Source organism: Barbus barbus (genome assembly GCF_936440315.1).
Source record: "Barbus barbus genome assembly, chromosome: 29".
NCBI classification, from domain to species: domain Eukaryota; kingdom Metazoa; phylum Chordata; class Actinopteri; order Cypriniformes; family Cyprinidae; genus Barbus; species Barbus barbus.
Genome location: NC_136757.1, coordinates 18,071,166 through 18,309,325, shown reverse-complemented (window position 1 = coordinate 18,309,325; position 238,160 = coordinate 18,071,166). Strand labels below are relative to the sequence as shown.

At 37.8% G+C, this 238,160-nt stretch overlaps 14 protein-coding genes and 1 pseudogene across 29 annotated transcripts; 12 read left to right on the top strand and 3 right to left on the bottom strand.

Moving 5' to 3' along the window:
• The first annotated feature begins 6,625 nt into the window (after positions 1 to 6,625).
• Positions 6,626 to 9,061, top strand: LOC306849101 (sodium/potassium-transporting ATPase subunit beta-1-interacting protein 3-like; annotated as a pseudogene). Its single transcript has 6 exons — positions 6,626 to 6,739; positions 7,067 to 7,204; positions 8,036 to 8,116; positions 8,335 to 8,527; positions 8,840 to 8,900; positions 9,048 to 9,061. The product of its transcript is annotated as a sodium/potassium-transporting ATPase subunit beta-1-interacting protein 3-like (transcript).
• A 1,951-nt stretch (positions 9,062 to 11,012) lies between these two features.
• LOC306849641 (YTH domain-containing family protein 1-like) lies at positions 11,013 to 19,092 on the top strand. Its single transcript, XM_079384818.1, has 6 exons — positions 11,013 to 11,408; positions 12,012 to 12,036; positions 12,694 to 12,773; positions 13,833 to 15,467; positions 16,085 to 16,129; positions 17,267 to 19,092. Exons 1-6 carry the CDS (start codon positions 11,382 to 11,384, stop codon positions 17,291 to 17,293), a joined length of 1,839 nt encoding a protein of 612 aa, XP_079240944.1. The 5' UTR covers positions 11,013 to 11,381; the 3' UTR covers positions 17,294 to 19,092.
• Positions 19,093 to 28,644: 9,552 nt separating this feature from the next.
• On the top strand, positions 28,645 to 31,937 carry LOC306849645 (glucose-induced degradation protein 8-A homolog). The gene is made up of 5 exons (XM_079384823.1): positions 28,645 to 28,668; positions 29,286 to 29,413; positions 29,526 to 29,722; positions 30,671 to 30,868; positions 31,039 to 31,937. The coding sequence occupies exons 2-5, from the start codon at positions 29,293 to 29,295 to the stop codon at positions 31,210 to 31,212; spliced, it is 690 nt and encodes a 229-aa protein (XP_079240949.1). The 5' UTR covers positions 28,645 to 28,668; positions 29,286 to 29,292; the 3' UTR covers positions 31,213 to 31,937.
• A 183-nt stretch (positions 31,938 to 32,120) lies between these two features.
• LOC306849644 (voltage-gated purine nucleotide uniporter SLC17A9-like) lies at positions 32,121 to 42,631 on the top strand. Its single transcript, XM_079384822.1, has 13 exons — positions 32,121 to 32,331; positions 34,668 to 34,865; positions 34,948 to 35,087; positions 35,999 to 36,098; positions 39,307 to 39,431; positions 39,793 to 39,892; positions 40,117 to 40,213; positions 40,488 to 40,575; positions 40,891 to 40,925; positions 41,055 to 41,170; positions 41,348 to 41,403; positions 41,506 to 41,535; positions 42,199 to 42,631. Exons 1-13 carry the CDS (start codon positions 32,201 to 32,203, stop codon positions 42,363 to 42,365), a joined length of 1,383 nt encoding a protein of 460 aa, XP_079240948.1. The 5' UTR covers positions 32,121 to 32,200; the 3' UTR covers positions 42,366 to 42,631.
• A 244-nt stretch (positions 42,632 to 42,875) lies between these two features.
• LOC306849647 (dnaJ homolog subfamily C member 5-like) lies at positions 42,876 to 52,641 on the top strand. Its single transcript, XM_079384830.1, has 5 exons — positions 42,876 to 43,053; positions 48,022 to 48,153; positions 48,934 to 49,147; positions 49,376 to 49,547; positions 49,663 to 52,641. Exons 2-5 carry the CDS (start codon positions 48,044 to 48,046, stop codon positions 49,773 to 49,775), a joined length of 609 nt encoding a protein of 202 aa, XP_079240956.1. The 5' UTR covers positions 42,876 to 43,053; positions 48,022 to 48,043; the 3' UTR covers positions 49,776 to 52,641.
• Positions 52,642 to 52,802: 161 nt separating this feature from the next.
• On the top strand, positions 52,803 to 62,307 carry LOC306849646 (tumor protein D54-like). 7 transcript variants are annotated; one of them, XR_013782361.1, is made up of 10 exons: positions 52,809 to 52,974; positions 53,467 to 53,564; positions 54,742 to 54,890; positions 55,226 to 55,285; positions 56,148 to 56,195; positions 58,364 to 58,465; positions 59,876 to 59,987; positions 60,252 to 60,296; positions 60,857 to 60,905; positions 61,030 to 62,286. XR_013782361.1 is itself a non-coding variant. In XM_079384824.1 (10 exons), the coding sequence occupies exons 1-10, from the start codon at positions 52,956 to 52,958 to the stop codon at positions 61,096 to 61,098; spliced, it is 663 nt and encodes a 220-aa protein (XP_079240950.1). In that variant the 5' UTR covers positions 52,809 to 52,955; the 3' UTR covers positions 61,099 to 62,306. The 7 variants fall into 7 exon arrangements, 6 of the variants coding, with proteins under 6 accessions (XP_079240954.1, XP_079240953.1, XP_079240950.1 ...); XM_079384824.1 differs by having other exon boundaries at positions 59,876 to 59,899; positions 61,030 to 62,306; XM_079384826.1 differs by lacking the exon at positions 55,226 to 55,285 and having other exon boundaries at positions 59,876 to 59,899; positions 61,030 to 62,307.
• A 545-nt stretch (positions 62,308 to 62,852) lies between these two features.
• LOC306849648 (pancreatic progenitor cell differentiation and proliferation factor A-like) lies at positions 62,853 to 65,075 on the top strand. Its single transcript, XM_079384831.1, has 5 exons — positions 62,853 to 63,038; positions 64,160 to 64,257; positions 64,380 to 64,457; positions 64,577 to 64,673; positions 64,761 to 65,075. Exons 1-5 carry the CDS (start codon positions 62,890 to 62,892, stop codon positions 64,882 to 64,884), a joined length of 546 nt encoding a protein of 181 aa, XP_079240957.1. The 5' UTR covers positions 62,853 to 62,889; the 3' UTR covers positions 64,885 to 65,075.
• Positions 65,076 to 69,032: 3,957 nt separating this feature from the next.
• On the bottom strand, positions 69,033 to 77,349 carry LOC306848953 (protein-tyrosine kinase 6-like). The gene is made up of 8 exons (XM_079383747.1): positions 76,899 to 77,349; positions 76,474 to 76,595; positions 75,793 to 75,959; positions 72,862 to 73,030; positions 72,276 to 72,434; positions 70,820 to 71,001; positions 70,583 to 70,736; positions 69,033 to 70,499 (listed from the first exon to the last, which is right to left on the bottom strand). Exons 1-8 carry the CDS (start codon positions 77,249 to 77,251, stop codon positions 70,264 to 70,266), a joined length of 1,542 nt encoding a protein of 513 aa, XP_079239873.1. The 5' UTR covers positions 77,252 to 77,349; the 3' UTR covers positions 69,033 to 70,263.
• Positions 77,350 to 83,774: 6,425 nt separating this feature from the next.
• Positions 83,775 to 131,657, bottom strand: LOC306849639 (nucleolar protein 4-like; the record flags this gene model as incomplete). The annotated part of the gene is made up of 11 exons (XM_079384816.1): positions 131,080 to 131,657; positions 105,733 to 105,885; positions 102,018 to 102,129; positions 99,011 to 99,120; positions 92,307 to 92,460; positions 87,146 to 87,435; positions 86,852 to 87,037; positions 85,485 to 85,673; positions 84,431 to 84,550; positions 84,092 to 84,281; positions 83,775 to 83,995 (listed from the first exon to the last, which is right to left on the bottom strand). The coding sequence occupies exons 1-11, from the start codon at positions 131,419 to 131,421 to the stop codon at positions 83,775 to 83,777; spliced, it is 2,067 nt and encodes a 688-aa protein (XP_079240942.1). The 5' UTR covers positions 131,422 to 131,657.
• An 18,620-nt stretch (positions 131,658 to 150,277) lies between these two features.
• On the top strand, positions 150,278 to 169,989 carry LOC306849100 (uncharacterized protein; the record flags this gene model as incomplete). Its single annotated transcript, XM_079383951.1, has 25 exons — positions 150,278 to 150,401; positions 150,513 to 150,658; positions 150,908 to 151,109; positions 151,327 to 153,056; positions 153,240 to 153,408; positions 154,815 to 154,883; positions 155,190 to 155,251; positions 161,482 to 161,613; positions 162,276 to 162,353; positions 162,511 to 162,660; positions 162,777 to 162,884; positions 162,999 to 163,128; positions 163,351 to 163,461; positions 163,593 to 163,637; positions 164,042 to 164,121; positions 164,268 to 164,380; positions 164,474 to 164,657; positions 165,068 to 165,152; positions 165,514 to 165,659; positions 166,007 to 166,097; positions 166,242 to 166,390; positions 166,751 to 166,836; positions 166,960 to 167,029; positions 167,237 to 167,355; positions 167,517 to 169,989. The coding sequence occupies 25 exons, from the start codon at positions 150,278 to 150,280 to the stop codon at positions 167,656 to 167,658; spliced, it is 4,521 nt and encodes a 1,506-aa protein (XP_079240077.1). The 3' UTR covers positions 167,659 to 169,989.
• Positions 169,990 to 170,632: 643 nt separating this feature from the next.
• LOC306849151 (microtubule-associated protein RP/EB family member 1-like) lies at positions 170,633 to 175,709 on the top strand. 9 transcript variants are annotated; one of them, XM_079383996.1, is made up of 8 exons: positions 170,674 to 170,774; positions 171,253 to 171,428; positions 171,732 to 171,877; positions 171,995 to 172,190; positions 172,943 to 173,055; positions 174,315 to 174,467; positions 174,555 to 174,616; positions 175,112 to 175,709. In XM_079383996.1, exons 2-7 carry the CDS (start codon positions 171,308 to 171,310, stop codon positions 174,603 to 174,605), a joined length of 780 nt encoding a protein of 259 aa, XP_079240122.1. In that variant the 5' UTR covers positions 170,674 to 170,774; positions 171,253 to 171,307; the 3' UTR covers positions 174,606 to 174,616; positions 175,112 to 175,709. The 9 variants fall into 9 exon arrangements, with proteins under 9 accessions (XP_079240120.1, XP_079240122.1, XP_079240127.1 ...); XM_079384001.1 differs by having other exon boundaries at positions 170,677 to 170,774; positions 172,988 to 173,055; XM_079383995.1 differs by having other exon boundaries at positions 170,690 to 170,774; positions 171,250 to 171,428.
• An 8,273-nt stretch (positions 175,710 to 183,982) lies between these two features.
• Positions 183,983 to 187,521, top strand: LOC306849150 (organic solute transporter subunit alpha). Its single transcript, XM_079383992.1, has 7 exons — positions 183,983 to 184,238; positions 184,881 to 185,032; positions 185,112 to 185,185; positions 185,282 to 185,437; positions 185,537 to 185,648; positions 186,175 to 186,427; positions 186,541 to 187,521. The coding sequence occupies exons 1-7, from the start codon at positions 184,172 to 184,174 to the stop codon at positions 186,969 to 186,971; spliced, it is 1,245 nt and encodes a 414-aa protein (XP_079240118.1). The 5' UTR covers positions 183,983 to 184,171; the 3' UTR covers positions 186,972 to 187,521.
• A 224-nt stretch (positions 187,522 to 187,745) lies between these two features.
• suv39h1a (SUV39H1 histone lysine methyltransferase a) lies at positions 187,746 to 192,252 on the top strand (the record flags this gene model as incomplete). The annotated part of the gene is made up of 6 exons (XM_079383949.1): positions 187,746 to 187,764; positions 187,954 to 188,099; positions 188,232 to 188,891; positions 189,277 to 189,423; positions 191,589 to 191,718; positions 191,851 to 192,252. 6 exons carry the CDS (start codon positions 187,746 to 187,748, stop codon positions 191,982 to 191,984), a joined length of 1,236 nt encoding a protein of 411 aa, XP_079240075.1. The 3' UTR covers positions 191,985 to 192,252.
• A 5,253-nt stretch (positions 192,253 to 197,505) lies between these two features.
• On the bottom strand, positions 197,506 to 198,669 carry LOC306849374 (putative G-protein coupled receptor 173; the record flags this gene model as incomplete). Its single annotated transcript, XM_079384337.1, has 1 exon — positions 197,506 to 198,669. One exon carries the CDS (start codon positions 198,667 to 198,669, stop codon positions 197,506 to 197,508), a length of 1,164 nt encoding a protein of 387 aa, XP_079240463.1.
• A 13,249-nt stretch (positions 198,670 to 211,918) lies between these two features.
• Positions 211,919 to 221,571, top strand: LOC306848955 (forkhead box protein P3-like). The gene is made up of 12 exons (XM_079383749.1): positions 211,919 to 212,187; positions 216,278 to 216,435; positions 216,769 to 216,877; positions 218,471 to 218,597; positions 218,676 to 218,780; positions 218,882 to 218,969; positions 219,175 to 219,249; positions 219,464 to 219,602; positions 220,215 to 220,291; positions 220,546 to 220,647; positions 220,939 to 221,060; positions 221,201 to 221,571. The coding sequence occupies exons 2-12, from the start codon at positions 216,280 to 216,282 to the stop codon at positions 221,289 to 221,291; spliced, it is 1,191 nt and encodes a 396-aa protein (XP_079239875.1). The 5' UTR covers positions 211,919 to 212,187; positions 216,278 to 216,279; the 3' UTR covers positions 221,292 to 221,571.
• The last annotated feature ends 16,589 nt before the right edge of the window (positions 221,572 to 238,160 follow it).

The following is a 238,160-nucleotide window of genomic DNA, read 5'->3' as shown; positions in this document are numbered from 1 at the left end:
AATTAAAACAAAAAAACTTTTGAAATGTTTTACTTTACATGTAATGAATCTAAAATATATGAAAGTTTCACTTACAAGAAAAAATTAACTTTTTCACGACATTCTATTTTATTGAGATGCACCTGTACATCCTACTTTGATTGTATATATGCCATGGCGGCCAAAAGTTTGGAATTATTAAGATTTTTATTTATTTATTTATTTAACCTTTGTTTAACCAGATAAAATCAGTTGAGAACAAGTTCTCATTTACAACTATTTTTAATTTTTAATGTTTTTGAAAGTCTCACCAAATCTCAATTAAATGAAGTCTCTCTTGTTCAGCAAGGCATTTATCTAATAAAAAATACTGTTAAAACAGTAATATTCATATAACAGCTTCCACAAAAAAAGCACAGCTGTTTTCAGAACTGATAATAAAAAGAAATGTTTTTGAGCACCAAATTCATGCTTATTAATGATTTTGAAGGATCATGTGACACTGAAGACCGGTGATGGCTGAATTTCCAGCTTTGCCATCACAGGAATACATTACATAATGTCAAATAGAAAACAGTTTTTTTATTTGTAATAATATTTTAAAGACTGAATTATTCCAACATTTTTGCCATCATTGTATAATGATATCTCATGATTACCATACTACTACCATTTAAAAGTACTTCATATGAGCTGTTTGTTTTGTTAATGGATATAAAATTAATTATAAAACAAATAAAAATAGTTTCTAGACAACATTTATATTAAAATATAAAAAGGTATATAGGCATTTATAAACATGTTTCATTGATGATAGATTTTTTTATGTTCTTATAGTAATGGTTGAATGATCTTGAACAATATTTGACCAATATAATCAACATTAATATTAAAGGTTCCAAAAGGGGGTTTTCACAGCAGGAAGACATTTTTGTATTCACCAAAGAACCTTTCAGTGAACAGTTCTTAAAAGAACCATTTTGTCTAAGTGTAAAAGACATTTGAATAACCCTTCTCCATTATGAAAAAAATCATTTATACAATCCAAAAATGTACAGGCGTGTTAAAGACTCTTAATGGAACCATCAATATAAAGAATATCTATTGTTAAGTAGTTTGTGTCTTCCCAACATGCTGTATAAATGGTTAATTTAATGTTATATAGTTTAATTTGCACAACAGGAACAGTTCATTTCATGCCATATAGTATGTTTTGCATTATTTTGTACATTTAATCAACCTACAAACCTTGCTACAAGATAACAAGAATCTATATAGGTTATACAAACACACAGAGACATATGGGCTCAAAAGAAAAGCAAAGATTCACAAACATGTTCTAGATGCCAACCCACCAATCAAACCTACAGCTCTCTCTAAAGATAGAAAATTTGTTTATCAGCACATACTGAGACTCACAGACCTAAACCCCTGCACCCTGCTGTTAATCACCCATCTGTGGGACTACGGACCGTGCCAGCAAGCGTATACTCACTGCAGCAGGCAGCTGTGTTCAGGTGGGTGATAAGTGCTGAACATGGCTGGGCACTGCAGGGGCTAGTCAAGTAGGGGGCCATCCAAATTATGAAAAATGCAACCTCAAGGCTGACATGTAATTACTCAAAAAAAAAAAAAAAGGTTCACACACATAAACATATACACACAAATCCTAAGGAAACCCAGTGTGTAGATAACTGCTTATGGTGCAGTTTTGCATAGGCCTATAAGATGTTTGTGTTGAGTTTTCAATGTTTGCTCAGGTAAGTAAATGGAGTAGGCTACAAAGAAATTATTTCATCAGTGTTGCTCCAAACCCATGTGACTTTATTATTTTGTTCTGTGGAATACCGAAGAAGACGTCGTCTACAGAAGCAGAATCTCCAAGCTACTCTCTTTCATACAATCAAAGTGGATGTGGACTAGTGTTGGGAAACAATAAAAAGTCACCTAGAATGAGACTTGTTCATTTTAAGTCTTTTGAACTTAGGCTACATAACGATTAGGCCTAGCCTAGCCTATGTATGAAACAGGTTTAAATTTAAGGCATTGCAAAGAGAAAAATCTTACTTTCCTTGACAGCGTACGTTTTCCTACTGCTTGTCAAGCCAGCCGTCCTTTTTTGGCTCGCGCGTCTAATCAAGCACTTATGACAAGTGCTGAGCGCGGTCTAAATAGATGTAAAGAGGCTGTTATAGAAGTCATTTTACTGTATAGTTTTGGAAAAAACTGAAAGCAAAATCACCCAAAACAACAAAATACGTCATTGCACTTGCACTGTGTCCCATTTTCCAACACTAATAAAAAGTGTCCCTTTATACGTTAGCTCATTCGTTCAATTGATATGTATTCAGAGTGACCCTGACTATCACTCCATTCATTTTCAAGGGATTTTACTGTATAGTTTTGGAGAAAACTAAAAGCAAATTCACCCCAAACAACAAAATGCATCCTAGCACTTGGATTATTTCCGTATATTCAAAATGTAATAAAAAGTGTCCCTTTATAGGTTAGCTCATTCTTTCAATGGATATCTATTCGGAGTGAGCCTGACTATCACTGTATTCATTGTCAAGTCATTTAACTCTATAGTTTTGGAGAAAATTAAAAGCAAAATCTCCCCAAACAACAAAATGCTTCCTAGCACTTGAATTATATTCAAACACTCAAGAAAAGTGTTCCTTTATAGGTTAGCTCATTCTTTCAATTGATATATATTCAGAGTGACCCTGACTATCACTGTATTAATATTTAATATTGCTTGTCTTTGCTCTGCCTCTGTGAAACGCGTCAATTTTTACAAACGCCCATCGTTCTGAGAAGCCAGGTGTGCTCTCATTAGTCAGCTATCTGGTGCGTTGTGATTTGCCGAATACCTCAAGCATGTGACGTAAATGAAAAAACACCGACTTTCTTGATGGAGGTCAGAGCAATCAGGAGCGCTCTCTTAATATACAGATATTTAAGGTCAACCGATTCCAACGGCTCAAAGGGATCACTCTGAAGTCCAGCCAGGACAACAGAGAGATCCCAGGAAGGCACAAGGGGTGATTTAACCTTCTGGCACCCCTCAGGAACCAATCAACCAGGTCATACTTCCCCAGGGACCAGTGGTCCACTGCATCGTAGCGCCCCAGCCCATACTGGAGGCATTCGTCGTGACAATGACATGCCATTTGTTCTAAGGGCCAGGGGCGTGTCTAGAGCATTTTAAATGGGGGGGCAGTCTGGGGCACTGCCTTAAAAGAGGGTTGCCGGGGGGAGGGGTTGGATACACGATGTTAATATTATATAGGCTATTAATGAGATTCATTGGCCCTCACAGAACTTTGTGAGATCGCGATGAACAAAGAGTGAAAGCTTTATTGATTATGAGCACTCTTTGCGAGCTTTCTAAGCAATCCATTTAAGATGTAGAACTTTGTTTTTTGCCCACACACACGTTGCAAAGTTTTGGGAATGACATCTGCATATTTATGCGGGATTCGCTCTCGAAGTAGCAGCATATTGATAGCAATAGAAGGGACAAAATATGTGAAAATGTGCATTAAGAGAGCACCCCCACTTATTTCAGAAGCAGCCTTAGTGATTATTTCTGGAACCTGGTTGATATGCTTCTATAACTATATACAAAAACAACAAAATACAAATGTACTACATAAAATAATTTAATAAATGCATATTTACAATTTAAGCACTTAACTAAAATAAGTATTAATAAAATTAATAACTAGAGAAGGCTAACTATATTCAGCTTGCTTCCATTTAGTGAGAAAAGCCTACTCTTCATTTGAATTAGAAAAAAAAGCTTTTCTGGTCTTCAGTGATGCGAGGATAACGTTTGAGCATACACACAATATCTGAGTGAGACTCGAGCCAATTCATAAAAGAACAATGTAGATTTAAAAGCACACGTCCAGTTTTGTACGAGTGAAGGAAATCCGCTTGCGAGTGGAGAGATTCGTGCTCGCGCATTACATGATCGCGTAACATTATGCGCTCTCGACATTTAGATCACGCTAAAATGCCTAAAATTAATAAAGAAGAGAAGAAAGCGGCCCTAGGCAGCTGCCTACACATGCCAAGATACGCCAGATGCAGTTAGAAATTAACTAAAAACAAGCCTATCGCAAGACATCTGGTAGGGGGGGCACATGGAGTGGCCAGCCAAATTTCAGGGGGGGCCGGTGCCACCCCTGGCCACCACGTAGACACGCCCCTGCTAAGGGCACCCCAGCAGAATGAAAAAAAAAATTCATTGAAAGAATGAGCTAACCTATAAAGGAACATGTTTTATGAGTGTTTGAATATACAGAAATAATTCAAGTGCTAGGACACATTTTGTTGTTTGGGGTGATTTTGCTTTTAATTTGATCCAAAACTATAAAATGCCTTGGAAATGAAGACAGTGATAGTCAAGCTCACTCTGAATACACTGTTATAAATTTATTGTAATTTTACAGGAAATTCCTGGCAACTAATTGCCGTGAATTTACAGCAAGTAATATACAGGTAATGTACTGTTATTGTAATACAATAAAGTATTGTATTTTTACAGCAGTGCTACTGTGATTATAGTAGCATTATTACAGTAAAATGCTGTAATTTAGTATAATTTACTGTATATTTACTGCAACTCAGTTGCCAGGAATTTCCTGTAATTTTACAGGAGAGAATTACAATATTGTAATTCAATATACTGTGTATCCTGTTATTTGTAAATGTTACAATAAAATACTGAAATTTTCCACAATTAAAACCAAAACAATGGCAACTTTTCTTTTTTTTATTATCACAATGTGCACCACATCTTACAAACTTATTTTATCTTTATTTTCCAAACAAAAGTATCCATATTTCTTTTTCATCCAAACAAAATTAGTTGCACTGAAGAATCTAGCTCAAGTCCAGACAGCCTATTAGGGGGAACATGGTGATATGCAACTCCTAAGCGGGGGGGGGGGGGGGGGGGGGGGGCATCAATACTAGCCCATCTACTCAAAGTCCAGCAGTTTTCTTAAGAGGGTGCAGACAGGTGCACTGATCCCTTTTCTCTTCTCTGCTTTGCTGCCCATCTGGGAGTTGATTCCACAAAAAGCTCTGAAAACAGAGAGAGTGAAAAAAAAGTTTTCACATGTTGATATGGAATACTTTGTAAAAAACATAAAAAGTAACTTATTCCTACTTGCTCGTAGAAATAAATGACCTTGATGTATTTATTTAACATTAACAATATTTAGAATTGCATTGGCTCTTACATTGTTTTCTTAAATATATAATATTATTGTATGTATGTACTATATTGTATGTCGCTTTGGACCAAAGCGTCTGCAAAATACCTTAACCACACTTAAAAAAAACTTGACTTCATTAATTAATTAATGAAAGTCGTAATGTTAAACTGCTGTCTGTCAGACTCATCTGTGTTTACATAAATGTCCTGCAGGGGAATACCAACTCTAGGTAGAACAGACACTTAACAGCTTTTTAATGCACATATTAACCATTTGAAAGAAAAAAAAAATCCTGGCTGGAAATGGTTAAAATTCACATAAAATATTCTAATGTGTTTTTATATTCTATATTTACTGTAATGTGTTTCTCTGTCATAAATATCAGTTCTGACCTGTTTTGCTGCTATGCTACATGATTTCTCTCAAAGGTTTTTTTTTTTTAAATATCCATCATCCATCCACCCATCCATTTATTCAGCAAAGAATATAATCTATTTATTTAAATTGCAGATTTCCTAAGAGATGTCAACTGTGCATTGTAATACCGAGAAATGTTTATGTATGTGCATTTTAATGTGTGTTTAATGCATATTTAGCTCTTTGATTGCACATGGTATTTGGTGCAAGATCCTTTTCTCCTCTCACAAAGTGATATATTGGATTCATCTGGTCATCTCAGTGATATGACATCACATTTGGACTATAATCTCAGTGGATTAATTCATCCTTGACCATTTTTATAAATACTGTCACCTACTAAATAAATGATGAAGATTAAGAAAGACAGTGCAGAACAGAAGCATGCAGTTATTAGTCTTTACAGTTGTGTACATTTGATCTCAGGATGGCTCAAAAAGAAAATAAAGCTGTATGGTTTAACTGGTTTAACAAATCAATTTACCATTTCACACCTTTTACTGCCAGTGAATAGAAAAAGAGAGGTCTGCTGCATGTCTGCCATACCATGTCCTAGTTTGTGTAACATTTGGCATCTATAAATCTTGGCTGAACATTCATCCGTCATGTCAGCTATATCAACAGGTTCAGCCACTGTTCCTCTGTGTAATGGTGCTTTCATATTTCCATTAAATATTTCAAATGAGTTGGAGACCATCCACATTTATGAATTAGATTTACCAGGATGGATATATATTGTATAATCTGAGTTTGTAATGCAGATGTCTGTTACCAAAAGCGGATAGCTCATCTGTGTCTGAAAAATCTCACTGTTTTATGTTTGGCTGCATGGTTAAAGTCAATGCACCTCATGCTGGAACACAGCGGATGGGGACTGTGGTGAAGACATGCTACGAATGGTTGATTTGAGGTGGAACCTCTGGGAACAGCTGGTAGCATTATGGCATACAGAGAGAGATTGTATGGGGGAAGGGTGTTTAGTGACAGAGAGAGGGTTTATGACTGCTGCAGTGAAGCCTTATGAGAGGAGCAGCATCCCCACACCCAGCACCTCCCCTCTGAATCATACATCTCCTCTCACTGAGCCTCTGACCTCCAAGGAGGGCCCTCATGTCCTCTCGCTCTCGATCTCATTTCTCTCTCCCGTCCTCCTTTTCTCTCTCTCCACCTCTCACTCTCTGTTTCTCCGTCACACGCTTTGCACCCCATTGGCTCTGTTACCCTGGCAACCCTGAGTAAAAAGCCAGCATGTAGAAAAACAGAGGTGGGGGTTTTGATTGTGTGTCTCTGGGAAAGAGAGATGGGGTCTCCATCATTATTGTGTTTGGGGCAGCATGAGGCTGTTTTTTGGTTGTGTAGATGCAAAGTAGCTGGTGGTTTTACTGTTTTCAACAATGTGTAGAGATCTTGATCATACTCTGTCTTTTTTTTCTTTCTAGATCACTGCTGTGGAGAGACAGGTGTTCGACTTTCTAGGTTACCAGTGGGCACCCATCCTTGTCAACTTCCTGCATGTCATTGTGGTGATATTGGGCTTGTTTGGGACAGTCCAGTATAAGCCCCACTATGTCGTTTTGGTGTGTACGGTATTTACCTCATGACATTTTTTGTAACTTTTTAAATTTCATAGGTATGTTATTATTCATAAAAAAAACATTTATACTTATTATTTATAAAATACTGGTACTAAATATAAAAAGATTACAAAAATACTTAAATGAACAAACTTATTTTAAAAATTCATTAAAATAAAAGTATTAAATTCAATAATACATTTTAATTGAATGATATTATATGTTTTAATTTCTTTATCAAAAACTAATAAATAAATACCATTCAAAAGTTTGGGTTTAATAAGGTTTTTTTTTTGTTTTCGTTTTTTAATGCTTTTATTTAGCAAGAATGCATTCAACTGATCAAATGTGACAGTAAATATGTTTATAATGTTACAACAGATTGTTACAAATGCTGTTCTTTGGAACTTTCTGTTCATCAAAAAATATATCACAGTTTCCAGAAAAAATATAAATCAGCACAACTATTTAAAAAAATGATAATAATAAATGTTTCCTGAGTATAAAATCAGCATGATTTCTGAAGGATCATGTGACACTGAAGAAAATTCAGCTTTGCCATCACAGAAATAAATTACATTTTAAAATATATAGAAAGCAAAATTCTGATATTTTGAATTGTAATAAAATTTCACAATATTACTGGTTATTGTATTTTAAATCAAATAAATGCAGCGCTGGTGAGCATAGGAGATTTCAAAATACATCACCCACCCCAAACTATAGCTTATAGTCTAATACAGTAATTTGGTTGTTTAATGAAGTTAACTAGATGTGGTTACGATTTAATTTTTAAAAACTCTGATGTCCATATGTTCTTTCCTTTTCTTTTAGTATATTGTATGGACCGTGTTTTGGGTGACTTGGAATGTCTTTATCTGTTGCCTTTATCTAGACCTTGGAGGACTTTCAAAGGTAAAGAGCCCCATTACTCATATGGGTCAGTCTAGTGCTAGACTAAGTTCACATACATTCATGCCATTGGTATGAAATTATATCATCACTGTGGTATAAGCTTGCAAACCACAGATGAACAGGATAAAACCTGCACTACATGTTTCCTTAGTACTACAGCATTAAAATCAATAGTGTTTACAAAGCCATGAAACTGAAATTCAGAATGCTGCTTGCAGGACAGCAATTACCTGTCATTGGGACTCTCATCTTACCGTTCGGAAGGACAATGGTCCAGGCTGTGAGAACAGAAACCTCCCAACCACTAGATGGCATCATCTGGAAAGTACTGCTCTGGTCTCTGAGCTGGGCTGTGTGTTGGAGTATCAGTACATCGAAGTTATGCACAGCGCCCTGCAAATGTTCATTTCTGTAAGACCCTAAAACTGAAGAAGTCATTATCTGTTAAAGCTGAAGTGTGCAGAAAAAATGACTGTTTTTCAAACAGGTTTCCTGAACATTTCTCACAACAATGCTGCTGTGTCAGGCATACCAGCTTTGCTACCTACAATTGAATATTATGTTGGAAAATTACTTCAGTTTTAATATGAACTCTTCTGCTTAAAATGTTCTGTGATTCATCCATTTACACCAATATTGAAATATATATAGGCCTATATATATGTATATTTATAAAAGTGACTTGTATGTGACTTTACTGATGCTTTGTTTGTTTACATGTAGGCCCTGGGATTTGTATTTGCCTGCTATGTTGTCAACATCTTCAATGAAGAGGAAGACACATGTTTGTAAAATAATTTTCATCTTATACCTTTTAAAAGTGGCTTTAGTCATTTTTGTGTATGTTTTACTGGTTCTTATTCATCTTCCTAAACAACTGATATTACTTAATGTGAATCTAATTGTGTATCTGCATTGTGTTACTTTTCAGATTTGTATAAGTGACCGTGTCCAGATCTCATCAACATCTCAAGAGAGAGAAGGAACATTGAGAAGGGAAAGAGATGGAAGAAAAGGACATTAACCATTCTCAGAATGGACGAGATTGGATGAATTCCAAATTATGTAGCCTATACATGTATAAACATAACAATACACACAAATTAAGAAAATAAGAGTGATGTGAATATGAACATGACAATTAAAAGGTATGTGTGTTTTATTAGTAGTATTTTGCCTAATGACACATTGAACTCAACAAGTGAACAAGACGCGAGTCACAAGGCATCTGTGTAACTGTTCATCCAAAACCAAAGGATACAGCAATGGACCTCACTTTTATGTTCTTTTGTGAATACTTGTTTATTTTCCTATCAGGATATGATTTTTCTGTGAAACAGTTTTGCACCATTTAAGTAGGCTATGTGGCTTCTAATTTTACAGTTAAAATGGTAGACTAGCCTATATTTTGTACATTTTAAACATATTGTTAAGATCTCTTTCAGTTTAATAGTGGAGATTAAATGAAGAAGAATGAATTGCTTTACATGCACTTGTGTCATTACACGGCAAAATGCTGTTAAATGTTTAATGATCAACATCTGTCTCTTTTACTATCGGTAACACAAGCCATATTTGTGAGAGCAAGTATAGGAGAGTGCAATTACAATACCTGTATGTGCTGGTCAAGCAAAACAGAAACATTGTAAATTAGCACATGCGGAACATCAAACCTCCTTTTGTAAATGTAAATAATACAGCATTTACTGACAGAGTATTTTGAATGCTGACTGTAGTGAGTAATATAATCTTTTATTTTGTTACATTAGTGAATATCTTAATATTTGTTTGGAAAACACCACAGTTTATAGGGAAAAGGCACTTTATTTCGTTAGGGTTTCTCTGTCAACGAGTTGTTTGTATGTCGAGGAAGTTCCCCTATTGACTCGCATTACACTGACACCTAGTGGATAAAATGAGAAAACCGCAAGTTGAATAAATAAGTATTGGGGGCAACGGTTTGTAGCCTACATACTACATATTAACCATAAAAGCATTAGGATATTCAATAGTAGTCAATAAGTAATGGAAGTCGTGGCCTAATGCTTAGAGAGTCGGACTTGTAATCCAAAGGTTGTGGGTTCGAGTCTCGGGCCGGCAGGGATTGTAGGTGGGGGGAGTGAATGTCCAGCGCTCTCTCCACCCTCAATACCATGACTGAGGTGCCCTTGAGCAAGGCACCGAACCCCCAACTGCTCCCTGGGTGACGCATCATTGGCTGCCCACTGCTCCGGGGGGGTGTTCACTGCTGTGTGTGTGCACTTTGGATGGGTTAAATGCAGAGCACAAATTCTGAGTATGGGTCACCATACTTGGCTGTATGTCACTTCACTTTCACTTCAATAAAAAAATATAATGTTTTTAATATTTTATTATCTATAGCCATACAGGATGGTTTGTGATAGTCAATTATTTTTGTCTGAATTAAGCACAAACCCATTCAACATAATAAACTAATGTGATGTCCTCTGACAAACATGTTATAGCCTACTAGGAGGCTGGAGCTGAGGTGAATGATGAATGAATGAGTGTGATGTAGACCTAATATTTCTAAGATCAAGTGGAGGAATCAGCTAGTTTTCATTTCTACATAAAAGCATAATCTATATATTTTTATTGTAAATAATTTATTATAGACATTTATACTATTAACATAAATATGTAATTATAGGTAAAATAACAATGCCAAAATGTAGCCCACAGCACTTCTCATTTAGTAACTTATTATACTGCGCTTTAAATGTCTTTAGGCAATTATTAGAAGGTAGAACAAATGTGAAAGTTTATTTACTAAGAGAAAGAAGACCTTTATTGAGTAAGAACTTTTTTCCAATTTTCTCAGGTTGATCACCTCCGCATGGCCACCCGGTCCATGTGGCGTCAGTCCCTCCGCGCAGATCCCGGATGGAGCGGCCATTGGGCGGAAGTGAACAGAGGTGCACAATAACTGCGGGCTGGGAGGAGGAAAAAATATATATACTCTTTGAAATAAATTTACACTCGGAGTGTGACAGCATTGGATTAAACCCCAAAACCGCGGAGCCTCTGATACTCTCGGAAACATCCTCAGGCTGGACTTTTAGTGCGCTCGCGAGGACCGGATCGCCGGAATCAAGTCGTGGAAGTTGCTGAAAAAAAGCGCAGTTCAGCCTGCACGGAGCCGAGAGGAACTCACGGGCTTCGGGTTACGCTGAGCACCCTCGCTGCTGCTTCTTTTTTCTTTGCAAGACTCTTGCTGAATCTAAAGAGGCCCTCTTGATGAATTATGTCTGCCACCAGTATTGACCCACAGGTAGGTTGGAGTGGCACGGCGTCGCTAAGGCCTTTAGGAGGAGCAGGGAATGCGCGTGTAGCCTCCGCCGCTTCTGCGGAGACATTACGGGCTTCTGCCTCTGCTTGCTTCACACAAGCGCGATGGCTAACGAGCTAGCATTTTTCCCACTCGTTTTATTGAATACTACATCGCGTTTCTTCGGTCCAAACAGACATTTCCGTTCGACACCTCACACAACGCGTTTTGCTCCAGTGTAGCATCAGGATAAAACTTAATTTAGTACACAATTCTCTCTCATCGGCTTCCGAGAGTTGTAACTAGTTTTCTCTGGACTTGGGCTGATCTGCATGGTCGACGAAATCTTTAGCTATACGGGTGGATGTGTAATTCCTTGATTGACTAAATAAATATCAACATAAGCACGCGTTTCTCTTTAATAACGAATGGCGAGCGACTCTTGATAGTGCATTGATTTATTGCTGATGCTCTGATGGAGCATGAAACGTTGTGTAGTATTTACATGTTAAACACGAAGACTAAGTGTTTAAAACTCCAATTCAAAGGTGTTAATGTTTTATCTTGTTGTTTTTATCCATCTCTAATCACCTACTGAATGGGAAGACATCCAAAGGGCAAGACGCTAAAGGTGAGTTTGCTGGATAATATATATGTCTATACAGATTTATTAATGAAACGTCCAGGATAGGCTCATTCCTTCGCGTTAAGTCCAGGTTTACCATTATTAATGCTCTCAGCTGCGGCTAAGTCAACTCAAATTCGGGCATTCATTCTCTGTCAATGCCTGGTTGCTGTGTTGCTCACATATCATTCAAATAATGTTGTTTGAGAGCTTAATCAATCACCTGATGGAGCCATATACCTCCTTGGAGGCCAGAACTGCTCCTGCTGGATTAACACCACTCTGACACATCAATTGGCAATGGGAGCTTGGCATTTGAGCGCATTAAATAGATTATGCTTCATAATTCTGTAGCGTTAACTACTGTAGTTTGAATTTTTTGCTTGGGTAATTTTAGATGGTCCTCTTCATCTATGACTCTGTCTGTAGTATTGTGGTAGTCAGACAGAACGTGGTGAATGACTCACTGAGATCAGTGTGATGAAGTTCACACTACTGTAGTAGTTTATCATTTGTTGAAGATCTAAAATGTGAATGGCGTACCAAGTGATGTCTTGCAAGGGACAGAGAAGACTGTTGGATTTAGCATGTGCTTTGAGTTTGTTATCAGATGTAGTGATTTGAGAAGTAACCCTGCGTGTTTAACATCGTCCTTTATTTCAGTGCAAAATGGCTCTCTTCATCAGAAGGAAACGGTCCACGACAATGACTTTGAACCATACCTCACTGGCCAGTCTAATCCGGTGAGAAATGGAGAAAAACTTTTAAATCAACATGTATTCTCGAAAAACATATCTAATGTTTTTACAGTTTTGCTTCTCAGCATAAGCATGTTTTTGATATTTTTAAGAAAAATAAATAATGAATATGATTTTAAGTGCATTATCCTTGTAGGCTTGTGCATGTAAAAAAAAAAAACTGTATTATTACTTTATCTGGCTCTGAAAGAACTATTCTGCTGTTTTTACTGAGGAAGAGAAGTATAGTAATAACTAACTAGGTCTACAGTGGGAAATTTGTCTGTACAGTTTAAAAAATCTGAAATAACTTTTCTGCTGTTGCAATGGTGGCAGAGGGAAAAACTATTAACCAGCTAGGTTTTACTCTGGGAAATTTGACTGTAGTTTTTTATTTATTTATTTTTTATTACCAGTACATTACCACAACCACAGTACATTACTAAAATGAACTGGTTGTACAATACATCATTTTCTAAAAATTGTTCTGGAGTTTAAAATAATTTCCCTTTTAATATGGAGTGTCTGCTAAGATTCTGGTCTGATCTGTTTTATGCTGTTTGAAATAAGCATATGTGACCCTGGACCACAAAACCAGTCATAAGGGTAAATTTTCTGAAACTGAGATTTATACTTAATCCGAAAGATGGATAATTAAGCTTTCCAATAATGTATGGTCTGTTAGGATAGGACCATGTTTGACCAAGATACGACTATTTGAAAATCTGCAATCTCAGGGTGCAAACAAATCAAAATATTGAGAAAATCGCCTTTACATTTGTCCAAATTAAGTTCTTAGAAATACATATTATTAATCAAATGTTAAGTTTTGATTTATTTACGGTAGGAAATGTACAAAATATCTTCATGGAACATTATCTTTACTTAATATCCTAATGAGTTTTGGCATAAAAGAAAAATCGATAATTTTGACCCATACAATGTTTTGTTGGCTATTGCTACAAATATACCTGTGCTACTTAAGACTGGTTTTGTGGTCCAGGATCATATTTGGTTTGCATTTTGCCATTAATTCTAACAACTCTATTTCTGATTATCCCTCAGAATAACAGTTACCAATCAATGACCGACCCATACCTGTCTAGCTACTATGCCCCCTCGATTGGGTTCCCGTACCCCCTCAGCGAGGCCCCCTGGTCCACCGGTGGAGACCCGCCAATCCCGTACCTCACTCCGTACGCCCCCCTCAGCAATGGAGACCATCACTTCATGCATGACACTGTGTTCGGACAGCCAGGGGGTCTGGGTAGTAGCATCTATCCACATCGCTTCAACTTTTTCCCTGAAAACCCAGCGTTTTCCGCCTGGGGTACGAGCGGCTCTCAGGGCCAGCAGACTCAGAGTTCTGCGTACGGGGGCAGTTACAGTTACCCGCCCAGTTCTTTAGGTGGCACCCTGTTACCCGACGGCCAAACGGGCTTCCCAAGTGACACCCTGAATAAGGCGCCAGGTATGAACAGCTTAGAGCAGGGCATGGTGGGGTTGAAGATCGGCGGCGATGTAACTGGAGGTGGTTCCGGAGTGAAGACGGTGGGCTCGGTGATTGGTGGAGGGCCGGTGGCGGCAGCTGTGGCCACGGGTAACGGCGGGACTCCTCTAGGGCTACCGCCTCCCAAACCCACATCCTGGGCAGCCATCGCCAGCAAACCGGCCAAGCCTCAGCTGCTGAAAGTGAAGAGCAAGCCGGGGATGCCCATGGCTGGAGGCACCCTGCCCCCACCGCCCATCAAACACAACATGGACATTGGCACCTGGGATAATAAGGGGCCTGTGACTAAAGTGGCCTCGCCACTGCCGCCCCACCACCAGCAGCAGCCTCCGCTCCACTCCCAGGGTCACCTACCGCCTCACCCTCATGGACTTCCGCCCCCGCCTCAGCCCCCTATCCCGTCTGCCCAATCACTTGCCCAGCAGATGGCGATGCATGGTCCACCCCCTCCGCAGCCTTACCAGAACCACACCCCTGCTCCTCCCCCTCAAACCCGGTGGGTTGCCCCGCGTAACCGCAACCCTGGTTACGGTGGGGGTGGCAGTGTGGACAGTAGCGGCTCGTCGAGCGGCGGAGGGGTCGGCAACGGTGGTGGCGGTGGACCTCCGGGGTCCGGTGCTGTGGAATCCCACCCGGTCCTTGAAAAGCTGCGTGCGGCGCACAGCTACAATCCCAAGGACTTTGATTGGAACCTGAAAAATGGCCGGGTTTTCATCATTAAGAGCTACTCGGAGGACGACATCCACCGCTCCATCAAGTACTCCATCTGGTGCAGCACGGAACACGGTAACAAGCGGCTGGATTCGGCCTTTCGCACCATCAACGGCAAGGGTCCTGTCTATCTGCTGTTCAGCGTCAACGGCAGCGGACACTTCTGCGGCGTGGCAGAAATGCGCTCACCCGTAGACTACGGCACCAGCGCCGGCGTTTGGGCGCAGGACAAGTGGAAGGGCAAATTCGACGTTGACTGGCTGTTTGTTAAAGACGTGCCCAATAGCCAGCTCAGGCACATCCGCCTGGAGAACAATGACAACAAGCCCGTGACCAACTCCCGTGACACGCAGGAGGTGCCTCTGGAGAAGGCCAAGCAGGTGCTGAAGATCATCGCCACCTACAAACACACCACCTCCATCTTCGATGATTTCTCACACTACGAGAAACGGCAGGAGGAGGAAGAGGTGGTAAGAAAGGTAATGTGCTTTTTCTAATCTTTTTTTGCTTAACAATAGCTGCATTGTTTAACTAATGATTAGAACATTTTTTTTTTATATGCGATTTATTAAGAGATGCATATACTGAAGGAAAATATTTCTGTTTAGAGGTGAATGACCATAAGCAGCGATTTACCAAAGAACTTTGAACGGCATGTGAACGGTTCAGGCTACTGTTCATGTCACTGAAACTGCCTATGTCAAGTTTACAGCTGTTTTTAAGTGCCATAGATCAGTGCACGTCTACCTGGTTCTTTTGGAATGGTTGATGCTCTTTGCTTTTGCTGTGGATGCTTCAGTTATTTCATTATTCTGTCTTTTAATATTTCATCCATTGGTGGTTTTTAGTACTGTGATGCTTCAAGTATAAAGCTGCTAATAAAATTGTATTGTATCAGATTTCTGCTGACAAAAATACATGTGTTAAACTGGCTCTACGTTGCTCATTTTAAATGTGGTTTATGGTTATGGATAAATTTGGCAGTTTTATGTGGAATTTTGTTATTAAAAATGCAACAAATTTAAGACCGTGCTGACGTTTTTGATTTGAGTCCAAGGATTATTGATTTTAATCTTTCTTTTATCTCCACTGACAGAACCTAGAACCTGCTCCTCTCCAGAACCGATCCCGACTGGATCAAGTAAGCTTTTCTTTTTTTTTTATTGTTTTTCAGGTCTAACATGGTTATAGAAGATTTGGATATGTCAGAGAATTTTGAATTTTTTTTATTTCCAGATTAAGTTTGTAATGTTTTGTATTCATGTTCAAATCTAAAATATTGAATTGTTTATGAATTACGCTTTTTATTGAAGATAGCTGTTATCTTGCTGCTCGTGTAACACTGATTTGACTTTAAAACATATTCTGTTAAACTGTACTGTTTAATCACATATAACAGTTTTAAGGTCATTGCACACGGTGTTAGAAATTTTTGCACTTTAAAAAATAAATATAACCTCACGTTGTGTCAATCACGTTTACACACTGCCTCCGAAACTTTCGTCTGTCATAAAAAAGTTCGGATCAGGTTCGATTTTCTGCGTTTTCGCATCGGTAGCATGCATTTTGATAGGAAAGGATGAAGAATACGAAAAAATTGAAAAACGCACGCAAAAATTTCAGACTCCATGTGCAATGACCTTTACTTAGAAAACTCCCTGAGGACTGTTTAGTAAAATGTCTAGAGGAAATCTTTTAGAATCTTGTTTGACAGTGCACCTGAAATTTTCTCTTTCTGTATGTAAATTATCAATATGTTTATTAATGGATTTACACTTTTTTTTTTTTATGAGATACTGAAAAAAATTATAGTGAAACAGTTTTCACTCAGAAATTGCTATTAAATTTAACAAATAATTACAAAAAGTAACTTGTTGAATTAAACATGAAATTTTGAAGTAGATAGAATGAAATTTATATTTTCTTGTTAAACACTCCACTTTAATCTTTGAAATATCATGTACTACCCTGTTCTTGGCATGGAAATTGCTTTAGAAGCTGACGTGACATGAAACAAGTGACTAAATAATCACTTGTGAAATCAGTCACTCCTTATGTAAATGTTTTTAAAGATCCAAATGATGAATAACTGCTTAAGTCAAGGAAATTCAGGGGTGAAAAGTTGCCGTAACCCCGGCTTGCGTGCGAGAATGTAATTGTTGGAATGCAGTGGGGTTTTATTTTTTTTTTTTTTTTATTTTAAATGAAATGTATTTTTGATTTTTCTGTACATCAAAGTAAACTTCCCTCCATTTCTCTCTCTCTTTCTCTCTTGCAGGAACGCCAGAACCGAAATAAACAATAGAAGGCTGCCCCCTACATAATATGAGCAGTTGTTTTAGGACTGACCATTTGAAAATAAAATTTAAAGAGGACACAAGATGAAATTTAAAAAAAATAAACAATCATTATGTTTTTCTATTTAATTCTGGTGACTTCAGCCAGCGTCAGACTCGAGCCTCTGCGCCCTCCGGCTTCACCTGTGGGGCTGAAGTCGATTAGCACCTCCCAACATCGCATCATCATTTTGATTTTGATTTTTTTTTTCTATCGCTGCTTTTCTATCATTTGGTATTGTTTTCCTCCCCCCTTTGACCAACCGATATCTGCACAAGTCTTTTATTTCATCCTATATTTTTGTTTCTTCAGCTCCACTGCTCCTCATCATGCCCTTCAGAGTTGGTTAAATGAGTGGGTAGTGACTTCTGTGATGTATGTATGTGTGTGTGTATCAGGGAAAGTGGTGGGGAGTGTATGTCAGTCATGTGATATGGCAGAGGTGAGGGAGGGGGGTGTGTTCAGACTCCGCTCTGGTTGGGTGGGGGGCATCTCCAGCATCAGTAACTGTAACAGGCCAGTTTTACGTTCTGTAGATCCAGATTTGTGAAGAATCGTACAACTGCGTAGAAGGGACAATGACATGTGTCTTGACATGAGATGATGTTATAAAAACTATATTTTTGAATTATGTAACACTTGACTTTTTTTTGTTCAGTGACGAGCCACTTATGTCACAGGTTTTGTTTTTTCTTTTCTGTTTTTCCTGCTTGGAGCCTTAACATTTTAAAGCTACGGAAACCGTTTAATAATGGCTGTTCTATACCTCAAATGAAACAGCGTTATCAGGGAGACGACATCCCATGCATCCTTAACCAAGGGAAGTCAACATTGTCACTGGCTGGACTAAAAAAAAAAAAAAAAAAAAACTAATGTTTTTGTTGCGGTTCAGAGCCCAGTGCTCAGACTTTGTTCCCATACACGCTTAATGTTTAAAGAGCAGAAATGTAACTACTTACTGTTCCAACCCCGCCCAGCAGAGGTCGCTGTTTCTTTAAGCCAATCTGAGAGATGTAGCAATTCACTGCTTTTAATTTGAAATCACTTTAGATGCATCACCTCTTTTTTTTTTGTTCTTTGTCCTTTCTTAACAGATTTCATTTTATCGCTTTTTTCCCTCCCCATGTCCTCAGTATATTGCTAAGCTTTAACGTAGGATCATATAATGATAACAATAACGAAGAACGCCTCAAATGTTTAACCTGAAAATTAATGTTACTGATTTACTGTTAAAAGTAAGAAAAACAAACAAACAAACAAAAAAAAGAGTATATGGTTTCTGTGCGTGATTTTTTAGGACCTGCTTGCTGTTTTGTGTGTTTGTGTGTGGGAGAGCGGAATTGAACCGTGTGAGGGTTTCAGATTTCTATAGTCATATAACAAAAGATTCATGAAAATATATGAAATACTAAAAATATTAAAAAAAGAGTTACAATAGAAACATTTAAGTCACCCCTGAAATGAATATGCATTGTATTGGAAGGTCACTATCTATCACGTTCTTAGATTTGATCATGCTCATTATTAAAATAATACTATATGGTGTAATTGGTGTTTGAAGGTGTTCTTTTTACTGCCTTGCTTTGTTGGGAAAGCTGTCTGTGTTGTTACTATACTAATTGCTTTTGCACCAAGATGCCCAAAACGCAGAGTCCTGTATCACTTTTTAACCTACTCGCATGCACTCACCTAACGGTTTCAATTTTAAGAAATCTCCCTTGATGAACACAGGATAAACATGCTGAATTTTAAGTCATGGTGGACGTTTATTTGTTATTTGTATATTTATTGTTTGTGGGGGTGGGGGGATTGAGTCTCAAAAAAACCCACAGGATACATATTTATGTAACTGTCACTTCTGAAATCTGTAAAATAAGCTTAGAAATACAAATGTGGAAATACTGTAATTTCAGTATACTCCCCAATGCTTCATATATGTTGCTTTTGGCTAAGTTTTGAAAGGGTTAAATAGTTCATCTTTAAGCAAATTTCTAAAGTTGTGTTATTGGTCATTTTTAGATATGCAGATACTAGTGCAAAGAATATTTTATGCACTCTACCTTAACCATTCATTGTTGAGTTGAAGAGAACGAGCAGTGTTTATCTACAAGCATTGTGCGATAGGCCTTATACAGTAAAGGTTGAATAGTGTAAAGTTGGTAGCCCGCTTTATTATGTGCACACCTGCCACTTGCTCAGACTGCTGAGATGGAATATCATTAATTAAAATAAACAGCCAATGAGATCTACATCAGCACACTCGCAGAGGTCATGTGTGGCACATATAAATAGCAATATGATTTCCTAAAGGTCATATAAAAATAATAAAATAGCTGTTGAATTTATTACTGAAACGGCTCAAAATATAATGCTATCGTTCTTGTATGAGAGTTAAATATCTAGATAACTGAGTACAGGGCCATCTGTATTGATTGGCTGCCATCTTGTTCTACTCCTCTAGATAACAGGAAGTAGAGTTTTGGCCAGAAATGAAAACTTGAAGCAAGATTTCTAGACAGGCAACAGATTTGCAAGAAGTAAGGGTTTATTAACAGGTAAACAAAGAAAGTGTGGAAGGTCTTGGCAGAGGATGCTCTATGCAGATTAAAAGATTGAACAGTTTTGATATTTTAAAACAGTAAGTCCTTTTCTATGTTATGCAATAATTTGCCATTTTTTGGCAGTATTTTTTTTCTAAACATATTCATATATTTCAGTTGAATGCCGTATTTATACAATATATGCTCAATACACATTAGAAATAAAAGACAATTACCAATACAAGACCAAACAGTGATCACAGAACATGATAATGCAGGTAACGTTTGATTAGCCATTCTTTTCATGATATAATACTGACCTTCTGTCTTTGGTTTTTCTGCATTTTCAGTTTTGCAATGGAAAGCAGATTTCTTTTTTACGCAAAAACCATTCATATATATCTGACATTTCAAATATTTGCTCAAGATTCCTTCAAGCAGTGCAGTGTCTATATTAGCAAATACCTTACACTGCATGGCATGATTAAATCCTGGGATATAAGAATCTATTAAATAGTCTTAAGTCTATTTTATTATTATTACTATGCTGTATGAAAATTACCTCATATACTAGTAGAAATAGACTTGGTGATATTCAAAATAAATTAATAATATATTTTGAATTAGAAGAGGAATTTCACATTCCTGTCAGCTCCCGAAATTAATATTCCTATCATGCGCCTGCAAACCAAGCGGCCTCAGTTCCTGTTCAGCTCTTTGGCTTTACTAGCCTTCACTTCTGATCTGCGCATTTCTGCTGCTCATTTTCTTTAACGATACAGGTTCGCCGTTTTAAGGCCCCTCTCTTGGCATTCACCGCGTGCCTTAATTGTATGGATATTAAATCAAGGTCCGCCGTGAACACGCAGAGTGGCGGGCCCGTGTCACCACCCTCCAGGACGCGCGCGCCAGAGCAGGCTGGTCTTCAAAGAGTACCGCAAAGAGGGATGTCGTAATGCGTTTTGACAACACGCCGACGACAAAACGTCAAAATTACAATCACAATAGTGTTTCTACATTGTTTTCTATTTCAATTTCGCGTGAAACAGTCAAATACCAACGCATATACTGCGCAGAGCAGGCCAACCAGTGGCCTATATTCACTCCCTTTAAGAGCAAGTGCTCTGCAGCCTCAATTCAAGCAGCCATGGCTATTGTCCTCCTCCTTTTGGGTCTCTGGGATTTGTGTGCCTCAGTTGCAGTACGGTTAGGAATTCAAAAAGAATGTCACTGCCCAAATATAGCATATCACGAATTAATCGCTGGATTATAGACCAAGGAATTGCATTGCAGGCGACAGAATAAAAGCGATGAAGAAGGTAGCATCCGTCCGAAGGGCGCGCATTGTTATGATTCTCACTCATTTTGCTGACCTCTGCAGTAGTGGATCCCTTAAACTACATCAAGTGTAAACAAAACATTTTTAAAATCTCAAAATACACAATCAACTATTTTACAAAAAGCTGTCGACCAACCTTATTCAAAATAATATCATCGCCAAAACAAGCAAAATGACTGAAACACCACTTAAGTCCCCCGTAAACACGATGCTCTATTTTCTCCGTCGAGCATCTTTTGAGGTGCCGCCGTATCCCTCCTGCATCCCGCAACGAGGTCACGCCTGTCGTTTACCGCCGAAACACACCGACTGTATCCCGTTTTTAATCGTAATCGTCTTCTGCTGCAGTGTTAAATGGCCTCATTTGCGTCTTGGTTGCGCTGATCCCTTCTGGAGAGATTAGTGCTTCCTCGCGTCCCCGCGCGCTCGCCCTCCACTGCTGATAGGACTCAAGCGCGAGAGAATTACATCGGGACACGCTGACGTCATGAGCCGCACCGAAGGCCCCCTCCCCTCCCGTTAACCAAATCCCCATCAGTATACGGTGCCCTTGAAAACCAGTGAGGCTGACATTCGGAGGACTGAGAGCCATTAGCGCCCTTTACGTTCAGTCGAGTTGCTGTAGTAGCTACCCAAAATTGTTCATAACCACAGCTGCTGTTAGTAATGTCCCCGAGCACTCTAAACAATGTCTGCCACGGTCAGTTCATGGTTTATCACTTGCTTCTCATACTTTTGGCCAATTTAGTTCCAGACTTTAGAGAGAAATCGACAATTCTATTCAATCCCGACCGTCTCAAACCTGCACTGCATGCAGAGTCTGAGCTTTTATGGAAGGATAGGCTAGTAGGCTACATTTAGATACTCTACATTTTGGCCTTATAGCTAAAAATAACTCTGAAATACGTCAGCTAAATATTAAAATCAAATTTCAAAGAAATGCTAAATAAGTAGTTAGAGTCAGTGCAGTTGTTTTCATTCAGTGACACTAATTTTCGGGGAAGATCTCTGGCAGCAGTTTTGTTAATCTATAAAATAGCGTTAAGAAATTAAAATAGGCCGCTTTTATGGATTTTATGTTCGATACCTTTTGTACCAAAATAGCCTACGCTAGTGTCGCTGTTGCTGAAAGAGATTTGTGAGAATTTTGCGACTTTGCACCTTTCGTAGCTACTTTCGTTAAACGTTTAAAATAGCTTTTTAAAAGTTGGCTATACATAGGCTACCCTGCATATTCATTGAGGGTTCAAACCTTAATTCGAAAATTTACAATAGGCATTTATACATTTCATGAGCACTACCCCAGATTCTTTGGTTGCACGAGTTTCCATGAATTAGGCCTCTCCTAAACATTTGTGAATCGTAAACAAATAGGTCCATCTAATTTCTACAAATGAGAGTCAGTGGGAGGATAGGAAGTGAAGGGATTTGAATATTTAGGAAGCCAGAAGCCCATAACCCACGTGCGATTTCATGGACCTGACAGTTTGCTACAGTAGCCTAGTCTATAATCCATCTATCCACCATCTTGAATTCACCTCATTTCCATTCCCCCTCAGTTCGACTATAAATGTGTAAAATCCCAGAATGGATGCTCAACCGGGAAAACGGTTATTTATTCTTCCCCTGAAGCGATATTTTGGGCCTACTTCCTTCTCCATTGCGCAAGGGAGGAGTTTTGTCTTTGCATTACAATACCGGCCGGACCATTCATCCCGTGCGTCCCTGCTCTTCAGCGGCCCGTCCACCCCACAGCGTGACAGGGGCCTCTCCATCACAAGACGACACCACTAATGCGAGTCAGTGCAGGAGGGAGTCTTTGGTGATGCAGGGGCGTGATTTAGCTGCTTTGTCATTGACGGGGAGTCAAGATAATGTAGATGAATAAGAGCTGAGGAAGCCCTTTGAGTTTAAGTAACTGCCTGCACCTGCTTCTACTGTCATGTATAGGCTATCTAACCCTGCTGTCGAGGTCAAAGAAGCCCCGTATTCTCTAAGGGATTATTAAAAGACGTTTAAACTTGCTCGTTTAGCAATTATGAAAAAAAAAACTATTTACAAACAGAAAAAAGTAAGCTAAAAGGTAACATACAAAAATATCAAACAACTGTTTTGGTCGCATATCATAATTAATAAATTGCATAAATGTGTAACAAATAGTTGTTGTGAGAACAGAGCAAACACAATATATTTTAATAACATCATATAGCCTATGTTAAATGAAAGTGTATAAAATACATTTAGTACATAAAATATTCTGGACTATATTTTTTTTCCCAGCTCCCCCCCCCCCCCCTCACTATTTATATGTTATTGCTTGAAATATTCCTTATTTTCCCTTCCTTTTCCTCTCTTACAGTCTTCCTTTTCTGCACCCTCTTTTACTTCCACTCTCCTTCTTTCTTTCTCCCACCCTCCTCTCTTCCTCTCTTCCTCCCACGTGTTTCTACATCACTCTCTTCAGTATGAGATCCACTCTGCCCTACATGTCTCAGCTGATTGGACCAGCTGCTCAACTCAAGTTCACCATAGCAACTATGATTCAGTCGCCCAGCAACGGGTTTTACTTTCACCCCACTTCCTACTCAGGGACCCCCATCTCCCCACAGCCAACCATCCAGTGGGTGAATCTGCTGATAAGTGATAAAGTGTGACTGTCTTACCTGGCATCTGCAGTTTCACAGAGTAGTTCACAGCAGTGGGTAACTGAGATCCAGGAGAGGAAAGATGTGTTCCAAATCTGACAGAAACTAAAAATATATTTTCTTTTTTTTTCTTTTTGGGATTCTGATATTGCACTATTGTGGTTACATTTTTGTATAAGTTTATATAAACTTATATATAAAGTATCAATAGCACGAGTTTATGGTTCGATTTGGCGTACTATTTATACGCAGAAATTGACGGCGTGCATATGATACACAATAGGTAGGATTGGGGTGTGGGGTAGATGCTTATCATATTTATGTGAAAACAGCGTATATGCACGCCTACAAATTGTGTATCATTTGCACATCAAACACGTGCATATGCACACAAAAGTCAGTTTCGGATTTTCTGTTTGTATTTGGCGTATACTATTTATACGCATTTTCATGAGACTGGGCTCATCCAGCACTGCAAATAGCCTAATCAAAAATGTTTTTTTTTTTTCATATAATTTCTCTGAGTCTGTCATTATTTTACATGTTTATGGCTAATCATGTTTGCATCTGAATGATTATAATAAACAAATTAGGCCATCAGCTCTCACTTATTGAACAGATGTGTTTCTCCTTATCACAAAATACTGGATTGCCTTCCATCAACCCCCTCCAGGATTTCTCCACTGCTGCAAGTCTAATTTTAATCATGCTCATTTGCATTAGTAAATGATGACTAATGAATCAGACTTGTTTGGGGCATTTCTCGGGTGTGGGATGAATATTGTCATGTATTATATCATTTTTGACTGACATAAAATCTGTTTATATAATGGGGGCCAACTCTTTTCCAAAAATAAATCATGTTACATTATTTTTTTAGCATTTACTATTACCATCCTTTTGTCATTCAAAAACAGTGTTTGTGTGCAGCCCAGTTTCCTTATGACTTTTTGAGGGAGATTTTTGAAAATGTCTCCACTCTCTTGCATGCATTAACACCCAGTAGTAATTTGGCGTGATGACCCAGTTCCCAAAAGCAAAGCATTTTCCATTCCTCACAAGTCAGTTTATAGTCTATGACAGAATATCAACAAGAGCCTATCAAATTCTCTGGAGCAGTTATTTGACCAGTTGGCATACAAATGATATAAATGACAATACAAATATTTAATAATTGCTTAAAATAATTAAATAGCATCTATATAATAGCTTTAATTATTTGCTTTCATTTAGGCTACAATTCTTTTCTGACATTTGACATTTATCCAAATATTCAGTTTGACAATTATGAACAATTTTGGATGTCACTAAATGTTTATAAAAGCAAAATGCCATCTTAACATCAAGTTAACATGTTTTTAATATCACTGTTATTATGACTGTAAAACAATACGTTTCCTAATACAAAAACAGCACCTGTTTGTTGTTTGTGTGACGGGACGGGACGCAGATTTGATTGGACAGACTGTAAATCCTTCAAAAGTTTCGACAGGTCAAATAGGCGTTTACTGCAGCAAACTCTAACGACAAGGGACGTGGACAAATAATTCAATCATATTTGCAGACAGAATGAACATCAGGAGAATGAATCCAATGCCGGTTGGTAACCAAGACTGTGAACTGCGCTTCCACATCTCCATGAGCAGCTCGCCCTACGGCCAGAGCCTCGGTGAAGGAGTTCCCACGCACCACTCCGATGAATTAACCACGGGCCATCGCATAATCGAAGAGACAGCATCGGAGATGGACAGAAAAAGATTTCAGTGTCTGGAAAATGGATTTCACGGAGACTCGGTGCCGAGCAGCGGAACGGTCAAGAAGCCCAGAGCGCCGCGGCTACTTATCAATGCGCGTGAACGGAGACGCATGCACGATCTTAACAACGCGTTGGATGACCTGCGAGCGGTCATACCGTACACACCGAATCAAAACGTGAAAAAACTCTCCAAGATAGCGACGCTGCTCCTGGCCAAAAACCACATCCTGATGCAAGCTCGGGCCTTGAGGGAGATGCGGAGGATAGTTGAGCAGAACCTGACACGGAATATTATTATGACATCATTGTCAGATTGAGTCTTTAACGTGTTATTTATTTTTTTAATATGCAATTATGAACAATGTGACCTATAATTACACACTAAAATGTATTCCAATTGCCCCCCCCCCCACACCACCACCACCACACAAGTTCTTTATGTAGGCTAAATAGTAATGGGATCTCTAATCCTATAGCCTATATGAACACTGTAAATAAACTGAAAAGGGATTCGTTTTAATGAAGAATGTGAAATCTGAAGCCTATGGTCACATTTTCTGTCACTTACTGTATATTATAGCTGTTGTGGAATTGTAATCAAAATAAAAAATAGACATTGCTGTCAAGACAAGTTTGTCTTGAGTTTTCAAAAGAAAGGAAAAGTAAAGAGTTTTGTTTTTGGAAAGTAGTTCAAGTTTATTTGTATAGCGCTTTTTACGATACAAATCGTTGCAAAGCAGGTCTACAGGAAATTAAGTTTCCACAATATATTTATATATTGCAGAACCTTTATATATTTAACTTATGGCAAAATTTGGTAATTCTGTATGTTGTCTGAGCTTTGGCATCCTCTGATGGGTTGGCGTCATCTCAGATCATTTAAGGGTTGGATCCAGACTGAAGCTTCTGTAATTCCTAGTTACCATGGGATGTTAATCCTGTGGCAGAAACAGAGAAACAAATAGAGACATAATCAGCGTAGCTGCTGTTCCATCTAAGCAAAAATGATTTGTTCAACCCAAGCTAAAGAATAATTATGTACATTTGATCAGATATAACTGCAGTACAAGATTATAACATGCATTATGTGAATGCTTGGCTAAAGAGATGTGTCTTTAATCTAGATTTAAACAGAGAGAGTGTGTCTGAACCCCAAACGTTATCAGGAAGGCTATTCCAGAGTTTGGGAGCCAAATGAGAAAAAAGCTCTACCTCCTTTAGGGGACTTTGCTATCCTAGGTACTACCAAAAGTCCAGAGTTTTGCGACCTTAGGGAGCGGGTTGGATTGTAGCGTGGTAGAAGACGAGTTAGGTACGCAGGAGCTAAACCATTTAGTGCCTTATAGGCAAGTAATAATATTTTGTAAATGATACGGAACTTAATAGGTAGCCAGTGCAGAGACTGTAAAATTGGGGTAATATGATCATATTTTCTTGACCTGGTAAGAAAGTAGGCCTGTTTATTCATTTTATGTATTTTGAAACATGGCAAATGGAGTTGGGCTACTAACATGCAAAAACATGGTCAGAATGTATAAAGTCTATACAAGATTTAGCTTAAGCAGCTCATCATTAAAAACAGGATGTATTTTGAAAAATTAAAAAAATAGAGTATAGTTTTTAAAGCATCACAAAACCATATTCTACAAAAGACTTTTCTATAGTTCTTTGAAAGCATGTTTTTTAAAAAAACAGAAACCATACACAAAAAAGAACCAAGGAAACTTGTACACTTATATGAAGATAATGAGTCCAGTTGCATAAACTTAGCCACTATGGTAAGACTGTTTTAGTCTGAGGGGGTAAGACTAAACCCGTTAAACTAACATTACCCGTTAGTCAAGGGGTAATGAGTCTTTTCATTTTTCAGATCCAAATTACATACATTTTTCATATTTATTTTTCATTTTTCAATATTCATACCCTCAAAATCACAGTTAGCCTGTTAGTTTACAGAATGTCAATCTTTGATACAACTGATTTTATTAAGAAAATAATATACAAAATAAAAATCACAAACAATACAAATGTGTCACAGACGAAAGTTTTATTGCATCACCTGTTTTGTCTGAGAAATAACATATGGTGTGGTTCAACCTCAAAGCACAAACACACACAAAAAAACACACATTTTCATTGGCTCCTCTGGTCATCATCAGCACAACATACCGGCTGTTATTTTATTGTACTGTATTATGTAGACATGTTGCAACAAAAACCTCCCCCTCCACCAGGGGGATTTCTCATCTGGTCCACATAATAAAGGTGATAGTCTCATCTAATCTCTGAGACATAATCAATTATCTTTCTGTCCCATATTATGATGCCCGTTTTGCAATAACAACAATGTGTTAGATAAGAGGATTAGGCAAATTCGAGCTTGTTTTGTGAAGGTCTTAGAATAACAAGGTGAACCATCAAAGGTTATTGTTATTGTATCTCTTTATGAACAAAACACTGAAATTGCTGGAGACGTTAAAGTCAATACTAAAAACATATTAGGTCATTATTGCTAATGTCCAGTTATGAAATTTTGATTAGTCATTAGGTCAATTTAAAGCAACAAAAGAAATTAAAGAAAGATGCACTGGTTAATTAGTCATAATAAGAACTATAATAGCTTACATAAAAAAAATAGGGTAAATTTTCATTTCATGCCGACTGTAAGAAAAACACTTTTAATAGTAAAAAAAAAAGAAAAAACAGTTTTCGATTTATAGGTAGGCTATAAACACAATCTGCAATTTATATTATTTCAAACAATTATGCTATTTTTTTTAAATAGTTTCCAAGCAAATCAAATCGAATAAAAAAAGATATATTTGTTCCAGATATTAATGTACCGTAAATAAAATAAATCTGAATGATCGGTCCATGTTCACTGTGCACCTAATCTGGCAACCTTTTTTTTCCCCTGATCTGGCAACTGTAGCAGCTTTCCCACAGCAACTGTGACGTCATTATTCTGACCAATCCCTTACTACCGCTCAAGTCTCGTTAAGAGCTCTCCTCTGTTATCGCGTGATCTTCGCTGAGGCCCACCGCTATTTATAACCATAAACAGTAAGTATTTTATCATCATTCTTCAGATTTTGCGAAAAAAAATCAAACAAACAACATGAATAAACAACAGTTAAATTTAATATAACTGGCTATTATTTTGTTTTCATGCGTGGTCATTTGCAAATGTTATTGTTAGAAAATAGCTGAACAAGCCCGTCTGCAAGTCTCATGCGCTGCTGTGGTTCATGCACTAGGAGCTTGTTTATTTTCATGCCTCGATAAACTATTTAATGCGAAATTTTATACCTTAATAGCGAGGGTTTAATATGTTTAAACCTGTCACGTGCATCAGTGTCACCATTCCAAATTCGTTCGTCGCGTAAGTTACTCTGTTGACTGGCCAGTGAGCCGGTGTCTGTCTAACAGAAACACCGCGAAAATATGAACGTGCACAGAGCAGTTCATTCATTTCCCTTCAAACACCTACATCACAACCTTAGACTACTTAAAAGCGAAAATAGGCTTCTTTTTTGATAACACGGACATCCAGAAACATTGTTCACTAAAAGTGAATCCACTTCTCTGATAATAGCATTTAAAAGTGCGTGCACATGCATTTTTATATTGGATGTGTGCAAAATGTTTTTTGTTGTTTTTACATGTCGTGTTTACCACAGTACATCCATGATGAGTTATTCAGAAAAGCCTGAGGATATTACAAAGGAGGAATGGATGGATAAACTGAATAATGTGCACATTCAGAGAGCAGATATGAACAGGCTCATCATGAACTATCTAGTAACAGGTATGTCAGTATTATTTTATAGTACAGTGTAGTGCTTGGTTCAAGTCAAATGCACATACGTGTAAATTCAAATGAATAAAACTTCCCCTCTGATCATGATTGTAATCCACAGAGGGATTTAAAGAGGCTGCAGAGAAGTTTCGTATGGAATCTGGGATTGAGCCGAATGTGGATCTAGACTCTCTGGATGAGAGGATAAAGATCAGGGAAATGGTTTTAAAAGGACAGATCCAGGAAGCCATTGCTCTCATTAACAGACTCCACCCGGAGCTCCTTGACACCAATCGATACCTCTACTTTCACCTTCAGGTAAACATCTGACCTTATATGAACAAGCTGGGAGGGAGCGAGATGTCTAAAGTTAAGATCACACCTGGTATTAGGATGTTTTAAATGTGTTTCCTGCTTGGATTTAGTCTAGATCAGGGGTAGGGAACGTTGATCCTGGACGGCCACTCTCCAGCAGAGTTTAACTCCAACCCTGAGAAAACAAAAGAAACCTAATTGCATCTTGAAGACCTTGATTAACTGGTTCAGGTGTGTTTGATTAGGGTTGGAGCTAAACTCTGCAGGATCAACGTTCCCCACCCCTGGTCTAGATGGTCCCTTCTTGTTTTGTCACGTTACATCACTTTTGTAAGAGGCCTGAATGCGGCACACAAATATGAATACAAAGCCATAAATGGTAACATAGGGTTATCATTTGTCTTCTTTTTAGATTTCCTGGCCTGGATTTCTAAATTGCCTAAAATATCTGGCTTTTGGCTTTGTTTTCATACTTGCTGAAGGGTATTACTGAAAAGTAGTTTGACCAATAGCGTTTAGACTTTGTACAAATAACTGATCAATTGTGGCATGCAAGAAGGTGGGATCTAGAGAGAACAGTCAAAACAATGCAAATATATATACAAATGTATGAAAAATGTAGAGAGAATGTAAATAGGAAAACCTCTAGGCAATTTAGAACATGTCTGGGACATACCTTAAAGCAGGGATAGGCAACCTGCAGGGCCGGTGTCCTGCAGAGTTTACCTCCCAAACTAAACCAAGCCTTACAGAGCATTTTAGAGAGCCATTGTAAACCATAACAGAATCCATTGGAATGTTGTGTTCTACAATGCACATGCAAATGTAGTAATGAAGGCCTCTTGTTCCACCCCAAATGACAAAAATTGAAAAGTACTGAAAAGAAAACCATCCTAATAGTAAAACTTGACCTGACCCTTACTGTGAAACTGTTGTTAACTTGTCTTGTAGCAGCAGCATCTGATTGAGCTCATCCGTCTGCGAGAGACTGAGGCAGCGCTGGAGTTTGCGCAGTCACAGCTGGCCGAACAGGGAGAGGAGAGCAGAGAATGCCTTACTGAGATGGAGCGAACCCTGGCACTGCTCGCCTTCGACAACCCTGAAGAATCGCCGTTTGGAGACCTGCTCAACATGATGCAGAGGCAGAAGGTATTTGTGTTTGTGTAGGACATAACCATCATAACGGGTTAGTAAGCTTTATTTCCATGACAGTTTATTCTCCTATTAATATACAGTATAGTAGGGGGCATTACTGTACCAGGTGTGAATTCTGGACTTGTTCCTCCCTCCTTAATGCTGGGTTCTGTCTCCCTATATAGGTGTGGAGTGAGGTGAACCAGGCTGTTCTAGACTATGAGAACAGGGAATCTACTCCAAAATTAGCAAAGCTGCTGAAGCTTTTACTGTGGGCTCAGAACGAACTGGACCAGAAAAAAGTGAAATACTCCAGAATGACAGACCTCAGCAAGGGCACCATTGAGGACCCCAAGTAGAGACTGTAATCCACATGGACACATTTGAATTTTTTTTTTGTCTTATTTATGAACAGTCAGTGACTGGATAGCAAATATAAATCTATATAATGTTTTTTTTTTTTTCTTGATGCCTCTATAAAAAGTAACTTAAGCAACAGTATATGATTTTGTTTCAAACAAAATTATACTGATTGAAAACTGTAAACCAAAATTTTTATTGTAATCTACCATTTACTATGCTGGTAGCCTATTTTCTGAAGAACATGGAATATTCTCTTATGGTACTGTTTTTGCTCATTTTCAGTCTGTCATATCATATGGGTTTAGTTATTTTATTTTTATTATTATTTTTTTTTCAACTGCTTCACTGGTTTCACATATACATACAGTAATATGACCTCATGCTTATATTAGGCTGTTTTTGAGGGAAATATTAGCTCCTGGATGGAAAGAGAAAGACTGATATAATATATGTTGATCATGGATACAACTTCATTTTTTATTTATGAGACGTTACAGATGTTGATAATGTCGAGTAAACAGTGTTGAGTTTTAGACCTTCATTACATAAGCCATTATAATTACAAAATAACATTGTCATTACAGACTTAAAGCCTTATGTTTGTGATTTTTGTCTTTCATCTTTGTTCACATTTTGTACTACTTGTTTGGGATAAAGTTGATTTCACAGTGAATTCCAGTAAATTTTTGTTTACTGGAGTTTTTCTGAATCAGATTTATTTTAAGGCAGATTCTCCAGATTCCTTAGAGATGACAGAGATTTACTACAGAATGATGTTGTATGATTACACGTACAGATAATAATCACCTTTAGTACTTAAAAATGAATGCAAATCAGAATGAGTTGCTCTTCAAGCATTTAATGTAGGTGTGGCAGCGGTCGTTTCCGCCTCCTTTTTGTTCCTGCGAGCTCTATAAATGCAGTAGCAGACTTTCCTGTTCGGCGCAGAACCGGCTCTCGTCCGGTTTTTACTCCGTAGACTCAATGGCTGCTGAGCAAGAATCGGACCGCTTCCAAACACCTGTGGACTCCGTGAAAACACCTTTCAGAAATGTGTGTGACACGTCCGGGCTAAAGATAACGCAAGTTAACGACAAGACAACAGTCTGGCCAAGGTATGATAGAAACAGTTTATTAAAGGAGATTCGAAACAATGCTTAATTTCATAGTGTATTTGTGGTCCGTTGCATCAACAATAGTTTCTGTTGTGAACGACACACTGGAGCGCGTTAATCATCCTCATATAGTCAGTGGACAGTGAAATTCACATCGCTTTCCTCCATCCACCTTTCTTTAGTTTCGCTTCCTGGCAATTGTTCCATGGAAATCGTATTTGTCTATTCGGTCCACTTTTTTTGGTGGATGAGTCCTAACCGTATGTGTGTGTGTGTGTGTGTAGTAAGAGAGGGAGGACCATCAAGGACTGAACAGACTTAAGCAGACGATTTGCACATTACACACTATACTTTACTTACTTTACTTTACTTTTGTCATTTAGCAGACGCTTTTGTCCAAAGCGACTTACAAATAAGAAAAAGTAACTAAAACTAAAAAGTTACAACTCTATAAATACTATCTACCCACATATTTAAGAAAATAAAGAAATTAAATAAAATTAACACATGCATATAACGACAACATTTCAATAATAAACATATCAATGAAAAAATTAAATAAAAAGCTAATACTATCCCTTGCCGGTGTCCCTGCCCGGTGGAGTCGCACGGTAGAGTCGATGGTCTTTACACTCTTTACTTTTTTACTTTTGTCATTTAGCAGACGCTTTTGTCCAAAGCGACTTACAAATAAGAAAAAGTAACTAAAACTAAAAAGTTACAACTCTATAAATACTATCTACCCACATATTTAAGAAAATAAAGAAATTAAATAAAATTAACACATGCATATAACAACAACATTTCAATAATAAACATATCAATGAAAAAATTAAATAAAAAGCTACTACTATCCCTTGCCGGTGTCCCTGCCCGGTGGAGTCACTATGTATTATGTATGTATTGTATGTGTATGTATACACACACTTTGCACTGGTAATATGTTACTGTTTCCTCTGTTACTGACAGTGTTTTCACTGTTTGCTGACTGTAATCAAATTCTGAGGTTATAGGATGGCTGTTTGAAAACACTTTGCTTAGATACCACGATCCATGATGAATGTGGCATTCAACAAACAGTTTCACTTCCTGGCAAACCTTGCAATAAAATGTCTACTTTGTCCAATCAATCAATCAATCAATCGGCCTGTACCATGGTACAGTAATACCAGTGCAATAAGATAATTAAATTTTGAGGTTACAGAATGGTTGTTTGAAAACACTGTTGAGATGCTATGATACATACATACAGGCTTTCAATGGACATTAAAAGCATAAAAAAACGAACTAAAAAAAAACTTTATTATTGCTAAGAGGAGGCTCTGAATGATCATTATGAAGACAAAGTTTACAAAAATTCAGAAGTAAGAATCAGTGTTCATTTTTGTTTATTAGGCTGGATGTTTTACAGTACAGTGGTGGCCAAGTCATTAGAACACTAATATTTTCACCATCTTAAAAATGGGTATAATGTAGTTATTTCTATCCTTTGCTGTAGTGTGTCAGGAGGAAATATTAGTTTACTATTTTGCCATCAGCTGTAATAATCCAGTGAGATTTTTGTTTGCACAAGGATTCTGAGACCGACACAAACTGAGAGACTAAATCCAGAAGAACTGTGGCAACGTCTCCAAGATGCTTCAAGAGACCTACCTGCAAAGCTACAGTACTGTTAAAAGTTTTAGGTAAAAATGCCGTAAAATCAGGATGCTGTCAAAAATAATGTCATCAACAGATTTTCTTTATCAATAAACTTCTATTAACTAAATTAAATCAACATTTGGTGTAACCATACTTTGCATTTAAAGCAGCTTTTGCCCTGGGTGCACTTGCGTGTAGTTTTTCAGGTAGCTTTGTAGGTAGGTTTCTTGAAGCATCTCGGAGATGTTGCCACAGTTCTTCTGGATTTAGTCTGTCTCAGTTTGTTTTGTTTCTTCATGTCATTCCAGACAGACTGGATGATGATGAGATCAGATCTCTGTGTGGAGCACTGGCTGTTTTCAGACAAAAAATCTCACTGGATTATTACAGCTAATGGCAAAATGGTAAACTGATATTTGCTACTGACACACTTCAGCAAAATATAGAAATAACTGACTTAAAACCATTTTTTAGCTGGTGAAAATATTAGTGTTCTAATCATTTTGGCCACCTATAGGTCTTTTGAAAGCTTACTGAAAAATTTGTATAAGTATCCTATGCCATCAGTTGTATATCTGCCTAATTTATTGAACATTTGTAACTTATTGATTGCAGAGTGAGGCACCTAAAATGTGCTGTGCTCTGGGTCACCACATTGATACACTGTTGTAATTATAATGTCCCACCTGCTGTAGGCCACTGGCCCGGACCTGGACCCTGATGCTTCTGTTAGTCACATGTCTTCTCTACTGGTCACGGATGGCCATGCCAATCTGTGCCGTCACCATGGCAAAAGAATTTGGATGGAGCAAGACCGAGACCGGCATTGTGCTGGGTGCTTTTTTCTGGGGTTACTGTTTTACTCAGGTACTTGGTGGCCATGCCAGTGATAGGTGAGTGTTTTGGTGAAGGGTACAGGTTGTAGATCAGTTATGGAAAGTAGAAGTTGATGATGATGATGATGAGTTTTTACAGGATAGGAGGAGAGAGAGTACTGCTGCTGTCCACCTCCTCCTGGGCTGTGATGACGGCTATCACTCCGCTTCTGGCCAACATTGGACTCCGACCTCTTATTACCATGACCGTGGCCAGGTTTCTATTGGGTGTAATGCAAGGTGAGAGCATTGTGAGAGACAGCTGGGGAGGAAATTGTAAGAAGAATGAGGGTAATTTACTGGGGGCATTGGCTGTAATTACTAGGGTGGGTCTAAGTTAGTTTAATGAGAATCAGCTCACCCTGACTAATTTCAGATCTTCATTTTGCACAACACACATTTTTTACATTTACTTGCCTCTTAAGCGCATTTTCACCACATGAGAACATTTCCACCTTTGGTGCATGATAATTATGACATAATAAATTGAGATTATGAAATACAGTATATGACAAAAGTATAAATTATAAATCAAAATGATGACAGAAATTCATAATTATGAGATTAAATAGTCAAAATATATATATATATATATATATATATATGTATAATATAATAATTTTGACTTTATATGTCATGAATACAAATTTTATATAAAAACATCAACATTGTATCTCAATAATGACTTGGTATGTATTAGAATTTTTGGTCAAAAGTATCACTTTATCATAATTTTGACTGGCATAATTTTGATTTCTGTGTCACCCATAAAAAATATAATTTATACTTCTCATCACATAATTATGACTTGGTATGTCACTATTTAGACTATCTCTTTATGTTTCATAATTATGACATTAATCTGATAATTTAGAATTTTGTCTCATAATTCTGAATTAGAATGTCATAAAATCAACTTTTTTTATCTCATATTTATGGCTTTAGTGTGTCATAATTTAGACTTTATCTCTTAATTATAGTATCTTATCATTGTGACTTAGTATTTTAGTACTTTGTCATACTGATAACTTTTTTGTTACCATTTTTTTTTCTTATGTGGCAGAAATGGGCTTCCATAGCCCCTTAAAGGTAAAAAGTAATTCTCAGTAGGACATGATTGTGAGTTTGTGTTATGCTCTCTTTGTTTTTAGGGGTTCACTACCCTTCTCTTGTCAGTATCTGTGCTCAGCGTGTGACGGAGGGAGAGAGAGGTTTATTGATGAGCACTCTGGCCTGTGGGTGCTACCTAGGGTAAGATATAATAATAGTTTTCCCAATCATTCTATTTGAATTCATATTTTTATTTATTTATTTGAAGTGTAAAATAAAACTGATTCACTCTTATATGTAAGCACCTCTTGAATTGTGTACCGTAATTTAGTGTTCCAAACTATGAATCTTCACTGGTTTCACGATTCAATTACGATTATCATGTCAACGATTCGATTAATTTAATATCATGATTCGTTGCATCCTCAGCTTTCAATATTACTGCACATGGCTACATTTTCATATCAATTTTAGATCAGATTTATTTTTTTTATTTATATTAGCAGGCTACTTTTTTAAATAATTACAAATCAATAATAAATCAAAAACAATTGTTAATAGGCTACATTCATACTACTGCACAGATTTCGACATATCAGATGTTTTGTCCTGTTCTGAAAACATAACTGACTGTTTTTTTTTTTTTAACAATGTGTTTATTGTTTTTGATTATGCAAGACAGGTAACAGAGAAACACATTTCCATTCCGTCGCAGTTGTTTCCCACCCCAACAATAGAACATCACTCTCTTCTCCCCTATAGAAATACACAAAATTCTCATACAAGAGACAATTTAAATGCAAAACAAATATTGCAAGGTACCCAAAAACCAAATATACATTACTGTACTTTACACATACATTTTCCAACAAAAAAACAAACAAAAAAAAACAAAAACAAACAGACACTATACATAGTTACACCTCCTGTAGTAAATGACCAATATTATTGTTGTTAATGTAGTAATTAAACGGCTTCCAAATTTCTTCATATACATCCATTTTGTTTTTAATAAAATATGTTATTTTTTCCATGGCCATACACTGTGCCATGGCATTAATCCAAGTTCCAATAAATGGTGGATCAGGCCTTTTCCAGCTAAGAGCTATCATTCTTTTAGCTTGTAATATAGCATAATCTATGAATTTGCGCTGCTGAAGATTTAGTTTAAGGTTCTTTGGATATAAATGTAGCAAAATCATTTTTGCATCTAGGGGAATATTCAAGGGTACAATTATCTTTGTAATATTAATCACTTCCACCCAAAAGTCTCTAATAATGTTGCATTCCCATACACAATGCACAAATGAACCTTGAGCCTCTCTGCATTTAAAGCATGTATCAGGAATATTTTTATTAAACCTATTTAGTTTGACAGGAGTTATGTAAGTCTGCATCAACCAGTTATATTGAAGTAGTTTTAAGCTAACGCTACCTAACTGTTTCTGAGAGTTTTTACAGACTTGTCTCCATTCATCCTCAGATATATCCTCATTCAATCCCATCTTCCATAATTCAAGTTTCGAGGTTGTTGATTCAGTAGACCCTGATACAAGCCAGTTGTAAAAAACTGATATTAAACCTTTATTATTGCATTTCTTAGTAATGAATTCCTCCAAAGAAGAAAGTACTGGCAAGTTTAATGATTGGTTCTGCATAGAAAGAACAAAACTCCTTATCTGTAAGTATTTAAAGAAATGTTTTCTTGGAATATTATACTTAGTAGATATCTGCTCAAATGACATCAACGTTCCCTCCTCAAAAAGATCACTAATTTTGCTTAATCCCTTTTCAACCCACAACCGGAATCCTGAGTCCTTCGTGCCTGGTTTGAATAATGTGTTGCCCCAAATGGGACTATACTGGGATAAAGAGTCAGCTATTTTCATGTACTCTCTAACTTCATACCATACTCCAATCATATTACAAACTATGGGGTGCGTGGTGACTGTTTTCAGTTGTTTAAACTTATCTGAATATATATACAAGTTTAAAGGCAACGCAAAACCACATGACTCCATATCCACCCAGGATGGTTTATTTCCAGAGGAAAAATAAAACATTATTGTTCTTAATTGTGCAGCTAAATAGTACCAGTACAGGTTGGGACATTTTAACCCTCCAGTGTCAAATGGAAGATAAAGAAGAGAGAGACGAACTCGAGGGCATTTCTTGTTCCAAATAAATTTCCTGAATAATGAGTTAATCTTTGAGAACACTCCAGATCTTTAGATGTTGATTCCATTATAGCATTATAATTTGTAGAAATTATATTTTCTAATTGGGGAACAATTTTGATACCCAAATATGTAAAGCTGGGTGATAATTTCAAGGTAAATAAATGTGATGTATTTGGACAGCTATCTTTATTAAGCAGCAATAACGATGACTTTGATGTGTTCACTTTATATCCCGATATATTTCCGAATTGATTGATCAGATCTAAAAGTGCTGGTATAGAGGCATTTAATTGTTTTAGGAATAACACTACATCATCAGCGAATAAAGCTATTTTATGTACCTTGCCACCCATTTTAATCCCTTGTATGTGGTTGTTAGCTCTTACGGCTATTGCTAGCGGTTCTATAGCCAAAATGAATAAAAGTGGGGACAATGGTGAGCCTTGAGGGCAACCTCTTGTAATATTAAATGGCTCAGAAATCATCTCATTGGTTAAAACTTCAGCCACAGGGTTGGAATGTAATAATTTGATCCAATGTAAAAAGGAGTTTCCAAATCCGAATTTTATGAGAACGTCAAAGAGATAAGCCCATTCGATCCTATCGAAAGCCTTCTCCGCATCAAGTGAGAGAAGAGCAGTATCCTTTTCCTCTTTTTGGCTATGCAAAATATTTAAAACACGTCTTACGTTATGAAATCCCTGTCTGTTCTTAATGAACCCGTTCTGATCATCACCCACAACGCCCGGGAGAACAGTCTCTAGCCTTTTTGCCAAGATTTTACATAATATTTTGGTATCTGTGTTTATCAGACTAATAGGTCACATATTTCCACACTTTGTATTCGGTTTTCCTGGTTTTGGTAAAAGAATGATCAAAGCCTCTCTCATAGAATTAGGAAGACAGACACTATTATAACATTCTATATACATATCATGGAGTGGCTTAACCATTTTATCACTGAAATATTTAAATAGGTCGATGGGCAGGCCATCAGGTCCTGCTGTTTTACCACCTTTTAATGTCTTTATAGCCTCCATAATTTCATCTGCTGTAATCTCACCATCTAATTCAATTTTAAGTTCCTCAGATATTTTAGGAATGTTGAGATTATCAAAAAAATAACTGACTGTTTACATCAGTTTCGTCTCAAAAAAGTTTTCTATAAGAATCGATATTTCATTCCACACTATTCATGATTTTGTCATTGAGATGTCTGTCTCTCTTAGGATGCTGCTGGTTGGAGGTGTAGGTTCTCTGATGCTGGACTGGTTTGGATGGAGGAGTGTGTTTTATGGAGCTGGTCTCCTTGCTATTTGCTGGACCTGTTGTGTATGGAAATGTCTTCTGCAAGGTACTTATATTGTGGTCCTTTACATGTTTAATTTAAATAGCATTGCTCTTCATATTTTGCACTCATTCTTGATTGAGTGCTATTTTATTCCTCTGAAGGTCAGAATTTGTATAATGAAGTCACAGTGAATCAGACACAATCAGTGTTAGCTTCAGTATTTGTGTTTGCCATAGCAACTGTGTGAAAAATCTTTTTTGCCAGTGATATTTTACAACACCTTGTTTTTAAAAATCTGACTCACCACCTTGCCAGCACTATTGAATAAGAGATTTCTGTACTGAGGTCCCTGCTATATCTTAATAATCTCACGTAGGTATTCAGAAATGTGTCAGTACAGAGTTTGTTTGGTTGTTTGTTACAGGTCCAGGTTTCTCGCTCAACTCACTGTGGATCAGCAGTAGTTCTGCGTCTGAATCCTCTAAAATCAATTGGCTGAATCTCCTTAGAGAACCTAGTGTCTGGTGAGGTTCAAAACATCAACATATCCCTCATTTCACTCTCTACTTTCACTCATTGTTTTATTGTTATGCTTTTTTCATTCCATAGTTTTGTGTCATTATCCCTTACTATGACTCATTTTTAGGACACTCATTCTCATTTAAAATGTTAATTAAAACGTCAGTCTTTTAAAAGATGTGAGAGTATTAATGCAGAAGGTTGCTCACTGCATGTCTATGTGTTTTAGGGCTATGATCATTGCTCATCTCTGCTTTAGTAGCACACATTACACACTCATGTCATGGCTACCAACATTCTTCAAAGACATGTTTCCTTATGCCAAGGTATGCCAGCTATTGCACATTAGTTGATTTCAATGGATGTTTCTCTTTTTATTAGTGTTTACACTCCCAGTGTACTTACCAAAAATGCTAATATGTAGTAGTGATAATATCTAACTATATTACTAAATGAAATGTTTAATCATAAGATGGTGTTTCAGTTTTTGTGCACTCAGGCTAGAGGAAGCACATGAGGATTTGATGTTTTTTTTTCCCCTACGACTGGTCGTTTGATGTTGTCATTTGTTAAAGCATTCTCTATTTTGTTTGATGACAGGATTGGGTGTTTAATGTGATCCCTTGGTTTGTGGCACTACCCACTTCACTGTTTGGAGGCTCTATCTCTGATCATCTCATTAGGCAAGGTGAACAAAACCAACACAATGTCATGGCAATTCAAAACTAAAGTGAATTGGTGGCTAATTTGTATGAATTTCTGCATCTCATTTGTATATGTTCATGCAATCTGCTTATTCCACACTGGCAATTAGGTTTAGGTGTGGACCTTCTTGCTTCCTTTTTAATTTTTCTAAAATAAATAAGTTTTCGTACAAATCAAATTGCGTACAAAATCGCCACATTGTAAAATATTAAAATTTTCTTTATTTCTTAACCTGGCAGTTACCCTGTAACCCTAATGTTTCTTTCAGTAATTAGTCACATTTATGTCTTTATATCAGGCTGTGGGACTGCGACTGTAAGGAAACTGATGCAGGTAACACAACATCAGCTAAATTACAGTAATTTCAGTACAGTAACGGTAAAATTACATTAACAATTCATAAATTGTATTATGTAATCTGTATTGTATTTTTGTGTGTCTGTTTGAAACATGCTTGTGTAGTTCCTTGCAATGGGAGTAGCCAGCGTGTTCATCTTCCTTCTCTGTAAGACAGACAGCTTTATCCATGCTGTGACGTGTGTGTCTCTGGCTGTTGGACTGTCCACATTTAATAACAGGTTAGAATGAACTGCCATATCCAAAACATGATCGTACAGCATTGATTAGCCTATTTACAGTCTATTAGATCTTTCATTCCCAAATATAAATAAGCCAATATTTAGCCAATCAACAGCTGATTGTATAGTGAAGAGGTAGTAAAACAGAGTAACCTGTGAGTGTATTTTCATGTGCAGTGGGGTGTCTGTGAATGTGCATGACCAGGCACCATCATGTGCAGGAGCCCTGTTTGGTGAGTCCACCTCTGCTTGTAAAAACAAAAAATCCAGGAATATTTTATTTTATCCAATATGTTTTAAGCATTGTTCTAAATATGCTGCAATCTTTCTCACAGGGATTATGAACACATGTTCAGCTTTTACTGGTGGGTTATAATTATTTTTCTGTAATGTAACCAATTACATGCATACAATGTAATGCCCTCATATACTTGTGGAAGGAGTATTGAAATATTTTATTTATTTAAAGTACCTTTTGATAGGTCAGTGTACACAATCTAAATTCTGTTTGACAATTAGAAAAATGTAAATGGTACAATTAATGTAATATTGAAGTCATATTTAATCTGAAAATGTTGACATAATGTTGTAATTACATAAGTTAAAACTATGCCAAACATAATTATATAAATTGACAAAAGAAGTATATGACACTAATTGGCTTTTTATTTCATAATTTTCTGTTATAATTTCAAATTGTGTCATAATTGTCAAAGTGGACTTTATATGACAATAATTATTGATCATAATTTAGATTTTGTATCTCATAATTATGACTTTGTATGCCATAATTTCAAAGTTTTGTCTCAATTATAAATTGTATCATAATTTTGACTGATTTAGTGTCATAATTTTAATTTTTACGCATAATTTAAACTAATCTGCAAAATATTTTGTTCACATTCAAGTCCTGTGCAGTTACATACATCTAATACCCTACCTCATTTCTACTGTTAATTGTAATACCTATTTTATTGCTCTTCTTCTTCTTTCCCCATATCTTATTGTCTTTGTACTATACTTCACAGGTTTGTTGTTGGTGTACATGTCTGGTTACATGATTGAGGTCACAGGCTCCTGGGTGAATGTGTTCTCAGTCCTGGCTGTGGTGAACATCATTGGTGTCACCGTATTCATAGCGCTGGGTGAAGCAAAACGAGTTGATCAGTCTCAGATTATCTCAACATCATGCTGAAAACAAATTATTCCTCTCAGAGATATTGGTGTTTCCTTATTTGTCATTTGTAACAAATGGATTGAAACTCCTCAACACTTGTGTTTTATATAATGTTTTAGAGAGTATATATTTAAATGTGTATTAAAATATTTAGCAGGGGTGGTTGAAAATGATACAATGAAACACATTTTATATTTTGTATAACAAATATTTATCTAAAATAAAACAGTAGGACAATTGTCATTCCACTAATATGATTATAATAATTAAACTGTCTCAGTCTTAAGTGTTTCTTGTCCTTTCACTCACCAGAAGGCGGAGACAGAACAAATCAGAGCCGCATATGATTCCATGAAAAATCACAAATCAATGAAACATTACGGGTCATTACATACACTACCAAAATTGGTTGTTTAGCGCTCTTTGAAAACACATGGCATTAGGTAAAATAAGGGTTACTGTTTTGTTTTCTGAGCCATATCCTCTCGATGACAGTGTAAGACCCCCTTCATCCAGTGAAACGGGCCTAGTTCTACAGGGGGTGCTGCGCACGTCGTGGTGATGTCAGGGGTGGGCGGAGCCGAGCGAGATCTGCTGCATCTAGTACACTTACGTGATCGCGCGGTTCCCGGGGATGCAACCACAAATTTAACATCGTTTTCTTTTACGCACAGAAATTAATCACGACGCCGGGGCCGACGAAACGGTAAGCGGTGCATGCGTTGAAACCACGTTACACCTAAAGAAAAAAAACACATTTTGCCTGCTCTCTTGATTTATAAGTGGGCTTGTGTGAATTGGTTTTATGTGGTGTAACGTTAAAGGGAGCGCGAGCTAACAGGCCAGAGAATATGGATGCTGGAGAGCAAAGCACCGGGGCCCTTTCTGGTGATGCAGAAGCGAAGCGTGTCAAAGATTAACCGTAAATCCGTTCCGTTTGGTGAAGTAATCTATCAACACCGATAGATCGCAATCAGCATTTTGTTGAACAGAAAAAAACGATCTGCCGTTTGTTGCGCAGATTCACATCAGCAAATCGAGTGAATGAATCATATGTGTATTTTTTCTTGTTAACAATAACTCTTGTTGAATAGAGATGCTTTGATGCGGACACATATAACTTAGTGCGACATTTATAAAAACGAGCGCTCTTTCATGCGCAGTTGCGTGTCGATCTGTATCGTTAACGGTGGGGATGGGAATCGTGCGGAATTGGAATCCGATTCCGGTTCTGTTGCCAAGTTATAAAACAATTTAAGATTTCTATACAACAGATAGGCTTATAATTAAATGAGGCGCGTTTACACATTTTCAATTACATTTAACTACACATACTTTTAGAGGCAGAATGCAGTGGAATGATTTATCCTAATATTTTTTTTTTTATTGGTAACATATACAATTTATTTATTTATATTACTTAACTAAACGTTTCCATTTGAACAGCCAGTTATTCAGATGTAAGTTTCAGTCTTTCGTTTGGGGATCACACTATACTGGTCTCGCTATAAAAAAATAATAAAAGAACCGACTCGTCATTCGTCCAGGTTGAGTCAGTATATCGGTTCTTTTAAAGAATCCCTAACAATGCGCGTTAAATAACCGCTAATGAAACTCTACCTATAATTCCTACTTTGTTTATTGGCTTAGTCACTAAATCTTGTGAGCTGTCAACCCATACATCATGTTGGGGATCATGGGTGGGTCTGTTTGAAAGTTTCATGTGAGGCTGAATGCAGCCAGGCCATTTCTGCAGCTCCTGAATCCTCATGATGCTTCTGGAAAATGTACTACCATAACACATAACATTTGTAATACTAAGGATTTTAATCATCATTTTATTCTATGGATGGATGATTATCATTTACATCTACATTAAACACTACTTACAGTGAACAGCTTATGAATTTTAAGACGCATTAGCTATAGAACACATCAAAGTTCACAACAGAATTTGGTGTTTAGGGGTCTATTATCAACGATGCACCAAAGCTATTAGATTTTTTCTAACTAATCTGACACACACATACAAGTGCCCAAATATCTTCTTTTAAGGAGTCTCACACTCTTCCTCTGGAGCCCTGAATGCTTGCCTGAATTATTAGTGTCTGGCAGTGCTGAGTAAACGTCTCCGGTTACTATCGTAACCTCTGTTCCCTGAGAGACGGGAACGAGACATGGCGTAAACGCCTTGGGGACTCCCTTCCTTCCTAACCTACCTGAAATCTTATTGCACAACGCCAGTGAAGTTGCAACTCTCACTGGCCAATGCCAGCCAAGACGGCTAATAGGGGCGGGGCGAGGATACTGATTGTAGCCGCTATTGCTGGAGGAGGAGAAAAAGAGACTCGTGTCACAGACTTTATTGCATTCTGAACATACACAACACAAACATTCTCGTAGTCGACTGTAACCGCCAAGGGGACTTCGTGAGAAAATGTTGGGCGCTCCGCGGCGGGCCCGCCGCTCGGTGCTCTCCTCCTCTGTATCTCCCCGTCAGGAACGAGGGTTCTACTCCGAAGGAGCATTTCCCCTGTCGGGACGGCCGCCCTTCTTGAAGCCATAATGGCCCTTTTCTCTTGGCGCCCTCTGCCATGGAGTTTTAGCGCGAACAGCAAGCTCTGGGTTTGGCGCCGATGAAACGGAAGCAGAGGGGGGCTGCTTCGACGGCCGGTTGGAAGCAAATGAGGATCTACTCCGTGCTGGAGGCTGGCCCGGCGCGGTAGGAAGTGACTCACCCTCAAGCGTTTCTGTGCCTCTGAGTAGCGCTCCGCGATAGCCTCCACCGAGAGAGGCAAGGTGAGATACAGGAGCAAGGTGAGATACAGGAGCGTTGACAGTGCCCTCCTGTCCGCGTCCTTAAGCTCAGTGAGTGTCAGGCACAGATGTTGGTGGAGCACCACCATGTAGCCCATGCTCCGGCCGATCGCCTGGGCCGTCTTCTTTGTAGCTTTAAGTGCAAAATCCGTTGCCGCGCAAAGATCTTTAAATGCCTCGGGATCCGCCCCACCCTCGTCCAGGGATTTCAGGAGCTGTGCCTGAAAAACTTGGAGTACTGCCATTGTGTGGAGCGCCGAGACCGCTTCCCCCGAGGCGGCATACGCTTTGTCCGCGACATGTGCGGTCAAACGGCAGGGTCTTGATGGCAGCGTAGCACCCGCCTTCAGGGAGGCAGAGGAGGGGCAGATGTGCGCGGCAATGGATTCCTCGACGGGCGGAATGCGCGTATATCCTCGGCCTTCCGCTCCGTCGACTTGGGTGAAAATCTCCGACCCGCCAGCGTGGGTGCGAGCCGATTGGGGCGTAGGCCACGCCTTGGCGACCTCGTCGTGCAGGTCGGGGAGGAAAGGGGCTCACTTCCTCGGCGTGGCAACTCGGCGGCCCGAGTGAAGGAACCACGAATCCAGCTTGCTCTTAGTCGGTTCGTCAGTGGACTCCCACTCTAGGCCGAGATCGTTCATGGCCTTGGTGAGAATCCTAACAAGCTCATCCTGGAACGCGGTGTATCCCTCCACTTCAGAGCGCTCCTCTGGAGTGTGGGCCCAGTCCTTCTCGGATGTCGTTAGGGACAGCGCCTCGTCAAGATCGTCGTCGTCCCCCTCCGGAGGAGCGTCTCGCTGCAGCCCACAAGATCCAGTGGGCGCGGTTGGATCCAGATCCAACTCCTCCCACCTTACATTTACCTAAACCTACCCATCTCCACCCCTTGATCCCTAAACCCACCCCATCTCCACCCCCTAGATGTGGATCCAACCACGCCCCCTGGATCTTGTGGACTGCAGCGAGCCCTACTTGCCACTCCGCACAGAATGAGATAATCTCCGAAGCACAGCGGGGGGGGGTCAGTGAATCGCACCTTTCTGCACGGTCGCCCCACCAGCGGCTCATTGGCAGTGGTGGGACATTGCGATGCTTCTCCAGGCCCTAAGCACCCGCACTGAGAACTCGCAGTGCGGGCAGCCCGACCCGTTGAGTGCTGCCTCCGCATGGGCGAGACCCAGGCACAGGATACAGAACTCGTGAGTGTCTGGGGCCTCGATGGGTCCCGAACACAGCGTGCAAACGTTGAACATGCTGGAACGCCGAGAGGGAAATCCATCTTCTTGCGTCTTCTCCACAACTGTCTTCAGCAGGATGTGTGAAAGAGGAAGATTCTGAATTTATGCTGCCAAAACAGCGCATTATATAGCGGCCGTCTTGGCTGGCATTGGCCAGTGAGAGTTGCAACTTCACTGGCATTGTGAAATAAGATTTCAGGTAGGTTAGGAAGGAAGGGAGTCCCCAAGGCATTTATGCTATGTCGAGAGACCGCTCTCGAGAGGGAACTATTGGAGGTACTACAGTCAGCTGAGTAAAGCTTACTGTGGTGTACAAGATTGATTTGACATAAACCCAGGCCTCTCCAGACATGATTAGACAAGCAAGCACATGGAGGGACAGATTAACACTTTTCTTTATTGTTCTACTGATATGAAACTGTGTCAGTCTTTGTGTTTCATGTCCTTCGGTAGCCTACACCATAATAAGGCTCAGATCTAGATGCTACACCTGACCATATGGATTTGATTGATTCACAAGGCGACACTTGTAATAATCCGTCTTCACCCTGCTAGGTTCTGAATATAACATTTGCTGGAAACTGAACCCCGTGGTATCGATTTCTCTTTCTGTTGATCAACACGAAAGAATTAGCTGACCGAATTAGCTGAAAATGTGAGTCAGCTGATGAATCATCAGTAATGCTTATGATCACTAGGGAGTGCTAGTTATGTCATCACTACATTAGTAAAGGATTTGTTCAGCGTCACTCTATTAGTGTACAGTTAGGCAGGTTGTCATTAGAAACATCTTTTTGATACTGTACTTGTCAATAGCCTGAACATTATGCTATGACATGAAGCAGCATGATATTTATTGTTGTTTGGGCCCTTTATGCTGTCTTTAAAAGATCCAGCTGATCTGTTTAGTCTCTAAGTTGATGTATTGATCTGAAATCCATTTAAACTACTAATTATCTTGAGTGGTTTTAGTGTTTAAACCCCAAACTATGATCAGGAGAATATCAGACATGTTCTCTCTGCATGTCTGCTGTTCATCTGATAATGCGTTTTCTCTGTCCTCTTGGGTTTAGAGGCAAATTTATAATCAGGACATATTTAGCAACTCCAAGGGTTCATAAACAGTTGATGATGAGAGCAGACATCTGAATGAGATTTTGTTGGTTAGATTTAATCAGAACAGCAAAGTACTTGGGGTTTGGAAAAGATGTCTGCTCAAATCTGTGAAATTTAGTTCTGTGTTATGTTTACTTAAATGTTTTATGAAATAAAGCCTCACATCAGTTTGAGAATATTCCAACTTTATACAAAATGGTAAATAAAATTAATTAAAAAGAACTTAAGTAAATTTATTGTGACTAAAAATGAAAGCCTGATGAAACGAGAAAGTGCAAGAATAGATCAATAGATGACCTATGAATAATGAGGATTCATGATTATTTTGGATTTATAGTGATGATGGTAAGGTCATTTGTCATTAGGCCTCATATGGAAATATTGCATTATGATGTTCCCAGATGTTCAAATTAAATGCTTCAATATTCATGCTTTGTAATTTTATAAGAGATTTGTAATATTAGCATCATGCAGCATATTGTGTGTTTGTGTGTTTTCAGATTGTTGACGACCTGATTTGCCATGGCTGAGCAGCAGAGGCAGCGCAGTCTCTCCACCTCTGGAGAATCACTCTATCATGTGCTGGGTGTCGACAAACTGGCCACTGTCGATGACATCAAGAAGTCATACCGGTGAGTCTGAGAAGCTCAGTCGTTTCTTCAGCGTCCCTGTACAGCGTTCTGCTCTGCTTCATTTACTGGCTGGAGTTTTCATCAGATGTTTATAGGCTAAATGCAGCACACAGCAATGTGGAAGCCTGCAGCTCAATAAAACTAAGTGCATTCGGGGACCGTTTGCCATGCACAGTTTTAACCACACAAAAGTAATAGATCTCATTATGAAGTGTTTTTTAAAGAGATATCACAGTGTGAAATTTTCATGGTACAATAGCCTAGAAATATCACAGCATTATTATAATTGTATTATGCATTAATGATATTTCATGATTCTCAATACCATTTTTCATACCAAAAAAAGATGCTAAACACATTTTACTGTATAATATAAATGTGATATTAATGAAAATACTGACTAATTAATCGAATGTAATTATATTATTTTTTTTTAAGTCAGTTTATATTTAAACATTTTATTTGTCTAATTTATTATAAAAACAAAATAATTATTTTTGGCTGTGCCCTTATCAGATATATTGATACAAATAAAAAAACAATTGAATATTTTTGTTTCAGTGTTACACCAACTTAATAATTTGTTTCCGGTTAGTTTAGAATTGATATTAAAATTAACCAATACAATACAATCTGTTCCCCTTTATTTTATTTTTTTATTAATTATTATTTATTTTGCAACAGTCTATCAGACAACAGTTTTTTGCATTATGTCCAAATGCCTAAGTCTGAATGCATTTAATGTAGTTTATGTGCCCTTTTTTAAATGATCTTTTAAAGGAAATTGGCATTGAAATTTCATCCTGACAAGAATCCTGACAACCCTGAGGCAGCTGATAAGTTTAAAGAGATAAACAATGCCCATGCCATCCTTAACGACCCGACAAAGAGAAACATCTATGATAAGTATGGCTCTCTGGGACTTTATGTGGCTGAACAGTTTGGAGAAGAGAACGTCAACACTTACTTTGTCCTATCCAGCTGGTGGGCCAAGGTAAGACTCTTGAGTTTTTCTTGCTGTATTTTATGTAAGGTTTAAAATAATTTGGTCCTGTATTGGCAAAGCTGAATTTTCAGCAGTCATTTCTCCAGTCTTCAGTGTCACACAGTACTTGAGAAATCATTCTAATATACTGATTTGATGCTCAGGAAACATTTGACAGTAATTTCAAATGTTTTTTTCACTCTAATTTGTTGTGTTGCTCTCTGTCTCCCCCTACAGGCTCTGTTTATTTTCTGTGGCCTGGCGACAGGCTGCTACTTCTGCTGTTGCCTGTGCTGTTGTTGTAACTGCTGCTGTGGGAAGTGTAAACCACGGCCACCCGAGGGACAGGAACAGGAATTCTATGTTTCACCTGAAGACTTAGAGGCCCAACTGCAGTCCGATGAGAGAGGTTAGATGTGTGCTATATCATATGCCCATAACATGCCACCTTCAAACAGCTACTCTTACTATCCCCCAGATTCTTTATGTTTAAAACATTATGTCCTGTTGAAATCTTTCTGCAGAGGCAGGTGGAGGTGAGCCCATCGTGATGCAGCCCTCGTCTGCCACAGAAACCACCCAGCTAACGTCTGACGGTTACCATACTACTTACCACACTGACACCGGCTTCAATTAAATGCCCCACTCTCTTCACCCTCACCCCGTGGATTGTCTCTCACCACTCTGCGCCATCTCTCCGAGAGAAAAAAAATTAATGGAAAGAATCCTTCAACTACAACTAAAAAAAGCCTGTTTTTGAGAGGAGGAAATCCAGCGATGGAGCTGAATTCTTTAGCGTATCCTGTCCCTGAATCACACACCACTTCCATCACCCACACAAGAGTGGCTCACATCCGCCTCACCGTACCGTAGCTTAAAAAACGAGCTTAAGAAAAAAGATAAAAAAAGATCCTGTCGTTTACCCTGATCTCTTTGTTGCCTTTGACCTCCGATCTTGCCTTCCACTCGTTCCCTCACTCCTCCAGCCAGATTTGCTCGTCGTCCCGTGGCATGCACTGTTCCTTGACTACGTTTAATGAATTTTTCGCAGTTTTTGCTATATTTATTGACATGAAATGTTTGTTCCCATTTATAAGTACTTGAGTGTGGTTTAAAGTTGACTCCGTGAACTTGCCATAGGTGTTCGAAGACTAGTGCGACTGCGCTGAGAAACAGCAGGAATATATTTCATTTTTAAAATCTTAAATATTCAGTTTGCATACCTTGCCAATCTTCCTGGTTTACCGTAATTTGAATCTTACGTGTCCCTGTAGGCAATTTTATCTGCTTTGTGTCACTTAATTGAGTTTCAGTTTTAAAAAATTCACAGCAGGATTCAACATTAATTTGATTCTTTGGATTGCTTCGCTTTGTTTATTCATACATATTATTTTTTTTGTTTCAATACAGCTTTTTTTTCTGAGAGAGAGATACAAATGATGCAATTGATAATATGCCATTTCTTTTTAGTATTTTGCTCATTTACATCTGGGTGTTGGTGTTTCTGTCTTATTCTGAGAACTATTTGCAACAAGCTGAGCCAAACTTAGGACTCTTCTCTATATATGGAATGGATTTAACGGTCAACTCTGTGTAGTGTGTAGGTTGTTCGTTGATGTGCGATAACATGTTTGGGCTCTCAGCTTTGGTCTTAGTGCTATTCTCAGTTTGGCCCACTTGTGTCTCTTTTCTCTCGTCAAAAGGGAATCGTGAACACAATCTGACATAAACTCCTATAGTGTCATATCACAGTGAGTGTGTACGTAAGGTGGAAACTATAACAGATGAGACATTTTTTATATAGATATACAATCTACACACATCACGTGTATGTACAGTATATGTATATTTTGGTCATTTTTATATTTTAGTTGTTGCCGCATATAGTTAAGATATAACTCTTCTTTGTGTCTGTGGTTATGGCCGCCTTGTGGTCACTTGAGACTCCCTATGCCAAGATATATTGTCTATTGTGAGATATGCTTGTATTTTGAATACATTAATTCCTGAGTGGTAGGCATTTATGATGTTTGTTTATGAGATTTATTTATTGGAGTGGCAAATTTATTTTAACACTACAAGCATCTGGATACATGTTCAAAGTCTAATCTCTCAAAACCTGAAAGGACAATAATGTAAATTTATTTTGTCTGGATTAAAAAATAAATAAATTAACATTTAATTTGCTCATTTAATTGATCAGCATTTAAGTAACATAACTTTTTAATTACATTAGTGGTCATGGGTTTGTTCTCTGTAATAATAGTACTTCTTAATAGTAATGAAAATAATGCATACAATCTTAATTGTCCTAAAAACTGGCTTTTTCACAGTGCGAGACTGTGTGAGATTTTTTTTTTTGAGCAGCTATGGTTTAATGCTGCAACACTAGCATTTATTTGAAAGATTCTCCTCTGAGCTGCGGCATTATCCCTGAAAAGATTCAACTAAACCATTAAACTATTTTTGTTTCATATAGCCTAGTTAAGTGATATGATCCTTAAACTTCATTGTGTTGCTCTTGATTATGTTTACACGTTTTTTTCAGTGACATTGTGAAAAAGACGGTGTGTGTGGTGATTTCACCAACAGCTAAAAGGGTCTGAGTCACCTCACATAAGGTCAGTTCCCTCTTTAAGTATAAATGAAAGTGCTTTAATAACCTTCCTATACCAAACCTGATTTTCTGAATCTGCAATTACAAACACTAAAATGACCATCAATGCCATATTAACTCTTTTGCTTTTTACTCACTGTCTGTTTACGTGGGCAGGTCTGAATTTTGTTTGTCATGTGTCTGTTCTTATTTTCCATGTCAGCTCTAACTGGAGCTGAATACAAATGTCACCAGCCATTCACTTTTCTAGTTACCCTTCAAAGGCCAATGATTTTTCATTGAATTGTTTACATTTCATTATGGAGTACAATGGTATCTTCAGTCACTATCTGCTCTCTTTCTCCTCTCTCTCTCTTACTCTCTTTCTCATTTCCTTGTTCCAATGCTCTAGATGGTTTTTAATGGTTGTTAGCCTCTGTGGTCTTTTTTCTGTGCATTATCTGTATCAGAACTACACTCGTATAAAGAGTATGGCTTAGTCATTAAAATGTTGGATTTTACGTTGAATGAACCTTGCTTAATGGAGAATAAATAAAATATACTGGAGAAAAATGGTCAGGAAATTGTTGCATATTATGTCTTCAGAAAGAAGAGAAATTGTTTAGAGTAACTATAGTGAAATGGTAATTTTATGATTTTTAAATTTTATTTATGGTCTTATTTGGTCATGTTTAAAATGAACTGTCCTTGTTTCAAATGGTATGTTACATGAATTTGACTCTGAAACTATGCTACTCATAGTTCTATAGTGAAGGTCTCTTGTAAATACACTGAATTATTAAAAAGAATAATACTAGACCTTTATGTTGTAGCATGGTTATTGTATGACTAAAATAAAAATAAAAAACATTTATTTGCTGGTGTAAAATAAATGTTTATGAACATGGTTGAGTGTAGTCTTCTTAAAATAAAAAGATAACCCCATCCGAGATATATATTTGTATATAAAAGGTTTTGGTTAGTGGTACTTCTAAATAAATATATGGTACATGCTGCTTTAAACAATGAATATTAACCATAATAACGAGCGTAGGGCGTGGTGACGTCATATCCGCGCTCCGGAAGCTCGAGCTCGTCGCTGGATAAACCTTGGAGCCTGGTCGAGGAGGGTGAACTTTCTTTTCCATCCATCCCAAAATATACGCAGAGACATTTGTTTACACGTAGGTAAATCTAATCGAAGATCGTAGTTTATCCGAAATGGAGTCCTCTGAGCCCGGTAAGTTGAGTTTTCTGTGCTTTGAGCAGGTGCAGTCTAGTGGGTGGCGCTAATAAAAAGTGCAAAACAACTCCTATTTAAAGGAGTTAAGAGAGTTCCCTATATGAAAACCGTGAATAATATTGAGAAACTCATTTTAATAATGTGTTTTGGGTGTAATTTAAGTGGCTTTAATTCGGTGTGCTAAAACTGTCGTCACATTACATACCAGGTGTAACGTTATAATAGTTCAGTGCTGGTCGGCTTGACAGCTGAGCATGTACATTAGTGTTGACCTAGCTGTTGACCTAGCTGGAGAGACTTACAACTAGAATTAGAGTAACTACTCTATTTTTAAACAAAAGAAATACAGCTGTAGTTCTTCTTGGCATCACTGTCTGAATAATGCCCCTCATGTACACCCTTACTCCTGTGGCGCTGATGAGAAGACCCCCACAGTATCAGTATATCAACGCTTCTGCCCTGAATCCTTCATTTTTTATTTGTCTATAGGCTCTTCAATGATATACACAGGTGTAGCCAGTGGAGGGATGCTACCGCCAGGCCTGACAGAGGAGGAGGCAGAAGAGATACAGGTGGAGCTCACCAAGGTACCGCAGGCTTTTTCTTCCTCCCTGAACCCCAGAGAAAATGGTTTCATTCCCCTGATCTACATAGTGAAGATTCATTTGTGGGCATCTGAAAGGCAACAATTAAATAACGATAGCTTTAAAACATTGTCTTCTACTTTTTGTCTGTCAATGAAAAAAAAAGTGAACACTTGGTAATGAAATATGATAACAATGATAATAGACTTTTCATTTTTAGGAGAACTATACATTTACATTTTCAGCACAGACAAGCCATGAACATTACAATGTACAAAGGTTGCAGATGCTTAGTTGTTTCTAATCAACAAGAGAAATTTAATGAAATGGAGGAGACATATAAGGATATTTAGTTGTTATTGTAAAGTAATGCATTTAAACATTTTCAGGTATTTTTATTTTGATAGTCTGTGTGACTGTCCTAACCACAACCTAAAACACACTTGTCAAAGCCACAAGTTTTAACTTGTTCAAGCGCAAGTTAACATGTTGAACTGGTTGATTTGTTTGTTAACAATTTTGATCATAATGCTGTGGTAAGCTGCTTACTTTAATCTCACCTTCTAACCATTTTAACGGAATTGTTTTGCTAGAATTCAGCTCAGATGTAAAAGTTGGTTTTCTTTGTGTTGTATAATATACTGTATTTGCAGCACCAAAGTACAGTTTTTATTAGGCAGTTGTTTCACAAATATTTTTATTATAAAAAATGCATTATTCATTCACTGCTTGTGTGAATAGAAAAGAACAGCTTTGAATATTCTGTAAAAGATGAAAGATTTGTATTTATATGAAATATATTCATGTTTTGGATCTCAAAAAATTTTTCCTATTTCATTCTGACATCTAAAAAATATGATTAAAACTAAAATGTATTGATGCAGATTTCTCTCTCTCTCTCTCTCTATACATATATATATCTCCCTCTCTCGCTCGCGCGCTCTCTCTCTCTCTCTCTCTCTCTCTATATATATATATATATATATATATATATATATATATATATATATGATATACACACTGAACAAAATTATAAACGCAACACTTTTGTCATTGCCCCCATTTTTATATATATATAAATGCATTTTGGTGCATCACTGATAAAATGTTTTTATTTTATGGTAAGGCCAGTTGTTGAGCCCTGCTTGGAAGATGTAATTAACAATTATTTGTAAATTAGGTGGAGGATGAGATTCAGACACTGAAACAGGTTCTCATGGCGAAGGAGAGACACGCCACTGAGCTCAAGCGCAGACTTGGCATCGGTCCCCTCTCTGAAATCAAACAGAACTTCACCAAAGGCTGGCATGAAGTTCAGTGCTCCAATGCGTGAGTACTTCCTGTCTGTTAAACCTGTAAACCTGAACATCACCTTAACCTTCATCTGTCTTTTCTAATCTCATGCTGTGTTTTTATACATGTGCTGTTTGAATCTCTTAACAGTGCCTGATGATGGGGCATAATTTTTTATTTCAATATGTAATGTATATGCTTAAAAGTATAGCCTACATTGTGTATATATAAGGTATTTATATATACCAAATTAATATCTCTATATTCTTATTTTCTTGAAGCTAATCTTTGGTGGTCTTTCACTAACGTCTGAGCTAAAAACTCTTTTAAAAAATGTCTTTTTCTTTTAATATATCTATTTCTGCTTCTAGTTATATGAGAACCTCACAAACTCTTGGAGACTTGAATCATAGAGTTACCTCATCTAATTTGTGAGTTTTCTATCTTTTGCCTGTTGTTGCTTGGTCTTGTCATTCTGTTTGCTTGGTGTGGATCTGCTGCCTTGTTTCTTTTTCCTTTGTATGCTTTGTGGCCCTTCCCATGATCCCTGTCCTGACTCTGAGTTTCTATGTTCCCTTTCTACAAATGGGATATACCAATATATTATAACCGCATATATCGCATTCTTTAATAATGAAGAGAGAGAATAAACAGTTCACGTATCAAGCTGTATATTTTTTATTAGTGTTGATTATATCACTTGAACAATGAAGTTGGCTAGCTTCTGATGCCCTGTGAAGTTTAAGAAAAATAGAACAAACTAAGAACAAAAATCTGAGGCAATAAAAGAGGAAAAAATAACAAATAAACTTGAAGGTTATTTTGTCATCTTTGCTTGCAACATGAGGAAGGTTTTTGGATCGCTTTACCAGAATATTTTGAGATAGTGCTCAGTAATGTGCAGTTGATGCATATACAAAAATAGCTGAAATAAAGTGTTAGGCAGGGTTTTATACAGCTAAGCCATAGTACTTAAAAGAGAAGTCAAACCTGTTTTAGGAGTTTTTCAACATCCCTGGGTGGTTGTGTTTGAAGTGATTTGCATTCAGATCAATATGTTTAAGCTGTAGTATTGTCACCTTTAATGTTTAGGCTTATGCTGTGGTCCAGCACCATTCCTTTCTTAGCCCTTCAAATTATTATTATTACTATATTTTATTTTTATCAATTTAAGGTCTGATGTCAAAATGTTTTGACATCCATACGTATGTTGCAGCTTGCACAGTTCACAGAATTTAAACAGAACTTTTGTACATTATTATATGTTAATAATGTGGAAATTTGTGTTTGTAGATACCTTACAGCTTCGGCCACATTTGAGGAAATCGGACGTTCTGATGCGTGAGTTTGATTTCATTAATATTTGATTTTATATATAATAAATTTTATTTTTAAATGTTCAAAATGTGCCTGCATTGGGTGACTGCAATGTGGATTTTATTTTTATGTGGGTTTTATGTTTCAAACTGCCATATAAATATATATGTTTCGCTTTATTTTAAGGTGTCCTTAGCTGTGTAATTATGCAATTACATACCAAGTAATATTAATTAACAACGTACTTACTTTAGGATTAGTATTAAGCTTTGTTTGAGCATTACTTGCTTGTAATTATGCATAATTTACTGGTATTACTATACTAAAGGCATGCAACATGTAACAAAGGACACTGTAAAATAAAATGTTACCCAACATATTAAGTAAAATGTAAAATAAATAAACACATGATAAATTAATATGATACTTAATGCATTGTTATAATAGGCCAGGCCTATAAAGCAGAACTCAGCACTTCAACCCTGAAATAGGTTGAAAAACTTTCTCCTCAGATTGAGAGACTTTAATCTCATAAGAGCACTGATGTCACTATGCTTGTTAACCAAACAACAAGCTTCTCAGTGACACTAGCACAAACTTTCCTAAGCGTCATGGTGTGACCCATTACACCCCTCTGATGTCGAACAGATCAGATCATAAATCAGAAGACTGTAAGGACACAAAGTCTTTACTCTGATACAGAGCTTCTGGGTGATTGTCTATAAATTTAATAAAGAATCATTTTAATGAGGATTATTTTAGGGGCATCATCTTTATTGGCACAGTGATCTAAATAAATGATGTCAAACCTGTGTTTTTTGTGTGTGTGTGTTAACAACCCAGATCCATAGCTGCTACACTTTCCTTGACCTTGTCAGACATTTTTTATTAGTTATCAGTGCCCTGCGATATCATCTGATCTCAGACCTTGAGACAAAGGGGAGGTTGTGCAGTTTGGGAAGGGTGTAGTGTTTGTGCTTGGGCATGTGCTGAGAAAGCTGACTTGGAGAACTCATGATGGGATTTTCCCAAAGCAAAGTGGCTTAGCCTTACCTAAGGTCATTAGAGGACTGTGTGAGGGATTGTCTGCGGCTGTGTACTTGTTTGCTTCAGAGATTACATTACATCTGAGAGACTGAAAGAAAAAGGGTGTATATTTTTTGAAAAAGGACAGGTGCTTATCTACATGCTTTTGTGCATCTGTGTGTTTGTGAATAATGTCTGTATATGGGTCTGCACAATTGTGTTTGAGGTGTGTGTGTGTGTGTAATCAGGATGAAAATGTGTGTTCAATCCAGGTGCAGATTTTGTACAATAAGATTCAGACAGCAGCATCTGGTGTAAAAAGATGGACACACAGGTGTCTAGATAGTTAGTCCGGATAGCTTTTACTTATTTTATATGAATAATTCACCTAAAAATCCAGATTCTTTCATTCATTCAGCCTTATGTCATCTCAAAACAAATTAATCTTTTTTTTTTTTATTCACCAAGGATGCAATAAAATTGAACAAAAGTGGCAGTAAAGACATTTCTAATGTTACAAAAGGTTTATCATTTTAATAAATGTAGTTCTTCTGAATTTTCTATTCATCAAAGTATCTTGAAAAGCTGCTGTATTGCTGTTTCCACAGAAATATTAAGCAGAGTAACGATAATAAGGATTAAAAACATTTCTTCAGCACCAAATCAACGTATTAGAATGATTTGTGAAGGATCATGAAAATTCAGCTTTGCCATCACAGGAATAAATTACATTTTAAAATGTTTTCAAAACAATTTGAATGACTGTTTTTACTCTTTGATCAAATAAATGCATCCCTGGTGAGCATAGGAGACTTCTTTCAAAAACATTAAAGTTTTTCAGACCCCAGACTTTTGAATGGTAGTTTATATAGTGAACAAATTGTACAGACTACTTGCATTTTGCTTTTACATTGTGTTTTTTTCCCCATAACATTTAGTGGTTAGCAGGCAATTTCAAATGTGAAGTTTAGTTTAAACCTTTAGCTGCATGGCCATTTTATTTATCTTTAAATGTTGACAAGTTCTTGATGCTTTCACCTCTAGAATGAATTTTCTGTTGCTGTCTTGGTTCTTAGTTGCTTCTCTATCTGAGCTGTCAGCTACAGTAGTTCAATATAACTGACAACTGCTAAAAGGAGAAATTGTTCTGTCTCTCTACTCTTTAGCTATAAGAGGACTCAGGAGACTCTGTCTCAGGCAGGTCACGTGACGTCAGCTGCGTTCAACTCAATGGGCTCTGCCATCAGAAACCGATTTGGAGAGATGAGGTGAACTATATATTCCTCCTCTGCATACCTTTTCTCACTCTTTTTTTTTCTTCGACTACTAGTAATCTCAATCTCCCATATTATTCTTCTTCTTCCGTCTCAAACTTTTCATTCTCCTTTTTTATTAGTTACTCTGTGAATCCTCTGATTCCTTGTATGATGGTTGTTTTCGTATGTACTGATTGTTTGATGCTCTTGTGACTTCATGTTTCAAAGTTGTGTTCTAAAGAAAACGGAGTCCAGATCCTCTTTTCAGTCTGGTCCTGTTAGGATAAAATGGCCCCTTATGATAAAACATCAAGAATGCATGCATAAAAGCTTTAAAAGTATATCTCCTCTCAGTTTTTGAATACTGTTCTGCCGTAACATAACATTTAAGTGAAAAGGATAGTCAGCAGGATATTCAGGAAAAATGTTAAGATGAGACTTGATTTAGTTGAAAAATAATTTCTTTGAAATAATGTGCACTGATGAATCATGCTCAATAAGACCATTAAAAAAGAAAATGTGGTCAGATTTGATTCAATATCCAATTGAAATAGACCAGTGGTACTACGGTAAATCAAACATGAAAAAGACATTCATATTAAACACATTTTAGCCAGACAACTGTCTTCAGACTTGGACTAATAGCCAACAGCTACTGACTGTCAGTATCTGTAATGAGGTATTTGTATGGTGGGAAATCTCCAGATGGCTGCAGTAGCATGAGTTCTGTGGTGTTTAGCAGTGAAACAGCTTGTTTTGAACACTATGTCAAGGAACAGAGCTTATCAAAATGAGACATTCTGCTCTGATTTGACACCAAACAAACAGGTTGCAAATTTGCATAGCTTTTCAAATTGTGTGATTTATGCTTGCTGTGCATACACTTGTTTTTGCTTCTCTAGCTATCTAACCTGATACGTACACTACTATTAAAAACAATTGGGGTCGGTAAGAATTTTACACTCTCTTATGCTCACCAAGGCTGCATTCATTGGATTAAAAATACTGTATAAACTGTAAAATAGTGAAATATTTATTTTAATGTTTTATAATGGAGTGGGAAAGCTGAATTTTCAGCAGCCATTACTCGTCTTCAGTGTCACACGATCCTTCAGAAATCATTATAACATGCTGATTTGCTCAGGAAACATTTTTATTATCAGTGTTGAAAACTGTTGTGCAACATGCATCCTTGCTGAATAAGTGTTAAATTTCTTTTAAATTAATAGAACTATTTTACTGACCCCAAACTTTTAAAGAGTAGTGTAGCACCAACTAACATCCTGTTTTACAACCTGTATTTGCACAGCTTGTTTCTACTTTTTACTCTCTCCTGTCCTGTATATATCATCAATGCTATGTTCTGATAGATTTTGTTTATTGTTGTGTTTTTCTCCACACTGCTGCGTTCGTGCTGCTCAGGGCTCTGCCGTACTCTAACTCTGGGTAAGAGCTATACGAGAGCTTGCACTGATGGCAGCTATCATCTTTTTGAGGTCTCCTGTACCTATGAAGAGTTCTAGAGCATTCAATGGTACCTGTGAAGCGACAGATGTATCTGAATCTACCTTTAATGCTGTCATTGATATCAGAGTTTTGCATATGAACTTAAATTACTAGAGCTGTGGTAGAGACGTTATCCTGTCTAAAGTTTGTTCTGATGCTTTAATGAGTTTTTCATTGTGCTCTGCAATTTCTCTCTCTCTCTCTCTCTCTCTCTCTCTGCTCTGTGCTCGGCTAACGCTGTCTGCTCGGCTAACTCTCCCTGCTCGCTCTGTCTCCAACCTGCTCTCTACAGTAGCAACTTTTCCATGCGTCACTCTTTAAGTATGCCAGCTATGAGGTAAAGTACCAGCCCTTCCCCTCTGCATATTAATATCTGAACACTCCGTCTTTGCCTGATGTACAAATCTCTTTTAGACAACTTCCATGCTGAGGAAAATTCTAATGCTTGTTAATAGTTACATGTAATGTTACTATAATTTTAGTGGAATGGTAGACCATTTACAACAAGTCTTTATACACTTTTCAAAGAAAATAGTTCATAGCTTCATATTTGCGCAAGAAGCAATAGAGAAGTACAACAGGTATAAAAAGACAGATAGTATCAGGTAGAACCGAAGGGATGGTCAGCGTTGTGATGAGTTGATAGTAGATAGACATATTTAAGAGGCAGCTCTATTTTTCTGCAAATGCTTTTTCACTTTGTGTGGCTGGTTAAGCCCTGTCAGTACTGCTTCACCTAAATGGGTAGAAAAGCCTTTCTTTTTTCTTTTTTAAGAGTTAAAGGTGTCGTTTGGCAACTTTTTCTTTTGCATCTTAGGTTGCATGTAAAACTCAAGCTATTTGAAACCTAGTTTTTTTTTTTTTTTGTTATTAATTTTTTCTTAAATATCTCCTCAGGAACTCGCCTAGCTTTAAATCCTTTGAGGACAAGGTGGAGAATATGAAGGTTAGAGCTTTTCTTTTTTTTTCTCCATTGATTAGTTTCTATTTTAGTTCTTGCTAGTTTTTTTTCTTGCGCAATTGTTCATTTCTGTTGCTGATAATGAAAATAGTGTATGTTCCTCCCAAAGTACAAAGTAATGGGGCAATCAAATGGAGAGAGCGACCATTCACCAACCAGCAACAACGCACCTTTCTGAGCAGGAAGCACAACCTCATGACCAAGAACTGACCGCTGTGATCCTTCTATATCCTTCTATACACTCCAGTCTCTCCACTGCTAAGTTACCTTCAAGTGAATGTATAGATTGAAAACGATGCTTTAAGAAATTAAGATGCCAACATCCAAAGAGATGATGATTACTTTAACAACTGTCACCCTTGCATTATGCATCGTAGCCAAACAAATCCTCTTAAATTATAATGTTAAAAACTGGATAACTCTTTTTGGGAGTGTTAGGTTTTCTTCTGTGCATCGAATTACCTTTAAATGTATTGTAATATTTTATTTTGTCAAACAACAGGGCTTTTTTGACACTTCAGTAGTAAATGGTCTGTTACGATCAGCATGAAGGGGTGAAATGTTTGCACAGCTCACACTTAGAATGTCCTAACACACATCAGGCTTCTTCAGCCTGCTTCTTTGCCACTGTTTATTATTGTTACATGCATCCTACAATGAATATTGCACTGGTTATTACCCTGCTTGTTACTCAGGGCAAAAGGTGCTAAAGCTTTCCTTGTGACGAGACTCGAGCACCAGATGTGTATCATCTCTGAAGGGGCGTTTTAAATTTCACATTTAATTTATTTTCTTGTCTGTTTTGAGTTTTCCCCCCAATTTTCCAAGTCATAATAAAAAATATACTACAATATGTTCTAGCAGAGATGTTTTGAGATTCGTGCTATTCATGCCTCCTGTTTCTTATTACCTTTAAAAAGTTTAGCGCGAGTTAATTTATTCTTGTTCTTTTGGCGCATGAGGAATACCTTTTGTAGTTTTTCTCTTTTGTCTGGGTATATTCCCTTTGGTTGTCTATAGTACAGTACTGTAACAATGACCATAAAGGCATTTGGTGAAAAGATGGGGTTTATAAATTATTTAATTACTACTCAGATGCAAAACTAATATTTCTAAGTAAGATGATTGAATTAAATGATTGTACTATTTAATCAAATATTGTGGTGGGCAAAGATCAATTTCACTGTGAGGTGGAAAAGCCATTTTTAATAAATGTTTTGGTTAGTTTCATAACTTTTCTTTTGATTCTTTATGCTGATGGGAGTCCATGCAATGATCTGTTACAGAATGTTACATACTGACCTTACTACTGTATACATGTTCGATGCTTTGTGGCTGTAACATACTACACCGTTCAGGGTTTATTAAAGACAAAGAAATAACGAGAATATTGTGGTTTGATCTGTCCATGCACACACTTACATTTAGAATAAACCTTACATTTCATGCAGCTTACTTCATAGTTGTGATTTACAATTAATGGCCAATAATTATAACAGACAGCAGGTGGCGACAAACATCCGTTCATTTGAGCTGTCTGTATAAAAATTTTATTAATAGAGCTGAGACAAATTAAAAGATTGGGACGATACTATTGTTATTGTTTTTTTATATTACTTTTTTCCCAGTATTGGAGATTTCCTGTTACGTTCTTTAGAAAACAAACTTCCAAGGCACGTGACTTTGTTGGATTGATGCAATGGTTAACACATCGATTTAAGTTGTTTAGCAGCGCTTATCTGCTCTTTTTGACAGCTGGGGACACCCCATCCTAATTCACTGTTTGTCCTGTCAATCCCGTGCTGGTGACCAAGCCACGCCTACAATATCATGCCAGGGAACAAACCACGCCCTCATTGTGTGCCACAGACAAGAAACGCCCCTAACTTTGAGTCGGCTGCCAAGCCACGCCCTCAGGGAGGGACAGGCTTTATCGTCACTCAGGTTATAAATAGTCCATGCTCCCTACATGCAGGAGAATTTGGAGCGGAGGAGCAAAAGACCTTGGAGGGTCTCACCCAAGAACCAAACTACAAATGGGCCCCGTCGCCTAGCGTTTACCCAACCAAGCTTTGCTTTTGGTGCACTACCAACATCAGCGCTCACCAAAAATAAAAGGTAAGGAAACTAAGAAATAGTTCTTTATCATTAGTTTTTTGTTTGTTTGTTTGGACAGGCAGTTTAGAAAGGAAAACCATTGTTTACTTTTTATTTACAGCTAAACAATTAATATCTGTAATTCTGAAGTGATGCAAATGGATAAACTGTTAAAAAAAATAATAATTTGAAGTCACCTAGTTGCAACTGATAAAGCATAAATCTTGACATGGTCTTCTTTAAGGCAGTGATCTTAGTATTTTTGCACTTACACTTCTATAACAGATTTTTTTTCTTTCGGTGCATGTCAGCTTTTGAAAGCACTAGTGTGACTTAAATGTCTCGTCTGCTATATGTAGCACAGAAGGGTATTATCCAGGTCACGTGGTAAATCCCTCTTCCCATCTGGAACCTGACGTCTGCAGGTCCTTGATGTGAAACTAAAGCTACTCTAACACACTAAATTACTGTGCTATCACTTAATCACTGTGTAATTATTATTTATTATTGCTGCATTTTTTGTAGCTTACCAGTAAATGAGTTTTTCATGTGCAGATAAAATGAGATGCACTTATTTTGAGTGCATTCATTTTTTAGTATAATCTATAAAGGTCATGAAGTCCATATATTTGAGTTTTTCTTTATTTTAAATTCTCAAAGCAACTGCAAGCAGACAACCTTGGATAGCCATGTGTCATGAAATATGAGCTATTCTGCATGCTTGTTGCAATCGGGTCATGGCTGTTCTAAGCAAGTGGATCACTGAATATGGAAATATAATTCTTGAAGAAACAGCTGTTGAGTATCATCACATCACACTCTACAGGATGAGGTTAATAGGAAGGGATGGATGTGCAGTTTCAGTGGAAGATTCTCATCTCAAATGTCAAAAGGGTTCAGTTCATCTCTGAATGCACTGATTAATATATTCACATCTTACCAACACCGTTAACCTATTGGGAAAAAGATGGATGTGGTCCAGACATGGTTAAAACTTCACAGCACAGACTGTTTGTGCATCAGCCTACCTGAGATGTTTTCCAGGCTGCCCTAGTATTTCAAAGGCCATGTTGTTGTGAAGTCATGCAGCTGTCGTCCTCAGACAGATTAGTCCTTATTATTGCTAAATCTTTTTTTAACAGGTCTACCATCTTTCATACGGTTGACATTTTGAGGACGGGGAAAATGGCATCAATTCCATCCAGTGGTTCCCTTGTTGCCACCCATGATTACTACCGAAGTGAGTAAATGTTTTTCTTTCACATTTATAATTAGCACGTGAATTAAATAGTCTTTTTGGATTTAGGATCCATAAAATGCATTGATCTATTAAAATGCAATGATCATTTTAATATGTTGCAGGGCGCATAGGATCTACATCCAGCAACAGTTCCTGTGGCAGTTCGGAGTACACTGGGGAGGTCATTCCACACCCACCAGGTATATCAATTGACGATATTTAACATCTTAGTACCCTAAAATCTACGCAAAATGTGAAAAGATATAGTCTGCTTTCATTGTAAAGGAATAGAAAAGTTCATTGTCCAATTCCATGGCAGGTCTGGCACGACAGGACTCTGGCCACTGGTGGTCCAGTTTCTTCTTTGGGAAGCAGAATCAGATGGGGACACTCAATGGATCTGAACCCCAGCAGAAGTGAGTTTAAGAGCCGTTTTGTGTTTGGTTTGACTCAGCTCTTGAGTTCTGGTTTTCATGCAAGGTGTTCTTGATATTGATTGGCAGGGTTGGCACCTACACAGTGACAAACGGTCAGGTGACCTGCGTTGCCCGAGAGATTGTGATGAAGAGAAAAATGAGTGAGAGCAGTGACTCCGGGAAGGAGCCTGGATCCCCTATCCCTTCATAACCACCCTGACCCAATTCCACACCCTTCACCCCTCATCCAGGAGTCACCGTGGGCAGAAGCAGGCGACGGAGGCTCCATTTTTATTTTTAGTAAAAGCCGGCTGCTTTTTATGTCATACTATATAATGCTGGGGGTTTTTTTAAATCTGTGACCAAATAAACAAATAAAATGGCAAAAATATGCTTTCCTTATGACTTGAGTATTTTACTGTGTCACTGTATCACTGGGTGCACTTTGCAATAATGTTATATTTGCTACTAATAAATGACTAACTGCAGCCTTAAAGTATGGTGTGATCGTTTCTATTCCTCCCGCACACTATCTTATCACAGTATGTTCTTTGAAATGGTCATATTCAGTTCCATTAGTATGGATTATTATGGCAAATCACTATTAGGCTATCAATGTACTATCATAGAGGGATTAGCACTAAACAGTCTCTGTTCAGTGACTCTGCTGTTTTACAGAGAATAAGCTGCTAAACAACAGGCTGTGTGCAAGACGATTGGAATTAAGCAGGCTTTGGTGCGATTAAAATGTGCTAAGACAGGACACGCTAATATGGTTTATATAACACTACACCTGCTGTCATTGGACACATCTATTCAACATGTGGCAGCAAGAAACTGAAGCTGTTGTTTTTTCATGTCAGAATTAATTTGTAGAAACCAACTAACTGCAACTTGTTCATGCAGAACTTGAAGGTGTTAGTGGCAAATAAAAGAAGGTAAAAGGTATTTTTGCACACGTATAATGCTAACCCTATTGGCTGGAAGCAATAGTTTATCATTAAAATTACATATTAAAAATATATTTTTCATATATATAATTCTACTTAGGCCTACATATAATTTCACTTCAGAAGACATTGATTTATCCACTGGGGTTATGGGTTATACTTGCATTATGGACTAGGAGAGGCTGATTATTTTCCTAAACGTTTTATCTAAACAAAGAAATGTACATACCTGGTAGAACATGAGGGTGTGTAAACAAGGGAATTATTATTTTTTTGACTCTGAACAACTTTTAACTTTAACGTTTTAGGCTATTCAGAAATGCAAGCCTAATTGGGAATAGATATAGGGTGCATAGGTATATTAAGGTTAATTTCCAAAAGCACAGACATAAATCAACATTTGAAAAGTTAAAATGGAGTATTTAAAAATAAAAAGCATACAAAAAGTGTCCCCAGTTTTTGCAACTGAGATTTCAATGATATTCTGAACACTAAACTAGGAAATTTCCCTGTTTCCATTTTAGAAATCTGGTCACCAGTATTTTTTGGTAAATGGCTTTATTAAACTTTACACAATGCGTCGTGATGTGATGCAGAAGCACAAATGTTTTAAAACTACATTAAAAGGTATGATTTTCAAGTGAGAAGATATCCTTAAGGTATCGTGTGCGTGCATTCTGACTACCACCCGAGGGGTGAGAACTTGGGCGTAAGTGACATTTTTAGTGAAATGGAGAAATATACACTCACTGGCCACTTTATTAGGTACACCTTGCTACTACCGTGTTGGACCCCCTTATGCCTTCAGAACTGCCTTAATTCTTCGTGGCATAGATTCAACAAGGCGTAAGAAACATTCCTCAGAGATTTTGGTCCATATTGACATGATAGCATCACGCAGTTGCTGCAGATTTGTCGGCTGCACATCCATGATGCGAATCTCCCGTTCCACCACATCCCAAAGGTGCTCTATTGGATTGAGATCTGGTGACTGTAGAGGCCATTTGAGTAAAGTGAAGTCATTGTCATGTTTTCAAGAAATCAGTCTGAGATGATTTGAGCTTTGTGACATGGTGCATTATCCTGCTGGAAGCAGCCATCAGAGTACACTGTAGTCATAAAGGGATGGACATGGTCAGCAACAATACTCAGGTAGGCTGTGGCGTTTAAACGATGCTCAATTGGTACTAAGGGACCCAAAGTGTGCCAAGAAAATATCTCCCACACCATTACACCACCAGCCTGAACCGTTGAGACAAGGCAGGATGGATCCATGCTTTCATGTTTTTTACGCCAAATTCTGACCCTACCATCTGAATGTCGCAGTAGAAATCGAGACTCATCAGACCAGGCAACGTTTTTCCAATCTTCTATTGTCCAATTTTGGTGAGCCTGTGCGAATTATAGCCTCCATTTCCTGTTCTTAGCTGACAGGAGCGGCACCCGTTGTGGTCTTCTGCTGCTATAGCCCATCTGCTTCAGGGTTCGACGTGTTGTGCGTTCATAGATGGTATTCTGCATACCTTGGTTGTAACGAGTGGTTATTTGAGTTACTGTTGCCTCTCTATCATCACTAACCAGTCTGCCCATTTTCCTCTGACATCAACAAGGCATTTTCGTCCACACAACTGCTTCTCACTGGATATTTTCTCTTTTTCGGACCATTCTCTGTAATAGACATGGTTGTGCGTGGAAATGACAGTAGATCAGCAGTTTTTGAAATACTCAGACCAGCCCGTCTGGCACCAACAACCATTCCACGTTCAAAGTCACTTAAATCCCCTTTCTTCCCCATTCTGATGCTCGGTTTGAACTTCAGGAAGTCGTCTTCACCACATCTAGATGCCTAAATGCATTGAGTTGCTGCCATGTGATTGGCTGATTACCAATTTGTGTTACCAAGCAATTGAACAGGTGTACCTAATAAAGTGGCCGGTGAGTGTATATCGTGGCCTAATGGTTAGAGAGTCGGACTCGTAATCGAAAGGTTGCGGGTTCGAGTCCCCGGCCGGCAGGGATTGTAGGTGGGGGGAGTGAATGTCCAGCGCTCTCTCCACCCTCAATACCACGACTGAGGTGCCCTTGAGCAAGGCACCGAACCCCCAACTGCTCCCCGGGCGCTGCAGCATGGCTGCCCACTGCTCCGGGTGTGTGTGTGTGTGTGTGTGTGTGTGTGTGTGTGTGTGCGCGCATTTGTTCACTACTCACTGCTGTGTGTGTGCACTTGGATGGGTTAAACGCAGAGCACCAATTTCGAGTATGGGTCACCATACTTGACAATACGTCACGGCTGACTTATATCAAATGAAAGCTCTTAAGTTAATGAGCTCTTTCTACTGGCAAAAGTTCTGTCATCCATGAGTGTACAATTTTTTTATTATAAACAATTGAAATCAGTACACGAAGTCAGATCAAACTATGGAAATTTTTTATTTTTGGCTCTCCTGTAAAGTTGGTGAAATGTCACTTACGCCTTTCTGGTTCTCACCCCTCGATATGGTGATGCCTTTTGCTTAATGTTATTTATTTGGGTGAATGTTTTACAGTCTATGCCATAGACTTTGATCACTGACCCCACATTTGTTTCTAAACAGACACGAGCTAAAAACAGCAAATAGTCTCAGTCTGCAGTTAGCGAGCATCACGAGTGCTGCTCCAGTCTCACCCGTGTGTCAAGGTTACTCTGCACAAAGGTGAACGCATGCACACACTGACAAGTTTGTGTACAGAATAGACTCGTTCTTGGAAGCGGTTCAAGCTGTTCAGTACGGTGGCCTAGAGACCTCAACGTGCTGCAAATAGAAAAAACACCTGCAAATTAAGAAAACAACTTTGTCAATTTGCTCACAACACAACCAAATAAAGAAACACGCTGCAAATGCAATTCTTTTTTTTTTGTTATGTTGTGAGCATTTGTAGCATCTGCTGTCAAATTGATGAAGCTGTTTTCTTGATTTGCTGGTGCTTTTTCTATTTGCATGTTTTCTGAAGTTGCAGCGCTTTGAGCTCTCTCGGCCACCGTAGGTGTTCTATTTGTTTCGGTATTCCAAGAATGTTTGGAAACAGTAAAACAGGAAGAGATTCCAGTTAGCATGATTAACATTCCCATACGTCATCCTTTTTATTATTTCAAAATTTTTCTTTCTTTCTTTTTATAGTTATGTTTATTTGTAATATATATATTTATACTGATAACATGCTATGACTTTTGTCCTTTCTATTATTTTATCTGCTGACATGCTTACTGCCCTTGTTGTTACCTTCATGAATGAACACATCTCATATGTGGATGAATATCACCATGCAAATATTTCGAGAGGCTGTACTTTGAATAGCCTCTGAATGATTAGGCTTACTAGTACTAGCAAGACTGACCCAGTCCCAAGAACCTCTAAACATAGAACCATATGGCTACATTGTAAATCTTTATTTTCTATTTGCTATATGTGATTAAAATCTAGTGACATGTCATCTCGCTCAAGATAATAAAACACAATACAAGTTGAATTTCAGTTCACTTAGCTAATAATTTAAATCAACTGGTAATTGTGTATGAGCATGTTTTTTTTTTCCTATTTTGTATCCAGAAACATGGTAAAATGTACTACAAGCCTACTTAAAGCAGTATTTTATATTACAGATTTATGAAGCAAAGTAAAATAAATAGCACAATACATGCCAGTTGTTTGAAGTTAATGTAAGTTCTACAGGCAGTGACAAGCAACCAAACAACCCTTGTGATACTGCTTTGTAAAACAAGACTGTAATGGTATTTCAACACATTCAAAGCTAAGATGAAAACTGAAAAGCAGATGAATTATTTAAAAGAAAACAGACAGCATGAAAGTATGCAAGGCCTATGTTATAGGCCTATGTCTTTAACTCCTCCTTTCTGATTTGTAGCCCCGTTGCTGAAGTCTGAATGATTGGGTGTCTGATTGCAGACCACGCTCCAGAGATGTCCATCATCATGCAGATGTCACCTTCCTGAACACTGGGAGTCCAGAGTGTTCTCAATTCTATTTCTGCTCACCACGCACGTAGTCACAACATGAACACGTTGTGGCAACACTCATGCTGCAGAGTTTGAATGTTTCAGCAGTAGCAACAATTAGCAGGGTGTGTTGCATCTGTAGTACGTGTGTGTTTCTGTTTGTACATACAGTATAAATAGTCCATAGTCATCTAATTCATGAATGTAATTTTTTTTTTGGTCATGAAATGCACATTCTCTCTGGTGTTATGACTACTATATTTCTGTGGTTTTAAAGCATGTGGAGGATCAGATAGCTTCTACTTATGAACTGACTGCATTGTGCCAACTGAAAACAGCAGTGGAAAGATTTTAGCGATTGTGATATGGCCTGCGTCCACAGGAACTGGCCAAACTCGTTCTGTTCCGGATGTTGTGTACTCTCTCACACATTCAAGAACTTGTTTGCAGTAGAGAGATTTACATTTATGGGTCATATCATGAAACTATAAAAAAAACTATTATCCAAGTAGATTTGAGGAATGCTTGATTACATTAAATGTGAATAATTCACACTGTAAAATACTGTAAAAAGAGGTGAAAATGAGTGGAAAGGTGTTTAGATACATGAACAATTATCCCATTCATATGTCTTTGCATGGCACTGTTAACTGATGCCTTCTGCTGGATCTGATGTGCTATTGCAGCTTTCAGAGGTCCAATCCATGTATCCAGTACTGAAGTTCTCCAGGAGCCTTTTCAGTTCATTGAAATCTGGTCTTTCGTGAGCTGAGTCTTTCCAACACATCAGCATTATGTCATAGATGTACGACGGGCACTTAGGGGGCGAAGGCATTCTGTACCCCGAGGTGATTATATTGTACACCTCTTGATTTGAGAAAGCTGTAAGAATATACACAAAAAAGATGTACTTTAACCTTTCTCAGATCTGCATGAAAAAGAAGATACATAAGTGGTGTACATACCTGGATACGGGACTCCGCCATAAGTGAACATTTCATATAGGAGGACCCCAAATGACCAAACATCAGATTTGTTGGAGAACCTTCCATGGCTGATGGCTTCAGGAGCACACCACTTATATGGAATTGTTTTATCTTCGGATGAATAAAATGGGTCCTGTGAAACATTGTATCTTAAGCCAATTTTAATTTAGTGAATATTTAACCCACTTCTTTGATTAACTTGAAGGTAATCCTCACCTTGACGAAGCGAGCTAGACCAAAGTCGGCCACTTTACAGATGTAGTTGGGTCCCACTAGAACATTCCGGGCTGCCAGGTCTCTGTGAATGCTGTTCTGGTCCTCAAGGTACGCCATCCCATCAGCCACCTGACTCGCCATTTCCATCAGTTCCTGCAGTTCCAGGTTCTGCCCCTCCTTACCTGTGAAGGGAAAACTGAAGGAATCATGTATGTCTGCTCTAAGACTTTGGTTTTTGTACAAAAAAAAGGAGATTCATGTTAAGGAGAGGTATTATTGAATATGTGAGTTACAGTCATTTACGAAAAAAGCGATTCTAAGCAAAAAAACCCCCTAAAAACTAAAAAACTTGAATTTGGACTGTTTAGTCTTGTATGTTATTTTATTAAGGATATCATTATTAACGATCATTAAATTCCAATAATAAATCTTGAGTGACATTATATGCGGAGCGCAAGTAACCGATCATCTTTTCCTCTGTACAAAAAAGAAAAACATGAACGAACATCAGAGAGGAAATGTTGAAATATACAGTAAAACGTACAAAAAATCTGTCATGCAGTCGCTCAATTAATTTGTTTTTTAATTACTGAAATATATCTTTAAAACAGCTTGTAAAAGATGTCACATAAAGCTACATTGACCACAGGAAAGTCATTCATATCCTTCGCTCATTATGATACATAGCTAGAAAAAATAACTTTGTAGAAGAGCATATCGCTAACATTTTAAATATCTTCTGTTAAATATGCGCACTAATATATTTTAAAAGCATTAATTTTTTTACCTAACATTGATTTCTCAATAAGATTTTTTTTAAATGTATGTTTGAATAAATCTCATAATTCTGAAAATTGTTTGGCATCTTTAGAGGCCCTTATCTCGAAAACAAGTTTTTGTGATGTATGATATTTAAATGATTATATATCAACAACTGTTTGGTGTAGAAACAATGAGATCATTAGAAAACAAAGACTTACGGGCTGTTCACACCAAGGATGATTTTAATTATATGCGAATAGGGAAGTCCACCTAACAGCTATAACAATAACAACTATAAAACTATATATTTGGAAGCACTTCCAAAATGTTTTTTTTTTTCAGCTAATGAATATGAAAAAAAAAAAAAAAACATTAAGAGTCAATCAGAATCAATAAACTTTACAGAGCAGGTCACAGAACTGCAGTGCGCCCTTACAATAAACAGAGCATTATCATGCGTTGGTGTGGACAATAATATAGTTATAATTATGGTTATGGTTATTGTTTTTCGTGTGACCAGATCATTAGATTTTATGTTCTCATTCAGTGCATACAACTGTTTGTGGTCAAAACAGCTCAAAATGATGCACTAGGTCACATAATTACCCTTAATGTCAGATTACAGTAAACATGCTGATGTCGAAAAAACATTTATATTTACTGTGTTGATGTCAGATAATAAAGAGGTTGTAACCTCGGAGGAAATTGAGCAGGTTGCCTTTTTCCATAAGCTCAGTGATGATGTAGAAGGGGGTGGAGCTTGTGCAGACAGCAAAGAGTGTGATAAGATTTCTGTGTCTCAGCTTTTTCAGTATTTGAGTCTCCATCAGGAACTCCCTGTGATTGAGAGACTCTAGAGGAAGAGTAGGAAACAGTAGAGCACTTATCATATAAGCATCAGTACAACAATGTGCTGGAGCAATAGAGTATGTATTAATACATCTGTCAAAATACAAAAATGTACTCGTTCAGGGGAATTTTTCACTAATAGGCTGACAGACGAAGCCTTAACAGGGGGTTAGATATATTCTTCAAGAGTTGTCAGTGTGCTTCGTGCTCTATTGGATTTGGGTTATGAGGGCAGTAGACTGCGTTTTCATTCTTCCAGCTCTCACAGTCACAGAACAAGAAACACAACATTTCTAACATTCACACAGTATCAGGAACAGAAAACAAGGAGGCAAAGAGGAAGTAGCCCATTCTATTTAAAATATCCATCAGACTCATTCCTTCAGTTAGCCTTCAGATGTTTCTTTCCTATTTACATGCACCAACCGTACCGTTGTTTTTGAGGATCTTGATGGCCACATTGACCATGCCTTTCCATTTTCCATGGTAAACATCAGCAAAGTATCCTTTACCGAGCTCCTCTTCCAGAGTGAATTCCTCCTTAGGTAACTCCCAGTCATCTACTGTTTGATGCGAAAGATCCTGTGGTTTTGGTTCTGGCTGTTAGTATAAGAAGAAACAGAGAGAAAATCTGTAGGGGAAGTATGCAGTAATACAGATATATGCATTTTGTTACATATACATATTGTACATTCAGTTGTGGTATTAATTCAGTTTGCTGATATACGGGAATCTCTCTCTCTCTATACAGTGCCCTCCAAAAATATTGGAACAGTAAAGACAAAATTGCTCTGTTGGCTGTGGAGTCAAGACATTTACAAATATGATTAAAAGATGAATATGAGACAAAACTACAGAATGTCACATTTTATTATTAGCCGTTTCAACACATATATGTTTTACCAAATAAAAAGAACAGCACCTTTAGAGTTCATCCCACTCATTGATGTGAGCATAAGTATTGGGACAGTTGAACATAAGGCAGATATAAAAGATTAAAACCTATTATTTAGTTGCAGATCCCTTGCGCACAATCACAGCAGTGAGTCTGTGACCCATAGACATCACCAGACTCTTGGTCTCATCCTTTGAAATGCTTTTCCCAGCCTTTAATGCAGCCAATTCCAATTGTTGCTTGTTTTGGGGAGTTTCTGCCTGTACTCTCCTCTCCAGCTGGTCAAATTCATGTTCAATTGGATTTAAATCTGGAGATTGACTTGGGCAATCTAAGACTTTCCATTTCTTTGCCCTTATAAATTCCTTGACTGATCTGGCAGGGTGTTTTGGGTCATTGTCCTGATGCAATATGAAGCACTTCCCAATGAATCTGGTGGCATTTTCTTGAATATTGGTAGGCAAGATGGTTTTGTACCCTTCCAAATTCATTCTGCTACTGTCATCATACATTAAGTCATCAGTAAAGTTGAGAGGGCCGGTTCCAGAGACAGCCATGCATGCCCATGCCATGACACCACCTTCACCATGCTTTACAGATGAGGCTGTATGCTTGGGATCATTGCAGTTCCCTTTTTTTCTCCACATTTTTGCTTTCCCATCACTTAGATAAAGGTTCATCTTTGTCTCATCGGTCCATAAACACAGTTCCAAAACTCTTCTGGCTCACCTTTGCTGGTGATTTTACAGACATGTCTTTTAGGGTTCATTTTCATAGCTTTTATCATTGTTTTCTCAGCTGATCAGGTTGTTGTTAGTTGCCGGTGTCGCTGGTGGTGTCCAAACTCTTGATTTCTCCATGCCCTTTGTTTTTGCTAGAGCTCTAACTGACTTCCTCTTTTCTTTTAGCATCCAAATTGCTTGATTTTCTCTCAAAGTCAGCTCACTCGTCTTCATCCTGGTTTGTGTGTGTCATCATCGAATGCAAGATTCAGAATACAGAAGTAATGGATATAACTGATACGACACATTCCCTGCTTTTAATATCTGAAGAATTAATGCAACAGGACACAGCTGATCACTTAAAAAGACCTGTGAGGCAACTGTTCCAATACTTATGCTCACATCAGATAGAGGGATGAAACTCTAAAAGTGCTGAACTTCTTAGCTGGTAAAACATCTATGTGTTCAATCACCCAATAATAAAATGTGACATTCTATAGTTTTGTCTCATATTCATCTTTTAATCATATTTGTAAATGTCTTGACTCCACAGCCAACAGAGAATTTTGTCTTTACTGTTCCAATACTTTTGGAGGGCACTGTATATAATATATAGGCAGAATATGTAGGGGTTGGACAAAATAATTTGACCATGTAGGCCTTAAAACAGCCTCTAACCTTCTTAGAATAGATTCATACAACATTTGAATAGTCTTCAGTTGTGTGAATCTATAAAAACATCTGCCAGTTGATAAGACAATCTCAGTTTTTTTTCCACTGTAGTCTACACAAATTAGATTAACCCCCATAATAATAGGTGTTCACATTACTCTGTCCAACCGCTGTATGTGTGAAATATCAGACCTGCGAGGAAATTCAACATTACTAGTTATTTCATCTTAAATTAACTGACAAAAGCTCTTCTATGTCAAAAGACAATTTGCATCAGATTAGATGCCGTCTTTCTTCTGACTGTCTTTTTATAGTTCACCCAAAACCGATTTTACACACCCTCATGTCAAATCAAATCTGGAAACAAAAGCTTTTAAGCTTCAAAATGGATGCAAAGGCATCATAGTGTGAAAGAATCATTCAAACTTGTTTTGTGAATCAGATGATTCATTGATTAGCAACCTTTAAGTACAGATCAGTGTTCTCTGCGTATGCGTGTGAGTGTCTGTCATTGCAGCTAGATGCAGAGACTGGCCCAGGAGGAAACCATCATTTGCCGTCACCCTGATGTCCAGGCTACCAGATATACGTCTCTGGATAGACCTATTGTGTCTGACTTCTGATCACTTGCCACCAAAATAATCACTAGAAGATATGATTTGAGTTAAGTCCATGTGTGGAGATTTTCTAAGTTTATCTATGTTTCAACCAATCAGAATCCTCCGGACCTATGCCTTGACGTAATTAGTAATCTCTGTTAGAGTATAATTGCTGGTGTTTTGAGCATATAGGCAGAGCGGCCTACGAACTCCATCGAGAGTGTTGACCTGACTTCTGCTGATGAAACTGCAAACTATTTTCTTCAGTAAACTTTTCTTCAATTGATTGCATCTCTGACTCTGACTCCCCCTACAACAGCATCAATCCTACTATTACTTTCGTTCAAGAGTGGCCAGTATTTTCTTCAAAAACTCATCTTTTGTATTTCACAGAAGAAAGAAAATGATGTTTGAAAAGACATGATGTATGTAAACAATGTCAAATTTTACTTTAATGATTTTTCTTTCACTCACCCGTGCACATGGCTGTGTGAGACAGATACCACAGGCCATGAAGTTCCTCTTGTAGTGTTCCACCAGATTCTCCAGGCTCTGAAACATCTGACTCTGATCCAAATAGAAACTTGCATTCTGATTCTGATGGACCTTAATGTGTTTCACTTCCCTGTCACTGATTAACACTGACGGAATGACACACAAAGAGAAAGGTTACAGATAGTAGAGGCGCACTGTTAACAGATTATCTGATTAACTACATGTAGCATGAATTAACCCAGTGTTTCCCAACCCTATTCCTCGAGGCACATAAACACTAAAAATGTTTGAACTTTTCCCAATGAAACACACTTTAATCATCTCATCACGTGAAACTCCAAAACCTGAAATAGACAGGTCAGATAAGGGAAACATTCAAAATATGTACTGTTGGTGTGCCTACAGGAACAGGGTTGGAAAACAGTGAATTAACCGAACAGGAGAGAAGAACACCTTTAGACTATATAAGCAAGTCTAATTATGACCTGATTGACTACATTTCCAGTGTAACTAAACGCAAATGCCTCAGAGATCTACTACATTATAACAATGATGTTGGGTATGTCGTGTTACTTGTATAGACTAATAGTATAGGCGGAACTGGATGTAAAATGCAGTTTGAGTTTAAAACCAAGTTCAATAGACACAATAATTACATACCTGATAATACACACCCTATGTGATCTCTTTCACTGTGTCGCAACAAGAAAGCACCAACTCCATTCCCTGGAGCCAAGAGCAAATTCTGGGTCTCAAAGCGGCTCAGCGTCCCAAAATACCAGCTAAAGAAGAGCACTGTTGTTCAGATGTTGCACACACGTCTCAAACCACATTCATGTGCAGCAGAGTTAGGGCAGGAATTAATTTGTCTATTTGCACTCCGTAGGTAGCCTACTCAGAACTGACATTGTTTTTAGTCATAAAGGTGTTCATAATTTGGTTATTAGGTAAGTACAGAGAAAAAAAAATATATTTTTACATTTAATTATATCAGATGTTATTTTTAAAGCCAACCCAGAGTGTCTGTGGATTGTTTTTGCTGACAGAGCAAGTGGATTATTAAAAAAAAAAGGTAGCCTACTTACGGTTGCTCTTTCACCGTCTTCCTTCTCGCTAGGTAGTTTTGAGGAACGACACCCTTGGCTGTCACCCCACCGTTTGCGTCCAGTTTAACGGCGATCCACCAGTCACCCTGACGCTCGCAGATTCGGAACTGCTCTCCCTCCTGGAAGGACAGTTCCTCGTCCGCGCGAGCCTGGAAGGGCCACAATGCCGAGTAGATTTCACCGGCGGGCTCAGAAGAGGGCGGATTCGGGGCATTTTGTGTCTTAAGTTGGCTGGTATTCGCTGGTTTTTCAACTTCGGTCTTAGACGGCCTGAACAGTCTCTCACAAAACGCTCCCAAACTGGGGCACGAACGGCGCCCGTCCTTGGACATTTAATTTGAATGTGAATCGATGACTATAACAGGTTCCGGACTGATGGGATGTGGAAGCTGAGTCCTCCACCGGCAAATGACTAAACTCAAGTGAAAGAGCTGGGAGGAGCACACACAAAGGTTGTGCCTCAACCGCCGTCAACCTGGACAGCATTTCTGACAGCGCCTGTACAAGAATGCTGTTCAGGTATGTTAATCAGATTTGAGACACGACCACAGTTTAAACAGGTACGATACTCTTCAGATCCAGAGCAGTATGTACTATGCATTCCTGGGATTCGGTAATATTTCAGACCCCCCAGAGTTTCTAAAGTGGTGGTTTAACAAAATTAATTGTTAGAAGCTTTTCACAAAACTTTGGGATGGCCATTATAATGAATAAAAATAATTATGCATTTTAATATTTTTTAGCATAAAATGGCTTATATTTATCTTAAACCAAGCATTTTGTCATGTCCCTGAGGCGCATCTCTGAGTTTGTACTTAGAAAATTATTACCAAAATGTGCATAGTGTCTGTGATTTTTTTTGGCAACAATGTAAGCACTTATTTGTGTTCCTTTCTTGTAAAAAATATTTTTCTAAAAAAAATGCAAAAATATTTGATAAAAAACAGACTTTAAAATTATGTCCCTCAATCTGAACTCAACCCTGTCACATTAACAATTCTACACCCATAATAATTTAGTCTCCACTCACATGTGACATCATTTACCAGAAATGACATCATCCAGGTCTCTTTAATAGTGGTGCAGAAAATGGTTAGCAGTACCATCATTTTTAGAAGTTGAATCACATGTAGTTGAAAAACATGCATGTTCCAAGTTGAAATGTTACCGAATCCCAGGAATGACCCATATATGACAGAAACAAATCATTTTCTACATTAATCAAAAAGTGAGCGAGATTAGACAGATATTTGTAGATTTTACTTTATATAATATGTAGAATGAGTTTAGGTAAATTGGGATATTGTTCTAGTTTGCCTTTGAGATGACATTATCTTTGCCATAATGGAATGCATTTTGTACACTTGCACGCAGTATAGTATGAGGCCTCTTTTCATTGCATAATAATAAAGGCTGCAGTTTTTAACACTTTGTGGGAAGAAAAAGATACGCGAGCCACCATGTGGGGTTTCACAGATTTGAGACGCTGCCAGAACCCTCTGGAGAATTTCTAGGCTCTTTTCAAAACCGCGAAAGTTCCTGCAAAGAACTCTAAAGACTGTCCACAGTTCTTCCAGTAATGCCATCATAAGGAAAAACTAAACAGTCTAGAGTTTCTCCAATGGTAACACCACTGTGGTGATGAGCTGAGGAACTCCAAATAGTGCTTCAATTTTTACATTACATACTGCTCAGGGAAAAAAAACAGACTAAGCCACAAAAACACCTGCTCTTCAAGCTGCTGACATAGGACAAGAAATTAGTGATCATGGCCACTGAAAGAAAGGCAGACTGCAATGTGACTTCAGTTCACAGATTTTATTCAGACAGCTCTGGAGGAAAGAGCAACTCGGGTTGCAGGTGCTTTCTCTGACCACAGCGATGACACCACACCGAAAACTTTAAAATGTCTTAGAATGAGTCTCTCGACAAAGTGATATGTAAAAGGCAGGAAATTCACCCACCTGTGCTTTTTCATTTTTTTTCTTCTTTTCTTTGTTTTTACATTAAACAAACAGAAATTAATTTCACCTGCCATATTCTCCATCTTTTAGGCGCTTCACATATATTTATATATATATTTATGTTTATCAACACTTTTCTAAAGAATTCAAATATTCAGCCACATGTACTGGATTCACTTTAAAATCACAATAAATATATATATATAAAAAAACAAAAACAAAACACATACATAGCAAATCCAATATAATTGGGTTGATATTGGAGAGAGGGAGGACTCGTCAGCACAGACGTACAGACCTGGTTAAAAAAAAGTAACACAGATCCAAAGGGTTCCTGAGGTTTGAGTGTGTCCCGTACATAAGAACAGTGTAAGGGGAATGGCTTTCTGACTCACTGAGAGGCTTCTGACTGAGGTCAAAGAGCACAGGTCAGTTGGTTTATGAGTTGGGTGGATCCCAAACACGATGCCCCTATCTATATTCCCAATAATATAAAAAAATGACATGACATCAAGAGTTTTGTCCGTTGCTTTTTCTCTAGAACAAGCATACATAACTAAGGGACTACTGTAAGGGGGCAATTTACTCCCACATTTGTGGAGAAGAAAATTAGTGGTGCCCTTTGAGCTGATGATAAGTCCCTCCTCTCTCTTGTCCTCCTCGGCATCTACCATCAGTAGTGTCAACCACGTCTAAAGGCCCTTACACAGACAACGTTTTGCACTGGATGTGAAACTGAAGTTTGACAAAGGAAAAAACAAAAGCATAGCTAATAACTCACAATTCACACAATGTTCTTAATTGTCTTAAAAAAACATTTGCATGGATTCAAGCAACAACTTGAGAAAATAAATATACAGAGATTGATGCACAAAAGTGTGCAAAGGCCTTTACTGTGGTTTAAGTTCAGCATGTCCATGTTCTCCTCCATTCAGATTTGATTTAAAGTAAAAAGCACATTGTGGGGTCACGACAGGACAATAGGTGGGGCTTTACTAGGACAAACAAAACCAACAACAAGAGAAATTAAAGCAACAACAAAAAAGTTTTAAAATTCTGTACATGTAAACATCACACACTTCCACTGAGTCAAAAAACCAGAAAGAAATCATACAAAGCTTCACATTGGTATATAAAGAGAAACTGAGCTTTAGCCTACAGTTTCTAGTAAGTACAGGAGTAAAAACAAATAAAATACCATAATCATAATCATATTACAAAGCACCACAAAATTAAAATATATCACAGGCAATGGTTGGTAACACATTTGATTGCAGAGTTTAGCTGCTCGGTTTAAAAAAATAAAAAGTTGAAAGAATTTCTTGCCTTTTCCTTTTTCTTTTCATGTGTCGTGTGTTCACCAACCTCAGATGTCCAGACAGCTTCCTAAAAATCGTACACTTCCAATGTCATTTAGAAACAAAAAGATACAAAACAAGGAAGAAAATAGTCAGAGCAAACAAAGATCAATGGCCTGGTACAACTTTTCAACTCTCAATACATCAACATAGTTATGGTGTAGGTAAATTCAAATGCTTGCTTTCTTGCAATCACCATAAAATTAGAATAAGCCCAGATACATTTTTCTTTTCTCAACTTAAAGCCCAAAGCTTGACGGATTCACATTCTCCTGCATGGTGTAAGGGAACAAATAATTACAATGCAGAGCAAATAAAGACAGAACATTATGGCTTGAGAATGATCAGCTGCATTTCATAATTTAGGATCATTTAGGTGGTTTTAAGGCTCCATTCCATAAACATTTTTCCTTTGCGGATTGTAAAGTGCTACTATGTTAACCAATTTAATCATTTATAAAGTGTGACATCTGAATATAAATTAACTAATGATCCTGCACATATCATTTCATCTGTTCATCAATGAATCTATGTCTGAGTAACAAGTAAGAGGTAATAAGCAGGCTTTGAGCCATGTATCAAAACTAAGCTGTCAAAGACAAGTTTTTTCTCTTTAGAAGTTGCGTCATTTGGATGTCGTATTCAGTCATTTGGAGACCAATCTGAGATGCATGTTTTACATTTGGAATGTTGAGACTCGCAACATTGATTCCCTTCAGACTGTCAGTGTCCTACAACCGGAGTTTTAAAAAAAAGTAAACAAAAAATATAATTTACTACATAAAGTAAAACAAAACAACAAATAAAGCACAACTGGAATGGCAAGACAGAAATAAATATATTCAGATAATAAAAAAAGAATGTTTGCAGCTAAACAGAGGAAAATGCTCTGTTCCACATAATCATGTTGCAGAGTGAGGACACGGTTCAAGCTATGGCTACAAGACTTGAAGGCCCTGTATTGTCACCACTCCACTAAAGGCTAGAGAGTCAGAGTGAGATCTTACACAACGCTATGCCGTTTTCCGAGGGATCAAGTCACAATTGTTCAGGATTGTCTTTTGCTTTTTTTTTAAATACAGTTTTTTTTAACAATGGCATTTGTGAACATGAGAAAATGCAGGCAGGAGGAAGAGCGAGGCTGGTGTTTGAGGGGCAATGCATCGTCAATGTTCTACACTCAGTTCCTGTGGATGATGCTACCTTAGTCCACCAATCAATGCCTCTCAAGCTCTTGGGTGTTGCTGACTGAAAGGAAAGGATGTCACCGTTGTTTCTCTTCTGCTAAACTCAGTATGCATATACAGTATGCGTGCCAATAGGATGTTAAGTCCCTCTTTTTTGATTGGTCCCCGTGAAGATGAAAGTGTCTCAGTCATGAGGTTAGAAAAAAAGAGCAGCATTCACAACTTAACAGAATGTGTTTGCGATGCAATGCAGCATGGGAAATTCTTTTTTTTTTTTTTTTTTTAACAAGTCCATCTATGGCCAACCTGTCTTGGAGGTCGATGTCGCTCGTGTTTCTGTGAGACATTTTCCTACAGGGCATGGATGTGCTGAGGATGGAGGTTTGCCAAGGCAATTGAGCATGTAGGAAAGGGTTCAAAGCGTTCCGCTCAGCACAGCTTCATTTGCATAATGTCCAACATTCCCAGCTAATAGGATTTCAGCATCTTCTTTTTTGCACTCACTAATCACGGTTTCTTTTCATAGACTTTTAAGTGTGCATGTGTAAGCTAGGATGAAATTTCTTATATTTGAATGAGGAATATATATATATATATATATATATATACATACACAATATATATATATATATATATATACATACAGTATATATATATATATATATATATATATATATATATATATATATATATGTACAAAAGACATCTGGTAATGTGTTTATGATTGAAAATGATAGATTTTCAGACACTGACACACTATAATGATTATCATCTACATTGCACCTTCTCCCCAAACCTCATTAGCATTGAACAGAAGAAGAGAGGTCTTACAAAAGCATTTATCTCTTAGATCTGTTCTATATCTAAAATGGCTAAATCAGGCGCAAAGCTGCTGCATGGATATGTCTATGGTAAGAGAACAAGTTAAACATCTGAGGAACTTTTCAAATTCTATAAAACAAGATGCCGTTGACATATAGGAATCTAATCTGACAGTAATATTTTGTGCCATAGCGTAAACATTAGGCAGGAGAGGACATCATTTTGTGTATGTTTTGGGCATCACTCCTAAATTTACAGCTTTTTTTTGTGTGTGTCTCAAAAGTCTGGACTCTCTGTGGTGGACTGATAGCTCTCACTGTGTGATTGTGCTCTGTGCAAGACACTTGCAATGCTGCTGTGAGTACAGACACCTTTTGCTTTGTGTTCTGATCATCTCATCGTAAAACAATGTTTAAGTCATCTCAGCCCTCCGAGAAGGATTAAGCCTCGCTGGACTCTAACGTAAGGAAATTTAATAAAGACACTATCATGGACATAAAGCTGTCATGAGCAATGTGTGATAGGTAGGTTTATAGAAAGAGCATAGGCAGAGTTTGGGGGGTGTCAGGGGGCTTTTGTAAAGCTTTGAAATAGTTGTCTTCATAAATACATTAATAAATTATATTAAAATGTATAAAAATTATATTAATATATATATGATCTTTTTTATTAATTACATTGTTGTGGGCAAACTGAGCTTTTTTTTGTTCTGTGTCAATAACCTTTGTTTGCTTTGTGCACAAGAATCAACAAGATACTTCAAGTGCCTTAAACACTGATTCTAGTGACTGCAATTTCTGTTTGAGTACATTTATTCTTTCTATGTGCATTAACAAGTCTGTGTAAAGCACCTTATATATTATCAGCCCAAAAATAATACTTGCCAAGTGCCAAATGCAAGTTAAATTTGGCTGGTAATTTTATTTAGAATGGTAATATAATACATGGTTTTTATTTGAACATTTTACTACAGTGCAATAAAATATTAAAATAAAATGAATGTATTATGTTGCCGTTCCAAATAAAGTTACCAGTTATTCATGGTTACACTGCAAGAAAGACCTCAAGGTTTTTATCTAAGAACCCCATAATTACTTTAAAGTTTTTATGAGAGGTAGCGTTTCATATAAAAATGGACTAATATATGGTGCAGCAAGTGAAACAATGACCTGTGCTTTGGTTTTTACTGAAAATAGGCGATAATAATAATAATATTAAATAATTTACATTTAAAAAAAAAATTGTTAAAAAAATTATGCAAAATGCAGGTTCATGGCTGGTGAACCTGAGATTATTATGACTGGTAAATGTTCTTAATTTTGTACCCTGTATGTATGTGGCTTCAGATCCAGCTTCTTCTTATCCCCCCATTTTACGCCCCCCTAAGTGGTGTCAAACTCTGCCTATGGGCTTTAGGTGTATATGTTTGTAAGTGCACATAGCTACATGTATCTTTCCTGTCATAGTGTGCATTTAGGTGTGTGTTAATGAGAGAGACGGGCAGCACCAGCCTGTGTGCAGTTCTCAGTTCTGCTGCAGTATGAGGTTCTCAAGCTCATCAGCAGAGCGGAGCAGGAAGGCCGCAGACTCACGGTAACCCGCAATCAGTTGCCGAACAGCCGTGACCTCGGGCGGGCTGAGCTGGGCAGATGCCCCTCCGCCCCCTCCACCCTGACCATGACTGTTTGAACTAGAGGAGGAAGTGCTGTTGGATGCCAAAGATTTCATACTGAGATCAGTGGGACCTAAAAAAAAAGAAAAAGACATTTATGTAAAATAATTATCTAGTAGATCTATAGAAAAGACTAGAATAGGGTTACTACAATATGCATTTCACCCACCATTGGTTTGTGATGTGCCATTGTTTTGGAGGCTGTTTCCAATGGTCCCGTATCCACGGAAACTGGAATTAAGTCCACCATTGGTGTAGAGTTGGTCCTGGGAGTAGGCCGAGGCGGCCAGTGTGAAGCCTGAGTGCGCCAGAGCAGCCGGATCTCTGGAGTTAGGCTTGTCTGCTGCAACTGACTCATCCTGTATGGACAAAATGGAAGGATAAAGGGATGCGATAAGGCAAAGAAAGACACGGATATCTCACTAAGTTATCTAAAAACCAATCAACTTTTTCTGGAATGGATTCAGTTTGATTAAAGATCTAGAGATCAATGCACACATGCACTCACATGGGCCTGATAGATGTCAAGGCGCATCCTCTTAGCAGCATTCCGTGTTTCGCTCTCACATGCTGCTGCAAGAATGTTCTCAGCCATGGCGGAGGTGAGGTGAGGGGGTGTGGGCCGTGTCTGACACCATCGAAGAGGGCAGAAAAAAGGCAAATGTCATCACCTTATGAATTTCTTACAATGTTCTAATCTTGTAGGATGGTGTTTTTAAGTCATATTATTATTTAAACTACCAATTACTGTAGTAAAAATCTAGCCTTTTTCTGGAACTGAACTCATTTAAATGGATATTCTATTAAAGAGTTAACAAAAGATCCGTTAAAAGGGGAAAATAACAGTATAGATATACACCCTTCTGGTTGCAAATGCTCATATACATTCAAGTTTGATTTCTGTAGTTTCTAGAAATGCCTGTCTGACTACATTTAATTCCACTGAGATGCAGAAAATAAAATATGGATTGGCTTAACATTGAACTCCTTCTTTAAGAACAGTGATTCTCAATCATGGTTTTCAATCATGACAGTACTACACACTCTCAGAAAAAAGATACAAAACTGTTACTGGGGCAGTACCCTAAGGTACAAAGGCTAATAGGTACATTTTGGACCTTATTTACCCCTAGATCGTAAAAATTTGTAACATAAAGGTGCATGTTAATACTTAAAGCGTACATATTAGTACCTAAAGTGTATGTATTAGTAACTTATGTAAGGGTACTACCTAACTGACATTTTTGTGTCTTTTTTTCTGAGAGTTCACATTTTGGATGTTTCTCCCATCTTGCACACTTAGTTGAGGTTATGGAGCTAATAAGTTGAATTAGGCTTGGTAAATAATAATGTTCAGTGCTGTGGTCCTCAAGTACCAGGGTTAAAAATTGTATCAGCCATTAGAGGGCAGTAGTTTGCCTTTGAATATGTGTAGCACAAAAATGTTTAAGCTTGAATTTCAAGTTAAACGTTTTAGATGTGGTATTGTCATAGCACAGAGAATTATGGCAGATCTGCATGTTTGTTTGTCAGTACATGTGCAAATTCCCATGTTTCCCTACCTCAAAGCCACCCTTCTTCATGCGGCGACAAGATTTGAGGTAGGTTCGGATACGTTTGCGAGCACGTTCTTGGAACTCTGGGAACTGACGGCTGCAGGACTCGATGATGGCCTGGATTTTCTCTTTGGGCTGCTTTGAGATTGGAACCATCCGGTCTAAGTTCTCATCCACAAACAACCGCACAAACATCTGAAAACATAAAGAAATATTAGAGCAGTCCAACAAAGGAAATAGAAAAGTATAGAGCATATAACAAAAAAGGAAAACTGTATATAATTGAATCTGATGTTGTCATTAAGATGTAAGCATGAAGGTGGAAGAGAAATGTAACTGGATAAACTTCTGCTTTAGCATTGAGAGGAAAATAATGATTAGGGTTCAGCAGGTCACTGAAATGCTTCTATTTTTATTAAAACGAGTTTTTTCCTCAGTGTCATTTATATTACTAGCATAACAATTTAAGAGAAAAGTGGAAATTTAAAAGTCAATTTGAATTTCCATATGTGATCATACTTGCTTTCTCAAGCTTCATGAACTACACCAGTCTGTGTAAAACCTGACAATCATATTAATTAGACGAGCATAATTGTATTGCTTTAAATATATATATGTGTGTGTGTGTGTATGATGTATGGTTTGTTAGGATAGGACAATATTTGGCTGAGATGCAACTATTTAAAAATCTGGAATCTGAGGGTGCAAAACAAATCAAAATACTGAGAAAATTGCCTTAATAGTTGTCCAAATGAAGTTCTTAGCAATGCATATTACTAACCAAAAATTACGTTTTGATATATTTACGGTAGGAAATTTGCAAAATATCTTCATGGAACATGAGCTTTACTTAATATCCTAATGATTTTTGGCATAAAAGAAAAATCAATAATTTTTTACCCATACAATGTATTTTTGGCTATTGCTACAAATATACCCCAGCGACTTAAGACTGGTTTTGTTTTCTCTCTCTCTCTCTCTCTCTCTCTCTCTCTCACACACACACACACACACACAATTTTAGTACTTCAACCCAAACATATTTTGGTTAGTTGCCAAGGCAACATTTAAAACTTTTGTTTAGTTTGAGTTATTTTATTTTATTTCTGATTTATTTCAATTAATAAAAATGTTTTAAATAGTTTTAGCTTTAGTCCCAGTCCAGACCACCATGATTTTATAATAGCGCGAAATAAATGAATAATTCTTATTCATTTTAAGTAAATTACATTTCTTTGATTTATATTTTGAAAAAGATTACTCTACTCCACTGTACCTCCAAACATAAGCAAAGTAGGTAACTGAAGCTTAAAAAATCTAATGTCCACCATATGAAATATGAGCAATAAAGTAGTTAAGGGAATCAGTCTCACATTAAAAGCTTTAAGTCGTTCAGGGTCCAGACCCTCAGCGTCATTTATCTTGTCGCTGTCGTCATGGTCATCGTGATCGTCGTCATCATCGTCTATGACCTGTGAGCGGCCCGGGGTCATGTCCTCCCCGCACGTGCTCAGCTCCGTCTTCACAGAGTCATAGCTTCCTGAGCTGTACTGAGGGGACTGTACAACAAACAGTATGTCAAAATCTGAACACCATTTTGCATACTATTACTTTACATTTTAACATATACAAATTCTTAGAATTATTAGGAAAATTTAGTCTCATACCTTGTTACCGTACTCAGTTTTGACAGGGAATTTTCTGTTGGGGTCAGATGCGTAGGATCCGAGCACGAGTCTGTCGCTCAGGTTGACAGGCTGCTGTCCCTCCTGTGAGGAAGAGGACGATGAAGTGGTGCTGAAGTCCAGTGGCGCTGCAGCACCATTACCGTTCACCTCTCCGTATGGAACCACCCCCTCAGATGCAGGAACGCCTCCTGTCGCCATGGAAGCACCACCAGGCGGAGTCAGTGCAGGCAGACCGTTAGCTGTGCTGCCATTCTCTGAAGAGGAGTCATCTGAGAGACAGACACAGAAAGAAATGTTGAACGCGTGTTCATAAAGTCAGACACGTGCGGATGTGGGGTCTAGCTGCATATGTGTCAGTGTGTGTCTAACGGAGAAAGGAGAGTGTGCTGTGTGAAGGTGTTTGTGTGAACATTGGAGTTAACTGTCAAAGCAGTGGAAGGAGGCAGAGGTGAAGAGAGAGATGGCTTGGATGAGGGGGATTAGATGGGTATGGGGTTCTGCTAGGGTGTCTAACTGGACAGGAGGAAGTATTTGGAAAAACAGAGCTTACGGGGGAGAGGCGAGATGAAAAAGAAAGAACCCTTTTTGTCCACTCCTTTAGAGAACAGGTATGACATGCTAAACTCCTGTAGAGTATCTAATGTATATAAAAAAATCTGAGATGTAATGCAATTTTATAGTTGTCACGATTCACACAAGAAGCAAGGGAACGAGGAGACAAGTAGTAGTGCAGAGTAAACAGTCTTTTAATGATACTTTCAACAAGAAATCCAACACAGGAAGACAGATAGACATATAACAGCGGATACTAAACACAGGAAAACACAGGGCTTAAGTAGTGAGGACCAAAAGAGGATAATTACTAAAACAGGTGCAAGGAATCATAATCAAACTAAACAAGGACAGGAAAATTACCAAAATTGGAAAACCAAGAAGAACAACAGGGCAAAACAGGACCAAAATTCTGATAATATCTTGATTCCAGTAAAAACATGTACACTACTGTTCAGTGGTTTGGGGTTGGTAAGATTTTTAATGTTTATGAAACAAGTCATTTATGCTCACCAAGGCTGCATTTATTTATTAAAATAAAAGTAAAACAGAAATACTAATACAATTTAAAATAACTCTTGTTTGCATATCTTTGTGGAAACTGGTACTTTTTTTGTCAGGATTCTTTTGATGAACAGAAGAAAAAATCTTTTGTAACATTATAAAGTCTTTACTGTCACTTTGCATTCTGAATAGAAGTATTCATTTATTAAAAATCTTACTCACCCCAAACTTTTGAACAGTAGAATAAACATTCCTAAACAAGGTTAATTTACTTTAGAAACAATATATATCAAATGATAAGGTTTTAATAAGTTCAGTTTTCTTACACACTGGAAAATTTCAATCATATATGTGATGCTGGACCACAAAATCAGTCAGAAGGGTCAATTCATCTGAAAGCTGAATAAATAAGCCTTCCATTGATGTATGGTTTGTTAGGATAGGACAACATTTGGCCGAGATATAACTATTTGAAAATTTGGAATCTGAGGGTGCAAAAAAAATCAAAATATTGAGAAAATCGTCTTAATAGTTGTCCAAATGAAGTTCTTAGCAATGCATATTACTAATCAAACTTAAGTTTTGATATATTTACAGTAGGAGATATACTAACTATATTCATGGAACATGATCTTTACTTAAAATCCTAATGATTTTTGGCATAAAAGAAAATTCAATAATTCTGACCCATGCAATGTATTGTTGGCAATTGCTACAAATACACCTGTGCGACTTAAGACTGGTTTTGTGCTCCAGGGTCACATATATATATTTTGAAGATACTTGAAGCAAGAAATTAGTTATAATTCAAATTTTAATTAATAAATATACATTTAATTCAACATATATTCTCTAAAAAACATTTTCTGCAATAGTAACATTGTAAGAAGTAGAAACATTCACTTACTTAAAGTAACTATTTCTATGTCCTTTAAAAAATTACTTTCAATAATGTACTCGTTTTAATTTAGTCATATTTTATGCTATTTATTAGCTATCCAATGAGACATGGAGGCCCACTATGTTGACAAAGAGATTGGTCTAAATCAGGGGTGCCGAGCCCTGTTCCTGGCGATCGACTGTCTGGCAAAGTTCAGCTCCAACTCTAATCAAACACATTAGAGTTGGAGCTAAACTTTGCAGGACAGTCGATCGCCAGGAACAGGGTTGGGAACCCCTGGTCTAAATGAACAATACAGTATGTCAGGAACTAATGACATAAACAATGAAAAGGACGAGATGGTCCTGCAGAACACAAGATCCAGGGAACGAGGTTGGATCCAGAGCCAACTCCTCCCACCTTACATATACCTAAACCTACCCGTCTCTAGACCCTGATCCCTAAACCCACCCATCTCCACCCCTAAACCTACCAATCTCCACTCCCTAGACGTGGATCCAGCCCCGCCCCCTGGATCTTTGTTCTGCAGTGTGGGGCTACTGAAAAGGACAGCTCCTCTCTGATGATGGGAGTGTGGATTAAATCATCATCTTCTTGCCCTCTAAACAGCACACTAGTCTGCCGTGAGTCAAGGGAGGGATCCATTAGCGCATGGTTACATTTATATAAAGTACAGGATGGGGGAAAAGCCTCATTATTTTGCAAAACACAGGCAGTGGATCATAAACACATCCCATAACAACCACACCAGGCACTGCAGACATTGAAATTACAAAGCAGATTTGAGTAATCAAGGGCAGTACCGGTAGCCTACAAAAATGTGTCTGTGGGAAAACACGCATGATAACAACAAGAATAAAAGCTATATCTAAACCAGTCTGGATGTGTTTGCTCCACCTAAACAGTATTGTCAAGGGTCAAATACTCTGTTTTTTTTTTTTTTTTCACCTGTTGATATTTCCTATTGAAACAATGATTTTGGAAGGGACATATCACTGGCCCTCATTATAGGCTGCATTTAAGTAGGCGAAGAACAGTATGTGTGGATTCACAGTATGAACTAAGTATCTGATTGGACAACACTCTGTGTAGTAAAGGATAAATTGCCAGTACTTTTAGTCCCTATGTCAAGAAGAGAAACCTACAGATATTAAATGTGTATACCTGTTAAAAGCTTGATTTATTAATATTTATAAATACACTTAAAAAAAAAAAACAAAAAAAAACTTGCTCACCAAGACTACAATTATTATTACAATACAGTAAAACCAGTTGTAAAATATTACTTAAAAAAATACTACTAAAAAATCAGTTTTATGTTTAAATATATTTTAGGAATTTAGTGATAGCAAAGCTGATTTTTCAGCAACCATTACTCCAGTCTTCGGTGTCACATGGTCCTTCAGAAAGCATTCTAATATTCAGATTTGGTACTTAAAAAAAACAATTAACACAATTAAAATGCTTGTTCTACTTAATATTTTTGTGGAAACCATGATATATTTTTTCAGGATAATTTGATGCATAGAAATCAAAACAATGTTTCTACTGTATATTTTAATCAATTTCATTTCTTTCGAAAAAAATAAATAAAAAAATAAATTAATGACCCCAACTACTAACAGATTCAACCTTAAAAAGACTTTGATTGCTGTAACCTAATGTTGATGTAACCTAATGTCAGGTTGACTCAGTCATTTTACATCATATTATAATTTAAATTAAATTATATAATATATATATATATGTCTTAATTTTTAAGGATATTCATTTTTTTTTTTTTAAACATTTTTATAAATGCAATTATTTATAAAGTATTTCTACTTTGATTTTGAGACCACGACAAGGCAAACATGATAAAACCAGACAAGCTTACAATGTCAAGAGGGGTAACCTTTATGATCACAGCTCTGACCGCCATTCCTAAAATACTATCATCCCTCTTTAGGATAATTCCCAGAGGGGCCTCTAAAGCTGTCCGTCAAGGGTAAGGTGCACTGAGCATGTGCACCGCCCTTTAGTCACTTTCTCTCTCCTTATGATGGAGTAAGCGGACACGCATCAGTGTGTGTGGCCGAGCCGTTCCCTGTAGCCCCCTCAGAGCAAGATTACACAGGATTAGCCCACAAAGAAGCAACCCAGGCTGCTTCCTTCCTCTCTACCACCCAATAAGACCCTTGACTGTCCCAGCAGCCATTTTAAAAAACAATTCCACGTCCCCCTCCCCCTGCCCTCATATTCTTATCTCCTGCCCCATTCATACACCACCCCAGACCTCCTGCACTCAGCTGAATTAGAGACAAGACAGAGGGAGCGAGAGCTGGTGAAAAGAAGGAAGTGTGTTCAATTCAAAATAGGGGGCAGGGTCAACAACCCTGAAGCTTTGCAGTTGTTTACCCTCCTCTGCAAATATGGGAGCCTTGGCCAAAGATTACACCAAAAATTCTGCTTTAGAGATTATTATATTATCTATAGATATAGATTAGAATTTGTAGAATTTTGGTTACATAAACAACAACACGGATGATAGAGAAGATATATAGATATTATTCAGATTAAGAATAGAATAGGTTCTTAAATTTGTCATTTAATTTGTACTTTTGTCTATAATGTTTATGCTTTCTAATTTTTTGTATTGATTGTAATATATATTGTGTATAATGTGTTGTCTGTCTGTCTATCTATCTATCTATCTATCTATCTATCTATCTATCTATCTATCTATCTATCTATCTATCTATCTATCTATCTATCTATCTATCTATCTATCTATCTATCCATCTATCCATCCATCTATCCATCTAGCCATCTATCACAGAAGCCCAGACAATTGAGAATGGCATACATTATAGAACTCCACACTGAAGATTTTCACATACAGACCAAAATGAAAAAATAAGGCTGTGTCGGCATGGCTCCGCATACCCCAGACATCCATTTAACCGGCATCTGTCCAGAGCGTAATGGAAGAGAGCGAGAGAGGCTGGAGTGCTGGGAAAAGGGCTATAATGGGCCTGCAGGCACCTCTTGAACATCAGCTTTACAAGACACTTATCAGACTCTCACCAGCACAAAGTCTTCACTGATAAATGCTGACAAACATCCATAAAAGGTGGCTGTTATTTCAATGAAATGTACAGCGATGTAAACACAGTGTGAGTGAGAGAGAGAGAGACATCATACCTTCTTCCTCTTTAATGCTGGGCTGTGGGGGTGTAGGCATCCTCTCTGTGTATGGGGCGGTGGGGCTGGTGGGCTCTGCGGCTGGAGCACGCTCAGTAGAGACCCACGCGGGCTCAGCCATGTCCAAATCCTCACTGCTTACCGAACTCTCATCCTGTATATGTGTGAGAGAGAAAGGGGGGGGGGGGGGGGGGGGGGGGGGTGTGTCAGAGAGCTCAGGATATTCCGTGCACAAAATGAAGCTCACCCACCCCACTATCGCCTAGACATCACTGGAATCTCCCATATCTCCTCCACAGCACCTCAACAAACCCAGAGTCCTCAAAATAACATTCTCTTTCCTGCACTTCCTGTTTGGTTCAACCATGCTGCTATACGTAAGATGCAAATTAAGCAACACCTCACTTTACAAACTGTTTTCTTTTTTACATCAGTCTATTATCATCCTTTCTTGAGGAAACTCCACATTCTGGGATGGGGTAGAAAGTGACAGAAGGCGGAGACTCTTAAATAATGAGTAAATATGAGGGGAGCTATTTTTAACCCTGTTGGAACCAAAACCCAAAAGATGCACACACAGCATGAGAAAAGCAAAAGAGATGTATTGTTTTCTTCAGGAATCACACAATGGTTGGGAATTGCAGAGCAACTTGTAGTACAAACAGTTCACTGCATGCACATTTTTGTCTTTAGAGTTTGGAACTGTGTGAAAATCCACATAATATATGTACAGAGGGGAAAAAAATTATTTGATCCCCTGCTGATTTTGTACGTTTGCCCACTGACAAAGAAATGATCAGTCTATAATTTTATAGGCTTATTTGAACAGTGAGAGACAAAATAACAACAAAAAAATCCAGAAAAACTGTTATAAATTGATTTGCATTTTAATGAGTCAAATAAGTATTTGACCCCTTCGCAAAACATGACTAAGTACTTGGTGGCAAAACCCTTGTTGGCAATCACAGAGGTCAGACGTTTCTTGTAGTTGGCCACCAGGTTTGCACACATCTCAGGAGGGATTTTGTCCCATTCCTCTTTGCAGATCCTCTCCAAGTCATTAAGGTTTCAAGGCTGACGTTTGGGAACTAGAACCTTCAGCTCCCTCCACAGATTCAATGGCTTCAATGCCCTGGCACTGACGGTACATGGCCCCATCCCTTTGATGCAGTGCAGTTGTCCTGTCCCCTTAGCATAAAAACACCCCCAAAGCATAATGTTTCCACCTCCATTTTTGACGGTATGGATGGTGTTCTTGGAGTCATCGGCAGCATTCCTCCTCCTCCAAACACGGCGAGTTGAGTTGATGCCAAAGAGCTCGAATTTGGTCTCATCTGACCACAACACTTTCACCCAGTTCTCCGCTGAATCATTCAGATGTTCATAGGCAAACTTCAGACGGGCCTGTACGTGTGCTTTCTTGAGCAGGGGGACCTTGCAGGCACTGCAGGACTTCAGTCCTTCAGGGCGTAGTGTGTTACCAATTGTTTTCTTGGTGACTATGGTCCCAGCTGCCTTGAGATCATTGACAAGATCCCCCTGTGTAGTTCTGGGCTGATTCCTCACCGTTCTCATGATCATTGAAACTCCACAAGGTGAGATCTTGCATGGAGCCCCAGAAAGAAGGAGATTGACAGTTATTTTGTGTTTCTTCCATTTGCGAATAATCGCACCAACTGTTGTCACCTTCTCAACAAGCTGTTTGGTGATGGTCTTGTAGCCCATTCCAGCCTTGTGTAGGTCTACAATCTTGTCACTGACATCCTTGGACAGCTCTTTGGTCTTGGCCATGGTGTAGAGTTTGGAATCTGATTGATTGATTGATTGCTTCTGTGGACAGGTGTCTTTTATACAGGTAACAAACTGAGATTAGGAGCACTCCCTTTAAGAGAGTGCTCCTAATCTCAGCTCCTTACCTGTATAAAAGACACCTGGGAGCCAGAAATCTTGCTGATTGATAGGGGGTTCAAATACTTATTTCACTCATTAAAATGCAAATTAATTTATAACTTTTTTGAAACGCGTTTTTCTGGATTATTTTGTTGTTATTCTGTCTCTCACTGTTCAAATAAACCTACCATTAAAATGATAGATTGATAATTTCTTGGTCAGTGGGCAAACGTACAAAATCAGCAGGGGATCAAATATTTTTTTTCCCCACTGTATGCTTTCACAGCAGTGTTCATTTTCCGGTGTTAACTAAAACTAAAAACTATTAAAACAATTTTTGTAATTCAAATAAAGCTTAAAAATAAAATTTAAATATTACAGGAAAAACTTAGAATGAAAAGGAACTGAACAGAAATTTGTAGTTCAAGTTGTAGAACTAAAATGACTAAAACTAAAATATTTAAAGCAATATATATATATAACTAAAAAGCAAATAAAATCCTAAAACGTAAAAATACATTTTTTTAACAATACTATACAGAAAGCACAAAATACGTCAAACCATAATAGGCTGTAGTATTTATTAATATAAAATAGCATGTGAAAACTGGATATATGCATAGAAAGAGTATACTGAATTACTGGCTGTTTTTAGAAACTAATTTCATTATAAAGCTGTTACAGCACACCATATTCTGACTATCAAGCTACTTACTTTAAGTTCAAATTGTGAAAGCTAAGGAAAAACAGTCAGTTTTACCAGTATTCAGCTCTTACAGCTTAAGTCCTTACTGGATGTTTTTTTTCTTCTAATAATATTGTTAATGCACTGCTGATATCTTTTTCCAGCATTATTTCTCATCAGTGCGTTCTAATCAAAACTAATTATCATCTAAGACCAAATATTTTTTCAGCATAATTATTATTTTTTTTAAATACGATCTCCATCATCCATACATGCTGACACAGTGTGTATGTCAGAATAAGCGCTGGTCCACGTACGTTTAGCAGGCTGAAGGCATAGCAAATCCCGTCATGACCCTTGCCTTCACCTACGCTATAGGCGTGAACACACCTCTCTACCTCCGCTGTTGTCATGACAATGAAGCTGTGAGACAGTTCACCATGATTTACAGCAGGTTCTAGTGTTTCTGGTAAAGTTAGCACCAACGCTTTCTTCATTGCCTCCCTTCCCCAACTGGTCCAGAAAAACCCATAATACACCCTGTGCCACCCATCTGCTCAGATCAAACCCTCCCAATACCAACGCTAATCTTGTAGCCGCTGCGTTAAAGACTAGCATCCACCCCCACCCGTGTGTGCCACTTCCTCATTTTTTGCACAAACAAAACCCTAATTTCACTATCCAACCATCCCCCTCCGCACTAATACACCCTGAACATGGAATTTAATTCATCTCCTTGTTTCTCTGAAAGACCCTCAAGCACCTGGGCATTAAACTACTCCTTTCTCAGCTTTATTTATTAAAATACTTGAACTTGCCCTTACAATTAAAAGTACATTCCTATTAAGCTCAATTTATTTAACATCACATTAACAAGAATCTTTCTCGCCCCGCACACACATGCAAACAAACAAATCCGGACTCCACACTACAGGATGTGTCCCTGATCCGTGTTTATTGTTTCCATGGCAGCCTGAAGAGTAGAGCAGGCTGGAAGAATGTAATCATCAGTGAGGCTCAAGAGAAGGTGAGAAATGCAGGTGTGTAGATGGAGATGTGTGTGAGAGAGAAGAACAGTCGCGATGATTTCACCTCCAAACTGTCACTGAATTGTTTCTCCATGTAAAACACTCACTGGATCACTTCCCTTTTTCAGGACTGCACTGCTAACAGGAAAGAGGTAAGTCACAAAACATCCTGGAAACTCACAGAGGAGCTAATGGTCACGAATGAACTGATTTAACACAACAGGTTCATCAAGCATGACAGGTGTTCATCCGTAAATGTGATTTGATGCTGTCCTGTACAGCTGTGAACCAAAACGCTAGCATATGCAAACATACACACATGCGCATACTGTAAACATGGATACATGTGATTCATAGATTAGTCTTGTGAGAAATTTGGTTCCTCTGAGATTTGTTTAGAGGGCTGATGTGTGCAGTGCTGACTCCATTAGGTACCAAGTGGAGCATCAGTAACACGAGCAATGAGAAAGAGAGGGAAAAAAGACAGGGATAAGAAAAGATCAATGCAGACACAGGTATAAAGATACAAAAGAGAAAGACATAAACTACCATTCAATCATTTGGGATCAGTAAGTTTTTTTAAATGAGAAATTAATACTTTTATTTAGCAAGAACGCATTAAATTGATCAAAAGTAAAAGAAAGACTTTTGCATTGTTACAAAAATTATATTTCAATAAATGCTGTTCTTTTGAAAATCGTATTCATCAAAAACTCCTGAAGAAAAATTATCATGACAGCAAAACTGTTTTCAATAAAAGAAGAAGAAATGTTTCTTGAGCAGCAAATCAGCATATTAGAATGATTTCTGAAGGATCATGTGATAGTAAAGACTGGAGTTATGGCTGGTGAAAATTCAGCTTTGCATCACAGGAATAAAATATATCAAATTAGAAATCTGTTATTTTAAATTGTAATAATATTTTTCACAATATTACAATTTTTACTGTATTTTTGATCAAATAAAGGCCTTGGTGAGCATAAGAGACTTCTTTCAAAAACATAAAAGAAATCTTACCAAGCACAAACGTTTGAACGGTAGTGTAGCTCTGAAAACAAATAATACAATAACATACAATTGTGCTATGGGAATAGAGCACATATATATAGTGCAAGCTCCTCTTGCACTATATATATACACTCTATACATATACACATATATCTGCACAGTTTTGTTTTATTTAACTGGTTTGCACTCTATCTGCCATGTGCCTTATGCCACTTTATCTATCTCTGTTTTTATTTTTCTACAATGTCCTCATTGTATATCTGTATAGTTGTATGTACATATGTTTAAACTGTATTTATCTGTATTTGAACGTCTACTGTCAGTGTCTTAAATGTTAACTGTATGCACCAAGGGTCTGAGAGTAACGCAATTTCAATTCTCTGTTATGTATGTGCCGTACATGTGGAAGAATTGACAATAAAGCAGACTTGACTTGACTTGATCTAGTTTACTTGTTACAAAGTGCCTCAAAAAACGTCAGAGTATCTTTTACAAATTTTATGTCACTAACATTGTAAACCAATGATTATTTTATCCTCAACAGCATTCATTGTATCAGCACGGCACCTTTGTTTCCTGAAGGACTAAAAAAAAAAATCCTGTGTGCCCCCACTCCAGAAGTTGCATAAATCCAGCCAATTAAAACTGAGCATGCCAGATGGAGAAAGTGCAATATGCATCAGCCAGTCACTGAACAACAGACGTTGGTGTGCTGTCAGAAGGTAAGACTTCTCTAACCATAACCATGCCTTATAATGTGAGAGAAATGATTTGTTCATGAGAATGTTGTTTGAGCCCATACTGCAGCCCTAATCCTAACTTTAGCCCTGAAATCTGATTGGTTGATAGGAATGTTGATCCCAGAACACATCCTATAGTTTTGCGAATTACATAAAAAAAAAGAAGCAATAAAATAGAATAACACTCACTAAACTATCTTAAATCTGATTGGTTGCCATGAGACATGAAGAGAAATAATAGTGCTGTCAGTTTTTTACATCTCATTTTTACATATACTTATTTTACTAATTTACATATTGTACATCAAATTGTGTCTTATTTTGAACATGGAGGACAGATAGCTTTCAACAAATATAACGATCCAAGATAAAGTCACATGTTATTCAGCTAACCTCCCAAAAATGTATTGTCTTTTCCTGCTCTGGAAAATCATCCATCTCCATGCACCAAATTGTACAGAAAAGATTTTTTTTCATAGAGAGTGGAACAAGAGCCTGTTATGAAGGTTTTCCTGTTTCTCCAGCTCGGTTGATGTCTCTAACCTAAGGTCAGATTCAGTGAAGCTGGACAAGGGTAATGTAAGAGGTAAGTCTAAAGGGCATTTTATAAGCATGTACCTGTGACATGCTTATAAAATGCCCTTTAGACTTACCTCTGTAGGTTTCACGCTTTGCATGCAATCTTAGCAATCTTTCTTAACTGCACTGTCATTTATTCTGTTGTGTCATGAGATGCAGACATTAGTTACAGTGATCCTGGAAAAGAAAAATCTTGACAGCTTTTCAGCTGTAAATGCATTTGACCCAGTGATGTGCCTGTGTATCTTTAGCTATTCTAAATATATTCTACATACATGCTCTTTACTTTCAGCCATACAATTACATCCATGTACTTCATTGTTTTTCAGTGCTATAAGGAACTGTCTTTCACAAGGATGGGAGTTGTGTATTTACCATCACCCCATTTATATAGCACAGTGACCCACAGACACATCCAGCTCTTGCTATTCCAGGCATCACATATACTGTTGCTGAGGCAACCATGTCTATAAGAGTTTACCTTGACAACCACACATTGCACCATAAGGCCTTGTCGCAGATCCTTTGAGCTGGGTGACTTTTACATTAAATTCTTTGCCCAGATACTGAGGCATATGTAGCATCATATATTGTCTCTAAAAGTCAGGTTTAGGAGCTGTCAGCAAACTCACAGACTGGAAGCAACACTTCAACACAAAACTATTTTAACTTCAAAGTATATGATTACAAAACCAAACTGACATTTTTAAGGATTATAAAACAAAGCAGCTATTGCTCTTTTACCTCTCACTCTCTTGCTTGGCTTCTACCTACCTGCTCATTGGTGTTCATGCACTGTAGTTTCATCTGTTTTAGATAGGTGGCAGTGAGAGGCATGTTGTAATCGATGAGGTCTGGGACCAGAGAGGTGGGCCGGTCGTTCTCTGTGGGTGAAAAACAACAAAAGAAAGTTCACATTGATTGATTTATTACACTGTTCAAAAGTATGAGGACTGTGATATTTCTTATGCTTTTGAAAACCATCTCTTATGCTCACCAAGGCTTCATTTATTTGATGAAAAATGCATGTTAAAACAGAAATATTATAAAATAGTATTACAATTTATAATACCTGTTATTAAAATGTAATGTAATGTAAACGTAAAATGTAATTTATTCCAGTGATACATTTACAGCAGCCATTTCTCAAGCCTTTATTGTCACATGATCCTACAGAAATATTCTAACATGCTGATTTATTGCTAAAGAAACATTTACATTTAGTCATTTAGCAGACACTTTTATCCAAAAGTGAAAAAGAAGCAATAGAAGCAATCAAAACCAACAAAACAGCAACAACATGCAAGTGTTATGACAAGTCTCGGTTAGCCAAACGCAGTACACGCAGCAAGGTTTTTTTTTTTTTTTTTAAAGAAAATGAGTAGATAGAATATAGAAAAAAGAAACCTAGTGTTAGTTTTTCAAGAAAAGCTAGCAGTTAGAGAATAAATATGCAACTGATAGAGGGTCAAGTGTGTGTGTTAAAAAACAAAAAACAAACAAAACAAAAAACAGATAGATTTAATTAAAATAGATTTAGAATAGAGTGCTAGAGTTAGAGGGTCAAATAAAAATGAAAGAGATGTGTTTTTAGCCGTTTCTTGAAGATGGCTAAGGATTCAGCTGCTCAGATTGAGTTGGGCAGGTCATTCCATCGGGTGGGAACAGTTAATGAAAAAGTCTGTGAAAGTGATTTTGTGCCTCTTTGGAATGGCACAATAATGCGTCGTTCACTTGCAGAACGCAAGCTTCTAGAGGGCACATAGGTCTGAAGAACTGAATTTAGGATTAATTGTAGAGGTTTGATGGAACTGGCTGAAAGACCTGCCAAGAGAGCATTGCAATAGCCAAGTCTGGACACAACAAGAGCTTGAACAAGTGTTGCATGTTCCGAAAGAAAGGGCCTGATCTTCCTAATATTCTATAAAGCAAATCTGCAGGACCGGGCAGTTTTAGCAATGTAGTCTGAGAAATTATGCTTATCATCAATCACAACTCCAAGGTTTCTGGCTGTTTTTGAAGGAGTTATGGTTGACGAGCCTAACTGGAAGGTGAAATTGTGATGAAGTGATGGGTTTGCTGAAACTACAAGCAGTTCTGTCTTAGCTAGGTTGAGCTGAAGGTGATGGTCCTTCATTCAGCAAGAAATGGCTGTTAGACATGCTGAGGTTAAACATTTATTCATATTTCTTCTTATTCATGATTCTTCATATTTTTGTGGAAACCAAGATACATTTTGTTCAAAAGAATAGTATTTATTTTAAATAGAAATCTTTTAAAACATTCTACCTGTATTTACTGTAACTTCTGATCAATTTTATGCATTCTAGCTGGATATACGTAAGTATTAATTAATAAAAAATTTACAGAAAACAAGAAAAACAAAACCTTGCTAACCCCAAAATTGATCAGTAAAAAAAGCTTATTACTTATGAAGATTTGTGCCTAATTCATAAGTCTCCTTTTATACATGACTACAAGTAATTGTTTAATTTGAATTATTATTCTCAGTAGTGTGCATGACTCAGTTTGGTCCTCTAGAAGGCGCTCTTGAGATAAAGTTCCAAAAGGCCCTGCTGAAACCCCCTCGGGTCTTTGTTAAAATCAAACACAATAAACACAGAAAGGCTTTTGTTTGGACACAGATCCTCTGACTCTGCAGGGTTCCCAGCCGCTATATAGCATGAACAGTTCAATAGCAAATTTTTATTCTATAAACTGCTTTGGAAAGCAGGGATGACGCAACCCTTCAAAACCCCTGCAGGCAGGAGATGATCAGCTAATTCACTATTCAAAGTTTGTTTAACATTCATTCTCTCCAAATGCACAGTTTTGCATTTGCAAATCGTATTTTGTAAACATGAATTACGTTATGAGTTTGTGAATTGCTGTTTGCAAATACATTAACTTTTTAGTGAATGTGAATTAGCTTACACACTTACATTTACATTTATGCATTTAGCAGACGCTTTTATCCAAAGCGACTTACATAGCATTCAAGTTACAGTTTTTACATTTTATCAGCTATCAGAAAAGTATAATTCATTTGTGAATGATACTTTTTCCAGCTCATTTCAGTTATATTTGTTCATAGAAATCAAGCTCATCTGTGGCAGTGTGAATTAGTCATATCTGTCAGTGACTAATGGCAGACCGACGTCACGTCTGCGCAGATAGCTGACTTACAGCATATATCTCAGCTGTAGGAAAATGACCAGATCTCTACAAATCCCTTCTGATTCATGTTCAAGTAAAGGTGCTTATTGTTGTGCTGCTTATTTAATAAATCATAAAACACTATGATAATAATAAGGCAGTTTCACTTGTAACAGCACTACTGTCTCTGAATTCAACAATGATGCAAATATCCAGACAGAAGGCATATTTGAAGGTCATCACATGAGCGTCTGCTATGTCATGTCTTGAAGGATTGCTTGTGTTTTTCCTTTAGCATTATTTTTCATTCTCTTTTTGTTAATCTGATGTTTACTGTAGGAAGCGCGTGGGTCGGATTATCCATGCATTAATTACGAGGGGCCCGTAGAAGTGCAGAATTTTAGTCTTGCCTCTGTGGCTCATCAAAAAGAGTCTGACTTTAATGAAGATTTTGGAAATCTTGTCTTCCTAATTACCGCTTAAGGGTAATGCACTCCCAAAACTTTAATTAATGATAAAATGAACAAAAACAAGCAATTTACTAAGCAGTACATATTCGTGTGCACAGTTCAAAACCATTAAAAATGGCAAATTTAGACATGAAATTGCAAGGATGGCGTCTGACCTTTGAACTCTGCTGTGCTGGGGTTGATGTGCATCCTTTTCTGGCATTCTCCGCAACTCATCAAGAAACGGGTCACCGCCTCACGTGGAAGAAATGCGTAGGTCTCTGCAATCTGACAACCAAAAGAGAGAGTGGAAAGGAGTCGGCAAACATTTTGGGGGAGATTAAACAAACTGAGAAGCTGAAACGAGGGAGCATAATGACTCAAATAGTTTATTGTGTTCTGAGCTGCCTAATGAGGATACATTTAAATACATAAGTGTGCCTGCAACATGAAGGCTGTTCACTTTTAAGGCAGCTGCTTTTGCAGGGTATAGAGAGTAAGGCAGCATACTAGATTTCAGGAACATTCATTTTCCTACTAGAGACAACATAAATGCTACACAAAAATATACAAACTCATGTCTCTTTTGCAACGCCTCCCTTTTCTTTTCCTTTCCCTCTCTTTTCTGGTCTCTTTCTGTCACCATTTCATCTTTCCTTTGCTCTTGCTTTCTTCTCCTGCAGGCTTCCTGTGTGCGACCTTCACACAGAGAGGGTGATGGAGCAGTAGGAATGGCAGGCCCACCACCCTCCCCCTCTTAGGCGGCACAGAGGGAAAAGGCCACACAGGGAAAACCGCACCTCCCAGAATGCCATGCTCCCAGTCTGCCCCCTCCTCCCAGGCTGGCAGGGCTGGTCTCTGTGGGCTGCTCGTGCTATGAGACCTGACAGCAGGACTCTCCAGGGCACTGGCTGAGGAGAGGAGGTGAACGTTGCCCCAAGGACATTGTGCAGCCCCTGCCACCCCCGCACACACCCAAAACACACATACACAAACATATTTTGCATCTTTAGTAATGGGGGTGCTCCTTTTTTGTGCGTGTGTCCAAACCAATGAATGCCCCTCCATCTCTCCTTCGAGAGAACAAGCTGAGGTCCAGTATGACAACACTGTTTATACGCAAAAAGTAACATTTCAAAGCCACAGAAATTTATTTAATTTTATAATAAAAAGACAAAAAAGCAATACAAACTATTTCAGGTCATGGTGTGATAGGTGCCCCTTCAGTGGTCTCAATCTCAATACAACATCGTTGCAGTCCTGTCATGCCACCACTAGAGGACAGCATGCAGACAGCAGCATTATGAAAGGGTAGTGGGTCAGAACAGGAAGGGTGATCTTGATTTGTATTTATTTATTTTTTGTCTTTTCTGTAGTCACAGTAATTATCTAGAGCTAATTTATATTCATATCTGAAAGTGCATAAGGGGTTAACTACATCACATAAAATATTATTATTAACATTGTTGTTGTTAATACTACTACTACTACTACTACTACTACTGACTGGTATTGTGGTTTTAGATTGTATTACAATATAGAATCAAACTAATTAATTTTTCAGTAATTAATCATGCGATTATATTATTATTATTATCAGTCCCCTCTTAAAATATTACAATACATTTAATAAATATTATTAATTAATAATTAATACCATTTATTATTAATTTAGATTATATGGTAATATATAATCAAAATAATATAAATTAATTAATATTTCATTTAAATAATTGCTCATTATTATTATCAATAGTAGTAGTAGTAGTAGAATCCCCCTAAAAATAAATATTACAATAAATATAATAAATAATTTGTATAATTATTTTAGGTTGTATAATAATTGATTTAATCAAAATAATTAATCTGTAATAACTTTGGACAATCTTGAGTCAAAGGCATTTGGGACAGGACCATGGATGTAAAACTGTAGAATGATTCTGGACACCACCAATCAGAGTCAGTCGCAGCTGGATAGAGCCAATGAAAATCAGTTCAACCAGAGCAAATCAAGCCAATCACAGCTGATTTCTGAAGGTCATAGCCAATCGTGTGAGAATTTAGAGTGCACTGATCTGTACTTGTCTGACAGTCCAGCAGTTTTGGAGAGGATCAATGTGTGCCAAATGTCAACAACATGGCTATCAGACAGTTAATTGCTTTAATTAGGTGATTAGCACAGAGCTTAGTGGGGGCTGGAACCCGACACCTGCTTTCACACACCAAGGAATCACAGCACAGGGGAGCATACTCAAGCATACTCGGTACAACCTTACACCCCTAGCTACTTTTGAAGAATATTTGTTAAGTCTAGTCTGTGTGTTCTGATTTCAATGGATCAGATTCTAAATTCTGCATTAGGTTGTACTTCATATCGACTTTCTCACTCCCTCATAATCAAATAATAAGCAACACAATAACTCAATAACACCTATGCTGAATGTATGTATTAAGAAACATAATAGCCTGTTTTTAATTACACACTACACAAAACACTCCAGTGAGGCCTCATAGAGAAATTACACTGCACAAGAATAAAGGCATGTGATATGAAATCCCTCTCACAGCGTTGCATGACAGTTCAGTGTGAGTGTATTTGGCCCCTCAGATTCAGTCACTAACTCATTTATGTTTGAGTTACCTACTTCATTCACCAGTGGCTCAGATAAATGAGAGGTGAGTCACACACACAGACACAACTCTCTTTACACCTAAGAATAGTGGTTGAGAAGCACTCGTTATTATGGGTACCAGTAGAAAAGAAATTGAACAGAGTTGTTTTGAAGTGAACCAAAAATGGTCAGTGTTTGTTCTCCACTAAATATCATACAAAAACTCTGTCTGACACTTAAGTATTCCAGACCTCTCAGACTTCTTAGACAGTCAGAGAAAGAAAAAATATGATGGAAAATAGAGAGATACACTGTAGACAAAAGGTTTGCCAAGGTGATGCACAGGTTGACTCATACCTGCAGTTTGGGCAACTTAAAACGCAGCTGGATATCAGTCCAAAATTAAATCCATTCTGTGGCTATATCATTTTTTAGTCCTAACATAGTGACGAAAATTCACAAACGAGATCTCTGCAATATTAACTAAATTGCTTTTCCTATACAGTAAATTAAGGATCTTCTGCTTCTCCTGAAAATAAAAATAAAAATCCAGTAATATCACATGAATCAGGAAAGGAAAGATCTCTGCAAAGTCAGAAACTGTGCACAGATTTCCTAAGTCTGCTATCAAAGTCAGTATGAAGAGGATTCAATATCTCAATATTGATTTTTCCTAATAAAAAGTAATTTTGGTTAAAAAAAAACGAAAAAAGACCTGATTCACGAAAGGGCAAACTCTGAGCAATACAATTTTCCTCTGGGCTTGGCGAGCCAGGCAGCTTTATATAAGTCCCATGATGCAATACTTGTCACTTGGGTCTTGTCATATTTGACAGTTTGAGAGGTAGTGAAGTTGACTTACATCGGTGGGTCAGACAAGTTCAGGTTTAAAAAGATTTTAGATTGTATTGGTTTGTTTTTCACATACGTGGGTGGGTGCGAGCCGGAAAAAGCTGGCCAGCATTGCTAGCATGCATAAGTGCATTACTGCATAAAAAACCCCAGTTATTTTATCTAAAGTTTAGACGTTGCTGTATAGTCTATAATGGCTCAACAGGTGTTTCAAAATGGCTGCTGTTTCCCCAGCAACAGCCTCCACTCATTATAATTATTCAGATGTTCTATTTTAGAGTTGCTTGTGTGGTCGTAAGAATAAATAGCGGGGAGTTTTGCACATTGATGCACACGAAGCCTATGCTGCATGTTCTTTTATAGCAAGAGTAATGCGTTTCGCTTAAGTGTGTCTTGACTATTTTTTATGCACTGAATGATTGCTCACCGCCTTATAGGTCTTTTTCTGGCCGGCGTGTTTGGGTGCTCGTCCGGGATCTGCCCCCATTTCGACGTGCATGGCATAGATGATATCAAAAAAATCCTCCACCACAGCAACCCGCTTCAAAGAGCTGTCCTGGGTCGCCCCTCCATCTGAACACTGCAGAGAGACAGAGAGAAAATGTGATTATGAAAAAGAGAAGAAAGGTCAACATTTAAAAAAGTATTGCTACGTTTAGACTGCAGGCAAAAGTGAAGAGTGAACAGCACAAACCACATGGAATCATATCTTTCCGATTCTGATTTGGGCCAGCTTTCTGAGTGCCATCTTTGTTATTGTTCTTTTGCACATGCGGGTTATTTCAGTTCACCAGTTGACACTCAAATGTGATATTGGCCATATTTGTTTTTGAAAATGCTAAAAGCCAAACAAAAAAACCTGACCTGAGCTATAAATCAGAATTGAGCACCAAGGGGCCTTTCACAAAGAACATGTTTTTGCTTTGAAAAACTCGAGATGCAGGCAGTGGAATGGGGAAATATATTCAAGATGCGTTTTTTTAAAAGCTGAACTTACTTTAACTTGAGCACCACAACGTGAGTGCAATGGTGAAACACATCTGTCGTAGAGGAATGGAAAAACGCATTCTGTGTGAACGGCCCCTAAGGCTTGCAGTGTGAACATGGCCTATCACTCATACTTTATTAGGCTTTTCACAACCACCGCAAATGGGTATTACTGGGTTTCAATTCAGGTTTCCAGATTTCCCACTGTACATTTGCAGACCCTGGGTTAATGTTCCTATTTGCATATTCATGAGGTCAGTAACACTGATTGTTCAACTAACAGCTCTGTACAAAAACAAATAACATATTCTCATCTTCACTCCCGTTGCATTTGTTCGACATTTTCATTTTTCTCTCAAACAACGCCACTAAACAGCATGTGAAGTTTCTGCAACTGTACAAAGCTCATGAATATTTAATGAGGTAAGAGCTGTTTATTTTATGATTGTTTGTCTCTTGTGAAGCAGCTCGCTATATTAGCCCTGATGTAAAATGACAATAAGTGTAAAAACCTACAATCCGTGAAAGTCCTAAACCATAAATTTGCTCCAAAAAAATCCCCATTACACCATTCCAGCAGCAAAGCAATTCTGTCTGTGTTTTAGACCAGTAAACTGTAGTCTGCTTTGGCAGAATGAGACTTCAGGAGTAAGAATGACTCTGACAGGCTCAAAGGCCTCTGAGAGCAATAATGACACAGCAACCAGCTGAACTCAGCCTGCACCAGTCCACAGACTGGCATCTTTATGGGCACAAATCTTTTCAGCTCATACATTATTTGGATTTCTGAGTTGCATTCTCCACATTTATGCTGATCTCAGTCACTTAAACAGCGCCTGTGCTACAGGACTTTATGAGTACCGGCCTGAGGTTATGGTGGCTATGTATAAGGCTAAGAGAGTCTCTTTGTGCAGTGTATTATTCAGACGTTCATTGATCTGAATCTAATATTAAGTCCTTCACAGCTCAAGGGGTTTCTCACAGAATATTTCCACTGTTTAGATTTGTGTGTGAGAGAAATACGGTGTGGTTTTTGAACACTTTCTTGCAGCATTTTAAAAATAACTGTTTTCTTCACCACAGACACACACACAACCAGCCCCACCTCCCACCATCGCCACATTCAACCCTGCTTTCCATAAAGCTGACCCTGTCGCTATGGCAACTGGCAGCGCACTTGGGCAGGTGTGCAGGGCAGCGGGTCATGTGACACCTGCCGGAACTCTGCTCGCCGAGACAACCTTCTTATTACCCCAGTCCCACACAGGCCCGATGTCCCCTGTTCCTTGTTGCTTTCACACCTTTTTCTCTTATTATTTCTTTCTCGGCTTTACTTCAGAATGGCACATCGTTTTCCATAGTAACTGTAACTTATTTAGCTTCTTTTAAATGTGAAATGTGCAATTGTTGTGCCACTAGCATCAACAAAATGGAACGGCAACAGTACTGTTTTCAAACAGGTTTCTGGAACACTCCTCTTCTCTTTCATTGGTCAAACAAGCAGGTAGCCCCGCCCCAAAATCACCCCATCGGTTCAGCTGCTCTTGCTTTGCAAGGATATTCTTGATGAAGTCCCACAGAGCTTTTTGGGGGGATTTGTTTTACTAATAGCTCACCTCTGAATAATAAACTTGATTATTTTAATATTAAATTGTATTTTATTTTGGTTATTTATTTTAACATTTAAAAATTACACTCTCACAAACATCTTTTCTATACTTCAGTATTGCTTTCTTTCGTTTTGTTACTAGATTCTATACCTGGCACAAATTAAGTGTGCTTGTATTGCCTGTTTTAATTTTTAACACACACAACAGCAGGTGTGGTGTAAAAGAAGGAAGTAGCAGTCACTCTCCTTCCTCTTCACTTAATTTCTTTCCCTCGTTCTTTAAATACACATTTCTACTTTGATTCCCAGAGGGCCTAACGTTTTCTTTCCCTCTTTTCTCCACTTGTTTTGCTTTCTCTGTCACCTTTCCCAAGACATCTTCCTTTTTTCTCTTTCTGCTGCTCTCCTTTCCTTTTTTCTCCTGTCCCGCTCCATCTTCCCTCTCTCCCTCTTTCTCTCGCTCCCCCTTTCCCAAGTGCCAGGTAATGAAAGTTGCCATGGCAACTAAAACCAGCGCATAGAGCGGGCTCGCTTTAATCCGGCCCTCTCCAGCCATCCGGCTCATGCATGCGTTCCCTCCTCTCGTCATAATTATCACTCTTATTATGCCACGATCAGTCAAACATGCACCAACCTGGTTTTCATGATCTCGGTCACGAGGTGACCACGCCACACCTACGCAGAAATCCTCCTGCTCTGTGTCTACCAGAGAAAATTCTAGAAATGGTCCCTCTATGACACCAGACACAGGCTCCTGCAATACCTTTGAGAAGAAAGCCTCGTCTATAGCCGTGGGGGGAGGACTGTGTGTGTTTGACTCTCTCTGTCCTACAAACATCTCCATCTCAGCTCGATTGCTCCATTCCGGTTGCCTTCACACATGCGCTCACAGACACAAACATTTCCTCTATCCCCCGCCCCCTTCCCCAATCTGAGGGCACATCACAGTCTGGGACACAAGTGTGTGGGTGACTGAAGTAGGCCAGCAGGATCAGATTCAGGGTGATCTGTTCAGCTCTACCCAAGACCTAGCTTGGGCCAAACCCGACACACAGTGACACCATACTGCACCCACATACATCCAAATATGGGCCAGTTCAGTGTAAAGTACACTGAATTGCAGTGTGTGCAATAGAAACAACAAATCACATTTAAATCGGATCGCAAAATAAATCCCAATAGGATCTGATATTACCCTAAAGTGGTTTATTTTGCAGTAATGACTGATTAACTGTACATCATTATTACATTTATTACAAGGCTACTTTGCAAAGAAATGAATAAATGGATATGAAATATTGTATTTCATTGACTTGTACTCAGCATAATAACAATGATTTTTTTAGAATGAGAAAAGAGCCTGCAGAGTGAATGGCTGACTATTTATTTACTGTGATCAGAAACAGTTCCTCCCCAAAAAGTTTATTTACTCATAGTGATGTTACGTTCGTGAACGAATCGTTCTTTTTGAACGAATCTTTTAGGTGAACGAATCATTCTCGTTCACGTAATCCATTGACTCATATTTCTCGTTCACTGAAATTCCTCCCTCCACCGCAGCGCGCCGCTATTGCGCGCATGCGTAGCTCTGGACCGTTTCATCTGTCAAAGAATGACTAAACCTCGAGCCAATAGCCTTCGAGTATGATACGAGGACGGAGCATGTGATTTGTTGAATCTAGTGAACGAATACGCCCTTCATTGAGTTGCTTTGAGTTTGAAAGAGTCAAATGAACTGTTACATACATACATCTCGTCTCATTATTACGTTCGTCGTTCGAACAACTGGTTCTTTGTTTTATTTTTTTATATTATTGTTTTATTTATCATTTTGTTTTATTTATTTATATTATTGTTGTTTTATGTTTGAACAGTTACATACTTTTAAATAAAAAAATATTTCATTATGTTAGTCATGTCATGCACTTTTGTTTGTTTAAAAACTGTGAAACAAAAAAATATGGCAGTATTGATTATTTGCGTCACGTCATCCCATCTCATTTGCGTCACGTGACTCACGTCAGCAAATAGCATTTCAGCTCGGGTTTAGAAGGGGCATGTAATTGGTTGGATCGAACGAACGAATATAATAGCATCATTGACCGAGATGGCTCTGTTTAGAGTCTGAACGAGAGAGAGATCTCCCGTTCGTGAACGAATTGAACGAACTGGTAGCTATACCCAGTTCGTTGACCGGGTAGGTCGGCCATTCTGTCAATCTAGTTCATCAATCAGCAGAAAGCGGATGCAAAGCACAGGTATCCGTACTGTGCACGCTTGTTTATATTCATATTTTACATACAGAATAACTCCTCGTTTAACATAATCTCAGATTTGAACGTGTAAATCTCTGCCTAAACAATTAAATGTTAACTAGCCTAGTATGCAAACAAATAAAAAAACACTTGTGCTTTGGTCATCCGAAAAGAGTGTAATTTAAAAGATAAAAAGAGTAATGACTTTGATCACTTATTTAGACTTATTTGATTCATTTAATGAGAAGGGCACACTTTTTAATGAAGCCAAATCGGTTTTTATTTTGTTACAAGTAAATACGTTAGTTGAACAACACATTTTGCCGCACATGCTGACGTATTTGTGTAATATGGAAAAATGGTCACTGAACGAATTAGTGAACGAATCTGAACGAATCATTTTGGTGAACGAACGAAAAATGAACGAGTCTCTGGAAAGAATCAAAATTTCCACCACTATTTACTCACCCTTTCCCATTTACTCATCCCAAATAACTCCAACCCACTACTAGATGATAGAAATGGTCACCTGCTTTGTCTACTGTTTTAATGCACAAGCGTAAAAAGGTGGATTTCTACAACCTAGTGGCCTGGAGTATGAAGTGCAGAAGAGCAGTGTATCCGCCACGGTTTTACTGTAAAACTATTGCAATATCTGGATATTTTGCATTAAAATGGTTCCTCTGAGGAAACAAAGTCATATGGAACAATGTGAGCATGAGTAAATGATGACACAATTTTCATTTTTCACCTAATTAGGAAATCAATTGACTCTGACGATGGTGAATAACACAGTTTAGTGTTCAAAAACCAGTCAGATCTAAGTATTAAAAAGCCTAAATTGGCCTAACTTAACACAATTAATTGACTGTGACAACAGTGAATAATACAATTTAGAGTTAAAATATATTGACAGAATGCAACGATCAACCAATCAGAATCAAGTATTAAAAATATTAAAGAAATAAATTTTTAGATTTGAAAGTGGAAGAAGATTACTAATACAATAAACAGTAAGCAATTGTGACAGCAGAAAGTATGACTCACACAGTGAGTGTTTTAGCTTCAGTTATAAACCCTGATCAGGTGAACGCACTTTTTCTCACTCTTCCTCAAAGCACAAAAGCGCAGTGTTTAGATTCACAGGTAGAGCTGACTGTTTGTTCCCGACGTGGAGCAACAGCGTGTGTGTTTAATCATTAAACCGCCGTAGAGCTGAACTGGCGTGTGTGAGATGCTGCTTTCTGGGCCTGAAAGTGCACGGTTTCATCATCCTCTCATCATTTTAAAGAAGCGCTGTGAATTGTCAGCAGCAGCAATCAGCATTTCCCCTTCTAAAACTCTATCTTTCTCGAGACCCCGCAAGCCTTGGCTTTTTCCAGATGTGGCATATTTTTCTACCCCCCTCTCCTCTTCTCTATCCCTCCTGTTCTCTTTCTCTCTGCTTTTCTCTCTCTTTCTTTTCCTCTCTCACCCGTCCCGCTCCAAACAGCTCTGTTGCTAGGAGACTGGAGGGGCTGATTCGGCAAGCGGCCACCCCGACCCCCCACCCCCTCTGGCAGTCACACACACACACACACACACACACACACACACAGACAGAGAGTCTCTGAACAGTCGTACACACACAGGGGCAGTGAAGGGAGGGGGCAAGAGAAAGGCAGCTGGGTCACACATACACACACACACACACACACACACACACACAATAGCTTAAAACACTCAATAGCTTGAACCTTATAGCTTGAGTGGTCAGTGGAATATTACTGTGATCATGTCACCACATTGATCTAGACTATTCCTCACTGCTGCCCCACACATAAGTTGAAGTTCAAGTTTATTTGTATAGCGCTTTTTACGATACAAATCGTTGCAAAGCAGCTCTACAGGAAATTAAGTTTCTACAATATATTTATATATTGCAGAACCTTAATATATTTAACTTATGGCAAAATTTGGTAATTCTTTATGTTGTCTGAGCTTTGGCATCCTCTGAGGGGTTGGCATCATCTTTTCTCAGGTGTTCGGTCATCTCAGATCATTTAAGGGTTGGATCCAGACTGAAGCTTCTGTAATTCCTAGTTACCATGGGATGTTAATTCCGTGGCAGAAACAGAGAAACAAATAGAGACATAATTAGCGTAGCTGCTGTTCCATCTAAGCAAAAATGATTTGTTCAACCCAAGCTAAAGAATAATAATAATGTACATTTGATCAGATATAACTGCAGTACAAGATTGTAAGATGCATTATGTGAATGCTTGGCTAAAGAGATGTGTCTTTAATCTAGATTTAAACAGAGAGAGTGTGTCTGAACCCCAAACGTTATCAGGAAGGCTATTCCAGAGTTTGGGAGCCAAATGTGAAAAAAGCTCTACCTCCTTTAGTGGACTTTGCCATCCTAGGTACTACCAAAAGTCCAGAGTTTTGCGACCTTAGGGAGCGGGTTGGATTGTAGCGTGGTAGAAGACGAGTTAGGTACGCAGGAGCTAAACCATTTAGGGCCTTATAGGCAAGTAATAATATTTTGTAAATGATACGGAACTTAATAGGTAGCCAGTGCAGAGACTGTAAAATTGGGGTAATATGATCATATTTTCTTGACCTGGTAAGAACTCTAGCCGCTGGACTATCTGTAGCTTGTTTATTGAAGATGCAGGACAAGCAGCTAGCAGTGCATTACAATAGTCCAGTCTAGAGGTCATGAATGCATGAACTAGCTTTTCTGCATCAGAAACAGGTAGCATGTTTCGAAGCTTGGCAATGTTTCTAAGATGGAAGAATTCTGTTTTTGTAACATGGGAAATATGATTTTCAAAGGACAAGTTGCTGTCTAATATAACACCCAGATTTTTTACTTTAGAGGACGTAACAGTACATCCGTCTAGTTGCAAATTGTAATCCAAGAGATTTTGTGTACTGTTTTTTGGTCCAATAAGTAATATCTCTGTCTTATCTGAATTTCATAGGAGGAAATTATTGGTCATCCAATCTTTTATATTTTTTACACAATCTATTAGCTTAGATAGTTTAGAAGTTTCATCTGTTCTTGTTGAGATATATAGTTGAGTATCATCAGCATAACAATGAAAACTAATCCTGTATTTTCTAATAATATTACCAAGAGGCAACATGCATATTGAAAATAGCAGAGGACCTAGGACAGATCCTTGTGGTACTCCATACTTTACTGGTGATAATTGAGATGACTCCCCATTTAAATGAACAAAGTGGTAGCGATCGGACAGGTAGGATCTAAACCATCTTAAAGCCTGCCCTTGAATACCAGTATAGTTCTGTAATCGATCTACGAGTATGTCATGGTCTATAGTGTCGAACACAGCACTAAGATCAAGTAATACTAGCAATGAGATGCAGCCTTAGTCTGAAGCAAGAAGCAAGTCATTTGTAATTTTAACAAGTGCAGTTTCTGTACTATGGTGAGGCCTGAAACTTGACTGAAATTCTTCATAGAGATTATTGTTTTGCAAGAAGGAGCACAATTGAGCAGACACAACTTTTTCTAAAATTTTAGTCATAAACGGAAGATTTGAAATGGCTCTGTAATTTGCCAGTTCATTAGAATCTAGTTGTGGTTTCTTAATAAGAGGCTTAATAACCGCCAGCTTGAATGGTTTTGGGATGTGACCTAAAGATAACAATGAGTTAATAATATTGAGAAGCGGTTCTTCTGTTACAGGTAACAACTCTTTCAGTAGTTTAGTGGGTACAGGATCTAATAAACATAAACTTTATAAGTATTTATATAAACTAAAGAAATGCGAATGAACATCTATCAAGGGTATATTCATCATTCCAAAGGAGAAACCAGAACAAGTACGGGATATACGCAGATATACGCAATATAAAGCAGCGCTTACTTGCCACTTTGAATATCAGTGTAAGATATCAGAGACTGAATAAGAAAAATTTAAGATGCATCAGAACATTGAAACCTGAGAAGCTGAGATTCCAGAAAGGGGGGGGGGCCTCAAAGCTGTAACCGGACAACGTCATAAATCGGATTCCTGGCTCCAACTAGCTGAAGTAAGCCTATCCAGCAAGCCTCTTTCACAAAACAGCTTTCAACATTGAGACAAAAGAACACTTATTGATAATTCCAATTCAGGAAAGAGACCGTCAAATTTGTTGCAAATAATCAAGACTAATTGTCAAAGAGATGGCATCACGTGTTCCACGATTGAATTCATGAGCTTCCTTAGACTGACTTCTCCCCCACATAGAAGACAGTCCAAACCAAAATTCCATTGTCTAAAGAACATGCTTTCGTTCTCCATAGAACTATACAAAGACTTTCTTTTTCATATGCACATAAAATCATCCTAAAAGGACATTTCTATGCAGAACCCTATATTATGTTGGTAACCCACACATTTTACTATCCATTGTTTTAATCAAATATTATGTATGTCTTTTTAATCATTATTGAATAGCTGAAGGATTCAGATGCATGCGTGGTATGTATGAGTTTGAAAATTCATGCTTTAAATGTTTCTTCCAATCAATTCTTTGTCAAAGGCATCATAGTCTTGTTATCGAAATCATGCTCAAAAGTATACTGTGCAAGAGCCTGTATAGCTCGGACCTCTGACTGAACAGATAACAACGATTTATTAGTGGGGTGGAGAAACAAAGCAATACCCCGAGCAAGGACAGCATCTAATTGGTCAAGACGTCCAGATGGGACGGTCTGAAAGTTTAAAAACTCAGGACACCATCAAACTTCCTCTTACTCTTCTTCGTAAAAATGCTCTCTTAGTCACTCTCTCTCCTCTTCTTCTCTTTTGCCACCGCGTTTTGATGCTGCTCTTTGAGCGTGCTCTGGCCCACGTGCCAGCTGCTACCATAATGAGAAGAAAGCCACCTAGTCTCGTTACATCCTTTTATTTTTATTCTTTTACTTTAGTTTCTTTTCTTTCCGTGTAGTTTCGTGTTCTAATGTAAGTTTGCTACAAAGTCCAGTTCTGACTGCATTCGCTTCAAACTTCGACCAGACCAACTCCGCATCCTCAGCCAACGCCCAAGACCTCACTTTAAAGACTACTGAACTCTCAACCAATCAGACCCTTCTGCAACGACGACACAAAGGAAACCCCTTAACACAGGCAATGCAAGCAAGTAACGCCTCCAAGTTCTAACTGAATCAGGTGCATTTAATATAAATTTTAGCCTCATTGAGAAACTCAAAGCGAGGGTTAATCCTTTCCTCACTTTCTCTCTTTCTGCAACGTGTGAATGTGTGAATGATTGTGTTCATGTGTTAGATTAGTTTATGTCTTAGTTATGGTTATGGTTAGTTATGGTTTATATAAATAAAATCTGATTTATATTGAAAAGAGAAGTATCTTGTGTTTTGTGTTCACAAGTTAATGTCTTAATCTGCCGATTTTGTTACTGTGCTATTTAATAGTGTTTTCGCACTCACAACGAAGGCCCCGATGTTGAATAGGGCAAACTGCCGTCGACCTGTGGAACACACCAAACAAACTAGCCCGACAGATGCTTGCCGACGGCCCAACAGCCGACTGTCTGCATGGTGCGTCCTGGCCTTTAGTGTTTTTAGTGTGTTGATAGGGCTTTCAAAGTGGCTTTTAGTGCTATTGCTAGGAGATTGCCTTCAGTGTAAGCTTACTGGATTTGTTTCTCACACTTCTTTATCCTCCGCAATGGAAAAACTGTAAGATTCCTTTAAAAAGTAATATTGCACCCCTTCTGCAAAAACCACACATTTTGAGATATCATTCATGTCCACAGCACAAACAGTGCAGGATGACTTATGCACCGAATTTTTATTCTAAACCGATACAGTGCTTCTAGCCTTAGCCAACATCGCTAATTTTGTTACATTGAGAGCGAACTGAGTGTTGTCTGCTATCAGACACCTAGACACTTAATATCCAGCAGTATATTTATGAATTGCTTTGTTAGTTAAAGCTGCCATAACACATTACAGTGATATAGTGCTTGAGGGAAAATATTTGTATTACAGTGGAAGAGCCAGAAATGTGTGTGTGTGTGTGTGTGTGTGTGTGAGGAACTGTTTCAACAATGCAGCCGATTCAGATCAGCCTGCTGCAAATCTGATAACACGTCACCTCTTAAAGTCCAATCCCCACCCTGTGAGGTCAGCAGAAGGTACAAACATACAAATCGTTGAGTCCCGTTCTCTCAGCGGGAGGTGAAGGATTTAGAAGAGAGTTAGGGGCAGGGGAGCTGCATGTGAATCTTTGTGCATGAAGGTCAAGGATAGATGAAGTGAAATCCCTCCGTTCCTTTCCTCTCCTCTTTTCAATCCTTCGACCCACTCTCTCCACCTTCCTGCCACTGTAAGTTCACGATGCTCTTCCATTAAATCCATATTACGCTGTTCTCTCTCTCCCTTCACTCTTTCCTCATTCCTAACCCTCCCTCTCATTCAGCCACTCGTTTTTTTCTCCCCTCCTCTCTCTCTCTCTCTGACAGGGTGTGACGGATGCTTTCAGCTCCTCGTACGGGCGCAGCTTCCCTGAGCTCCATCTGACTCCCTGCACCCACATTACCCAGACACAACTGATCATTAACTGTCATCTGCATTAGTCTGTCACTATAAAGCTCTGGCCTCGATCGTGCTCATCTAAACATATTTTTGTATGTCTGATATGCAGTTTTTTATGTTTGGTAGTCAAGCAGAACATCGCTTTGTAACTGCTAGAGTCAACATTAAATGAAAATTGACCCAATTTAGTATCCTAATACACATTCCCAGTGCTCATCATTCCAAAAATGCCTTCTTAATCTTTACAACTTTGTCTGAAAAGAGTTTCTGCTGACATCACTTGCAAGCAGGCCATGCAAGCTACTGGATAATGTTAAGCTACAGTATGTATGCACTATTTTAGCACTTGCATTGATTCTTGCTCTTCACAATCGAATCGTTTCCCATCCCTTTTTCTCATTTAAAGGGTTAGTTCACCTAAAAATGAAAATTAGCCCATGTTTTAGTCACGCTAGGTGGCATCCTAGGTGCATATGACTTTCTTCTTTCAGAGGAATACAATCGGAGTTATATTAAAAATTGTCCTGGCTCTTCCAAGCATTATAATGGCAGTGGGCGGGTCCAAAAGTCCAAAAGTCAAATAAAGAGCATCCATCCATAACAAAACATGCCTCACATGGTTCCGGGGGTGTATAAAGGCCTCCTGTATTGAATCGGTGTGTTTTATAAGAAAAATATCAATATTTACAACGTTATAAACACTTTCCTCTCACTTCCGCTAACTGTCATACATACAAGCCGAAACACCCGCTCACTGCCATTATAAAGCTTGGCGGAGGAAGGACCATTTTTAATATAACTTTGATTGGCTTCGTCTGAAAGAAGAAATTCATATACACCTAGAATGGCTTGAGGGTGAGTAAAACATGGGCTAATTTTCATTTTTGGCTTAACTAACCCTTTAACATCAAATTTAACTCCAAAATAAGTCACATTACAAAGTAAAATGAGTTTACGAGCTATAATTCAAGTTGACTAAAGATTTAACTGCTGTATTAAACTAGAAAATCTAAAAAAAGTTATCCTATATATTTATTTTAAATATCAAGCATATTAAAAAAATAATAACTCATTATTTTCAGTATCGTTTTTTTGGCCCATTGTATCCTGTTCGGCATCAGCCAAGATTTTTCATCTTGATGCATCACTAAATCTAAAGATCTAAACAATAATTCATAACTGGTGGGCACATCATATCTGATAGCCTGTGGGCAGCACTGTGACACATACCATGGTTGCGTTTCTGGCGAGTTCGAGTCCTGGCTCGTGGTCCCGTCCCCCCTCTCTCCCCCACTTTCCTGCTCTCTGTACTAAAGCCACAAATGCCAAAGTAAATCTTAAAAATAAAGAAAAGATAAATAATCAGTCAAACCCACATTGATCGACTGCTAATCTGAAGACCTCAAGCACTACGGTGGTTACGGCCCTGCATAAGCTCAAACCACAAGCAATAAAACACTTGTTTGCATGTGGGTATAAACGTGCTTTGTTCATGCTCTGAGGTGTCTGCTGGGTCACATGACCCTGGTGTCATGGTGTAATTGCGTGGTAGGGAGGGGGGGTGCAGACAGTGAGACAACCGGACAGGATCCCAACGCTAATGAGAGACTGCAGCAGTTAATTACAAAGCAGCGAGAGAGTGAGCGAGAGAGAGAGTGGCATAGAGGGTAGGGAGGGTGAATATGAGGAGGGGGAGATGGAGTGAGACACTCTTTTGTCCCAAAGCTGCATCCTCCCAGAATAGAGATGGAGAAAGCTTTTATTCGCAAGCACACACATGCACACATCCTCCCTGATCCGCTCAGGGAGGCAGCGTGTACCAGGACCGTGTCTGTGTGTGGTTATCTGTGTAGGTGTGCTTGTAGGAGCTCTCTCTCTCTTTCTCTCTCTGGTAGGGGGGAGGCCCTGGAGCCAGTTAAAAATGGTGTTAATTTCTTCTCCTATGGGAGAGGAGAACGGTCTCTCCATGGCAACAGAGAGAAGGAGCCGAGGGGAGGAACACCAGAGCAGCACCATCCGCGACCCTCTCTCATCACACACACACACACACACACACACACACACAAGCACATGCGGTACACACAAAAACAAGCACACACACACACACACACTGACAATGTATACATACACATAGATGTACATAACTTTGCATACTGCATGTATACATTCCTCCTACATTCCTATAGATTCAGATGCAAGGGTTCACGCACATGGACCGATTTTACTTTTGTGAATCCCAAAAAGCTCAAAAAGACAATAGTGTAAAAGATGGTAAAAAGGATACTGGATCAGATCACCTACTTCTGAATCAAACATCCATTTCAAGTAGGAGGCTTCTCACTTCTAAGAGACAGACTGAAGTGGGTCAATCAAGCGGTGTGTGTGTGTGTGTGTGTGTGTGGTAGCACTATCAGAACAGTTCTTAGTAAATGTAGACAGTAACATTTTTGTCCTCTGATATGATAGCTTGCAGCTAACAATGCAAACTTTTAGTCAAATAAAATAAAAAAGTGACACTGGTTTATTTAAATGCAGAAGATGGACTTCATTTAGCAACTTTTAACTTAATACCACTTGAACTTTTGGGGTCAGTAAGTTTGTTTTATTATTAATAATTTTATTCAGCAAGTATGCATCAGATTGTTCAAAATTAACAGGAAATAAATTTATGTTACAAAAGATTTCTGTTTCAAATAAATACTGTTCTTTGGAGTTTTAATAAATACTTTTATCTTCAAATAATCCTGAAAAGCCATGTTTCCCACAAAAATATTAAGCAGCACGACATTGTTTTCGACATTGATAATAATAATAAATTTTTCTTAAACACAGAATCAGCAAATAATTTTAAACTAGATTAAAAATAGAAAACAGTTATTTTAAATCATAATAATATTTTACAATATTACAGTTTTTATTTCTGTATTTTTGATCTAATAAATGCAGCCTTAGTTAGACTTTTAAGTTTAATAATAGTCTCCTTATTTGAGTTATTCAGTTTTGCAAGATAAGCTTAAAGGAAAAGAACTGATTTAAGGACTTTGGGTCAGTGCTAATGAAGTATATGCAATAAAGAGTCTTTGTGTCAGCGGACATTGTGGCTGTCTTGTATGTTGCATGTGGACAGCACAGCGCGCTCTGTGTGCTTTTAAAATGCCTGCTATTGCAAATGCATCATGCAAAACTGTTAGCGTTCATGCAAATGACTGGTAGATAAAAGGCCACTGTTGAGGCAGAGAGTGTCTTTGGGTTTGAAGGGGTGGGGAGGGGATCTGAGGGAAGGTCTGTTTAGATCCCTCTTTCTCCAAGGCTCTAAGCAGATATGCTCGCTAATTAATCACTTATCATAATGAGATTTTTGCCTGATTTTTTTCCTCACTGATATGCTAATAATGGAATCGAAAAGCGGTTTGCTACAGTTTAAGTCAGTCTCTTCTTCACGCATTTTAGTGTGGATACGTGTCAACAGCAATTTGGGTGGATGTGTGTGTATTTTTGAGATCAGTCGCCAGGAGAAGCAACTCCTTTAGGACAGAGGACAGTGTCTCCTGATCCCTGCAGGCCGGAAAACAGCGTCTCTTGAGTGTTTCGCAGCACAGATCAGCCTTCTGCTGACCTGGAGTTCTGAACAAGGGAGGGTAGACACTAAAAACACACACAAACATGCACACACTATGATGAAAATAGCTGACCGCAATGTTACATTGAACAAGGTGTCAGTTCTTAAGCTTTTTTCCCCCTCACTGTCTCTGATGCAAAGAATTATTAGAGAAAAGCGCATATATAGATAGTGACAGCTTATTTTTACAACAAATCTGTAATGTAGCTACCATCTTGCTTTTCTTAAAACACATATTTTGCATAAATTATTACCTAGTTATCGTATTACCATGGGTGCAAGATCATTAACTTCAAACATTTCATCTTGGCAGAGCTAAATGTATAATTTTCTTTTTTCTTTCCATTTCTACTTGTCCTAAAATTCACTCTTCTTCTCGACAAACAAGTCACAATAGGTTACAGATATGATGTAAGACACCAGAGGTTTTCTGAAAGACCTGCATTTAAAGAACGTCTATCATCCCTCAGTAGATATGATGGAATGAGCGAGTCTCAAACGCTTGACCAGAAGATTTCCCCCAGCTCAGAGTCAGAATATGCTCACGGTTGTCTTGCCATAGGCCCATACTGCAGAACACTGACTAAACCTTCCCTCTGCCACACACACACACATACACGCCAATGAGGATATTTCTGTTTCCGTTGGCATAGCAACAGAAAGCAATCATTTTCCTCACTTAAAATCTTGCAGCATCCTTTTTTCTCCTTTGCCCCCTTAATAAGAAAAATCTTTAAAAAGTCTCCCTCTCGCTGGACTCTTCATCAGTTTTTGAAAATCAGCAGAGACATAGATGAAGGGAAAACACGAGTGTGTGAGTGTTAGGAGAGCAGTGTGAAGTCTTACAGTGACCTGTAGTATATATGTTATTGTCAGCATTTGGTGCAAATGCAGTAGACTGTGGGATGTGTTTTAAAGAATGTTTCAATAAATGCTTAATAATAAACCATGGCTAGTAGGGGTGGAATGATACATGTATTCGTACTGAACCGTCACGGTACGAACTTCTCGGTTTGGTGCATGAGGCCTTACAACGAATACAGGCAATTCACCCCCCAATCCAGAAGGGGGCGTCTCAAGTAATGCAACACTGTTTGATAACCGCCAGCAGAAGAACAGCAAATGCCTCGAGTTGCGCACTTGAAAACAAAACCCCCAGACAGTGACCATGTGCTGATTCTGAATGTGTCTCTCACTTAGACTGACAAAGTATACTTTAAAGGCTTGCGCACTCAACTGTTTGCGAAATGGAGATTTGTGCTCGTGTATCCTTCCTCTCTCATTCGGCACAAATCCAAATATTCCATAATATTTCCATATTTGCGATGTAAAGTGTCTGAATGCTGAACTATTATTTATTATGTAAATTATAGGCTTTACTTCAGTCGCGTTCCAACGGTGACACAGAGGCGGGCGCGCTGATGTTTGGTTCACTGTATTTTATTTTGATAAAGTACCAACTGTGCTGTCAAGTTAGCAATGCTGGAACTGATGTGTTTTTGTGTGTGCGCTCCGGTGCGATCACTTCAACTGTTTCCTTATATCAGCAGAATCAACTTTAAACACTTGGCCCCGATCACACCGAACGCGTTTTTTAGTTCTGAAAATGCGAGGCGCACTGTACTGCCTTTTTTGGTGACTGTTAGACTGCGTGTCCATCAAAGCGTTTTTTCCCGAGGCTGGCGTATTTTTTCATTTGTTCTAAATGGGAGCACCACGTTTTTTTTTAAAACGCCGAGCGCTGAGCGTCTTTTTCGCGCAGAGCGTTCAGGGTTTTTTTTTCTCGGCGCCGAGAGTTGAAGAATGTTCAACTTTGGATAAAACGCTGCACTCATCACAGTCACTTTTCAGTCAGCTAACCAATCAGAGTGGAGGCGGGGCGGGACTACCGACTGTACTATGACTGAACAACAATGGAGAAGTTAATATTGCTTGTCTCCGAGTATTTATTTCTTTACTAGATCGAATTACCGGACTATCATAATATTGTTATGAAATATAATGTTTGGAGAAACATTTAATTCGCAGTGCGTCTGCCATTACTTCAGCGGATATTCCGTATCATAGCAACCACAGCGTCTCAACAGAAAAAAACACTGCGCTTTAGTTTCAAGCACTCACAGCCGAGCATTTTCAGCAGAGCGCCTGGAGTTTTCTGCTGGCAAAAAACGCTTTGGTGGACACGCGGCCTTAAAAAAGAGCAGTGCGCTGCGGTTTGCTAGGCAACCACCAAATCAACTGTCCTGTCAGTCTAATCAAAGCATTATAGCAAGTTTCTCATCCATTATTGCAGACTCCGGACTTTCTAAGCAGAGGTAAACTTTCGTCACCACAACGGAAGGCCCGTCTCTCTATTCATTCGATTGGACAATGGAAAAAACGCGAGGTGCCCGGGGCGCATAAACAGCGAGCAGAACGCTCACTGCCAACAGAAAACAATTAAAAAAAGGCGCCTCTCACTGCAAAAAACGCGTTCGGTGTGATCGGGGCATTAAAAAATAAAAGTTAATGCTTTCACACCAGCATGTTTGGTGTGCACCTGGGTTTGATTGACGTCAGAGTTCGGTTCATTTGGATGATGTGAACGCTGTCATCTGACCTCGGGTGCGCACCCACGAACCGTACCCGAGTCCGCTTAAAAAGGGTGGTCTGGGGTACGGTTCAAGTGAACTCCGGTACGGTTCACTGCGGATGTGAACGCAATCGCACCAAATTGCGGAAGTGAACCGCTATTAATGACTTATTATTTGATAAAAATGTGTGTTTGTGTGTGTTTCACTCACTTTCCTGGCGAGTGTGACTGACGCGCTGCAAACAGAAAGCTGTGTGTCTCATTTCTGTTCGCTTTCAGCATTCTTTAGAGAGCATTTGCAGTATATTCGTAAGACAGACGTAAGGTCGTTATTAGGGCTGTATACCTTGGAGAACCTGGCGATACGATACATACCTCGATACACAGGTCACGATTCGATACGTACCTCGATACAGAGCTGTCTCGATACGATTTGATACAATGTGACACGATTCGATACGATTCAATAAAAATACATGGGCCAGAGCCAATTAGTTAATGCTGAACACATTTACTCAACAAACAGAACTCTGCATTTTTCTTCAATTTATTGAAGACAAAAGTGCATTATAACAAAGTGCATTTTGCTTAAATATTTGCAACTTTAAGTGCTCTGATTAATTGTACACAAATTGTATTAATCTGGAAATTACCACAAGTCAACATTTAACTTTCCAAGGGTACAGTCTGAGCTCACACAAGCACAAAATCTTCTTCTTATTATTCTTAACTTCTTATTAAATCTTCTTATAATTCTTTTTTGTGACACCATAACATATTTCACTATGAAATCACTTAAATGCTACATCTTGCTTTAACATTTTCCATGAGTTTTTTGAAACTCGCGGGCGCCGCTGCCCCCTAATGGCTGGGCGGAGTATCGATACTAAGGGCTAGAACAGTGCTTCTCAAAGTCCGGACTCCGGTCCGGATCCGGAGGGAATTCAATCCGGACCCGCTTCTATTTCATATTTCAAGAACACTAATTATATTTCCTACTTTGATAAACGCCCGTTAAACTTGTAAATCATTTGTTTATTTATTCTTATTTTTTTATGTCTTTTGGAGAAGGTCCGAAATTGCAGGTGAGATATTGAAACTTTTCCTTCATGACATTTGTTGTCATCATGACATCCAGTGAGCGTATGACGTTTGACGTAATCGGGCGACATTTCACCTCTAATATTTGAATTTTTTTGTTTTGTTTTGCTATCACTTATATTATGGCAATTTGTCTTATAGCAGTGCCCAGTGTATACATTTATTTGTGGCGGCTTGTCACAATATCAAAACTGACCGCTACAAATAGATTTTCCAAAAGGCTTATACTTCGTTGAATAAACTGAGCACTGCGCGTTTCAAAAATAAAATGCTGCGCGGGTGTTTTTATATGACTGTATCTTTTAAAAGAACCGTCCGTTTTCTTCAGAAAAGCTTTGATGTCAATTTTCATTTGGTCTTTCCTGTAATGGCTGATAAAGTAGCGCTTATTTGATTACAGTCGTTACCGGGGAAACAGCTATATATCACGCTCCAGCAGCGCCTCCTGCTGGCAGAGAATCAACTTCCATTTGCTAGTCTGCGGGAAACACTGGTGTCTGTCAGCAAACATAAACAAAAAAGCATTCTTCAGAACTGTTTTGAGAAGGTGCTTAAGTTTTGAGCCATGTATTATTACTATGAATTAGGCTACTAATACTATTACTATCTTGTGCCCTGCAATAACCATTTACGCAAACTCTCTTTTGATATAAAGGGAAAAAAAGAGAAAATCGGCCCAAAAAATCAGCATCATATATCGGCCATAGGCTGCCCTGATTTCTAAATATCGGCATTGGCCAGAGAAAAAACATTATAGGTCGACTTCTACTGCTGACACTTAAATTAATTGTTTTGCCACTTTTGCACTTGTTATTAAAGTATTTTGAATGCAAAGGGAACCTTTTTTTTAAATGAGTGTTTATTTGTTATATGTTATGTATGTTTATTAAAAACACATTTTGTAGTAACCAATTGTTCCGGACCTTTGACACTGATGAGAATTCAGATTTGGACCTTTGAATGTAGATTTTGAGAACCCCTGGGCTAGAATGTCGATACTGTATGTTTTTTTATTATATCGGTATGTATCTAAGAATCGATATTTTGAGCACACCCCTAGTCGTTATGCACTAAGCTTTGTAAATAAAATGAACGGTTCAAAAACGTAAATATATAAAAGTGCAGAGAATGAATGAATGATGCATTTATATAGTGCTTTATTGTGTATAGCTGTACACCCAAAGCGCTTTACAATCATGGGGGGGGGGGGGGGGGGGCAATGTTATGCATTTTGCCGTCTTCTCCTGCGCCGTCGTTACTAAGCAACGGGGTAAACAGCTGCTGGCTTGATGATGCAAGCGAACCGCAGTTCGGACCAAATAAAATAATAGGAACGCAGTCCAGTGGGGCCAGGGGGAGCAAACAAACTCGGGTTCGAACCAAGCGAGCGCACCAAGTGTGAAAGCATCCTTATTGTCTTATTAATCACTGTACACTCACAATGGAAACAAAACATTGTGCTTTTTGTAAATTGTAATTTGTACTACTGTCTGTTCAAAATAAATGAAAAGAAAGATAGTTTTTCACAGTAGATTTTTTTTTTTTCTGTTGTACGTACCGAACCGTGACATCTGTGTACCGTTCCACCCCTATTGGCTAGAGTGAGAGATTTTCTGAATGGTTAATGGGCCATTACTGTGTTGGTAGTGACCATATGAGATTTTATCAAAATTACAAGAATGAACATAAATCAGTAATGTTTTGTACATTATGCAGTTGTTTTCATATGCATTTGAACAGAGTGACATTATAGCTAGTAGTATAATTTATAATCTCTATAATATAAAATATTAAATATTTTAAATAATGTATTAGGTTTTAAGCTCACTATTGTGATTAGTCATTGCTTAAACATATGCATATTTAAAAACATATGGCTTTCCTGTTGCTCAAATAGTAGAGGATGGCGCTATAGCAACGCCAAGGTCATGGGTTCGATTCCCAGGGAAAGCAAGAGCTGATAAAATGTAAAAACTGTAACTTGAATGCAATGTAAGTCGCTTTGGATAAAAGCGTCTGCTAAATGTAATGTAAATGTAAAATAAAAATATATTATTATCCATTAATAACTTGGTGAGAATAAGCATACCACTCAAAAGTTTGGGTTCAGTCAGTTTTAATATTTTTAAGTCTCATTCTCAGCACTTAAGGCTGCATTTATTTAATCAAAAATACATTTAAAAAGTAATATTGTGCATATTATTTTAATTAAAAACAACTGTTTTCTATTTTCATATATTTTCTATTGTCATTTATTCCTGTGATGCAAAGCTGAATTTGCTCCAGTCTTCAGTGTCACATGATCCTTCAGAAATCATTCTAATATGCTGATCTGATGCTCAAGAACCATCTCTTATTATTGTCAATATTGAAAATAGTTGTGCTGCTTAATATTGTTTCACGATTCTTTTATGAATAGAAAGTTCAAAAGAACAACAAATGAATCTGTTCTTGGTGAAGTATTAATTTCTTTTGAAAAATTCTTACTAACCCTAGACATTCAAATGATAGTGTATAAAATATGCTACTAAAAATAAAATTGATACATTTTTGTGATATAGGGCCAGTATAAAGGCCCATTCCCACCAAGAATGATAACTATAAAGATAATGATAAAGATATAGTTCTAAAAATCGTTCTCAATGTTAAAGAATAGCAGGGTCCACACCACAGCTATAACGATAAATGCACAGAGAAACGATATCGCTGGAATCCCTTTCAGAAGGATTTTTTCCAGCTGATGAACGATTAAAACATTGACAGCCATTCAGAATCAATCCTACTATAATGAACTCGAGAATTTAAAGGGGCAGACGAACGCGCACTTAGAATAAACAGACGATATCGTGTGAGTAAAACCATGAACGACTGGTGAGTAAAACCATGAATGACTGACCCAAATTTGGCAACAGAAAAAAATTCTTAATTTTAAACAATTGTGAACCTGTGGTCACAACTAAATATGACATTTCATGTTTGACTGCGTGTGAGAGTGTTTTTGCTCCCAGTGTAAGCCACAGGACATAACAGGTGATAAATTAAGTTACTCCCCCTCACTAGAAAGACAGCAACAAAGAGAAAGAGCAGAAAAAGATCAAGAGAGAGGGAGAGAGAGAATATTAAAGCGATATAGAGAAAGACTTTGACAGACAGAGAGCAGAGCAAGCTTGTGATGCCCTGCAGCTGAATCGAGCACCACTCTCATGAAACAAAGTCTACAGAGGGCCTGTGACACAACAGATACATATTTAATAGCTTTATGAATGATATGTGCACTGTGAGCCCAGTCAGCGCTGACAGAATAGCACGGGCTGCTCAACTTATATGCTATTAGTGGCCTTTTTGTTTCTCTTTCTCTCTCTTTCTTCAACAATGACAGTGTAACTCTTTTAAAACCACACAGGATAAAGTGCCCCTGCTCTATCAAGTCCCCCTCCTTCTCACCCCCACACACTGAAACTTGGCACACCCATAGTGTTGCTGCATTAGAGAGGCCCACCGCCACTCTTCTGAATCCCACACTACACTGGGGCTCCAACCCACACCATGGCACCCTGCAGCCCAGTCACCCAGGGAAAGGTGAAAAGGAAGACACTGTTCGCATTGGGGGGTTTGGGGGGGGGGGGGGGGTGGGCTTGGGTAACAGACTAGGAAGATGGAGAGGAGAATGTTCAGATGGGAGCTGGCAGGGAGCACCCTGGGTGAAGTCAATTTTGTGTTTATTGCTGATGATAAAAAGAAAAGATGGAGAGTGACTGATAAGAGACAGTGTACACTATCTGTCTTCTCACACAAAAATAGAATCAGGAAATAAAAGTAGAACCAGGAATTAAACATGTTAAAAAGTGTACACAAACCCGACTCAATAAACACACCAGTTCTTGGTCAAATACTTTCTTCTCAACCTGCTGTTTTTAAAACAATTAACTTTTATATGATTAAAACGACTAGAAATGTGCTAAGTGGAAGCACATAGATATTATGCCACACTTTCTCTGTATCCTATTACTGTAAAAAAACAAAAAAAGGTCCCCGGTTGCCTCTGTTCCTCTTATTATTCTGCTCTGTTTTGTTTGTTCTTCTTTCTTTGTTTGTTGTCTATTTAGCGTAGAGCAGGTTGGGAAAGATCCCCTACTGTTCCAGTCCTTAATGAGATAATAACGCTGATGTGAACACCTCGTTCTCTTAGTGTGTGAATGGTTGCGCTTCCTTGTTCTTGGACACTTTGTGGCATGCTGGTTGGTTAAGAACATGGCAGGGTGGGTATGAAAAGAAGTGACCTCAGTTGCTTTCTATATTTTGGTTACATTTTGAGGCCACAAAATAAGTAGTTTAGAAGTATTCATGTTATCAAATTATTATATATATTAATATTTTAGCAATTGTATGGACATTGTATGGATTTTATGGACATTGTACATATATATGTAAAATTTCTTAATATTAATAGCACATTGTGCCTTATTTAAAAAATGATTTTTTTTATTTAATAATTCAATTATTAAAAGTAAAGTAATTTAATTAATAAATGATTTACAAAATAAAATCTTCAGTCTTGATGCAGCAACAGGCTCAACCAATGGCATGAGTTGGGCAGGGAAATCTTTTTAGTCACAACCTATGGGGGGAGTGTTTAAAAAACCTGTCTGAAAATAGTCATTAAATTACATTTTACCAACAGATGCTAAAAAGCTTTAACAACGATTGAGCAATGACAGGCCATTCAATGATTTTCTATGCTCTTCCAGATATATACACACACACACACACATACACACACACACTGTAAATATGGCCACAGATCAGATAACCATAACTTCCATATGAACTGTGTGACTGACAGTTCGTTTGTGAGATGTAGAGTATGTGTCTGTGTCATGCAGTGACAGGAGGCTGTATTAGGATGCACAGCGTCTCCACAGAAGGACAGAATGACTGATGAAGGGTAAAACAAATAAGGCATTAGGGAAAGGTTAAATAATGATAGTGAATGCCAGTGTATACAGACCTCAGATCAGCCACGTCCAAAGAGAAAGAGAGAGAAAGCGGTGGGTGGAGAAATGCATGTGTATGCTGGGGGGAGGGCCGTATTTCTCAACACGTAATACATATGTGTAATCATTAACTTCAGTTTCACATCTGACTTGCACATTCATTCCATTACAGGAGCAATTTATGGATAGAGAATCTGTAATTGCCACAGGCTCACTGGATGTCCTTTGGGTAGTTTAACCCACACATCTGTGTGAAGGGTTAACTGTGGCGGGAGAAGTTTTGTTCGGAGTTCTGCCTCATTTCATCTTAATACAGTCTTATAAATGAAAAGCACACTGGGAGCTGCCTGTTAGGAGTTGTCAAATGGTTGCATAGCAATTATCTGCTAACGAGGATTAATCGACGCTAATTTAGCTTTGGTTATTTTCCACACACAAAAAAAAAGAATTTAAAATGATACTTTTATTGGACAAAATGCTCACTTGGTGGCTCTCGTTGGCAAGATTACTGATCCTTGTTGCGTTTTTAAATGCATAGTCAAACACCTGGGATTTTATGTCAATAGTGAAAAAAAAGCATGAACAGCCATTAAAATGCTCATTAAAAAACAGTTATGTCACCATTGTTTCTAATTTGAGTGCTTATTTTTCTCAGGCTGAGGTGTGCCAGTCTCAGGGGAGTCGGTCCCTCCTGGATGGCAGACAAAGGTCTGTTGGTGGGACCCCTTGAGGGCAATACTCAAAATGGTGTCTGTTCATGACACCCTGAACGGCATAATGCACCAGTGGTAGTCGAGGACCTCCTAGTGTTCAAAAAAACAGTCACTTGCATATATATCTCAGCCTTTACATTACATTAAATTTGGTTAAATTTTACATTCTAAATTAACAAAAAAGATAAACACCCACTGTAATGATAACTATTTCGTGAGTCATAACTATTTCTGTCCAGTTAACTATTATTAAAACTATTACTGTCCAGACTGGGTCTTTAAATAAGCTTCGTGACCAAATTCCTTTATGCATCAAACAAATTAAACCTCGCGCATCCTCGGAGTTCAGAATTTTTGTCCATTCCTTGGACATCAAACTGATTCTAAATGAGCCCTTGCTTTGGCTGTCTTTCTAATGATGGATTCTGTCATAGTCCTGGGATGTGTGAAAAAACGCAATCATTGTAGAGCAGAACAGGTAGGTTACCAGAGCAACGGGTGCCAACCGCCCGCTCCTCCCTCATCCGGTACAGAACAATGCAAGAGCTTGCTTTCCCTCTTCAGAATAAAAACGTACAAGGCACGATGTTGAAATAGTTGAGCATTACATTTGATCAAAGTACGCTGTTTTTATTCACCGTTTAATGTCGCCCTAAATGACACATTGATCGGCGAGCGCGCGAGCATCAGTGCCTGAGATGCCCACAGGAGGAGCAGACCCTCAAGTGGTCCACGAGAGCAGCTGAAGTCCTCCAAACACTCATTTCTCAGAACATACTGATTCACTTAGAGCAAAATAGCTGTATTTTAACGTCCACCATATCGTTAGCCCCTTAGGAAAACTCTCCGTGCGCGCCCCAGCATTCCCAACAATTTGGGTACACGAGCTCACCACACACGCGCTCCCGCCTCCAAACGTCCAGTGACATAAAGCGAAGGGAGCAAGATAACGTTCTCTCAATCAACATGATCATGATTTGCAGGGATGAAAAAAAAAACCGGGCCACGTTGTGATTTTCTGTGACATCCCGATCCCGTCAGCAGGACAACGTCATGCCAATTCGTCAGATACCATTACTACACCGTCGTTATTGCTAAGAGGGACCGGCGTTGCTATGGCAGCCAGCTCTCAGAGTAAGCCCGGTTGGGGTGAGGGATGAATATGCTCGGTCAACCCGAGGTGTAAGATTGAAAAGTTGCGCACAGCAATGTGGGTTGCGCGTAGGTGGAATCAAACGAGCGCTGTCCCGAAGCATATTGAGAAAGGGCTCCAGCATCAGCCGAACCATATTGAGAGTTAAAGTCTCACAATCACATACACACACACTACTCACTCACATAGAGTCAACTGGAAAAAAAGCACTTTACCGTAGTCTTGACAGGGACGTACAGGACGGGCTTCCCCGATGTCTCTTTTTTGTTGTGCTCGCCCAAGATGTTGCTGCCGACCTGAAAGCCTTTGGACTTCACCCAGAATTTGAATTTGGCGTTGATGTGGCTGTTGTCGACATAGACAGCGTCCGAATCCTCGTTCTGTAGCAGGGTCTGCATGATTTTGTTGTATTTTCGGCGCGTCACGGTCTTTGTTTTACCCGAGTCTCCGTAAGTCCGGAGACACCAGTCCTGAAATTCGCTGAACATCTCTGCCTCCAGCACGACGGGACTTCGGCTCCTTTTTGTTAAATCCGCGCATGGTTTCTTAGTTGCCATCCCTTCCTCTTTGTGAGCCACGAGCCCCTTTTCGAAACGATCAAATGCAACTAACGTTACAAAGCCTGAAAACGATAGTAGACTCCCCCTCCTCTCCCTGTCCCGCTACGAGGATGATCGCTTCGACACCGGTGCTGGAGGTCCACCTCCGCTAAATAAGGTGAAAAAAGTCGTATTATGTGTGCCTGTTTCGGGCAGTCGCACACCTGTTTGCAGAGACGCCTCGCCTACTGTCCCAAACCGCAACAGCAAATGTCACTTGCACACATCATCCGCTGAGGAACTGAGAGAGGGGGCTGTCCTACCAAGCGGGTATCTCCCACCTGTGCGTAAACGGCTCGAGGACCAGAGCAAGTGGGAAAAACCCCAAGGGTCGATGCCGTAAATGTAAAAAACAAAAACACACACACAACCTTTCTGGCTCCAGGAAGGGGTAAAAGAGCTCGGCGTGTAACTGACTTTAACGGCCCACTTTTCAAACGACCGGCGCGAGACAGCGTTCTAAAACGGGATGTGGCACAAGCCTGTTGATGTCATCCGGGCGCGAGAATCTTCAGCAAAAACGACTCGAAATATTTTAATAGCAGTGTTTCAAGCAAAAAATGCTATGCGGGTTAAAACAGACCGCCTTCACGAGCCGCCGTCACACGATAGGACTGTCCCACTCTTTCCACCTGTTTGAATCGGACCTGCGCGTGCAATGCTGCCGCCACCACGCTAGAGACCGTCCCAAATTGACATTTCTCGTTTAGAATCCTCAGGATTTAATCGCTACTGTCAGTTCTGTGACATAAACGTCTTCCGTGGCTTACAATGAAATAAAAAGCAGCCGTAACGAAGTACTATGTTTTCTTTGTATGTCAGTGTTTTTTTTCAGGAAGTAGACGGTGCAGCGCGTGGATGCAGTGGTTACGAAGCGGGTAGGCAGAGCAGCATCTGGTGTCGCAATAAAGAGACAAATTTCCGATACAAACAAAAGGGGAAAATGATTTTATATTTCTATTGATAAACAAAGTGAAAATATTCTTATTGCGTAGGCTATATACTGAAATATATTGAATGAAATAATCCGCATATACATCAACATGGTTCAGATGTTTTTATTCTCTTGTAAAATGACAATGATTACAAAACAACAATAGTAATGGGTTTTAAGTCATCATTTTTGTTGGAGGCTACCCCGCTCTTAACAATTTTAAAATAATACACAAAAGGTTCAAATAAAACCAAGCCATATCAATGTTTACATAAGTAAACAAAAGCCACTAATTTGCCCCATTTATAATCATGCACTTTATAAATACAGTGACTGTATAGTGAAAAATTACCAGAACAGAAAATTTGACTATCCTTCACAAATGATATTTTTTTTTCTATTTAAAAATGTGTTGAGTAAACTAGTTTAAAATGATTTGTTTCCTTATTTTGATGGTTTATTAACTTGCATGAAGAAGGATTCTGTTGGTCCAACTCTTAAGTGTTTGGGTAAATTGAGTGCTGTTGTCCAAGTAACATTGTAATTAGCTCAGCAGCACTCTGCCCACTTGTGAATATGAATAGATTATATATTGATGTTTATGATAACAATAAAATGATTAAATAGTGAAAATAGTTACTGTTAATTTCCAAGTTGATAATTTTCAGAATTATATGAAATATGAAGATTTCATTAGCAAATAAGCTTTCTAATTTAAAAATGTTCAAACATCATGTTTTTTTGTCCTGCATTGCAATTAATATAAATCAAACTGCAGTTGGGTTGTTTTGATTAAATAATAATAACTACAAAAAAATGAACACAATTAAACACGATAAAAACATGATGAAAATAATAAAAACGGAGTTACCAGTTTTTGCAAATAAACTCTTCATACACGCCTATATGTGTGGGTATACATATATACTAATAGATCATTCTTGGTATAGCTTATTGTTATGTTGTGATATGTGGTGTGTGTGTGTGTGTGGTCCAGTCCGTTTAAAGTGTCTGATGTCAGGTTCTGTGTGTGTATTTGGCCTGTTAATTTCTAATACGCTCTGTGACAGCGTGCTCGTGTTTGGTCATGTGTGTCTACATATTAGTTGCGTTGTGTTAGTACGTGTCCCCATATGTGAGTGCTGGTATGTGAGCATCCTCTCTTTCTCTGTGTAGTGCAAGTGCTCCGGGGCTGTGTCGAGGACCATGCTGGGACTGCTGGTGATGTCGGCTGCTGTTGCTATGACAGCAGCTCAGCTCCAGCAGCTGAAGAAGCAGAACAGGCCGCCTGTATCTGCCCCATCCAGACTGCATTGCCTCACTCCAGAATCTTCTTTCAGTCCTAGAACCTGTTTAGAGTTCTAAAAGGTTTCCCTGGGTCTGGAATCACTTCAGCATTTCGAAATCCTCCTTGAGCTCAGGAATTCTGTCGAAAGGTCTGGGATTCGATGGATGAAGCTGACAGGAATGTGTCCCTTTGATGTTCTCCGATTCTTAAAGGGGTATTGCACCTTGTTTAAATACCATGTTCATTTTGCCCAGCAGCTAGTATTGACTAGTCGGTTCCAATAAAATGTTTGACTGACAGCACTAAATCCTCTTTGATTGGCACAGCCCTGCATATCTGTCCCAGATGTTACTCCTTTAGTTTGAAAAGATATTAACAAACCAATTACCATCACACGGCAAGGCTATATTTAGATGAAATTGATTTTGGTAGAAAATGTATTTAATTCAATCTTTTTCTCCTTTTTAACCTTAATGAGAGTAATCTCATTAATTTTAATAATATATTTCACAGAAGAAATATTATTTTTGGTGTTTTAAATTGTGCAGAGGTGTTTGAGAAAATCTTTTTTCATTGGTCTTGCAACTATATATCATAAACCTGTGTAAAAGGATAAACAAAGTTAGAATATAGCAACGTGTGGGCACATATTAAACTAATTACTTGATCTTTCCAACACCTTGAAGTGCTATAAAAGATACATCATTTAAAGTTGGCTAATTAGTAACTATCAAGTCAATTATGAACAAGATAGCTAAGTTTGAGTGATTTAGTAAGACAATGGCCCTTGAAATTAGGCATTTAATTGCTAAAAATAATTCAAGCTATATTTTTATAGTATTTTATGTGATTATATGAATTATAATCATAGTATAGAATAGCGGAGGCATTTTACATAAATCTATAAAAATTTAAATAATAATATAAATAAGTACTTTTATTTATTGCTTATGGGGCATGGCTTTTTCATAGAATACTGTATTATACCAGACAGGAAAAAATGTGTGTGCAAACTTTGCAGGTAAAAATTGCATGAATGAGGGACAACCAAAACATTTCCTGAACATGGTCACAAATACCTGCCTTTTGAAATATATATATATAGTTGTTCCACAGGTATGTGGACTTGACAGGCATTATTGCATAGTTTGAGTTTAAGAATGAAGTCAGTGTCAAACATAATTTTTCATTTTATTGTATTTTTATGAGACAATTAGAATATGATTAAAAACATCTCATTTGATATTTTTTTTTGATGATCATTCAGATGTATTGAATACATTCTCTGTGTTTTGGGCAGTCATTTCCCACTTGAAATTAAATTTTATTTCTTTTATAATAAGACAAAATTAAGCTTGCATAACTGTAACCACACTGATGTAGACCTCTCGCTGCAATGTGCTATTCAGGTGTGAATTTCTCTTAGTTTCATCATTTTGACTGAACTCTGGGCAGAGATGTGCATATTCCAGGTCCGGCCCGTGATTGGTCTGTTTCAGGCTTGAGCATTCTTTCTGAGTTAGCAGATCAGCTCACATGACTAATTGCTGACAGGCAGGGAGGTTAAAAGCAGAGCTTACCCTAACATTTCTACATCATGCTTTCTGGCTATGTTTAAACGTACTGGCACTGAAGCAAACACTCTTATTTTTGTCCTATTGCAGGTGTTTCTATGAGTTTATGTTCCCCGTGTCATTCCCTTTCTATGTTTCTCTCTTCGTTTTGGCCACACGCACAGTGCACACCACCAGCCTTCGGCTTCAGCATGCCAGGTTTCTGTTACAGCAACAAAAGGTGTATCTCACTCCCATTGAGAGCGTGTGTGTGCAGAAGTGAATGGGAGAGAAGGGATTACGGTGCCAGTGCAGAGGAGACAGCCGTTTTGTATGGATGTGTGTGTGCACTCTGCTGCTTATATTTGCCAGCTCAGGGTGGGTGTAACTAAAGCTGCGCATTAGCTTAGAACTTAGCTTAGGAAAAAAAAAAACAGTCACCCTTTTTCTTTTAATCTCTCCCTTTCTTCATTCTTTTTTTGTCCTCTTTTACCTCGGTTTCTTCCCATCCTTCTCTTCCTTTGTTGATCTCTTCAGTTTTCTCTCTGTACATCCACAACATCATTCTGCACTCGTATCCAGTCACGTCTGCGTGAATATAAATTTACGTATGAAATAAACAAGCTATGGAAACAGCAATATAAGACAGCAAAATAAGATGTTAACAAGACATATGTGATTCCTGGTGTGTCATGTGGTTATAATAATGACAGTATGTGTGCAGCACAAAATTTCTCTTCTGTCCCTTATAAGACCTTTTGATTTTCTTGACCTTTGCCCCTTTAGATTGGTGCCGGAACACCCTGCGGCCCGAATTACATCAGAATCAGCTGGTGGGATGAAAAGGAGGAGGGGGTGTGTGTATTTGCGTAGGGAGGGGGTTTATCATTTCACTCTCCCCTTCCCCCTTCACAGGAGGACAATGATGAACCTTCAGCCATCGTCTCCATAACCCTGTCATTTAGAACTGGAGGAGGGAAGGAGGCTGGGGAGAAGCAATCTCTCCTCCTTTCAGTTCCCTCAAAGGGTCACATGACTCATCTCAGCCTTACAACGGCAAGCCTTGCTCTCTAACTGTGGTGATTAATGTCAAGCAGATGTAGTCTCATCCTGGTTCTGAGATGTTTAGTGGGATGCACTTTGACTTTGTGTATGAATTAAAGAGAAGCCTTGAAGACTTCTGTCATCATTTACTCAGCCTGCCATTCCATTCTCAACATACCTGTATGATGTTGTTGTATTGGACCCCACTGACTTGAATATCCTAGTGAAAAATAAATATACTTAAATGTATTTTTAGTATACTTGGCATGAAATACATATTTATGTACTTAATAAAATGCTCTGCAATTGTACTTTAGAATACTAAACTGGTATACTTAAAAGTCTGCTAAAGTGGAACAACTAATTTTGTACTTAATGCACTATAATTGTGCGGAAGTAATGCTGAAGTATAATTAAAGATATTTTCTACTAAAGTGGAACTATTGCAAGTACACTATATTTGGCATTTAAAGACTGATATTATTTAAAGATCATACAATTATAATCAAAAGTGACAAGAAAACACATTTTAGACTTAATATTAAGAAATGTGCATTGTGCACAATACGACAAATAATGTTTAATAATAATGTTTATATCAGCTGATAAATTCTTCAGAATATCTTTCTTTGTGCTCCACAGAAGAAAGTTTGCAACAACATGATAGAATTGTCATTTTGGGTGAACCATGCCATAACTTGAAGTCCGTGCTCCATTCATCATATCCAGTGCCTGGTCTGGTTTGGCTCTTTCACATAAAAATGAATATTTTACCAATCTAAGGGGACCTAAAAGAATGAAAACAGAATGAATGCAGAGAGATTAACAGAATATACGGGCAGTGCTGAATCAGATGAAGCTTAAATGCTGACGACGAACATTAATATTTCTTACTTGATGACTGATGAGAAGTTGATGATCTATTCGCTGCTGCCACCTTAAGTTCGGCCATGGAACTTCACTCACAATGCAGTATGTTTTTGTCTAAAAGCTGCTGAACTAGAAAGATCCAAAGAGTTTATTCTATACATTTACTGTTAAAGGCAACACTTTCAGAAATCTTTTTATTTATTTATTAAAAGGTGTACTAAACCAGTCCATCAGAAAAGCACAGAATGACTCTCCTGTGCTCTATTCTGAACAGTTTACAACATCAACTCAAAATGAAACAAAATCAAACTCCGTTGCATCAGCGGACTTTAAATCAGTGATTTATTCGATTCAGGCCATGAAGGACTCCCAGAATTGCACATTTTATTCAGTACTGGATCAAAATTCGGATAGGCTGTTTTAAATAACAACGAACTGTTGTTTCTAGTTATGCATCTCACACAGTCTTTGTCTCTCTACCTCTGTCTTTCTATGCAGATAAGCCATGAATTCTTAAGCAGTTGTTAAATTGCTTGTACAGGGAGGTGGTCGGTCTGTTTGTCGTCCAAACTGAGGAAGTGGGGGGAGGGAGCGAGCACACGAGTGCACGCAAGCAAACACACACAGACAGCCTCGTGGGACATCAGAGTAGGGTGGGCCAGGGCCTGGGTGCGCAGGCTGGGGGGCAGTGGGGAATGTCAGGACAGGAGAGCCAAGAGGCTGTTGGGAAACGACAGAATGGGCATGGTCACCATGGCAACGCAATTGGCCCAAGCAGTTCGAGGCAAACGGTAACCAAGTAACAGGAAATGAGCAGTGAAAGGGGGAGAAGCAGAGACAGAAGATCGAGAAGGAGGGAGGTCTTCACTAATGGGACAGGCTTGAACTCTTGATGGACAGTGTTGTTAATAGACAAAGCAACATGTTTGCATTTGGGTAAACATGTATGATTACACATCTGTGTGCATCTTAAAGCCATAGCAGCTTCGACCTTCCTGTGTGTGGGTGTGTAGAGGGCACCATATGTGAAGACTGGCTGACTGACAGAGTCTCTGGACTACAGTACCTACAGTTCCTGACACCATTATAACCAACTGTGACAACTATGTCATGGGGTTAGAAGCAGAGAGACAGGGAAAGGTGTAAAGCCCACAGGCAATAAGATAGATAGATAGATAGATAGATAGATAGATAGATAGATAGATAGATAGATAGATAGATAGATAGATAGATAGATAGATAGATAGATAGATAGATAGATAGATAGATAGATAGATAGATAGATAGATAGATAGATAGATAGATAGATAGATAGATAGATAGATAGATAGATAGATAGATAGATAGATAGATAGATAGATAGATAGATAGATGTTTTCAGTGTAAATTATACTTGTTCTTTTTTACTTCCAAAAATTGTACATTTACAGTAACAGTATACTGTAAACTAAGTCCCGCCCCCTTCGTTACTGTTGCCATGCCAGAAAAGCCATGCCACTCTCACATCATGTTCTCAGGCAGTGAAAAATACATAGCAGAGCAAAGACTAACAAAGTGTCGACAGACAAGACCGAGCAGGCTACTTTAGGTATTTTAACAAAATCTCAGCTTTCCAATTTTGTCATTTTTTAAAGAAATTCAAACAATGCATACCATTTTGTGGCTCTTTAACCATGTGTTGTGCCTCAGTTCCAGCAGCTCGTGAACCGATCATCTCTTCCTCTTTACCTGAAATAAACATGAGCATCAGAAGGTATCGTGTTTCATCTGCGAAAAGACGTAATTTTTCAACATTTTTCAAGTTGAGGTCCACCGACGTTAATTTTATGTCTGGTTTGTTTGTCGAACATAAATGGCGGATTCGGCATTATGATTGGTCAGATCGCCTGTCAGTCAAACTCCCTGCAAAGGGTCAGTTTTTACCTACTACAGCATTTTTACATTTAAAATTACACAGTCAGGGTTAGCAGTATTTGTGAAGTATTAAAAACTATTGGATATAGTCAACAAATTATTTTATATTGAAAACATTTATTTTTGTAGTATAAAAAGTAAGATACATGTTTTAAAAAAAACTTACTAAATACAATATATTTCATCCAATTTGTTTAGAAATGTTTCAGAGCTTTTTGAAACTTTCTTAATGCACTTTACTAGTTGAAAACAGTTATTTAAGGATCAACCTTGTCGTCTTGACAACATGCTCATATGGGTTTTAGAGGCAAATATAGTTCTGAACAACCACTCGCTTATGAATCATATTATACAAAGACTTTTGTTAATTAGGACTGACTTCTGTTAATTAGGATGATGCAAACATAAAAAAGGACTCTTTCTTCTGCAGGAGTAACAAGGTAACAAATTTTCCTCACACCATGTCACATAAAATACATGGTAGTTGTCTATTGAAATGTGAACTGCTGGAACCAACAATAAATGAATGAAATGCAACAGACTGTAACATGTTTCATTTCGTCTTGAATAGCAGCATCACTTTACTCATTTAAGACTACAGCAGATTACAAAGATTTGCAGCAGAATTATTGATACATGCATCAGAAATGTAATCCTGCGGTCCTGAAATGATCAGCTATAGACTCACTTCACATCTTCCATCTATTTCTAAAAGTTTAGTTATGTTTGAATTCCATTAAATGTTTGTCTTAGTGTGGAAATGGGCGGACAAGTCTTATCAAGTTTTTGTCTACGCACTCTTTAAGTCATCCCTTGTTCATTTGAACTGTTTTGCAGATCTCACAAAAAAAAATTCTACCAGATTGAAGTTAGCAAGTAATGTTAAAGATATTTAAAATTAGATGACAAGTAATTTTAATTAGGGCAGGGCTCAGGGCTGCCCATCAGAAGGTTGTTGGTTCAAGTCCCACAAACAGTGAGACTTCAGCTTTCACTCGAGACCTTGACCTCACTTAACTTCAGGTTTTTTAACAGGGAATGACCTTGCAACAGGCTATTACAAGTCACTGTGAGAGTCTTTTCTACCTTGCATAAATGTATATTATTCTCTTTGTGCCATAAACTTACTATAATTGGAGTTCATATTGTAGCCTGTGTGTTAAATATACTTTACATACAAAGGTGTAAATCTGTGTATGCCTGTTTGTGTGTGTGTATGCCTGTTTACTTAAGTGAAGCTTCATGTGGAGCAAAGAAGTTGCCATGGCAACTCAAGGTCAGTGCCTTGGCTGTGTGTGTGTGTGTGTGTGTGTGTTTGACTCCTGAGGGTGCAGCAGAGTATCGTGGCCGGAGCACAATAGGGATCCTGGAAGTTATTTAAATTACTGCTGAAATTTTTGATAATGATTTATAGTGATTCATTACTACAACAATAATATTGTTATTATAATTATTAGCCTATTATGATTAAGCTGTTTTGTTGTTGTTGTCATATTTTATCAATTATTATTAATCATTTTAAATAAATGGTTATATGCACTGTTATACACTCATACACTCTTAGTATGAAGAACCTTTTTCCTCCAAGTAACCTTTTGTGCATTAGAAGACCTTTTTCCTCCAAGTAACCTTTTGTGCATTAGAAAGTTTGCATGAATGTTAAAGGTTCTTCAACAAACCATCAAAGCCAAAAAAGAACCTTTATTTTTCAGAGACAACTGAACATCTCGTGAGAAAACGGACGAATAGCTAGCTGCATGTGAAGAAGGCTTTAAAAACAGGTGTTGTAATGACAATACAGGTCCAATAGAGGTCGCTCTATGTATATATCAGGCATTCTATAAATACAGGTGCTGGTCATAAAATTAGAATATCATGAAAAAGTTGATTTATTTCAGTAATACCATTCAAAAAGTGAAACTTGTATATTAGATTCATTCATTACACACAGACTGATATATTTCAAATGTTTATTTCCTTTAATTTTGATGATTATAACTGACAACTAATGAAAGTCCCAAATTCAGTATCTCAGAAAATTAGAATATTGTGAAAATGTTCAATATTGAAGACCCCTGGTGCCACACTCTAATCAGCTAATTAACTCAAAACACCTGCAAAATCCTTCAAATGGTCTCTGTCTAGTTCTGTAGGCTACACAATCATGGGGACGACTGCTGACTTGACAGTTGTCTAAAAGACGACCATTTACAGACCTCAAGGAGGGCAAGACACAAAAGGTCATTGCTAAAGAGGCTGGCTGTTCACAGAGCTCTGTGTCCAAGCACATTAATAGAGAGGCGAAGGGAAGGACAAGATGTGGTAGAAAAAAAGTGTACAAGCAATAGGGATAACTGCACCCTGGAGAGGATTGTGAAACAAACCCCATTCAAAAATGTGGGGGAGATTCACAAAGAGTGGACTGCAGCTGGAGTCAATGCTTCAAGAACCACCACGCACAGACGTATGCAAGACATGGGTTTCAGCTGTCGCATTCCTTGTGTCAAGCCACTCTTGAACAAGAGACAGCGTCAGAAGCGTCTTGACTGGACTGCTGCTGAGTGGTCCAAAGTTATGTTCTTTGATGAAAGTCAATTTTGCATTTCCTTTGGAAATCAAGGTCCCAGAGTCTGGAGGAAGAGAGGAGAGGCACATAATCCACGTTGCTTGAGGACCAGTGTAAAGTTTCCACAGTCATTGATGGTTTGGGGTGCCATGTCATCTGCTGGTGTTGGTCCATTGTGTTTTCTGAGGTCCAAGGTCAACGCAGCCGTCTACCAGGAAGTTTTAGAGCACTTCATGCTTCCTGCTGCTGACCAACTTTATGGAGATGCAGATTTCATTTTCCAACAGGACTTGTCACCTGCACACACTGCCAAAGCTACCAGTACCTGGTTTAAGGACCATGGTATCCCTGTTCTTGATTGGCCAGCAAACTCGCCTGACTTTAACCCCATAGAAAACCTATGGGGTATTGTGAAGAGGAAGATGCAATACGCCAGACCCAACAATTCAGAAGAGCTGAAGGCCACTATCAGAGCAACATGGGCTCTCATAACACCTGAGCAGTGCCACAGACTGATCGACTCCATGCCACGCCGCATTGCTGCAGTAATCCAGGCCAAAGGAGCCCCAACTAAATATTGAGTGCTGTACATGCTCATACTTTTCAGTTGGCCAACATTTCTAAAAATAATTTTTTTTGCATTGGTCTTAATTGATATTCTAATTTTCTGAGATACTGAATTTGGGACTTTCATTAGTTGTCAGTTATAATCATCAAAATTAAAGGAAATAAACATTTGAAATATATCAGTCTGTGTGTAATGAATGAATCTAATATACAAGTTTCACTTTTTGAATAGTATTACTGAAATAAATCAACTTTTTCATGATATTCTAATTTTATGACCAGCACCTGTACATTGTACTTTCGAAGCACATTTTTCTAGCAGGTGGAGTTGCTCTGAGGGGAAGTAACTGGCTACACAATGGCCATGTGTTTGCCACATGGTTTTAGAGAACAAATAAATGTCTGTCTTTGGATTTCAAATGATGAAACAGTACAAGGTCAAAAAAAAAAAAATAGACAACACTTTTTCTTTAAAGAGGCTCTCAGTATGTCACTGTAATCAATACTCTAAACCACAGGTGTCAAACTTAGTTCCTAGAGGGCCACAGCCCTGCAGAGTTTAGATTCAACCCTATACACACCTGATCCAGCTAATCAAGTCCATCCGGCTTATTTGAAAACTACATTTGTGCGTTGTAAATAAACTCTGCAGGGCTGCAGCCCTCCAGGAACTAAGTCTGACACCCCTGCTCTAAACCTTATGGTGACCCCATTGAAGAATAACACAATGACCTCAAAGCCAAATTGTATTTATGACCCGTTTGGCCCCAACTTACACCCTCCCACATGAACCAACTCACTCATGTCTGCTATAACTAGAAGCTGCACTAGTGAAAAATGCATGTATAAACACTCATGGTGTCAGAAATCAACTTTATGCAAACTGGAACATTTTTTGTTCTATTTTGTGGCATAATTGGATAATGTCTGACACAGCACCCTCATATACATAAATGTTAGGTTAAAAAATAAAATTTTAAATCCCACAAATAAATTTAATAAATTAAAGATATACACAAAATTATTTGGTCACCTTTTAGATTTTATACACGTCCAGAGCAGTTTACGACACTTCTAGCTTCATTACACACTTTGCAATTCCTTCCCTCATCCCTGTCAGTCAAATTCAAAATCAATCAAGGTGATTGGCTAGAAAAGTCCAACAGTGAGGAGACACAAACACAGCCAGCGCTCATGCTGTGGCTGTGTCTGATTGGCTGTGACAAGTGCAGCGTGACCCCCTGTGGTGGCTGTGAGTTCCCTTTTCCTGGGAGCTTGTGATGAGTTTGATCTCACCTGTCAGGACCTGACCTCTAGTATTATTTTCTGTCTTTTCCCTGTCTCAGTTGCTTACCGCTCTCATTCATCGTCCTTAGTCTCTCTTGCAGGGATTTTATCCCAACTTCTCCCTTTAAAAACTCACACAATTGCCAAAAGAACATACACTTTCTCAGCTTCAAAGCCTAACACTGCTCAATACTACCCAAGTCAAGTCGATATTATTTGTATAGCGCTTTTAACAATACAAATTGTGTCAAAGCTGCTTTACATTGGATTGCTGGGTGGCTTTATATCAGCTTTACAGTATTTAGACGGGGAAATAGTTTGTCGAAATAGTGTCATTCTCCTCTGGCCAGACAAAATCAGCAGTTTAAATCTAGGCTAAAGCAGAATCAGATTGTGCAAAGGACTCATCTAGTTCCTGTGGTCTTGTCCTGATGGTCGTCTTGGAGACAGGGTCTTCACTGGGGATCAGTTTCTGGGGCTCATCTAGGTGTCCTGGCTGTAGAGGTCATCTCTAGGTGCTGATCCACCATCTGATCTGGATATGGGTGGCTACGGTAACCTCGGAATAAAAAAGAAACAGGCTAATATTAGCGTAGATGCCATCCTTCTAACAATGTAACAAGTACATCAGGTGTTTTGGGAAGTGTTTCCGGTTCCGGTTGACCTAATTAATGCAGCCTAACAATCCTTTAACGGATTTGAATTATAGAAATGCGATAGTGTATTATGTGTAAACCAGGTTAAAGAGATGGGTCTTTAATCTAGATTTAAACTGACAGAGTGTGTCTGCTTCCCGAACAGTGTTAGGTAGATTGTTCCAGAGTTTGGGCGCTAAATAGGAAAACGATCTCCTGCCCGCAGTTGATTTTGATATTCTAGGTATTATCAAACAGCCAGAGTTTTGAGATCGCAGCAGACGTGAAGAACTATAATGCGATAAGAGCTCACTCAAATATTGAGGTGCCAAACCATTCAGGGCTTTATAGGTAATTAGCAAGATCTTAAAATCTATATGATGTTTGATAGGGAGCCAGTGCAGTGTTAACAGAACCGGGCTAATATGGTCATACTTCCTGGTTCTAATTTTGAACCAGCTGGAGTTTGTTTATTAAACTTGCAGAGCAACCACCCAATAAAGCATTACAATAATCTAGCCTCAAAGTCATGAATGCATTAATTAGTTTCTGCATTTGACATTGAGAGCATAGGTCGTAATTTAGATATATTTTTAAGATGGAAAAATGCAGTTTTACAAATGCTAGAAACATGTTTTTCGAAGGAAAGATTGCTATCAAACAGTACGCCTAGGTTCCTAACTGATGACGAAGAACTTACAGAGCAGCCATCAAGTATTAGACAGTGATCTAGGTTATTACATGCAAAAGTTTTTGGTCCAGTATTTAACACCTCTGTTTTTTCAGAATTTAGCAGTAAGAATTTGCTAGTCATCCAGTTTTTGATATCAACTATACATTCCGTTAGTTTTGCAAATTGGTAAGTTTCATCAGGTCGCGAAGAAATATAGAGCTGGGTTTCATCAGCATAACAGTGAAACACCATGTTTCCTAATGATATCTCCCAAAAGCGTGAAAAGGGGCCAAGTACCCACAGTACAAGAAGTTGTAAGACTCATTAAGAAGAGTTTAACTGCTTATCCAATTGGTCATGTATATTTGCATTGCAGCATTGACCAACAGAAAGTTGCTTGGTTAGAAAGTGACTTCTGTGTATCTATGCTCAATACATCGCAACATTATTGACAATAAACAGTGGACCTTTTTTTTTTTTTTGCCTGTGAAATTTCACTTATGTGACTGAAATCAACAAAACCCAGTCAGCAGATATTTCTTCAAGCAAATCTTCTTTCCTGAAGTAGGTTATAGAACCACACTCAATCTTTCCTGTCACTCACAGGGTGTTGCTTCTTGATAACACAAAGCCTACCTTGACCCCTCTGACCCTGCTGTGGTCTAGACCAGGCTCGACTAGCAAGGAGTAAGATAGGATTTGTCATTTCCATAGCTAGGTCAGTGTTGTGATGAGCTGTCTGAGATCTTAGGTTCATTTATGAGAGTGGAGCATTCCTGTTAGAAAGCACTTACGGTTTGCTGCTATTTTTAAAGCAATTGAATCTGTATTGTACTGCGCTGTGAGATGCTCCATCTAAAAATAAAAAAATAATTTCAAGAAAGTGTTGTAAGTGTATATTAACATAATATGAAATATATGTACTTCAAAAAATATTGTCACTCCACTAATTAAAATGAACTACATAATAAAAAAACAAAAACAAAAAACTTTGTAAATCACCAAAAAAAGAAAAAACAACCTAAAGGACAGTAACCATGTCAGAGGACCTAGCTACACACTTTCGAAGGCAGAATTCTTGTCATTTCAAACTTGTATTACTTTCTTTTTTTCATAGAGTTCAAGTGGAGATTTTGTGAAGATACTTTTAATGCAATTACAATAAACAAACTAAAGCGTAACCTAAAAAAACAACTAAACCTTTCATATGATGTGCACTTGGTGTTGACAAACTTGACATCTGCACTAGTCCTCATCATTCATGAGAGAAGCACAATGTCTGATTCCTGAATGAATCATTCTTTTAAACCAAATCATTATAATGAATCTAGTTAAAAAAAAAATAAAAAAAAAACTAGTTTCCTTTTGGTGCTTTAAATGTATTGCAAGAGAAAACCAGTCTTCAGAATATTTCCTTGTGTGTTCTACAGATAAAAGTCATACAGGTTGGAGAAACGTGAGGGTGAGTAAATGACGACAACTTTCATTTCACTATTGCTTTAAAATGAAAGACCCAGGTATTCATTTCTTAACAAATTGGTTCTTCACAAACACAACTACAAATAATTACAAGAGAAACAGTACGCTCAAACATACGTTAAATCGCCATTTTCTCTGGCGTGCCAAGAGACATTGTGAAATATGCATTAGACAGATTTATGTGTGGGTTTACGGTATGTCATAGTGAAACCGTTATTTTCAGTTTCAAACAGCACACATCTGGAGGGGACAGGAAGGAGAGAAGATAAAGACCACTGTTGTTTTGTCAGGCAGCAAGCATGATAGGGATCGCTGACTACCTCTTTCACTTCTGATAAGGAACTCACTTCAGTTTATGTTTCCGTATTCCACTGGACAGTCAACGTCACTAATTTAACAAACATTAAAACACAGCCTATGTTGCTTCTACATCCTGTTCTCTCTTGTAATAAGCTTTTTCAATTAGCTCATTTCCAATCTGTTGTTTTACCATGAGGGTTATAGTCTCTAAAGCATTTTCAAAACCCTCTGACAATTTCTTATTACAATTCCTATCTTACAATGTATTTCACACCTCAGCTGTAATCACTAAACAGAACTGCAAAAATAGTCAAACAGGTTTCCCAAACTCTACCATTGGTTAGAAAGGCAGATAGCCTCACCCCAAACTCAGTGTTGATTGTGTCAATATTGCTCTTTTAGGCTGGTTGTAATGCTTAGAGTAATGTTTTGACACTGCCACAAAGATTCATTGGAAAATTGGACAAGTATAGCTCTGTTGGGATAAGACACAATTACACAAAACAGCTTCAAAAATGTATTTGTGAAAGAAAAAGTAAACAAAGACGAAGATTGAATGAAAGAAAAGGTGAAAGAGAATAAAAACAATTAATGGTGTCATGGGTGGAGGCTGCTCACCTGTCCTGTTTGTCCAGCTGCTTTGCCTTTAAACAAATTACCCATGCATGTTAAAACAAACATACTATTGCCTTTTAAAGGGATTGTCTCCAAACCAAACTCTATCAAATTGGGTAGGTCTTAACTACTTTTCTCACTTTTTTGTTTTGAAATTTACATATTTTAATTATTAACATGCTAGTGAATTTCTGTTAAACAAAGGGATGTTTTACTTTTATCACTTCTGAAACATTTAGGCCATTTCTCTTCAAGCGCCAATATATTTTTATTTACATTATTATTATTATAAAAAGCAGTTTGCAGGAAACTGTCTCCCAGAATAAGAACGGAAAACACTAATCATGTGTTGAAGTGTAGCTGAATATGAACAGCTTGGTCACAAACAGTGGACTAAATTAAGATTTACAAACTTACATGATCGCCTTGCTTTTATTTAGCAAATATGGAAGCAAATTGTCTTAGTGTGTTTGCATGAGGAAGGTCTTTGACCGAAACGTTGCCACTTTTAATAAAAAACAAACAAATTAACAGTGTGCATATATTTTTTCGAATTTCTTAAAGTATACAAAACCACACGTTCTGCAGAAGAACCAATTCAAATTGCCCCGCCATTTTAGGCGGTGAAAAAAGCACCTTTCCCGAAGCTTTTTCTGGCGCCATATGAACACGCGGTCAACCCAGGGCGCGCCGCCCGCCATTTCAGTCACTATATCCTTGTTCGACATTGGAGCCATTCGTGACGTTATTTAAACACTTTAACCGTAAGCTTTATGAGCGTTTGACAATAAAAAAACAAAGCAATTAATCAAATGGATGTTTGATCACTGATGCTACTGATATACTCAATAACCCAAAATTTACGAATGTAAATACATTTAATTATTTAACTACCGGTCACGTGGCTTTCGTTTGCGATCAATCTATGCATCACGTCCTGTGTTACTATTGAGAGTTCATTAATAAGTTAAAGTAAAAAGTGAATCATTGGCTGCGTTCGAAATCGCATACTACTTGTGTAGGTAGGCTACTACATTTGAATTCAAACGTACTTTTCGACCGTTAAAAAAGTACGTTCTATATAGTATGAATGAGGGTAGTATGAATGGAATTCGGACGTACTACATCCGCCATGTTCATGAAGTCATCTAATCGATTTACAACGTTTAAACTTTAATAAGTCAGCCGTTTACTTTGATTATTTTAAACAAGTGCAATTAACCACAATAAACAACGTTTGTCCCTGAGGTACTTGCACTTGAAAACAGCCGCGTAGCCGCTTCCGCCATTTTTCGAATATGACGCCTCCTCTCGCGTGGCCTCATGGGATAGTAGAGTGTCCATCGTATGCCTACTACAGAATTCGGGCCGAAGTAGTAGGTCATCCGGGTACTTCTCGCCTACTGTTTATCGAATACTATGAATTCGGACATACTACTCGCCTCGCATACTGTTTTTCGCATATTATATAGTAGGGAAGTATGCGATTTCGGCCGCAGCCATTATGTTCTGCGTTAAAAAAAAGTCGTCCAAATGAACATGGTATATGCTACCCAAAAAGTATTTGTATAACTTTGTGTTATTTATTTACTTATTTTAATTATTTCACGTATGATTTAATCGAAATGTTCGAAATAGGGTTTATGTGTTTTTAACAGAACACCATGTTTAAAATAACTGATATGGATATTTTTAAACTGTGATAAAGATTTCCCGTTCTTGGCTTTAGAGTCATCGCTAATAGTTACGAATTAAACAACTGGACACACGTTACGTCAGTTCAGACTTATTTCACATCTGTATCTTGATGTGAAAATACCGTTGTCACTGAAAAACAACACGCTATTTCGTACGTGAGAAATCTTAGCTAGCTAATGCAGTATAGGACCTCCTACTTTGGATTGTACAGGCCAATCCTTGTAGCACAATGCATATGTTGGGGGAAGGCACTGGGGTAGATTGAGGATTACATTGTAGACTGGGGAGTAGCGAGGTCTCCGGGACCAAGGTACAAATAAGGTAGGACGTATTTGATGTTTTTAAAAGCACGTTTCGATTTGTCATATTTTGTGAAGAGATACGATTATACTGAAACAGAAACCATTCTTATGTTTCACGGTCCCATAGTTTCGCTGTGTCTGAGTGACCATTACAGCTACACAAAGGCATACTAACAAAGGCTACCCGTCTTAATAAAATGAGAGCACTGTTAAGGTTTATAAATAAAAAAGGGTTTACTGAATTGTCGTTATTGGCAAACATGTTTTGTACTGCATGTTAGCCGATTACATCTGGGTTAAGGGACTTGCAAAGTTAAAATCACACAAATGAAATGACATTTCAGGTTCTTTAGCGTTAATCCAATTGTTTTGAAAAGGTCCAAAAAACAGCAAGGGTCACTGACAAGATTATAAAATAATCGCATGCTATACAATTCGATTGTCACCCCACCAATTAATCAACCGCTAAATATCTAAATGCATGCCACCGAGTTGTTTCTTATGCATGTTTATTTCATTACTTTCATTATAATACGTGCGCTCATAGTTTGGGATCCATGGTGTATCAAGTTGTTGTCACCGGTTAAACCTGTAAAACTGAAAGCTACTTTTAAGCGTGCAGTATTCGCGGCAAAAATTACCCCGCGAGATTTACGTGAACCGGGCAGTAGTTTTTTTTATTATTTTTTTCTCTGCACACTGACGCAATAGAGAGGCTGTAGTCTTTTTAGTTTTGAGGAAGTCCAACATGAACCAGATTAGGTTTAGCAGACTTCAGAATACAAAATATTTATTAAACATTATTCCTTTTTGATTAACCTCTTAAAGGTATCTCACATGCAACTTTACATGATATAATTCATATGCTTCTGAGATTAACTTCGTTTCATAAATCTAAGAGTAATTTAAATTAATTAAAAGAGTAATTTAGTAACATAAATATATGTATGTGTGCAAAGTTCCCTAGTAACTGGTTTACTGTTTTTGTGTGTGTTTTCAAATGTACAATGTAATTATCTTTGGTTATGATTTATTGCTTCTACTTGCTGTCTCCCATGCATTATTTTTTTTTTCTTATGAAAGCATAAAATGGCTATGAATGTTAGTCTTGACTCCAATAACCCTGATGACAAGTGCAGTCGCTATGAAGTTTTGTTCTGGATCAATGAAACATTACAGACTAATTTTACTCAAGTGGAGCAATGTCGTTCAGGTACTGTTTAAATTTTATTTTGTTAATCTACACATTGCCAACAGTTTCAAACTGAATTTACACAATTGTTTCTTTTTCCTTTTCTGTTTCTTTTAATTTTTTTTTTTAAAGGTGCATGTTTTTGCCAGCTTATGGACTTGCTCTTCCCAGGGTCCATCGACATGAGCAAAGTAAAGTTTGAGTCCCAAAAGAGGTCTGATTTTAAACAGAACTACAGTCTTCTGCAGACAGCTTTCCAAAAATCAGGCATAAAAGAGGTCAGATTAACCTTAATATAATTTTTTAATCTCATGAATCCTCCTGCATATAAAAATATAAATGTTGAAGTTGATATGTGTAAGTTTGGTTATATTTATTAGGATGTTGTTATTCTGTTTAGTCCAGCAAGTGCTACAGACACTACATGCTAGATATTTAAATGTGAAACTTGTATAATTTGAGAAGTTTATCTGTCAAACTCTTCACAGTACTTTTTTTTTTTTCTCAATTTTTGATGCCTCTTTCAGCCAATCCCTGTGATGCAGCTTCTCACAGGAAAATTTAGACCCAATTTCACCTTTCTGAAATGGTTCAGGAAATTTTTCTTTGCCAATGAGAGGCAAGGGAGAGAGTACAACCCAGTTGAAGCTCGTAATGGTCAGGATATTGTAAAGGTAGATGAACCTGTTAAATCTCCTCCAAGATCCTGGAAAAATCCACGTGAATCTGGTGAGCCTACATTATTGTCCATTCAGTTGTTTTTTTTTGTTGGTTTTTTTTTGTTTTTTTAGTATGGTGATTTTGACTTTTATTTGATTCATTTTCCCCACAATCATGGAAAATGTTAAAATATGCCCATATACATCAATAGTACTGGAAAATCAGTTCATCATTGAGATAAATATAATATTTCATCACCACACTGATGTAACTCCATTTTATACAGGCAGAGTAAGAGACGAGTCTGACAAAGACATGGAATTGAATGGAAGGAGACGACCTTTGACTTACGATTCTAAATGGGAAAGAACCTTCAAGTGGATCAGAGCCAGCCATATGGGAGACAACTGTGCTTACTGCACTTTGTGTGACTACAATATCATTCTACACGCAGGTTTTTTCGATCTGAAGCGACACCAGCAGACTCAGAAGCATATGAAGCGTGAGATGGGAGGATTAAATTCATCTGGCAGAAAAAAGATTGAAAACTCTATTTCCTGTAGTGAAACCATGCTTGTTTTCATTCAAAACCATTGCCTCTCCAGTTTACCCTCAAGGATCAACAAGGTCTCCCAACGTACTGCAAACTACATCCTCGGCCTAAATTATCCAAATGATATTGTTTCTGCTTGTAAGATGAATACGTACTGTATCTACATATATGGGCAGGTGCCGCTTGATGCAGAAAGCAGAGAAAGGACCTTCTGCCATGTGGTGCTAGTGGGCTTTTTTGAGGAAAAGCGAGCAAGGTATTGTATCCGTCTCCTTGATGTCTTTCAGGCTGAAGATGGTAGCTCTGTATCTGGATGTTTACTCGGTGTCCTCCAAAAGTTTGAGCTTCCTCCTGGCAACATGGTAGCTTTCTACGTTAACGACCAGGAACAGACCTCAGGAAGTGTTGTGTCGCAGATTCAGGAGCTCAACCCACAGGTGATTGATCTTGGAGGACTTTACAGCGTACCAGACTCTGCCTGCAGTGCTGGCCTACAACCTCACTCCAGTCAGGTTCAAGAACTTATTGCCAACATTTATGAACACTTCTCAACTTGTTCCACCAGCAACGACAACCTCAAGATGCTGTTTGCAGGCATTGCAAGACTAAAAGACACCAGCGTTCCCCTCTCACACAGTTGTGAGGAGTTTTGTGTGCTCATTCAAAGGATGCTTGAAATGTGGAGTAATTTGGTATCATACTTCACTTCCTGCGATGAAAATAATGATAAAACTAAGCAAATTTGTTCACAGTTGGAGAATCCTAAAATTAGGGTCACCTTGATGTTTCTGGATCATGCTCTTGGACCACTCCGTGCCTTTGAGCAGCACCTGCAACAAAGCAAAGGCTCTGTTCGTGCCGATCTTGTCCAGATTCTTCGAGAAGCAAGTGGACTCCTACGTTCGTATGCCTCCAGCTTTCTTCGCCCTCAAGCGGTCATACGCTACCTGAAGGAACGAGACCCAGCCATCATGGAGAACTCAACATTCTGCCTTCCTGCTACTGAGCTTAGTCTGGGTGGTGTGGTAGAAGACTTCATCTCTGCCAGAGAAGAAGAGCTAGCAGATTCCATTAATGCGTTTCATGATGAGTGTTTAGCTTTCTACAAAACTCTTACGACCTCCATCGCTGACAGTCTACCTCTGAGCGATAGTGTCCTGAGGGGTATTTCACAGCTCCTCAGCCCAGCAGGAAGATTGAAGGTCACAGGAAAGAGTATAGTTGACCTTGCTGTACAATTTGGCATCTGCTCCAAACCTGAGGATTCTGCTAAACTCACGGATGAGTTCTTGGAGTACCAGCTTGTAGAGGATGAAGAAGACACATCTTCAACCCTTACTCTAGAGCAATACTGGTGTAATGTGCTCAAGACTTTTCCACCAGAATCCATCTTCAAGAGACTTGTCCTCTGTTTTTTGGTTTTGCCCTGTCCTTCTCTTGAAGCAGAAAAGATATTTGCACAGGTACTATCTATCTATCTATCTATCTATCTATCTATCTATCTATCTATCTATCTATCTATCTATCTATCTATCTATCTATCTATCTATCTATCTATCTATCTATCTATCTATCTATCTATCTATCTATCTATCTATCTATCTAAATTAATATTATGTGTTTAAAATGGGTTTACTTGCTCACAGGCTGTTGAAAATGGGGATGTTGCTCATTGGGATGATAGTTCAGAGGAAAGTGATACAGATTTGACAAAAGAGCTGGATTCCAATGATGACTCCTCTTTAGACCACACTGAAGTCAAGATTTCACCTATCAGAAATGGGCAAATGAAAAAAAACAGAGGTAGAACATCAGGTAAGTTATCCTAAAGGCCTGCTTGCTTTTTTACATTAAAAATGGCAGCAGCAATCACTGGTAAAATATTTGCACCAAAACGATTTACATTGACAATGACATATATCCTCAGCCTCCAATAGCAAACCTGAAAAAACATCAACCTACACAGCAGAAAAATGCTCACAGACCCTCTAATAAATATGTAACTTGTGGAACTTTGGACACAAAATTTTATTAGTCCATTTGAACGCCAAATTGTGCTTTCAAGGAAAGGGCTGCTACAATGAGCATGTGAGGAAAAACTAAAAACTTTGACTAATTGGGCTTTGCGAGGTTAATGGCATTCAGTTTCAATGATATTCAAAGTTGCATTGCTGAGGAAAAAGTTTGGATCAGATCTAGTCTCAGCCTCAGATGTCACGCCAACCGTCTAAACGTCTGATGCATATGGCACACTTATCTGGAAACACTTCAGGAGTGTCGAAGTCGTCGTCGGATTGGTTGAATTATACAAGATTTCCAGGAGTCGTGTGTCACGTTCTTTAACGTTCCGCCTGGAAACAAATATGCCGTGATGCCAAACCCCCTCACGAAAGAAGAAAGCCATCGAGTTTACAACTGTGACGACGAGCACTTATCAGGATCAACTAAACGCTGGATTTTCAAAAGTATGTGAAATGTTTAAAGTTCGCGGCAAAAATCTTTAAAATACGCCCGAGGGTTTTACTGGTGTCTGTTATTGTGGCAACATTTCCACGCCCCAAAACGTGACGCTGAACGAAACTAACTGTGATCGGTTGATTGACATGTCGGTCAAACGGCATCATGGGCGGGCCTTGGCCAATGAAAGCTGCCATCTATTCCAGACCTTCAGCAGTCAGTCTGAAGGTCTGGCTACGCGAGACTAAATCAGATCAAATCATGTCAGAGCAGGCTGACAGTGACTTTCCCTTTTTTCATTGTGAGAAGCAGCTCATTGGTCACTGCCCAGACTATAAGAGGCTTCAATATTTTCATAATTTCTGGGTGTATTGGTGATTTGATATATTGCTTATGCAAAGTGCCTGTGTGGGAGTATCTTTGCCAGAAAAAGCTGTAAAGTGATGCCGACTGCCAGATGTCTAGCTCTGTAAGACTAATATCTGGATTAAAGTATATGAAGATGTAGAAACATCTTCTGGCTTGCACGTTATTTACATGGGTGCTAAAGGGTTCTCCTCATAATACTATATTACTTTCCCAAATTAATTGTCATGGATTAATTTAGTGCTGCCATATACTTTACATAGTAAGAACAATCAAATTATCAAATTGTAATCTATATTAACTTTTTGCATAGCTGTATAGTGCAGATTAAGTTAATCCAGTCAGATCCAGCAGAGGCTGGTTAGATTGATGTAAACAATCAATGTGCTGTTTTCCAGAGATGGTTCAACACTCAGACACAGTGAAGCCGTGTGTGGTGCGTCTGGAGAAGATCACCAGTCAGAGAGGTGTGAATGAAATGCTTAAGACGAGTTTAAGAGGTTCTAGAGCAGCTGCAGAATAATGCTTTATGATCTCAATTGCTTCTGGTGGCAAATGTCTGTTGGTCTGAACTTTCTTCCTTTGCTTCCACCCTAAATGCTCAAGAAAGTTGATCCATTGCATTGAAATTACAAATGTAAATTCTCTGTTTGTCTGGGCTCAAAGTAATGTTAATTGTTGCTATCTGTGCTCTTTGTTTCTACACCTCAAAATAGATAAATTCATACTTGATTGTTCAATTTAACTATTTAAAACATGTTATTTCCCTACAGAAATGGACTTAAGGAAAGATGGAGCCGATGATGATATCTGGAGTAGTAGCACGACACACGAGGTAATAAAAGCTGGAAAACAACTGTTTTTAGATTTGTTTTTAACCAAGGAATTCATTGTTGTGTGTCAATAGATACTCAGAATGGGGTGACTGTTAAAATGCCAATAAAAATGTTTATATACTAATACAACTATATATATATTTAGTGTTTAATTTATTTATATCTATATATATCTCATTCTAATGGGGTGGAATGGTACACAGATGTCACGGTTTGGGGGTCATGGTTCGATACGATTTTGGTACAACAGGAAAAAGAACAACAAATCTACTGTGCTAGGTTTCTTTTCATTTATTTTGAACAGACAGTATAGTACGAATTAATTTGTACTATACTGTCTGTTCAAAATAAATGAAATCTTCTGGTACCATTAGTACCAATTTAATTATATACCCGCTTATAGTCAACCGCTTTTAAATTGCTTCTGAGTGTTTTTGTGTGTGTGCTTTGGCTTCGAATTTCAGAACCACACGTTTATTTACAACGTGCTTTTGCAGTGTTGAGTATTGTAGCCAATCACAGGCATCTCTGTTGAAAGCAATGGCCATTCAGAGGTGTTTTCTGTAAGTTAGTCAGAATCGGCTCTGAGCTCATTTTTGTTTTCGCAAGTAGAGTTCTACACGCTCGCAGATCTACTTATTAGAAAGGGTGAGAGAGAAAAGCATGCACACGGTGTAAATAAGAGACTGATTGTGTAGTTAGTCATTGATCTGAACATATAGGACTGAACATCCACGTATACAGTTTCAGTAGTGACAAACGCGAGTGTAAAAAATTATGGGTGTGAATCCACTAAATTGTTGCGCCAGTCATTGTGTTACAGGTCCCGGGCAGTCAGGAAGACTGTAAGCAGTAATCAGCTTAGTAGTAAATGAGAGAGACAAGAGTTAGTGGTTGCTTTCACTGTACTCTTTGTTGTCTTTTAATACACATATTTGTATTTCAGAGTCAGTAAGACACTTTGAATCACAAAGTGATTCATAAACATGTTGGAAAAAATAATATGCACTGATACTTAAATCAAATCGCAATAAATAAATGAATAAACAAATATCGAAATAAAAACTTAACCATATGTAGAGAAATGCTCTAATTCTTATACAAAACTAGCTGAATTAGTGTCTCTGTTAAACAACTCTGGTAAGTAGTTGTACACAAATTACTCCGGTGAATACATGGAAAACTTCTGTGTGACAAGCATCTTAAAAAAAATCAGTTGAAACATGTTCTTTGTACATTAAGGAATGTATATTACAGTTTGATATGACATTTCATTAATTTAACTAACCTTAGTAAATGAGAGAGACAAGAGTTAGTGGTTGCTTTCACGGTCCTCTTTGTTGCCTGAGGATGTGCTGCAGTCGTCACGGTAAATCAACTCTCTCAACTGACACCCAGAATTCAGAAAATGCAGCTGAACTGTTGAGTTTAAACTCGTTATAATACTTTTAAGTAATTGAAATAAAACTTCAATATAAATAGAATTAAACATAAATAAAAATGAAATATGTACAAATAATTTAATTTGTGACCCAAACTATATGTGGGTCGGTCACAATTGCTATGATTGACAGTGATAACTGTAGCAACTGACAGAACAAACTATCTGACAGACTGATGTGAAAAACCGACCTGTGCATGAAGTAATGCTGAGTAACATAACTACAGCAGTAACAAGTCTGTGTTGGCTGAATATATTAAGGATAGTTAAAGATAACTTAAAACACTCTTTTTGGTGCGTGCTTTTTAAGATTTTAAATTAAATCTAAAAATATTTCAAAATATGTAATGCACTATTATTAAATTGTACTTGCTATACTAAAGTACAGTACTAAAATTTGTTATAATAGTAATTTTATAATAAATCCAAAAGCAAGAAGTCAAAACTAGGGAGTGGAAATGGCAACTGAGCTAATGAGTGATTGTCTGCTGCTATATACTGGATATAATGGTAAATTCATGTAATTGTCATCTTAAAAGTCTTTGTTTTCCTCCAAGATTTTTGGCACATTTTTTCATGTCATCTCCATGAATGAAAAGTGAATCTTTAAAGTGAATTTTACAGCAGAATTGTAGAGTTAAAAAATAAAGGCTTTAAAATAACGTATAAAAAAAAGTGCATAATAACGTATAAAAAAAAAAATAACTATAAAAAAAAAGTTTTGTTTTTTGAGGGGGGTGGGGTCTTTGTCATCTTTTTCACCCATGTGTTTGCGTCCTTTATATATATATATATATATATATATATATATATATATATATATACACACACACACACAGTGGTGTGAAAAAGTGTTGGCCCCCTTCCTGATTTATTTTTTTGCACGTCACACTTTAATGTTTCAGATCAAACTAATTTAAATATTAATCAAAGATAACAAGTAAACGCAACAGTTTTTGAATGAAGTTTTTTATTATGAAGGGGAAACAAAATCCAAACCCACATGGCCCTGTGTGAAAAAGTGCTTGCCCCCTAAACCTAATAACTGGTTGGGCCACCCTTAGCAGCAACTGCAATCAAGTGTTTGCGATAACTTGCAATGACTCTCTTACAGCGCTGTGGAGGAATTTTGGCCCACTCATCTTGGCAGAATTGTTGAAATTCAGCCACATTGGAGGGTTTGAGCATGAACCGCCTTTTTAAGGTCATGCCACAGCATCTCAATAGGATTCAGGAACCCAAGTTTGCTTCAGCTTGAGGTCACGAACAGATGCCCGGACATTGTCCTTCAGGATTTTTTGGTAGACAGCTGAATTCATGGTTCCATTTATCACAGCAAGTCTTCCAGGTCCTGAAGCAGCAAAACGGCCCCAGACCATCACAGTACCACCACCATATTTTACTGTTGGTATTATGTTCTTTTTATGAAATGCTGTGTTACTTTTATTGCCAGATCTAATGGGACACACACCTTCCAAAAAAGTTCAACTTTTGTCTCATCAGTCCACAGAGTATTTTCCCAAAAGTCGTGGGGATCATCAAGATGTTTTCTGGCAAAACTGAGACAAGCCTTTATGTTCTTTCTGCTCAGCAGCAGTTTTCGTCTTGGAACTCTGCCATGCAGGCCATTTTTGCCCAGCCTCTTTCTTATGGTGGAGTCATGAACACTGACCTTAACTGAGGCAAGTGAGGCCTGCAGTTCGTTAGATGTTGTTGTGGGGTCTTTTGTGACCTATTGGATGTGTCATCTCTGCGCTCTTGGGGTAATTTTGGTCGGCCGGCCACTCCTGGGAAGGTTCACCACTGTTCCATGTTTTCGCCATTTGTGGATAATGGCTCTCACTGTGGTTCGCTGGAGTCCCAAAGCTTTAGAAATGGCCTTATAACCTTTTCCAGACTGATAGATCTCAATTACTTTCTTTCGCACTTGTTCCTGAATTTCTTTGGATCTCAACATGCTGTGTAGCTTTTGAGGATGTTTTGGTCTACTTCTCTTTGTCAGGCAGGTCCTATTTAAGTGATTTCTTGATTGCGAACAGGTGTGGCAGTAATCAGGCCTGGGTGTGGCTAGAGAAACTGAACTCAGGTGTGATAAACCACAGTTATGTTTTGAGGGGGGGGCACTTTTTCACACAGGGCCATGTGGGTTTGGGTTTTGTTTTCCCTTCATAAAAAAAAAAAAACCTTCATTTAAAAACTGCATGTTGTGTTTACCAACAATTTTTCACACCACTATGTATATATATATATATATATTAGGGATGTGCCCGAAGCCGAATACCCTATTTGGAAAGGCACGGATAATGGCTTCAAAACGAATAACGAATTCATCCGAATAACAGAAAAAAATATTCGGCAGACGCAATCACATGTAGGATACAGAATCTCTAATCTCAACCTTCAACCCTCCAGTTTATTAATGCCCTAATTACTTTATTAACTCTGTTACATTTAGTATTAAAACAAGTCCAGCGACGCTAATAACTAGATCTGGCAACTTGGCGGAGCGGAGTGGAGACGGCATTTGCGCCAAGCTCGTTCACTCAGCTACTGCGAGTCAGCCACATGAATTTATTCAGCGACATGATTTTAAATAATTTTTCATAGGTTTTCAAATTTTATTTTTGAACATGAAACATTTACGGAGGTCTGGACCTCATAGCTGGCTATGGCCCTGGATGTGTAAAGTGAATGAGTGTAAACTATATTATATCAACTAACTCGCAAAAATATCCTAAAAACGGTCCTAACTTCAAACCTTTTCGAAATCCAAATGTAAAAACGCATTACATTAGCCTTTTTTTTGTGAATGGCATTACATTTAATTATACAAGACGAAGAAAAGCGAGGTTTGATCAAGGCTTTTGGAGGGTCCAAATGATTTGTTGCGCTCTGTTGATAAAATACTCGTAAATGATCACAGACTCCAGCAATACATGATCTCCAAGTTACTTCAAGTTCAAGCAAGCTTTATTGTCATTCTGCTATGAGTACTGAACAACTTTCTTTCCATTTATTTTTTTTCTACTAGTGCTCTTATTTAAGATTGTGGATGCTTGTCTCTTGACAAATTTGTATACAGTTTCACTGGAAAACAAGGAGAATAAAGTTATTTTTATTTTTTGATCAACATTTTCTGTAGTTTTAAACTGAAAATATTTGCAAAGTTATAATTATAATAAAAATAATAATTTCTTTAGTTATACAAGGCATATTTGTTAAATGAAAACTACGAATCGAACAGATTTGCATTTAAAATGGTATTTTCACGTAATTTGACGGACTTCCAGTTTAAGCCACGCCCACTTCCGGATCCATCCGAATACAGATAAAAATAATTTTGAGATTGTCACAGATACAAATAATGGCTCCGCTGCACACCCCTAATATATATATATATATATATATATATATATATATATATATATGCTGAGTTTCAGTAAATTTTTTGTGACGCTTAATTTGTTCACAGTAAGGAAACTCAAATGGCAGAAAGCAACATCCTATTTGTTTTCTTCATTTTAAAAAAGCACAATGTTTGTTTTCATTGTGAGTGTACACAAATAAAATTAGACATTTTACAGTGATGCATTATTAATAAGACAACAAGTGTTTAAAGTTGATTCTGCTGATATAAGGAAACAGTTGAAGTGATCGCGCCGGAGCGCACACACAAAAACACATCAGTTCCAGCATTGCTAACTTGACAGCACAGTTGGTACTTAATCAAAATAAAATACAGTGAACCAAACATCAGCGCGCCCGCCTCTGTGTCACCGTTGGAACGCGACTGAAGTAAAGCCTATAATTTACATAATAAATAATAGTTCAGCATTTACACTTTACATCGCAAATATGGAAATATTATGGAATATTTGGATTTGTGCCGAATGAGAGAGGAAGGATACACGAGCACAAATCTCCATTTCGCAAACAGTTGAGTGCGCAAGCCTTTAAAGTATACTTTGTCAGTCTTTTTGAGAGACACATTCAGAATCAGCACATGGTCACTGTCTGGGGGTTTTGTTTTCAAGTGCGCAACTCATGGCATTTGCTGTTCTTCTGCTGGCGGTTATTAAACAGTGTTGCATTACTTGAGGCGCCCCCTTCTGGACTGGGGGGTGAATTGCCTGTATTCGTTGTAAGGCCTCATGCACCAAACCCGAGAAGTCCGTACCGTGACGGTTCAGTACGAATACATGTATCATTCCATCCCTACCATTCTAATATGCTGATTTAGTGCTAAAGAAACATTTCTTCTTATTAATATTAATAGTGAAAACAGATGTGCTGCTTTGTTTTTGTGATAAATCTTTTCAAGAGTCTTTGATAGAAAGCCTTAACTTATTTCAAATAGAAATTTCTTGTAGCAAATCTTCATTTTTGATATATTTAATGTGCTCTCGCTGAATAAAAGTATCTAATGGTTATTGGCAATACTGATAATCTGGTCTGGTCAACAAATCAGTCTAACTAATTATAGTCTAAAGGTCAGGCTTTTGGCAATGAATACCTTTACTGAATACGATTTCACATTGTATTGAGATGATAAAGCAAACTAAGACTGATTAGATCAACTAGTTTTCACAGGAAAAAAAAATCACTGGCACACACACACACACAAACCAACCATATCATCACACTAACCTCTCTTGATTTAACATCTTCCTTTCCTTTTCTACATATCTGCAATTTGGCACCCTGATACTGATTACTTCAATGTAGGAGTCATGTGACCTGAGTGACAGCGTACGTGTGTAATTTGTGTGCATATGTATGGGTCTATAGGGCTCCGTTAGGGGAATATATGGTTGGGAGAGCAGCTTACGGCAGAAACCACAGGAACGCACAGTCTTTCAGGCTGGTACAGGCACCTGGAGCAAACCGGTGAACCCAGACAAGGACAGCAAACCAGAGGTGGTATGTACCTGTCCAGGTCAAGATTCAGTGCTCTGTCTGGCTTATCGCAGGTGTAGAGGGTCTGCCTCATTTTTGTCCCTTTCACGCTCTCTGTATTACATTGAGCTGTTTTCATAAGCGATGGATGCCGATTTGTGCATGAGTCCTGTGGTTTCCTTTCCGGATGATAGATTAGTCTTTGGAGTCTTCATTTTCATGTGATGTTCCTCCTGTAGCTATGTGTCCATGTCTGTTTTTCCTCTGTAATTGCATTGCTAACATTCTGCATCTGCTTCTCCATGGTGTTTTTTTTATTATGCTACTTTAGACCAATATGTATTGTGAAAAGTGCTTTACAAATAAATAAAGATTTATTGTTTGCCATATCATGCATGCTGTACTGATACACTAACATACATGATAAAAATGCTTGTGTGTAAAAGAAAACAAATTTTTTTTTGTGGTAGTGTTTACAAATGAATGAAGTTAATTACTTTAAGCTTCAACAAGTCTTTCTCAGTAATTAGCATTGTGAAAGCTAGCAAAGACAGAGCAGCAGGAGACTTCATTAAAATTGTGTTGTGTGTGTGCTTTCCACATGAAATGCTTACTGTCTAATTCAAAAGCATTCACTTTAGATTTTGAATTCTTCCTTTGCATATGTTTGTTTCTCACTAATGTAGGTTAAGAACAATGCTCGTTCATCTGCATCCAATTCAACACCAAGCCCCAGATCTGGAAGGAGAGAACAAGCGTACCACGTAAGTCTTAAACGTTTTTCAGAACCTCTCTTTGATCTCACTGCAAACCTGACCGTTTGTGTATGTTTGCTTGTTTGTTTCACTAATCTAGGACATCCAATGCATCCATGTTATGAACATAGCATGTAGTATTGAGTGTCTGTCTCTCTCTGTGCAGGATGGAAAAGGTTATGCCATTGGAGAGCTTGTGTGGGGAAAAGTAAAGGGCTTCTCTTGGTGGCCTGGACTGGTGGTGCCGTGGAAAGGCAGGGCACTTCCTGTGTCAATGAGGCGCGTGGAGTGGTTTGGAGATGGCATGTTTTCAGAGGTTTGGAGTTTTTACTTGCTTTCTTTTTATCCTGATTCTCATCTGAGAGATACTTTCCCCCTTATTCTTCAAAGGATCCGTTTCATGTTGAAACATGTTTCTCTTGTTGATCTTAGATTCATACAGAGGGACTGCTGCCTTTCGCTGCATTTCCAAAGTGCTTTTGTAGTAAATCCTATGAAGGTCTGCCTACCTACAAGAATGCCATCTACCAAATCCTAGAGGTACAGTGAAAAGATACTCGACCGTTCTTTTGAAAACTTGGGTTGGGAATCAAGGACCAGTTCTTATTTTATTCATATTTTAACGTTACATTATATTGTTGTGTCCTTGTGTAGTTGGCAGCGGAACGCTGTGGGAAGAATTTCCCCCCCTCTGAGAGGAAAGGGGAAGAGGTGAAGGCCATGCTTGATTGGGCTTATGGAGGCTTCCAGCCCATGGGTCCTGATGGATTTTTGCCTCCCGTAGGTATGTAAAAAAACTACAAAAATATCTGTCATTTAAAAAAAACAGTTGGTGATTGACAGCAATTTTGAAGTTCATAATAACGGAGAGTACCAGAGTGACTTAACATTGATCCGAAAATTAGGTCTGTACACAGACATGTCAAAAATAGCAAAAGCTCTTTAATAAATAAAATCTTGATCTGGACTGATTAACAACAGTGCCCTCTGCTTTTCTATTTCACAGACAGCTCTACCAGTAAAACTGAGTCGGATTCCTCTGTGTCTGATTATCAGCCTCCAGCCAAGAGGAAGTATGTCAACAAGAACAGACAGTCAGCTCAGGATTACACCAGAGGTGAGATACATTAAGCTGCGTAAAGGCCAGAGCTTAAAGATCATAAAACACTGAACTGTAGATTATTGATGTTTTAGGTTTTTACTTTTGTTTTTGTAAGAAAACATACCCCTATGTATACATTTTTTCAGATCAAATGGTCAATGAGGTAACCGTTAAAGGCAGAAACATTGAAGGTAAGTCACTTAAAATCCATAACAATATTTGAAATTCCTGTTTTTTTCCTGCTGGGCCAATCAGAAAACCTGAAGATATTAGGAAATGTTAAAATTGTGGCCTGAATATCCCAGCCTGGAAAATATTATAAAAGGTCATGGTAAAATTGTGGAAATATGGTTATGCTTGGCTCTGAACAATTGAAATAAAATAGTAATGTAGAAAAAAAAAATTGGAAATGGCATGTAGATTCATTGGTCACACTGTACTTGCCACTGACAATATTTTCATGGCTGTCACCACATGAAATAGCACCTTTCAGTTGATAATTTTATTTTTAGCAGCTTATTTTTGCCTTAAGGACATTCTCATTGCTCAGTCATGTATTTTAATTCATTACAAGGTAATTATTCTCTTTCCTCAGATTTCTGCCTGTCCTGTGGAACTGCCAACATTGAAATTTTCCATCCTCTTTTTAAGGGAAGCCTTTGTTTTAAGTGCAAGGTGTGAATTGATTTTTGTGTCTCATCTGTTTAGTGCAAAATCACTAAATAAAATTAATATGCTACTTCCTATTTGGTGCCCAGAGTGTCTTTTTTTTTTTTTTTTTTTTTTTTTTTTTTTAATGTGCATGTTTTGTATTTGTGTAGGAGAACTTTACAGAAACACTGTACAGGTATGATGATGATGGCTATCAGTCATACTGCACCGTGTGCTGCGCCGGACAAGAGGTCATTCTCTGTGGAAATGCCAGCTGCTGCAGGTTTGAACTCCAACTTAGGCAAACTTAAACCTTAATGTGATGTTAAGCATCATAACAGTTTGTTTTACAGTCTTTTTCCCCCCCACTGTTTAGGTGTTTCTGTAAAGACTGTTTGAATATGCTGGTGGGACCAGGGACATTTGATAAGCTGAAGGAGGTTGACCCATGGAGCTGTTACATTTGCCTGCCCTCTAAGTGCTACGGCGCACTCAAGCTCAGGCCTGACTGGAGTGTTCGTGTCCAGGAGTATTTTGCCAATAACAGTGCCTTTGAATTTGTGAGTGTCATTCTTATACTCCTTGTGTTAGGTATGTACCTGGTCATATTCAGAAAAATACACTACCATTTAAAAGTTTGGGTTTAATAGGACTTAATTTTTTTATGAAAGAAGTCTCTTCTGCTGATCAAGGCTGCATTTATTTACTTATAAATACAGTAAAAACAACATTATTGTTAAATAACACTGTTACATTTTTAAATAACCATTTTATGTTTGAATATGTTACTGTTTGAATAATGAATGTATGCAGTTTGAATACCTTTGTCAAAGCTGTATTTTCATCAGCCATTACTCCAGTTAACTGTCACATGATGCTTCAAAAATCATAACAAGATGCTGATTACGCAAGTATGGAAAATCAGAATGATGTTTTATTATGGAGAACACTGTTTTTGTCCTTATTTTAGGAGCCACACCGAGTGTATCCTTCTATTCCAGCTCATAAGCGTCGTCCAATCAGAGTCCTCTCCCTGTTTGATGGGATTGCAACAGGTATGCTCAATTGTTTTGCTTTAATATAAAGGGAATACTTCCACCCCGCAAAAATTTTAAATGTTTCATGATGTCAGGATAGTTTTCAATAATTAATTTTTGTGTTCTCCAAAAGAAAGTCAGTCATACAGGTATGGAACAAGATGAAGGGGAGAAAAAATAAGAGAATTAACATTTTTGGCAGAACTATTAATTTAAATCAGTTTGAATCAAAAGAAATACTGAAACAATGGCATTTATTATTTTTGTCTTCATTTACCTGGTTTGTGCAAGTTTGTGCAAAAGCAGTGAATTATACCTGGGTGTTTTTTGTTAACCCCCCCCATTCTTCCATATGCTTTTTTGTTTGTTTTTTTTGTAGGCTATCTAGTCTTAAAAGACTTGGGCATTAAGTTGGAGCGCTACATTGCCTCTGAGATCTGTGAAGACTCCATTGCTGTTGGGATGATCAAACATGAGGGCCAGGTTGAATATGTGAAAGATGTGCGCACCATCACAAGGAAACATGTACGTATAGAGCTTTTTCGCAAGAAATATTAATTTACTTCACATACATTCTTCAAGTAGTATACAGATTTTAACAGTTAACTAGATTTATTGGCTAAACATTGCTACTTTATATACAGTCTTCCTCATATCTGTAAGAACTCTGTTGAAAAAAACAGCATATCCTGGTATGTTTTGAAGCATGGCTGCTGGTTTGAGCTGGTTTAAGCTGGTCATGTGCTGGTCTTAAGCAGGAGCAGCCATGCTTCAAAACATATCTAACCAGCTGTTTTTTTTAACAGGGAACCAGGGCAAGTCACTGTTGAAATAACATTTTTAAACTTTCCCTTTGTCATACCATTTTGTAGCTGGCTGAGTGGGGGCCATTTGACCTCTTGATTGGTGGAAGTCCATGTAATGACCTGTCCATGGTGAATCCAGCCAGAAAAGGTCTTTTTGGTAAGATATTTATAATTTTCTTGCACTTTATGCTGCCTATTCAATAGAATTGGGAGGATTTAGGCAGATCTGAGCATGGTCTTTAGTTTTAGAAGAGATTTATGTAACGCAGTTTCAAAAAGTAATATTTCAGCGTTCCTTCAGAGGGCACTGGTCGACTGTTCTTTGAATATTACCGCATGTTAACCATGATGAGGCCGAGAGAGGATGACGATCGCCCCTTTTTCTGGCTGTTTGAGAATGTTGTAGCCATGAGTGCCCACGACAAGGCTGATATCTGTCGTTTCCTGGAGGTAAAAAGTCTTTCTCTTTATTTTTCCCACCAGGCTAGAGGTGCTGTCACATTAGCAGAAATTTTGCAAACATTAGCACATCTCACACAGAACAGAAGTCACTTATTGTTGTTATTACACATTGTTTGAACTTGAACTCAATGCAAGCCTTGCATAGGAAAATCTTTTGCCCTCACAAGATATTCCAAATTGCATGGATTCCTGTTAAAATGGCTGGATTTCACCTGCCAAAAATGGCCAAACAATGCTAAATGTGAAAGCACCTTTATACAAAGGTGTTCCCATCTTACTCACATGAGCATGTTATTGTTGTCGTTGTTGTAGATGGTTATGAATTATCGTGCATTTATCTGTTTCCAGTGTAATCCTGTGATGATTGATGCTGTGAAAGTAAGCCCAGCCCACAGGGCTCGCTACTTCTGGGGAAATTTACCTGGAATGAACCGGTATAAATGCAGGGACACACAAACAATCACACATATCTGTGAATATAAAGTGTAATTTCATGGACATGTATGCATGTTCCGTAATAGATGTATGCACAGATTAATGTGAATTTGTGTTTATAGACCACTTGCGACTTCACTCACTGATAAAGTAGAACTGCAGGACTGCCTGGAGGTCGGACGAACTGCAATGGTAAACAGGTTTATTGTACCTTCTGACAGAAAAGTTGATATGTTGTGAATGAAATTCATTTCATTTGTAGTTTTAGTTTACAGCAGTCCGAGAAAATATACATTTGAGTGCCAGGAATCTAGGCTCAACTAAGTTATATGGTAGAATGTTAAAAACAATTACATCTTATTTCTTTTAACAATTTTCTTTTTTTTACTGTATCATCAGTTCAACAAAGTTCGCACTATCACCACCAAGTCCAACTCCATCAAACAAGGGAAGATGGGGCCTCTGCCAGTCACCATGAATGGAAAAGAGGACTATCTTTGGTGCACTGAAATGGAGAGGTCAGATATATTTATATTAACTGAATTTTACTCAGAGATTTGCCTTATTAGGTTTGCATACAGTAAGTCAGTAGGTTTGTTTAAAAAGCGGCAAAATTTAGCTCTAAACAAAATGACTGACTTTTTTTTTTTTTTTTTTTTTTTTTTTTTTCTGCACTCAGAATATTTGGGTTTCCAAAGCATTACACAGATGTGAATAATATGGGGCGAGGACAGAGGCAGAAGTTGCTTGGGCGGTCCTGGAGCGTTCCCGTGATCCGACACCTCTTTGCCCCTCTGAAGGATTACTTTGCTTGCGAGTAAAGCAACTGTCTGATCCAGGCAGCACTGGCACTGGAGGTCCAAATTAAGTCTCTCAGATTTTTTATTTTTTTTTCCTGCAGATTCTGACCTCACAGAATATTTTAATGTTGCATTTGTTCTTAAGTTCAGAAAGCATGTTATCCTGATGATTTATCCTTGGAATGCACAGCCACTTTTGGATTGGATTTTGAACATCTTAAGTACTGTCATTTTTAACTTGTGTACTTTTAAAGTGATTTTAATGCTGGAGAGAGCCACACGATACTCCACCCACTACCTCAGTGCCAATACCTTTTCTGTGATTTGTTCATTTTCTGGAGGAATGCCGCTTTATGCCTATTTATAATTTAATAAATAAGTTAATATTAGTTTGGTTTAGTTCATCAATTTTAAACTCATGTCAGCTTTTTATATCACATTTTTACATTAAATCTTTTCCGTGTTTAGCAATAAACGTCCTGTTGTTAAATATTGCATTTCAGAATTTTTTAAATGATGGTAATATTATCATTCAACGGTGCTGTTTTATAATACAGGATGTTTGGCCATCATGACAACTGTACTAAGTCAACATGTAAATGTTTTCTTATTTAGGAGCATCTATTTAACTGAAATTAATGTTAATATACACCGTAGATGACTTGGGTTTCAATTAAACTGCGTTTTGTTTATAGGAATACATGCAATCTTGTAGTGCTCCATGTATTTAGAAGCACAAATGTTGTCTGCCATTAAATTTTACTCAAAGCCTTGGGCTGATGATAGATTTGAGTTGACAGTAGCCTTCCAAAGCTTTTCCATTTTTTTAATTACTTTTTAAAATTGTAATCTTGATCATTTTTTATTATTTGCAGTTTTAAGACGATTTTTGCCTTGAGCTAGCATTTTAGTCCACACTATCATCATTTTACAAGAAACAGGTCATCAAATTCAGGTCAGGATTAAGTTTTTTTTTTTTTTTTTTTTTTTTTTTTTTTCGCTCCATTTGTTACCTGTACGCACTTCCGATTTTAAACTGTTGGCTGAAACTGTGGTCACTGCAGCATTAATTTGTGTGGTTTTTGGTGAGGATTTAGCATACTATAATATCTAAGTGAGAGTTAACTGAAGCCTTTTTGTAGAACATGCTGCGATGTGATCAAGGGCTTAAACTCTGAATAAGTGCCTACAAACTGATAGGCTATTTTTTTATGTAGAAAAAAATTGTGAGCTGATTGTAACTGGCATGACTTCATACTACTTTAAAGGGAATAATTTTGGCTACTTTGTCTAATACAAGTGTCTAAATTATATCTTGCCTTTGAAATGTCTCAGAATACATTTCGTTATCAATTGTGGTCCACTGTCAGCGTGAAATTAGGTGCTTAGAATGTGTGTATAAATACTATGTTTTCTTCGTAATTGTTTAGCATGTGTCTTTTTTTAACATTATGCGGATCATGGTGATTTGTGGTTCAGACTGTCACAGGTCAAAGCTAGTGTGTCTATACATCCTTTTTTTCCCTGACATATTCTGGCATGGATTTCTATCAATTGATTATGTACTATACCTGCATGCTGTTGGTCAAATTTCTTTTCAGTCATTACCTTCAGTATAAAAACAATAGGAAAACAAATCCATTTTAGGTAATTTAGAAATCCCATGCATGACATGTCTGGGGAGAAAAGAGGATATGTGGTCACCCAAATCAAAGCTGATCTTCAGCTTTTGGTAGTTTTCTAAAACTTGATTCCAACTACTAAGCTCGATTAAACCAGTTTTAGTGAGCCATGGGCCAGCTTGAGGTGTATGTGTGCTTTGGTGAAATATTAGTAACTGGATTACATATGTCTTGATGCCTTTTGGATGTCTATGTCTTGTAGCAAAGCTTTAGAAATTAAGAACTGTGTTGGTGCTGTGTTACATGTGATTCTTGTAAAATGATGGTCCATGTGTAATTTGGAGGTGCAGTATTGTGTTATAAAGAATAACTTTCCTCAGGTCTTTTCAACACCAGCAGGCCTCATAGGACCGTGATCTTTAATGTCACACTTGATTATTTTTATTCAATTCTTTGTGAACAGAATATACTATATATTTGTACCCTTGAAATTGCCCTTAATACCTTTTTTTTGTTTTTTGTCCTGTTGAATGGGTCATTTAAAACCTTGATGTGTTTTGGTGCTAAATGATATGCTAATGATGTATGTAGATCTAGACTGTTTCCTGAACTGATGATTGACAAGACTGGTTATGTTTTAATCTTTTGATATTTGATATAGTCTGCTTACCTAGCTTTCATATTCCGTGCTTGTACTAACATCAGTGAAGAAAAATAAATTGCACCAACCTTGTTTTATCTGTCTTGTCTTTTTTTAATTAATATGCTAATTTAAGTGTTTTATCAACCCGCAAAACTAAACATTCAATCCTTCAGACCAATATGTCAGATTTCCGCTTGCTTTGACTTAAAATCTTGGTTTGTTTGTTTTTTGCTGGTTTAGTAATGTGCTATGAAGCGTAAGATGGATTCCTCGTACATTCAAATTTAGTGCAATAAAAATAATATTTAATAGATGAGATAAAGTAATAGAATAGGTAACTGGATAGAAACAACCAATAGCAAATGGAAAATAACATATGTTATATATATAAATGAGAATGAGCTTTATTGGCCAGGTATGTTTACACATACGAGGAATTTGTTATAGTGACAGAAGCTCCACAGTGCAACAGGACAGGACACAGATAATAAAAGAATAATATACAAATAGGCAGTGTACAAAATATATGTGTGTGTGATTAATTTAGATTAGTCAAATACAGCCTGCATAACATAAATGTTTTTTGTTTTTTTTACATTATTATTACATTTACCAAAACTGTTGATTTCTTTAAACTTTAGTTTTGTTTTATGCGTTTAATGCTGACCTTTATTTTGACAAATTGAAGTAGTTAGCAGAATGTTTATTTCCAAAGTCGAATGCTGACTTTTATTTTGACGTGTGATTAGTTAGTAAGCGTCTGCTGTGGTTTCAAGCTTACAGCCCGAGTCTCAGTCTGCTGCAGAAGCGGCACGTTACGAACGACACGCCGGGGAAACTGCAGCCCGGTTCACTCACATCCAGAACCAAATGTAAGATAAAGGCGTTGATTTTATCTGTGACACACACAACATAAACACTTTGCTTTACAGAAAGCAATACTTTATTGATAGTTTTGGTCATTTGGACGATACATGTCATCTAATGTTATGATTTAAATGTTCAGCAGTTAAAAAGACAACGGTTAAAACCTATAACTACAGCATAAACTGTTTATATGAATACCCTATTATAACAATTCCGACAGATAAACGATAGTGGAAAACTTGTGAATCCTGAAAAGTTAACGAGACAAACTTTTTAAAATAAAGATCAGATTTTTATCCCGTAAGTAATGTAAGTTACTTGATTTAGACCTTAAAACTCTTAGATGGATGTAAATATACAGCAACATTGAAGTGACATTAAAGTAGGAAGTAAGGATGATGATGTAGCTGGGCTGAAGGGAGTGAATGTGTGTTTAAGGAAATGAGGCTTTAACTCGTTTCCCACAACCTCTCTGTCCAGCAGCTTCAGCGGAAAAAAGTGTCTCCATCAGCTTCAAATCATTGGTTTTGTCCCAGCCATGGCTGTGAACGTGTACTCGACTTCAGTGACAAGTGAAAACCTCAGCCGCCATGACATGCTCACATGGATAAACGAGTCTTTACAGATGAGCCATGCCAAGATCGAGCAACTGTGCTCCGGTCAGTGACCAGCTGTCTGGCCCCTTCACTTCACACACCCAACTTGAGAGTTTGAGATAAACATAAAGCCTAGTTTGCATTTTGACCATAAAGATTACATATAATATTAGTGGGTCATAGATTGATTGCCATTTGCTTGTCGATGCCCAAGTCAGCTTAATGAGGGAATGGATAAAGACAGTACAGTGCAGGGGGGATGAAAGGGTTTTTTGTTTGGGTTGGGACCTGCATGGACTTTTTCTCTTTTAATTCTTAAATATTTTATTTTATTTACTGACTATGTCTTTAATAACGTGTTTTAAGGTGCTGCTTACTGTCAATTCATGGACATGCTGTTCCCATCATGTATTCCACTGAAGAAAGTCAAATTCCAAGCCAAACTTGAGCACGAATACATCCATAACTTCAAACTCATTCAAGCCAGCTTCAAAAAGATGGGAGTTAGCAAAGTATGTCTACCAGTTAAATGCATTAGCACATAAATTCCATTTTGCTACACAAAATATATTAATAATGTACAATATGTTTAGTGTTACTAATTTGTTAAATTTTACATCTCTGTGCAGGTTATTCCTGTTGACAAGCTTGTGAAGGGCAAGTTCCAGGATAACTTTGAGTTTGTGCAATGGTTTAAAAAGTTTTTTGATGCAAATTATGATGGGAAAGAATATGATCCGGTGGCAGCTCGACAGGGACAAGAAATGCCCACCAATCAGAGTCCAGCAGCAGCTACGGCTAACAAACCAAAGAAACCCAGCTCAGGTAAGTAGAAAGACCAAACAGGACGTTCTCAGTACCATTTCAGCCGTTTTTAGGCTTATCCTAATGGTTAAAATAACACATAAATGTCCATCTAATATTCAATGAACTTATCTTTTTAATAAATAATTATCAAGACATCAGTGTTATTTTTTTGGTTCCTATATGCCTAGTTCATATAGAGACTAGCATTGTTGTTGGAAGCTAGCTATCCTAATGCTAACAGCTGCAGCTGTTATGGATTATGAGGCCAAAATATGTGGGTGTGACCCAGTCACGCACCAGTGGGCCAGTCCTACATGCTTTAGCTGTTTTTACATGTGTGAGAATGTCTGGAGCCTTACAATGCCTGTGCATGGATTTCTGTTCGCTTCAGACACAGGCATCACACCTGCAGTCAAGCCAATGGCCCCTGTTGGTAAGATATTGAGAACTGCGAGTTTTAGTTCAAGCATATTATTTACAAGGTTGCTTCCTCACATTATGGTGATTCCTACATTTCCAAGTACTGCATATTTTAAAAGAACAAGTCATACAGTTCTCTTTTGGGTCTGTGGCACTTGTTGGTGGAATTATTCTACAACAACTATTATTTTTCTTTGTTTCTTTCTGTTTTAATTTCGGCTTCAATATATGAAATAAAACCATTTAATAATGTATTCAATTAGTCAGTTTGAGGCTAGAGTCGGCCCTTTTCCTCAATGCAGGTCGATGAGTATGTATAACAAGGTAATGGATGTGTTCTTGATGTTCAGCTCCACAGCGTTCAGCCACAACACTTAAATCTGCTCCAAAAACAGCTCCAGCTGCAGTGCGAGGCACAGGAACAGGCGGCGGTGATGAAGAGAAGGGAGCACTCACTCAGATGGTAAGACTTTACAAAAACAGTAAATGAAAAGCCGAAATGCATTTACTTTAGCATCATTTTCAGTTTTAATTTTAAACTTTTTTTTTTTTTTTAAATCAGCTTACATAAAACAGACTACAGTTATTTATTGTTGTTGTTTACATTTACACTTAGTTATTTAGCAGACGCTTTTATCCAAAGCAATTTACAAATGAGGACAATGGAAGCAATCAAAATCAACAAAAGAGCAATGATATGCAAGTACTATAACAAGTCTCAGTTAGCTTAACGCAGTACACGTAACAAGGTTTTTTTTTAAATTATATAATAAATAAAAATAAAAAATATAGGCCTCTAACACTAGCTTGCTCTGTTTTTGTTAATTGTATAATAAATAAAAAGAAACAGAATAATTTTTTTTTTAGAAAAGCTATTGTTAAGAGAACAAGCAGTAAATGAATAGAGTGCAAGTCTAAAAGGGACAATTTTTAATTTTTTTTAAAGAATAGAATTAGAATAGAGCGCGCTAGAGTTAGAGGGTCAAATAAAGATGAAAGAGATGTATTTTTAGCCGATTCTTGAAGATAGTTATGGACTCATCTGCTCGGATTGAGTTGGGCAGGTCATTCCACCAGGAGGAAACATTTCATTTAAAAGTCTGAAAGTTAAGTTATTTTATGTGCCATCCCAAAGAGGCACAAAGCAACGTTCACTTGCAGAACGTAAGCTTCTAGAGGGCACATAAGTCTGAAGTACTGAATTTAGGTAAAGGGGTGCAGAGCCAGTGGTGGTTTTGTAGGCAAACATTAATGCCTTCAATTTTATGAGAGCAGCTGTTGGTAGCCAGTACAAAATGATAAACCGAGGTGTGACGTGCATTCTTTTTGGCTCATTCAAAATTAATCTTGCTGCTGCGTTCTGGATCAATTGTAAAGGTTAGATGGAACTGGCTGGAAGACCTGCCAAGAGAGCACTGCAATAGTCCAGCCTGGTCAGAACAAGAGCTTGAACAAGGAGTTGTGAAGCATGTTCAGAAAGAAAGGGCCTGATCTTCTTGATGTTGAATAAAGCAAATCTGCAAGACCGGGCAGTTTTAGGAGTGTGGTCTGAGAAAGTCAGCTGATCATCAATCATAACTCCAAGGTTTCTGTCTGTTTTTTAAGGAGTTATGGTTGATGTGCCTAACTGGATGGTGAAATTGTTATGAAACGATGGATGTTGTTGCTATCATTATCATTATTTAAAATTTGTTGTAATTTTTTTTATGATCATCTGGGCAGATAAATGACCTGAAGGCCACTATTGCTGACATGGAAAAGGAAAGGGATTTCTACTTTGGCAAACTGAGAAACATCGAGCTCATCTGCCAAGAGAAAGAGGGTGAGGGTGATCCTACACTGCAAAGGATTGTGGATATCCTGTATGCCACAGATGTAAGTGTATATCGCAGTGTTTAAAGTAAGTCTCATACTAAACTGTCTTCAGCCCGCTGAGTTCTGTGGTTTTGTGTCTTTCAACAGGAAGGTTTTGTAATTCCAGAGGATGAGGTGGGAGAACCAGAGGAGTTTTGACCAATCCAGGGGTGACTGTTTAAAAAATAATTACCCTGCTGGACACACAAATGTACATACTGGCTGATTCCTGCTGTTGTGCTGCACTTGCCTTTGGTCCATCATTTTGGACTTTGACTTTTGAATGTCTTTTTATTCAGGGAAGTTCTATACCTTGAATTTTCAGCTTTTTTATTGACCATCAAAACAAAATAATTTTTGTGAATGAAAAATAAAGTACTTATCAAAGGCTGTTTGTATAAAGCAGTCCACTGAGTGCTATGGTGTATGACTTGCCAGTGACTAAACATACCCAAGGTATTTTATTCAAACATGAGCAAGCTATTCTGATCCATTCATTCTGTAGTTAAAAAACCCAATGCAGCTGGCAGGTATGCTTGGTTATCTAGTTTCTGGTCTGTACATTTGACTGCTAGTTGACCAGTTGTGAGTGAAGTTCACTTCCTCTTATAAGCTCTGAAGCAGGATGTGTGTTAACCTTTTGCATTTCCTTTTCACAAGCACAGAAGAACATGAGGAACCACTTGACAGTCATGAGAGGCATTGGGTTTGTCTTAACCGGCCAAAGCTGTTGAGCTGCAAATACCATCTTCGGGCAGCTTTTGATGCAAAATTCGGAGAAAGTTAGGCAGTTTTTTGTTGCATGCTTTATTTTACATTCAGAATCCCTCTTTTGCTATGTATTAAAATCATATACTTCAAAAAAGTGCTTAATTTGTGACTTTTGCATACAAGCAAAATGTGTTGTAAATCAGTCCACATTTTATAATTAGGAAGCAATCATTTTTCCCATGGTTTTGACTTTCTGGGCATTTGAGAAACCGTGGGCTGATCATGACAAGGTTTGATGTCCAGCTTTTGGAGTCCAGGAACCTCCTCCCCTGCTTGAATCATGCGGAACACCTCTGGAAAAGAGAGGGACGGCGGCTCTGCAATCGCATCTGCTGCATCTGCTTCCCTCTCTCCAGCCGCCTCTACATCACTCTGCTGCTCCATCGGTGTATTTGCCGATCGCCACAGCCCTGTTTAAGACAATTCATGATTTAACTCACGTCGCTCCTCGGAGATATAGTGATCTAATGTGATGTCGCGTTAATGTACCCGTTACTGAAGAAAAATTTTCACTTCCAAAACTGCACGATTAAGCCCTTCGACGCAGCGTTACATTTTACGTAAATTACTACTACGTGCTTATATGTAAGTAAGTTGTTATTATTATTTGGAAATGATAAATTTTAAGGCATCCTGCTTACTGTCGCTCGACTTCCGGATACGTCTCCAACTCGTCCACCAACCACTGATTTTAATATAAAAGTCTCAGTCAAACGCCCTGCACGCGATAAAACTTTCACTTACACACTCTCTCTCTCTATTCTAAATATAACTATTAAAAGTTCAGCGCACTTAAAGTTAAATACGGTATTTTGTTTACTTTTGTTTTTATTTGTGTGTCAGATTCCTTTTCTGACTTCAATCCAAAGTATGACTCAACTAACACTGACTGCAGTGGAGTCATTCAGATTCCTGGACACCACAATTTCTCAGGACCTGAAGTGGGACAATCACATTGAGTCCATTGTGAAAAAGGTCGTAGCCTACTTCCTTCGCCAGCTGAGGAAGTTCAACCTACCACAGGAGCTGCTGAAACAGTCGTCACTGAATCTGTCCTCTGCACTTCAATAACTGTCTGGTTCAGCTCAGCTACCAAATCTGACCTCAGAAGACTACAGAGGGTTGTCCGGACTGCTGAGCGAATCATTGGTACAACCCTCCCCTCTCTCCAAGAACTGTACTCATCCAGAGTGAGCAAAAGGGCTAGTAAAATCACTCTGGACCCCTCACATCTAGCACACTCCCTCTTTGAACTGTTACCGTCTGGTCGACGCTACAGAGCTCTGAGCACCAGAACGACCAGACACAGGAACAGTTTCTTCCCTCAGGCAATCCATCTCATGAACACTCAACAATAAACGTGGAACACGCAACTCTATTATACATTATTTATTCATCACACATACTTATTTTCATTTCAAATTTGCACATATCAGACCGTACATACATAACTGTCTATATTATATATTGTGTTTGTGCTATTTTGTACATTGCCTATTTGTATGTTGTATATTATTCTTTTATTATCTGTGTCCTGTCCTGTCGCTGTCATTCTGTTGCACTGTGGAGCTTCTGTCACTATAACAAATGTGTAAACATACCTGGCCAATAAAGCTCATTCTCATTCTCAACTATATCATCCATTAAGTGCATCATGTTAATTAGTAGTTATTATTCAGTATAATTCTTAAAAATATATATAGAAATTTGTACCCAACTAGGGATCAGCTAAGGGGGCTGCAGCTCTGAATGTTTTTGGGTCATTCTACAGAAACGTCCACTTTTGGTATGGCAAGATGTCTTAAAATGTATTTATTTTTTAACATTTAAATTTAGACCACATTATTAGATTGCCTTTTGACTTTATGAATACATATAAGTGACAGCTTAATTATTTATTTATATTAGCATTTTTGTGCAATTATTTCAAGACCAAATGTATCATTTCATGTCACTGGTGTTACCTTCTTTAGCAATATTAAAAGTTTTTATGAAATATTATTTCTCAATTTTTTTCAGCACATGTAGTCAGAGTTACAGAAAAATAATGAAAATGCAAGAAATAAGTAGATTGTTTTATTTATTTATTTATTTAATGTGACAGACAAAAACAGCGCAGTAACACCAGTGAAACAATGAATCACCAGTGACATATAAGACCCGATTTACTGATTGTGACAATTGTTTTACAAAATGTCTGCTGCAAGGTATCAAACCACGTGTTGTCAATCATGGTATACTCACTAAATTAATTAGTTTAAACCATTTGTATTATATGAGATAAAAGAGAAATGTTCTGATAACTGAAAAGAAACAGTGGACATAATATGGGCCTTTTTTCATATATCTTTAGAAAATCGGAAGGAGGAAGTCGAGTGATGTCATCAGTGTGATTTTTATTCCAAAATAAAAGACTTTTGTTAAGCGGTAACGCCAGTGATACAACTCCAGGAGACCACTCTTTTCATTATATATTTTATAGTATTTATGTAGCCTTTAGTTTTTTATGCCATTTACATCATATATTTGATAGTTATGAATAGACTTTTGTATTTTAAATGGAAGAAAACCCTGTTTTTGACCTCAAAATCAAGCACTTTCCCGCTGTACATGGCTGTGGGGACAAGCAGTTTTGATACTTGGAATTCTATATTAATAAATATAATAAATTATATAATTAATAAAAAAAATAGAAAAAATGTCACATTGATGGCTCAGGAAGGTGTAATTGTTCAAATAACATATTGTTTCATTTTAAAATATAAAAAAATTTGTAACCCTTGTGTGTATTTCAATTGTAATATTTCTGTAAAGTCTGTAGAATGACCCTTTTATTACCGTATCTTGTGTGCATCAAGATGGTGTTTCATTAAAATCGTTTCTATTAAACCAGCACTTAAACAGAAAAATGCAGCTGCTTCAGGTATCTGTAGAAGCTAGTGAAGCAAAGTCCGATTCATTTACGCGTACCGGTTCTTTTCGGACAGTTCTCATTGAACCAGTTCAAAAAGCAGATTCATTTTTTTATATTTTTTTTAAAAAGTCGATTCATCGGCTCCTTACGTTATCAAGCAATGATGTCACCACGCATTTATTTTTTTAACAACTCTGTGCCATGTTGCATCAATGAAACATTCGAATAAAGTCATTTGTGTCAACACATATTGAAACATTCAAATAAAAAGTTATTTTTGTGAATGCATATTGCTGATTATTGCCTTTCATTCACTTAAGTTTGTGTTTAGTTTGTGGTCACTTTTCATTCGCGGATCCTTTATGGCAGATGCTGACTATTAATTAGCCTATGATAGGATTCCTAAAGGTTTCGCACCTACAGCACACACGTTAGTCTATTTTTCTTTTAACAGTTTTAAAGGCCAGTTACTATGCGCTCTTGAAGAGAGTTTGACTGTAGTAACCGAATTGACACGCAGTTTGAATGCTGAATGGAGGATGACAGACAGCCGCAGCAAGAGAATTTAACGACTTAAATATTCATCTGTACCTCAGTTTAAAATATGGAACAGCTTCAGAACACGTATATTGCATGAAAAGTTTATGGTGCTTTATAATATTTTTGTGCCTTTCGTGGGGCTCAACAATAACACAGAATAGTATACGCACAATATCGGATTTGGATCGGTCTCGTTTGGCCGTTACACGATCCGCAGAAAAAGCCCATACCGATCCTTCGCCACGGCTCATTCGGTTCTTGTTGACTCCTCGGCAAACTTCGACAGTTGGTTGAACCGGCTCATTCGGTTGTTTTTGAGTTGGACGTGCTACTTCGGCTGTGCGTCTTGCGTCATCAACACGGAACTAACATCACTAATCTGTAGGCTACCATAGCCCTACTATATACATTCATAATACTGATATCACCATCTGTCAAAATGAGATTATTCCCTACTAATAATTCTTGGTTCCCAGAACGGTCTGGGAACGTTAGTTTTATGTTCCCAGAACGTAATTTTTTATGGTTTGTTTTTGGTTAGCCAGGAAAGTTTTCTTAACGGAAATGGAACATTAGTTATTTGGTTTGTAGAACGTTCCTATAACGTTATTCCAACGTTCACAGAACGGTAGTTTTTGGTTTGTAGAACGTTATTATAACGTTATTCTAACATTCCCAAAACGTTAGTTTTTGGTTCCCAGAAAGTTCGTTTTTGTTTTTTAGAACGTTATTCTAACATTTCCCTAACCTATTTACTCCGGTATGATCACTCCACTGTAATCATCCAGAACACACGACAGTAAGTGGCATGGAAATGATCCGTATGGACGCCTAATCAGTATTATAAAAAACATATCTTGTTTTTATCTATTGTTTAATTAATAAAAAAAATAATCTGAGCACATCAACTGTCATGTAAGATTAAATAAAACTAAACACGCGTTCAAAATGCGCGCAAGCAGTAGGCTAAATGAAGATGAAACAAACCCACGAAGTTATGATTTCTGTTATCACTCCTTGCTTAATCCTGGCTTAATATTACAAATTAAAATTTATTTTGATTGATATAACTTCTGTATTTTAATAAATGCTGCATTAAATGCTGTATAGGTCATTACGGTCATTACAAAAAAAAAAAAAGAAAAAAGAAAAAAAAACATCTACAACGTTTTCATTGGAAAGATAGTTTTACAGGTTTATATATAAAAATAACCTAAAACTAACCATTGTTCTCTATAACTTATTTTCTTAGGCTATTTTAAAAATAACCACCCTGCAACGTTCTGGGAATGTTATTGTATGGTGCAAAAAAAAAAAAAAAAAAAAAACTAACCATTAGAAAACGTTCTCTGTAAGTTACTTTTAGGTTATTTAATAATAACCACCATGCAACGTTCTGGAAACGTTATTTTATAGTTACAAAAAAAATAACCAAACGGGAACCAAAAACTAACGTTAGGGGAACGTTCTGTGTTTGCTGAGTTGTTACTGTAGGCCTTTAGCAACAAATACAGATTTTTAACCATGGTATATGCACAGACTTTTTAGGACACACATACGCATTTAGAACGATTATATGAAGGGAATGGTTAGCATTTAGCATGGTCTGTGGGTGGCAGACTAAAGGCAACAAAATTCAATAAAGTTATTATTTAGTGACTTAAATCGTAGAGAAAATATTGTCTTTTTGCTCTGTTTCGCAAAGCCCTGTGTGCGTCTCTGCACACAGCGGTGTTTCAAGTTCCAGTTCAAGTTGAGCTTTATTGTCATTCCGCTACATGTGGGGACATACAGTGGAACGAAATGTCGTGCCTCGCAAGACCACGGTGCTACATAAATACAGATATACAACAATGAAGTAAAAAACACTATAAACCTATAAAACCTATAAAAAACACTATACACCTATACACTTTAAACCTATACACAACTAACCTACTGACAGATTTTAACTATAAGTATAGCTACTATATATAAATATTTGCCCTATACAAACTAAAAAACTAAAATAAAAGATAAAAAATACAAACTACACGAATGCTTCACATAAATACTGTGCATGCGCAAAGAGAAACATTTTGAGTCAAGCAGCTGGTTGGGGAACAGTGCAGGATGATTTGTACTGTAGTGCATGAGCATGTAACTAAACATACATATATTGCGGTGTCTTTTGTGGGATTGTGTACATGCAGCAGTGTGTGTAAAGTGTCTAGTGCACATAGAGGAGAGTGTGTTACTACAGGTGATTTGTACAGGCCCACTCAAATGTGTGTAGCACACTTCGAATTGCACAAAAAAGTTCCATACAGTTTTTTCTTTGGTGTGGTAAGGTTTGGGGTGGGGGGTGGTCCATGTTTCAGGAGGTAGGGGTTTGCATGGGGTTTCGGAGGGGGGCGGGGTGGTTTGAGTTCAGGGCTCTCACAGCCTGGGGGAAAAAGTTGTTGAGCAGTCTGGCGGAGCGGGCTCTGATGCTCCGGTACTGTCTTCCTGATAGTAGGAGCTAGAAGAGACTGTGGGAGGGATGGGTGGAGTCCTTCAGGATGCTGTTGGTTTTGCTGGAGCATCGTGCAAGGAAAATATCCAAGATGGAGGGGAGAGGGGCAGCGATGATCTTTGCAGCTATGTTTACTGTCTGCTGGAGTGTCTTGCGGTCAGCAGCACTGCAGTTCCCGTACCAGACAGTGATGCAGCTGGTCAGCACACTCTCAATGGTGCCCCTGCAGAATGTGGTGAGGATGGGTGGAGGGAGACTTGCCCTTTTCAGCCGACGGAGAAAGTGTAGGCGCTGTTGTGCCTTTTTGGAGAGTGACATGGTGTTGGTGGTCCAGGTGAGATCCTCTGTGATGTGCACCCCCAGTAATTTAGTGCTGCTGACTCTCTTCACAGTCGAGCTGTCGATGGTCAGTTGGGGGTGGTCAACGGAGTTTCTCCTGAAGTCCATCACAACCTCCTTTGTCTTCCCCACATTGAGGGACAGATTGTTAGTGTTACACCATTCAGCCAGCTGTGCCACTTCCTCTCTGTAGTGCGTTTCATCGTTGTTGCTGATGAGACCTACCACTGTTGTGTCATCAGCAAACTTGATGATGTGGTTGGAGCTGAACTTGGCAGTGCAGTCGTGGGTCACCAGCGTGAAGAGCAGCGGGCTGAGCACACAGCCTTGTGGGGCACCTGTGGTCAGTGTGGTAGTGCTTGAGGTGTTGTGGCCGACACGGACTGACTGAGGTCTTCCGGTTAGAAAGTCCAGGATCCAGTTACACAGGGAATTGTTAAGGCCCAGCAGGTTTAGTTTATTTATGAGCTGTTGTGGGATTATTGTGTTGAATGCCGAGCTGAAGTCAATGAACAGCATTCTAACATAGGAGTCTTTATTTTCTAGGTGGGTAAGAGCCAGGTGGAGGGTGGAGGAAATTGCATCGTCCGTAGAGCGGTTTGGACGGTATGCAAACTGGAGCGGGTCGAGTGTGTTGGGGAGGCTGGTTTTGATGTTGTGCATGATTAACCTCTCAAAGCACTTCATCATGATTGGAGTCAGTGCTATGGGACGGTAGTCATTTAGACAGGACACAGGTGATTTCTTTGGTATGATTGTTGTGGATTTGAGACATGTGAGGACGACTGCCTGGCTCAGCGAGGTGTTGAAGATATCTGTAAGCACATCTGTCAGCTGTGCAGCACAGTCTCTCAGAACACAGCCAGGTATGTTTTCAGGACCCACAGCCTTGCGTGGGTTAATCCTTACGTCGGCTGGAGACAGACAGAGCGCCCGGTCGTTGGGAGGTGTGGGCAGTTTTTGTGCAGGTGTGTCATTCTGCATTTCAAACCGTGAATAAAAGTGGTTGAGTGCATCGGGGAGGGATGTGTCCTCATCACAGGCCTGTGGCGGGGGCTTGTAGTCAGTGATGGTCTGAATGGCTTGCCACAGACTCCGTGTGTCTCTGTTGTCTGTGAAGTGATTGTTGATTTTTTGAGCATATAACCGTTTTGCATTTTTGATGCCACAGGACAGATTGGCTCTTGCTGTTTTGATGGCTGCTTTATCTCCTGATCTGAATGCTTCATCTTTGGTCTTTAGCAGCCCACGAACCTCTGCTGTCATCCATGGCTTCTGGTTTGCACGTATGGTGATGGTCTTGGTGACTGTCACATAATCAGTGCACTTTTTGATGTAAGCAGTCACAGTTTCAGTGTGTTGTAGGTGGCTGCCTCTTTAAACATGTTCCAGTCTGTGCACTGAAAGCAGTCCTGCAGTGCTGAGGTGGCATTCTCTGGCCATACTGTGACCTGCTTTTGAACCGGCTTGGCGAGTTTGAGAAGTGGTCTGTATGCTGGGATTAGCATAACAGTGATGTGGTCCGAGTACCCGAGGTGGAGGCGGGGTACAGCCTTGTAAGCATTCTTTACTGTTGTGTAAACAAAGTCCAGTGTGTTGTTTCCCCTTGTTGCAAAGTTCACATGTTGGTAGAACTTTGGCAAAACTGTCTTTAAGTTTGCGTGGTTTAAGTCACCGGCTATGAAGAAAAAGCCATCGGGTTATTTGTTTGTTGTTCACTGATGTTTCATTACTAAATAAAAAATGAATTGCTATAATTATAACTATTCAGTTAATCAGTGATTCATGAACCATTCAAAAAAAAAAAAAAGTTTCCACTTCCTTCCTTCCTGAATAAGCGGTTTTGAATGAATATTGAAAAATGACTCAACGGATCAGTCATTAAGACAGGAGCTTGCTGCCACCTGCTGGCAATTTTAGTCTTATTTTAAAGGTATTCTATTTTTTTTTCTAGCATTTCTTATTTCTGCATTCTACATTTTATATTTAAATTATTAATCATATAATATTATTTATGCGGTTTGTAAGTAGGGCAACAAAATATAATGAATTATACTATGCATGCGTCTTATAAAAAAACCTTAAGCCACTTTGCCAATGTAGCGTTTATTTTATTTGAAGTGTATCCTGTGTATTCTGACACATACATTAATGTCTCGGGGCCCCGGATATCCACTCACCCTAGAACCACCCTGTCAAGTAACATCAAACAATAACTGGTATATTACAAAATTGCAAAATCCCTTTTTATAGGCAGATAATGGTTTGCTACATATTTTATCATTCCTTTAAATATTTTTTTCAAGTGCTGTATTAGAAATGTTTACACATTTCCCATGTACTTTATTCCAAGCATTAAAAGAAGAGGTTGTCTGAGATAGCACAGACCTGTGGGAAGATGGACTTGGCCCTCTACCTGTCACCCTACCTGTGTTTAAGTCAATCATTAATAAGTGAGCTCAGAAGGACACCCCTTAGGCAATAGGAAGCCACCTTGGTATAGATTGTCAAAACTCTTTATACACTGTTGCCTATTTATCTAAGTAACTGGAGTTTGCACCTGAACTGATAACAGATAAGTGGTTATTCACTTATTTTGATCCCGACATCTAAGCGCTCCTAATCGAAATTCTTGTGTTTTGTGTGTTTTTCTGCTTTCACTGAACAATGGGGAAAGCGGACAACTGCACATTCATGGGAGGTGGGATTCCTCTGTCATCTGAATTCTTTAAAGGTAAGAGATGTAACACACCATGATGAAAGGTGCAGATGTATCAAGCCGAATGATGTCTGCTGTGTGCTGCTTATGGAGCCTGTGTTACAATGCTGAAAGTAATTTTCCCTGGATAATTACAGGAATGACAGTATGTTGCAATGTAAAACATGGATGATTATATGCTGTACAATTTGTATATGCAGTGAAATAGACAACACAGATTAAACTGCTCATCAGTCAACAATATCCACAAGCTTTTGAGTCAGCTAGCATTGTTTCCCCCATTTTCCAAACTTTTACCTTAATTTTCACTTGTTTTCAGGATTATTACCCCAAAGGTGGCCTAAAATGTAGCTAGATTGACGAGATGTCTCATTTTAAATACATGAATTGGAATGAGGTTAGGAAATTTTAGTACATCAACAAAGGTTCTATATTGGCATTGATGGCTCCACGAAGAACTTTTAACATCCATGGAACCTTTCCATTATACTTAAAGTTTTATTGTGGTGGAAATTTCTTTAGATTATTAAAATATTATTCTAAAAATGATTCTAGTAAGAACTATTCATTGAAAAATTATTTTGGAAACCTTGTATTACATTGCTGCAAACACCCCTGAAGCTTTATTTTAAAGAGTTTTGTTTCGTCTGCTTATAGTGATCAAGAATGATCTCTGGCTGTTCCTCCTTCCTGCTGTGTTTGCTGTGCTTCTTCTTGCTCTCTTCATGGAGGAGATCGGATTCTTTCTGCGTCATGTCCCCTCTCAGCGGCGTAGACGTCTCAGCCTGTGGATTCTGGGAATATATCCAGTAAAGCAGTACCTTCTCATTCAATTCATTCATTTCATTCTTTTAGTTATCTTTTGGTGACATTTTGTTTCTTTGACAGGTCTTCGGGATGACGTCTATCATTGCGCTTTATGTTCCACGCTCCTCATCTCTGTGCAATTTCATTGCATCTCTGTGAGTGACTTTTGACTTCCACTGTTGTAAACAAATTGCACATAGTGGACTGAATGGCCAGTCATATCTGTATGGATTGTTTGTATTTCTTGGCAGTTATCACTCCATTACACTCTTGAAGTTCATGGGTCTTATCAAAGACTTCTTTGGTGGAAAGACTCGCATGCTGGAGATGTTAGCAGGGGAGCAGGTGTCTCCAAACCCCTTCCCCTGCTGTTGCTGCTGCTGTCTTCCTCTTTTCAACATCAATAAGTACTTCACATACACCTGCATAAATGTTTAAGTTGAAGCAAATTTATAATTAGTGTGTTTCATTATAACAGTGAAATCTTAACTTTTGTATTCCATTAGGACCAGCGTGGGCTGGATGATGGCTGCTGTTCTTCAGCTCTCTGTGGTCAGAACAGTCCTGTTCTTCCTCACTCTTGTCCTCTGGACTGATGAGCAATATGACTATGGGGATGTGAGTACAATACACTATTGTTCTACGCTTACTATTAGTGCAATATTTTTATGATAGACCTATATTCATAAGGTGCTTAAGCATTACCTTTTATTTGGAGTACACTACAGATTCAAATTATTTTTTAAGGTTTCTTAAAGTCTGCATTTATTTGATCAAAAATTCAGTAAAACATCTGATTTTTACTTAAAAGTTTGTTGACACTGTGATATATATTTACGATTTACACAAAAATATTAAACAAAAATGTTTTTCAACATTGATAATAATAATAAGAAATGTTTCTTGAGAGCCAAATCAGTGTATTAAATGATTCATGAAAGATCATGTGACGCTGACAGCAGGAATAAATTACATTTTAAAATCTATTACATTACATTTAAAATTAGCGATTGACATGACCAGTGATATTTTTTGAATTGGCTGTGTGGCTGGGTTTCACTGGTTTAGGAAAAAAATCATACTCTTTGCAAAGTAGATTTTTCTGAACGACATTATGTGACTCTTCATAATCTGTTTGTTTTAGGTGAATTCAGTTAATCTCAACATGTATGTCAACGCCATCATTGCCATATCAACGTTTCTGTCTTTCTATGGCTACTTGCTGTTTTATAAAGCCACAAAAAGGGCATTGCCTGGATATGGTCTTCGAGCCAAGTTTATTTGCATCATTGTCATCCTGGTCCTTTGTGGACTACAGAGTGGGATTCTGGAGACCATGGGTGCCCTGAATGTCATCCCCTGCACTCCTCCCTTCTCTGACCTGTTTCGGTCTCAATGTAAGATTAATAAAACATTACTATTGATTTCCCAAAAGTTTTTGGATCCGGAATAAGGCAAACATCCAATTTAATTCTTTCATTTGGTCTCTTTTTCCTGTGGTCTCTTTAAGTAATCTACCACTATTCAGTAATTGTGGAGATGTTCTGCATCAGCCTCTTTGCGCATCACACATTCCGGAAAGTTGAACTCTGTCACGAAGAGGATGAAGAAATAGAAGTTGATGTCATAAGAGCTCTCAATGAAAAGGCAATTCAGACAGAAGATGAGCTGCCAATCTCTGTGCAGCTCTCCTCTCAAGAAGACGATCCATGCCAATCTAACCTCGGATACAATAGTGACAGTGAAGACAGCCTCTGTAAAATTGAACATGCACCACTGGACCGCTTCTCCTTCCCCTTACAGCACAGACTGCAAACTGTGGCAAACACTGAGAAAGTGTGTACTACACCACCTGAGGACTCCATGAGTGTGGATCGGCCGTCAATTACTGTCAGTGCTGAAATTAACCATGTTAACAATGATGATGTTACTGTTGTATAGAAGAAAAAGAGAGAAAAATATGTATATATTTGTATAGTCTTATACTTTAGTTGTGACATTATTCCATTTTCTACGTCTGTGACTCCACTGGGGCCAGGAAACTAAATTAAGGTATTTAAAAGTGCAGTGTAATGAAATGTAGCTAAATCTTACCAGCATAACAAGATTTTAGTTCTTGTAATCGCTAATATAGTACATTAAGTTTAATTATTTAAATGTACAGTTTAGTACATTTTTAGAAAAAGTACACAATAACGATTCCCAATTCTTAAGTCTAGACTAGGCCCCAGAGATATAGACTACGTGAAAAAAATAAAAAAATGTATGTAGCCTACATATTTATCAGTGGTTAAATTGTGGATGCTATAGAGTTACATTTGAACCTATAAACCTAAAGACGAACCAGGGTAGACTCAATACTGAATTTACTCTGGGCAAAAATTAAATATGATACAACCCTGGCGATTTCTTAGCCGATTAATTTTTTATGCAGACAACTTCACGACTTGTTTATTAAGATTGTCATGTTTTTGTCTTACATTGTCATCTTAAAATGAATAATAAAATAATACAAAAACAAATAGTGATTTTCAGTTGTTGACACTAGACGGACCTTCATTGAGGCATCATGTAACGGACAATGCCGCGGTCAATGGGATTGACCAATAAGCGTTAGGTATTCTTTTCCTGGTTACAGCTCGACTACTCATCAACGTGAATGCAGTAACGCGTTTTTCCGGCATTGGGAATCCACCCAGCCTGCTCGAGGCGACCATGGCGCAATATTTGAAAGGTAGGATTTATTTTGCTTTCTTCAAATGGCGAATAGTGCACGCCCCAAATACACTGCAACGAACAAACGTGCGGTTTTAAATACTGTCATTCTTAAATAGTTAATAACATTACTCGTGTACGTACAGCAAGTGTTTAAGGTTACAGTAGTTTTTTAAGGAATAAACATTATGGAGCCCCATGGTTTAAGATTGCAGGGTGTCTTGTAAACATTCATGGGAGGACCTCCAGGCTCTGTGTCGCAGAGAAAGAGTTGTTTGCAAGCAGCTGAGTGTGACAAAGAACAACTTTAATGACTATGAAGTGGAGTATCTGTGTAACTACAAAAAACACAAGGTGAGATATTAATTATGCATTGTATGTACAACTGTGATCTAGTCAATTGTGGCTCCAAACTGTTTCTCCTTATATCATATTCGCAATTTACATGATTCATATCACTGTTACCTTTAAAATATCCCTGTTCAGGGTCGAGAGTTCTTCCTGGTCAAGTGGAAAGGTTACACGGAGTCAGAAAACACATGGGAGCCTCTCAAAAATCTTAAATGCCCCACACTCTTACACCAGTTCCGACAAGACATGAAGGCGGCTCTGCTTCAGGCCAACAAACCGCTTGATTCGGAGTCTTTAAGTGCCCCTATTGTCTCTTTCCTTCTCCAAAAGGCCAAGCAACGTATGAAGCTTCAGAAATGGGAAGACCTCATGAACCGGACCTGCAAGCAGAAGGGCCACATATTCGTCTGTAATGAGGTTGACCTGGACGGGCCTTCTAAGAACTTCACCTACATTAATGAGAATAAGTTAGGGAAAGGAGTGGATGTGAATCCAGTGATAGTGGGCTGTGAGTGTGATAATTGCTTCTCTCAGCCGGTTGACGGCTGCTGTCCAGGGCTGCTGAAGCATCGGAGGGCATATAATGACAGCAGACAGGTGAAAGTGATGCCCGGTGTGCCCATCTACGAGTGTAACTCCAAATGTAAATGTGGGCCACACTGTGCAAACAGGGTTGTGCAAAAAGGTATTCAGTATGATCTATGCATCTTTAAAACAGCCAATGGCAGAGGTTGGGGAGTGCGGACGCTGCAGAGGATTTACAAAAACAGCTTTGTTATGGAGTATCTTGGAGAGGTAAGCAAGTTAAAGGGATAGTTCACCAAATAAATGTCATTTCAAACCTGTGTAAACACCAAAAATATTATATTTAAAATACTAAATATATTCATATGTAATATATTAAGTCTGACCAAAGGTATTTTGAAGAATGCTGTAACTGTTTATGTCTATACAATGAAAGTCAATGGGGTCCAGAACAGACAAAAAAAATGGTACAGCTATTTTTCAAAATTATATTTTTCAAAAGTAAGTCATACAGGTTTGCAATGACATGAGGGTGAGTAAATGATTACAGATTAAATTTTTTTCTTTATTTTATCCCTATAATTTGTTTAATTTGGATGAATCCTGTTCTGTGAATGTAGATTACTGACCTGCTGTTAGCTGTGTGTTGCACCAGATCATCACGACAGAGGAAGCAGAGAGGAGAGGAGTGGTGTACGATAAGCAGGGCATCACCTACCTGTTTGATCTGGACTATGTGGATGACGTCTACACCATCGATGCGGCTCATTATGGAAACATCTCTCACTTTGTCAACCACAGCGTGAGCACTAACTAGCTGTACACATCATCTTGGCTCTCTATCAAGTAATTTGGAACAGATTCTTGTAAAGTGATTTTTATTTATAGAAGGTATGTTGCATGAATATGTGTTTTCTTGATGTTAACCGTTTATGATTTCTGGCGTTATAGTAACCTGTACTCAGAAATGTTTGCAATGTTTAGAAATATTTAAAGGGGTCATCGGATGCAAAATTCACTTTTACTTAAGGTGACCATGCATGCCATTTTTCCCAGACACGTCCTGGCCAAGATTTCTATGTTGCCTAAAATATCTAGTTTTGGCTTTGTTTGCATGCGCAGACCGATCGGTGTATGACATCAAAGTACCATACAGACGGTTCCTTATGCTTTCAAAACGCTCTCGAGGTACTTTGATGTTAAACACTGACCGGTCTGAGCCACGCTGCTTTTAAGTCGAACATACTTAATTGCATGGCTTTGACCGTAGATCCCACTTTCTCACACACACCATGATTGGTCCATTATGTACAAAGTCTGCATGTTATTGGTCAAACTATGTTTTGATCATTACCTTAAGCAAGCATGAAAACAGGAAAACAAACCAAAAGAAATCCTGGCAAGGACGCGTCCGGGAAAATGACATGTATAGCCACCCTATTTTACATGTTGTTTGAACTGAAATGTGTCTTCGCAGCGTGTGTACACAAAAACCCTATAATGATAAAAATCCACCCAGTGCTTCTTTTTTTTAAAAATCTCTATAAATCCAAACCCCTTTCTCATATCAAGCCATTCTCAGATTTTTGGCAGAATGACATAGTTCTGCACAGGCCCCTCCCACGATTGTTGATTGACACTAGCGCTCTACCTTAGACCCGCCCTGTGTGAGCTGTCATCAGTCCGCCATTGTTTAGATGCCGGAGCAGGAGTAGACAAGAATGGCTCCTAAGCGATTGAGGTGTTTTGTTGTTAGATGTAATAATGAATATAGCTTATTTACTCCCGACATCTGAGCCGCTGAAGACGCAGTGGAGTATGTTTGTTTCTGAAGGGAATGCGCCCCCCACGATCTACCTAAATGCGTCTATGTTCGCGCAAATCATTCGTGGTCCAGCTTCACCTACAGAAGTGAATATAAGGTTGTTGTTTTTTTATGAATCTTTCCTAATAATATGCTAGTTGGCAAGTTTCACAATGAATGCGGCTAAAGTTTACAGTCCGAGAGCTGCTCGGAACAGGGGGGGTGAGCAGAGATCATTTGCATTTAAAGGAACATGCAACATAACAGCTTGCTGTAAACAGAGCTGTTTTTGACAGGGTATAAAGGGTGTTGTTTTACACTACTAATTTTAAGTTTGTTATAGACTTTTCATTAAGGCCCTAAAGAATCATATCAAACTGTGGAAAATGGGAATCCTATGACCCCTTTAATAGGGGGGAAAAAACAACAACATTTTTTTTATTATTATTATTTGTTTTTATTACCTTTTGGGGTCAGTAAGATTTTTCAAAAAAGTTAAAATAATTATTCTGAACTTTCTGTTAATCAAAGAATCCTGAAAAAATAGTATCACAATTTTAACACTTAGTACCCAGAAAAACAGAAAAGACAAATTGCAAAACATCCTTGCATATAAACAAAAATATTCTGCAGAGAATAAGTTTCCAACATCCTGTTCAAACATCTCTTAAGCATAACACAATTTACCTTTTATGTGTCAAACAAAGAAAAATATATTTTGTCAATGGAATATGAAGAAAATAGCAGTAATAAAGAAGAATAAATTAAAAGTTAGAGTATATTAGTAACGTAAAACAGTACTATGAATAATATGAATATGTAATATTAGTATAACAACAATAAAAGAATCATAAAAGATAACTCATAAGGAATATACTGTACAAATGAATATGATAAATAAGGTATTAAACAGCAATATTGATAATAATAAGGAATGTTTCTTAAGCACCAAATCATGATTTCTGAAGGCTCATGTGACTATAAAGACTGGAGCAATGCCTGCTATAAATTCATCTTTGCCATGACAGGAATCAATTTAAATCAATTAAATAGAAAATTATTGCTTATCCAGTATATTTTTAATATAAAATTAATATATTAACATTATCACTTAAAACTTCACAAAGCATGAAATTAGTAAATCTTTACCATTGTTTTTCCAGTGCGATCCAAACCTGCAGGTGTATAATGTTTTTATTGACAACTTGGATGAGCGACTTCCCAGAATCGCATTCTTTGCAAAACGAGGGATCAAAGCAGGAGAAGAGCTCACCTTTGACTACAAGATGACTGGTAGGACATTTTTTTTATCTTTTGCTTTTTTCTTACATTTTAGGCATGGAACTACTTACAACGAAAGGAAAAACCATATCTTATACCCTAACATTAGTAAATGCTAATGAGTATTCCTCATATTTGCTGCAGTTGATCCAATAGATGCAGAGAGTTCCAAAATGGGCTCGGAATTCAGTCGGGCTGGAATTAAAGGATCACCCATCAAACAGATCCATATGGAGTGCAAGTGTGGAGTAAAGAACTGCCGGAAATATCTTTTTTAATCTACTTTAAATATACTTTAAATAGATTTTAATTTTTTATGTGTGATGCTTGATGGCTTTTATTAATTCAGTTGACAGGCATCAAAATACATGTCAAGATCTTAACACATTTCATGAAATGTTTTTTTTTATTATTATTTTACTTGTGTGTACATATACTTTAAATAGATTTTAATTAATGTGTGATGCTTGGTGGCTTTTATTAATTCAGTTAATGATTAAATCAATCCATTTTCAGCACTGCTTTAATAAAATAACGTTTTCCCACAATGATTATGCCTGTTTTATGTTCTTTTATCAAGTTAATAAAATAGAACTTTTGATACTATATGGGGTGATATAGATTCTCACGTCAAGAATGATGCTTACCTCTATAGATGTCTGTTTACCACCAGATGGTGCTATTGTATTCATAACACTTTACGCTTAATGTAAAGCTAATTTCTACAGGTCAAATGCTAACAAGCGAGTTATTAACACCAAAAAAGTCTACACCTCAAAATAACTAAAGTTTGTGAATATTACAAAGATAACCATGTCAGAGTTGCAGATTATTAGAAATATAGGTGAAAACAGTATGTACTTCATTTTGTGAGTGGGATTTTGTGTAATTGTTTCATAAATGTGAACTGTAGACACAAGACTTTTGTAACACATACAGCTGTCTCTATCCATGTAATACACAGTATACATATAGCTATAAAGCTACAATATAGAACAGCTATAATGTGTGCAGTGAATATGGGAGAGGCTGCAGCAGAACCTTACAGATAGAGTCATCTGGCCTCGCTTGATCTGTGGCCTGAATCCCCAGCTTGGGCCAGACAGACAGTCATCTCAGCTCAGCTTTAACCTCCCACGAGGAGGTGAGATACCTCCAGGCCAGCGCTTTTTCTTGTCCCCCTCTCTCTCTGCTGTTGAAGTTTTCCTTCCTGCTATCATTCTGTTCATTTATCTGTCCATACCTCTTTTTCATAGTTATCCTCTCCCCTGTAGAACCTACATGTTACTCTATACATAACATCCGGATATTCTCCTCTTTCCTTCCACCATGAGTCTGAGGTCGAGTGGTTGCCTTTATTGGATTTGCTGTGGATCAAACCTCACTAAACGCAGACTGGCAAACATTAAACAGTTGACCTCACACATATGGTCTGAGCATCTAACCATGGCCAATCTCATGCCGAGTGGACTAATGTTCACCCACCGCATGCTGCTCATCACTTCACTGTTGAACTCCCACGGAACTTTTAGATTACAATATTACTGTGGCGGCCAGAGACATCAAGCTTTCTACAATATGATGTTATTAGAGTCTCATGCAAATATTCTGTAATTGGAAAGATCAGAGGAAAATAGTTTTCTCGTGAAAATCTGATTTAAGGTTAATGTACAGTAAATTGTTGATCTTTCAAAAGGAAATGTTCACTGTCACTCTTGACACTTTTTAGCTGACTCACTGGCCCTTCAGCAGTGCGGACCATCAGCCTAAGTATCAGGCAGATTAAGGTCAAAGGTCAACTCATAATCCAAGATGTGTGTCTGCGAAATGACAATTCAGGATACAGAAGTGTTGACAAAATAATAAAGACTCTAAAACTTAATCAAGAATATTTCTTACTGTACAGATCAAATGGTCACATAACATTAGGAGTCAAAAATGCAACAAAAGTAAACTTTTATTGTCATGTTGGAAAAAAAATCCTGTTGATTTACAGATCAAGATATATGAAAGCTGACTCGCGCCCCCCCCCCCCCCCCCCCCCCCCCCCCACACACAGCTTTTCCTTTTCCCCCTTCACTCATCATGCATTCACAAATAAACAACTCCCGAGTTGCTCAACTAAAATTTCAGTCCGATAAATTTAATCCCATGATGGATAGGTACTGTCTATTGCTCTTGTAATAGTTAGCAGTATGAGTGGCTTGTCATATTGAAGCTCCTCATTCACTTTTTTTTTCATTCTTTCATCAGTTCAAAGAGGCAGCATGATAAAATCATGTACTCATTCAGGTTCATATATTATGATTTGGCAATTACGAGAGATTAATCAGAATCATGATTTTATGATCAAGTCAGGCACTATCAATAATTAATATAAAAGGCAAAAAATTAAGACACAGGTATAAGTAAAACTTACCACATCAATTATCAATCAATTATGTAACAGGCTTTGCCTGCAAATTAGATGCATTGTTTAGAATAATTAAACTCAAACTCATTTTTGTCTAATACTGCTTTTCAAAATGGATGTCATGGTTTCACCTCAACATATCCAGGGTTCTTTTCTTTAATTTGTTTACCTAAAAGTATGCAGTTCTTTGTGTACAACCGTTAGTTTGATCAATTCTGGGGTGAAAAAGACCCCAGAATTGCCGATAAAATAAAAAAAGATTAACTAAATGGTTTACTCTAAAATGGTCAATTGCTGCTTAAAATCCAAGGAGCAACTTGAATATCAACATTCATTAGCCGCATATATTTCTAATTGATAAATTTTTTTTTAACAAAAATGATTTATTTATATTCAGCAATCATTGTAAGGCTGGAATTGCCAAACAATGACTGATGGCTGTTTCCATGTAGGTGTCAAGATGTGGTAAACAAGATGCATTCCTTTTTGAGTGTTGGTGTTGATTTTAATCAACATTGTCTTGTTTAAGGCTCAGCTCTTTGTAATCTTTACAGTTGTGTTGTATCAATGAAAACGTGAAGTTTTAGTGGATCAACTACAGGAGTGGTTCCTATCAGATCCTGTGTCTCTGACCTTTCACCTTTGCTTTGTTCCTCATGAGTACCCAGTTCAATCCACACACTCAAACTCAGCGTAAACACACACACACACATGCGTGGTAAAAAGATGACGATCAAGGGTCGTAACCCCACCCTTCACCCCACTTGAAGTTAGTGCGTTTTCCATATAATACACATGAAATTACACAGAGGTTCACAGTTATTTTACAAAAGATAAGATGCCTGAAGCAACTAAAAATGTTCTACCAGGCATTTTGCTCGTTACAAAATCACATCCGTTTCACCCAACCCTAACACCGACCCAAGCAATTTCCTATTCACAAATGAATACAACAATAGCCCAAAGCGTCATTCACATACTCTCCCCCACCCCAGTCCCACCCAAAGACAAGAAGAAGAAAAAAAGTCTCAAAGAAATCCTTAAGAATCCAAGAAGTTCCTTTTAATTCCACTGAAAATCAATGTGAGTCTCTGTCACGGTTTTTTCCCCTTGTAAATTCAAGTCTCTTCAGAGAACTGAGCAAAATTGTACACTCCCACGTGTCGCAGTTCGCAAATTCAATAATGCAGCCGTCTTTTTACCCGCAACCCGTAGGCTTGGGAAGGGCAGCGAGACATGTCCTCTGATAATCCACAAATACACAGTGTTGTGTTTTCCCCAGCATATGTTTTAGTATGATTTATTGGTGTCTATAGAAGCATACAGCTTTCAGATCATTCTTGCATTGGTAACATTAAACCTTGGTAATGGAGTAAGGCATAAAATGCAGATAACAGAAAGAATTATTCCTCTTTTTCTGTTCATAATAGATGTTTTTCTGCTGTTTTTCTGTGTTCTCGCAATGACAGGTTTCAGAAAAAGAAAGTCTGATCGCTCCTACCAATCGATGCCTACCGACAGAGAGATCTCATTGAACATTCACAGAAATATTACAATCTGTCCTGTCTGCATTGGTCAGCATTCTGATTCAAGTCAAAATATGCCAGAGAAATCATGTGGCTGATCAATGATTTCTTGAGTTGTGTGCAAAATATTAAGGGAAATTGATTTGACACTGAACACATTTTGGAATTTAGTTCACCTACTTGTTAGCTCCTAATGAAATGGAATACTTTAAAAAATAAATCTAAACATTCCACTAACAGCTCATTTATTTTCCTTATCTCAAACACATTCATATTTTTATTACAAGATTAAAATGAGATTTTTGTTTGATTTCTGTTAATAGGAGGCCGAATTATACTGTCAGACTTCAATCCAGCACAAACATTCAACTTTAGGTTCCTTGTTACTATCCAACTATCCAGTTGTTGTTACTAAGACCAACAACTTCTTTTCAAGAATCCACATACCATGTGTTAGCATGTAACACACAGTAAATGCAAACTAATTTACCTCTAATGCAACCTACCTTTCACTTACATATGATTGAAAATGTAAAGGCTGAATTCATTAATGTCCAAGATACATGTATGAAAATCACATATAATAAAAACACTTTGATTTTGTATAGCTCAGATTGGCTAGCAAACTTTCATTAAAGTAATTCAAGACACAAAAGACTAAGTAACTTCTCCTCTACAACACCTTCTGTGCAGTCATTCGGAAGGATAAACAATCGGCTGTTTAACCAATATACATCATTAATAGATCAGTATTTTCACTCAATCCTGATCTGTCTCTTCACAAAATGAGACCACTTACAGTAAAATACGTCACACTTTCTTGGTCTGAATATCATAAGACTGGTCATATGTTCAGATTCATTATGGAAATTATAAGGGCATGAGTTTTTTGTGCAATGCTAGAAAATATTTTATAAATTAATAAGTAAATAGAGTTGAGAGAGAGAAAGAGACAAAAAAAACAATAAATTACATGTTGCTCAGGGAAAGAGCGCCTACAAACTTGAATAGGCCATATTTCACACAGATTCATATTTTCAGTCAGCTCCTTTCATCTACAATCCCTTTGAATCAGCTTGAGAGGAAAACATTATTTGTTCTGGAAGTTGCTTTTGTATACACACTGTTTTCATGAGCATCTTAATTCCTGCCTGATGGAGCCACAGGAAGGATTCAGCACAACCAATTAGCATAAATTTTAGGAACTTTTGTCTTTTTTTGTCAGCCTCATTCATTCCTCGAGGCATATGCTTGGCACTCATTCTTAAATAGTTTAATTTCAAGTTTGTTTCCCCTTAAAGATAAGCTAATACACATGCACACAGAGTATTTTTGAATTAGTAGTTCAAATAATATAAATTACTCTGCCAGGAGTGCAGTTGTTCACAAGGCATGAACAATATTTTTGTAAATCTATGATTCGAGGACCTCAGGATCCTGGTAAAGGGATACAGATACTGAGCCAAACCAAATGGTAATGTTTGCTGAGATCGATCATGAGAAGCCATTTGAAATAGCCTTCATACATTCACCATAAAATAGACCACCAGTTTGGTTGATTTGTACCACCCTAGCGCAAAACAGACGGTTCTTCAAACCAGTTTAGAGTTGATTTACCAAACCACACATTAGCGTAGAGCCCATTTCCCCTTAAAATCATTAAGGTGACAGTAGATGCTTATTACGTGACATCCACCCATTTAAAGCATCTTAAACTGAATCAAAGGCCACAACAGCTCTTAAAGTTCGTTCGTGTCTCCATCTTTAAAGACTTCTTATTCCCTCCCCCTGGCTGTCCACTCTCCAACCATCCAGAAGAGAAAGAAAAAAACCCAAAACATTATGAATGAACACTCATCTTCACATGACACAGTAAGGCTCACGGGGCAGTTGAGGTGGAGTTCTACAGCAGGGAGGCAGGTGGGCCAGCAGGCCCTTCTTCAGGTCCTTGTTGAGGAAAAAGCAAATGATGGGGTTCACGCCCGCTTGGGCGAAACTCATCCACACGGTGGTGGAAAGATACCGGTGCGGGATGGTACACGCCTTCACAAAGACCCGCCAGTAACAGGCCACAATGTACGGGGACCAGAGCACCAGAAAAAACAAGGTGATGACATAGAACATCCTGCCAAGCTGCTTCTCGGCCTTAAACTCCTCCATGCCTAGCAGGCGTCTGTTCTGGTTGTGCAAGTTCTGTCTGATGCCCAATAAAGTGGGGGGCATTGGGCCACGCCCGAACCCTGCTATCCAGTTTGCGGCCGCCTGGCCTGTGGCTCCAGGTCCATGAAAGGTCCAGTTTTGGCTGATGGCTGGAACCATCTGGACTGGCTTCATCTTTCGGTGCTTGTATTCGAACAGCAGGAGCTTCATGTAGACCACGTGAGTAGCCAGGATTAGCACAGCCAACATCAGCATGAAGCCTAGCGTGTCATTGGCCTTGAAGTAGCGATGTTCAAAGATGCACTGGTCCTCCTCGCGGATGAACTTGTAGGTGCCGACATCAAAGACGGGTGGGAAGGCCATGGCGACTGACAGCGTCCAGACCATGCACACCACCGCCACGCAGGTCCAGAAGGTCATTCGCTTGGAGTAGAAGCGGTGGTGGGCGATGGCCATGTAGCGTGTGACACTAATGCAGAACAGCATAAAGGCAGCATGGAAGCAAAAAAGGACGGCCATGAAGGCCACCACCTTGCAGCTGAGCACGCTGTAAGTCCAGGCCGAGCCGTTCTTGATGGACACCAGGACAAAGGGAAAGCAGACCGCCGAGCGGATGGTGTCGGCGAGGCAGAGGTCCAGAAGAAAGTAGTAGGGTGCCTTGTGTAGGGCTCTGTCCCGTAACACTAGCAGGGATACCACTAAGTTGCCCACCAGGCTGATGCAGATGATCAAGCCCAGAAGGACAAGTTTCACATAGGTAGACACGGCCGAGGATGGTGCTCCACCCATCACGGCACCTGTTGTGGACACCACGGCCGCCAAGGGGTTCCCAGGCCCATCGCTGCTTGCGTTTCCGTTGGCCATCCCTTTTGCTGCTCAAATCGCACACCTCCTCCTTCAACTCCTCCTTTACCCCCACTTCCTCCACTCCCTCCTCCACCTCCGCCTCCTCCGGCTGAGCTGTCGTCCGTCCTCGTGGTTGCCTTTCGTTGTTGTCTCAAATGGAAGGAGAGAAGCTTGATCTGCATTGCCCCATATTTGTACAGTTGTCTTTGGAGCGTCCCTTCAAATGTGCCACCTCTTCTGGCCTCCACACCTATGAATAGAGAACAAAACATTTGTTACCCTTGTTTTCTCACACAAACAAATGCTGGTCTTTAAAGGCCACGAACAGTACTGATTTTGGGAGAACGTATAGCATTTTTGTAATTCCTAAGAGAAAGTTTTTTAGGTCAAGAAGACTGAGATAGCATAAAGTGATATTGATGCAGCAAAGAGAGATTTTTCTCAATACCACTACAGCATAACAACTGGTGCCGAATAAAAACAGTAACTCTAGCACTTCTATGGCAATTCATAATTGGCAAATTCATAAAGACAAAAAGTGCAAAGTAGATTTTAAAAAGCATAAAAATCCATTAAGATAATCTGGAGTTATTTACCATGTGTGGAAACACACTGATTCTCAAATGTATAGGGAAATTGTTTTTTCCTGGAAAAAATGTTATTCACATTAACATTCTGTTCGGGTTTGTTCAGGTTTCAGACTGAACTAATGCTGGTCAACCATTATCCCCAAAGTAAAAGATGAGACAAATAACAAAAGTAATTCTGCTTTAATTTGCTTTTTTGTATCTTTTTTTTTTCTTTCAAATTTACTGATTTATAATTTTTTACAGGACTGTCAATAAGTTTACAAGCACTTTAAAGGCCCACATTTCAGTCAGAAAGAAATAATAATGGGTTGTCATCACAAAAATGTGGAATGGAAAGTAACGCAGAGTCTGGAGAAGTTTTAAATGTTAAACATACAACCCGAATTCCGGAAATGTTGGGACGTTTTTAAATTTGAATAAAATGAAAACTAAAAGACTTTCAATTCACATGAGCAAATATTTTATTCACATTAGAACATAGAGAACATAACAAATGTTTAAACGGAGAAATTTTACAATTTTATCCACTAAATGAGCTCATTTCAAATTTGATTCTTGCTACAGGTCTCAGAAAAGTTGGCATGGGGGTAACAAAGGGCTGAAAAAGCAAGACATTTTGAAAACATTCAGCTGGGAGAACATATAGCAACTAATTAAGTTCTGGTAACTTGATTAGCTATAAAAGGGATGTCTTAGAGAGGCAGAGTCTCTCAGAAGTAAAGATGGGCAAAGGCTCTCCAATCTGTGAAAGAGTGCGTAAAAAGATTGTGCAATACTTTAAAAACAACATTCCTCAATGTAAAATTGGAAAGGCTTTGCAAATCTCATCATCCGTGCATAACATCATCAAAAGATTCAGAGAAACTGGAGAAATCTCTGTGCGTAAGGGACAAGGCCGAAGACCTTTGTTGGATGCCCGTGGTCTTCGGGCCCTCAGACGACACAGCATCACTCATCGGTATGATTCTGATTCTAAATGGGCCCAGGGATACTTCCAGAAACCACTGTCGGTAAACACAATCCGCCGTGTCATCTGCAGATGCCAACTGTCCTATGGGCCAAGGCTCATTTAAAATGGACTGTTTCAAAGTGGAAAAGTGTTTTATGGTCAACCGAATCCAAATTTGACATTCTTGTTGGAAATCACGGACACCATGTCCTCCGGCGTGTTATCAGCGTTCAGTTCAAAAGCCAGTATATCTGATGCTATGGGGGTGCATAAGTGCATACGGTGTGGGCAGCTTGCATGTTTTGGAAGGCACTATGAATGCTGAAAGGTTTTAGAGCAACATATGTTCCCCTCCAGACGATGTCTATTTCAGGGAAGGCCTTGTGTATTTCAGCAGGATAATGCAAAACTACATACTGCAGCTATAAAAACAGCATGGCTTCGTAGTAGAAGAGTTCGGGTGCTGAAGTGGCCTACCTGCAGTCCAGATCTTTCACCTATAGAGAACATTTGGCGCATCATTAAACGAAAAATATGTCAAAGACGACCACAAACTCTTCAGCAGCTGGAACCCTATATCAGGCAAGAATGGGACCAAATTCCAACACCAAAACTCCAGAAACTCATAACATCGATGCCCAGACGTCTTCAAACTGTTTTGAAAAGAAAAGATGCAGAGAGATGCTACACCATGGTTAACATGCCCCCGTCCCAACTATTTTGAGACCTGTAGAAGGCAAATTTGAAATGAGCTCATTTTGTGCATAAAATTGTACAATTTCTCAGTTTAAACATTTGTTATGCTATATATGTTCTATTGTGAATAAAATATTGGCTCAAGTGTTTTTAAATTCTTTTAGTTTTCATTTTATTCAAATTTAAAAAACTTCCCAACATTTCCGGAATTCGGGTTGTATTTAAACTTGTCACAGTGACATAAAAACGTGTATTATGCACGAGACACTGAAAAACAAGCGGAACGGTCACGAGACTTTTGTGTAGTGCATGTTTATATTGAAAAAAAGAAAAAGAAAAAACAGTTTTGATGCAGCAGAAATGGTGTCAAGTCCAAATTCGACCTAGATAATGTGGTTGTGTCGCTCGGCCTCGGCGTGTGCTATTAAAGAGCGTTGGCGCAATGATTTGGTTTCGCATTGTGTCAGAACGATAAAGAATGTGTCTCACATATGCAAAATCTGCTGAAGCTTGATTCTAACTTTGCATGTAAACGGCAGATCATACAGATATGATTTCTCAAGACATCTCTTGTAATATCTGTTAGGAAATACAGTTTATGTTTCTGTTAAGTTCATTAATTTACATCTCTAACTGGATTGCATATGCAGTAAACATTTTTTTTCAGTAATATAAAATATCAGTGATTTTAGATAAAGTAAATGAACACCAAGGAAAGCACATTTTCATGTTTCCATTCTTAATTAGTAATATTTCAAATAGATCATGTCACATCAACTAAAATATTATCCTCTTACTCATAGGCTATAACATAAGTAAATTCTTTAAATAATAAATATCATCTTCTTCCTAATCATGAGTACTTGCTCTAAATGTAAAATACTAAAAAAAAAGAGCTACAGAAAGAATGGAAAAAAGCACATCTTGCACCAAAGTAGATATTTCAGTTGTGTCCACCATCAGTAAACAGATCAATCAATAATCTGCTGAATGGGGTAAGCAGGGCTCCTGTAAACATCTGCTGTAACATGCTGAGGAACATCTTCTGCTTCCTCCTTAGTGCCGAGCAGATCAGCTGTTTCCACCACACGCTACATGGCATGCTAGCAACTAGTCTTTCATGGTAATTACCTCATTGTTGCTAGGTTACAACACATCACTTTTTATGTGTTGAGTATAGGCATGTGGACCGGGATGCGGGGGCAAGGGGGGTGGGGGGGCCAATGAAAGACTTAGGGGATGGGAAATCTTTTTCAATCTGCACTGAAGGTGACAGCAGAGCTTAAAGAAAAAGCTTTGGCGTATATAGTGATAGTGATGGCTTGAACTATGCAGATACAGTATATAGCATGATTAGTTTCGGCCCACTTTTTTACCAAATGTTTCTGGAAGTTCCACCTAACCCAGACTTTCTCATTTGCACCCACGTACCAAAAAAGCCAGTCTCAGCCCCTGGTTGATGGTATTTAGATGAGGGCGTGTATACTTGCCAAACAGACACGTCCCCTGCTGTGGCATAGAACAGCCAAGCTAGCGTTATCCTGCTCTCTCAATGTGAAAGAGCATTGATCCATGAATTCAGGTGTATACCTTCACCTGCTGTGGTGATATTGGCAGCATTTAAAGAGCCATTTGTGCTAACCCTCACTGGCTAACAGCCTCTGGTAGAGAGAAAGCTAAAAGTAGACGCCAGCTGATGACAAAGTCACTGAGTACCTTAGTCCAACAGGAGATAGAACTGCGCCGACCCATTGTTTTAGAGCAGAAACAGTAATTCACTTGTGTCACAGCAATTACAGCTGCTTGTTGCTAGGCTACATGGTCCATCTGCCTTGTGCGGTGTATGTGTCTTTGTAAGCCTGAATGCAACTCAGAATTGTATGCGTTGAGGTGAGCTGAGAAGGAAAATGTCACTCATGAGGAATAATCAGCCAGAACGGAGACTAAAGTGAATGTTTCTGTCAGAGAGAAGATAAAATGTTACAACCTTACCATGACATCCTGTTGTAACCGGTTTACAAATTGTACCACTTTACATCAGTTACAGGTGTTATTTGAACTGGCAGTTTCACTGTGATTCAATTTCAGAAAGGTAGTTGAAGTATTGTTATTGTTCAGAAAATGTTTTCAATTGTAGCAACGTTTGGGTAGGAACAGCGTGATGAACACAATGTAATTATAAATATGATAAATATTAAGTCACGTAACGTGCTACATGCGTGTCACCAAGCTTTACCTTTATGCAAATAAAAGATGAAAGGCTCAAAGAATATGAAACTTGAACAACTGTTTCCCAAGTGCTTAATGTCACATTTCTCACTTCACACTTAAGTGGTTAAGTGACCTGGTATAGGGGGAATATTAACATTTTTATGGTCCAAAGATGACAATTTGCATACGGACTGTTTCCACAGTAAATGCTTTGTTCTGTGAAATAAAGGGCTAAAAGAATGTGGCTTATTTGGATGTGTCAGAGCTGCTACTGTCATACTCGTCACCTACATAAGTGAAAGTTCACCTCTCTGTTTTCTCAGGTCTAGATAGACTCGTGGGAGACACGTAAGCATTCCAAAGAGGGCAGATGAAAGTTTCATTTTACTCAATGAAAGAGAATTTACCCTCCTATCCTGCACAATTCTTTGATAGGCCCTTAACAGTCTCTTAGACATTCAGTATGGAATGTAGCTATATATTTTGAGCACTAACTGGTCTGCTGCAGCCTTCATGTAATCTAATTGAATTTAATTTTTGAATTTAAATGTGCCTTATGGTCTAGTATGGTAATGTAGCCCCTAGAGTCAAAGGTCCTTTTCATTTTATTTTCTCACTATATAGCAACACAGTACTTGCCTTAACACCCATTTATCGCTATTATTCTAGCCCATAAGTGTATTATGTGCAATGCCAAAAGGTTAGATTTGATTATAGATTTTTTTGTAAATGTTACATATTTGTTGCTATTGTATACATTTTCAAGCAAATTACTTTATTAAATAATTGAAATAATAGTATTTGGTATTTAAAAAACAAAACAGAAAGTTAAGATAAATGGGCAAATGGGCCCAAACCAGATTTAATTATGAAATTTAGGCCTACCTGTACTAATATTGTAAGATACCTGTCACTCTATAAAAGCAAAATAATATAAAAGTAAAAAGAAATAGAGAGGTAATGACATGCAGAAAATGAATAAAAAAGAAATGTATATTGTGATACATATTGCCCCTATGTAAAGCCCTCCTAAAGGCATTTTACATAACGGTTGAATAATATTTTATATTTTTTGTCAGACTAATATTCAGTAAAATAAATATTTTTTTCACACACTTAGGAATGAACAGATACACACACACAAACATTAGCTACATTGAACCCATTACAGTTGTCATCCCTTGGGTTATCATTATGATAAATTAATTATTCTGAGTCTTTAATATTTCCCTCCAGAGGTTTAGTGTGCCCTTATCTCGCATTAATAGTGAGAGGGCCTTCGATGTCGTTGGGAGGAGTCAGATGTAAAGGGAGTTGTTTGGAGGTAAAAGGCTGGATAGCAACAGCAGTGAACATCGCTACCGTGGTCTCTGTGGGAGGAGGCGACGCGGAATTCACCAACCAAACGAGCCTGAATCATTTCGACTCTCCCACACCTATCGTTTTGATACGATACAGAAAGAACAATGTGATCCCGTCGTTCGTGGTTAGCTTTTATAAAAACTTTTTTTCCCTTTCTCCGTATCTCCATCATCTTCATTTGCGTTGGACTATCGGTGCGCATGGTGATGCGCCACACTGATATACCTACATGAATCGTTTATTTACAGCGCGTGCATTGTCGATGGTTTTCCTTCAAACATATGAAAGAACATAAAAATAATGAATTACCTAGAACGAATGACGTGACCCGCACAGCCAATACGCAAAAGTGCAAATGACCCGTATGGACACTGTCAGAGCGCATATAGCCCACAGTCCCAGACAGTGTTACACTGATATTTCGTTATCTAACTCTCTTGGGTGCGATTCCCATCTTCTTGGATGTGCTGAGCATTGTGACCTGTATGGTTATCATTAGATATCATGAACAACTACAGTGTCTCTCCCTCTCTGTGTGTCTTATTCCGCGCGCGCGCTTTGCGCGTTTGCATGAGGGACAATGAAATAACAAATGCATAAAACAGGCCTGCATTTCACTTCAGTACATAGTATGCGTCATGACGAGAGTCACTGATGTTTTTTTATTATTACTATTATTTATTTGTTATTATTTGCAAGCTCGAGATTTGAAGGCTATTCCCAATTTTATAGTCAATTATATGATAAACATCAAATAGGAGGTTCATAATGTGATAGGGCTCTTACCTATAATTCTCGATCTTCCTCCAGACAATGGATCTTGTCTTGATGGTAGGCCTTAAAGGGAGCTTGTTGCAAATATATGAAAAAATAAAAATAAATAAAAAAATAACAACACACACAAAAAGGTGCAAATGCGTTTTTTTCGACCAGACACAACGCGTTCAAAGAATCGCACATGAATCCAATTTGTAATCCAAGATGAACCTCGACGTCCTTTATGAACAACAGAGAATGAAAAAAAAAATTAATTAATTAATTAATTAAGACAGGGAATGGTCACGTCTGAAATACAGAAACAATCTCTGTTTCACTGGAACGTCTTTTGTTGAACGGTTTAAACAATATTATGCCAGAAGCTGGAATATTACACACATACGGGTTTTAAAAAACAAAAAATATCGTTTCCTCTTTTTTCGTGTGCATGTCATGTCTTCGGGTTTTCCATAAAGCTATAGGCCAAGCCTTAGCAGTATATTCCCATCACACGGTGACTAAATTAAGCAGAGTTTAATAGCACAATTACTCTATTTCTGTTGCGTTTTGTGGTACCGTTTAATCCTGAGACACAGCGTCAGTATCATTATCTTGTGCGCAGATTTAGATGTGTAAATAACGACTGGCTCTCGCTACTGGGCTACAGGACAAGGCGCTTCTTCCCATCTTCATTTTATGGCTGGAGCCAAAGACATTTTCTCCCACGCCACACCGATACACATCTTGTCTTCGACGGGAATAAATCCGCTTTATCACGCATCATCCCTCGGTATATCCATTGGCATCAGCGTTGTCCTCTCACATACTGTAGTCATTCTATGTGGAGACATGTACACAGTACATGTAAGCGCCCTATATATTTAAAATGCATAAGCCTGGTGCTGTCTGTGATGCAAGGCGCAAAAAATTGGATCACACATGGCAGTCAGACCCGATTCTTTGCTCGGGAATTTGCCATGACTGTCAGTCTCCCGTTGCCATCGCTCAATTAAGAATGGGAACGAAAAAAGAACGAAATGAAATGGGTTCTTCTGCGATGGTGAATTGGAAACAGCGGCTCCCGTCTCTGCGCTCTACCTCAGTTTTCTCTGGATCGGATCCCTTCGGAAACGTCTCGGGATTTTTCGGCAGCCTCATTGACGCTGTTCTCCCCAACATAGTCACAGTGATGCACTGAAATCACATAGACAACCACAACTTTTAAATGGCCACTATTAAAAAAAAAAAAAAAAAAAAAAATATATATATATAGTCAGCATTTTTACAAATAGCTCGATGGAATTTATAGGCTAGCCTAGTTATATAGCCTAGTCAATAGGTCTGTCTTTTTGTAGTTTTTGAATTAATTTTTCATATTTGTTTACCCTTTTGAATTGGGTGGGTGATGGAGACTGGCATCAAAATGCCTAAGTAGGCTACATTTTTATTAAAAGTCCAGACTTTACCAGTTTTCATAGCCATTGTGTTGTCTTGTGTTTTAGGGTTAACAATGCATAATATCCTGTCAGAAAATTAGGCTACTAATATGCACTTTTAACTAAATATGTAGCCTACATTTGGTACAATTTAGAGGTGAATATGATTTTATGTAGGCCTACCTTAAATTCATGCAACATTGTGGATAAGAAATCTATTTAACTTTATTTTATTAATATAGGAATAGGCTATATCAAAGTTTAAACAGAATGTGTTTACAACACTCCCGTCTCTCCTCTGGCTTTTGGGTCTTTGGCACATTTTTGATTGAAGAGAGGAATGTTGTTATCCAGCTAGCTCAGTAGGCCCTTGGTGTGTGAGCGTTTAATGTAGCTGTAACTTCCTGGTAAAAAGGTGTTTTGTCTCTGCGTGACACAGCGATCCGCTGCGTGCCCTCATGTCTGGCCAAACAGCTGCCTGAACCGCTGGAAGCTGCAGGAACAGATGGCCTTACCCGACAAAGGAAAAGCCGACCTGAGGACACACAATCAGTCACCTGAAAGCAATGAAAGTAGGCTACAAAACAGGCATGTTTGGTAATATTTAAAAAAATTGGTTTAATTTGTAATCAGCACAAAAATGTAGATATAAATATTTTATCAGTCAGACTAATGCTTTCTCTTTCTGTCGGTAAGACGATTATTATGTGATGCAATCATGGTCTGAGATGTAGATATGATTTATTGGGCTATAAAATTAAACATTGTTACGTCATCGAACAAGTCTAAATATCCCCTTAACTTTGTTGCATATTTTTGTATGTGTCATAATCATCTTTTATCATGATTATTAAAATAATTGTATATTTTTTCTTAATAATCATAATATCTGATATCACTTAGCATTAAACTAGTCTCAAGTAGAAACAGCTCATTTACTTTAAATGAATAAGGACTACGTGTCCACTACGCGCCCTCTAGTGGACAGAACGATAGATGCTGCTGTACTTAGTTCAAACACTACTGCTTATTTGAAATTGGAGAAAGGCGTCAGTTTGTCACCTATGGTGTTCAAATTGTGGCGTGATTTTTTATTTTATTTATTTTGTGTGCATGTGTGTGATATGGTATGGTGACACTTGTGGTGTTAATGGCTGAATAAATAAAAAATAATTATTGAATAAATGTTTTGTGTTATTTTAAACCAGTGTAACAAATATAATAAGACATTTCAAAATATATTATTTAAAATAATATTACATTTGTTTTATACAGAATCAATTTCTATAAAAAATATTACCACAATTTCATAATGTCATTTCATTGCAATGTTGTCATTTTTAAAATAGAATTGTCACATGACATAGCCTACTTCTGAATTGAATTACCTTTTGTGATTTTATTTTTGAGTAATAGCACAATGCCTGATTCCTCTTTTGTCTGTAAGCACAGATGAATCCTCAATATTTACTTTCCTGTGCAAATCAGTTTATTCACACTGAGTTCTACCTCAAAGGCCGGTTCAGGGCAAAAACTGGCTTAAAACGGTATTTAGACGTGTTTCATAGTCTATAAGATTTATAATGAATTAACCTCCACTTCATCTGCATTAGCATCCATCCCTCACCCATAATGCAGTTCACCTGTTCAATGCAAGGCCTAGTGCAAATAACAGAATAGTCTTTACATAAGTCAATAAAATATAGAAGTACAGCATGGAATTTGTTTAATGTTTCTAAAGAGATTTATTTGCGATATGTTCCTTTACGTAATTAGAAAGAGCGTTTGTCACTCGTTCCAGTGAAAGTGTTTATCTGTGCATATTTAATGCCGTGTAAAATCGTACGAGTGTCGATGTTGAGCGACGGGCTTTCAGCGGAAATCAAAAAGTAGCTTATCAGAAATCAGAACATGTCATGTGTGACATTTGCTAACCACAAAAATAAGAATTCTCATCAAAACAAACTTGTCGTTTGCTCTTGTGAGGACAGTCCCATATATGTAAATGTTATTTCTTGTGTGTGTGTGTAAGTGTCTGTCTGATTGCAGCAGCCATTTGCTTCAAATGAAGCCAGTTAATTTTAGTCATTATATGGATGAATTGATCACAGCTTTATTGCAGTGTGCCTTATTAGAATTAAATAGGTCCAAAAAAATTCATATCCTGCTATGAAAAAGCAAAAGATTGAAATGTCTGCACGAAACGTGTCTTAAGCAAAACCCACCTAAGAATTGTAGGAAACTTTAACCTATGAAGGTGTCCTCTGCTAGAAAGGTCACTCACTAACGGTCGGTTATTGGTGTTTATTACAGTTTGAAGTTTTTGGAAGCCTTGAAAACGGCGGTTTTGGTGATGAATGCGTGCCCGCTGTTAGAATTTAAGATCAAAGTTTCACATGTGAAACAAAACACTGTGAGACCCAGTTTTCAAAATCCCAGACAGTTTCACATTTCAACATAAGCGTTTGCACTTTGGTCAGGCACTGGTTGGTACTTTGCGTGATAATTCTCACATGAATATTGGGTCATGTTGTTTCAGTGGCAACACTACAATGTAGAATCATTCTTCTACGCCGCCTACAAACGGATCCGAATCAGCTGAATCAGAGAACACCTACAATAAGAAATACTGAGTCATACTAATTAAAACACATTTGACTCATATTTGTGTAAAAAAAGATAAATATCTACTGAGGCAGATATCCGGATAATCAGAAACATACAGATGTGAGCCAAGAAAATGTCATGCTTTAAAAATAGCAGCCTTAGGGTCAAACATGTTGCAGTTCTGCCCATTGCAGCTTAAAGATTTGAATGGTTGCCAAGTCAATCAATGCACTTTGTTTAGTTGATCTTCCCCAGGGATTTTCTTCAGCTTGTTTCATTCAGTGAGAAAGTGCAACAATATTCTCACTAAGAATATTTTATACTGTGATATATTACACTGTATAAATCTCAAATCTGTTGAAAAAAAACACACACCAAAGATATTAAAGGAGTTGTTTGCATTTCTAACGGATCCCCGTGTCGTTCCAAACCTGTGTGATTTTCTGTGTGATATTATGAAGAAAGTTGGGGTTCAAAGAACATTGCTGAATTGATTTTCATTGAATGGGCAGTGGACGTTTTACTTTATGTATTTATATATGTGTGTTCCACAGAAGAAAGAAAGTCATTCAGGTTTGGAACAACACGAAGATGAGTAAATGATGACAGAATTTCTGGTGTGAATCATTCCTTTATTAAACACTCATGTCATTATGCAATCGACTGTCTACGTTACTATTATGCTGTATGGTTTTGGCTGTTGTAACCTTTGTTCTGCGTTGTGACTCTGCGTCTTCACATATTGTACACTCTTCAAAATAAAGGTGCTTCACGATGCCATAGAAGAACCTTTTTGTCTAAATGGTTCCACAAAAGGACCTTTAACAGCTGAAGAACATTTCTGTTTCACAAAAGGTTCTTTGTGGTGAAAGAAGGTTCTTCAGATTATAAAAAGGTAAGAAAGGGATGGTTCTTTAAAGAACCTTTGACTGAATGGTTCTTTGTGGAAGCAAAAATGGTTCTTCTTTGGCATCGCTGTGAAGAACCTTTTAAGCACCTTTATTTTTAAGAGTGTAGGAGAGAAATGACAATAAAGTAACTTTAATTTGAACTATGGCACAGCAGTATAGGAAACTGTTAATGCATACTTTTCGTCATATGACAGATGCCTTCACGGTTCTCTCTTATTTTCCTATAAAATTGGCACAAAAGGTTCCAGTGAATTTTGCATGTAATGTACATAGAATTACCTGCATAATTTTTTAAGAATCATTCACTGATTTTTATGTAATCATTTATTTCATTTCCAGGGAACAATTGTTATTTATATTCTGGTTTCATTTCTGAACACAGAAGAGAAAAATGGAGGGAAAGAAATTTACAGTCAAAATGGTAAGGATCATGAGACTTGATGATGATGATGATGTTTATTATTATGAATACAATTGTTGTTTCTGAAATGACACAGAAAGATTGGTAACACTTTACAATAAGGTTCTTTAGTTAAAAACATTAGTTAACATGAACTAAGAATGAACAATACTTCTACAGCATTTATTGATCTTAGTTAATGTTAATTTCAGCATTTACTAATGCATTATTAAAATCACAAGTTGCGTTTGTTAACATTAGTTAATGCACTGTGAACTAACAATGAACGACTGTATTTTTATTAACTAACGTTAACAAAGATGAATAGTGTAATAAATGTATTGATGTTTGTTCATGTCAGTTAATACATTAACTAATGTTATCAAATGACACCTTATTGTAAAGTGTTACCGAAACATTTTATGCAATGCCTCCTTCAAACACGAAAATTAGTTAAATGGAAAACATAAATGGAAACATAAACTTAAATGGAAACATAAACGTCTCTTAAATGCCAGTTACAAAATAATGTGTGGGACTCTTTTTTTCCTTTAAAAATTATGCTTTTGACATATTCACTATTTGATACCATATATGTAAGCACCTGGTCTTTGGAGCGTGTTTATGAATACCCTCACTGTGTTATTTGCGGAACATTTCTTGCTATTTCCTTTGTGATGACACAGAGTATTTTCTGAGTATAAATATGTGCTTTATACTGACTACTGGCAATGACACATTCTATGTGGGAAGGTGGCAACTTCAGGTGAGTCTTAACATGCACTACAGCTCTGCAGAAACTATAAATTGTCCTTCAACTTAACTGATGGTTTGCATGATACAATAACTGCTCATAGCTTTGAAAAACCTTTTTTTTGTTTTTGTCTAAGCTGGAAATAATGAGCATGGATCATATAGTCCAGTGAATTTATATACAGAAAATCTTTCAAATGCTTTTGCCATCAGATCCTATATTATAATGAATTTATGAGATTGTTCTTGTAATTGAACAGCAGGTGTTTTATTTCCATTCTAAGACATAGTAATTATGTCATAGGCTATAAAGTAGCACAACATTCCATTCAATTATTTTTATTATTTATTTTCAAATGTAAAAAAAGCTATGAATAATCTATAAAGTAATAGTTTGTCTCTAAATCTCACGATAACATTCAAATGTATAAAGAACATAATTTTTTTTTATCCAGTTAATATTGTGCTAACTTATCCCAGTGAAACATTTAAGGGGACAGAAAGACATAAACTAACATACCTTTTAACATAACATAAAGCATGTTTTCTTTTGAATTGTCAGTGAATTGCAGTAGCTATGCCTTACATCTTCCGCTAGAAAACTTGCAGACTGACGTGTTAGATGGTCTTTAGTCTTAAGTGTGCCCTTTGCCATTCACAGAAGATTAATATTGCTACATGTCATCTGCATGTGATCTTTGACCTTTGATATAAATTGAAGAATCTAAAATTGCATTTATTCCTTTGATGTGAGATTTTATCTCTCTTTTTTTTCAGATTGTCATTTTTTCCTATAAAGATCCTTTCACTCTTGTTTTTAACCAGAACAGCACAGGAAGACAACGGCTGACTACAAAGGCGCAAGGTAAAGAACGCTGCATCTTTGTATATATTTACCTACAGTACTTCTTTCTGAAATGTGCTTGATTTAATACTGCCTGTCATTTAATGACAACTTTGATGACAAAGTATTTCATGCAGGCCTTAGATGAGACGGCTATGGATTATGATATTTCCAAATGATCAAAAGTGTGTATGGATACTCGAATCTGAATTCACATCACCGGCATGCACATAAGATGTATGCTTGGCTTGTGAAAAAGGTCATTTGGTGCTAATGAACACACAATTTCCAGGGAAAATAAAGCATTGCTAAATAATATTTGAACTTTGAAACAAATTATTATACATTATGATACAATGAATGTCGCATATTAAAAATTAAGAGTGATATTACTGAAACTATTTAATGTTTATCTTTACCGCATGCACGCCTATACTCAAACTTTTGAAGAAAATACAAAAAATAAGAGTGGGAGGATAAAAGAGATAAATCTATGGTCACTGTGAGTCATTTATTTTTATTTTTTTCTCAATTCTTTGTGGATAACATCTTGATTTTACGAAGACTAACAAAGTTCAGTTTTTTAACTTTCATGTGGTAGAGATGGAATGGAAAGTAGCTGACAAATATTGATGCCTATATGTAGTTTCACTTAGATTGTGAGACAGGTAAAAACTGCATGCATGCGAAAAGAGGGAAAAATAAAGAAGTGTGAGTAAAATTCCATTGCTGAATGGTATGAACCTGAAAGCAAAACTAGAGTGGCAGACACTCCACACTATGTCTAGAAAAGTGAATGGAATATTAATGAAAGCATTGTAATTGTTCTTGTTTTTATTCTTAATAGATGAAATACAAATAAAAAATGCTTTTAGAGAATTCTCACCAAACTTTTCACGTTTGCTTGCATTTGATGTTTGTTTAAAGTGCAGAGGAGTGCATGAAAACACCCTTTTATTGTTATAGATGCTCTGATCTCAACTCAATAACATCACCGACCACATTCTATCGCTGCGTCTTATATCCCTTATCCTGTTCCTGGGTTGCTTCTTTCGTGCATGTTTTTGCAAAATGCAAAGTGTGTGTCTGTGGTTTCCTGAGAGGTGGGAGAGGTTTGTGTCTTGTATGGCAGATAGATGTCATCCATGTTTTGGGTTTGCATTCAAGCAACACTCATGGTCCCCTTTTTTGGGGACTTAAACCTAAAAAATAAAGAGTTAGATATTGTCAGAAATAATTATGGTCTTGTGGCTAATGTAAAATATGTAGTCTGTCCACACAGAGAACACTATTGTCAGTCACCTTGCTTTCCTCATTCACCCTCTTGGTGCTTACAGGAAAATTAGGGTCCGTGTTCCTAGAATGCATGCCAAATTTCATGTAATTATACCAGTTCCAGCCTTCTGTTCCCTCTTGATTTTCTGTGAGCTGCCAATAGTATTTCTTTTGCCTTCTATAGTATATATAGTATTCATAGTATATATAACTGTTGCCATTTTTGCCATTTCCAACAAATGTAACTATTTCTGTCAGGTAAACACATTCATGAAGGTAGTGGAGGAGTCTGTTTACTGATATATAAAACAGAACTATTTTTTTAAATGAAAAAAAATACATTTCAAAATGTAGGTTAAGAGGTAGGAAGAGCAATCTGTATTTACCCTTAAACTGAAACATATTTAGACATAAGTTTAGCATGTGCAGGGTGATGTATTATAGGAAATAAATAGAAACATTTGCTAATTTAGTTGTTTTAGCACAAAATGTAAAATTATGCAAAAGGGCCATCTTACCCTACTACTGGTGGTAAGAAGGTTTCAACATTTACAGTATGTATAAATTATTTTTGATATAATTTCTTAATAATATTTTAACATGTCATTGATGTAAAATATATAATTAAATATTATTTATATATATATATATATATATATATATATATATATATATATATATATATATATATATACAGTGCCCTCCATAAGTATTGGAACAATAAAGACAAAATTGCTCTGTTGGCTGTGGAGTCAAGACATTTGCAAATATGATTAAAAGATGAATATGAGACAAAACTACAGAATGTCACATTTTAGTATTAGCTGTTTCAACACAGATATGTTTTACCAAATAAAAAGAACAGCACTTTTAGAGTTCATCCCCCTCATTGATGTGAGTATTGGGACAGTTGAACATCAGGCAGATATAAAAGATTAAAAGCTATTATTTATTTGCAGATCCCTTGCACACAATCACAGCAGTGAGTCTGTGACCCATAGACATCACCAGACTCTTGGTCTCATCCTTTGAAATACTTTTCCCAGCCTTTAATGCAGCCAATTCCAATTGTTGCTTGTTTTGGGGAGTTTCTGCCTTTACTCTCCTCTCCAGCTGGTCAAATTCATGTTCAATCGGGTTTAAATCTGGAGATTGACTTGGGCAATCTAAGACTTTCCATTTCTTTGCCCTTATAAATTCCTTGACTGAACTGGCAGGGTGTTTTGGGTCATTGTCCTGATGCAATATGAAGCACTTCCTAATGAATCTGGTGGCATTTTCTTGAAAATCGGTAGGGAAGATGGTTTTGTACCCTTCCAAATTCATTCTGCTACTGTCATCATACATTAAGTCATCAGTAAAGTTGAGAGGGCCTGTTCCAGAGGCAGCCATGCATGCCCACGCCATGACAACACCCCCACCATGCTTTACAGATGAGGCTGTATGCTTGGGATCATTTGCAGTTCCCTTTTTTTCCTCCACTTTTTTGCTTTCCCATCACTTAGATAAAGGTTACTCTTTGTCTCATCGGTCCATAAACATTGGTTCCAAAACTCTTCTGGCTCACCTTTGTGCTTTTTGCAAACTCTAATCTTGCCTTTCTATTTTTGGTGCTGGTCAGAGGTTTGCATCTTGCTGTGTAGCATCTGTAATTCTGTGTCAAAATCTCCTGAGGACAGTAGATTGTCAGAGCATCACCCCAGCGTTCTGGAAGTTGTTGGTGATTTTACAGACACGTCTTTTAGGATTCATTTTCACAGCTTTTATGATTTGTCTGTCATCAACTACTGTTGTTTTCTCAGGCGATCAGGTCGTTGTTGGTTGCTGGTGGTTTCCAAACTCTTGATTTCTCCATGCCCTTTGTTTTTGCTATAGCTATAATTGACTTCCTCTTTTCTTTTAGCATCCAAATTGTTTGCTTTTGTCTCAAAGTCAGCTCCCTCGTCTTCATCCTGGTTTGTGTGTGTCATCATCGAATGCAAGATTCAAAATGCAGAAGTAATGGATGTAACTGATACAACACATTCCCTGCTTTTAATATTTGAAGAATTAATGCAACAGGACACAGCTGATCACTTAGAAAGACCTGTGAGGCAACTGTTCCAATACTTATCCTCACATCAGATAGAGGGATGAAACTCTAAAAGTGCTGAACTTCTTAGCTGGTAAAACATCTATGTGTTCAATCACCCAATAATAAAATGTGACATTCTGTAGTTTTGTCTCATATTCATCTTTTAACCATATTTGTAAATGTCTTGACTCCACAACCAACAGAGAATTTTGTCTTTACTGTTCCAATACTTTTGGAGGGCACTGTGTGTATATATATATATATATATATATGTTTTTTTTTACATTTGTATTTTTTATTTTGTGTGTGTGTATATATGGGGAGGGTGGAGGGGCATCTTATCCCAATGTTCTAATTCGTCTTATTTCAAAATAAAAAAAATACAATATTGTACTCCACAAATCAAAAAGCATTAATGTGTGTATAGATCCCTCATTAACAAACAAATACAAAAAATGTGTTTCACAACATAATACAGTGTTGTTGATCAGTATTTTCCAGAAAGAAATAGATCAGTTAACCTCAAATCTCACAAAATTAAAAATAGCATGGACATTCACCAAGAGTGTTGAAATTAGATTTTTTTTAAGCAATATTAAGCGATCATATTTCCTAACACAGGAAAATACAATGTTAAGTTAATCTTAAAGATAAGAAGCTAATATTCAGGTAAATGTTTCATTGTATCTCCTACAGTATGCATTATGTAAAATGAAAATGTAATGTAACTCTGTACATCAATCTGCAATCTCTTGACTTCAGGAATGCCTCAGTCTGAGAGAGAGAGTGACAAAAGAGTGAATGAGAGAGAAAATGAACGACAACCATCACTAAAAAAAGAGCGTGATGCATCTCCCCCTCTGTTAAATGAATCCTCTTCACCCCAGCACGTGGAACATCTTTCTTCTGGAGTACGTTCTGTGAGTGAGCTTCATTCTGTTGTACTTTCTTTAACGATGCCTTAAAAAATGACATCCCTTTGTAGGTTGTTTGCATAAAATACACTGCATTTTCTGAAGATTCCAAATTATTTTATGTACAGAAGTCTTTTGTCTAATAAAAGTCTTAATTTTCTTGCTATGTGAACTGCATTATATTTGTGATATATTGCAAATATATACATATCCTTTTTATTTGTTCTTAATGTTTGCAATTTTTTTCTCATCCTCTATGCCAGGTACGTTAATAAACTACTGTTTAAAAGCTCTATTGTTTTATTGTGTTGGCCTGATTCTCTGTGTGTTTGTGTGCAGAGAGCTGCTGATGAGGAACGGATGCAGTTTCTTCAGCTGGTGTTTCAGAATTCTCCGGCTGGCCCGATCAGGCCGTCTGTACTTCGCTCTACAGCTCTCCTGCTTCAGGGTTTGTGTTCCAATTAATTATTCAAACATATTCCATATTTTTCCTTGACATAGACAAAGTGGTGAAATCCTTAGAGATGTCATTATATGCTATATATTTACACGTTATGATGAGCAAAGGCATTTTAAAACACAAAAACTGTTATTGCATATAACTTATTCAGTTTCCATTCAAAAGGTTTCAAATGAAATAAAACAAAACATGAACTCTGTCTGAAGAATGTGCTGTTTAACAATGTAGATATATTGTATATAAAACGTTTGTGGTTATATGTTTACTTACCCCTTATACAATCTGCAAAATGATAATAATTTTAATTTTTTTGAAACAGAGTGATTATTAAAATGTCAGTTTTTTTATTATAACTTACTGAATAATGCTAACTGAACTTACACAAATAAATCTGCAAACAACAACAACAATTGTTATTAATTATTCATATTATTTCTTTTATATTTTTAATGTTTGACCACAACTATTTAAAATTTGATAAACACATCTCTTCTGTTATTGGATCCAGTTATCATCAGCTTCGCTTGCGGTCCAAAATTAAATATTTTCTCACTCTTAAAACTCTAGAAATGGCTGTTCACGCTTTTGTTACATCTCGTCTAGATTACTGCAATTCTTTATACTGCGGTATATCTAAGTGTCAAATTGCACGTCTTCAGCTTGTTCACAATGCTGCGGCCAGACTTCTTTTAAAGTGTCGTAAACATGAACAAATCACCCCAGTTCTTAAATTTTTTGTTTTGTCAGAGAATAGACTTTAAAATTCTTCTCTTTATATATAAATCCCTACACAACCTAGCCCCTGTCTATCTCTGTGAACTTCTTCATCTCTGCACTCCGTCCAGAAGCCTACCATCCTGTGACCAGGCTTTGTTGGTAGTCCCTCAAGTTAGGCTTAAGTGTAGAGGTGAGCCTGCATTTGCAGCGGCAGGGCCCCGACTTTGGAATGCCCTGCCTCTAGAGATTAGAATGGCCCCGTCGCTGTCTGTTTTTAAGTCCCTGCTAAAAACGTATTTGTTTTCCTTAGTGTATTGACTACTGTGATATGGCCATTTTTCATTTTTAAACGGGTTGTATTAAATTTTTGTTGGGTCTGTTTTCTGTGTATGTGGTATAATCTGTAAAGCACTTTGGTCAGCCTGGTGGCTGTTGTAAATGTGCTATACAAATAAAATGAACTTGAACTTGAACTATCAAAATGCGTAGTGTAACAATGAATTGATAAGTGTTATAAAGTATTAACTGTGGTTACAATTGTACAAGATTGTACAATGCATTATAAGGTGTATTAAAAGCCATAATTCATGCATTAAAACTACTTTTATAATGCATTATAATACATAAAGGTTTTAAGTAAAGTGTTACTGTAATTTTATATAGTATATTATATATTTAGATATATACTTTATTTATTATAAAAATAATTATATGTATTATAATTTTTAAATAATAAACACACATACATACAATTTAATTGAGATACATAGTTTAATTTTTAAATTTATATATTATATTTTACTAATTTAAAAACAATGTAATATAATAACTCACAAGTGTGCACTGTTTTGCCTTATTCTTTAGCAAATGAGAGCCACCAAACAGCCATGAACAGAAGAAAAGATACAGGTCACAGTGCGCAGATTTCCATCCAAGCTGTTGCTGGATCAAGCCAGCACAGGAAACAATCTCCCAGCTTTCATTCTCACAGGTAATTATCACTGAAAAAAGAAATGTTCTTCAGTGTTCATCGATAAGAATCTTGATGTTCCTCATCTGTCCTCCTCAGCCCTGTCGAGTCAGAAATCCAGAGATCCAGCGCTCTCTTTGTAAATGGACAATGTCGTTGGCCAGGCTGTGACAAAGTCTTTGAAGGCTATACTCATTTTCTGAAGTAAGTTTTTCAGTTTCTAAAGTAAAATCAGCAAGCCTCCCTTTTTGGAATCAATCATTTTCAAACTTTAGAAAACACATTTTGATACCGAATTCATCTAGACATCTAAACCGAGACCACAGCACAGATGAGAAAACGATTGCACAGTGGCGAGTTCAGCAAGACCTGGTACGCCACATGGAGAATCAGGTACAGCAGCGATAAAATCTCTTACAGTCAGCACACGCAAGTCATGCTTTGCATCATTGATCATCATCAGTTATCATGAATGAGAAAGTGAATCATGGTTTCATTGGTTTTGAGTCATTCAGTGTGAACCCAAAAGAATCAAACATCTTGGTAAACGTGGTTTGAGAACCCACTGACTCTAACATGCTATATGTGATGATTTCAGCTCATTCAGGAGAAGCAGAAACTTCATGCCATTCAACTTCACCTTCAGCTGTTTGAATGCATCTCGACACATACTGTAAGACTCTTCAGTATATTCGTTGTCACTGCCAGAAGTTTCATGAGAACGTTTAGAAATAACGATTCTCACAGTAAACACGACATTTCCTTTTTGTGATTTCATAAAACGTCAGTAAATTAATGTCAGTAATGTCTCAAGATGTCTACGGGAAACCATATCTGTGCTCAACATCACTTTCATATGTAGGACTGACTTGTGTGTTTCCATTCAGGGAGCTGCTACAGGCGGGTGGAGGCCGCTGGCACTAAATTTGCCCTCATTGGGGGAGCCAGATGGCAGGACAGAGAGAGCTAGTGAAGCGCCGGTACATCAGGAACCCTGGCACATACCTCCACCACACCTGCTGCCAGGTAAAACCTGCTAAAATACAAAATACACATCTCGCTGTGCCTCTAAACACACACAGTCTAGCTAAGAAGTGTCATTAAACTAGAAAAGGAACTGAACTGCCATGCAGATGTTGAAGGCATTGAAAAATATTCCGATGATTAAAGGTTACCATCTATACCGCTGTTTACAGTGTGAAGGTCACACTTATCTTATACTTACTTCCTTTCTCTTTATGTGTTTATGCTGTTGGCCAGAAAGTTGAAAGTTGGTGGTCTACCACTATGACTACAGATGAAGTTGTGAGATTGCTTGCTTCCTGTTGCCACACTTGGCATACAGACCACAAAGGAAGCCTTAGATCTGGACCAAATGTAGTTCAGACGCTCTCAGATGGAATTTTGCTCATAAGCCGTCTATTATAAAACCTTGATTTTGCATTTGCTAGATGCATTGTGCAAGAATATTATCGAAAATGACTGACTCACAGGTGTTACCCGACTGTATGTTTTGCACTTGCAGGAAAAACACATAGCGACATACACATGCACAAAGCACATATGAGTGTTTGCAGTCCATTTCCAAGAATTATTGTACAGTGTTTTGTTAGTAATTTGGCTTTCTGGTAATTACAGATTTTGTTAGCAGTATTGAATACTACAAATATGCTAACTTGCGACCTCCATATACATATGCTTTCTTAATCAGATGGGTAAGTAAATAATTTTTGTTTGCCTTCATTATATATAAAAAAATTAAATAAATAAATAAATAAATATATATATATATATAATTTATTATAATAGTTTTTAATAAATTTCACTCACTCTGAATTTTAAATGAATCCTAATATATATATATATATATATATTAGGATTCATTTAAAATATAAATATATAAATAAGTATAAATTTTAAAAATATATAATATATAAATATATATAAAATTTATCATTGATCCCTACAGTCAATCCTGGAAGCTCCAGACAAACAGCGGACGCTAAACGAAATTTACAACTGGTTCACAAGAATGTTCTTCTATTTCCGTCATAATTCTCCTACATGGAAGGTACTATACATGCTGACACTGCCAACTAACCAGTCCCAAACAGTCCCATTTCTGTTCAGTTCAAAACTCAATTATCAATTATATTTTTTAACAATATGAGCAGGTTTATTTCTGAGGTCCTAAGACTGGCCTGACACAAGCGCAAAACACTTTGGGACATTATGTTTTTGGCCATATGGTGCCGCTGTTGGCATATGATCATGCTGAATAATCTCACTGAACGCCATAGGCCTGTTTCATATTAATAGAAATTATATTCTCTGGTTACAACTGTTTCAAACTTTTTCTCAGAATGCTGTACGACACAATCTTAGTCTCCACAAATGCTTTGTGCGGGTGGATGGGAGGATGGGTGCGGTGTGGACAGTGGATGAGGAAGAGTTTCAGAAGAGAAAAGGGCAGAAAATCCACAGGTCCTCTCATGTTCTTCCCTCATCCTTAGACAAATTACATACACAATGTGATTTTCAAGATGATCAAAATATGAATTAAATTCACAAAATATGCTCATTGCTTTGAAAAGTCACGTAATGTCTCATATGTTGGTTTACAGGGACTACACTTTCAAATGGCTGACACCCTTCTCCCATTGCCCATCCCATGAAGCCTCAGATGTATCAAAAAAAGCCACGAATTCTCAGTGAAACATTTTTCAAATGTTTAGTGTAGTATGCATTAAAATGAGGTTCAAATATAGATTGTAGAGTTTTAGGTATACCCTTAAGGATGGGATAGTTGTTAATATTCATATTTACATCTCTGTCTGAAAAAAAGTCTTCCTGAAAGTATGACGTTGCTGTCTTGGTTTATGTAATTGTATGTATGTAATGTATGTCTTAAAAAAGTAAATATTTAGTATGTATATGTGAATGAATGTAAAAAAAGTTTTCAGTTCAACATTTTTATGTGTTGTACAATATAGTTAAAATAAAAAAAAAGAAAGAAAAAGAAAGAAATACAACAGCAGTAACATATTAGAATATTCAAAGTTGTTCAGAATTTCACATTGACAGACCAAACTCCAACCTGACCAGAAGAGGGTATCTGTGTGCGCGCACGTTTTTGGGTGTGGTAATTCTGGAACAGAGCAGGCAAAGACTCAAAGCTGCTAGAATGAAAGACAAAGAAATTTCCTATCCACATTTATAAATCGTATGCTGATGATATTGATACTGTAAAACAATTTAAAACTGAGCCACTGAAGTGGGTTTGATTAAGGGCAAACTGTTTGTTGAATCAAATATATCTTATGAAATTCCTCACCATGTTAATTTAGAATTAAGAATTTTTAGAATTCCATCCTTTTTCTGCTACTTATTCTTCCTCAGATGTGCAAAAGGACACCTTTTCACCTTATTTTGCACATCTGTGATTCCATGCTGTAGTCTAAAGGTGGAGGATAAATAAATCTACTGCACCCACAGAGGGGGGGTTCTATGTTTTGTCTTCCATCTTGAGCTTCAGCCCAAGCTTTTGTGCACTTCTGCCACCACAGGCTTTTGTTCACCCTTACATTCCAGTGCCACTATATGAATGCCATTGAGGGTGGTTGGCACTGCAGTCTAAAGAAAAATAATAATTATATTTATTAGTTCACTAGACAAGTATTAGACCTAATGTAGCCAGTAAGTCAATCATTCGTCATTACATGGATACTTACCAAAAAAAAATTAATTGTGGAAATGAAATACTGATTTAAGTTGTGTTATTAATTTATAATCTTTCCTGTATTAAAGCTTCGACTAAGTAGGCTACTTCGTACGACACAACAATCTTCTGCAGTGAAAGTAACAGCAGTGTCATGAAAAAATGGGTCTGCCCGGACAAATCAGCATAGATGGGACAAACAATGCTTTTCAAAAGTTTGAATCAAGTGAAACAAATTGTAAATAATAATAATAAAAAATTAATAAAATCATTGTTTGAAGCGCTCGAAACACTGCACTCTGGTGACACCTGATGGTCAAAACGGACAACATGAAGACATCTTTTACAAACCAATTAATGATATGAAAGTGTAATCAATAAAATGCTATGTAGAAATCAACGAATTCCGTTGATTATGAAGTGCATGCATAATTTGTATTCTTTTTTTATTTGTAGTGCTTGTTTTATGTTTTTAGGCAGGACTTGGCTCAGAAGGCCAATTAGAAACAATCACTCTCTACCTTTTTTACACGCATGTTTATTAAAATTAATTAAATTAAAACCATTAGGCACTGTTTCAGGTTTTCGCCATATCAACGTCCTCTAGCGGCGAACCACAATGTTTCGAAACAAGGTTCGAAACATGAAACATAGGCCTTGTTTGCTAAAATCAGGTGACTCTATATGTATAATTATTCTTAATTACTCTTAAATGATTAAGAATCAAGTAACAAACTTAAAATAACTTAATTTTGTGAATGACTAATGAAATCTATAAATAATTTTACGTTCTAAAATTCACTGTTGTGGTGTTTTCCGAAACTAAAGACAAGAATATTCCACTCGTTTTATTGCTCACATTTTCCAGCTGTCTCAACGGGATTCCTCATGCCCGCTGATAATTTTATTGGTTCAGCACTGATCCGACAAAATATTTCAAACACTATTTTTTTTTTTTCTTGTTTCCATGGCCTTGAGTCCTGCAGATGTATTATGGTCAAAAATAGGCAGTTGACAGCCGCAGGCTAGAGTTAGCTGGACCCTAATTACACTTGGAACATGTTTTTTCAGGACACACCTCATTATAATGGCCTCTGGACAGCCTCACTGTTTCTGACAGCTGCCTCTCTCTGTGTCAGGTGCTTATTACCTGCTCTTCCTCCCCGTTGACTTCCAGAGCCAAACAGGTGTCTCAGCCCCTGCGTCTGGTGTGTTACACGACTGCTGTGTTTTCATTACCTGAACCTGCCGTAGATGTGAAGCGGAAAAGGAAGATGGTATGTCCTCCGGGGACTTTCTTCAGAGTTTTACAGCCAGAGAAAACAATCAGCTTTAATGGACAGTGTCCTTTTTTTATAGCGTTTTTCCAGGCGAGATAGTTGAGCACAGTCATAGCTCTTTTCTACACACTCAAAGTAGGTGTCTTTTGGTGGAAAGTGTCATCTCTGAGATTTTTTTTACAGGTTCAAATGTTATGAATGCAGAATGCTCTGTAATTTTGTTTTTAAAGTAGACTATTGCATTGGAGCGCAGATAGCATACCTAATATAAATAACAGACACACATAAACGAAGATGTAGAGCAGATGAAAATGGTGTTCTGTGGTTAAACATATCATGAGGGCTTTTTACACTTGAAATGAACCCTGGGTTATTTGCATATCAGTCACTGCCATTGATTGGACAAACGCAGCAAATGTCCTGTTTACCAGTGCATCCTTCTATTGCAGACTGTACTATCAAGTGGACTGGTTGGTGGACTCTAAAGGTAAGAATAAAACAGTCTCTTCTTCACTCCAATTCACGTTTTCAGTCATTTATGGAGTGAGATAGAAAAGAAGGCACAAGGAATATATATGCTGGAAAATTACATCCTCCCAAACTGGTGTTTATGTCTAATAAGAAAGGGTCAAATAGACTTATCCATTATGTCACTTATCCATAATGTCACATGCTGTTTTAACGACTATCAGGCTAGGTCATCATGACCAGTCAAATGTTGCAGTTAAAAACAGATGTGTGGCTTTCACACCTTTTGAACAAATACAGCAAAACAAGCACTTTCAAATATCATATTCTACATTTTACAAAAAAATTTCCTGGAAAAGAAGATCTAGTACAATTAATGACCAATTCTGAGAAACATTATTACTCAGGCAGTAGTTGAAAAATGTCCAATATATCAAGTTCAAGTTTATTTGTATAGTGCTTTTTACGATACAAATCGTTGCAAAGCAGCTCTAAAGGAAATTAAGTTTCCACAATATATTTATATATTGCAGAACCTTAATATCTTCTTGGAGAATACTACAAATATTACATATTGATTATAAATCAAACAAAATAAAAGATAAACATAAATCAGTAGTAAATATTTGAATAAATCATAAATGTAGATATGAAAATCAAGGAAAATACAACAACATTGATTGTTTGGATATGTCAGTCACCACAACTAGACAATTTCCCCACAAATGCTGAAATGATTAGGATTCTCTTGCTAAGCACTGCACATTTGGCTCTGGTTAAAACCTCATAAACCCAGGTAAAAAACAGTGCTAACCCTAATGAAATGAAATGAGATGTACCTTTACCTTTAAATGTTCCTGGTTTAGAACCAGGGGTTAAGCACAGTGTGAAAAGCTCTATGGAATGGTATAGTGCACTGCACAAATTCTGATTCTTCTCCAATGTGTCCCCTAGAACAGGAGAGAAACAAGTTCTAGGCATACAGCACAAAGGTGAATATCTCACACTTCATTAGCCGTCCCTCTTTGACAAGAAAGACAGACTCAACAGAGAATTGGGCTTGTAGTTTCTGTTTCACCTCTGTCTCGTCACTCCCTGACAACTTCCTGTCTCTGAGACGTGCAAACGCTTGACACGGAGCCAGCGGGCTGGTATGTTTGACAGGCCGGGACAGAGATAAGGAATAGCATAAATGACACTCCTTCAACTAAACCACATCACAGAGAAGAGCCATAAATCACTCGGCACCTGTACAACCTGATGCAAGCAGGTGCACTATAAAACTGAATTTTTGGGGTTTGCTGGGTGAAAATTGCATTGAAAAGCATCTCAGAGGTGTTCATTCTTTACGTTTCCTTCAATGGTTTGTCAACTTTTCAGTAACCAAACTCCTTTGTGATTTAAAAGAGATGGTAAAATGTTCCCATTCATTGGGGTTTTGAGAAACAGATGTATATAATGATATTTGTTAATATCCCCTTTACTGTGTCTTTGTTCTCAAGTGTGACTGAGTTTGTAATGGTGTGGGCCCCACGTGCCGACATAGCAGCCATCAAGCGTTCATATTCTCCGGTCTCAGCAGGAGGTAGATAGGCGGTGTTTTTCCGGTACGTTCAGGGCTCTCTCTGCATTGTAATTAGGATTATGTGGCTAAAAGTCACACTTCACTCTCTGCTTGTCTATCTATGCAGTTTGCTAAAATGACTGTATGCTAACAACACACCCACTCCTACACACATATGTCATAAAAACACTCACACTTGTTTTCATTAAATTTTGTCCACTAACGATGTTCAAAAGTCTATACAAAACATTTCTGAAAATCATGAGAACATGTTCATAATGTCACTTCATGTATTTAGTTTAATAGCATTAAATTATGGAAATGATGAATTGAATGAATGAATGAGGGATTTATATGGAAATATATTTTGCATTATATCATGGAAATGGCATTTTAAACATTTTGGTAATAAAATAGCCGACACATTTGTCTTGCTAAGGCAAACAGTTAGCATACTAAATATGCTAGTATGCTAAATATGCTAAATACAAAGCTACAGCTTGTTGGAAATTATTTTATTTCAATGTCTTTATTTCAAACACAAATTTCTAAAACATTTATGCTTTATTTTACTCTGTTAGGTTATCATCGTTTTTGTGTGGATAATTTCACTATGGCTACCCCTAACAAGAGCAGCTGTAAGTGAGAGAAAGAAATTATTATAGCTTTTAAAGTATGATACTTTTATGAAAGTCTCGGTCTCAGATAATGGTAAAACAATAAAATCAATGCACAAAAAGCTTTTGAAAAGAAGCACAAATAAATCATGGAATAAAAACAGTTTTAAAGTAATCCTTACAAAAATTCTGTATCCTGTAAGCTTTTAAAATCAACCTCTCAGATATGAAACTGCATGTATTAATGAAGTATAAAAGTAGATCTAATGATCAAAATAGCATCAAAATAGCTGTCCATTTTTTAACATAGCACTGTCGCAATGAGACGCCAACTATAGATGTCTATGTGCTCTGTAATATAACTAATCTGATTTTTTCTGTGGTATTTTAATGCCTAAGGAGTCCATCCTAAAATTAATCTATTCAAAATGAATTGACAAAGTGAACATGTTTCTGTTTTCTCAGTTTGCCCATTTCCATTTAGTTCAATTCAATTTACTGTAACCCAAATCCCTACGGTCTTCACTCTGTTAAATTTCCTAGTCCATGCTTAATACAGTTAAGCTCTGTTGTTCTTGTCACTGATTTGTTGCTGTGAGGTTTGAGCTGTGTCTACACAGTACGAAGCTTAATTACATGAGTACACAGTTATCTAAATTGCTGCTACTTGTACGACCTTGAAAGAGGAAAATCATATTTAGCAGAGAGACACATTTTAATAGACTCTGCTAGACCTCATTAATTTCTCATCAGGAAAGGCCCTGGTCATCCATTCAGGTTTGTGAAACTTCAAGCTGGGCTTTTCTCCCCAAACACAGATGTCGGTATCTAAATAGACTATCTAAATTCATTACACCAATCCCCCAATGTGTTTGATATTTTCTCACTAACGCTTTGTTCCTTCCAGCGTCCCAGTTGCACAGCAGAATTTCCTGCACCGTATCTGCAATCTCCCTCACCTTGATGTTGTTAGACATGTTACCTTTGAGAGAATGAAAGAGCGTCTTTCTGCAGGAGAGGATGAAAGGGCGCTGGCCTCCATCTTAGCAGCAGAGAGACGATCTCACCGCAGCTCTCTGATGCCTCCTGACAGCTCAGGACTTTCCTCAACTTTCAAGTTGTTATACAGTAGTCAAATAGCTTTAGGGGAGAGAGAAACCATAATGGGAGAGACGAGAGAGAGGGAATCTTATTTCCTTTTTTTTCTTTTTAGCTTAACAAGTGCTGTGATCTAATTACCTGGGCAGAGACGTCTGTAGATGTGAAAAGATTCTTGAAAGAGGACAAATATGCACTTGAAAACCAGAATGGAACAATCTCACGTCTTTGTTTTGACGATGTGTCCACACATGTAGTTTTGTTCTCTTGGTTCTTATGGTTTTCTTGGTCTGCAAATTTTATAACAAAACAAATGTATCAAAACAAATCTAATTCGACAGCTTTTATGACATATATTTTCCAACTTAACTTATCGAATATTCAAAACAATGCTGTACTCATATGTGCTTGTTGTATGTATGTGTATGTGCACATATAATGGTATTTTAGCAACTGATAACTCACAAAGAATTGGTTGCAAAAGGAGTCAAAACAGCGCCAGGAACGCATCAATTTTAACACAAAAGAAAATCTGCTTTAAGGAGACGGCAGTTGACACCTGTACTCAACTGTAATGAGAGCCATGACAAACTCATATTGCTCATCATAACTCAGATGAGAAGAGAGTGTTTTTGGTTTGTTTAGATGTTTTTGGTCCATGTTGGATTAATATTTCAGTCCAAAAAAAAGCACTAGAGTTCATTTGGAAGCGGGCCGAGACCCACCTTTTCAGGGGTCTTGGTACACTTGTTTGATGCACTAGCAAAGCAATTGCACCAGATTTTGATTTACCAAAGCAAACATGCCAACACACTCTTAAAAATAAAGGTTCCAAAAAGGGGTATTGCTGCAATGCCGTAGAAGGAGAACCATATTTGGGTTCCCCAAAAACCTTTCAGTGAACAGTTCTTAAAAGAATAATTTTTTCTTAGTGTGAAGAACATTTTAAAAATCTGAAAAACTTCCTTTTCCACTAGCCTATAAGGAACCTGAAAAGCTTCTGTGAGTGTTAAAGTTTCTTCATGGGACTGTAGGTGTCAATAATTTTTAGAGAGCGTAATAGTAGACTACCTGGATTATACGGAACAAACCGATCTGCTGCTGTCAATCGAATGCGTGCGCACGTACAAACACAGAGAAAGCAGAACGAATAGGGGATTTGAAGCCTGTTAGATTGGCGATGTGAACACAGGCACAGACATGTCATGCTTAATTCTGGTCCAGGGATTTCCAATGGGGTTGACTCCGGCAGACTGGTGTTTCTGTTGATGGGACTTTAAATGAGACAGTCTTGTAAAGCAGAGATCATGATACGAACAGCTTCCGTATAAACAATCTTACATGCACGAAGACACACATTCATGTTCAGGCACACACAGTGAAATGTGGGAACACACACACACATGCATATATGCACATACAACGAAGTATAAGGAGGGAGGGAGGGGGGATGGAGAGATTAGGATGAAGAGCGAGAAGATAAATAGCAGGATGATTAGCCTCATCTCCCAGGACCTGACAGAAATATGCGGTTGAGATGGATGGAGTCCATGGAAAAATAAAGCCTATAGTCCACCCCTGCCCCCTCATTCACCCATCCCCCCAAAATCGTCTTCCCGTCCCAGCATTCAAATGGGACTACGGCGAGAGGCAGAGCAAAAGAGAAAGAGTAAGAGCATCCCTGTGTTGGTTATCAAAAAATTGCCCCTCGTTCCACAGAAATCCTCTTTGAGAAGTCAGCGAGGAGAGTCTGAAAGACAAAAACACAATTTTTAACATAGCTGACAAAGAAAGCCACAAAACTCCAGTAAAAAATCTCCAGAGAGCCTTAGCTGAGTTTTCTGAGTATCACTGTCAATCCTACAGTTTGTTTTCAAATATTTTTTATTAAATATATATGTGTATTTGAAAATTAAAGAAATATTATTATATATAAAAGTTCAACAACATAAGAATAAAATAAATCTTTTCATTTCTATTTAAATGATCAATGTTTTATTCATTAAAATAAATTGTGTATATTAATTGAGATCTGGGCCCTGTTAAGAACAGAAGTTGATCCTGTTGCTTTGAGCTTTTCGTCTCAGGATGCCTTTCATATAGCGATAACCATCATGGAAAGATAACATTGTTAGGCAGAGAAAATCCTTTTAGATATTTTTCTAAAACAAGACACAATTCCTTTCTTTCCCAGACAGAAGGCCCTTTGCTGGTTGTGTGTATCCTTTAGTATCTCTCCAGTTTGTCGCCAGTCTGACTTTCATTAAAGCAGACTAAAAACATACATTTACAAATAACTTTAATCCTTCATCAGTACTTAAAAAACACTGACTGAGAGCATCACTTTCTTCACTTTCAATTTATGTCTCTTTATATTTCATATTTCCTTTTCTTGATGCCTGGCAATCTTATTTGACATAATGAGCATGTTGCATCTGATAAACGCAAATAGAATCCATTATAATAAAATATCCATTATAATTGCCGTCTACATCTGATGCATGCGTTCTATATCTGATATACTTGCACTACTTCTGACAACTTGACAAATGACTGAGAGACTTACCATTGAGGTGCTCTTTTTGGAAGTTTTGCTTTGACGTGTCCAGAGTAAGCAGTTTGTCAATGGACTTGCTTGGTGTAGACAATTCTTTTTCACTTAATAACTGGAGCAATTACTTGTGTTGTGTTTGTTGCCTCTTTTAGTTAATTATTGGGAGTAGGCTATTTCTTTCCTTAAATATGTGGTTGTCATTAATGTTTGTTTATTGGATGTCAGGGAACGTTGAAAATCTTGTTTTAACAAGCATTTTGCGCATTGCAAGAGTCTTTTTCCAAGACTACTTGCTCAGAGCTACTAGCTCATTAAGTTTGTGCAGCAAGACTAGATGTAATCCATTTAGGATTTTGTCTTTCTTTCTTTTTTCTCTCATGCTTTTCTCATTAAAATAAACAGTATGATTTCCTTAAATGTCTTTACACAGTGCTCTGGCGCAGAAGACTTATGAAATCAGTATGACACACGCTGCTAATGTTCAACAGTATAGAGAGTGTCTGCCAAATCACTTATCCAAAATTATGTTAGATTAGATATGAGGTATTAGTTTTGACTAAGACCTCCGTTATGGATTATCAGAGGTTGGGGTTTTATTAGAAACAGAAACTCATATCTCTTTGACCTTAGGTCAAATTCTTGTTGCAGTAGAGTTCAGCCACTTTTTGTATTTGCCCTATAATCAAATAAAAATGGGTTTCAGGATGTTGTTGGAAAAGATTGTGAGTTTAAAAAAAAAAAAAAGCTTTTTCTCACCAAGTACCTTAAATAACTACAGGTGTTTTAGTTGTTTTGATTTGATCCTGATGATTGGATTTCACATGTTCCCCTCTTTGAGGGGTTGTGATCTTAATGCTTTGACTCTTGATGATCTCAGCAGAACCAGAATTTTTCGGTATGGTTCTCACCGATATAATCAGAGGTTCTCATTGGCCAAAGAGAGAACGGAAAGAGGCTTGTCCCTCTGACCTTCTTCCTGTTCTCCCATTGTCTGATGGGAAATTGTTCGTATTCGTTGGAGAAAATCAACCCTCGCAAAACTCTGTGGGTCATGCATGATGCATAGCCAAAAATACAGAATATGAAGTTCCTTTAATTCATTTTTGCTCATGCTTGTCATCATGCCATTTAGAGAAAACCTAACAGCTAAACAAAATAACAGTGAGTTTGAGAGTAATATATAGTGAAGGTCACACATTCTCAGTGGTATTGTTTGCGTGACTGTGCTTTCCATACATTTGCAAGCCAAGTGAAGTCAAAATAACACATTCTGTCTGCAAAATATTCGTAAGTTCCAGTATGCATCTGTGACTCTAGTACACATCTGTGACTCTAGAGTGAATGTAGTGCACAGGTTTTGGATAAGGATATATTTCCATGGTATAGCTGCCAAAGCTAAGCAGTTATGCTGGAAACAACACTGGAAAAGTTCAGTAAGTCTCATGAGCAAACCAGAAACTAAATTAGAGTATTACAAACTCTCTCCGGAAGGCAAAAGATGAATACCACAGGTATAAAACCAATCCCTCATAATTTACAGGTCTTTTAGGGAGTTTTGAATATAGAACCAATCAAAATACAGACTGAATACATACAAAATTAAAACACTAAAAGTGACAAGAAGATCCCGTGTGCATGCTGCACCTAATTTCCTCTTGTAGAGGAAGCATGTAGGTGTTCCGCATGCGTCTGTTGCATGTGATTGTCAGCTACTTCAGATTGGGTGTTCAGAGGAAATCCTAGTGACAGTGCCCTGGGTGCACTGTAAAAAGTGACAAGTTGACTTAACTTAATCACTCCAAAAAGTGATAAGTTGACTTAACTTTTATAAATAATAATTAAAAAAATTTGATAAGTGACAATTTGACAATTCACTTAACTAAATTATTTTAATTTTTATTTACTTAATAATTTTAAGGCAACAGATTCCCTCAGTTTTTTTTAAGTTAAGTTAACTTATCACTTTTTACAGTGTAGGAAATTACACTTCACCCTTTACTGATACTCTTGTATCCTGTTCAACACCAAAGCAAACAGAAGCACCAAATACTACTGTAGAGCAGAGCTCCATCTCTCCAACTGTCTATATATAAGTATTAATTATTTATGAGTAACAAAAATTTCAATAAAAACAGCATTACTAAATACCATGTGTAGATGTATATGGGCAGCTGGAAAATGAGAGGACTAAATGTGGTCTAGGCCTACTTGAAAACGTTTTGTTTTTGACAATTACATTCTTAGCTTTATGAGCACGTTCTCACACAAGTGTGTGAGCAAGCAAACAAGCAGGACAGAAAGATGTTGTAAAAAACCCTTATTTGGACATGATGCGGGCATGTTTTATGCAAATTACTAGCTGCGGACACGTGCTCCTTCATTTAAAAGATTCATCATTACAACTATTTACAGCATATGGACCTGTTCGAAAATGTTGCATGAAAACGTTTCTTGCTCAAACAAATACTTTGAGTGAGGTCCAATATTTCTTTCACTTGCTCATCCGAGCAAGTAACGGCAATCGACTGGTCTGACTCAATCGAGTGGTGACTTATGGCATGTCCACCTTCTAAAGTACATTCAATTCACAATGCAAAACATTTCAAAGCAGCTTTACAGAAAATGCATGTTTCAAATATTACAATCCAAGAAGCTACACTGAAACTAAATTATACTACATTTTTTTAAGGTAAGTGGTTGCAAACAATTTATTTTAGCTACATTTAAAAAATAAAGACATGTTGAAAGTTAGTCAACTAAATTTGTTTATTTAAATGTAGCTAAAATAAATTGATTGCAACCACTTACCTTAATTTTTTTTAGTAAATTCAATGAATCATTTTCTTCAGTGTAAGGTGACTGCGTCAAAGGAAAAAAAAAATTGGCGATGAAGGATTAGAGAAAAACCTTGACAGTCTCTGAACTCATCAGTGGAAGCCCTTCCTCTGGCAAAAGGTAATATTCAATGGCAATAATATACAGCTCTAAGGTCATACATGTCATGGTTAGTTAATATAAGCAGGCCTAGTGGACTCAAATCCAAGGTTACACACCTCACCGTCACAGAAAAGGACTTTCAGAGTCTATTCCAAAATTTGTGATAACTGACATAATTCAGTCATTTTAAATGTGTAACAAACATGCAAAAACAATTTGGTCTGAAGACTTGAAACAAATGCCTTTTGTGAAAACTGATTAAGATTTGCTGCATTGTCAAAGACTGCAAAACAATAGATCTTTGTCATTGCTGGAATGACCTCTCATTTCCAAAGAGCTGCCTGCATTCTCTAAACCCCTTCACCCAGATAACTGCATACCTCGGTCGGCCGTCCCAAATCATTTTCTCCATGTGAAAGCAAACAAGACCGATCGATTCATCCTCCCAGCAGGTAGAGGAGCCCTGCAGCATGCCTGTCAGTAAAATCGTGAGCATCTACAGGAGTGAGGGATTGAATAGACTGTGTGAGACGTGTTGGCTTATGAGTGACTTGGGGAGGTGAAGGGTCTTGGGCTCCATTGGAGAAAAGGGTGACCACCACACAAAAGGCCAAACAGAGACATGGGGTTTGTTTTGCAGGCAGACACACACACACATACACAAGTAAGAGAGGAATTTGAGAATGCCCTGATGTGAATGCTGTCTTTAATCCTTTTTCCTGGTCACCCTGCTTCTTTCGTTGTGGGCCACCGAGGCTGGACTCTCAGGAATCTCAAGAATTCCCAGAGCGCTTTTTACCCTATTCCTGCATGGAGACATCGGGCACAATGACAGCATTGCCCTGTCTGTGTAAAGGGTCAGATCCCCCTCAGTGTCTTTCTCTCTCTATCTGCCACCTCTTTCCGCTCTCTTGCCCCTCAACTGTGATGTGCCAAAAATCTGTTAGCTATTGTGTTGGATATTGTAACAACATACAGAGAATAGCAAAATCACTGATATGGAGGGACAGTGATTACAGTATCAATTCAGATGCACATGTAAGAATGTAACCAAATATTTAATAATGAGGGGGACAAAAGATAAAATTTTAGAAACATATTAATTAGCCATTTGAATACTAATGAATGAGTCCCTCTCCTATTTTTAAGTGCTAGACAGACTAAATCTAAATTTAGTTAAGTAAAATACAAGCAGTTTTGTTATTGTTAATTGAAACTAAAACTGTTATTATTAGTTTTTGGTATGAAATTAAGTTGAAATACAATAAAATATAGATATTAAATGAAAAACTTAGAACTAGTGCCTTGGCAATTAACTGAACTAAAGTTACAGAACTAAAATTACTAAAACTGAAATAAAAATAAATGAAAGCTATTCAGATTAAAATAAATCAAAATGAAATATAAAAATGGAAGCTAATTCAAACTATTAATAGTATATAAATAATACTAAATTAACAAATAAGTCAAGGGTTAGATTGACAAAACTTTTCAAATACAAGTTCTAGACAAAATTTTCCTACCTTTAATAAAAAATAAATTAAAAAATAAATAAGAAAATACTGAAGAGAGTCACGTGACGTGCTTGAACCTTGTCACACTTGAGTAGAGCTCCATAGGCTACGTTTGGCCACTTTTTTAGGTTTTATTCATTAATTATACTTTCTCTGATGGCAAACAATCGGAAAGAGCAGGAGTTGTCTCCGTCGGCTTCTCCGATTAAGAAGAAATCCAAGCCACTGACCACGAGCGATATGGTGGACATGATGGCGAACACCAGCTACGTTTACATGGACACTTTTTGCTTCCATCGGAATGAATTCATTCTGTTTGACGAATCCGAACGTAGTGTTTACATGAACGCTAAATAAAGTGATCGGGTTAATGTGAGCGTTTATGTCACAAGCCTCTGATCGGATTTAATCTTTTGACATGCGCAAAAAGTAAAAAAGTAAAAAGTGTAAAAAGTAGCCTACTCAAAAATTGTAATCAAGTGAAAGTAAAGATACTATATTACTCAAGTAAAAGTACAAGTATCTGGCCAAAAACATACTTGAGTAAAAGTAAAAAAGCACTACTTTAAATAGTAGGCTACTCAAGAATTAAAGAAGTAGAAGTACTTTTTTTCTTTTCTGTCAGACATACAGAAGTTTGGTTAAAGAGAGAAAACGAAACAAAATGCAATGGCACAGGTCAAACACATATCTAGTGCAGCGATAACAATTAAAGCCACATTACCACGGCGCCAGTGCGCTCACCACACACCAGCCACATACAGTATATATATATATATATATATATATATATATATAATATATGACTTTTATTTATCAGATGAACACAAACTAAGATCTAAATCATCTAAACTAAATCATCTCTCTTCTTATAAGACAAGTATGCGATGTCCAAAAATTACACTTCAAAAACTACACAAAGTGAATATGACAGTAACTCATCCAACCCCTGTTAATCAATCAATATTTTAAACTTGACCATCGTGTTAACTTTGTGTTGTTTCTGAAGTGGTCCTGTCCCCTTGCATTACACGGACTAAAAATTTTTGCTTGTGTTCATCTGAAGAAATAAAGTCATAAACATCTGGGACGACATGACAATCTTACTTTTTGGGTGAACTTTCATTTTGAATAAAAAACACTTTTAATAAAAATGTGATGCAGATGTTAGAAACATATTCCAGACAGAATGCAAGAATGGGTGAATTAATGAGGAGAGTCGTGGAATTAAAACATACTACATTAACGTTTTGAAAGGCCACTTTTTTTGTGTTGTCTACGTCACTGTCTAAAAGGATAATTCATCTTTTAATTGTTTATTTGGGGCATTTTTATTTGGGCTTTTTCTCAGAAAATATTGTTGCATAATTATTAGTGACTAATTATATGAATTAATGAGCAAATCATGTAATTATTAAGATTAAAAAAATATGAATTGAGAGTCCAATTTCCTACTCAATGTGTCACACAATGACATTATTAAAACAACTTATCCACTACCTGGTAAGAACATCACAACATGAATTACAATTAAGTAAACATACAATGTTCGTTTAAACACTTTTTTGGAGATTTGTAACATTTAATAAAAAAATAATAATAATAATTCCCACAAAAATATTAATTATATAAAAAAATGTATCACTGATTTTATTTTCACTCAATATTGTGCATTCAGCCAATATATTACACAGCTAATGGCTCTATCAAAACAAAAATACTTTTTTGGGGGAAAACACAACTTTGCTACCTCAACATGCTTCCTCAGATTTGAACTTTTGAACCCAGCCATTTACCTGATGAAAGTCATAACTGGGGTGGTGATGGCGCAGTGGATAAGACACATGCCTTTGGTGTGAGAGACCCGGGTTCAAATCCACTGTGAGACACCAATGTGTCCCTGAGTTGCTCCAGAGGCGTGCGACCTCTGACATATATAGCAATTGCAAGTCGCTTTGGATAAAAGCGTCAGCTAAATGAATAAATGTAAATATATAACTGAAGTAGAACTGTGTGCTTGATGTGTGAAAACAATGATCATTGGTTCTCATGTCAAGCATGCACTTTTGAACTTCCGTTTACCATATTTAATATGCATAAGATAAAATAAAAATGTAATGTACTTTTTAAGTTGAAATAAAATTGTAAGGAGTAAAAAGTACAGCTTTTTCTTCAGAAATGTAATCAAGTAAAAGTACAAGTAGTCAGTTTAAATTGTACTTGAATAAAGTAAAAATCCTCCAAAATAATACTTAAGTAAAGTAATCAAGTAAAATTACTCAAGTATTTTACGCCTCTGTGCGCACACTGCATGAATATTCAGTTTCCCGCTGTTGTCGCGTATTGTTTTAAAAAGCACACTTGATATTTATTTACTTCAGGTCCTAATTAGTCGACGACCAGCACATTAACTATTGTGAAGTGCTGCTTACTTTAGAAAGCAGTAAAAGTGCCCCTTTCCGCGCCCAAAACCAGTCGTCTGTGGATGAGTCTTAAACAAGGACTGGTGGGACGTTGTCCTGCTCCACTTCACATACGCTGAGTGAAAGCAGCGTTTTAGAATGACTGGATACTCATTTATGACACTTTTATTCACCGGGAAGAACAGCTCGTTCCGTGCGTCATACGTCATTACGCTATTTTTACGTCACTGCACATGCGCAGTACTTTCAAGTTTCGGGTTTCAATCCGATCGAGTGTTTACATGTCTTCTCGTTTGGATTACAAAAGGAATAAACCACCCCTTACAATCCTATCAAAATTTTAATCAGATCTGGCCGATTCAATCCAATTGACGTGTTTACATGTGGCTTTTTTATTCCGATTGTGCTTCTAGTCCTATTACGATCGGATTATTAGGGTCCATGTAAACGCAGCTACTGTTTCACACTTTGAGGACATTCTAAGAACTGACTTCTCACATGTCAGTTGTTCAGTTGCTATGCTCTAAACTGGATCTTCTTACAGGAGAGATGAGATAACAAAAGAAAGTTGTCGCAGATCACGATAGGCGAGTAGCCGTGCTCGAGCAACAGGTTGTGGATTTACAGGATCACAATAGGCGCAGCAATCTGCGTCTGGGTGGATTGCCTGAAGCTTCTGAAAAGGACGACCCTATGGGCTTTTAGAAAAGATCGCTACCGACATCTCTGGCGGGCAAAGAGATTGAAGTGGAGCGAACGCAAGGCTCTTCTCAGATCTTTGTCTTAAGATGCACACCAGTAATGTTTTTTTCTAAGGCATGTTTATAAAAATTACTTAAATGTTCTAATTGAACTATGGCCTAATCCTGGTTTAGGCTAAACCCTGTCTATGAAACCCAGGCCTATGTCTTTCACTGTTCACTTTAATGTTTACTTCTTAATTCATATAGTTACTAGAAGCTTTCATTGTGCATACAGTATCGCTTAGTGATTATGATGATATTTTATTTATGTTTTAGTTGTATTCCTTCTCTTTCTTTCTTTTTTTTTTTATAGAGATACTACCTAGTTAATATGTGACTATGGGGCCAATGTTGGTGCTACAGTAATTTGCAGGTTTTTGTCGACGCCACGGACCATATTAAGGGGTGCTGGCAGATCAAGGTTTGTTCTTGGTTTGATCTGCCATAGTTCATGGGAATGTGTTTGTTTTTTAGTGACGGGAAGGGTGGGGATGGGGGGTGGTTTATTGGTAGACTCAACTGGTTTTATTTTCAAACTTGTATTTTGTCTTATGCAGTAATTCAGTTTGATACCTATGACTGACCTTAATATTCTGAGTTGTTTATTGAGTTGAGTTATTTTACATTATGACTGAGTTATACATTATGACTCACAAACGTACAGGTTT

Coding starts and splice junctions, on each gene's coding strand:
- LOC306849641 (XM_079384818.1), top strand. CDS start 11,382: ATGTCTGCCACCAGTATTGACCCACAG. Junction 12,037..12,693: donor CAAAGGGCAAGACGCTAAAG/GTGAGTTTGCTG, acceptor CCTTTATTTCAG/TGCAAAATGGCTCTCTTCAT. Junction 15,468..16,084: donor AGGAAGAGGTGGTAAGAAAG/GTAATGTGCTTT, acceptor CTCCACTGACAG/AACCTAGAACCTGCTCCTCT.
- LOC306849645 (XM_079384823.1), top strand. CDS start 29,293: ATGATGAGTTATTCAGAAAAGCCTGAGGATATTACAAAGGAGGAATGG. Junction 29,414..29,525: donor CATGAACTATCTAGTAACAG/GTATGTCAGTAT, acceptor TGTAATCCACAG/AGGGATTTAAAGAGGCTGCA. Junction 30,869..31,038: donor ACATGATGCAGAGGCAGAAG/GTATTTGTGTTT, acceptor CTCCCTATATAG/GTGTGGAGTGAGGTGAACCA.
- LOC306849644 (XM_079384822.1), top strand. CDS start 32,201: ATGGCTGCTGAGCAAGAATCGGACCGCTTCCAAACACCTGTGGACTCC. Junction 35,088..35,998: donor TCTATTGGGTGTAATGCAAG/GTGAGAGCATTG, acceptor CTTTGTTTTTAG/GGGTTCACTACCCTTCTCTT. Junction 41,536..42,198: donor CACATGTTCAGCTTTTACTG/GTGGGTTATAAT, acceptor TATACTTCACAG/GTTTGTTGTTGGTGTACATG.
- LOC306849647 (XM_079384830.1), top strand. CDS start 48,044: ATGGCTGAGCAGCAGAGGCAGCGCAGTCTCTCCACCTCTGGAGAATCA. Junction 48,154..48,933: donor GACATCAAGAAGTCATACCG/GTGAGTCTGAGA, acceptor GATCTTTTAAAG/GAAATTGGCATTGAAATTTC. Junction 49,548..49,662: donor ACTGCAGTCCGATGAGAGAG/GTTAGATGTGTG, acceptor ATCTTTCTGCAG/AGGCAGGTGGAGGTGAGCCC.
- LOC306849646 (XM_079384824.1), top strand. Junction 59,900..60,251: donor CTGCCGTACTCTAACTCTGG/GTAAGAGCTATA, acceptor TGCTCTCTACAG/TAGCAACTTTTCCATGCGTC. Junction 60,906..61,029: donor ACAAGGTGGAGAATATGAAG/GTTAGAGCTTTT, acceptor TTCCTCCCAAAG/TACAAAGTAATGGGGCAATC.
- LOC306849648 (XM_079384831.1), top strand. CDS start 62,890: ATGCAGGAGAATTTGGAGCGGAGGAGCAAAAGACCTTGGAGGGTCTCA. Junction 63,039..64,159: donor GCGCTCACCAAAAATAAAAG/GTAAGGAAACTA, acceptor TTTTTTTAACAG/GTCTACCATCTTTCATACGG. Junction 64,458..64,576: donor GGTCATTCCACACCCACCAG/GTATATCAATTG, acceptor ATTCCATGGCAG/GTCTGGCACGACAGGACTCT.
- LOC306848953 (XM_079383747.1), bottom strand. CDS start 77,251: ATGTCCAAGGACGGGCGCCGTTCGTGCCCCAGTTTGGGAGCGTTTTGT. Junction 72,435..72,861: donor CAAGATCCTCAAAAACAACG/GTACGGTTGGTG, acceptor CTCTTCCTCTAG/AGTCTCTCAATCACAGGGAG. Junction 71,002..72,275: donor CCTGCTCAATTTCCTCCGAG/GTTACAACCTCT, acceptor TTCCCTTCACAG/GTAAGGAGGGGCAGAACCTG.
- LOC306849151 (XM_079383996.1), top strand. CDS start 171,308: ATGGCTGTGAACGTGTACTCGACTTCAGTGACAAGTGAAAACCTCAGC. Junction 172,191..172,942: donor ACCAAAGAAACCCAGCTCAG/GTAAGTAGAAAG, acceptor CTTGATGTTCAG/CTCCACAGCGTTCAGCCACA. Junction 174,468..174,554: donor ATATCCTGTATGCCACAGAT/GTAAGTGTATAT, acceptor GTCTTTCAACAG/GAAGGTTTTGTAATTCCAGA.
- LOC306849150 (XM_079383992.1), top strand. CDS start 184,172: ATGGGGAAAGCGGACAACTGCACATTCATGGGAGGTGGGATTCCTCTG. Junction 185,033..185,111: donor GGATTCTGGGAATATATCCA/GTAAAGCAGTAC, acceptor TTTCTTTGACAG/GTCTTCGGGATGACGTCTAT. Junction 185,438..185,536: donor CCTCTTTTCAACATCAATAA/GTACTTCACATA, acceptor GTATTCCATTAG/GACCAGCGTGGGCTGGATGA.
- LOC306848955 (XM_079383749.1), top strand. CDS start 216,280: ATGCCTCAGTCTGAGAGAGAGAGTGACAAAAGAGTGAATGAGAGAGAA. Junction 219,603..220,214: donor TCCACCACACCTGCTGCCAG/GTAAAACCTGCT, acceptor TGGTAATTACAG/ATTTTGTTAGCAGTATTGAA. Junction 221,061..221,200: donor AAAGGGCAGAAAATCCACAG/GTCCTCTCATGT, acceptor GTTGGTTTACAG/GGACTACACTTTCAAATGGC.